We start from the raw sequence: 288,358 nt of genomic DNA, 5'->3' as shown, positions 1-288,358 counted from the left end.
CTGAACTGCTGCTACCGTTGAAGCCTTTCCAAGTGCACCCCCATTACCACAATTAATTGATTTCCTTTCTATATTTTTATAATATTTTGAGTATAATTCCTAATAGCAATTTTTGCTTTATATTGGGAGTCAACAAGCTTTTAGGAAAGAGCCAGAGAGTAAATATTTTAGGCTTTTCTGGCCATGTAGTCTCTGTTGAAACTGCTGAACTCTTCCATTCCACTTCAGCATGAAAGTATCTATATATAATATATAAATCAATGGGCATGACTGTATTCCAATAGAACTTCACTTGTAAAAATAGGTGGCAGGCTGGATTTGGTTAATGTGTCAGAGTTTGCCAACCTCTGTTTTATATAATGGCATTTTATTTTTGTGTTATCTTCCACCAAGCATGTGAGTTCTTCACCAGCATATCACAGTCACATTTGAATCCTCTGCAACTGACAGCTAGTAAGGGACTGATAAGTGTTTGTAAAATATATAACTTAACAGCAGCTATCAAAAGGGACATTGTTCCATGACTTGCTGAAATCCAGGTTGGCTATGACTACCATACTTTCCTCACCTATAGTCTAGGATCCTATCAGAAAGAAAACAAGATTCACTTGACATGAGCTCCTGTTAGATTCTTGTGATACCTGCCTCAACTCCTGTACTAACTCCATAATCCTATTGTACTTGAAATCAACATCAAGATCACCATCACGTATTTTGTGGGCTCTATCTTCTGCTCCCCAATTTGAATATTGGAAAATGTGTACATTTTCCCACCTCTAGTCTTCTGGGACTTCTTCATTTTTCATAATTCGTCATCAATTATGAGCATCAGTTCAGGGAACTCATGGGGAAGTTCTATTGACCCGAGTATAACATGGCCACTTAAAAAAGCTGGAGTCCTCTTGTGATACCACTTCCCACCTCCAGGCCTCAATCCCCTTTGCCACTGTCTGTTCCACCTTTTGACATTCAAAGAATATTCTTCATGACACACACATACACACACACAAATGTGAATTGAGAAGATCAGATTTTTTTTTTTGCTAAATAGTCAACATTATGCTTCTATTTGCTCTAAACATGATTTTTTAAAAAAATCTATTGTTATTATTTTTCCAAGATTCAGCTCTTGGGATTTTAGCTTTTATGATACCACTCTTACAGATATACAGTGCCTTCTTATTATTACCCTTGCATATACTTTTCTGTCCTTTTTATTATCAAAATTTGTTTTTAAGAATCTGAACTTCTTGTTTCTTTGTCTCTTCATTTGCTCACTCAGATGATTAGCAATTGAACAGCTGCAGTGTTGGCTCCAGAATTACAGGAGGAGCTCAGGTATGGTGGCAATCTGATTGAAACATGGGCTAGGACTTGCCGTGAGATGGCCATAATATTAAGCAAATATCTTTTGCCTATATTGTACATATGTTACAGACCAATTAAAATAGATTAATAAGTATGCTTTTACACATTAAATGAGATTAATAATATACCTACTATCCATATCAATAAATAATATATTATCATTACTATCCCTATCTTAGGGCTTGGCAGGGGGCTAATGGGGATTAGTGAGGGGAGAAAGCTAAAGCCTTCCAAGCCACCATGTGGCACCACCTTCTTAGAGTAAGAATTGCATTTCTGTGAGCTTTCCCTACCACCTGGGCGTCTTCCTCCCTGGGTATCATGTCATTGAAAGCACCATGTCTTTCATTTATCTGAACTTTTTGACGTCTTTGGCACAGTCTGATTGTGCTTGATCTCCCTGGCAATCATGAACTCTTTCCAAACAGAAGCCTGTTCCTCCGTAATGGCCAGAATTAGAACCAGCATGATATTTTCCTTTGACTTCCTCTCCTCTTCAGTAGAGAAAAAACATCAGGTTAAAAATATTGGGGATACTCCACTTTTGGCCAAAAGTAATCATAGAAGATGTCCAGAGAGTCCAAGGTCCCCTTACTACCATGTCTTAGACTATGACAATGCCAAGTTTTCATAAGCTTAAAGGAATACCAGCCTGGCTTTCCTGATTCAATCAAATCACCATTCTTCTACCTACCTAAGCCTAGGCAGGGCCCCAAAGAGAGGAATCTCTGCCCCTCCAAGAGCCCTTCTCAACTCTTGCCACTTCCATGCCTAATCAAAGTCCCCCATTCTCCTGGTCTCTGCTTTCAGCACACACACATCCTCACTCAGCTGGATGATCTTTCTGCCTCGGCTGAGACCCCAATGGAAAGTCCTCTGAGAGATATGCAGACAGAGCAAGGTACAAGAGAGTGACAGAGCCTCAGTCTCAGCCATTCCATCTCATCACCCACCCCCAAATAGGCTTATCTGATCCATGGAATATTAAAAGGAAAAACCAATAAGGGAAATATTCTACATATATATGTATTGCACTTATTACTACCTAACACATGTCATATATTTATATTTATATATAATAAACATATATATTTAGTTTATCTTGCTTATCATCTATCTCCCTTTACTGGAATGCAAATTTCATGAAAACCCGATTTCTGTTTGTTTATTCACTTCTGTATCCCAGGAGTTGAGGAGAGTGCCTAATACCTAGTAGGTGCTCAGTAAGCACGTTGTGAATGAATGAATCAATGAATATTCACAGTATAATCAGAAAGCCTCTGCTTCTTGTGGGTTCACAAATGCCCAATTTATACATTAAGGTCTTTTGTTTCAAGCAAGAGGAACCACTTTTGGCTTAGTTAGTGAAGGAGGACTTACAGGGATGGTATCACGGGACTTTCAGAATTGACAAATATAGGAGAAACAGACTTGGAAAACAACTGTCACTCCGATGGTGAGAAAATGGGAGTGATAGAAACAGTCTGATCAGATTGGAAATGAGGGACTCCAAACTTTTCCAGTGTTTGTCCTACTCAAGAATCAAATTGCAGAGAGGAACATACATGTGGCTGTGTTGGACCGGGGACTAGTACCTTAGCCAGGGAAGGATGGCACCAGATTACAGGCAATGGAGAAGCGGTCACTCCCCACAAGTAATTTTTTAGGAAGGAGAAATGAATTCTGAGCACCCAAATACAAAAACTCTCCAATCAAAAGTTCAGGCAATTAACTTGGGTTTCACAACTCCTACGCCCTCACTAGCTCTTAAACTGCTTTTCCTCTAAGAAGAAAATTTTCATTCATTTTCTTCTACTGCATGATTAGATAAGCAAAAACAAATTGTATTAGAAACGTATTTAAAACACTGTAGAATGATGTTTTAAATACAGTTTTAATAAACTTTAGGAGTCGATACTATAAAGATTTGAAATATGTTGACTCAAGAAAACACTCACGCTTTGAATCTTCTCTAGTGGCCAATCACAACTTTGGGTTGCTCTGATTTATGACATTAGCCACTGTGGCCCAGCCATTTAATCTTATAATCAACATCAATCACCAATTTTTATTACAACATTTGCAGGCTGAGCAAAAAATATTTCTCTTGAGGACAAATTAGGAACCCCAAAGTGACTCTTGCAAATAAATACTGTTGGCTATAACTTGCTATGCTACAGTCTACTCATAGCAATTCATTTTCTAAGTGCCACAGAGGCTAAAAGCAATTGTGTAATTTAAAAAAATAAAAGAAATATCCAAAGAGATTCATATAACATAATGGCTATCTGGTGACTGAGTAAAGATTTTTAGTGGTTCAATGACAACATGTACTTTCATTTATGCCTCCAATGGTTGTCATCCAAAAGATATTAAGTGTGTCCAAATATCCTTCAAGACAGATCATAACTCACCATTAAGATGATGCAAGGCCCTATTAGGTTGACAGGCGACTTCCCCATTGGTTCAAGGTGTTCGTCCCTGAGCCTGCACTCAATAGTGAAAAAATAATGGCCAAACAGAATACACTATGCAGAATGGCTAATTGCCAGATATACCACCAATAAATCAGCTAGATCCATTAATATATAATGGAGCTCAATTTACTGTTAATTCAGATACTCCAGGCAAACCCAGGGAGCTCTTTAAAAGTAACTGCAGTAATAATTTCCCTTTATGTAAGTCAAATAAAATTAGCATTTAATCCTGGAGTTGTATCTTGTAGAAATAATCATTATGATAAATTATTTAAATATTTCTCAGCACAGATTCCAGATTCTGGAGTCCTGGGTTCACTAACACAGGTTGGCTATCAACATGCTATACAGCTTGTCTCTGGTTTCCATGTTGCTGTTGATAAAAAGAAAAACCTAAAATATTCCATATATAATACATAAGTCCAGATTTAATCACTACTAGCTGTAACAGCAAAATATTCTGCTTCCTCTGACAATCTTTACATGCTCATTTGATTCTCCAGATTTTACCATGAATGGTATATTTTTAAACAAGAGAGATATAGAAAAATGTTCAATAAAGAATCAAGAGTTCACTATTATTTGTTGTAAAGTAGGAGATAGTTTTTACCCTTAATCTCATAGTTTTTCCTCTGAGAAAGTACTCTATCTACCAGGTGGAAGAAATGAAATATGGTTTCTCCCTGGGGACTGACATGTCTAAACCCAATCTGAACGCCTGGAATGACATTGGTCAAAACTACAGTAAAAAGAATGCTTGTGTTTCTATAGCATCTTTTCCTTCCCACACATTACTGGGACTTTATCTCAAGCTAAGGACTTTAGTGTCAGCTGATATTCCAACTTCCTGCCCAGGGTTGTTGTGAGGAACAAATGAGAAGATGCACACAACAGCACTCTGCAGAACAGTAAAATGTTGTACACGTGTTGGAAATGTGTAGGATATTAGTATAAATACAATTTAAGAATAATAATATGTACTTACACTCTCCATAAAAACAGCCCTCTGTGGTCTATTAATCCAAGTTCTGTCTGTAGCCTGGTATTTGTATGTGCAGCATATTCTCTGAGAGATATTCTGGACCAAATGCATACATTTAAAAAATATAATCACTTCCAAATTATAAATTATTTTTCAGAAGACCATTTGGGCTATAGAATGGTAATGGCCAAATAGAACATACATAAATAACAATATAAGCTTTTTTAAAAAATGTACTAATAAATATTATATGGTGATTGTTTTGTTGGTCTTCAAAAGGGCAAGCTGATATGTACAACAGGTTGAGCTACTAGATTTTTTTTCTCTCCAACTAGTCCAATGGGTATCTCCCAAGCTCTTACTTGCCCAGACCTGAATCTTAGAAGATGGTTCCACTTTCCCCTACCATTATGAACCACATGGTGGTTCATGGAGGTTCAATATGAACCTCAATTAATAAACTAATGCCTGGATAGAAACTGGGATCCAGGCAACATGAATTTCTAGCACATAAAACACAAGAATTCCTGCTAGTTTTAGTGTTGCTTTTAGTGTACCAGTTTTAAAAAATAAATACATAAGAATTTTCTCACTTTATCTTCAGTACTAGAAATTCATTTTTTTTAAAAAAAAGGGATCAGGACCTTTTGTTCAAATTAATTACTAGCTTATGATATGCATAAATTTACTTAATTCAGTTCAAAAGGTTCAAAATCTAAGTATATAAAATGAAATAAACGAATTAGTGCTACAACTCTAAAGTGCATTTAAACTCAATATCCAAGACATGAAGAATATATTCCTGCTATTTCTGAAACCAATCCAGTTAACATCCCAGATTAGAGAAAATACATATTCATATAATAGTTCCTACTGTGAGCTCTTGAAAATGGAGGTTTTCAACCAGGGATAAATTTTGATTCTCCACAAAGCCTGGTGAAGAGTGAAACTCCCAGCCTTGGGGAAGGGCCACCATAAGGGACTGGCCCCCGAAGGACATGGTCATCAGGTGTGCTCAGCACACCCTGTATCTGCCAAAGCACCAGCTCTGCCCATCGCCACACAGAACCTGGGAAGGCCTGACAGACTGTGACAACCACACAGATGTTGCCAAGTCCCCTGATGATTTTGTTCCATGCCTGTTGTATTATACATCATACATTTACAACACTGAGCCAAGGAGCTCACCAGTGCCACAAAAATGAAAAGCTGCAATTTGCATGATTTTTCCATCAGAAGCAGGGTTTCCCAAAGGGTGGCAAATGTGCCATAATTTTAAATAATACACGGACAAACTTAAAAACAAAATTGGTAGTTATATATTTATTTTCATGGACATTTTAAAAATATAACTACCATATTAAACCCATATGCTTATTATTATTTAAAATGTGACTAAGTTTAATGTGTCAATTTAAATTTGAGTTTTAAAAAATCAAGAATAGTAGATAGAAATCATAAAAAAAAGGTAATGGTTTACAAATTTCTGAATATTTAGAAATGGCAAAGCCCTTTTTGTTACTAAAAATGTATTTATTTTTAAAATTTACAGTTCAGGAGGCAGAAAATTTAAATTGAGAAATTTACTAGCATAAGTAGTACTGGGGATTTTTCCTCTCTCAGTTCTGTTAATGCCCTATTCAGTGATAAGATGAATGGAACTAGTAATCCCAATGCTCCTATGTGTTAAGCTACTTCTATAGGCATTGCAGACATAGAGAAACATTCAAGCTTAAAATTGTGGCCATGCAGTGTGATGATTTTAACAAAATTTAAAAAAGTAAAACCACTGGTTCCTGAGGCCCTGATGGGCTAAGTGATCATGAGATCTTGGGCAGGTTCCCTTTGTCCTTCTATGGCTCATCTGCAAAACAGGGGCCAAAAGAACACCCATTCCAGCAGGTCATGGTGAGGTGTAAAGGAGCAATTTATAAGAAGGTGCTTTTTAAAAATATAAAGCAACTGTATTATTATTACAGCTTTTATTGTGGGGAAGGCCAACAGTCCTCCAAGAGGATAAAAACAACCCCCATACTGCTCTGCCCCTAATTTTTAGGATACAATCAATCTCACCTGCAGACAGTTCAGGAGGAGAATAAAAGATTGGAAGGTCAGACCCATGTGCCCGGGGCATCTAGAACCAGCATGTCCAGCCAACAGGCTGTGATCTGCCAACAGATCTCCAGTACTTACCTGGGGTCAGCACTCGGCTTCCAACTTCATCTGTGACTAAGTCTGCAGAGAAATAAACCATTGAGCTCTTCCCCAAGAATTGAGCAGAGGATCTGTTGTAGCTGGGACTGGTGAGGAGATGACCCACACAAGGAAGTTCCTGAGACAGCAGGGGTAGCAAAGGGGACACTGAAAAATGTGGGAGCTAGAGAAGGGGGCTGTGTCCAGGGTCTCAAACTCAGATGCCTTCTGGAGCTAAGAAAATAATGAATAAAACTGGACAAATGTGGGCTGGCCCTGGTGAACTGATGAACAAATGCCTTCACTAAGAGAGGCAGCCATTGCCCAGTACTAGCTGGCTGTCATAAAGTGCAAATTGGCTTTTTAGGAGAACTTGGGAATCTGCCTTTTTATGTGAAATCTCCCACTTATTAACTAGGAACCAATCCCCCCGCAAAGGGGTGAGTTCTCTGCAAGCCAAACAAAACAAGTTTAGGGGCCACATGACATTTTATGGCTTCCATTTTGCAAGCTCTGTTGTACCTACCCAAAACGTGGGTGGAGAAAAAGCAAATCACAGTGAGAAGGCAATAACAAGTTTTTAACCATTTTCTAATGTAATTTTTTAAAAAAATATTATAGCCAATATTCAGCTGGGGAACTTTACTCTTTGGGAATCTAAGCCTATGGGTGCATAGGCTTAGATGAGGGGCCATATTGCAGTCAACTTATTATCAGGAGAAGGCTTGTGAACAAGGAAGCAAGAATTTGCTTTACTGGATAAAGTAGGTATGATTAAAATGGTCTCAATAAAATAGGCAATTATAATGAAATATGGTCTCTGTGCATGCTAGCCTGAGACCTAAGACACGCCACTGTAAGAATGTGGTACAAAAGTCCAGCCAGCGTTAGCACCAATGGGAGAAACCTAGATGGACATCTTCACTCAGCTCTCCCAACAGAGACAAGGCCAAGAAATGGGGCGGGGATTATGGAAATGATGATCAAAATCAGTCCTTCTTTCTCAATCAGACAGTACTGGTTTCTTTTTCCCAAAGACACCTTCTGGAGACTGCAGTCAAATCTGCCTCATCCCTCAGTGTCAAGGCCCTTATTATTCTTGTCAGGGGACTTTTTTAGCCTGTCTGAACTCCCAAAGACCAAGCAGAAGTCTCTGTGCAAGCCTAACTGAGACACCAGAATAATGCCTGCTTGTCCTGCCCACAGCCAGCTGCCTGGACACCTACATGACAGTGCCGCCAGCCCAGGGGACAGCCACAGGCAGGAGGGAGGAGAGTGTACTGAGGACACCTGAGTGGAGGCGAGAGTGGGAATGTCTGAGACGCAGCCCCACACACCGGTTGTGTTGGCATAGCAATCCCATCTAGCAGAGACATGGGGAAACAAAAGAGCAGCACAATACTGTCCTAAGAGTTGGCCTTAAAATGTTAGTCCTGCAGCTCTCAAAAGAGTAGGTGGGGCAACCTTGCAAACACAGCTTTGACTGCCCCCAGCCCCACACTGATCTGTTTGTTTGCCTCTACTCCTCTGACCCCCAAAAAGCAGAGGCTAGAATTCAGGTTGGCAAGCTGAGGATTCAAAAGACAAGCTAAAGCAAGGCTGAAGCTGTGTTGCTATGCCCTTCCTTCTCAGAAGTGGCCATAAAAATAGAAGCCTGAAGATACAGAGGTGGCATGATGGCAAAGAAGCAGGCAGAAGGCAAAGAGGAAGGATGCTGGAGTGCCACACCGCTCTTGTCCCCACTCCTCTGGAGCAGTAGCCACGCAAGTAACTAGCAAGAGGCACTTCCCCCAAACGGAGTCTACAGTTTGGTTTAATATAATTGGTTAATTATATTAACCATATATAATGTATTAAACCCTGGTTTAATACAATTCAGTTCTGCAAGTGTTTGCTGAGCACTGTTAAGTGCCACATATTTGGGTGCTGATGTGAGTGAGATATATTTAAAGTGTCAGGTGCTGGGACACTGAGCGCAGTAGTACTGCAGTACTGCAGGGAAAGAGTGTCCAAAAGAGATTTCAGAAAAGAGGCAACGTTTGAGCTGGCTGGTAATCATGGTGAGGAGGATAGCAGCTAAATGTACTTGGTGTTGACACGGTTTAATTAACTGTGTTAAGCACTTATAGGGATTATATAAGTTAATATAATTATAAAATTAACTAGACAGGCAGGAAGATAACTAGCATTGCAGAAGGAACAGCATGAGCAAAGGTAAGGAAGAGAGATGCAGGCCCCAGCTCCTCTCCATTCCTGATTGAGGCTCTCATCGGCACAGTCCAGCATGGTCCCAGGAGCTTCAGCAGTTATATCCACATCCAGTGAGAGAGAAGATGATATGAAAAGGGAGGGCCAAAGGAGGTGCAGCTGACATTTAGGGGAGGTGCTCAGAAGCTACCAGAGAACACTTCCTCTTCCACAGCACCATCCAGGCTTGGGCACTGGCTGCACCTAGCTGCAAGAGATGCTGAGGAGTGCTGCCTATATCCTGGGCAGCCGTGTGCCCCGCTAAAAACTGGGAATTCTGTTACTGAGGAAGAAGGGGAGAACAGATATTGCAGAACAACTACCAGCCTCCGTCCATAACAATTTAATTAATCTTTTCTTTCTAAAACATTTGCTTTGACTCAACTACGTTACAACTTCCTTAAGAGTATGAGCTATCTTCTGCTCTTTAATGTATGCCACCGCATCTATACATCAAGCATCCAATAAGTGATAAAGAAAAAGAATTAATGAATAACAAATGAAAGAAGCAAATTCTTAAAACCCTGGTAATGTATATGTGGACGATTTTCACAGCTGAGCTACACAAAAATAGTGTGACTATGAGGTAATAAAACTGATTTCTTTTTCCAATATGTATCATGGGAAAATAAGAACTTTTTAAAAGCCATCATCATAATACTACCAGAAACAAGTTTGGGGTTTTTTTGTTGTTTGTTTATTTTAACAAACTAGACCTTTATATACTCAAGAGAGATTCTTCACCTTCAATTCAATAGCCCACTGCACATCCATTTTTACAATAACCGATGATGTTGAATCTTCTATTTCTGGAGGGTGTGTTTAGAATTGAGAAACACGAATATTGCTAGCATGTGAGCACCTTAGTGTTGATCAGTTAGTGCCAATTTGACAAGTACATGTGGTGCTTATTTTTCCATTCTTGTGATACCTCACTTCAGAGGATGGGCTCAAGCTATATCAAGGATAATATAAGAGGTGCCAAATCACCATTGTTTTTTGTAATTGAGTAGTATTCCATTGTTGGGCGTTGGGGGTGGCAAATTCGCAACTAATGGATGCAGTGAGCACTGTATGGGGGAAGGGCACGCCTCTAATCCTGACTTGGGTGAGGCAAAGTCATAACCTGTAACTGTTTGTACCCCCATAATATCCTGAAATAAAAAGGAAAAAAATTGGGGAAAATATTTAATATATGTAGCCAGCAATCGGATTCTAAATATTGGTACAGAAAAAAATAGCAAAAGCAACTAATAAATAATTGACCAAGAAAAAAAAAGAATTGAGAAACATGAAAAAGTGACCCAGAACCAAGTCTGATGAAAAATAGATGATCAAGCTGTATTATGACGATTCAGGTTTTGAAAAAATAACAATGATAAAGCAACTAGCTAGATTCCTTATATGCTTATGAAATTCCTGATGAAAGCAATTTCAAGAATGCAATTCCTAAAATCTTTTGAAAAATGGTAAATTAGCTTAATGTCATAATTAGTAGTTACTTATCATGTTATTTCAGAAGAACAACAATACATACATAGGTAAGCATACTAACATGATATATATGTTTTTATGTGTGCATATATACATATATATCCTATTATTTAATGAACATGATTATACATTATGGATAATGCACATTAATATTATATATACACATATACCATATACATATACTATATACACACATATGTGTGCATGCATGTGTATGTTCCCCTATTATTTAGTGGACAGGGTTACCCAAATTGGATAAGCAAAACTTTTATCAATCCAGGCCTTCTTTGACATAATTTATTGGGCTCAACATTATTTCAGATATTATAGTTATTGATAAATCAAAACAAACAAATAAAAATAGTTTAATAAGCAAATAAAAATACAATAACAATATAATCAGTTTAAATCATGTAATAATGTTTTTTCAGAGAAACTGAAGGCATTTTACAGACATCAATTTTCCTAGGGAAAAACACAGGCCACATCTCTCCTGCCAGCAATTCTTGGCTATTTATGCAATGGTGAGCCATTATCTGATATGTGGAGAATTTTATATTAACCACAAAGAAAAAATGAACCAATAATGTTGCTTAGAATGGACACAGCACTTCTCATCTTCCTAGCACTTTACCAACATTGATGAATTAAGCCTCCCATGGCTCCAGTGAGACAGAGTCATACTCCTTGACCCAGGGAAGGAGACAGAGATTGGGAGGTCAACTCAACTGCCCTCAGCTCAGTGGGGAGTTAAGGTCAGGGGCGGTACTGAGGTGGGGACGTTTGGAGTCATAAGCACCAGCCCGGAACACTGAAGCCTCCCACCCACAGCCCCTCACCCTGTCTTGGGAGAGCAGTGGTCGTGAAGCTCGGGCGCCCTATTGTCTGAGGCAGTACAGAGAATGTATTTCAAGTCAAATATCTATCAATCAACACACATTGATTTTCTTTAATTATCTCCACAAAGCAGACTTGATTCTGAAGAGCTCATGTGATTTGAAAAATGTATCACCTATTTGCAAGCCATGTATAATTTATGAAGGCCCTTTCGTTCAAGGTCTGTAGTCCAAAGCCGGCAATCCATGAGTTATTAACATGTTATTAGATGTACCCTATTAAGATGTGCAGACTTCCAGCCTCTTACACAAAAGCAAGAGAGACACTATGTAAATTTTCACTTGTGCTATTAAGCTCAGAGGATTCTGATTCTAACACCATCCCATGAATCTATTCCAATGAACTGCCTGATACAATGTAACTATCAAAAATTATTCTTAATTTTAAACTCCTTGGTTTAAATAAGCCTGCTTTAGATGGGCTTTTTTGGAATGTGTTTCAGTGATTTGTTTCCCATGCATAGTACTTGGCAATATTCATATTAAACTCAGTGCAAATTCTAGGGAAGTTTTATTACAAACATACATTCCTGAATTGGAGGCCAAATAATCTTACAGGTAACTTACTAAAAAATAACTATTAGTACTTAATTAATGAGAATATGCCCTTTACATTAGGTGTTTTTTACTAATACGAAGTAATGTTAACTTTAGATATGTCCAAAGACATATGGTAGGAATTTCTATGAATTTGGTAAGATATTTAACTCTATACCTATCATTGCCTTATGTATAGCAAAAAAGGAGCAAGAACAAATAGACATATCACCATTGGTAAAGAGGGATAGTGTGAGCTGGTTCCATTTAATCTCTACAATTCTGATTTCAGGTTAGTGAGAGTTAATAAATATGCATCGATCATATGTCCTAGCTATCATGCTTGACACTGGGGATCCAGCAGAGAATGAGGCCAACACAGACACTAGCAAGGGGGTCAAGGAAAATGGCCTTGAAAAATCACCTAGAGCTTGGAGCTGACGAGGAACGAGGGTGACAGAAAGGCAGGCAGAAGCCACCCACCTGTGAGGACATCCCCTGCCCCCAGAGAAAAGGGACTGAGGTTGGAAATGGGAGAAGTCCAGCAGGCAAAGAAGGAGCCTGGGGCTGGATGGTACAGGGCTGCAGGCCACAGCGGGGCCAGGGCTTTTATTCTGAGGACATAGGAGGGTTTTAGGAATGGGAGTGGCTGGAGCCAGGCAGGGTCCTCAGGAATCCTTGAAATAAGTCATCATAAATGAAAGGCCCTGAGAGTCCAGCTTTTTTTTGAAAACTATTTCAAAACTGAGCTTGAGGTGATGTTTTTAAATTTAAAAAAAAAAGAAAGAAGATGTGCTCACTTCAGCACATATACTTTAAAAAAAAAAAAAAAGTCACCTTCTCAAAATAACATGAAGTAAACCCAGACTTCCATACGTTGTCTACTGTATCTCTCTGAGGTTATGAGAAAAAGTGGGATAATGGGAAGAGAAATGGACTGCTTTATTATTAAATATTTCCCACCAGCCAAAAAGTATGAAGAAACAATAACAAATGCCCTCATGCTTACCACAAATATTTTACAATATTTCTCTTTTCTTTTTCTTTTTCTTTCTTTCTTTTGAAAAATAAAATATTACAGACATAAACCAATCTCCCTCCTTCCCTAGAGGTAACCATTATTCCAAAATTCTTGTTATCCTTCTAGCATATTTTATTTGTACTTTTATTATAAATGTGTGTATATGTATAGTACATAGTCTTGTATTGTGTGGTTTTATACTTTAACTAAATGGTTTCATATTGTATATATAATTCTACAATTTGCTTTTTTCACCCAGTATGTTTTTGAAATATATTTATATTGCTACATGTAGTTCTAGTTCATTCATTTTAACCACTGCATGGATATTGTATGATTATAGCACAACATATTTATCAGCTCTCCCATTGGTGAATATTAAGGCATCCTGATTTCAAACGATACGGCATCAAATATCCTCCCGTTTACCTATCTCCTGATGAATACATGTGAGAGCTTCCCTGAGGAATAATATTTAAGTAAGATGTTTTAACACATTGGTGGAAAGTAGTCTATTAAGTTGAATTAATATTCTAGTTGCTATTGGTTGGTAACAATGACAATGATATGTTCAGATCACAGAGGATACTTAAAAACCACCATTTTCAGGACACATATTTGAGAACGCACATGGGTCACTTAATGATCGGGATACGTTCTGAGAAATGCATTGTTAGGTGATTTTATCATTATGCAAACATCATAGAGTGTACTTACACGAACTTAGATGGTACAGCCTACTGCACACCTAGGCTATATGGTGTAGCCTATTGCTCTTAGGCTACAAATTTGTGCAGCATGTTACGTACTGCATACTATAGGCAACTGTAACACAATGGCAAGTATTTATGTATCTAGACATATCTAAACATAGAAAAGGCACAGTAAAAATATCGTATAAAAGATAAAAAATGGTACACCTGTATAGCGTACTTACCATGAATGGAGCTTGCAGGACTGGAAGTTGCTCTGGGTGAGTCGGTGAGTGAGTGGTGAGTGGATGTGAAGGCCTAGCCCATTACTGTGCACTGCTGTAGCCTTTATAAACACTGCACACTTAGGCTACACTAGATTTATAAAGAAATATTTTTCTTTCTTCAATAATAAATTAAACTTAGCTTTACTATCAATTTTTTACTTTATAAACTTAATTTTTAACTTTTTGACTTTTTTATGATAATATAGCTTAAAACACAAACACATTGTACAGCTATACAAAAATATTTTCCTTATATTTATTCTATAAGCTTTTTTCTATTTAAATTGTTTTGTTTTGTTTTGTTTACTTTTTTGTTAAAAATTAAGACACAAGCATACATGCTGGCCTAGGCCTAACAGGACCATCAAGATGTCACTAGGAATTTTTCACCTTCATTTTAATCTTATGGGACCACTGTTGCATACGCAGTCTATAGTTGACCAAAATGTCATCATGTAGCACGTGGCTGTACAAGAAATCATTTAAACTGAGATGAAGAATGGACATGTAGAAGTCTGCCAGAACCTGGGCAAGTTTTTGATTCAGTGGCGGAAGCTCTGTAGGGTCTGATCTAAGCTGAAAAACCTGACTGAAAGAGCTGAGTGTTTCTAATTTAAGAGATATGCCAAGTAGACCTAAATAGCAAGGGAAAATGAGAATAAATGTACTGAGAAAAAAAAACTCTTGACAGGTTCAGGTTAGCGTCTCACTGAACAAGTTTCCCAAACCCCCTGAGGCTCATCCAACAGCAACAATTATACAGAATTAGCTGCAGATGGATGAGATTTTCAAAGTCTCATTTTTAAAAAATTTTTTCTTTCCCAAAACTAACAATTTAGGGCCAGGCTGGAGTCAGTGTTTTCATTCACATCTTACTGCTGTTTTTTTAAATCATCACTCATTGACAACACTCAAACAGCCACCTTGTCAGAAATTGCCCTTTGGCTAAGTGAACTGAGAATGAAAAATCCTTCTAAACTGAACAGTAGTCCCATGCGAGAAAGTGGCAACACTTTGGTGGGAAGAAATTAAGTACAGGATCCATCCTATCCAATCTCGACTAAGGGTAAAGGTCTCAGATCTCACCACCTGCCTACAAAGTGCAGCGCAAAACTTTCTAACAGCCCTAAGAAGCCCTGCAAATCAGGCCCTCAATACTGTCACTTCTGTCACTCAGACACACCAGCCAGCATATACTTGGAATCTGAGGAACACAGACGCCTTTGATTTATGAGGAACTAAACCTTATGAGGTTTAAGATCATCTAACTTAAACCACGTATTTTGCAGAAATGGGGCTCCAGTGATAAAAATGTCTTATCCAAGTTCACACAGTAAACTACTGGCATACAAAGACGCCAAATTTTCCATTTCATGCTCCTTGTCCTGCATTATATGGCTTACACATAATGCCAATACATCATGACAATTAAAAATATTCATTCTTTTTTCTTTAATTTCTATGCATTAGAAGTTGTCAGAACTTTTCAGCAGCAGTACTTTAAGTTGTCATAGAAAGTTCCTGTGGAAGATTACATTAACATTCTCAATCATGTGCTCTGCCTTCCTGTGAGAGGATTACGCTGCCCCATTGATGTCAGGCTTGACCATGTGACTTGCTTTGGCCAATGGCATGAGTGGAAGTAAAGCATGTCACTTCTAAGCAAAGCTTTAAAAGTAATTGCATCTTTCCTCTCTCTTTTCTCCCTCGGCCATAAGATAAGCATGTCTCAGATAAGGACTGTTCCTTTAGCCTGGATCCCAGGTTAGAGAATAAACATGGCAAAGAGCTGAAACTGACTCACAATTGACACATTGTTAATGATAAATACATCTTTGCTGCTGCGAGCCATTAAGATTTTAGGGTTCTTTGTTATTGCAGCATAATCTAGCAGAAGGTGACAGATACAGTTCCCAAAAAACTGCAATAACAACGAAAATGCTTGGTCAGTCATCAGAAAACAACTTATACAAATTATGAGTAAAGAGACCAACCTAACACATTATTTTTGAAGATGGGGACAAGCCACAATTGACTCATTTTTTTCCTTTGAGGTATTCACGTCCACAATGCCCAGAACTTTCTTTCCAAGAGCAATGCCAGAAATTTGCTAATAGGTGCTTTTCATTTATCTTCCTGAAGAACACAAATCTCATTTCAAAGGAATTAAGACCTGTGAGCATGAAATTGAGATGCTGTATCTCAGCACATATATCTGGCTTCTGGAAAGGAGGCTACAGAGTAGGAGCAATAGAGAAGCCCAACACAGCAAAAGCCAAGACCTTGGGGCTAAAGGCTCAAGCAACTTTCTTTATGCCCATCAACAGTGGTAGTTACAAACAACCACTGCCTCTGCAGCCAGCCAGTCACTATCAGTATGATTCCAGTAACAAAGGCTGCCCTGCTGGGATGGGAGAGACAGTAGAACCCTCACCAGAGCAAGCCACTTGCCTCCTTCCTTTCCTAAATGGTAAACAAGTCAATCCCTCACTCAGCGGTGTGTCTACATGTGCAAGGTGCCATTCGGCCCAACGACATAAAGAAGAACAAGGCAGACAACATCCCTAACCTCAATTAATTTATATTTTAGTGGGGAAGACAGACAAAAATCAAGAAAAATAATAAACAAACACAGACCTTGTGAAAAATAGGGAAAGTAAGTAAGGTGCTATAGTAAGAAATTACAGCACAAATTGTTTTTCAGATAGTAAAAAATCCTCTCAGAATGTGACATTTTAGCTAAGATCTGAAGGATAAGAAGAATTCAGCCATACAGAGAAAGAGCTGGGGAAAGTGTGTTCCAAGCAGTGGGGACAGGAATTGCAAAGACTCTGGGAGTGAAAGAATTAACGTAAGTCTTGATGTGAGTCCTATGTATAAAAGATTTGTGATACAGTAAAAATCTGGCTGCTTTCTCAGAACCAGCAAGACCCTGTCCTACTCTGTGTGGACATCCAATGGGGAACTAGCAATAAGGAAAAAGCCCTATTAAAATACACCACATCTTCCTGTCACCTGCAGCCACCCTTTTCCTCGAAAGTTTCTGGGTCTTGACTATACCAATCTGTGTGTGTGTGTGTGTGTGTTCTCCTTTTTCCAACTAACCCACCTGACAAACTCCAAGCAGCCAGCATGAGTGTTGTCCCACAACTGAGGAGTGGATAAGATGAGGTTGGAGTGTGAGGCAAGAACAAGACCACACACGACCCTGCAGTCCATGGGAAGACACTGGATTTTATTCTGAAGAACAATAGGAAAGCAGTAGAAACTATTTAGAAGAGCACATGGTCTGATTTGTGCTTCATTCTGATCAGCTTTGCTGCTCTGCATGGAGTGGGTAGAAAAAGGCGTGGAGACCAGTGAGGGCACTGCTGAAGTGGGCCAGGCAAGAGATCACGGTGGCAAAGATCACAGTGGTGCCGTGAGCAAGCAGAGGTAGATGATTTGACAGATATCTGAAAGGACTTGGTATAAACTGATGTGGGAGAAGGGAAAAGAGAAGAATGGAGAATGAATTCTAGGATTTTTGCTTAACAACTGGATATGTAAGAGTGCCATTTATTGAAATGATAACAAATGTTGAGTAGAGTGGAAATTTTGGTAGGAGAAAAAGGAGGAAATTAGGAGTTCGCTTTTGGCCATGTTAGGTTGGTGAAATCTATAAAGTATCCAGGTGGTGCCAAGCAGATAGTTTGATATAGTCTGGAACTCAGAGGACAGAACAGAGCTGTGGATATGAATTCAGGCATTGTCAAGATATAAATGATGTGAACAAAAGAAGCTTCATACACTGTTTAGAAATTATTCTTCTACAATCACAATTAATTTTTCTCAAATAAGCCTATAACAAGAAAGCCAAGATAAAGGGTCTCAATAGTCTCTGACTAGAAATTGGGTTTATGAATTTATGTAGAAAAGGAGTTATGGAATAAAGTTAGTGAGGTCATTAACAGTGCTGATGGGTGCATGACAGTTTAAGTACATAAATCCAATCTCCTACCCCAGAAATATTCCAATATGTATAATTTCTTATAACACATATACAGTGAACAAATGCAATTCCTCACAAAAAAGTATGTAAAATAACCTCCGGGGCTTCTGTGTCACTTTTCCTGCCATCGTCGTTCTCACCATTCACCAAAGGTACAGGCGATGGGCGCCACAGTATCTGTCCAGGAGAGTTTCACAGGCCTTTTGATCCTCTCCAAGGCAAAGGGTTTTGCTGACCAGCTGTCATTCTTGGCGCAGTCTTTTCTAAAGAGCGTTGAATATGCACTGCTCTTTACTTCACACCCTGGGCCAGTCCTATTGCAAACTCAACGCTGGCCAGAGAGCAAAACATGCACAAAAGGTCAGTGGCCATCAAAATGCATTTCTCTTATTTAGCTCAATCTAACGCAGGACAAAGGTTAATTTTTCAACAGGATACCATACCGTATATATCAGCACTAACAATGAGGTTTTATTTCCCTGAGTCAGCTTTAAAAATAATGTTGACTTTTATGGTCGATACATTATAGATCACCATATTTATGTCAGAACATATTGGCAGGAAAATAAATCAATGAAAATATTAATACACGAGCCTTGTGTTTAAATGAAACCCTTGCAACTCCACACCTTCCCCTCATGTTTCACTGTAGGGCTTTCAGAGGCCTCCTCTCTGACATGTTTTACTGAACATGAAATCAAGACCTATTTTCATTCTCTACAACTACTGTTTTTAATCTGTCTTATATATGATCAGGTTCAAAATATATACTTTGTTCTTTTATCATAAACATACATAAATGTATTCCATCATTCATAGTACTGTCAATTCAAATTTATGGTTTATGTGTGAACAAAATCTCTCAGAGCCAATGCCCTGATGATATGCTACTATTAAGTGAAACTCTCTGTGCTGGAGACCAGCTTCAACTATTGTATTCGCTATCCACATTTGTTTTAGAGTCATGACAAATTTCTATTATAAGTATGTGTTTTAGACAGCAAGTTAATAATTTAGACATTTTTTTAAATGGGGTGAAAAAAATCATTAAGTGTGTCTTGTCTTTCTGATGCTCTTCTGTATTCATGGGACACATAATGTGCCAGCTATTCACAGCCACCTGCTGAGGGACACTGTTTCTAAAAGATCCTGCAGATAGAGCAACCCTAAATGTCCATTCATCAAGTGTGGACCTACTCGTAAGTCCATGAGCCCGTCACACCTGCCCTGGCCATAGTGAAGGGGCCAGCCAGCCCCTGGCTGGGTGTGCTCGCCCACGGCGTGTGAGAGGCCTGGCTGTGCCGTCCCACACAAACAGGAATAATGGTGACTACCTGGGCCAATCTGTGTCTGGGGAAAATTTATTTGGCTCTGTGTGGAGTTAGCAATCTGCAACAGGAGCAGAATCCAAAGGATGCCCAGAGGAAAGAAAGAGTCAGGAGAGGCAAGGAGGAAGCAGAAACTAAATAGACAGAAGCAATGAAGCAGAAACATAATAGACAGAAGAAGGGTAAAGGCATCAGTTAGTAGCAGCAGAAAGAAGAGTATCTGGGGGTGACCCTTAAACCCTCCCTTATCCCCATATATAATTCATCACTAAGTTATGTTCACTACCTCCTATATATCGACCCACTTCTCATCTCTCTCCTGGAGTGATAGCCTTCTAATTCGTCTCCTAGTGCTCCCTGCTCTCCAAATAGCAGAGTGATGTTTTTTTCAAAATGCAAATCTGATCATGTTTCTCTGTTATTTCTTACACACACGGGGCGGGGGTGGGGGGGGTAGGGAGAACTAGTGAGACACACACATAAGCATTAAATCCTTTAGTGGGACAAAACCAATTAGCTCTAAAGAGGAAAGGCTTTCCTATGCTAATATAGAAGAATATCTTTATGACCTTAAGATAGAGAAAGGTTCTTAAACCAGATGTAAAAAGCAGGAACCCATAAAAGAAAAACTGATAATTTGGACTTTATTAAAATTAAGAATTTCTATTCCTCAAAAAATTATATATAGATATATACCATTAAGCCAGTGAAAAGGTAAGGCACAGAGTAAGAAAAAATGTTTGTAATGTACGTAACTTAAAAGACTTTTACCCAAAATATGTAAAGGACTGCTAGAAATCAATAATCAAAAGACAGACAACTCAATAGAAAAAAATCAGTAAAAAGAAATGGAAGAATCACTTCATACGAAAGGACCCAGGCCAGATACAGCAGGAACCCTCCACCTCTCGTGCAGAAGCAACCCAGGAGTACATGGGGAGGGAGGGGATGACACCTCAAAGGGCAAAAGTAAAATGTGGTTTGGTGAAAAAGAAAATTCCTTCTGCTAAGTGTGTCTTCTCTTTCTGATGTTCTCTGTGCTCACAGGACATGCCATGCACCGGCTGTTTGTTACAGCCCGCTTCTGAGGAAACTTTCTCAAAGCCCCTGCAGGAAGAACAACCCTAAACACCCATCCAGGGGCTGTGGGTCGGCCAGTGGGAGATACGGGCTGCTGGACAAATGCCTCCCTCTTCTTGTGCCAGAGAGCTTTCCTGAGATACAGTCAGTTCGGAGTTCAGATTCTCAGAAGATAGTCTCTTGGGATTGAGCACTCAGTTGCCTTGTGTGGGGGCCAACTCAATAACACATCTTCAAATCCTCATATTGGTTCTCCCTTGTTGGACAGGTCGCTCTCCTTGTCCCTCACTCCTGTTCCCCAGAATTGCACTCTGAATAAAATGATAGCACAGTTAGCCTTGGCTCTGCTTTCTCAGTGGCTCAGGCTAAAACACCACCATTCTCCCTCCTCCCCAATGCACAGAGTGTCCAGAGCCACTGCGGATTCTTCCCATCACCCTACCCTAGTAACCCCATAGCAACAGGAAAGCTCTGACGGTGAACAGCAAGCCGGGGTATTACTACTGTAAGCAGCATTTTCCGGGCAGGGTGCAAGGGGAACTTGCTGCCTGAGGGTAAGATTGGATCGGAGGAAGGGTCCTGGGATGCAGCCCCCTGCTCTGCAGATGCCTTGGGCAACTTTGCCACTATTCCTGGAGCCCCAGGCACTGTGACTGATCTCTTCTTTTGCCCCAAACTAAATCAGCTTTCTACATTTCTTCATACACAGCACACACAGAAAGACTCAGTTGTGACGCATTTAAAGATCTTCAATGCTAAATGAAAGGAAAAGGAAAAAAGTTTTTTCAAGATTCCCTTTTAGGATCCTGAGCCCAGAGGCAGTGAGTGATAGGCTTCCACAACCACAGGACAGCAGAGCTACTGTTATTTTTACCACATCATTAATTGAAGTTAAAAATTCTGATTTCAGAGTCAGTTTGGGGGTATCACACACTTGTAAAGATAGATTAGAAAGAGAACGTTAGCAATTATTTTCCCAGAGTAACATCGGTTTCAGAGCAGCTACCTTCTCTGTTGTGCAATACAGTGTTTCCCAATCACTCCCATTTACATAAAGTTGAAGCTGCCAATTATGCCAGATCCTTGTCAACAGAAAACAAAAATGTGCATGCTGCTATATGAATTAATTATTGAAATTAAGTACTCACTGTTTCTTCACAGTCTTCTAAATTATTTAAAGCACCTGATTTGCATTCATTGTGAAACAATAAAAGCCCTTGGATTCCCATCCTTCAGGACAATTCAAACATGGGAGAGGGGTCCAGGTACAAAGAGGTGTGAGCCTACACTGTAAAAATGTAATACAAAATCATTAAAAAGCTACCATCAGTGCCTTTTATCTTAAGAATCTAGGTATACTTTAAAATGGGGTAGAGGGTTGCTATGTCTGTCTCACTCCTGACAGTTTTTTTTTTTTTAATTTTACATATCCTGTTACCTCTCTTTTTACCATTATCTGCAGGTCGTGCTTTTTAAGCTAGGGTTCCGTCATCTCTAAAAAAAGGCACTACATCTAGTGACTTGAGGGATGACTTGCTGTTTTAGTTCCACGTTTTTATTTCCTGGGCACATGGTGACGGGGGAGAGGGGTGATGGGTAACACATTCCCTGGAAATTTGGAAATCTGTTGAGTCTCTGCTTTATAAAAGAAGTCCAGGCTTTTCCCCAAATCATCGCAGACATAATTTCTGCCTAAACTCTCTGAACCTCAGTTTCCTCAGCTGTAAAATGGGGAGAATAATGCCTGCCATGCTTATCCCACAGGGTTTATTGCAGAATCATCACAATTAACAGGCAGCTTTCGGCTAATTCTGTCTCTGTGTGAACCTAACACAGTACCTGTAGATGACACACCGATACATGGTTTGTTTGGTGGAATTTTATGTATGTCTTCAATGAATTATATCTCATGCACATATAATAATATAATAGAAATTATATCTATGCCTGGACAGGAGCCCAACGCTAGTTCAGGCTTCCATTTGTGGTGGGGGCATTGAGGGGATTGGAACCTGTCTGTTGGTCTTCGTCGCCACCCAGTGGTAAATTGGCCAAATAACATAAAATTATCTAGTGGATTCGAAACACCTAAGAAAATTTAAATTCAAAATAAACCACCTGCTACTTTAATCCACCACCTAATTAAATGTACCTCGGGTCCTCCATTTAAAAAAACTCATTAAAAATCAAATACTTATGATGTGAATAAGTCTCTAGTTCATCTTTGTGAATTAAGAAATGTATATGAATCATTTTTATCGTAATAAAACAAAAACTTGTAAAAACAAACTTTTATTGTCTGAAGGCACTTATGAGATCCCATTAAATGGCTTCCTTTGTTCAAGAAGTTATCCAGATACAGGTAAAATATTAAAATCAATTCATAGGTTTAAATTCATGTCCTCACATAGAAGAGAGAGTAAGCTTTCTGGTGTCCCTAATTTTAATAAGGAGACTAATCTCATCAAGTTAGGGCCCCGCCCTTATAACCTCATTTAACCTTAATTACTTTCTTACTCCAAATAGAGCCACACTGGAGTTAGGGTTTCAACATACGAATTGGTGGCAGACAAAATTCAGTCCACAGACAGAAAAAAAGTGACCCTGTCCAGTTTAGGGGATAGCAAAGCCACACCTGCCCTCCCATCCAACCACAGATACCAAAGAGCTCAGTTTCCAGGGCCCCATAGTCTCTAGAAGAGGGTGAAGGAAGGAGTGGGAAGAGAACTAAACTGTGCTGGGTCTCTCCCTTGTGTCGGGCCTGTGGGGCAGTTATCTTTATTCTAGCTGATTCTCACAGCAACCTAACCAGAGAGGGATTGTACCATTTCACAGCTGAGGAAATTGTGCCTCAGAGAGATAAGGTCACGGCCTCAGCTGGTGTACTGGTCCCTGGCAGAGGCAGGATTTGAGCACTTTCCTCTACACCAAAGCAGTCCCACGGGGGGCAGAAGCCCGTGGTCCAGATCAGTACTGCCTGTCAGACTATGAGGGTCCTAATGAGCCCCAGAGGGTTCTCTTCTCCAACTCTCAATTTCTTCATCAGTAAAACAGAGGTAATAATGCTTCCTTCATTCACAAGGTTATTCTGAAGATTAAATAAGATCACTTACTCATGTGAACTGCCGGACTCACACCAGTGCTAAATCAAGGCTGGTTTCCCTCCCCGGCTTCCCTCCAAGGGCTCACACTGAGCTGGGAAGGCAGCTCTACTGGAAATGGCTAAGTATTTGCCAGCCCCCCAGCATGAAAAATTACATGGAACAAAATGATTGAAAATCACCCAGCCAAAGAAGCTTTGCTGTCCCACTTTTAAAGCCAGTTACCAAGGTGGTGAGCAGGTGGAGGCACAGACAGCCTCGGTCCCCCACAACTTCAGAGGGCCAGTTCAGCTCCCAACACTGAAGACCTCAAGGACACACTCGATTCCTCTGGCTCAAGCCCCATGTCCAATCAGGACAGTCACTCCTGCCTCAGCAGTGTCTCTGGCGTCTGGTCCCTGCTCTGCATCCACCCTGCAGGGCCTTGCTTGGGATACTGGCCGTATGTCACCTGCACGCACTGCAACAGCCCCCTTACTGGTCTGGCTGGTCTCTCCCTACTCCACGTGCAGGGTCATGTTGCTACCTCATGGCCCTCATGGAATCTTCCTCAAACACTGCTGTATTAGTCACGGTTCTTCAGCGAGAACCAACCAAATAGCTATAGATGTAGATGTGGAATAGGTACAGAAGAGGGGATTTATTTTGGGGGTTGGCTTTAAGCAATTATGCAGGCTGAGAAGTCCAACGATATAGTATGTGCCGGCTGGAGAATCAGGGATGCTGATGGCATGGCTCAGTCTGACTCCAAAGGCTGGACAACCTGGAGTTCTGATGTCTAAGGGCAGGAAAAGAAAGGGTTTGCTTCAGGAGAGAAAGCCAATCCACCTTTCCTCTGCCTTTTTGCTTTGCTCAGGCCCTCAGCCTGATGGGATGGTGCCCACCCACCTTGGGTGAAGGTAGATCTTCCTTACTCAGTCCACCGATTCAGATGCCAGTCTCTTCTGGAAACACCCTCATAGTTATACTCGAAAATAGTGCTCTACGAGCTATCTGGGTATGTCTTAACCCAGTCAAATAGACACCTAAAATGAACCATCACAGCAGCCTCATCACCGTCCTGCTGAAGAACCTCCTCCTACGGTAGCTGATCCTCCCACCACCCCCAGTTCACACTGTGCCCTTTCTGCTTCCATCCCCTTGGAAGTGCCATTCCCCCACCCAATGCCCCTCACCCTTCTCTGCCTGGTGCCTAGCAAGCTCATGGTTGCTCTTCTCCCAAGCACCTCAACTGTCACCTATTCTAGAAGGCTGCACTCAATTCCCTCAGAGAATGGGCTGTATCCTGCAGATTTTCACAGCATTTTGTTGACCATTTTCCACATGATGTTACAATTATCTGTATCCATTTCTGTTTTCCCCACCAGACTGAGAAGACTGTGGAATCCTGGAGAGCAAGGACTGTGCCTTATTCATCTTTGTAGCCCCAGTGCCAGGCTCAGTAAATGCTCAATAAATGTTTATTGGTTGGCAGAGTGAATGAAGTCCCTGTTAACTTTTCTTGTGAGTAAAACTCTATAAATTAATATCATAGTTTACAGTCAACAGTCAATTTACTCCCGAATTACCTTACGCTTTTCCCTCTTCCCTCATTTTAAACCTGTCTTTCTAAATGTTAAGTCTCCAACGTTAAGCCCTAGAATTAAACTTTTCAGTTCCTGAGAGCTCCATGCTGATTGGCTAACCAACACACTGACCCCTAACGTGACAGAAACCTTCAGGCTTCACCCACAGCTTCCTTAGCTACATGGGCCCACTATTGGATCTGCTCCGTCAGCAGGGACGGGAATAAGGAAGAAGCTGCACCTGGTTTCATGGTTCAGATTTGTTTTCTTAGATGCTTGGGATGCTGAGATGGTTAATAAGCAAATCAGCCTCAGTATTCAAATACACAGGTAATAAATCCTGAAAGAGATACAAATCAAAATCCTCCAGCAGAGCCTGTAGTTAAAACCTGTGCTTTCCCCAATCCTCTCTAACCCAGAAGGATCACTTTCTATTCCACAATGGTCTGTGTGGTTAGGACCAGATTGTGGGCAGTATTGCCCCCTGGGAATACTCCAGCTTCTCCAACTGGAGTATTTCCCCTTGGAGATTTCCTGACTCTATGCAAAGGATTCTATCAAGAGGAGCCACACGTCTGGAAGCTTTGTGTACTCTATTTAAATGACAGTGCCATTCCCCACCATTCCTATCACCACACAGCCTAGAACAGAGAATACAAGTCAGTGTAAGCCAGCCCTTGGGACCTGGTAAGTCTAGAATCCTTGCTTTTTTTTTTTCTTTTTTTTTTTTTTTGAGACAAGAGTCTCACTCTGTTGCCCGGGCTAGAGCGCCGTGGCGTCAGCCTAGCTCACAGCAACCTCAAACTCCTGGGCTCAAGCAATCTTCCTGCCTTAGCCTCCTGAGTAGTTGGGACTACAAGCATGTGCCACCATGCCCGGCTAATTTTTTCTATAAGTATTTTTAGTTGGCCAGATCATTTCTTTCTATTTTTAGTAGAGACACGGTCTTGCTCTTGCTCAGGCTGGTAGAAGCCTTGCTTTTGAAGATTCTTTTGCCCTTGGGTTTAACTCTTTTTTTCTTCTTCTTCTTCTTGGGCTGGTCTTTCTCAAACAAGGACTCTGACTAGACTTTGGGAGCACAGAGTTGAATCCCAGGTCAAGGCAGAGACTGACATGGCTGAGGTCATGATGCTATGCTGTCCATTTTGTTTTCTCCCAGGGAACCAGAAGCCAGAGCCGTGACAGAGCTCTGCACCTAGGAAGCGGTGCAGATGGAGAAGCTGGACACAATGGAGGAGATGGGGAAGCTGGACACAAACACTTCAAACGAGCAAGGTCCCTGCCAGTTCTCAGAGAAGTACAAGCAAACCTACCTCTCCCTGACCTACGGTATCATCTTCGTCCTAGGGCTGCCCCTGAATGGCACCGTCTTGTGGATCTCCTGGCGCCAAACCAAGCCCTGGAGCTGTGCCACCATCTATCTGGTAAACCTGATGGTGGCCGACCTGCTTTACCTGCTGACGCTGCCCTTCCTCATCATCACCTACTCCCTGGATGACACGTGGCCCTTCGGGGGGCTGCTCTGCAGGCTGGTGCGCTTCCTGTTCTACACCAACCTCTACTGCAGCATCCTGCTGCTGACCTGCATCTCTGTGCACCGCTTCCTAGGCGTGTGCCACCCACTGCGCTCGCTGCCCTACCGGACCCGCAGGCACGCCCGCCTGGGCACCACCGCCACCTGGGCTCTGGTGGTCCTGCAGCTGCTGCCCACACTGGCCTTCTCCCACACGGACAGCATCGACGGCCAGATGGTCTGCTACGACATGAGCAGCCCGGAGAATTTCGGTCAGTTTTTTGTCTATGGCATGGTCCTGACGCTGTCTGGCTTTGTTGTTCCCTCTGTGGTCATTCTGGTGTGCTACGCGCTGATGGTCAGGAGCCTGAACAAGCCAGAGGAGACCCTCACGAGGGCAGGCAGTGCGGCCCGAGCCAAGTCCATCCGTACCATCCTGCTGGTGTGTGGCCTCTTCACCCTCTGTTTTGTGCCCTTCCACATCGCCCGCTCCTTCTACCTCACCATCCGCTTCCTGCCTCCTCAGGACTGCCAGCTCTTGATGACAGCAGGTGTGGCCTATAAGACATGGAGACCTCTAGCCAGCATGAGCAGCTGCCTCAACCCCGTCCTGTACTTTCTGTCAGGGGGCAAGAACAGAGTCAGGCTCTTCCAGAAATGGAGGCAGAACAAGGTGGGTGAGCACCCAGCTGGAGCTAAGGGGGAGACACCCAGGGGTGGGCAGATTTGGATACTGCCAAGGTGAACTTGGGGAAAATGAGTTCCAGTGACATTGACAATGACTTGTTTGAACACATATGAGTGCTAGTGGGAGGGGAGCCCAAGACCTCCTAAAAGCATTCTGCTGAAAAGGATTCTATATTGATATTAATAGAGTTTAAAATAAGAATATGGAGAAAGCCACCAACACAAAGGAAAACTTTCTTATTTTCATGAGAGCTAACACTGATCTCTTGTCATCCAGTTCTCAGCGCAAATGTCACCTGCTCAGAAGCCTCTCCTGCCACCCTAGCTAATGCTGACCTCTCTGTATAACCCAATCACTCTCTTACTTCCCTATCTATTGTCTTTGTAACATTTATTACTATCTGGACTTGTTAATTCGTTTACTTATTTATGATCTGTCTCTTCCCACGGGAATACAGGCTCTAACACAACAGGGACCTTGTCTAACTGCTGAACCCCAAATACCAGCCTCTGCAGCAGGGCGCAGCACATAGTACGTGCACAATAGGTAGGTGCTGAGTGAGTGAATACATAAATGAGTAAATGAAGCCCTTACCATGTAAGAGCACTTACATGGAGCAAGTCATTTAATCCTCTCAATAGCACTTGGAGGTGGGGGCTATTGTTACCCCCATTTACAGAGAAGGAAACTGACACACAGAGCTTTAAGTAACTTGTCCAAGCTCACCTAGCATGAGAATGCCCAGATCATAATGTTGAGAAGAGGCTTTGAACTCAGGCAGTGGCCTCTGACATGCGTGCTCTAAGCTTGAAGGCACGGCCCTATCCAGACGCCAGTCAAGAGCCAGCTGAGTTCCCGTGACAGTGCCAGCTTGCCATTTCGGGCCAGTTTGCTTATTTACATAGTTGCTGTTATCTGCAGCCTGCTGGGTACACCTCATGTGTTCTTTTACTACATTTCTTAACCAGTGTTTTTGTTAGGAAAATCTCTACAGGATAAAGTGAGAGATACAGAGGAAAGTGGCTGCATGAAAAATGATTCACTTTATTTTTATTTAAACATGATGTCTCAGTTTATGACCAAAATAACCTTTACCACTGACTTAAGTCATAATGATGCTCTTTCCCTAAAAGAGAATTCTAAAAAATTAAAGATCCAAGGTAATCCAAAAAGATACCCTTTAAAAAAAAAACCTCTAAATATTTAAACAGTAAGATTGCCAAGGATTTCTCAAATCTAAATGTACATTACCTAATAATTCATTATAATCTCCCTATGAAGAGAAGGTACATCCTTTTTATAAGAACCAGGTGTAACCCTTCAGTACTATCCCACTGTAATTAAGGGAAGTGTCTGAGTAACCACATCTATGTCTAAATTATAAAATTTTATTCTAAAAGTACAGTTTATTGCTTTTGAGGCCACATAGTAATTAGAACTAGACTAAGTGTTGCTTAGCAGAATCCTCAGGATAAGTGGTTTAATGAATAGGCAAGGATGTTTCTAATTAACAGGTCAGTTGTTTTCACATAAATATTTCTACAGGAGCTGAGAGAGCTTAAATTTGTTTGCTCTTTTGAATATTCAGTTCTCTTGCTTATATAATTAGTTTCTGTCCCTTTCTTTGCATAACATATAGGTAAGGTTCAGCTAACTTACAACCCCTATTATCACCCTAACAAATGGATCGGTTTCACATTACTGGAGAACTGGTGGGCCAGGCTCTCCCAGTAAAAGCTTGGAGCCATTCCACATCGCACTAAGCCATGACCTCTAATATCCACAGCCTGTCAACCTTGGAGGTGGGAAGAAAACCAATCTAGAATCCTCAGGATGAATCACTTTTATCTAAGAGGCAAGTACATTATACTCCTGGCCAAAGGTTTCCCACCTTTAAGTCTTGGTTAACCTATGTGCTTGCAATTATTTCTCTGATCCATATAAGTCTAACTTTGCTTCTGCAGTTTTTTAACCTACTTAATAGCAAAATATAAACATCCATTTTTAACTTATTTCTGGAAAGTTGGGGTCAAAAATGCTTAGCTTAGTTGACATCATATCCTGGGTTTTCAGGGACAGTTATCTCAAGATACTAGGATCAAACTAAACTATTCCCTTTGGGGAAAGGGCCTCATTGCAAGTGAAGCTGGAAGTCCACTGTTCAACCTAAGTCAAGAGGATTTTCCTCACTTCCCTTGTGATTAGCGAAAACCCACTGATAGAAGGGGATATGAAAACCAGGGGAAGAAAACAGAAAGTTCTTTCTGAATCTACTCATTCAATGCCTACCACACTGGGAAAGCTGGGTTCCTCAAATTTGTTATCCCCCTGGGTCCTGAGAATATTACCGTAATCTTCCTGGCTGTTTGGACAGGTCAAAAAAAAACTAAAGGTCAGCAAACATCATGTTCAAAACACCATGATTAGTGCTGTACTGGCTGAAAATATGATGATTATAGCCACTCACAAAAGAGTCAAAAACAGTCCCAGCCTTTATGGAGATTATAGACTGTTGGAGAAACAAAATATAAAAACATACAAACAACAACATGAGGGCTAACTAACATTTTAAGCAGCTCCAGAAGAAACGATGTCAGTTGTTGCTTATCAAAATGAACAATAAATACAGTCAGTAAGCGTTAGAGAGGTTTCAAAGCGGGGTGAGAACACGCAGGCTGGGAGGGCCACGAAGGGCCTTATGAGTTTGCTGCTGGCTGGGTAAAATTTCAACCAGAAGAATTTCCAAAACAGTAGAGAAAATGGAAAGAAGGATCATTGTGAGTAAATTTAATTTGTGTGAGAGTCATTGGTGGGTTCCTGATTGGAGGAGTTGGGGACAATGCTGAAAGGGCAGGCAGAACTGTCATTACAAAGTCCTCCCCTAAAGGCAGCAAAAGAACCACTTTTCAGGGCAGGGGAACCACCAACAGCATTTGAGCAGAAGTGCAGTGTTATCATAGTTGAGATTTAGAAACTTAATCCAGCAGTCCCCATGTTTTGAGTGAATTAGAGAAAAGAAATAAAATATCACAGCTAGACTCCTGCAAGGTGTCCTAATTGGCCCTCCTTCCCTTCAACAGCACCTCCAGATTTTCTTTAAAACAGTGTTTTCCATACATCACACCTTCCCCAACTGTCTGCTTCTTCCCTATATCCTCACTTCTACAGGATAAAGCCCAGATCTGTCATGCTGTGACCCTAGCCCCATCACAGTCTAGTCCCTGCTGAACTTTTCAACTCACAGCTCTCCTACCACCCCACTTGGAGCCCCACCCTTCATCACACGTCTGCCATGGCCCACCAGCTACCACTCTACAGCCCCCAACAAACCTTCTCCAACTGCCTGTGCACTCATCTGCCACGGGCCTTGGGGTCTGCCTCCTCCAGCTGCCTCTAATCTTGCTCTGCACTGACTCACCCTGGGCCTATCCCCTTGGAGTTGATGTGGGCTTCTTTATCATTTCAGGTCTGTTTTACTTCCCTCATGACTCCATTTTTCAGCCCATAGAATATGGCATCCTACTGACATTCTGAATATGGTAGGCAGTAAGCAATGGCGATGTTAATCACAAAGAGGAAGATGACTGATATTCAGACCACTGCAGGGATCCAAGCACACAGGTAATGGTCAGAAGTAAGGTGGCATGAGGAGAACTGAAATTTTAAAACATATTGGAAAGAATGAACAGAAATAAAATTACTATTTAGACTTGACTGATAGGGAGACATAATAAAAGAGGTAGTCTTTTTTGTTATGAAATGAAACAAAGACTGAGGAATCAGAAGAATGATAAACTAGCACCTAGCACAAAGTAGACTGTCAGAGGGTGTGGAAGGGAGAAAGGGAGCAAGAGAAGGAGGGAGGGAGGGAGAGAACTGTGCACAAGTTACACGTGAGCCACCAGTGAGACCTCAGTTTGGAAATGCAGGATGGAGACTCAGAGACAGCTTAGGCTGAAACTCTGCATTTGGAATTACCTGAGTGGGCAAATACTGAATGCTGTATCAGTGAATGAGATCTCTGAGGGAGAAGTGAAGAACAGAAGATACACAGAAATCATAGGAAGTTCTGATAGAGAGTAGAGGGATAGGAGTTGCTCTTGGATGACAGATCATAGGAAAAACAAATGAGTGAACAGTTCCAAGAAAAATAGTCAAGGGTATCATATGAAATAGCCTAGTCAAAGAGAACACAGTTGTTTCTCAGTAAAAACCTCAAATGCCACCTCTTCCAAGAAGCCTCCCCTGATCGCCCATCAGAAGGCCCTCTTCCTGCTCTGAACCATCATCCACACCTCTCTTAAGGCACATCCCCCACTACCAAGTATGAGGGGCATTATTTAAGTCCTCTAATCTCCCTGACCCCACCAGGATCTAGCAGAGGCTTTGAGCATACGGGTGCTCACTAAATCTTTGTGGAATAAATGAATATACAGCAAACGCTTCTCCTGTGTATGCTTTTCTGGAATTACTGCCAAACCCAATTTATGAATGTGTGCCTATAAAACTAAATCACAAGCTGTTTGGGATTTATTTGTTCTAACATCCACCAACTCCAATTCAAAGCAATTCCAGGACACACACAACCTGAAAGCATTCTCACTTTTTCTTTTTAGCCCATATTTCAAAGGCAATAAAAGGGGAAAGTTTTCACCAAACTGCTTGCAATTAAACATTACCTGAGCTTATAAAGTTACGTGTTCTCATTATCTTTTATTTTCTTATAAATAAGTTAAACCTCTTTAGTATTTCTATTTCAAAACTTTTTGGTTTTCTGAGGTTTTTTTTTTTTTTTAATGTACCAAACAACTTCAAAGGTAATGGCTTCAAGAAGAATTCCATAATAAGAAGCAGAAGTTATGTTCTTGCAGAAAGCTGTAGCTGGGCATTTTTAGGGTGGTTAAATCATGAACAAAAAGCAAAAAGTGCCACTTCAAGAAAATTAAAGAATCGCAGAGTCGGAGAATGTTCCACTCTGCAAGTAGAAAAACACATTAACAAAGAGACTTTTATAAAGCATTAACCCGACAATCAAGAAGCAGCCACTGAAGACTCCTTATGCTCTCTCTTCTTTTATAGCCTAGTTTCCTGCAAGGGTAGGCTACACTTTTTATTGCAATTTCTACCTTGAATTCATACTCCAAATCATTGCGCCCTGGCTGCTGACTAGCCCACCATCCCATCCCACTGAAATTGCTCTCAGCAACACACCAATGATGTGCCAGTTACAAGCTGAAGGGACACGGTCTGCCCCTATCCACTCGACCTTTCATGGCATCTGTCACCCTCGTCTACTTCCTTCTTAAACTTCCCTTTGCATCCATCAATTGCACCTCTCCCTGCATCCAGTCTGCAGGTGAGAGTGGACATGTTCCAGGACTCTGTCCTTGTCCCTCTTCTCATCCCACACTCTTACTGGATGATTTCACCAACACCCTGATGGCTCCATTGATGGCTCCCAGACCTCCCTCCAGAGCAATCGTCTCTTATTTTGAACCCAGTTCCCTATCCATGCAAATCTCTTGGGCTCCGCAAACTCCACAATGCTGAAACTGAACTCATTTTCCTCCCAAACCTGCACCTCCTCATCTGTGGTCTTGATGGTCAAATGGCACCACTGTTCACCCAAGCCAGGAATCTGGGAGTTGTCCTCAATTCTGTGCCCCACTCACATCCAGTAAATGACCACCACTGTAAGCCATCTGTCCTTCCTTTCCATCTTCATGGCCACTGCCTTAGCTCAAGTCCCATCATCTTGCTCCAGCTTCACTACTGCAACCTATCAACCATTCTCCTGCCTCCAGATTTGTTGCCCTCAACCCCCAATTCATTCCCTTCCTACTGTATCAAGGGTCAATTTTCTAAAATGCAAATCCTATCTTGACAACTCCAGCATAAAAATCTTCCAAAAGCTCAAAAGATTAAAATCATCCTGAACATGGAAGAAAACACCTTCCGTGATTTGCCTTGTACAAAAGCTTCCAACCTAAACCACCCAAGTGCCACGTTCACTCCATTTCCATCAACCAGGCCCTCTGAGGATTAGCTCTGGGACCTCTTCTCCTCCTTCTCACCCTGCTCCTTGGTTGCTTAAGTGAACCATCCTACTCACCTTTCATGATGCAGATCAAAGACCTCCCCTCTGGGAATCTTGGAAACATCCTAGATTCTCTGACCCTCATGAAGTCCCCAGTCATTGCTCTGACAGCCCTCATCACACTGTATCACAGTCACCAAATCACTGATCCTGCACCCATTCCCCCACTCATCAATGTAACCCTTGAGCAAGGTGCTCGTTTCCCACATCTCTGAATCATCAGCTCCAGTAAAGAGCTCCAGTGAAGATGCCAGAAATGCATTATGACACAGAAGCCCATGCATATCTTACAACAGCAAGCAACACTGCATCGTTACAAGCATCATGCTTGGTTTTCTGCTACTAAGTTTCTTTGAATCATAAGATGCTTATCAAAGATAAGACACATCCCAATTTCAGAGATGTTAAAAGGTGGCAAATTAGAGTCCATAAAATATGACATATTAAGTAGTATGATCATGTACTTAGCCATTAGGCTACAAAAGCATTTTTAAAAATCTAAGTGCTAGAATACAAATGAAAACTTTCTAAGATAACTCAAATATTTCCACATGAAGGGAACACATATGTTATCTTAAAAAGATATAGTCAGACTCCTCTACAAAAAACAAACAATTGCCATGGGCAATGACTCTAAAGTCCGGAGAGTACCTGTTTCCAGGCCCACTTTCGCACTACCTCCACGTCCCTGGCCAGGCTTCTTGCTGCTAACTTGAGGCCCTGTTCTCCCTCCCGCGGATTTTCTCACCCCAGCTCTTGAGCCCTGTTACCGCCAGCTCACGCCCAGCCTCCCTCTCATCCTCCTCCCACCTCACTCCACCCACTGTCCATCTCTTATCCACTTTACCCTGTGAAATCTGGGCTCTACTTGGCTAAGGAATGAGGGATTTCCCTTTTGTCCTGAATCTTTTTTTAACCTCTTCCCCAGGGCAGATAGGGTCCACTTTGAAAGGTTAAAGACTACCTGAACATAATCACAGATTTTCCTTGAAAACTGTACAAGCCTCAATATGGGGGGGGGGGGGAGGTGGGGGACAAGCCTTGCAAGAAGCTTGAAAGCGTCATTAGCCCACACCTTCAGTTGTTTAGGAACAACCCATTGTATCCTAGAAATTCCAGAGTACATCCTGTTGCCTCTCTGGGGTCCTTCATTTATTTGCCAGAGTGCCCAAAGGAATGTGAATGAAATCTTAGAGGGCCCAGATTGCCCAATTCATCAACTAAACACAAGGTATGGAAAGACATGTTTGCAGACAACGTTTTAGGTCATCCATCAATGAATACATGTCTAACATATGGTAATTAACCGTATCCTTATGTTTCATAAATTAAGAATGAGAGTGCTAGAAAGAACTCTACTGATGCTCTATTTTGCTAATAAGGAAGCAGAAGCACAGGAAGCTGCTACATACTTAATAACACTTGGGAAACATGCACCAAAGGTGATCCTCTTCAAAAAGAGAGAATGACAAACTTCCACAAGTACATGGTAATCCCAAATGAAATGCCCTGTAGGTACACTGATTTTCATTACACAACTGATTTGTGGTCACATCTGTGGGGTGAACAACCATTTCAGGAATAAAGTAGATTAGGTAGGGCAGCTGCCAAGACGTGCAACTGATAAAGACCCACCAAAGAGAAGACATGTGCAAAGGAGTATATGACCATGCACACAAATACACCCAAGAGAAATAAATGCTAGTAAGTTTATAGTAAGTTTGGCTATCTGGCCTGCATGATGACAAGTTTTCAGTTTTTCCTACAAAACCTCGAACTTTCTCCATCAACCTCTCAGCAGCAAATCACTGCTCAAAGCCTACACCCCCAACCCCCATGGGGGTAATTCAAGATACTCAAATGGAAGAAGCCAAGGGGTATGAGGCTGAGGTTGAGGCATTCCAGAAGTCGTAAACAGCTTACAGAACAGGTTGGAGCTGGTTTTAGCTACCACTTAACACTAGGACCAAAAAATAAATGCATTAATTCATTTATCCTTTTAACACAGTGGTCCCCAACCTTTTTGGCACCAGGGGCCGTTTTCATGGAAGACAATTTTTCCACAGATGGTTTTGGGATGATTCAAGTGCATTACATTTATGGTGCAGTCAAACCTCTCTGCTAATGATAATCTGTATTTGCAGCCACTCCCCAGTGCTAGCATCACTGCCTCAGCTCCACCTCAGATCCTTAGACATTAGATTTTCATAAGGAGCACACAACTCAGATCCCTCACATTCGCAGCTTACAGTAGGGTTGGTGCTCCTATGAGACTCTAATGCTGCTGCTGATCTGACAGGAAGAGGAGCTTATGCAGTGATGCAAGCAACGGGGAGCAGCTATAAATACAGATGAAGCTTCACTTGCTTGCCCACTGCTCACCTCCTGCTGTGCAGCCCAGTTGCTAACAGACCACAGACTGGTACCAGTCCACAGCCTGTGGGGTTGGGGACCACACCTTTAACCCATCCTCCCTTCTGTTTTGTCTCCAACAATTCTCTTTATGTGCAATTTTCTTTCTGTCAATGCAAATTCAATTTCTAACTCATGGCCCTGTTTAACTCCCACCTATATCCTCAAAGTTCTTTGGAAAATACTACCTGTTAGTTTCCTCCCTTAACACTACCCTTTTTCAAACAGTAGCACTCAAACTTGCATTGCTTTTTGTGAATTTTTAAAAATTTGATTACACAATATTCATTTTGGAAAAATTTAAAAATATAAATAAGTCAAAAGAAAGTCATTACTCAGAGACACATATATATCATTCATACGTGTTTGTGTTTGCTTTTACAAAAAACGGCAGCAGTATGAATCTTCCAAATAAAAATGCTATCAATATCAATATTATTCCATGTCAATATGTTCTCTAACAAAACCATTTAATGACTACTTAATATTTCACCTTAAACATGTGATATGATGTACTTAACAAATCTCCTAGTCTTATAAATTTGAATAGTTTCCTATTTTAGGCTATTATAAAAACTGGCAAACACATATGCCTTAAAACATATTTATGTGTATTCCATCTGATTGTTTCCTCAGTACAAATTATTAAAAATGGAATGGCTAAGCCAAAAGGCACGCAGCCCACCACCATTCCTCTTTTAGGTCTTTTTATTCATACTGACAATTTACCCTCCAAAAAGGTTTTTCCAAGTTACTCTTTTTATTTATGTACAGTTCAAAAAATATTTATTTTGTGCCTACTTTTTGCTAGGCACTATGTATACAATCATCATTAACAAAACAGACATAGTCCCTGCCCTCACAGAGCTCACAATCTAAGAAAGAGACAGACACCCACACCCACACCATCACGAAATCTTCATTACAAGTTGAGGTAAACCGAGAAGAAAAAGTACAAGCTCAAGGGAATGTTAGAAGAACCTGATATAGTCTGAAGGATGTGGAAGAGTTTCCATGAGGAATAATGGTTCTGGGATAGACACTAAGGTTTTCTGTTGTATTTAATAAATCAGGTGAAACCTGGTTGAAGAGAGCCCTGGAGAAAACATTCTAGGCAAAGGGAACAGGACAAAGCTCCCGAGAAGGGCCACAGTGCAGACTTTCTGCACTCGCCCCCACTGGCCAGATCAATATTCAATAGCCACGTGCTAGAACAGTCACCTGGCAGTCAAAGCCTGAAGAACTAACAACTGAATAATGACACAATAAACTGTAAATCACAAAAATGGATGTAAATGAAGTTACCCTGCATATGGAATGCATTTTCAACCTGTTCCAGAATTTTTAAGCATACAATGTTATGCCATATACTTTAAACAATACAATTGGTTAAATTCATTGGTTTAATATTTGCTGCCCAAAATATCTGCATGCCCATAGAAAGCAAAACACATAAAAAATTCCTTGACTTTAATAAATAATATGCTAAGGCTGAGTCCACTGAAAAGTGTTTAAGGTTTGTCAGAGAAGTTTCATATTCATACTTTATTTAATTCAAAAAACACAAATGTTACTTAAGTGCCTACTCTGGAGAAAAATCTATTCCCATAATCTTTCAATGACTGTAATTAGGCAAGTTTTCCTTATTCCAACTTGGGTTTTCTTCTAGATAATCTTCCACATGAATTAAATTTAAAATCAGTGTTTTAATATTTTTTTAAAAATCCAAAATTGTTTTTTTGTTGTTTTGTTTTGTTATTGAGGCAGAGGTCTTGCTTGCTCTGTTGCCTGGGCTGGAGTGCAGTGGTGCAATAATAGCTCACTGCAACCTCAAATTCCTAAGCTCAAGCAATCTTCCTGCCCCAGCCTCCCATAAAGCTGGGACTATAGGTGTAAGCCACTACACCCGGCCCCGTGATTTTATTTATCCATGTAAATAGGAAATTATCATAATTTGAAGGGTACTTTTTTAAAGTTATTACTTAGACCATAAAAAACTGTGCAGAAAGTTTGTACTACAAAATTATGTCCCTACGTGATTAGGATCCTCAGTAGCATAGAGGTAAGAAACTCAAAAGGGTCACTGTTTCAGCAACTCTCATAACTACAGAGAAAGAAGCACAATCTGCTAGTCATGAATGTGAACAGACTTCATACAAATATCATTCGTGTATTCTCTATCACCACTCCCTATCACAACAGGGTATGCCTATTACAATGCCATTGTTTAATCTGTGTAAAACAGCCCTTCTATTCCCCTAGTTTTTTCTTCTGCTATAAGATAAAGAAAAGGCCATATCCCTAAGGTATACTTTGTGAAAATTATCTCAACAGAAGATACAATGTTTTCCATGTTATACTGTCCCTCGTCAGTTCACTTGGATGTTCCAGAGCAATTTTCTTAACCTTTCATTGTTGACTGGCCTATTCTAAAGTAGAATTCTTCAGCAACACACAAAAGACATAGGCTAAAATAGGCCTCACAAATACACTTTGGAATAGGTATATCTCAAATACAACTTTCCAGTCCATTACTTTTCCTAATGACTAAACTCTAAATAAAAAAAAAAAATGGAGGTTGTCAAACCAGTGATGTGTGCAGCCCATTCTTATGACACAGTCATTTAAACGTCTCATCTGCAAAACATAATGCAATATATTATCAAAAAGAGGAAGAAAAAAACATAAAGCTCCATCTGGCTTATAAAATGAAAACCATAAGCATTATATGACATGTAGTATCAAATATTAAAATTTTCCTGGATAATTTTTTCACTCTTGTTGATTGTAAGAGTAACAGATCAATGTAGAAAATTTGAAAAATATGGAATAACAAAAAACATCCTCATAACCCTGCCATTCAGATGGAACTGTTAATATTCTGGTATTATTTCTTTCAGTATTTTTTTCTATAATACACAAGTAATTGGGTTTAAGACATGCACACACCAGCACAATTTTTCTTGAATAAAATTAGGATATTTACATTTTTATCTTTTATTTATTTAACATATGGCATGCTATAAGTATCTGTGACATTAAAAATCCCTCTAAAACACACTTTTAACAGCATATCATACAGGTGTGTCAAAATATATTTAACCACTTTCCCTAAAACACACTTTTAACAGCGTATCATACAGGTGTGTCAAAATATATTTAACCACTTTCCCTACTTTGGAACATTTATGTTGTTTCTAATTTTTTAACATAATAAACAAGACTGTCATAAAGATAGTTAAAACTCATAAAACTTCCAATTATTTTCTTACGATATATTTCTAGAAGTGGAATTACTACGTTGAAGTGAAATTGATATGATCAAAATCACCCCTACCCCCAAAAACACAGCCTATTCTACCACACTTTAACTTAGTCAAAAGTCACGAAACCTAATCACATGGTATATATATTTACAAATAAATTTTTTAAAAAATAAAAAATTCAAAGTAATTAGAAATAACAGGAAATAGAATCACCATTATGTTTTAGCATATAGTTACAGAAAAAATTAATTTAACTTTAACCCCATACTATATACTTTAATCTGTTCTAAGTGAGTCAAAGAACACAGAATAGTATGCTGGTACCAGGAGATGAGAAATTCTCACAAGTACTTAAGAAAAGGAAAATATCTGAGAGAATGAAAGGATAAGTCCATCCCAGAAACTTAGGACAAAGGCCTTTCCTCCAATAAATTGCAAGTACTACAGATATTTCTCTCTCTCTCTCAGAAGGCAATTTAAGCCCAACTATTATTTTTTACATAATTTTAGGCCCTGATATTCATTTTTTAAGTTTTCTAAAACAAACAAGAATTTTGTTATAATAGTTCCAGACATAATCGTTAGCTCTCAAAACTCAAGAAAAAGACCAACCTCTTAAAAGTTCAAAACCAAAACCCTTAAAATAAAATAATAATATTTAAGATTTTCAAAATTTGGCAACTTTTCTCCCTTAAATACTTACTCAGTATGGGAAAGTTTTATTTCTTCTCTTTGTCTTGCAGAATAATTTAGGTTCCCACCTAAAACACAAATAAACATAGAATCTTTCAATAGAAATATTAAAGTAAGTAAAATTCAACCATACACACACATGCAAGCAGTTGCATAAATACACTTTAAGTAATAGAAAGAGCTACAGAAGATGAGGGAAAAAAGCTTATTCACTGGAACCTTCCCAAGAGGAAAAAACAGAATCCTTATATGATACAAATAATTACCCCTTAATTTTAGCTTTCTTTTTTTAAGTCTGGACTTAGTATTACTTCAGATTTTGTTAATTAGGACATTGTATTAATATTCAATAATAGTGAAAATTAAGAGAAATTAAAGTAAATGACCTGAAGTTATTTGAATAACATGTATATTACATTTTGCCAAGTATATAACACCCTTTAGGAGCAAGCAGTTAGAAAAGTTAATAAGGGCAACATAAAAATCTTATAAAGAATGACAAACAAAGCACTAATGCATATAGTACAACTTAGCAAAAAAAATTTTGTAATTTCTAATTCTAAACCAAATACTTTTAATCTTAAAATGCAAATTACAGCTATAAATTTGCTTCTTATTTTTTAAAAATACAAGACAATAACACAGGAGGGGCTTTGGGGTTATTTTTAAAATATCATATTTCTTTCTGCCAATATATAATAAAAATGCTAAAATTTTATACTATAAAATTTAAACTGCTCTAGCTAGCAGATAAAAAAACATGACAGCAATTTTAATAAATGAGAAGGTTCAGAATATATAATTATATATTGCATAATTAAATGTTTCTACCACTATGAACAGAAAGTCATTATTACATGAACTAATGCATTGGCCCCCAAAGAGGCAGACATTCCAGGGACTCCACAAAATGGTCCAGGGGTGTCTGAGAAGAAAATATCAGAACCTGTACTTACCTCGGGCACGATTCACCAAATAGAGTAAGACCACAGATAGAAGTGACACTAGGAGTGAAAAAACATAGGGCCCTTAAAAAGTATATATTTCTTCTCAATGATTCCTTTGTAATCATAATTACAAAGTAAAGCTTAGACACGTTCAGACCTTTATTAACTGGTATTTAAAAATAAAATTATTCTTCACATTATTTTATTTTCCAAAAGCCTTAAATATAAGTTACATACCATTTTGTCCAGGGATCAGGGATGGCAGGGCCAGGGAGAAGCCGAGACCCCTAGAGGACAGGGAGCTGACCCACCCGCAGGCCATCCCTACCCCTCTTTCCTCTCCCTTGTCAGTGCTGGTCCTTCCTGGCACTTCCCCAAAACTCCCAGCCACAGACTGTTTATCATTTTAGAGAGAGCCAAACAGAAGGAGTCCTTTGGGGGTTTTAAGTCTGAAAGCATCATGTCCATTTTATAAATTATATGACCAAACATTAAAACATGGTCACTAGACTCCCAGAAACCCACACCCAGTAAAGACCTCAAAAGTCAGGTGCTTGGCTTTCTCCCTTAACAAGTGAGGCCCACTATTTAATTTACTTTAAAATAATATGGCAACAAAAACATTTTTTTTTTTTTTTGAGACAGAGTCTCCCTTTGTTGCCCAGGCTAGAGTGCCGTGGCATCAGCCCAGCTCACAGCAACCTCAAACTCCTGGGCTCAAGCAATCCTACTGCCTCAGCCTCCCGAGTAGCTGGGACTACAGGCATGTGCCACCATGCCTGGCTAATTTTTTCTATATATATTTTTAGTTGGCCAGATCATTTCTTACTATTTTTAGTAGAGACGGGGTCTCGCTCTGACTCAGGCTGTACAAAAACATTTTTAAATGGCACAGTATCTAGCTTGAGACCCAAATACATGCTGAACTGTGGACTGAAGTTTAACCACATGTTGCAGCATCAAAATAGACCAGAAAACACTTCACAACCTAATGTTTTAAATTCTTACATGACACATTTTTTAAAAACAAATGATTTATTGGCTATATTGTTAACATTTGATGTGCTTGTTTCTAAAATTATGAGATAATAAAATGCACTCAAGGCTATTTATAAGCAATTATCTGCAAATACTACACTTCAAATATAGTCTTTATTCCCTGTAAATAAAAACAAAGTTTCATAAAACCATCACCGTGGTTTGCCGTTCTTAAGCACATGTTACTGAAGTATAAAAGACATCTTGATGTGCTATAGGAGAAGTTTTTTAGATAAATACAATTTATGTGTATGGTAAAGATTATTATGAAAAAATGCTGACATAGCTTTTCAAGTTTCCTAATGCCTCTTATTTTTAACCAATGAACTGTTATAGGTAAAAATTAAATAACAAACTAAAAATAAAAGCTATCTAAAACTGCCTAATAAATAAACCCTGAGTACTCACACCCAAATCACACCAATGTCCACCCATTGGCACCAGGGACATACTCAGGACTCTTTCAAAGTGTTCCACTATAAAGGGGAAAAATGCTTTCTAAAAACCATAAACATTTAAAACAGAATATGAAGCAGATTCCACTATTGGCTTTAAGGATAGGAATCTCCTGAAAAATGCCTGTGACTCTTCAAAGAACTAGAAAGTCACCAGCTGTGAAACTCTGATACACAGGCCAAGAATCAGGAATCTGAGAGACATGCCTTTAGGGATTTGGTTTCACAGAGGTGAAAAAAGAGAACAATAACAAAAACCTACAAGTAAAAATGAGAATAGAATATTGTGCTATATATTAAAAGAAACTAAATGTTGCCACATGGCATACTCACAAGAAACACAGGCAATGAAGAAAACTTCTAAAAACAAATATCCCCGAGTATCCAATATCACGCCAGCAATGATGGAAATGATGGCCAACCCAAGATTCTGAATGGACTGCATGCTACAATTTAAGAAATATAAAAACACATTTCATTTTCAAAAGTCTTCACACACAGACTAACACTTCCCCATAAATATTAGTATCTGTACACCACATACTATTAGTGTCAAGAGATGTTTTCAACCAGGGATGACATGATTAGATTTTGTTTTTTATCCCATGACTATTTCCACTACTGGAGTGTCTGCCCAAAGGTAGGGATTTTGCCTCATTAAGTGTAGTATGTACTTAACACCTTCCTGCTGAATGAAGGAAAGGGCTATGGGAACATCAACTCTGGGTGCGATTTCTCCCTTTTGCCTTTTTGGGCCAGAGAAGACACTCAACTTCTCACCAAGAAGCCCTCACATAAAAGAGCAGGTGGATGTAATGTCAGCAGGTACCTATTATGGGTTAGCCTATCCCAGCTCTGTTGTTGGAGGCTTGGAGTTTTTCTGTTGCTACAACAGTATTTTAAATAGATTTAACAACTTTTCCAGTTATCTCCAGGTTTAGAGCTCTCCCAGAAGCCAGATGATGACTAGATTCAGGAGATCTGAAGTTTTATATGATAATTAAATTGACACAGTAGAGAGTGACAAATATGACACGTAGCATAAATACTTACAAGCCATATGCAGTTCCCAACTGATGTTCAGGAACTACAAATGCCACCATTGGCCACAATGCACAGGCAAGCAATGAATAGGAGAGTCCCAGGAGACACTACAGAAATCAATATGGTAAGGTATAAAAGTCTTATATTAACTGAAAGGTGGTTTTCCTTTGATTAGCAAAAGTGACACACTAGCTATTAATAATATATGAATAGTCAAGCAAATTTTATTATGATTAGGCTAAAACTCATATTCAAATAATATAAAAATGTCTTAGACCTCTTTAATAGTGTACTTCTAGTGACAAGATACATACTCTTCTTAATCATTTTCGTTTGTCATATTATATGCACATATAACTAGCTGAAGCCTAGGATGTAGTCAAGGACCAAGCATGAAAAAAAAACTAATTTGGAAAAAGTTCTTCCCAATATTTCAGGCAAGCTAGTTTTCTAATATTTACTAGGAATGACAAATTAGGTCATCAAGGCAACATCATGCCAATAATCCATCATTACGCCTCTGGGTCAACACCCAATTGGAGAGCACAGCAGAGAACCAAACCACCACTGGTTGTAAAATATGTCCTAATGCTGACTTTTATTCCATTAAAAAAGAAACCTTAAGATTTAAATTTAAATAAGTATCACTTATACCTACCAGTTTGGCAAAGATTAAACTAATGCCAATACCCAATAATGGAAAGGATACTAAAACACAGACACCTTTGTATGTTATTGGTGAAGTTATAATGGGTAGAAAATTACTGAAGAAGTTTCACAGTATCTTCCAGGATGCTAAATTTACAAAGCCTCTGCTATCGCATTTCTACTTCTAGTAATCTGTGCTGTATCTATAGAAATATTTCTACAGAAATTCTCAACAAGTACACAAACAATCATGTTCAAGATATTTCTTTATTAACAGGTAAAAAATGCAGCACTTCAGTCTATGGTCTTAAAAATGACATTCTGAAGAATAACAACAAAAACTTGATAAATTCATTATCACTTTTTAAAAACCTACTAGGACAGTCAAAGACAAAACAATGGATACTGGGCCAACAGATTTTCTTGCCACCTATGATGGAATTACTTCTTTTAAGTCATTTATTTCAGAAAAACAAATAGAACTATAAGAACTCTGGCTTTTTTTTTTTTTTACTTTTTATACTTTTGATAAATCTTGCCCCAGTTGTCTAGTCATTGATTTCTTTTTTGTTTTTCTTTCTTTTTTTTTATTATTTCAGCATATTATGAGGGTACATAAGTTTAGGTTACGTATATTGCCCTTCTTCCCCGCCCCCAAGTCAGAGCTTCAAGTGTGTCCATCCCCCAGACAGTGCGTATCGCACTTATTACGTATGTATACACCCATCCCCTCCCCGCCCCATCTGCCCAACACTGGATTAATAAAATGTGGTATATGTATACCATGGAGTATTACTCAGCCATAAGAAATAATGACGATATAGAATCTCTCTCTTATGTTCTCCTGGATAGAGTTGGAACCCATTCTACTAAGTGAAGTATCCCAAGAATGGAAAAATAAGCTCCACATGTACTCACCATCAAATTGGTTTCACTGATCACCACCTAACAGCACATTTAGGAATAACACTCTGGCTTTTATAAGGCTATTTTATTTCAAATTCTATTTCAGCATTGAAGTTACCATGTTATTAATAAATATGCCCAATGAAATTAAAAGATACCTTACACATTAATAATTCACAATTATCCTTGAAATAATAACTTTTGCAGAAATTGAAATCAAATCGTTTCTCCCCTGCCACAGGCACTGCCATCTGAGTTTGCTGAGCGTGCCTCCCGACATGGGCTTGACAGAGTCATTGTTGAGACCCTGACCCCCGACATGTTAACACAGACATTACCATAGCAATCCAAGGGTTCCACATCGTAAAGGCCAGCATCATGTGGGACACAAGAGTGGTCACTACTGCACACAGAACCCAGATGATGTTCTTCCCTGTTTTATCCACCAGGAACCCAAATATTGGGGACATGGGAGCTGATATGACATATACAACACTGCCCAGAGAACAAATAAGGTATTTAATGAAATGCAACAGTAGCCAAAAATTAATTCAAGAAAATCTCTAAAAATATTAGGCAAAGCAAATCCTAACTCATTTAACATTATTCTAAAATGGTCATCAGAAAATAGAAATATAAAAAGCAATCCAAGACTTCTTTGGTTTTCTATTAATGCAAAGATGGACATTCGGGATTCAAGTCCCAGTATAATCTGGGTTTCACACTGTAGATGTTAGGTCACATACATACCACATACATCTCTTTTTGCCTCTTATAACATGTGGTTATAATTAAAGACCCACAGTTTGCATGCAATAGCACTTACAGAATTCATGAAATACCTGTTAATAGCACTTGCTGCCTGGGAAGAAAATCCAAATTTCTCTGTAAAGAAAACTCTAAAATTAAAAAGATACAGAAATGAGTACATTAGAGAGAACTACCCAGTTTTCAAAAAATAAAGGCAAAAAAAGATGAATAAAAACTCTAAGGTTTAATAAACTTTTCTTTCTTGAAACTTCCCACCTTTTTTAATATTTACCTTCAAGCAATTTGCTAAAGCTTAAAGTACTTATATAGAGTATATAAATACTTCACTGACTAAATAAAATATGATACCTATTTTGTCCTTTTTACATATACAGCAAGCATTACAAACAAATTTTCAAAAACCAAATATATTACTACAGGGAATTAAAGCTGCTTCTTTTTCTTAAAAAGCAGTAATGGACAGGTTCTTTGCTAAATATTTTAATAACAAATAGAGTTCTTATGTCAAATTATTTAAAATGATAGCTTGAACTTAAAGTTTATAAAGATATAAAGACACACTCACACAAACCCATTCACACATTGCTCCATTTAAGCAGCTGCCAATGGAAAAGGAAAGAGAAAAAGAAGATAAAGCAAAGAATTTGGTTTGATCCTGAATTTAAGTCCGGCAGAATTACAGTCCTAACAAATAGAGATATGCCCAGTCATGGTGCACCAATACCCAGTCCCATTCTCAGTAAGAGGCTTCCTAATCAAGGAATAAAGAGGAAATAAAAAAGGATTCTAGTCCAAAATTGACTATTAAAACAAATCAATATTATGAATCTAAACTGCTATTAGGTATTTCTTCAAAAGAATAAAAGAATAAAACCAATACCAAACCTTAAGCTAAGAAAATCATTTGTATCTCGAGATATAAAGCAATTTCTGTGAAAATATAAGCTACAATCAGAGAAGCAAGAGTGTTAAAAAAAAACATTTATGTGATTGAACTTTCATTATAATTCAGTCAAGAAAAATGGTATGCTAGAGAATACTCACTTCCCGAGTCCAATAAAAGGAAACACGGCAACATAATAGCAGACACAGATGATAAATATGAGCCACAGGGGTAAGGAGAAGTCCTTTACATCAGTTAATTTAATAACTTCCCCTTAAAGAAAAGGAAGATGCTATCAGCATAATTTTGCATACCTAAGCAGATTTCATCTGTGGTCAAATTTTTTTTAATCATGTGATTAACCTTTGCAATTCACTTTAAAAAATACATCTCTAGTAAATTATGCAAACATCATTTCTGGGATAACTTACAAAGACATAAGAAAAAGCCAAACCAAGATTGGTACCTACCATCCTACACCCTTCTAGGAACAATAATCATTTTTCAAACATACAAAGTACAACTGAGAATGTAAATTCTGCCAAAACATTTGACAGGAAAAAAAAAAAACATATCCAAAATTTAGAAAAGTAAAAATAGATTTGGAAATAAAAAATAAAAAACATGTCTTAAGCCCCACTGGGTTTATAACATTGCATTAGGAAGTTACCTCATTATAAATTATCTCACAAAGGCTATTAATTCCCTAAAGTCCCACTCTTCTTTCATTTAGACTTACCTGTTTTTCCTTGTTCTTTATGAAGGATTCTCTCTGCTCTCTGATCCAAGTAAGCAAGAGCCAAAGCACAGATTAGTGAAAGAATACACGTTATACCCCCTAAATTAAAAAAAAACAGATTTTAAAAAGAGAACCAGACTGAAGTTCCTAAAAAGCAGTACATTATATAAACGGCAGAAAACTCAGCAACTGAAAGGGATGGCATCTAAAGACATAAGAAAAGCCCATCATTACTAAACCAAGACAGAAGAAGAGAAAGTGCACATGGTAAATATCCAACAAACAGTAGTCACCTTTACTATATTATTGCTCAGTAGAAGGATGGAGATTAGAAAAACACTAGAACAAACTAGACTAATCCTGTAACGGAGAATACAGACTGAGGAAAGCTGATAACCAGCCAGCAAATTAGTTCTAATTTCTTAATTCAATCTAAGCACCACCGTCGATGGATGCCAAGGGAAAAAATTACCAAAGCCAAGTCTGATTCTGTGACCACCTCTCTTCCTTCTGATGCCTTCCCAAAGTCTGCAACCTCTGCTCCTTCCCTCTGGCAGCCCACCCTCCCAAAACACAGCTCTCTGAGGCTCTCTTCCCTGTGAGTGCGGCATTTCTCCCTAACGCTGAACTCATATCATTACATTAATAGTAAATTAGGATAAAGAGTGAATAAAGTTTACACTCAAGAAGAATTTTCAAAAGAAGCTTAGTAAAATAAACAAATAAAGACTGACATAACATGGTCTGGCTGAAAAATCGCTGAAATAAGAGTCAGCAGATTCGAGTTCTGTTGCTGGCACTAGCAAGCTGAGTGATCTTGGACACAGAACTGAACGTCTCTGGGATGCAATTTCCCCATCTGTAAAATAAGACACTGACTTGACGATGGCAGAGGTCTTTTCTGGCTCTAAAATTCTTTAAAATTCTAAAGATATCCATTGTGGAGGGAACTTGATGGAATACTTAGGAGCATTTGAGAATGAAAGAGCTTTTAAGTAAGGAAAGGAATTTAAGAGGGAAGGTTTAGAAGAAAGGAATCTTTAGATACTCTTGCCTATTTGGGATTCCCTCTCCACTCTCCTTTTTGCCAGGCTGTATGTACTGAGGAATTATAAGGAATACAAAAAATGTGCAAATCTTAGGCATAGAGCTTTTACCTCACCATGCCACAGTTCTCTCTAGAGCCCTGCAAACAGTCATATACACACCGTGGGGCTCAGTTAGACAAATTCACTGTTCAGAAAAAAACAAAAGTGATGAATCCACAGGGCCTTATACACTTCTCAGTGACCTGCCCAGTAACTAGCACAATGGAGCCTTTAGCTAAGAGAACTTAGGAACAGGAGGGACCTATACAGCTTTGATCAAACACCTGCAATTTGACAGAAAAGAAAACTGAGACATAAAAGGATTAACTTTCTTGTCCAAGATGACAGAACTAGTTAGAGTCAGCATTAAAACCTAGGCTCCTGACTCCCAACTTAGTAGATTTTCAACCATATCATATCACATCTGACTTGTATAAAATCTAAGCTCTCTAGGCATACTGACTGACTTGATCAAAAGGAAACAATTCTCCCTTCTGTTACAGACTATTAACACCTTACATGAATAAATTCCCTGATTTGTCTCCCTCAAAGAGTTTTCACATACACTATCTCTTTGTATTATGAGATACAAATGACAACACTGAAATAGATGACAAGGAACAAGATCCTCCATTTTGAGAAAATGGAAATTAACATACAATCAGGGTAAATGATAGGCTATTTCTAGTTAGGTCAGAGAACGAATAAACCATGGGGGCAAAACTATAACCAAAGTGGTCTGACACCAATTCCTATGTTCTTTCCTCTTTTGACAAGCTTTCAAAAGAGACAAGATGTGGGACATTAGGATTCACTCACCGATCATAAGTGTGACCCCAAGGGTTGTGGGACCAGCAGAACCCAACGAAGCTTCAATTTTAGAATATAGCCATCCCATGAGGTTCATGTTTACTGTACTCCCCTAAATGAGAAAGAAAAACAATTAATAGAACTTTCAATTATTTATACATACGATTTGTTCCCAAAAAAAAAAAAAAAAGGATTTGAGGCAGCTTAGAGAAATAGGTATAATAGGATTCAGATTAAATAGGAGGTAATTTTTTTAAAACACCATAAGGAAAAAACTGACAAAGATAAAGCCACAAATAAAGTTACTGTGTTTTTCTAATGCCAATTTATTACAAAAGGCTGATATCCAAAAGAACATAGGACATTTAGAACTTCCTAGCAGCCAAAGCAAAAATGAAGAAGTTATAAAATTCACAGAGTACCGAAGACAAAAATACACCAGTAGCTGAAGCAGAGCTTTTCCTGGTACTGAGAAAAAAAAAAATCTTCCTCCAAATGTCCATTAAAAAAAATAGTAAAAGTTACAGTAAATAATGTCCTCATTTATTCATTCACTCAGCAATTACTGAGCCTCTCTTACCTGCCAGTCACTGTTTCGGGTGTTGGAAATATAATAAAGAGCAAAACAGAAAAATATCCAACTTTCATAAAACTTACATTTTAGTGGAGTTAAAAAAAATAAAATATGTAGTATATTAAGAAGTGCCAAGGGCTTTAAAAAACAAGGAAAATATAAAGCAATGAAGAATATAAAATTAGGAGTGGATGCCTCACTGAGAAAGTTTCTTGGGAGTAAAACTCAAAGGAAGCAAACCGTAGGCATACCTGGGAGAAGAGCACTCCAGGCAGAAGGAACAGCCAGCGCACAGGCTCCGAGAGGGAGCCTGCCTGGCGTGTTCAAGGAATGGCAAGGAGGGCAGAGGCCAAAACAGCAGAAATGAAGAGGGGAGAGGATGACATGAGGTCCCTAGAGAGGAAATAGTGGGGAGGGAAGCTATAAGCAATAAGAAGGACTTTCAGTTTTTATTGTGTATGAGATGGGAAGCCATTGGGGTTTTGAGCGGAGAAGTGGCATGATCCACTCACGCATTGACAGACTCACTCTGGCTGCTACATTCAAAACAAATGACAAGTGGGGGCAAAGGCAGGGGCAAGGGCAGCAGTTAGGGAGCTACAGCAATAATCCAGAACAGAGCTGACGGGGCTTAGCTCAGGAGGGTTAGCAGTGGCTATGGTGAGAAGTGGTCAGAATATGGATATAATGACACATAAATTGCCCTAAGTTTCTAGAAGGGAATCTCAAGGCTTCTAAGAGGTAGGGTAGGGGTTATAGGAGTGGTGGGGGGGGACCTGAGGAGGTGGAGGGAGCCAGTTCTCAGGCAGCCACCTAAGCTTCAGCCAGAGCTGCTCGATTTTTATCTGATTTCTGTATTTAGGGTTCATGTAAGACATCATTAGATAAAAGTATTTTAAGATCAAAATGTTCAAGACGCATTCCATTACAGAGTTGCTAGGGATCTGACAGATTCAGTCTTTTTGTGCTTCTCTTGCTCTGGTGCATCTTACAGAATGATCACAGAGCTTTACCACTCTATTCTCTGTTTTCTGAGCGGTGACTTTGAGTTTAGACACTTGAACCTCTTCAAGCAATGGACTTCTCATTTTCCTTATTATTCATGTCTTAGCTAAGAGTTGGAGGTCCAGCACCCTTTTGATTTTTCTTTGCAATTTGTTACTTTTAAACATTATTTCAACAAATATTTCTTAAGTACTTGCTAAGCCAGGTCATGTTAGATATTTCAGAATTAAACATTATTAAGTCAACATCCTAGTATTTGAGGAGCTTATATTTTTGGTGACATTGGAGAAAGTTTCCAATAGGTCTCCATTTACCTTCCTGTTCATTTGAGTAATGCCATTGGCTGGCATTTTGTAAGAAACAGACATGTGAAATTTGCTACTATATTTGCTGTGAGAATACTGCTGAGGACACATTCATTTCTCAGTCTTCAGTAGCATATGACTTATCAATAGCCTTTAATACAGTCGACATTCTCTCCTCCTTGATTTCTTTCCAGGGCACTACAGTCTTACAGTTTTCCTCTTGCCTTTTTCTGTATTATACTCTCTGCCCTGGAAGCTCTTTCATTGGTTCCATCTCAATCTTCTTAACCTGTAAATGTGGAAGTTCCCCATGGTTTGGTCATTGGACATCTTCTCTTTCCTTCAACATTCACAGCCCTGGTGATCTTATCGAGTTTTGCAATATTAAGCAGCATTTTCCTTGCTCCTTAATTTATATCACTTGTCCAGGCCTTTCCTCTGAATTCCATAGCCATACATGCAACTGCCTACTCAACATTTCTACCCGGATGTCTGGAAGGCAAGTCAAACCTAATGTGCCCAAAACCCAGCTCTTAATATTCTGCCCACCATCCATCCCCCAAACCAGCTCTTGCTGCCGTAGTTTTCTCATCCTCACTCAGTGCAACTCTTTTCTTCCAATTGCTCAGGCAAAAACTTTGGTATCATCCTGAGCTCCTCCTTCCCTCACCTCCCTAATCCACACATTTTCCATTAGCAAATCTTGTTAGCTCTATCATCAAAAGAATGTATATATAAACAAATAAACTTAGGGCTCCTCAGAATGCAGTTTAGTAGATTATAACTAAGTCATAATGACACAGAGAAGAACCTAATGATCACTAGCAACCAGAATAGAATCACTGAGAATGAGTCTTGCTTAACTGATCTTACTTCCCTCTTTGAGAAGTTATTATACAACTACATCCTCAAACTGCCACAGACATCTTGACTTGCACAGGACACATAATGAAGCCTGTTGAAATATCCCTGTAGATAAAATTTAGAAAACATGGGAAACCATATTATTTATCAAAGAATTATAAATTAAAATAATATTTAGGTGTTCCCTACCAAAGTGATAAAATGACTTTTTTAAAAGTAATTAACAGCCTATACCATCCAAGCTACAATACAAGGGATACTCTCATACCCTATAGATGGCGATGTACACATCTGTGGAAGGATAATCTATAAATATGTCTCAACAGTTCTCAGAAACCCTAACAAACCCTCTGACTCAATAATTCCATTCCTAGCCACCTAGCCTAAGGAAATCATCAAAGATGCAGGCAAGTTTTATAGTGAGAGTTTTGGGCTACAAGACTATTTATAATAGTGAAAAAATCAGAAAGAACCTACATGTACAAAAATATATAAATACTCATATGATGAAATATTATATTAAAAGCTTTTTACACTGGATTTCTTCTTTCCTAAGAACATGTTGGCATTTCCATGCCATTTATTAGTCTTTGAAAGCTTGGTTCTTAATGGTAAAGAATTTTTAAAATCTTTCATAGGACTTTATAAGGAAAAAATGTGGTTTGGGACTGCCAAAATACCTTACAGGATGCATTAATAAAAACATCATGTTGTTCCTCTGGGTAGCCTCTATCAGACCAAACCTGACACATCATGATCATTTCTAGGTTCCAATTACCAGGAAGAGTACTGGCTAACTAAGATAAGTCCAGAGAGGTGTGAATACCACGGTGAGGGAGCTGGGACCCACGTCACATGGCCTAAACAATCACAGGAAATGAGCACATATGAACAAGAACTTAAGAGCTGTCTTCTAATAAGCAAACCACTGTCACACAGCAGAGAAGGTAAACTTTAACTACAGAGAGCAAAAGTCAGAACAATCAGTAAAAGATACTTGTGAAAGTAAGTTTCATCTCTATAAGAAGGTGAGCTCCAAAAAGTGAAGTAGACAGGCTGTTTCATCACAGAGTGAGCTTCTGATCACTAGAGATGTGCAACCAGAAACTGGATGGCCATATGTAGAGAGTTTCATAGCATAAATACCAAAAATTGGTAAGAAATCAGCTAACAAAACTTGTAAGATCCCTCTCTATAATAAGATTCTTTGAATTAATGAAGTTCACGTAGCCATTTTAGACTGTTTACTAACTGAAATAAGGTCAGAGATGCCTTACTTAAACTAAACTAAATATCATACTATGTTCTAGAGAAACATATAAAAATCAATAGCTAATTTACCATACACAAACATATTTCACCCTGTGATTTTTAAGAGATAACTACAAGATTGAATTTTTTGCTTCCTATTTGGTTTCACTTGGTTTGTCATCATACTTACAATTCTAGCCATGCTAAGTTGTAGTCCAAACACCAGGTTTAATTCTTTGCCTTTAAACCAACTCACAGCATATGTATTCTGAGCAACTGCTAAGGACTCCCCACCAATCCTAAAAATAGGAAACGGAAGAAAAGTCAGAGCTTTTAAAGTAATACCATTGTTAGCAATGCAGGTTTAATATTTTGACACTTTCCTATCAAGAGGTGGGGTCTCTGTCCCCTCCCGTTGAATCTAGGTGGGCCTGTAACTGCTTCAACCAATAAAATATGGTGGAAGTGACACTGTGTAACTCCAAGGCTGGGTCGTAAAAGGTGACATCCGCCTTTTCACTTCAACACTCACACTTGGATCCCTGAGCCACCTTGTATTAATAAGGCCAACTACCCTCATGCTCTGAGAAAGCAAGCCACAAAGAAAAGCTCCATGTAAGTGCTCCGGTCAACAGTCCTAGTCTTCCAGGCATCCCAGCCCAGACATGTGAGTCAGTGAGCTTTCGGATGATTCCAGCCCCCAGCCTCCCATGAATCTTTCTTGCTAAGGCTCCAGACATCAGGAACAGACAAGTCATCCATGCTATACTCAGTCCAAATTCCCGACCCACAAAGTCCACAAGCATAATGAAATGGTTGTTTTATATTGCTAAGCACTGGAGTCATTTCATATGCCACAATAACCATCCCAGGCAGTAAAAGGAGTCTGGGTTATGACATCACCATCTAAACTACACAAAGTGCTGATATGGGCAAAGTGGTCCGTACTTTGTGAAAACGTAAAAATGTACACTTCAGTCCAATATGCCAAGCTCTCCATCAATCCTCCCAGCTCACCTTCCATAGTCAACATTCTCCTACCTCCTGGGTTTTAGTTTTCCTTCAGTAAGTTCCATATATTTACCATCCCCCCTGAAGGCCTTCAGTTAGGAGCTTCCTCTCCTCCACATCCTAGCCCTGAGCCCTCTGTCCCAGTCTAAAAATACTTTCCCTCTCTTCTACTAATCCAAATCCTACACTTCTGTCAAAGTCCACGTCATCCAAGAGGCCATTTCTGACCATATTTCTGTCTCTAAATCCTTTCATATTTTCACATTCTGTTTCCCTCTCTCAGAGCACTTTTTGGGGTAGGCACCATATGTCTGTCTACATGTCCCTGGTACCTGTGAAAAGCCTGAATGACATATACTTTTAAGACTGAATAAGTTCTGTCATCTGGCTCCTTCAGGGAAGGAAGACCAAGGCTGAACTCAGAATAGGCTTACTGAACAGACACTGAAATTCAGGTAGAACAATCGGCCTATAGGTATGGTGCTCACTTAAGACTCCTGAACAGGGTTCAAAAGGGTCTGTACATTACGCACTAAGAAAGACTGAAATGTCCATGAATGACCAACCTAGGTATCAACTGTCTACGGTTTTCAAAATGAAGCTTGAGCCATATCTTCAATATAACAAAATAGGCAAAACGCTTAGGAAAAATATCATTTCTGAAGAACTATTTAATATTCAAACCCCACACAGAGTTAACTATGACCACTCAAAATTTTTGTTTATTTTTTTTAATTGAGAAAAGACAACTAAAAAGCAGTCTTATGTATATGTGGCTAGATTTCAAGGATTTGAAGTACTTCCCCAAAATACACAAAAATATTTTTTTAAATCCTCAATAAATGAATACTAAAACAATAAGTTAGGATAAATTAAATTATGCATAACTTACCCAAACACAAACCTTCCAAATTCCATCAGCCAAAAAGCATTAAATATTCCACCCAGAGCAAAAATAACCTATAATGTAGAATATAATGCTTAATCAATGAAAAAGTAAATTCAGGGTATTAAAGAGAAACACTAAGTACCTTATAAAAGAAATCACAGCTTCTACAATGGTTTTAATATTTCTCCTTAGTAAATGTGTGAAATTAAAATATTACTGTTCATTTATTTCAAGGCTTAAAACAGACTATGTATTATACCATGTGGGCATTTATCTTTGCCAGCAGAATTAGACAAGAACTCAAAAGTCACTGTCAATCAATGAATATTTCAGCCTTCCTTACCTGTCCAATGCAAACAAAACAGCTAAAAATAATTGTGCCCCATCTGTTTGAGAGAGAGAAAAATTTCTTAATTTCTTCTTACATTACAATAAGTAATTACAAAGTCCTTTAGTAATAATTTGCTTTGGTTTTCTTTGCCCCCTCTGTATTCCCTCCAAGGAAAGAAAAATAAAGTGCTCATTTGCCTCTGAAGTCAACAACTTTCCTAGGCTGAATACTAATCTATAGAAGTCTAGATTTCTGAGGAGATTACAGAGGCTTTAGTAATGGTATATATTAGTTTAAGCCATTGTTATCTCTTAAATAAAACTTATTAAATAATCTTCAAGAAGTTCCCAGGGTCAAAACTATTTAAAAATGGAAATTCTTTATAAAATTTCTTTTAAGAGTTTAGGATTGATTCCAAGGAATTCTACACTAAGTAATTTTAAGATACTATGATTCTTGATAACTAAAAACTACTTTTAAAAGGACAAATATCAAACATGTTAATACAAGTCTAACATTCTACAGTCTGAACATCTGATTGATTTTCTCCCGGAATAATAAAATGCCAGTGTCAGAAGAGTCCTTAAAGGTCAGCAAAGGAAACCATACTTCCTAAATCTCTCTCAAGATCCTTGTGAAATGGTCACGCATGTTCTAACTGTTCTCTAGCACTGGAAAACCCACTATGGTCCCAAGACAAGTTACATCACTTCCTGTCAAACTGACCAAGCAAACTCTTCATCGTACTAAGTAGAATCTGTTCCCCTGAAGTTTCAAGCTAAGTCTAACGCTTGAGACCAAACAAAATAAATTTAATTCTTTCTTCATACTGTAACTCTTCAAAGTTTTAAAAAGTTAGTGCCTAAGTCCAAACACTTAAAATTTCTTCAACTCTTTTCTACCAGACATGGTTTGAAGACTCCTCATCATTTTGGTCTCTGCTTTCTGAAAATATTCCCAGTCTATTCCCTCTTTAGTTTCCACTAACAACATACACACGATAATAAGAATGAGAAGTGACAAAGCTTACAGTGTTATTCCTTCCTTAGCATCTAATAGAAGTGGTCACAAAAAGTTCAATGCCCAAAGAAAGGCAGAAATAGAAAATCTCCCTGGGGCTGGGAGAAGCACATACTTTCAACATGCCAAATACTGTACATCCATCTCTCATTTAATCCTCATAGTCACCTTGCAAAGTAGGAATTATTATCCATATTTTACCAACGAGGGAATTGAAGCTCAGAACATCTAGAAGCTGAGCAAGTGGTAGCAATGGGATTCAGACTCTGGTTTGTCTGATCTCAAGTGTGACCAGAATTTACCTCTAGATAACTGAGTTATTTCATTCCATCAGTAGCATTTACTAGTCTCTATCTTAACTGAAATACCAATCAAGTTTCAAAAACTAATTCCAGAGAGAAAAATCATTTTTAAAAATTCATGCAGATTATCACAGTCAATACAGAAGTTTATTCAGTTGTTTCTAAAAATATTTTAATCTAGCTCTGTATTTTCCTAATAATTAGGTGAGATTTACCCATAGGTGAGACTTTTCTTTCAAGCTTACCGTATTCCAAATACTCGGTCTATTAAAAAGCCACCAAAGAAACATAAAACTACATTGGGCCAAGAATACCAGGCATACAGCAGCATGAATTTCGTGGTATTCACCTGCATATCCTATATGGAAAGAAAATAAAACTATTTTTTTCCAAACAGTTAAGTTTAGCAACTAACAAATCAAATTATGACAATCTAATAGAAAATAATGGTTATATTATTCCTTCCGTGTAAGGCAAGTTTCTTTCCCATTTGTAGTAAGTCATTAACTTCCTTGAGAATCTCATGAAAGCTATGGCTCCTGCCCCAGAAAAATGGTCACACCTGGGAACTTCTTGCATACACATGCCATTTCAGGGGCTTCATGGATTCTAGGATCGAAAACCCTACTACAGGGACCACCTCACTCTGTCTCTACCTTGTATATTCTTATTCCCTCAATACTACCTGCAATGGGGACTCTTCCCACATAGAAAAGAATAATCTTAGCCTACTGCTACCCACCCTAGCCTCTCCATACCTCACCCTTGCCAACTCCTACCTCCTTTCCTCTTTAATTCTAGAATGCAAAGGGCTGATCTATGTATTTTTTTCCTGTCCAAAGGTAAAAAACTTATGATGAAAAAAGACTATCTAAAAACCCAAGAAATTATAAATACCAAATATATAATACAAAACCAAACTAAAAATATTGACATAGACAATCCAATGCAGTCAGTTTCCACATTTAAAAAACAAAATAACAACAAAAACATATTTAAGAAGGCAAAAAGCTAACCTACCAAATCATTTGTCGTTCAGATGATTAAGCACTGGAAGAGTGAAATGCAAACAAAAATCCACTAATATTTTTGGCAATACTATGGAAATACCACATAATTATTTATGTAAGGTCTGAAACAATTTCAAGTCACATATGGCAACTCATCTTTGTGGCAACTCATTTCAACTCAAGAATACTCCTTACAGCTTGTGGATTTGGTGACTACAAATATTAAGATGGATTCAGTGGCCATTTCAGCCTAGACAACGCAAGAGTTGATAATGCCTGAGCAGCTACACCTGCTCCAAAGCAAACAAAAAGAACAAAGGTAAAAAATCAACTTACCCGTTTAACCTGAGTCTGAAGGGCAGCAGGATTATCATAGCAAAAATAGCTGCCTAGAAAAAGGAAGAGCAAGTATTTTGTAAGTAATAATAGTATCCATATAAAAATTTAAAGTTGCAAATACTACTCAAAAGGTGATTTTAAGCGCTTATACTATGGGCTTGAGGACTGACACAATGGAAACTTTTGTGGACCACTTCCTCATCCACCAGTACCTTCTAAGTTGTAGCAAAGTAACTTTCACAAATGAGTAGCATGCACACACAGCAAATACTGGGAATCTGAATTAAAAGAAGTCAACAATCAACTGTTTTTCCATTTATTTTCATCATGGTTCACATGTCTATTATTTTATTAACATCTTCATGAAGCAGCTATATTTTCCTTATTTAAAGCTACCAAAACACACAGAGAACTTTACAAACATCCTGAACAGTTTTCTAACAATGTTGGCTGTGGGTGGTCCCCGCTCATCTTGAGAGCAAAGGAATGGAGTTTAGCTATTCTGACTAACCCAATACCTGAAACGAGTTCTAATGCTAAATAGAGTACCCAAGATCAAATAATGTAGTAAACGCAATCTTAGGAATGAAGAAAATGCAACTGAGAGTTCTAAAGAACTAAATTAAAACATAACGTTTGCTGTAGTATTAGAGACAAATGAGGAGACATTTGATATTCACACACTCAGATGTAAAGGTAAAATAACAGATTCTTTGGTAGGATATAAGGTAATATTGCTTCCATTTCTCTGCTCTCTCCATAAGTACACAAAGCAACTGGTTCAAAGGAATGAAAACTGTCATTAGAAAGGTATGAATCTGGCTTCTGAAACTAAGGCAGATAACCAGAATCTACCAAAAATAATCCGTCTACTTGAGTAGGAACAACTTTCTATTAAAGTGTTTTATTGTTGTTTTTTTTGTTTTTTGTTTCTAAACCCAGAAACGTCTGGTCCCTGCTTTTATTGCTTGTAAGGGATTCAATGTCATGCCTTAAGGTTAACGTACAGGCATCATCTTTCAAAAAAAAAAAAACAAAAAAAGAGGAGAGAGGGCAAAAAAAAGAGGAGAGAGGGCAAAAAAAGTTGCAAAGAAACCAAACCCCAAAGCATTCTTCATGCCTACTAAAACAGTTTAGCAGTAGCATAAGATTATGCATCATAATGTTCCTAAACCTGATGATAACACAGGTTCCAGCTAGCCTCCTGAAAAACACATTCTTTCATACCGAACTAATATTAACCTTAGAATAGCTGCAGAATAAATTAAAAGCTGTAACATACGAAGGAAAGATGTTTTTAAAATTATCCTGAGAAACTGCTTTTGGAGTCATGAGATTTCATAAGTAAAACCAACCATCGCCAAGCCTACAAGTCCAGTCCAGTATGACTGCTTAACAGTCGCAGAGCGGAAGACTGAAAAAACACATCCACTCGCTGAGACTATCAGCAAGATACATTCATACGTTTTTCCAAAGAGGGTGAGAAACATAAAAAAGACTGCCAACGAAATTATTTCAAAAAAAAAAAAAAAAGAAGGTAGTTTTGGGGTTAGGGCAGGGGATAGGCGTAGTGAAGTCTTCCTGAATTTCTTCTGAACACACTGTGACTAGAGAGGACCCCTGAAGATCTAGAGCTGCCCCCTATCTGTGGCCCCAGGGGCGAGCTGCTGGCCTCTGAGGCTTCTTGGCGAGCAAAGGAGCGGGACAAAACCCGCCCAGCTCAGTTCCCCGACACCCACGTTCGGGATGCTGAATAACTAGCAACATCCACCGACCGTGTTGGGGCTGCAAAGGGAAAAGAGGCCCCGGAGCGGAAGCCAGAAGCCGCGCCGAGGCGCCCACCTGGCTCCGAGGGACAGTCGGGAATGCTCGGCCGCCAGCCCTCCCCCCCGCCCCCCCCGGCCGGCTCACCGAAGCCGAGGAAACACATCAGCAGCAGCACCAAAAGCCGGTGCGCCAGGCGACTGGGGTCGCAGAGAGCCGGCAGCGCCCGGGGGGCCGCGGGGGCATCTCCGCCGGCCGCGTCAGGGCCGCCTTCCAGCAGCGGTCGCGCTTCCTCCTCCTCCTCCTCCATCGCGCCCACGGGAGACCGAGCCGTGGAAACGCTGGCAACTCCGGGACGGGCAGGAAGCACCGCGGCCAGAGCCCGGCCCAGACCGCGATCACGTGACGGCGGGCGCTCACGTGACACCGGCGGGTCGCGCAGGGCCGGCCTCACGTGGGCGGCGCTCACGCGCGCAGGGTAGGGCTGACGGGGAGCGGGTCTGCTGTGCTGTGCTTTCCCTAGGCGACTGTCTGGCGACTGTCTTCTCGGGAAAAAGAGCCTAAGGCGCCCGCTCCCAGCCTGCCACGGCTTCCCGCGCTGTCCTTCCGTCTCCCGCCCTGCTGACGCTCGCACTCACTCCGGACTCAGCGCACTCCCTCCGGGACAAAGTGCCGGCCTCCCTCTGGCCTCGACGCCAGACTCCTGAGGATCCGGCCTGCGTAGGCTGTGACACACCACAACACTTGCCGCCTTTCTCCTGGCAGCACTGCTCTCAACAGCTTCTGTGACGGCTCCTTACACAGACCAACTTAATCGAGCACTTTCTGATGTGCCAGGTACTGGGAATACAAACTGGAATAAGGCAACCTCTCCGACCGCAGAGATTTCGGAGTTTAGTTGGAGAGATCGACAGAAACTGGTACTTTAAAATGCAGTATGATAAATGAATGAATGTGGTGAGAACAGTGGCAGAAATCGGCACTGAATTCCTTGGAAATGTCTGCAAAGGGCATTTTTAGAAAGAGAGAACAGGTGCACAGTGTAACCAGCTTTGGAGGCAAGGGAGGGAGGGGGCAACGGGGGTGGGCGCTTAAGCGCCTTGAAGTTGATACCCAGGCTGGAATTAGTACGAATGAGCCAGTCATGGTGCCTGTTTGAGGGGGTTGGTGGGAGGGCGGACGGTTAGGAGGGGTAATAAAGACATATCATGAACCAGTACTGGATGTGTATGTGTTTGTATTGATCCCAGAATAAGAGAGAAAGAACTCAGGAGTGGAAACACTAAACCTGTTCCATGAAGAGCCAGGCAAGGGTTCCAAACAGAGTAGCAAGACTACAAGATTTTGTTTTTAAAAATTCAGTGTGTCAACACAGCATCACCCCCATACTCTGGAATTTTGAGGGCAGCAAAGCTAGAGGCCGAATAACTGTGAGGCTTATTAGGAAGATGCTGCAGTAGTAAAGACTAGAGATGGCAAGGGGGCAAGGGTCTATCACCAGTTTAAAAAAAAATAGGGATGGCACAAAGGAGACAGAATCACGAATTATTTACAAGATAAAATAGAAATTACTTTCTTATAATAGCATATGAGGTCTGAAAGATAGGAAGGACTTCAGAGTGTCTTCCAGATTTCTAGCTTGGGCCCCCAATAGAGATCAAAATATAGGAAGAGAAAAAGGAGGGGAGAGAGAGGAGATAGATCAGTTACAGAATGTGTTGCCTTTGAGAAGTCTCCACTTTCCACCTCCCATTCTCTCTTCAGCTACAATGGAGGAGCCCCCAATCTGGTAAGACTGTCTTGCCAAGATGACTAACAACTCCATCTTTCCAAATGCAATGATGATCATTTTTCTGTCCTCATCTTACTAGACTTAGTGTCTGTTGATGCAGTTAACAGCCCCTCCCTTCTAGCTTCCTTGACACTAGCCTTGTTTTCCTCCCAGTGGACTAGGCTGTCTCATTTGCTATCTCACTGTTAGCTCCTCCTCTTCTACTCCAACTCTACATGTTCAAGTGCTGCAAGGCCCAATCCTATGCCTCTTCCACTCATCCAGTCCCATAGCTTTAAATAACCTTACGGTGCTGTCCGATAGGTAGCCACTCACCAAATGTAGCTATTGAACACTTGAAAAGTTACTAGTCAAAATCGAGTATAAGTAAATGTAAAATACACACCAATTTTGAATACAACTATGAGAAAAAAAATGTATCTTGTTAATTTTAATACTGATTACATGTTGAAATTATGTTTTGCACATATTGTATTAAATAAAATATATTAAAATTAATTTCACCTGTTTTCTTATGTGACTGCTAGAAAATTTAAAATTACGTATGTGGCTCGCATTGTATTTCTATTTATTATGATTTATATGCTTATGTCTCTAAAATACTTCCATCCAGACTCCTTTCCTGAGCGACTCCTTAAGTCTTGATGACTCCTTTTCCAACTGCAATTTGACATCTTCACGAGGATGACTAATAGGCATCTCAAATTTAACATATCCAAAACAGAATCTTTGAATTCTCTTACCCATGCTATACCTGTTCCTCCCTAAGTGCTCCCCAGATAAGTAAATGGCACATGTCTCCACTGGCTGCTAGCCACAAGTCTAGCTATCATCCTTGATGGCTTACTTACCTCATCTGCCACATCTACTCCATCAACACATCTTGTCAACTCTCCTCCAAAACATATCCTGAATCGTGCATGCTGTCCATCACTACTCCTCTTAGAAGAATGATATCACCTGGACAACTGCAACAGACTTTTACAATTTTTTATTTTGCTTATTTTTGATGAGAAATACATATACCTCATATGACATTTAAATAGCACCAAAGAGAATTAAGTACAAAATGAGTCTTTTCTGCCTCCCTATCCCCAGTATTCTTGGGAAGTAATCACCAGTACCAGATTTTCTCATATTCTCCTGGGGTTACTGCACACAGTTGGGTTTTTTTTTTTTTTCTTTCAACCCAACAATATAGCCTAGAGATTGTCGTCACTCTTTTTTTTCCACAGATGTAAAATATTCTGTTGTGTGGATGCATTATACTTTATTTATCAAGTCCCTATTGATGGACACTTAAGTTGTTTCTCATATTTTACAACACTACATAGGACTGCGGTGAATCACTTGGACAATAGTCACTTCACATACATTAAATTTACGTATAAGATAAATTCCTAAAAGTAGAACTGCTAGGTCAAATAATAAGTGTATTTTAAAAATTTTGTTAGTGCCAAACTGTTCTCATTAAAAGTAGTACCTGCAAGAAAGAGCTTGTTTGCCACACCATCCATAATCACGCTTGTTATCAGCTTTTTGGTCTTTGCAAATCTAATCAGTGAAAAATGGCTATCATTGTATAGTTTCAATTTATAATTCTATCATATGAAAGGAAGTTGACCTCTTTTTATATGATTAATAAATATAGTTTCTTTTCTAGGAATTCTGTTCATATCCTTTGCTCATTTTTTTCAGATAAGTTATTGGGTTTTTTCTTATTGATGAAATTGGCTCTTTGTTGCTGATATGAGTTGTAAATATTTCTTTTGACTATGTTTATGGCATTTTTCTATATAGTTGTTAATGCCAAATTTATCTTTTTTTTAATGCACCCATACAAAATTTTTAATGGCCACAATTGGTCTCTACTTCTACTGTTGCTTTTCTGTGATATGTTGCCCACACAGCAAACAAAATGATTTTTTTAGTTAGTTTTGGGGTTTGGTTTGTCAAAAGATGGTGAGACAACCATTCCATGTCTGAACTAAAGAGACAAAACTGGATATATTGGCAAGTTAACCCTTGAACAACTTGAGGGTTAGGGGCAATGGCCTCCTGTGCAGTTGAAACTCTGCCTGTAACTTTTGACTCTCCCCAAATTTACTAAAAGTGTACTGTTGACTGGAAGCCTTACCACTAACATCAACAGCCAATTAACACATATTTTGTATATTATATTATTATATACTGCATTCTCACAGTAAAGTAAGCTGGAGAAAATGTTATTAAGAAAATCAAAAGAAAAAAATATATTTACCATTAATTAATTGGGAATGGATTATCATAAAGGTCTTCATTCTCATCTTCACACTGCCGGTGAGCCGGCAATTCAACTTTGTCTTATAATATCATGACTTTGTTTCTTGGGAACACTTCAGCATCACTAGTGACACTTCATGGGGGTCCTATGTTGTTATATAAGATTTATGGTATTGCACCAAACATGATGAAAACTATTTGAGAACCTTAAAAGATCATTTTTTACTATGATATTCCATTTACTAGAGGGACAAACTGCTCACGCCGAGGTGATTAGTATCATATGGTGTTTTAAACAGGTACTCGCAACACTCTAGCTCACTGCAACAGCAAGAGGAGGCTTATTACAGTACAGTATTACTACAGTTAATTTTATTCAATTATAATTTAATCCTGCATCTTTACATTTGTTTATATTTCTCTCAACTTTGAATGCCACCATATATGGTATATGTTTGTGTAAGTTTTGATAAATTTTAACTTTTTATAACAGAATTGTGTATATTTTATGGTAGCAAATGATAAAATACACTAGTATCAACATATATTTAATGTATTCATGACATATTTAGCTTTTTCTTAACTTTTTCAATATTTCTAGACTACACTGTTCCTGTGTGAGTTTTTTCAAAGTATTGCAAATCTCAAAAAAAATGAATACATTTATTGAAAAAAAATCTGCATATAAGTGGACCCATGCAATTCCAAGCCGTGTTGCTCAGGGTCAACTGTATAGTCTAGAAAGGAAGAGCTATGCTGGGTAGGCACAGTCTCCCCAGGCAGAAATTCTCAGATTTAAAAAATATATCTTATAAAAATGTAAAACCTACAGAAAAATCAGAAAATATGACCAAAACAGTCATGTATTCACAAATGTGAGCACCCAGAGGAGGACACAGGAAAGAGCTTTCAAGTGCAAACTCCTCTTGTGTCACGGGTGAGAAGTTTCTCCTTGGAGGAGCTTGCCCTCCTCGGGAATTCAGGTTGCTTGGCTCACTTGCAAACCCAGCTGCATCTGATGGTTTCAGTTAAAGTTGTGACTTCGTAGTTTAGCTGACATTTTCTCATTGTTAAGGAAGGAATGTGTGTTCATTGCAGATTTCTACATCCTAAGCACGAGAGAAGTCTTTCCTGCAATTTTAACACTGTATTAATGGGATATTGTCCTTTTTCTCCCTGTTTTTCAGTTGTCTTTTGTCTTTATTTATGATGTTTTGAGCTTGTTTTTCTGTGAAAATTTTCTTTTTTAATATAGTCAAATATTTTGTTTTATTAAATCTAAGTTGTTTTTTTTTACATGGTTAGAAATCCTTTCCCTGCACACAGGTTAAAGGGGAATTAACCTGTTTTTTTTTCTAGTACTTATATAGAAACTTAGGGAAATGACATTTTTAGTATTAAGTCATTGTATCCAAGAAAAAAGAATATTATTCCACTTATTCAAATCTACTTTTGGGTCTTTCAAGAGTATTTTAAAGTTTTCTTCATATACATTTTACATATTTCTTGTTAAATTTATTCTTCATTGTTGCTTTCGTAAATGTGGTTTTCTCTACCTTTATTTCATGTAATTGATTACATGTATGAAGGCTATTTATTTTTGTGTTAATTTTATATCCTGCCACCTTACTAAATTGTTCTATTGTTTGATTTAGTTTTATTGTTAATTCTCTAGAATTTTTCAGGTGTAAGAAAGATAGTTCATATGCCACTAATTGAAATCAATTTCTCTGGTCTAATTTCACTAGCAAATACCTCCAACTTAATGTTAAATATCACTTTCTTATCTTGGACCTGGGATAAATACTAAACAAACAAACAGAAGAAAGGAATGCTCTTCCTTGCAGTAGAAAGCCAACTAATAAATGTAGAAGGAATAATGAAAACAGAAAATCACTATTCACCAATCATGATAATAATTGATTCAGGCAAGAATCATAAAGGTTGCTAAAATCAGTGGATGAAAGCTTGAAGACTAATAGAATATATGCATAGTCTCAAAGTATGTCCTCACCAGAGACTTATTAATTATAAAGGGGAAAAGTGCAGAAACCTGGCTCACACACTTTTACGAAGTGATCAAAGTTAACATTACCAGTATTGAGACAAGTAACATCCTGCCTCCTGGTGTGCCCTGAAATTGAAAAGAACAGAACACTTTGGTATACCTAACAAAAGCTCACACCTAAATCTGGTCCTGAGGAAACATTAGACAAACCTAAATTGAAGGACAGTCTACAAAATAGCTGGCCTGTACTCCTCAAAAAACTCAATATCATAAAAGACTATGGAGCTGTTCCTGAGTAAAGGGAGGCTGAGGAGACATGACAGTTGAATGCAATACATGATCCAGGATTTCTTTGGCCACATGAACATTATTGGAACAGTTGACAAAATCTGAATAAAATCTGTGAGTAGATCATTTGTAGTCTATCAGCATAAATTTCCTGATTTTGAATATTGGACGTGGTTATAAAAGAAAGTACTCAGTTTTAGAAAACACACCCTGAGATATTTAGAAGTCAAAGGAAATACACATGTAGTACATATGTATGTACACAAAGAGAGAGAAAAGATACAACAAAAGTGGTAAAAATTTAACATTTAGGGAATCTGGGTACAGGCTACATGGGAAGTCTTTGCACTAGCCTTACAACTTCTATGTAAATCTAAAATTATATCCACCACACTGACTTCCTAAGAGCCTTGTGCATCTTTGTATCTCAAACACCTAGTATGGGACCCAGACTGAAAAATGCTTAAATGAATGAATTGAATCCCTTAAATCAGGAGAGTTACACCAGTGAGTGGCATAACAAGGAAATTTTACTGCCATGGAAAAACCCATTCCTGCCCACATAATATTAATAACATTCTAAATGCATTGACCTATATTAGCCAAGAAAATTGCACTTATTTTGTAATTACAGAGTGATGTAAAAATGAGAACAATTTGGGCTATAGGTGTAGACTTTATCATCTGGGACACAAAGTCACCGGATTGACCAGACTGGTTTCACAGGTGTGGGGTGGCTGCAGCCTCTGGAGCACAGTTAGCCACACAGACAGAATAGAGTTACTCTCAAAAACCCAAGCTCTGGATTCAGTCTTCTGAATTCAGTCCTCTTTGCTGATGATATGATCTTATACCTAGAAAGCCCCAAAGATCCCATCAAGACAGTCTTGGAATTGATAAATTCAGCAAAGTGTCAGGCTACAAAATCAACGTGCACAAATCAGTAACATTCCTATACACCAACAACAGTCAAGCTGAGAATCAAATCAAAGGTTCAATACCTTTCACAGTAGCTACAAAGAAAATAAAATACCTAGGAATATGTTTAACCAAGGAGGTGAAAGATCTCTATAAAGAGAACTACGTACGAATCACTGAGGAAGGAAATTGCAGAGGATGTAAACAAATGGAAAAACATATCATGCTCATGGATCATCAGAATCAATATTGTTAAAATCTACATACTATCCAAAGTGATTCACAGATTCAATGCAATTCCCATTAAAATACCAGCATCATTTTTCACAGATTTAGAAAAAAATCATTCTACACTTCGTTTAGAATCAGAAAAGAGCCTGAATAGCCAAAGTAACTTAAGCCAAAGGAACAAATCTGGAGGCATCACTTCACCAGGCTTTAAGTGATACTACAAAGCTATAGTAACCAAAATAACATGGTAATGGCACAAAAACAGGGACATAGACCAATGGAACAGAAAAGAGAACCCCAACATAAAACGATCCACATATTGCCATCTGATCTTTGATAAAGTAGACAGCAATATACACTGGGGGAAAGAATCCCTATTCAATAAATGGTGCTGGGATAATTGGATAGCCACATGTAGAAGACTGAAACAGGACCCATATCTCTCACCACTCACAAAAATTAATCCAAGATAGAGAACAGACTTAAATCTAAGACATGAAACCATAAGAATTCTAAAAGAAAATGTTGAAAAAAACCCTTCTAGATATAAGCCTAGGCAAAGAATTTATGAAGATGACTCCACAGGCAATTACAGCAACCACAAAAATAAACGAATGGGACTTGGCTAAATTAAAAAGCTTCTGCACAGACAAGGAAACAATCAACAAAGAAAACAGACAACCTACAGAATGGGAGAAAATAATTTCCTGTGATAAAGGGCTAATAGATAGAATCTACAAAGAATTCAAGCAAAGCAGCAAGAAAAAAATCAAACAACCCCATTAAAAAGTGGGCAAAAGACATGAACAGAAGATTTTCAAAAGAAGATAGACTAATGGCCAATAAACATGAAAAAATGTTCAGCATCACTAATCATCAGAGAAATGCAAATCAAAATCACAATAAGATATCACCTAATCCCAATGAGAATGGCTTTTATCAAAAAGTCCCCAAACAGTAAATGCTGGCATGAATGCAGAGAGAAAGGGACACTTATACACTGTTGGTGGGACTGCAAACTAGTGTAACCTTTATGGAAAATAGTATGGAGATTCCTCAAAGAAATAAAAGTAGACCTACCATTTGATCCAGCAATCCCACTATTGGGTATTTACCCAAAGGAAAAAAAAGTCATTTTATGAAAAATACACTTGCACTTGAATGTTGATTGCAGCAAAATTCACAATCACAAAGATGTGGAATCAACCCAAGTGCCCATCAATTCATGAATGGATTGATAAAATATGATATATGTACACCATGGAGTACTACTCAGCCATAAAAAATGAAGTTATACATTTTGCAACAATCTGGATGGAACTGGAGACCGTCCTTCTAAGTGAAGCATCACAAGAATGGAAAAACAGACACCACATGTACTCACTATTATATTGGAACTAACTGATCAGCACTCATGTGCACAGTAAGACTCAACAGAAATCATGCAGGTGGGAGGGTGGAGGAGGGGATGGGTGGAATCATACCTAATGGGTACAATGTACACTATCTGAGTGATGGGCCCACTTATAACTTTAACTCAAGCAGTACAAAAGCAATCCATGTAACCAAAACATTTGTTCCCCCATAATGTTCTGGGGGAAAGAATAAAAACTAAGTTTGACATCAATATGGTGACCTCCCGGGAACAGGGGACTACCAGGTTGCCTAAGGAGAGGTGAACCAGCCCAGGTTGGAAAAGGAGCAGGTCAAAAGTCTACTGATCAGTAGTGGGGTTGTGCCTGTGAATGGTTACTGCACTCCAGCCTGGGCAACATAGCAAGACCTCATCTCTATTTTTTTTAAAAAGTAGAAAAGAGATTGCAAAAGATATTGCATTGTTAATATAGGTGACTGTGTATTTCACTGAATAAAAAAAGAATTAAAATGCGTAAACCTATAGAAATATTGGGAATATATGAGGCAATATGACAAAACAAAAATATAGAAGTACACAATACAGAATTACAAAATGAGAGAGAAAAGATAAGAAAAAAAATTAACAATACCAAAAGCAGCCTCTTGGAAGAACAGCATTAGAAAATAAACATTAGCATGGCTCCACAGAAGCACATGAGATTTCCCACTGGGAAGAGTCAAAAATGGGAAGGGCGGAGGTCAGAGCCAGCCAACAACCCTCAGATCCAGTGTGACTGTTAGAGCTGTACGTGCATGAGTGTGACATCTCAGAGGAAACGTGTGTTTCCTTTCATACACAGACCTCCACACTGGCACATTCCTACTGTTTGAAAACTAGTTAAAGAAAGAGAAGTGATCTACACCCAAAGATACCAAATTGGTGAATATGTCAGAATGAAGTGGAGAAAGACTGGCATGTTGGGAACAAATATAGGTGCCATGCCTTGGGTGAAATGCCATCCCAAATTTCTAATACCAATTTTAATAAAGGTATATCTCTCTGTTATTATGAATGTCTTTCATCTGGGTATGCATTCTTCTTTCAGTCTATTTCTATCTATTTTCTTTCTCTTTTTGTATATATCCAATTATGTACTCATCTGTATGTCCACCTATCTATACATTTACCTATTTGTCTACCATGGTATATGGAAGTCTGTTTTACAGGTCAATTGCAAAAATAAACCTCATCATAATTTTCCTCCCTCACAAGAGATGAAAGGAGTCACGAAAAAACAGGTAATGTTACATTTTTCTAATTGGAAAAATTTTAAAGGACCCCTCCAACTTCGTACAAGAAGAAAAGTGTGTGTGTGTGTATACATGTGTGTGTATGTGTGTGTGTATATATATATATATAATTATTTTAAAAAATACTTGTGAATTACATTTTGAGGAATAGAAAGATGCAGTAAGTTTCCAATATTTTGTGATTACAAATCATGTTGCAATAAATAATTTGTGTGTCTACATATATATATATATTTTTTTTTTTTTTTTTTGAGACAGAGTCTCGCTCTGTTGCCCTGGCTAGAGTGAGTGCCGTGGCGTCAGCCTAGCTCACAGCAACCTCAAACTCCTGGGCTTCAGCAATCCTACTGCCTCAGCCTCCCGAGTAGCTGGGACTACAGGCATGCGCCACCATGTCCGGCTAATTTTTTCTATATATGTTTTTAGTTGTCCAGATAATTTCTTTCTATTTTTTAGTAGAGACGGGGTCTCACTCTTGCTCAGGCTGGTCTCGAACTCCTGACCTCGAGCGATCCACCCGCCTCGGCCTCCCAGAGTGCTAGGATTACAGGCGTGAGCCCCCGCGCCCGGCCTATATTTTTATATTGTTGGAAGTGTGTCTTCAGGCTTAAGTGGGATAGCTGAGTCAAAGGATAAATGCATACATGGTTTTGTTAAGTACTGGGAAATTTATCTTTAGAGGAATTTTAGCATTTTGCATTATGAAAACACTGATTCTCCCACAGCCTCACCTACATCTTGTATCATCAAGCTTTTGAATTTTTGCCAATCTGAACTGGCGTACGTGGTATAGATTTCCAGAAATAACATGGAGAAATTTCTACAATAAATTTTGAAAGGTAGAAATCATTTTCTTTTTGGACAGATATGTTTAGTGATTCAGAGCATCTGTCTCCTAATGTTCTCATGTGCGGCACCCATCAGAGACAACCTCTCTCATACAGCCACTAAAGCTGTTTTGCCAGTAGATGGCACTCTAGTGCAACTTTAAGAGAGAAATTCTAGTACATCCGTCTCTGTGCATATATAGGATAATGACTCTAAATATCTATTCTATGTGTTCATTAGGTAAACGAGGCAGAAATTTCCAAGGGTCAAATCTTTGTTTAAAAGCCCAAGACTAATGTTCTTTAATAGGAGGGAGCTTTTTGAAGAACTAAAGGAAACCAATTCAGCATGTTCTGATTTAAACAAAGTGTGCGGTAGGTTTTGATCTGATAACCAAAATTATCTAAATTAAGAACAAAATTCATGGCAGTGAGAACTAAACCATAATCATCTGGCTTTTTGATGTATGTAAATATTGACATATTGGCATCTTTAATGGACATATGTTCTACACAGGTTCAGAGACTTAGAGAGAGGCTTTACTTACACTTCAGCAGACCTCTCTTGAGCTGGGGACAATGGCTTTTTCACATAGAACAGTCTCCAATCATGAAATGCAAATATTTTAGTTAAGCTCTTACATCCCTCTACTAATACTACCTTCAAAAAATTGATCTTTAAATGAATTTCTAAAGCATTGATGCATTAGAAAAAAGTGAAGATGACCTTTAGGACCAAAGAATCCTTTAATTAATTATTTTGTGCATTAAAAGGAAAGAGAAATCTTAGCAAACCTAGGGTATTAAATTGTACATTTAATTTTATTATTGTTTATTTCTGAGACAGTCTTCCCTAAGTCAAGGTCACAAAAATGTTCTCTTGTGCTTTATAAGTTTTACCATTTTAGCTTCTATATTTGTTACATGATCTATTTCTAGTTAACTTCTGTATATGATGTGAGTCAAGGTCCTTTTTTTTCTTTTTAGACATCTAATTGTTCTATTACCATTTATTAGAGATACGATCTTTTTACCTTTGAATTACCTTAGTACATATACAAAAAATTAATTGAACATCTATGTATGAGTCTACTTCTGGACTCTGTTGTTTTCCATTGATCTCTGTGTCTATCCTTATGCCAATACCACATTGTCTCTATTAATGTAGCTTTGTTGTACATCTTAAAATTAGTAATATAATACTTTATCCTTTAACATTTCATATAATTTTTTAGAATCAGCTCTTTAAATTCTACAGAGGAGGCTTATAATATACAAATACCATTAAATTTCAACTAAAATTACAGATGAGCTGATTTTAAAATCATTAACTTGGAATCTATCCTCCATCCTTTTTGGAAGTTTCAGTATATGGCCTGGATAACAGTGCAGAATCACAGTGTTGTGGTATGGTGGCGGTGGGAGGGGCATTCTGAACCTGCTTGGGACTTGACTCTGATATATTATCATTTAACATCCCTGAGTCTTGATTTCAGCTATAATTTTATCCATTGTTTTCTCATTAAAAATGATCCCAAAAATTCAGTGGTTTTAAACAATAATCAATTGAGATTATGTAGAGAAAAATACTTTACAATTGAACTGGGGAAGCCTTGTAAAAACATGAGGGATTATTACCATATAGGTGCTTCAGATTAATTAAAGTCTCTCCAATTTCAGCCTGCTCACTCAGAAAGGAGTAAAATGTATAACAATGCACTAATGGCACAGTTCTGAGCAATAGTATTCCCAGCCAATGCTTAACCAGCAATGTCTCATGTACACTCCAAGGTAAAATTCCCACCAGAGAAAGAATGAGGCATAAATCTCCCTTGTCCTTCTCCAGGTGAGGCAAGCTGTGACAGCCTGTTCTCCTAAAAATTAAGAGGAAGAGAAGGAAGATTCAGGGACAAGATGACACAGGAAGAACAGAGGCAAGGAGAAAGATAGCTAATTTATTTATTTCCCCAAAAGAACTATCGTTCTCAAGCCTCCCAGATCGTTTTGAATGCTTCTGACTGGCTCAAGGATGAGCCAGGTTCTAGCCAGGTCCTACCACTGCTACGTCACCTTAGACAAATCAACTTCACCTCCTTGAGCTTCAGTTTCCTTATTTATAAATCAAAAGAGTTTAACTTGGTCTCTAGAGTCCTTCCAGTTTTTAAATTTTATGCACCAAAGACAGTGGTTTCTAAATCTCTATTAGTAAATAGTTGTGCGCACACAGCCATAAAACGAGTATATTTAGTTTCAAAATAAATACAAGTACTTCAGGACCAGTGTCTTGTAGTAATGATCACACACACACACACACACACACACACACACATACACACAGAGAGATATAAATTCTAAAGGATGAGATTCTTAAATGAAATAAATAATATTTTAAATATCTTATTAATTGGGGTGTTCCATAGATCATCAGTATCTCAAGCTGCAATATAGACTTTGTCAATAAGGACAGTAAATGCAAAACCATTTTTCATATAGTATTCTTAATAATAAGGTTTTTATTCATTGGTGTTTCTTGTTTGGTTTGTTGTTATTGTTGTGTTTTGTTTTTTTTTTTCTCATGCTAGGAGAAAGAGAATACTTACCTAGACACTTTCTTGTTCATTTGTCCTTGCCATATTATATAGCTGAGAGTCAATAGATAATATTGCTCTCTTATCCAACTGAGGTCAAAGACACAGGAGGCAGAGAGAGGAAGATCCAACTGATAAACTAAAGCATCACATTAAATGGGCTCATGTGCAGAAAGGACTTACACAGCAGGCCTGTGCTGCTGTCCTTGAAAAGGCCTGTTTGCAAGGTGGGCACTTTGCTGGCAACTGGGAACTTAGATTTCAGGATGGTTCCCACTATTAACTGATAGAGTGGCTTACTCTGCCTGAATTGTTTGTACAAAGAGTATGGTTCATGAGGAACACCTATTTTGTAGCTGGGAGCCTGGAATTTGGGTATGTGCTACACAAAGAGTGTTATGTCATTAACCCCAGTGAAAACTCTCGGTACCAGTCTCTAATGAGCTTCGCTGGTTGGCAACATTTCACACGTGTTGCCACAACTAGTTGCTGAGAGAGTTAAGGGTGTCCTGTGTGATTCCACTGGGAGGGACTCTTAGAAGGTTGTGCCTGATCGCTTCCAGACTTCAGCCACGTGCCTTTTCCCTTTGCTGATTTTGCTGTAATCTTTTCTTTGTAATAAATCATAATCATGAGTATGATTTATGCTGAGTCCTGTGAGTCCTCCTAAAGAATTGTTGACCCTGGGGGTGGCCTTGAGGACCTTGTGACACAGGCTGCTAACACAGCCCCTGAAGTAAACTGACCCCCAACTGCACACCTCCCTCTGTTGAGGCATTTGAAATGAAACTGCCTTTGTCAAGCTTTCAATTTATTTAATTGAAAATAAACCCATATACAATATCTTAAGAACAATAGCCAGAAACACATTAGCTAGTCAAAGAAAGGCAATACAAATGTGTACTTTCGTCCCACGTAGATTTTGTTTTTCCATGAATTCTGGACTTACCATGTACACATAAGAATAATAATAAGTGCTTATACACTAAAAAATATACATTTGGCATATGTAAAATAAATACAAAATATTTTCCCAAATATTTTCATTATTTCCCCCAAATGTTTAACTAAAACGTCTCTGAAACTAGCATTAGGGAAATCAAGTAGGTTTTCAATTATGCTGCCAACTACCTCATAGATGAGCTAGATGCATTTTTGTCCAAACTTGTCTAACACAATCTAAAAATAAACATTCCTCCCTTATTAACATGGACTTTAATTATAAATAATGAAATTACTTAGTATTTAGACTCCTTTATTTTGGTTTGTATTGCAGTAGTTTTTAAATTAGTCAAATTATGCCACCTTAGTTGTAAGTACCCTGGTGAAATAAGAATGAGACAATCCACATAAAACTAAATAGAACTTAAGGGAATTATGCTGAGTGAGAAAAAATCCAATCTCAAAAGGTTGTAGACTATGTGATTCTATTTATATAGCACTCTTGATATAACAAAATTATAGAGATGGAAAACATATTAGTGGTTGCTGGAGTTGGGTATGGAGGAGAAGGTGGGTGTAAAAAATAAACAGAATATGACTATTAATTGGTAATATACAAAGATGAAAGCCTATATATCATTTATTTTTTAAATATTTATCACTATACATTTGATCTTTTTTTCATTTTCAACCACATATAGTTTTCACCTTGGTGGTGACCTTGCTGAGTGGGAAACATTATATCTTTAATACATGAGTTAAATCTAAGATGATGTTCAAATGGACTGCAGGTAACTGTTTATGTCAATAATAAATACAGTAGATTACTTTTAAAACCCATACTTTGGACTTTTTATTACAGATGCAGTTGCTGACTTACCATAAATCAATGTGCTTAAAGTGCCATATGATGTCAAATGTTTAGCTTAACAGCATAAAATTGAAGAGAAACTGTAAAACATGTTTTATAGTTGCTATAAAACTCTGGGGCTGGAGGTCCTGCTTTTTGCATTGCTCTGATCCATCAAGTTCCCTGGAAATTCTAGATAGCCACTACACTTGGGAGTCAAAAATTGGCTCTCAGAATTTTACTCGCTTTGGTTATTATGACCTCTAGGAATAGAATCCTCTGTTTCCTAATATGAGGTGAGCACAAAGAGAGAAGCACAAGCTAGTGTAGGACCGACAAGAGTTTAAACACTCTATGTCCTTTATAATTTTCTTCTGTTAATAACCCATCCTGCTGCATCTGGCCTTCTCCCCACCCAACTTCAGGTGGGTCCCATCAGCATCTGAAAAGAGGTTAACTGATATGATAAGAGGGCAGTCACCATTTATCTTAAAATGTTTGTTTTCCATGAGTAGCGGCCATTTATTCATTCAGCAGATTGAGTTACTGCTCTGAGTTAAGCACTGTTCTGTGGTCCAGCAATGGACAAGACTGTAGAGGCAGTGGGGATGCAGGGATGGAGAGATGTAAATGGATGTGAGAGGCCTTCAGGAGACAGAGGCAGTCAGATGTGGTATGAGCGAGGGTGAGAAAAGGGGAGGAGTCAAAGATGACACCCAGGTTCTTGGCTTGACAGCTGGGTAGATGGTGCTGCCGCCTGGGATGGAATACAGGTGAGATCCAGGGGTGGTGAGGAAGGGCAGATACGTTACATTTAAGATACCTGTGGGCAATCCAAGTGGAAATTTCCAGTAGCAATCCAATTGGTTACGTGGATCTGGAGCTGAAGGTTAGAAGGTAAATTAAAAGACCGTTCCTACCATGAACCATAACATTCCAAAATGCTTGTGGAACCATCTCTAATTATAGAGGATTAAAATATCACATACTTATTTCTCCAGCCTCCCTTGCAGCCAGGACATGTGACCCGATTCTGAGTGATGGCCCCCATAGAAGTCTGATAGGAGCTTTTTGGAACGTTTCCTTTGTGATTAAAAGAACTATCTGAGAAGAAACTACCCTTTTATCCATCTTTGAACATAGTTGTTTGAAGTGTGATGCCTGGAGTTATGGAAGCCATCTTACAACCATAAGGAGACAAGGTTGTGGATGTAAAACAATGTATCAAGAATGGTAGAGCTGAAAGATAAAAAGATATTAGGTTTCGAATATTACCACTGAACATTTCACCAGTCCTCAAATGGTTCTGTCTCTGGGCTCTTGTAATGTGAGATTACTAATCATCATTATTTAAGCTATATTTAGTTGGATTTCCTGTTACTTGTAGCTGAAAATATTCTAGCTAAACAACTCAACAAAGAAATGAGTAAATAATAAAGTAATTTTTTAAAGTAAAAATAAAAAATTAAGCTCTATACACAGTGTATGCATGTATCAAAATCTCACAGGTTCCCCAGGCGTGGTGGCTCGCTCCTGTAATCCTAGCATTCTGGGAGGCCGAGGTGGGAGGATCGCTTGAGCTCAGGAATTCGAGACCAGCCTGAGCAAAAGTGAGACCCCGTCTCCACTAAAAATAGAAAAAATTAGCTGGGCGTGGTGGTGCACACCTGTAATCCCAGCTACTCGGGAGGCTGAGGCAGTAGGATTGCTTGAGCCCAGGAGTTTGAGGTTGCTGTGAGCAAGGCTGATGCCACGGCACTCTAGCCCAGGCAACAGAGTGAGACTCTGTCTCAAAAAAAAATCTCATATATACCACATAAATATGTACAACTATTATGTATCAATTTTTAAAAAAGAAAGGATTGAACTCTTTTGTGTTTATATGCATCAATTTTTTAAATAACATGATGAAATTAAGCTTTTTGAAGAAAATTTCAAAAACAAAAGAAAAAAATGAGTGAATAGTGAATAGAAAATGGAAGTAGCAGATGAAAACCTCTTAGAAAAAGGATCCAAGAGATTTAATGGAACTGGAAAGGATATCAAGGACAAAATATCCTACGAGGGATAGAAAGAGTGATAGCAAAGATGCCAAAACCTGTGAAGGGGATATTCCAGAGGAGGTGGGCAGGGATGGGGTGGGTGGGAGTCTTAGCTTTAGAGACATACAGATGGAAACTTCTCTTTAAAATCAAAGGAAAAGCCAGGAAGAGGGAAAGTGATAGAATAGGTCTGCTGTTAATACCAATCTCTTTTACTGAAGTCATCCGAGGGGTTACAGAAAAGCAACTAAATAATGAGTGCTTAATTTTGCTTAATAATAATGATGATGCTTAATTTTGACTTCAGAATGTCAACAGAATAATTTATTCTCAAAGGATGGAAATATATTTTAAAATGGGTACATGCAGATACGTCTGAAGCCAAGGAACTTTTGCTATACGGTATTTGGAATAACCGACATTATTTCTTTTTTGTTGTTGCAAATGCAGTCCCTTCCATTATAAAATCATGTATCTCATGGTTCCCTTCAAAGAATTACGTGATTCAGCTCTCCATCTCTATCCATCCAGGCCATTCATTACTAAGCATAAGCCATCAATTGCTCACCCTAAGCACTCAAAGTCTGTGTCTTTTCCTCTTCAATCTACGGAACCCAGAACTGAAGGTAATGCCTTAGTCTGTATGCAGCCAGAGCTTAGCACTGAAGAAATGGAAACAGACACTAACGAAGTCTATGGAAAGTTAGTGAAGGAGTAAAATAGAATAATAAAAAATATTTTATTAATCCCAAAGAAGGTAAGAATAAAAAGAGAACATAAACAGGTGGTTTGTATCTACTATATAGTAGATAGTACAAACCCAACTATATCAGTAATTAGTATAAATTGATTAAATTAGTATAAATTGATTAAATACCCCCCAAAAAAGCAAAGACTGTAATACTAGATGAAAATATATTACTTATAAGGACACATTTTAAATATAAAAGCACAGCGAAAGATTGAAAGTGAGAGGGTGAAAAAAGTCACCATGCAAATATTCTCCACAAGAGAGCTGGTGTAGCTACCCTAATGTCACAGCAGATTGTAAGGTAAGACATTCCTAACCACATCACTTTCTAATGATCAAGAAGTCAATCTGACAGAAAGAAATCACAATCCTAAATCCTAATACACTCAATAAGGTAGCTTCAAAATACAAAAAGTAAAACACTGGCAGATCTAAAGTCCCCTGAAGCATGTCACTGATAGAGCTCAAGACTAGTCTGAAGGGTGAAGTCCTACTCATTCTGAACTCAGCACAAAGCACCTCACTTGCTGAGTCCAGCTTGCGTGAAGTTGTCTTAGGGATTCAGACAGGGGCAGCAGCTTGATGGTGAACTTCAACTCCCGCTGGATCTCTTGCTCAGTGAGGCCTCTAGAAAACATCTCCCACACTCATTTAAACCATTATGTGTATGCTATATCCTTAAGTAAGACTGGTGCATTCCATTTGCATTTTTCTAACTGAATTTTGACCGGTGTCAGCAGGAAATCCAGGGCCTTGGGATCCTCCAGCTTTTGACCCTGTCAAAGAGTAAACATAATCTGGCAGCTGCATCTTGGAACCTGGCCGCTCAAGAGTCCTCATTGGACACCTAGAACAGCAAAGTGCTCCAGGATTATGGTCCAAAGTGTCATAAATATGTAGAAAATTTTAAAATGCTGGTTTCCTTCCCAGCAAGGAGAACACCACTCAGTGCCACTGTGTCCCCAGTAATGTCTGCCCCAGGAGCTACTGTCTCAGGAGGACCATTGAGCTCTCTCTCTTCTGTCTGCACAGTAGGCCCACGACTCCCCCCACTCCCACCCCCGGTACCCACTGCCCACTCTCGGAAAAATCTCAGGTCATTAGAATCTCTGCATTAGAATTACTTCTCTAGAAACAGAAGATCACTCTGCTACATTTGCCCAGCTTTAACCTTCAATTTCAAGTTTGCTTCAGAACCTACAACCCAGCAATATGCTATGGTTGACTTTTTTTCTTGTTTTGCAAACTTTGTAGCCTAATTTTTACCAGAGGAAGAAAATATACAGGGCAAGTTTGGTTAGTCTGAAATTTCCTAATTATGGCTAAGAGTCCTATGGGCAGTTGAGGGACTCAAACATGTTATGGGACTTTAGCTTTCTGTAATTCACCAGTTGTACATATCTATTTCTTTTTCTTTTCTTAAAACTTCCTTTTATTAAAAAGAAAAAAAAAGAAGTCAACCATGTAGCACTTGATGGGTGTGTATTTCCTCATAAATGTAAATAGCTATGTACCTTCAGATGCAAGTCTAAAAGTAAAATGAAACTAATCAAATAGACAGTGGTTTATCTAATGGTGTCGGCCAAATTGGGAGGGACAGAGACCTAAAAATTTTGTATCCTTCAATTCTTGAATATTAGAAATTAAAGAAATGTAGCTATCATTTAATCTGGCTTCTTTCACAAAATGGATTGAGTGATTTGTGCAAACCAAATGTCCTAGACCTCAGAAGCTCTTAATCCCAAAATTGGGCCCCACTCCCTGTCTGTGAAACAGCCTCGGCCTGTAATGCCTCAACCTGATTGGCCAAAAGGACTTAGTGTTTTTCAGCTACCATCTCCAGATACCTCAGGGAACCTGAGCTGTTCCATGATCTACACTTGCTCCTGAGGGCCACGCTGCCCCTGTGGCCCAGGCCTGCCCTGCCGCTCTCTCATCTCCCAAACCCCGTCTGCGCAGGCTCATCTGGTCTCCTTCCCTTTACTGGATTCCGCCTGGGCAGCTCCTCTTAGACCCGGACACAAGCCCCACTGAGTTATGCGGGAAGATCCCAAGGCCTTTCCCAGCCCCATCCTGGGGCAGGTGGGGGCAGTGGCTGTGTATTAAGGCCCAAGTCACACCCCTGCCTCTTGTCATCGCACTACTTCTCCCCAAGTTGAACATAGTCCCTTTTCCTTTAGTCCCCAAATCTACCCCTACAAATTTGCCAGATATGGTAGACCCTCCATGGTTTGATCGTAACACAGAGGGAGCAGAGCCAAATCCTCAAACAGGGAACAACCAGAAACTGAAAACTAGTCATCATGGTTCTTTTTTTTTTTTTTTTTTTGAGACAGAGTCTCACTTTCTTGCCCGGGCTAGAGTGAGTCCCGTGGCATCAGTCTAGCTCACAGCAACCTCAGACTCCTGGGCTTAAGCGATCCTACTGCCTCAGCCTCTCGAGTAGCTGGGACTACAGGCATGAGCCACCATGCCCGGCTAATTTTTTTTTTTTTTGTATATATTTTTAGTTGGCCAGATAATTTCTTCCTATTTTTAGTAGAGACGGGGTCTCACTCTTGCTCAGGCTGGTCTCAAGCTCCTGACCTCGAGCGATCCACCCGCCTCGGCCTCCCAGAGCTAGGATTACAGGCGTGAGCCACCGCGCCCGGCCCATCATGGTTCTTAAAAGATCCTTGGCCACCCTTGCACTGGGGGTTTCCTGGCGGCCATCCTGACCTCAGGCCCATCCTCCCACCATTCACAGGTCCTCCCCAACTGCTGCTCCCATCCCCACCGTGCCTCCTTCTCCAGGCTCTTCACACCTCTCGGAGCTACCATGAATTCCAGATTCATCTTCCTTTATCGTAATTCAGCAATCTGGGTGTTACTGTCTCCCACTCATCCTTACCTTTCTCCAAAAAGAACAACAACAAAAAAAAGACAATTTAGGCCCCTCAAGATACTCCCAAAACTTAATAAAAAAAATTTTTTTAACTATTCATATATTATATGCCCCCAACAAATGATGTTCTTCTCCTAGAAGACACAGCAGTAATTTTGATTTTAAATAGCATTTTCTCTTCCAGTAAATGCATCAGAAAGAATAAAGACTTCCTCCCAGAAAAGTGTGCCGTCTGGTTCTTGTCACCCTGTTGTGTTCCTTAGCTTGCTTCATGCAAAACCACAAGTTCCTTGTTGGACGGACCCTGATCACTCCTCGTCCATACAGTCCCAGAGCCACGTGAGATTTGCACTTGGGTGGGCAGAACTGGAAGTTGCTTATGAGCACGGAGTATTTCTGAGAAATGAACACACTAATCTTGGGATGTGCAATCTGATTTATGTCTTTGATGATTACAAGAGGAAGTTTGTTACAAACAAGAATATTCCGTGGAATACGCATGAATGTCTTTACCCAGATAATAAAAAAACCAAAGGATTTTGAGCATTTTGGGAAAAAAAACAATCTGTACAATTAATTTAAAGATTTTATATATGACCTAGAAAATGAAAAAGGGAAGCAAATACACCAGAAAAAGAGAAGTGGGGGAGAGTCACACTATTGTTTCCCAGTTAATTAAGAGAACTTTCAACCAAAATACATAACTAGGTAACAAACACCATGTAATTTTCTTTGGCTGATTTTTTTTTTACTTCATTTTCTGTGAAGTTAAAAAAAAAGTAATTTTTAAGTACAGGAAATAACATTTTATGAATGAGTGGTCTCTTCAAAGTGTCTGGGTCAGCAGCTTATTTCAAATTTTCAGTGCCTAGAGGATAATAACACTCAGTACTGTTTGCTTGTGATTTACAACCCTCTCGTGGTTTAAGAGCAAGAATATGTGTGTTAAAAATCATGCTCTGCCTGAATCCAACAAGCAGATGCCACACCTTCTTTTATGGAAGAATATAGTAATAACCAATGGATAGTAGACAGTACAAACAGGATAAAGATGCTCAAATAGCATTTCCCAATGCTTGCAAATATTAAGGAACAAGGCATCGTTTCTATTAAAGCTGGCTTTCAGCCACTCCCTCATGAGGTGGAAAGAAACTCTCCCATAATTCTATTGTTTACGGGAAAGTAAATGGACTTCACCCAGCATTGATGTGAAGAGCGCGATGCAGTGTTCAGGCCTGCGTATCACTGCTCAGGAAAGTGGGAAAGAGAACAGGTATTGGCAAAGTAGCAGCCAAGTGTTCATTCCACATCATCTGTTCTCAGGTTTCCAGGCAACTCAGTCTTAGGTTCTCACCTTGTATGGGTCATCTTCATTTAGGTAGTATATGAGTGTGTGAGTATATAGTATGAGGCCAAAACCCTGCATCTATGTAAACAAAATTATCTCCCCCACCTCCACTGCCCATCCGTAAAAATAACACCTGTCAAGTTGGAACAGAATGCTACAAAATCACCTTGAAAAGATCAATGGTTCTCAAGGCAAGAAAACTTGAATGCATTAAACTCCCTAGAGAGAACATGTCACCCAGGGGTGTGATTGGCCAGTCACAGAAATAGCAGGAAGAGGAGAAGAAGGACAACAGGGCACAGTGTGCCTGAGAAAGAGACTTAGGATGCTTTTTAAGAAACTTGGGTGTGAAAGGAAAACAGGCAATGTTTAGAAACGAACTTTTGATCAATGGATGGAAGTGGGTTAAAATAGGAGCTGTCTGCACTCAGTTATATTCCAAGGCAAAGGAACCAATAGACAGAGCAGGTGAAAACGTCAGGAAGAGATGGAAGAATGGGTGTGGGTGTGGGTGCATATCTGGAGCACAGGCTGGGAGGAGTCTGCTGCCGGGGTTGCATGCTAATAAATAAGCAGGACTAGGGCTTCTGGACCTGGATGCAAACCTTGGTCTTGCCACTTTCAAGATGAGGGACCTTGTCACGCTGATGGTAAAGAACAAGCTCATAATGGAAGAAAGGGAAGATGAGAACTGGGAGGCTGTGATGGGAGAGCTACATATATCAGCAGTGGAGCAATTCCAGGTGTTAACATGGTTCATGGTGAGGCCAAGAGAGCAGGTGCTGGAAGAGAGTAGAGGACAATGTCCTCGGTCTCAGAAACATCAACGGTTTCTTCCCTGGGAAACTGGTCAGTGAGGGGCCAGCGTGGCCACAGTCAGTCTCTGGTGGGAGAGACTGTTGTATGTGGCCCCAGGGCCTAATGAGCACTGGACAATTCATTCATCATTCATTCAACAAAGATTATTGAGGCCCCTAACTTTGTTAGACACTTTGGGACACAGAGATCTAAATTACAGGTCCTACTCTCAAGGAGCTCACAGCTGTGTACCACAGATGGGACAAGGAAATAGAATATTACAGTACAGAAGAATAAACCAAATGAGAGAGGTGCATATGGGACACTGGGGGACCTCCAAAGAGGGTACATTGTGCAGAAGGTAAAAGAGTGGAATGAATGAGGGGTGAGATGACATAAGGGAACACACACAGAGAGAAACAGAGTCTCAGAAGAGAGCTTTTACAAGGGGGTGCGAGACTCACTGTCCAGAAACGAACAGCACCAGGTGAGAATCACTGACCGTGATGGGTGAGTATTCTCACCTCAGGGCACTGCAACCACGGTCCTCTTCAATTCTTCCTGCACCCCAGGCCCCAAGACTTAAACTGGAGTATCTCCACCCTGGCCTGCCCTGTCCCCCAATTACTCCTAAACCAGCATCTTCTAACCCTGGTCAAAAGTCACCCCTTCCCTTCAGCTAGCCATTAGAATTGAAACTAATCCACACCACTGTGTGAAAGCCTGATTGTCCTACTGTTCCCAAGGCACCAGACTTTTAAAGGAGGTTGCTTGCTATGATAGATTGTATTTTCCAAAAACGGCCACAAAATATTCCTGATTCCACATGCTCATACAGAAACTTAGTGCTCCCTCATTAAGAGGTGGAGTCTATTTCCCTTTCCTTTGAAATTGGGCTGCCTTTGTGACTTCTTCAATAAAAAGAGCTGCTCAGAACACCCCCCCACCTCCCTTACCTGCCCCCATTCCATGCGCACCATCCTCTCGGGCTGTGCTCGCTCCCACTGCTTCCCTGACATGGGGCTTTGGCACTGGAGTCCATTCCCTCCCCCAAGAAAAAGAAATTCCCATCCACACTCTTCTGTAGCTCTCGGGAAGCTCCCTTCAGCTCCGGCCACTGCCCTCTCCCCAGAACTCCCTGTGTTCCGCCCTCTCTGTGGGATCTGCATACTCTGCCTCCAGGGGTTTCAGGCAGTAAACCCAGAGACCTTGCTGAGGGGAGGGCTAGGGGGTGGACGTAACAACGGGCAGATTGTTGTTAATATGTGTGGCGAGATATTATCTTAAGATATTAATCTGTGGGTTTTCCTTTGCCCACTTCCTTGTACAGTGGCCAAGTGGCCTCACAGAGAGTACAATTGACAGAGAGGGATTCAAAAGAGCCAGAAATCATCAATGTTGAGCTTTGTGACTCCAAAACAGCTTTTGAGAATCAAAAAGTGAGGCTTGGGGCACAAAGCACACAGGGAAACATGGACTGGGGGTGAAGACTGGGGGAACTGCCAGACAGCTCCACTGCAGTACCTCCAGGGGGACCACAGTGAGGTCTGCTGGGCCCGGGGAGGGGAGGAGCACACGGTGAGGAGCATGTCCACGCTGGAAGTCTGGGGGGCACCGGAGCACTCCCCATCGCCACCCCCAGGAGGCCCTCGGCTGGTTGCATGTTCCCAGAGGTGTTGGCTGAGCCCACCCACACTCCCATGATGGACACCTTCCCCGCGTCAATGTCTAAGGACTCTCACAAGCCCCATGGACTAGAATGTTAGGAATGCTTTCAGCTGCCAGCAACAAAACATATGATCACGAGTGCCTTAAACACTACAGTTTTATTTTTCTCACATAACAAGAAGGCCAGAGGTGGCAGTTGCTTGGTAAAAATGCAGTTTCCCCAGGACACAGGTTCTGAGATTAGGATTCAGACTCCCAGGATCTGAATGATCCCCAGGAATCTGTAATTCTGGGAGCTTCCTAAGTGATCCTAATTTGCAACCAGATGTAGGAGACATTGCTCCCAAGTTTTCTGAGGCTGCTGTGCTCTCCCCTCTTCTAAAGAATTTTCAGAGTCCCTTATCTTTCAGAAGAGTCAACAGCACTGCCGGTGGACACCTGACTTACCTATTCACTCAAACGGCCAATAGGCAGTAACTGCTCACCTTTTACACATCAGACACTGGCTCAGTAAGGGTTATGGACTGAGACAAGGATTCGGCAACATTCTCAAACTGGGTGAAAATTCCACAGAATCTATTTCAAGTACTTTTTTTTCCATGAGGTAACCACCCAGGTAAACATGGTTGTCTTAGTCTGTTTTGTGTTTCTATACCAGAATACCTGAGAATGGATAACTAAAAAAAAAAAAAAAAAAATAGCAATTTATTTGACTCATGGTTCTAGAGGCCAGGAATTCCAAGAGCATGGCACCAGCATCTGGTGGGGGCCTTCTGGCTGTGTCATCCCATGGTGGAAGGCTGAAGGGCAAGAGAGCATGTGCAAGAGCAAGAAAAGCGGGCTGAACTCACCCTTTCATCAGGAACCACTGCTGTGATAGCTAACCCACTCCCAAGATAATGACATTAAGACATTCATGAGGTCAGAGCCTTCATGACCTCATCACCTTCTAAATGTCCCACCTCTCAACACAGTTACATTGGGGATTAAGTTTCCAATACATGAACTTTGGGGGACACATTCAAACCATAGCAGTAGTGGATTGAACACCCTCTTTTGCCTTCATTCTCACCCCCAGAACTCACTATAGTATGGAGATTTTGTTAAAGGCAAAAAAAAAAAAAAAAAACCACATCAAGGGCAAAGCTAAAAGAAAAAGCAACAAGAGTGGATAGAGAGACATGAACAAAATGTTAGAAACTGAAAAGCAAGTTCTAAGTGTTCAGTGACTTAGAGACCAGGCATGGGTTGCAGAGAGGCGGCAGGAAGCTGACAGATTGGCCCCACAGAGCCCCTGAAAGGCACTGAATTGAGGGCACCAGGAACCTCTCAGGAGGTGGGGTGCTAGTTAAAAGGCTGTACTAAATGCAGGTTGACCCCTTGATTGGTTCTCCACCCCAGCAGCCAGGCACGTCCCTCATCCAACAGAAGACATACCAGAGAAGGGGATGACGGGAAAGGCAGCATGCTTAGTGGTGACAGCCACCAGCAATCTTTCCCCACTGCGTCTGAGGATCTGGGTGCCACAGCGTAGACATCTGCGGCAGCAGGCTGGAGGTTTCCTCTCTAGGGAAACTGAGCTCCTCAAAGAAAAGACTTACAGACAATGATTCCTGGGGATTGTAATCAAACATGGAAATGCAGAAGAAACTTAGAACAAAGTGTAGAATAAATTTCCAGAAAAACCATAAATAATATCTTTAGAGAGAGAATATAACTGAATCTAAAAAGAATAGACTATTTATAGAACAAAAATGGGCTGTCAGTTTTAAAAAAATACATAAAAACAGAGAAAAAATCCAAGAGAATCCAAGCATGCTTTTATTGGGAAGATACTGGAGGATATAAAATAAATGAGCAAACTAGAAAAAAGGAAGACAGAGCATTCAAGAAACAGGATCAAACTAAGGAGAGCTGGATGATACATCAGAGCAGGAGGCTAGTGGACTCCAGAGGGGATGTGTTAAAAATAAAAAATCAATAGATTATCTGAGGTGTTTGAACTATTAAGAGGAGATTAACAGTTTGGGCAAAGAGTTGGAGGAGAATTAGGGATACGTAAATGTCAAAACATAAGATAATTTTGACTTATGAGAAAAAAAGTTATATAACAAAGGAAATATTATCAGTGTGCACTGTATGCCTTAACTGGGAAGAACATTTACAATAATCACAGTGTTAACCTTTAATATTGACTTAACAAAAATTATGATATAATTACATTGTAAGAATGGAGGGAAAAAAAGTGCTAAATCCTCATCTTTCATAGGAGGAAGTCAAGAGTTTTATATCTAAATCTGAAAAATCAATACAGAGCATATTATTTAGACACATGGAGGAAACATGCACAAGAGGCAGCTGAGCCCGTTGAAAGCAAGACTTTTGTTTTCTCTGATGAGAACGGCCGGGTGGGAAATGGTAATCTGTCAGACCACAGGGAATTTTTCTGGTCAGTAGACTCCAGACTTCTGTGATTCTTTCTCCACTAGTTTACTGGGTTCAGCCAAAGTCCTCCCTTGAGGATTGCCAAGTGTAAGCTCTAAGGAAACACACAAACACACACAATGAACTTCATCTCAACTTTCTTTCATTCTTTCTTTTTCTAAGCCAAGACACCATAACAAACGGAAAGGAGACAGAGCAGAGCCCGACATATGAGGTATTGGTGCCGAGGGTCAGCTCCCTGAGACTTTTCTTACCAGCACAAAGAACTGTGAGTGGCTTCTCTATTGACCCAATGTACTAGGCACCCCCTACATGTTTGAATGAATAACAGAGTGAATGAACCAATAATCAATTAACCCAGTATTCTTTATACATCATGAATGCTTAACACTTACTGGGAACCACACTGGCACCAGCACTTCCTTCTGATTCACTCAAAGATTTAATGACCTGTTGTGTACCTTGTTATATAGGAAGTGGGCATCTCTAATGTGCAAGGGACACTCCCTACCTTCAAAGATACTACAGTCTGTTTGGGGAGGCAAAATGTGAATAAAGGAAAATTTAAACTCATGGCTACTGACAGTCTAGCTGTGGGTGCACAGGGAGGAGATATTGTGGGCCTGGAGCCACCCCTAGAATGTGGGATGGGGTGGAGGGGGAGGCTTTCCCAACACTGGCTGCAAGTCCCTGGAGTCTTTCCCATGTGTTGTGTTTACACTGGTGGTGGGAAGATGGGAAGAGCACATCACATCAAGTGACACTTTTTGACAAAAATCAACAGAGCCCAAATTTCGTTGGCTTCCCACAAGCATTCTCATGTTTCCCTTGATGCTTTAACTCCAAGGCAGAGAAATGGCCCTTCTCTTTCCTTCCCTGCCAGGAGGGCAGTGGGAGGGGTGCTGCCAACTGCCTGTCCTGCTCACTCACGCGGTGATTGCAGATGTTGATTAATTCCTCCCGTTTGGGTATTTCTTCCCACTGGGACAATGATTGAACTAAGAAATCCTTCACTCATCTAGACCCCTTCCTTTGGTGTTTTCTAGTTATGGAATTCTGTGTCTCTACTCCTATATCTTCAGGAATTCACCAAGTCCAAAGCCCTACCAGTTATATCAAAGCAGACCCTTCCTTGTTCTAGGAGGAAGATCCTAACGGAGGAGAATTCTTGGTCTCACTCTGCACTTGCTCAGACTTCCAAGTGTAGAGTCACCACCAAATGCATTTCTTTAGCTCTGTTGCTTTGCTTTTATTTACTCTTATTATTATTATTCTTACTAAAAATATCAGGAGGTGTAATACTCTCAATTTTGTAAATATCCCTCTTTAGCAAAATTCATGCCCTTGGCATTTAAACCTCCCTGACTTTGGGAAATAAGATAACTACAAGAGGAGCACAGTTTTTAAAAGGCTCTTGCACTCTATGGGATGGTTACTTCTGGAGACTTGGTTGCTTGTATGCGCATTGGAGTGCTTGGCTCTAATCACATGCATTCAGAACAGAAAGCCTGGCACACAGGAGATCCTCAATAAATATATGTATTCTTTGAGACAGTCTTGCTCCGTTGCCCCAGCTATAGTGCAGTGGCATCATGATAGCCCGCTGCAACCTCAGACCCCTGGGCTCAAGCGATCCTCCTGCCTCAGCCTCCTGAGTAGCTGGGACTACAGGTGCACACCACCATGGCTGGCTAATTTTTTTCTATTTTTAGTAGAGACAGAGTCTCACTCTTGCTCACGCTGGCTCAATAAATATTTTTAAAAGAATAAAATATAAAAACCTTGCATCTGTTGGCTGTAAGCTTATCCTACTGCAACATGAGAGAGTGTTGAAGAGTTCTATTTTGTATTCTCTTCAAATTCACTTGTCTATCCTGTGAACTTACATAGACTCCACCTACTTTGTTTGAGGCTGCCCTGGGAACTTATGGTGATTAACCTAGTGGCTCTATGTCTCAGGTGGGGGGAAAGGCCTCTCTGCTTTTTCCAAACAGTCTCTTTCATGAGATCAGCACTAGGAGGACAGGGCTCCAGCTGCCATTTTCTATGAACCACATCAGCTCTCTAGCATGGTTTAGTGTGTAGGAAAATCTTGATATGGGCAGAAAACAGCTCAAGAAGTCACGGGAAGATGGTCCCCATAAGCTCTGCCCCAGACATGCTCCACTTAAGGACTCTGTTGTCAGGGCTGAGCACCTACTATGTGTTAGCGATAAATAAGACAGTAAGTTCTGCTTTCAAGGGACTTATAGTCTAGTGGAGGAGCTGGAAGTTGCAGGGTCCTATGGGGGCACACAGAGGAGCATGTGGCCCAGACAGCCGCAGGGAAAGTAGCCTCTAAGAGCTGCCACCTGGGAGATGAGTAAGAATCATTAGGACAAAGCAGGTGGGCAAGGAGAGGGTTCCCAGCAGGGGAGCAGCCAGTGTCAAGGCCCACAGGTAAGAGATGCTGTGACGTACTTGGGGCAAACCTGGAACAGAGAAGGCAAGAGGAGGAAGCAGCTGCAGATAAGAGAGAGTGAGGGAAGCAGGGGACAGACCACAGAGGGCTCCTGTTCGGGGGCTTGGACTTTATCTGTAGAGAGATGGGGAGTCACCGAAGTATTTTAAGCAAAGGAGGATCATTCAGGGGACAATACAACCTGGGTCTCCTCAATAATATAGCACATTCTCAGCTTCTTTTCTAAATTAATCTTTAAACCTTTACTGAGGATGTTATATTAATGACATAAAAAGTTAGACTCCCAGGACATTAGAAGTCACCTGGTTCAGTGAACTTTTTAAATTGGGATTCTCTTGACACAGCTGGGAGAAATGATGCCCCCTCTGTTGATGATCCTCCATCCACCTCCCTGGTGGTGGTATATAACTTAGATAGATAGAGATATAGATAATCTCCTATTGGTCATGTTTCTCTGAAGAACACTGACTAACACACACAGATAATATCCAACTCAACCACATTCTATTTAACAGCCACATGGCAATCCAACCCCATACTGATGGGTCTTTTCCAGTCTTTGTGCTGTTTGTTACAATGCTGGTGAGCATTCTTCACCACTCTGTGTGTGCAAATGCACCTCTAGGATGCATTTGTAGAAGTGGAATTGCTGGGTCAAAGGGCATGGACATTTAAATTTTGTTAGGTGTTGATAAATTGCTTTTCAAAAGGTTGCACCAATTCACACCCCACTAGCAGGGAATGAGAATACATGTTTCCCCACATAAGAGGTGACTGGCTGGTTTATTGGTTGGTTGAAGATAGGCAACATTTAAGTGTGCTTAAAATGATGAAACCAAAATAAAAGGACAGAAGAAAGAGATAATGGAAAGGGAGAAGACTAGGAAAGCCAGAGGGGAGCAGATCCAGAGTGCAGGTGCAGAGATTCACCTGGAAACGAGCAGGGACACTCCTTCCATCACAATGAGAGAGGAGAAAGGAGTGGGACTAGAGAGTTTGTAAGTTTGGTGGCCAGAAGAGGTTTTCATTTTTCTGAAATGTGGAAGGAAAGAGTGGTTGCTCAAAGTGAAGGTGGAGGAGTTAGGTTGGAAGGTTGATGAAGAGTGAATATTAAGTATTCCTCTTAAGGAACAGGAGGCAAAGTTGACTAGGGAAACAAAGAAGGATTTCCAAGCAGCATTTAAGTCCAATAATTTATTTTTAGCCCAATGCACAAGTTTTCAACAACATTTCTACTCAATCTTGATCAACACATCCCTTCCTCCTAACAGGGCACAATGGAGGAGCCACTTATAAGCAGGCCGCCATCTGAGAATTCCCCAACATTGAGTATGCAGGTGGGGACCTTCCCAAGGATGGGAGTTAAGCCCCCACCCCAGGGTTCCTCATGTACCAGAGTCGTCCAGAGTTCCCAAACTCCACCATTCTCCACTTGATTACAGAGGTACCTATGGTGTGGTTTCAGGATGTCCTCAAAACACCTCCCCATCACTCCTGAAAATCTGCCTCCAAGAGCTGAGAATTGGTCCTTGGTTCTTGTTGAGATGCACAACAGATGTTACTGGAGACTATATTCCTGCTGAGGACACTGAGATCCCTTAGTCCAATCCTACTGCCCAGCCCTCTCCCCTACAACTCATCCCATCCTAATCCTTCCTAGTCCTAGAACAGATCAAGCCTACCTTTAGCCTTCTTTGCCATGGATTAAATAATCACAATTCTTCCAATGATTCTTCATAAAATTCAAGACCTATTCTCACGGTCCTTACTTCAAGATGCTCAACTTTTTGATCTGATTAGTTTTCTTCCCAAGATGGCTCTTACCTGTGCCAGGAACATCACCTTAGAAAGGGCACCCTTGAGCCCCCATGAAAGATCCCTTGGGGAGGACAGAGCAGCCCATCACTGACGCTCTGGGGAAGTGGAGCAGGCAGCAAGTGGAAGAACCTTCCAGATAGGCTGCCTGTGCTGCCCAGGGCAGGTCAGAAGGAAGGACCCTAAGGTGCTGCCCTTACTTCAAAGCTCCATGTTCCACTATTTGACTCTTCCAACACATAGAAATTTGATTTTTTTTTTCAAATGAACAAACCTACAACTTTGTTTATTTACTTTTCAGTGAATTTAAATCCTTCAGGGGTATGGCATCACATGGATTCTGTGCCCAATGGCCTTATCAGGAAGCCTGCTTTGGAATTTGGCATGAACCACACTACTCTTTTCATGGGCACAGGTTACCTCTCTGTGGATTACTCTGGTTTTGTTTGCTTTGCTGCCAGAAGTCACTACATTGTTCTTTGCATACACAAATACATCTCTTGACCAAATAGAATTCAGTTTCATCTTGGGCATAAACACCTTCAATTTCAAGAAGAGCTGCATGCTCCCTCTAGTTCCAGAGATTCCACTTACAGCCAGCAAAAATGGCCTTGGACCATAGCCTTCCAGACACATTTGCTGTTTTAGAAGTCCTATCCTTGCAGGCCTCCACAGGTCCCAAGATGGCAGAGAGAGAGAATTTGGTATCATTTGATAGGATAAGAATCTCTCTCTAATTAGAGAAGAACAAAGTACTTTTTATATAGTTCACCCCAAAATAAACTGTTTTGATTGCTGAATCTAAGATGTAGTGATACATGTAGTCCTAAATCTTACTCAGATCCCTTAAAACTAGTTTTACTTTCCAGAATGTTGGTGCCATATTATTTGTGCTGAAAAATTAACACTACAAAAAAAAAATAGCTCCACTAATAATCCCACCAGAGAAAAATAACTTCATTTCTTGCTATTAATGTTTGAAAGACAGCATATCAGTTTACCTGGACATCTCCCCAAAATTCATAATTAATCCCCAAATGATGTAAGTAGAAGTTCTGCAGGTCAGTAAGAGGAAAATGCAAGTGAATTTCATAAAGTATTAAGTATCAAGATTGCTCAAGATATGGCTCAAAGCCATAGTCCCTCAGGCTCTGTAGGATCGTGTTCTCAGGAAAGGGGAGTTCACGTTGGAGAGAACTCAAGAAGAGACTGCCAAAAAGCATGCGGAGTGTAGCAGGATATGGTAGTTGTGATTTAGGAGGCCTCATCCCCCTTGAGTCAGTAATAATAATAACAATATTTAACACTCCTGGGGTGCTTTTGAAACCTTAGAAGCCCCTCAAAGCCCTACCATGGGTCCAGTGCACAGAATTTCTGGGAAAGGTCATTTTTACAAATACTGTGTAACCTGATGTCCTCCACACTGGTGGACAGCATGGGAGAGGGAGAGGCCCATGCTGACTGAGTGCCCAGTGTTGTGATAAGACCCTCCTTACTGAGCTTCCAGCATTCACTCCGCCCATTCCCATATGGACAGCAGGACAGCCAGAGTGAGCCCTTCAGGATAGTCTGATCACATCATGCCTCTACTGAAACATTTGAGTGACCTCACATCACTCTTAGAACAAAGGCCAAATCCTAATAAGGTCTTTGGGACTTCACATCTGTCTTAGTCCATTCAGGTGGCTATAATCAAATACCTTAGACTGGGTAACTACAACAGAAATGTATTGCTCATAGCTCTGGAGGCTGGGAAGTCCAAAATCAAGGCACTGGCAGATCTGGTGTCTCATGAGGGCCCGAGGGCCTGCTTCCTCATCCACGGAAATCTTTTCACTAACCTCACTTGGCAGTAGGGGCAAGCAAGTTCCTTTGGGGGCTCTTCTATGAGGGCACTAATTCCATTCATGAGAGCTCCTCTTAACACTATTGTATTGGGGATTAGGTTTCAACATATGAATTCGAATGGGTTGTTGGGTGAGGGGGAGGTGGATATGTAAACATTCCAGTCATAGCAGTATCCAATTCCTTCTCACTTGCCCACTTCATCTTCCCCTTCCTGCTCTTTCCACGCTGGCCCTCTATGAGCTCCTCAAGCATTCCAGACAGGCACTTTCCCACCTCAGGGCTCTGTGCAGGCTGTTCCCCCCACCTGGAACACTCCCCCCTCCCCACACCCTTGCTTTGTCTCTCACTCCTGCTTCAGATCTCAGCTTAAAAGTCTGTTCCTCAATAAGCTTCCCACCCCAGACTAGTTTATGTCTCCCAGAACCTTTTCCTCAAGGATTTATTACAGTGTGCCATTAGGCAGTTCTGTGTGTGATTATTTGATTAAGGTCTCCCTCTCCCACTAAGGTGTGATCTCTATAAGGGCAAGCCCCTCATCTGTTTTGCCAACCACATTATTTCCTAATGCCTGGAACAGGTACATCGCAGGCTCTCAATAAATGTTTGACACATGAATAGATGGTATAGTGCTGTATCATCCTTTATAATAGTAATATTTGGGTTCACTCCCCACCACTCCAGCATGGGGTATAATTATTAGTAGCATACACATTTCTATCCTTAATACAGCAGAAGTTTACTCTTGCATTTTATTCTCTAGAATTTAACAGTATTTTAATTACTTTAATTCATGCATCTCTGTTCTCCAGCAAGAAAGAAAGTAATCACAGACTCATAGCACTAAAAAGGACTCAGTTATCTCAACTGGACAGCTTAAATATTAGACTAATGTTAAGCAATCCAGTCATGATGACTGAGCTTCCTACAGTTTTCAGCTATTAGAGATCCTCTCCCTGCCCCAAACATTTAGTCAAATTCCACTTAAATCTTTATTTATCCTAATAGACAATGAAAATTCTCCCTCCTCGCTTTTTGTGTATCATCCTTCTGACTGACTGGGAAAGGAAGGCTATCCAGCTACATTGTACATTGTTCCTCATTCTTCACCAAGCTGTCTAGGTGATGCTTACTATGCTCGCTTTTCTCTGAAATAAACCACCCCCATTTCTGTTTTACTTGCTTTATTTAAAGTGTTTTTTCTTCTCAGCTTCTGTGGAGTTGTCATGGAGAAGACAAAGTTTTGTTTGAAAATAACAGTAAGGATGAACTTGCCACGTAGTCAATATGTCATCAGGCACTAGTAACTGATGCAGCCAGCACCAGGACTTCTCTGTCAGCAGCCATGGTCCTCTGGGCTCCCGAGTAACTAGCAGAAGAATGTGAAAGCCCCACAATGTACATCTGGGACCGTGCCCAGCCAGGGCCACAATCATCACGGCTCTGGGAAAGCAGTTCCCCTCTCCACCAGCTTGGTGCTGCCTCCATGCCAAGGCCCCCATTTGAGGGTCACCCTCCCAGTGCAAGGATGCCTGCCTTCTGCGGGCTTTCCTGGCCTCTCTTGGCTTCTTCCAGCAGCCCTATAATTGGCCTGCCCAAAGCCTTAGTGTCTTCTCTTCCCCCACGGTACCTGTTGGGAAGACTCTCAGCGCCCTTCACATGAGCCCCAACTGTCAGCAACTGGCACCAATGTGACCGTCCTCAAGGGCAAGTGATGCTTATTCTTCATCAGACCCAAAAGTCTAGGCTTCGCTCCATGGAGAGGAGAGGGACGATGCTCTTCCGTCCTGGAGCAGGTGGCCCTCACATCCAGGACTGGCCAAACAGCTCTGATCCATCCAGAAAGAACAAGACAACAGAAGTTGAGTGTTTATTTAAAGAGAAAGTTTATGTCCTGCTTTTCAGACCATAATTTATTTAATACTCACAAATATCTCCAATACATACATACACACAAAGGTGATTACAGTCTTTACATTTAAGAGGCTCGCCATGGAAAAGAACACACATTACTATTTGTATTTTATTTAATGTTCAATTTATTAAATCTTTTAGAAAATATAATTTTTAATAGAAATATAAAATAAATATTAAAATTTATGTATATAATGTAATATAAACAATTATACAAGTTTAACTTTTAAAACTTTGAAAATCAAATATTCTTATACATTCAAGCAAAGATCATAAACTGAAATTACTATAATGATTTAAGTTACAATTAAAAGTTTAGTTTTACCAAATTTTGAACACTTCAAAACGCACACAATGATTTCAAAACCATTAAAACTATAGTATCAACCCAATTATTTCCTAATTTCCTAATTATTTCTTTACTTGCCATGCCTTCCTGAGGTTACATTAAATATAGTACAGTACTACTTATTTCAAATACCTTCCCAGGATTATATGATATAGGCCAAAAGAAGAGGCACGCTGTGTCACTCATGTCCAGTCAGGAAAACCAAACCCAGCTGGCGTGTTTCAGACATAAGAAATTTAACACAGAGACTTGGTTACAAAAATGCTGGAGGAACAAGAAGGGAGAGACAAGTTTAGCCCGAGATTAACAGCAGCAGGAAGCGGCCACCACCCTGTGGCCTGAAGAGCAAAAGGGAAGGGGTGTTACCAGAGTGCACAACCACCATGGCATGCCCAAGCCTCCAGGGCACCAGCCGGTGCCCCCACTGCCTTTCAGGAAGCCACAAACCCACCCCCCACCGACACTCAGAGCCCACACCTGGCAGTGCCAGAGCCACACCCCGCCATGTTCCTGTCCTTCTCTCCTCACAGGATGAGTGCATTCGTCCCCGATGTTTGTAAGTCGACAAAACCCAAAAGAAGAAATAAAAAGCCCGCAGGTATATTGTTCTCCTATGTACTATAGTCAACGCAAAATTAAACACTCAGCAGTGCATTCACTCTTCTGCTTTTCCTTTTACTTTAACCTCCCTCTTTTAAATATCATTATAAACTTTTAACAAATTCAACTATTTTAATGAACTATAATTATCATTTTCTGGGTAATGTTCATACTGCCAAAGGCAGGCGGGAACCTCTCTCAGTCAACTCCTCTGTCCTTTCGGCGCAGTTCCTGCAGTCCTTGAAATCATTCTTCTTTAGCTCCAGATCAGTCCTGTGGGTTTCTCTGCCCAAGGCAGGGAATCAACTACCCTCCGAAGGGTCCTTGTTCCTTACAGAGGCCAAATTCCGGGAGAAGGGGGTGCACAAGGGGTGCACAAGGGAGTGAGCAATGGCCAAATTGCCCCCACTACACCCCTCCATCGTCAGCAGTGCTAGAGTGAAGGGTCCTGTCTTCAATGACCCGAATTCTCAACAATGCCATGATTTAACACATCATGTTGTTGTAACCTCCTTTTCTTATAGGATGAGATTTCACTGGCAACCAAATTTTTTCTTTTCTGCTCCTTCTTTCCTCAGGGAAATGGAGGCTGAGAGAACTTAAGTAACGTGTCCAGGATGACATCCTCAACAAGCAGCAGGACACTACCGCGAACCTGTTCTAATCCCAAAGCTCATATTCTCTCCATTACACAGCACTATGTGAACCAAAAGCTACAGTTCTGGTCATTTGTTCATTTATTCCATGACCAGTCTCCCTTGATAGCATAGGACTGGCCTACCTTCCTTCTCCTTCCTCTGTCGCATGTGTTAGGTTTGCTCCAGGTGGGAACCCGAAAAGTTTGTACAGGACATACTACTTAGACAGTGATCATAAAGCCTGTGAAACAAAAGCTGCAGGAGTCTGGAGAGTTTAATGTTATAAATCCAACTTCAACCACAAACAGCTGCAGGACCATAGGCAGCTGCAGCCACACTGTCATTCCTATGCCCCCCACATAAGGACGAAGCTACCCCTCTCCCCTATCTCTGCAGGTGTTACTCCCCCAGGAAAAACCCTCTATAAACCCAAGGCTTTCCTCTCCCTTGGGGTGGACACTTTTTCACCTCCACCCATCTGAACCCAGATGCTCAAAAATACACAGCCTTTTGCTACACATGAGGCTTCGTGTGTCTGTCTCTCGGCTCAGGACCTAGCAGCACGGTTACAAGGTGATCTAAGTATGTCCTGTCCTTTCTGGATGTGCTTCCAATGATAAGAAAAAACATTCCTGTAATGGCATCCAAATGAGAAAGAGTGCTTTTAAAAATTATTTTTATACCTTCGAGAACTATTCTTTCAAGGCAATGACATTGGCTTCCATTTCAAGCTTAAGACTGAGTTAGAAGTAGAGTGTAAGTGAACAACAAAAGAAATCATCTGGACTGTGTAAGCCAACAGAGTAACAGTAAATGAGGATCCAAACCTTGCCAAGCTCCAAATTTCAGAATAGATGACCTGCTCCTCCCTCACAGAATTGGCCTGAGGATCAAATAAGAGCCCACTTGTAGCCCTCAGTCCAGCACCTGGCACTGATCAAATGCTCAAAAATGTCAGCCATCCTCGGTGCCTTACTTCTTTCTGAACCAGCCAGCTTCTTGAGCACCTATTATGTGCACAGATTAGACTTGGTGCACAACGAATCTGCCATAGTCAAAACTTATCTCAGTTTCTGTAGACAGTGGCACAAATTGACAATAAACAATTTCCTTTCAGTCCTAATTTCTGAAGTACAGCCTAACTTAGCTAAGACAGCTCTGAGTGACCTAATGAGTGACTATAATCAATTGGACAGAATATTGAAAATATAATTTTAAAATATTATATACAGTTAATGTCTTTCTATCAAGTTCAAAAGCAGTGTTGGACACATGCTAGGTTATACACTACGTGAAAATCTAAGCTTATACTGTTGCATATATATCTACATGTACATATATATAAGAAATATATACATTTCTTATAATTGGCACATCTCTATCATCCAACCAAATGTTCATGGAGAGATTAGCTTCTCAAATTTCTAATAAATGCAGCACAAGTCTTGGAACTCCCCACGAAACTCCTCCATGAAAAGGACGCTAGAGAAACTATACACATAAATATATGCTTCCCCCAAACACTGCAGGTGTCAGAGTTTGTCATCTGCTTGCTGCTGTGGATAAAAAAGAATAAGTTTTTCACATGAAATCAAACTCCTAAGCCTATTCTACTTATGAGAGTGGGGTTCACATTTACATCATCCCCTGAGCACAGGAATCCTGATCTGAAAAATTAAACTGGGAGACAGTCTGGGACCCAGAAAGCTCTGTGACCTAATAAAAGACAAATTACCCTGTAAAGACTTCATAAAGAAGTTAAGACCTCAAAAATCTGAGATAATTGAATCGTGCATCCAACATTAGAGAACATACTTTTTTCTCTCACTTTTTTTTTTTTTTTTTTTTTTGAAACAGAGTCTTGCTGTGTTGCCCGGGCTAGAGTGAGTGCCGTGGCGTCAGCCTAGCTCACAGCAACCTCAAACTCCTGGGCTTAAGCAATCCTACTGCCTCAGCCTCCCCAGTAGCTGGGACTACAAGCATGCGCCACCATGCCCGGCTAATTTTTTTCTATATATATATTTTAGTTGACCAGATAATTTCTTTCTTTTTAGTAGAGACGGGGTCTCGCTCTTGCTGAGGCTGGTCTTGAACTCCTGACCTCGAGCAATCCACCCGCCTCGGCCTCCCAGAGTGCTAGGATTACAGGCGTGAGCCACCGCGCCCGGCCTCACTCTTGAAACATTTATAAAAGTTGAACATTTATAAAAATTGAACACTGACTAAGCAACAACAGAAATCTCAGTAAATGCCAAAAGCTCAGTATCATCCAGATCAAGTTCTCTAACCACAACAACAAAAAAAAAACAATGAAAAAGCAAAAACAAATAAATAATGAACCAATGTATTTGGAAAATAAAAACACTTTTTCATGAGTTAAAGAATAAATCATTTTAAAAAATTATAAAATACCATATTTAGAAATGGATACCAAAGAAAATTCTATATATTATATGAAATGCAGGTAACATAGAACTTAGAGGAAAAAATTAGGTCCATTAGAAAAGAAGAAAAATTTAAAAACTAATAATCTGAACAGTTCAAGAAGTTATATAACTAACAAACACAATAAAGTAGAAGGAATTAATAAATGTGAGAACAGAAACAAATGAAATAAAAAAAAGCAAAGATAACCAAATGGATTTAATAAAACCAAAAGCTAATTCTTTACAGACTTGTAAAATAGATAAGGCTCTCATAAAACTAGCCAATGAAGATAAGGCACATATCAACAATACTAAACATGAAAATGAAATATAAATACTGGCATAGGAAATTTTAGAATTTTATGAAAGAATACTATGAACAGCAATATTACAATAAATAATTAGATGATGTAGATATTTTCTTGAAAAAGAGTAGAAGAGTAGAAAATCTGAAAAGATCTGTAAGCACTTAAAAATAATCAGTAATAAAAAATTGAATCAGTAATTTTTAAAAAATGTCAATGACTAACAAAAATAATCTTTCAAAATGGTATAGCCAAGAGTGAGACCCCGTTTCTACTAAAAAAAATAGAAATAAATGATCTGGATGGCTAAAAATATATATAGAAAAAAAAATTAGCCAGGTATGGTGGCTCATGCCTGTAGTCCCAGCTACTCAGGAGGCTGAGGCAGAAGGATCGCTTGAGCCCAGGAGTTTGAGGTTGCTGTGAGCTAGGCTGACGCCACGGCACTCTAGCCTGGGCAACAGAGTGAGACTTTGTCTCAAAAAAAAAAAAAGATGCTATAGCCACTTTGGAAGACAGTTTGGCAGTTTCTTACAAAACTAAATATATTCTTACCATATGATTCAGCATTTGTGCTTCTTGGTATTTTCTCAAATGAGTTAAAAATTTATGGCCACATAAAAACCTGCACATGTTTATAGCAGCTTTATTCATCATAATTGCCAAAACATGGGAGCAACCAAGATGACCTTCAGTAGGTAAATGGATAAATAAATTGTGGTACCTCCAGACAATGGAATGCTGTTTGCTCAGTGCTAAAAAAGAAGTGAGCTACCAAACCGTGAAAAGACATAGAGAAAACTTAAATGTCTATTACTCACTGAAAGAAGCCAAGGCTGAAAAGGCTACACACTATGTGATTCCAACTATATGACATTCTGGAAAAAGCACAACTCTGGAGACAGTAAAAGAATCAGTGGTTGCCAGGGATTGAGGGAAGAGAGGAATGAACAGGCAAAGCACAGAGGATTTTTTAGGGCAGGGAAACTATGTGTATGATACTACAGTGGAGAATACCTGTTATTACACATTTGTTCAAATCCATATAATGCACCACACCAAGAGTGAACTCTAATGTAAACTATACATTTTAGTTGATAATGTGCCAATGAGGTTCATCAATTGTGGTAAGTGTGCCACTCTGTGTGGGGTGTTGATGGTAGCAGAGGCTGAGGGTATACGGGGAATCTCTATGCCTTCGCTCAGGTTTGCTGTGAACTTAAAGCTGCTCTAAAAAATAAGGTCTATTTAAAAATGAATAAAAGTAATAATCCTTGATGGTTTCACAGTCGTTTTATCAAACCTTTGAAGAAAGATAATGAAAATCTTAAATAAAATATTAGCAAACTAAATCTGGCAAAGTATTGAATTATTTTTAAATGTAAAGTTTATTCTCAGAATGACATGATGGTTTAACTTCAGAAAATCTATTGATGCAGGAACCAGCTTAACATGTTAAAAAAGAAAAATGTATATAATTATTTCAATAGATATAGAAAATGCATTTAACAACTTTAAAACCCATTCATAATTAGAAAATAAACTCTTAGCAAAGCAGGAAGAGAAGGTAAAGCTCATGACTTCATAAAAGATGTCCTAAAAGATTACAAAAACATTAGATTTAATGATGAAGTACATTAGAAGTTTTGCCTCACAATCAAGAAAAATTTAAGCATTTTCAATATCATCTCTTCTATGTAACCCAAGGGTTTAGCCAGCATAATAAAGCCAGAATAAACATAAAATATATAAGGGTTGAAAAGGAAAAAAAAAATCTTGCTATTAATTGCAAACAATATGATTGTTTACATATGCATTTGCTTTCTGTTGCTGGGTAACACATTACCACAAATTTAGCAGCTTAAGACAACCCACATCTATTATCTCACAAATGTGTAGGTCAGAAGTCTGCTTTCTACTCAGGGTCTCAGGAGGCCAAATCAAGGTGGTGCCGGGCTTCTTTTCTCAGCTGGAGCTCAGGGTCTTCTCCTAAACTCTCATGGTTGTCAACACAATTCAGTTCCTTGGGGTTGTAGGACTGAGGTTTCCATTTTCTTGATGGTTGTTGCCTGGGTGCTGCATGCGGCCCACTCTGTGACAGCTTACTTGTTCAAAGCCACCAGGAGAATCTCGTCCTTCAACCATCTAGCCCTGAGTCTTATGTGATATAACATAATAATGGGAGTGACTACCCCATCATATTCACAGGTCCTGTCCACATTCAAGGGAAGGGGATTATACAGGGAGTGTATCTTTGAGGCCAAAGATTTTTGCCTACTTGAACATAGAAAATCCAGGAGAATTTTAAAAACTATTATAAATACAATGATAGTTTAACCAGGTTGCCAAATACAAGATCAACAGTCAAAAAGCAAAAGTATTTAGACTAGAATCAACTAATAAAAAATGTAATGGAAAAGGTGATTCCAATCTTAATACAAAATAAAACAAAACCATCTGCTACCTAACTAGGAAAGACTCTCACAAAAGTAGTACAAAATCCAAAGGAAATTATAAAGCTGATGAAGAACATGAAAGAAAATCTAGACAAGTGGAGCTATTTAACACAATCATGAATGCTAAAATTTAACACCTTAAATATGTCAATTCTCTACAAATTAATCAATAAATGCAATGCAATTCCAACCAAAATCCCAACAGATTTTATTTTATACAACTTGTCAAATCCACTCTCAAATTAATAGTGAGGAACAAAAGGAAAAGAACTAACAAAAAAATAGAAGACAAATTGAAGAAATAAGACGAGGAGGAGGAGGAGGGGGAGGAGCAGAGAGAGGTGGAGACTTAACCTTTCAGATAACATGACTTATGATGAAGGCTAGGGATATTAGCAGGACATACTACCATAAATGGCCCAGACAGACAGATCAAGGGACATGTCTAGATGCAGTTCCTCATACATGTGACAACTCCATTGTTTATTTATTACACTCACCTCCAATTGCCCAATTTAACTTTGCCATGTACCTGTACATGGCAGGTACATCTCGTACAAATTCTGCTTTTAGAATGGTTTACCTCTTTAGGCCAGTTATTTAATCTGTCTTACTTCAATTACTTCAACTATAAATAGTACCTGCTGTGGGAATTAATTGTGATGATCTATACAAGCTCCTCAGCACAGCAGCCAGCATGCGAGCAATAGTCAATGGCTGCTATTATTATCACGGTGGTTGGTATTACTATTGTTACTAATATTTCTTCACAGCTACATTGTGATCTGAGTAGAACCTAACCACAGTTGAGCAACACACTGTCTTAGTCAGGGTACTCCAAAAAAACAGAACCAATAGGATATATACAGATATACAGAAAGAGATTTATTATGAGAGCTTGGTTCATGGATTACACAAGCTGAGAAGTCCCAAGATCTGCCATCTTCAAGCTGGAGACCCAGGAAAGCCAGTGGTGGAGTTTCAGTCCACGTGGAAAGGCCTGGGAACCAGGGGAGCTGATGGCTTAAGTCTCAGTCTCAGTCTGAAGGCCCAAGAATCAGGAGAGCTGGTGTTTGAGGGCAGGAGACGATGGATGTTCTAACTCAAGCAGAGAGCAAATTCACTCTTCCTCTGTCTTGTTCTATCTGGGCTCTGAATAGACTGACAGGCTGAGGCACATCCACATTGTCGAGGATGGATCTTCCTTTCTTGTTCCACCAATGTGAAATGCTAATCCCTTTCAGAAACACCCCACAGACACACCCAGAAGTAATGTTTACCAGTGATCAGGGAATCCCTCAGCCCAATCAAGTTGACACATAAAATTAACCATCACAAACACCAAAACACTTAGGGTAGCTAAAACATAATTTGCTATCAGACCTGAATAAAGAACTTCCCTGCATTTTCTTAAGTTCATCATCATATTAATAAGTGTTGAATAGTCTTTACAAAGTGAAATTATATAGAGTTGTCTTCTGTCCCCCTATGACGAGTGGGCTAGTCCGGTCCATCTCCTGCAACAAGAGAAGCCTTTAGTACTTGCAAGGCCAGGCTGCAGCAATTACTCACATGCCACAGACACCTGCAGGTGTGTCAGCCACAGGAGTCAGGGATGTCCTTACAAATGCAGGTCTCCATAAACAGTAGCCAACACAAACCACGAGGTGGAAGCCAGCCGGTTCTCTCTCCCACGCCTGTGTGCTCCTCTGCTGGCTACAGGCCTCATGGGTTGGTTCTGCCAGCCAGGGACCATGACACTTGTCCTTACACACCTAATGACACTCATGTCCTGGCATATTGTCCCCTTTAAGTTCAATTTTACACACATAGTTTTAAAATACTCACCATTAAATTGGCACTAATTGATCAACACTTATGTGCACATATGGAAGTCACATTCATTGGGTCGTCATCGGGCAGGTGGGAGTGGGGAGGAGGGGATGGGTAAATTCACACCTAATGGGGGCGCTGTGCACTGTCTGGGGGATGGGCACACTTGAAGCTCTGACTCGCAGTGCAAAGGCAATGTATGTAACCAAAATGTTTGTACCCCTGCAATATTCTGAAATAAAAATAAATAAATAAAATAAAATACTACATGTACAAGTTGCAACAAGGAATAAATGGTTTAATGGTATGGGACTGAAATATTCAGAGAAAATTATGCAATGGTAAATGTGAGAAAACAATGTAGTAAACACTTGGTAACCTGTGCCGTGAAAGGAGTTTAGAAAGTTTAAACTGTACCTATTTTTAAATTATATGTATCAGTCTTATTTTATTTTTATAGGGTATTTCCTCCCTCGATGATATTTGCGTGGTGTCTAAGACCCGTTAGTGTGTTAGAGGCTTAAACCATATGAGGGGGAGGGCACTGACTGGAAGGAGGCACTGGAACTTTCTAGAGTGATGAACAGGATCGTATCTTGACTGGTGATAGATACACGGATTATACATTTGTTAAAACTCGTGGAACTGCACACTTAAGATTGGGCATTTCTCTGCAGGCATTAACTTGATTTTTTTAAAAAGATCATAGGCACAGAGACAAAAAAGTTAAAACATAAGTTCTAAGAGTGTACATGAAGGTGCTAATTTCTCTGTACTAATTTCTTTATGTGATAGAACAAAATCTTGAAATATTAAGCTAGTTGATCCCAACTCTCCAGGAGTTTACTAAAAGTTGCTGGTGAGGGGAAGTGACTCAGGGACCTGTGAGTAGCAAAAAGGAGCCAACTGAGGACTAGGCCTTTGCTGGGACTAAACCACCCACATAGTTACAGGGTCCATGTCTCAGCTGTCTGTGCCCATTCAGAGTGGCTGACCTGATGACATCCTAGCCCTTCTGGAATATACTTCAGCTCCTGAGAGACCTCAATTTTCATCAGCATGTGCCCAAAGCCTCTGGGGTTACACCCAAGGCTCCAAACCCAATTAGATCTATCCCCGGGTGGCTGAACAAGCACATTATAGATGATTGACTGACAGCTTGATGTTAATCGACATGGATGTCTCAGGTGGTGTGCCCCAGGGCTCTGCGTCAAACGTTTTAATCTCTCCCGCATACCTGGGAGAGACCACCAATGAGATGGGCCACAGGCCCACAATTCGCATCACCTGATCGGAGACGATGACTAGGCCCAAGCCAATAAAGTTAAACTAGAATCAATTAAAAAATAAACTGCCATTAGGTCAAATAGGCCAATTGCCAAATACAGGATGGAGACGGGGAAACCTGAATTGACAGAGTTTATGAGAAAAGTCCTGTGGTTTTATTGGTCACACATGCAATTATGAGCCAATGGTGTGGTACAACTGGTTAAAACTGAATGCATTGACGGGTCCACTGAAGTCAGCACTGAGTGTCCCCCAGTCCCAGATGCAGCCTGTGAAGGTGACACTGACAATCTGGAACATAAGCTGGAGAGGGGTATCAGCATGGTGGGATGCAGACACCTCGTCCTAGACCAACCATCCTGGTTTGCCCAGGGCTGAGAAGGTTTCCAGATCCAGAACTTTCATTTTTAAAACTGAAAGTTTAAAAACTGAAATAGGATAGTCTCTGGCAAACCAGGATAAGCTGAGTGGAGGTGAGAATGGGGTAAGAGGTGCCAGGACACAGACTGATTTCCAAAGTTGAAGGGGCTCTGCAGTCACACTACAGAGGACCAGGGCAACTGCACAAGTTACCCAGAGGCAGAGCTGGGTCTGAGGATGAGCAGCACATGGCAGGTCTGCGTGAAGCAGCACTCACGGTTCCCTGGGTATGAAGACCCCCTCATCCACACCCACAGCTGCATACACACACACACACACCAAAAAAATGCATCATGGTCAAAACCTCTAAGTTCAGTAATGCTTTTAAAGGGATCCATATTACATTAATCACAACAGTGGTACATTTTGAAAATGGTTGAACATGTATAGAAGACATAGGATCTATTCTTTCTGCAGAGCAGCCGTCTCCAATCTTTTTGGCACCAAGACCATTTTCATGGAGGACAATTTTTCCATGGACCTGGTTTTGGGATGATTCAAGCGCATTACAATTATTGTGCACTTTATTTCTATTATTACATTGTAATATATGATGAAATAATTATACAACTCACCACAGATTGGGGACCCCTGCTGTAGAGAAAGCTCAGCACCCAGTTCTCCTGCAAGCTCTCTGATCCCCACCCATTCGGCCCACCCCTTGAGTTTGCAGTCCTTAGGGGAAAGGGTGAGGCCAGACGATGCCCAAGAGTCTTGTCAACTCCAAGGTTCTGTAATTTATAATTGTACATGTTTTTCCATGTAATGTATATTGCTTCCCTCTGGTACTTACATTTACATAAGAAGAGTATCTTTGGTGTCCTCGAAACTGACATCATGCCAGCATGGTGACGCACCCGTGTAATCCCAGTACTTTGGGAAGCTGAGGCAGGAGGATGGCTTGAGGCCAGGAGTTCAAGACCAGTCTGGGCAATGTAGTGAGACCCCACCTCTGCAAAAAAGAAAAAAAAAAAAAAAACTTAGCCGAGCGTGGTGATGTGCGCCTGTAGTCCTAACTATTCAGGGGGCTGAAGGGGAAGATCACTTGAGCCCAGGATTTAGAGGCTGCAGTGAGCTATGATTGTGCCACTGCACTCCAGCCTGGGTGACAGAGTGACATCTTGCACTCCAGCCTGGGTGACACAGTGAGACCTTGCCTGAAAAAAAAAAAAAAAAAAAAGAAAGAAAGAAAAGAAAAGGAAAAAAAAAAAGACACTGACATCAAACAAAATTAAGAAGATACAATGTGCAGAAGAGCAGATGTGTTGGCAACTCTGAAAAGCAGAGGCACCAGGCCTGCTCTCATTCTGACAAGGAAGGCAAGGAGGAGAAGGCAGCGCAGCCTGTGTGCAGAAGCACCGTCCCGCAGGGTGGCCAGACAGGAGAGGGCTCCCACCCCAGCCTGGCTCTGGAGGAGCAGCTGTGTCCACCAGGGAAGGGGTGAGGAGGTTGCTGGGGAGAGGACCCTGCCTTAGGATGGGGGTAGAAGCCATGGGAGCCAGGACCCCAAACGGACAGGAGCCTTGAGCCCAGCTCCAGACACCAAAGAGCAGAGGCCTAGGGCCAGACCTGGAGGGGCCAAGAGTCCCCATGAGGGTTGGGGAGGTCGGACAGACCTGGTGGGCCCAGCTCTACCCTTCCTGGCTGTGTGACTCAGGCATGGTGCCAAAACCCTCTGAACCTCAGACTCCGCACTTGCAGAATGACCCGGGATCCGTGCTCAGGAAATAAATGGTGGTTAATGTGGCTGATGCTGTGCTCATCCCTCTCACGGTCATCAGTGGCTCAACGCTCACATGTCACTTCTCTTCTTCCTCAGACTCCATGCTGAGCCCACGCAAGTAACGGGAAATCTGACAGAGGCCTGAGTCTAGCAGGGGCTTGTTTTTCTCACACAAGAGGGAGTGTGGAGCTCGGCAGCTGCTGGAGATGTCATTAAGGAGGCTCCAGCTCTCCCCCCGCTCCAGCCTCCTCACGTGTGGCTTTCGTGGTGGCACAGTGGCCGCTGCACCTCCAAGCCTACCACCTGCATCCCAGCATGGAAGAAAGGGGAGGAGGAGGGAGGAGAGCACTAACACACCCTGCTGAGCCAGACCTTTTGGAAAGCTTTTCCCAGAAGCCCCTGGCATAAGTCTTGTGTGTCACTGGCCAGTATCGGGTTGCACAGCAGCCCCTGGCTGCCATAGCACGAGTGCAGTATCTAGCCGGGCACACCACCACCTTGAACAACGCCAGGGTCTGCTCATTAAGTGTCTCTGTCCATTCCAGCTGCTATAACAAAACACCATAGACCGGGTGGTTTATAAACAACAGGCATGTGCTGCTCGGAGCTCTGGAGGATGGGAGTCCAAGGTCAAGGCACCAGCAGGCACAGGGTCTGACAAGGACCTACTTACTGGTTCACAGACGGTGCCTTCTCACTGTGTCCTCACATGGTGGGAGGGATGAGGGGTCACTCTCAGGCCTCTTCTTTCAGGGCACTAATACCACTCGTGAGGCTCTGCCCTCGGGACCTAATCACCTCCCAAAGGCCACACCCCCCAATACCATCATCTTTGGGGTTAGGATTTCAACAGATGAATTTGGGGGCATATAAACATTCAGACTGTCTCAGTAAGCAAGAACAGAAGCATGGATACTGGATAACACAGAGCAGTGTCTGCCTCAGCCACCTTCTCTGGACATACCCGCTGTGGCTTCCACAGCTCTCACTGTTCCTTGGGGGAGTAGAGACCCTCCAGTCCTAACGGCATGGCCTGAGTTGTACGTCCCAAATAGGAGGCCGGGGACGTCAAGAAGAGAGGTTAGCGCAGGCCACTGTGCTGTGCCTTGGCAAGGAGCTCTGCGAGTCCCAAAGCAGAAGTGCTCACAGTTAGCACTCGGCCCAGGAAATTTTTGTTTATGAAAAACAACACAGTTGGAAACAGAAAAAAGACTGGGTAAGTTTTCTTTTCTCTCAAGACTTGGGTGGAATTGGCATAACTGGTAGAAAGAATGTTCTACCAGGACCCTCTGTTCTAAAAACAAAAACAAAATGACTGAAGAACGGGCCAAGAGGAAGCAGCCCTTGCACAGAGCGGGTACTATTACACGGCTTGTGTAGGGTGAAGAGACACAAATGAGCTAGTCCTGGTTAGACAACGCCTCGTTCACAATTCTGACTCCCTTGCTCACTGTCTCCCTGGGACTGGAAGGTGCCAAAATTGTAGACATTAACCTCGCTGCCTCCTGGCACCTCCCACATGGGCCCCCAAAGACAAGGAAACATAGGAAGCTGGTTCCCCCACTGAACCATTTGCAACTTCCTGTACCATTGGTTCCTGAAGTCTGGTCCCTGGACCAGGACTGGCAGTGGCAGCAGCACTGGGGGACGTGTCAGAAATGCGGAACTTGGGCCCATCCCAGACCTACTGAACCAGAGTCTCTGGAGAGGGGCCCTCCAGGGACTCTGATGCAAGCTCAAAGCCTAGATCAATGTGTAATAGCAGGGAAACATCAATAAAATAACAAGTCTAAGGTTTTCTAACACATATCACAGGAAAAATATTAAAACCAGTAAAAAGGTAAATCAGTCTTCTGGATTCTGGAGAAGCTAATGTGTTTAAAGAGAGTTAAGGTAATGAGATCAATTAGGAAAATCCTCTACAAGTCTGCAATTAAATTTTTAATTTTTTAGTCTAATCATAGAATCTCTTTAGATCTGTCCTAAATGTTATAGCAAACAATTATGTATCTGCAAAAGTAAATCTTGTTAGAGTTTTGGCACCAGTACAGGGATAAAACGTATCAAAAAGTTTTGCTCATTGCCACCATTGTTGTAGCTCCAATTAATGAGACAAGGCCCTAATTTTAACATATCTGTTATGGGCTAAATTGTATCCCCACAAAATTCATATGTTGAAGTCCTAACGCTCAGTACCTCAGAATGTGACAATATGTGGAAAGAGGGCTTCAAAAGAGGAAATTAAGTTAAAATAAAGTGACTAGGGCAGGCCCTAATCCGATATGATTTGTCTCCTTATAAGAAGAGATTAGGACACAGACATGCAAGGAGGGAAGACTGCATGAAGACACAGGGAGAACATGGCCATCTGCAAGCCAAGGAGAGAGGCCTCAGAAGAAATCAACCCTGCAGCAGACTTCTAGCCTCCAGAATTGTGAGAAAATAAATTGCTTCTGTTTGATCCACTCAAACCATGGTATTTCGTTATGGCAGCCCAGCAAACTAATACTATAGACTCTGCTCATGCCTAGGTTAGGTTGGCAGTCACTGCTGTGGTAAGCATTTTTGCTGTTCCAAATGATTCCAGCTCTCTGCCTCCTGGATAACATGGCAATGCTGTCCCTTCCCACCTCCTGAAGAAGTTAGGCGTGGCCATATGACGTGCTTTGGCCAATAAACAGTAGGCAGAAGTAACAGGAACTCTAAGAGCCTAAGCATGGTTTACCCAGTTCCCTTTTTCTCTCCACGACAGCAATGAGAAATGCTCCAGAAGAGACTGCTTCATCGGCCTGTCCCGTGGGAGCGCCAGCCAGCCCACAATGGACTCGTAGTGAGAACAACAAATAAACTTTTGCTACTGTAAGTCCTGAGATGTAGGCACTGTTTGTTATTGCAGCAGATCCTAGGCTAGGCTAGGCTGCCTATGCTGATTGCCGCATCAGCTTACTCACAATTTAAAGGATGAGACATTTCATTAATTAAATTTTTCAAACATCCGATTGTTTCATTTAGTTCAGACAATATGCATATCAATTAAACCAGTGATCTTTTTGGAGTTTAGATTTCGGAAAGCCTAAAATATCTGGCAATAAGGCCTTGTAGGATTCCTGCATGCTGGTAAAAGGGCACAAGTCTTCTTGCAGAAGGTGGGAAGATGTTACTGAGATTAGTCCAAAGGAAGGACAACTTAGCAAGGCTCTCTGCACAGCTAAAAAAGAATAAAATCACAGTGTTTCAAACTGGCAGTCCCCTCTGATTACAGTGTAATTCATCCCACCCCCAGCATTGGGCACAGAAGAGACTGAGCCAGTTTGGGTGGCTGAGCTGGGACTAGACCTCATTCCTCTGGCTCTCAGACCAGAGCTCTTTGCACTGTGACATCCCTATTAGTCCTTTAAGCATCCAAAGATAGAAGTTCATTGTAGCCAACAATAGTACCTCCTTATTCTAAAGCCTGATGATAATTCTGTTATTTGCCAGTGAAGAGAAAACCATTTGTGCACGCACATGTTTCAAAAAAAAATAATGCTCACACAATCCAACTGACCCTGTGCACGGTAAGCTCTTTTCAGCCTAGGTGTACGGGAACTTCTGAGAAGCCTCTAAGAACAAATGCCCATTGCTGGGCTTTGAAGTCTTCCACCTTTTTCCTTTGCCTCAGGCAGCCACTGGCACCGCTCCAGCCAGCCTCACGGCTGTTCTGCTTGATCTTCCCTGTACTTCATTCACTCAGGCTACCCTGTCCGCCCAGAACAGTCTGTCCTTTGCTGTTATCACAACTCGCTGACTCTCCTGAACCCACACAAATCCAGCTTTTCTTGAATAGCTTCCTAACTTGAAGGTCCACCCACTGCATCATTACAATCCAAAGAACTCAACCAACCTGGTCTGGATATATTTATGTATTCTAAGTTGTCTATTTGTTAGTCAGGTGATTTACTTAACAGTGCTTCTATTTGCTCTCACTATCGTATGTGTGCCTTGCTGTACATGCTGTGGAAAGAATGGCGAGGAGGGGAAACAACAGAATGTCCTGTTATCTAGGCTGCCTTTTGTGGGCAGAAACCTTCCTCTGTGGTATGAGGAACTGGTTTTGGTTTATCCTGATAACACGCTCTCCGCAAGTTTGATTGATGAACACTAGTGTCATAAATAGTTTCATAAATCAATCACTCCAGGAAGTTCATGGCTTACAAATATTAACAACTTTTAAGGATTTTTCTTTGAAGAACATAAGATTCTAAGTATTATCGACAGAAAAAAAAACCCTTTAAAATTCTTTATTTCACTCTGTAATGAATACAGCATCCCCTCAAAGAGGAAAGAATAAAGTTTATGATTTCAAGCTTTATTTAAATACTCTTCACTTGAAAAATTAAAATAGTTCCAATTTGTAGTTTATTTTGCATCTCAGTTTATAGATCACCAAGGAGAGTGTTAATTCATTCTTGGAATAGCAAATGTCCTGTCTTACGTGACTGATGGAAAAACAAAATGCCATACTGAATTCACCGGAAAATGTGTAATTGAGCTATAAAAACATTGTGTTCTTAACTAGCATGACATGCCAAAAATGAGTGCTTACTTTGGAAAACTGCAAAATCTAACACATGGGGTACTGACCATTTTCATTTCATTACATTTGAAAAACCATCTGTTGGCAATTATGTGTCAACATGGTTTGTCAAATCTTAGCAAGAGAAGAAATTTTTCTCAAATCTATAGAATGCAAATTACTTTTAGTGTTAAATGTGAACACATGGTGGGTTTTAAAGGAATTGTTTCATTCCCACAGGTAAGTGGAGCAGAAAATTGCATAACAGTTCTATCAGTCTGCTCAAGTTTAGCGATAGCTCTACCTCAAAAGTAGTCAAGCAAACAGACTGTCTCCACTGTGTATTTTTGCTAACAAGCAATATTGAGATCACCAAATAATTTGAAGATAGGAATCCTGATGGATTAGCCCAAATGCTACACACAGTGTCCTAAGGCCCCAGCTGCCCAGTTTCCCCAGGACCACAGAGTCAGCCTCACAGGGACCTGCAATCCAACCAAGATCACTGGGATCTGAAGAGAAATGTCCCCAGAGTCAGAACCAAGCCTTTGTCACATTATTCCATGTCCACTTGTTAACCAGAATAAAATGAAGCTCCCATTAATGGTGACAGGGACATTCAGCCATTCTTCTCTTAAAAAAAAAAAAAGATCTTTTAATTTAGTACTAAAGATTGAATAGCTCTTTCAGTATTCTTTTGAAATAAAATAATCCCACTTCCCTAGCCACAAAGCCATATTTCCTGGCCTGCAATTCATTTTGCTGCTGTAATCTAAACCCTCCAAGTCCATCTTGAGCCTCCTCAACAGTGGAATGTGTAGACCGTACTTGAGTGGGCCAGAGCTGAGCCCAAATCCCTTCCCTCGTTAGTGATGCAACCTCCGGCAAGTTACTTAACCTCTCTCTGGCCCCCAGATCACTCCTCAGAATTGTGGAGATTAAACAAGATCATTCTGCAAGAGAAAGCATCTAGCATCACGTCTGCAACAGCTCCCCAAAATATTACTTTCCCTTTCTTTGCCCAAATGAAATGCTGCAGGGGAAAGTCTGTAACTGTGCTGTCTAATACAGTAATCACCAGCCACAAGTGGCTATGTACATTTAAATTAATTCAAATTAAATTAAATGTAAAGCTCAGTTCTTCAGCTGCACTGGCCGTATTTCAAGCACTTAGTAGCCACATGTAGCCAATGAAGATATAGAACATTTTCACCAGAAGGTTCTGTAGGACATTGTTGGTTATACCTCATCCACTTGGGTTTTGAGGGTTCCAAACATACCCATGTCAGTCTCTACCTAAACTATGTCATGTGAAATCTTTCCTTTGTGGCAGCATTAAATGAGACCACCCTGTTTCCTGTGGCATCTCCTTTAGGAAGAACCCCGTCTCCAGTTCCGCATCCCGAAAGAATTCAGGCTCACTGGATGCAAGCTGGAAAGGCTCCCTCCTTAACCTCACAGATTCAGAATAGTCTAACTAGCTGCTCTATGGCAGCCCAGGTCTCCCAGATTCTAGGGTCCAGTCCTTGCACTGCAGCCATTGCCTTCCTGTTAAGAGTCTGGTGGGTGTGGACAAGATGCTGAAAGCTCCAAGCCCTAGGTCTTGCTCCCAGTGCAAACTACCAACTCTGGGGACTCACTGCAGCCAGTGTAAACCTCAGGAAGATTATGGGCACAGCATTGAGGACACTGTGAGTTCCCCCATGAGCCCAAAGCACCTTCATGGGAGAGACCAGGAAGCCAATCGCTCTGGCAAAGCAGCTTGCTCCATGGAGTAGGGCCTCTGCTCTTTGGCTCTGTGGATGGCTAAGTGCCCTCCTACAGGGGTTTCAGGACAGACGTTACAGGCTCAGGAACACAGCATGGAAAATGTGTAGGTTTACAGGGCTTAGCCCAAATAAAAGCTGAGGTCTCCTTAGAGCATGGAAGGTGCAGGCCTAAGGAACCAGAAGAGCTGCATTTTCTCCACCAGCATTCTTGGTTCCAAGGCTCTGAGATAAAGATCATTTCAGTAACACCCCACCTTTGGTTAATCAACTTTCACAATCAAGGCTGAATTACCCATATTCTTCTGCCAACCCCACCTACCTTCACCTCTGCCAAGGAGAAGAATCCAAAAATGAATATAGACTCACATTTTCTTAATTGCTAATAGCTCTAACAAAAGATTAGGTTTAGGGAGCTAAAAGTAACAGCTAAGATTTTAGTTAATGGCCCAGCTGGTTTTACTCCCTGCCAGCTCTGCTTACCATTTGTGAAGAGAAACCTACAGCTAATTACATTTTTTCAAGATTATATCTAATTTAACAGCAATAACGATAATAATCATAATAGCAACAATCACATATACAGCCGTTGCTTTGTGCCAGGCACTGTCCCAAGTGTTTTACACATACACAGACATTAGCACACTTGAGCCTCACAAGCAACTCTGTGAGGTAGGAGGCAGCACAAAAGCATGGAGAGGTGAGAGAGCACAGCTCAGCTCACGCAGGTGGAGCTGGCCTCAAACCAGGCCGCTGGCTCCAAGCCCACGCCCTGAGCCACTGTGCTACCTGCAAATGGTAACAGAAACGAACCAAAAGGCTTAGAGGGAGTTAGAGGGAGCTGTTCTGACCCCCGAGCTCCCTCTCCACGCCGCTCTCCAGAGGCAGCCATTGCTAGGCACTTCCAATCTGTCTTCGCAGAGACATTCTGTGCATCCATCAGTATCCAGGAAGGAGTGTGTACTATTACACTGGGCAATCTCTCTCATGTACAGATAGGAGATGTTTTCATCTTTTCTAACAACTGTTACCAACTTTACTTTCCAAGCCCCCATGTGGGTGCTTACACTGGTGAGCCAAGACAAGGAGAGAGGAGAGAACTTAAAGGTCTCAGCTGAGGGTCCTTAGGGCTCTGCAAAATATTCCATCCACCCCAGTGGTTTTGCTGTCTGCTCTGCATGTGACCCTCAGCCATGGCCTAGGTCTTTATCCTGGGGATTCCTTCTCCTTCCCCAGGGTCTTTTCCCTTCTCCCCTCTACCTTGCTCTTCTTTGCAGCCTTAGAGAGGGGTACAGAGTCTGTGGAGCTGAGAGACTGGGCTCAAGGGGGAACAGACAGTTGTCCAGCCTGGGAGTGGTCACCTGTCTCCTGGGGTCTGGCTGGTCTGGCCCTGCAGCTGGAGAGTCTCCACAGCCACGGCCAGGAGTTGTTGGAGAAGGATGTCGCTTCTCCGGCTGGGTCAGCCCGAAGTTGGTGGAATCTGAGGTACGGGGTCCCAAGGCAGGAGGCAGCTGTGGTGCTCTCAGACTGCGTCTGGCTTCCCCCAGCCCCCAGCACAGGCCCCCCGCCCTGCCCAGGCAGCCATATATCTCTGTAGTTCCTGCCAGTAATAACCGCCTCAGCAATCCACAGGGAATTTTCAACCCATGTTGCAAAATCACACTCAAAGTGGCTTAAACAGTAAAATCTACTTATTCTCATAACTCTAAAGTCTAGAGACAGGGCAGGCTTCAGATGCGTCATGATGCGACGGGTTGGTCATGTCCCCAAGGACCTGGTTTCTTTCCCTGCCTCATCTCCAGCTTCCACTGAGTGGACTCATCCTGAGGCCCGCCTTCCTGGGGCAGGCGACGTGGCACCCACAGCTTCAGGCACAGGCTCTTCTCACAAGGACAGCAGAAGAGGGGAGAGCCCACACTCGCAGAAGAGCAAGAAAGCTTCTCCCCAAGACCTCACCAACCGCTCCTCGTGTCCTAGTCTCCCCCACAGGGTCCTGAGCCTATTCCCGAACCCACCACAATGGCCCGGGACAGTTAGGTGAGGGGTGGGGTGACAGCGCAGTTGGCCCCCTGGACCGAGGTGTGCTCAGCAGCGTTGGAGAGGGGCGGGCAAAGTGCAAATCAGAGAAGCATCACGAGGAGGAAGAATGGACAGCTGCTGGGAGGCCCCAAACAACGTCTGTGTCCGCACGACCTCACCTGTTCTCCGCTATTGTCAGGGCCTGGCTAAGGGAACATGGGGCCTGAGACCATGGGAGCCAGCTCCAGGGCCCTCTTACACCCTCCACAAGCCAGGACGGCAGTGTCACCACTCCCTTCTTTTTCTGCATGCCACCACCGGGTCTCCTCATGCCCAGTCCTCTCATCTGTGGGGAAGACACAGCCCAGCCCCTCTGGGAGGGGTTTGCTGTAGACTGAGTTGTGTCCCCCACCCAAATTCATGCATTGAAACCCTAAGCCACAATGTGTTGGCATTTGGACATGGGGGCCTTTGGGAGGTCATTAGGGTTAGATGAGGTCGTGGGGATGGGCTTGCTTCCTCTCGCTCTGCTGTGTGAGCGCGTAGCTCCAAGGCAAGCCAAGAAGAGGGGCCTCACCAGGAACCAAATCAGTCGGCACCTTGATCTTGGACTTCCCAGCCTCCAGTCTGAAGAAAATATATTCCTGTTGTTTAAGCCACCAGTCTGTGGGATTTTGTTATGGCAACTTAAGCTGATTAAGACAAGGGAAATAAACAGCTAAGCCTCTCAAAGCCCACCCGCCCTGCTCTCTGGCCTCTTTGTGTACTCAAGGGGGCAAGAAGGAGCAGACACAGATGTTCAGGGGCTGCTGGATGCCTCCACCTAGCACATTGCACAGGTGCCTACACCTGGCATCTGTTCAGTTAGAACCAGGTCTCTCAAGAGCTTGTCTGTATTTAAAAGACAATGCTTCTAGGAGGAGCAATGCAGTGAGCCCTGGCAGTCATTTACACCACAGTATGAATTAGCTCATCAACCCCTTTCCTAGAAGTGTTAATGTGGGCAAACCCAAGTAGGCCTGAAGCAAAAGAAGAGTGTAAAAAGGCAAGGTTTAGAGGGAGGAAGACTGAACTGTAAGACAAATAGGCTAAGGCAGGCTTGCTCTGGCTATGCCGAATGGTAAAATTGTAAAGCCCCTATGGTGGTCCTTCCCACCACAGGAGAAACTGATTGAAGCACACTCAGAACAGTTCTTCATTTATTTACTTATTTAGAATAGGTAACACACATTGCAAAAAAAAAAAATCAACCACCACAAAAGGCTACATGGTGAAAACTTCTCTCCTATCCTATAGTTGCCAATTTCTTGTGAAATTTTTCAGAGTCAGTTTTTGCATATTTCCACGTTTATGTATGTATGCATGTAAGTATGTTATTTGTTTCTTTTAAAACAAACAGTGGCATACTACTCACCCTATTTTACACTTTGCTTTCTGTTAACATTATACCTTAGAGAGGGTTCAGTATCAACATACCTAGATCTACCTCCTTCTTAACGACTGCATAATATTTCATCGTATGGAAGTACCATAATTATTCAACCATGGAACTTAGATTTTTATAGCCCTTTATTCTTCATTCTTTCATAAAATCTGTAAGGGTGACTATTGTGGGCCAGGCGCTGTTCTTGGAAATGAAGATCAAAGAATGAGAACATTTGGCATCTCTGCCCTCAAGGAGTTTCCAAACCACGTGCGGAGATAAACATCCTGTACATACTTCTTTGTGTACGTGTGTGAATCTACTGTTACTACAAACTCTAAAGGTGGGATTCTGGGTCAAAGGGTGTGTGTATTTCTAATTTTCATAGATATTTCAAATAGCCCACCAAACAGGTCGTATCAATTTACTCCCCACCCTCTGTACTCTCTTTTCATGTGATTAATAGTCATTATAGCTCTGTATACCATTATGTTTCTTAAACACAAACCAAATCCTCTAGATAAAAATCCTCATGATAACCTGAGCAATGACTGAGGAACTAGGAACTATGACCGATGAGGGCACCCTTGTGGGGAATACCACTGCTTCTGCACAGACGCTGAGAATTTCCTCCTCTTCCGTGTGGCACAGGCTTCCAACAACCCCATGGAGGAGAGACCTGGGTGGTGGGAGGTGGCATGTGACCCAAGACGATAGGCCCTTTGGAGAACGTGGTGTGCAGTTAGCAGTATCATCCCCACACACGGTATCTGGCAAAGAAGAACAATCTAGGTACACACAAAAGCTGTATATGAATAGAGAAAAAGATATTAGTGATACAACTGGAAGGTCAAGGCCTGACTTCTCTAGTATGGAAAGAGCTTCTACAAATCAACCAGAAATCCAACAACCCCACAGATAAATGGACAAAGAACATGGACAGTTCTCAGCGCAAGAAATAGTCTGTGTTCCAGAACATCTCTGTTTATAAAATAAATGCTATGTGTTCCTGATCAGCATCCATTTGCTCTTATTGTAATTATTATTGCTATTAAAAATAACTACCCTTGGAAGAGTTCCCTGAGCACTTTTCTGCATGTCTATCTTTCCTCTTTTGTGTCATTTTTCATGGTCTCACCATCTCGTAAGCAGTCGCTGAACACAGACCACTTCTTGGCCACCATCAGCCCTTCCCACCCTCCTCTGCCTTGCCTCAGTGACAGAGATTGCTGCTGGCTACCACTCTCCATTATCCCTGCAGGGACCCCACTGGGACCGGCTGAGATCCCCAGGTCCCTTTGCTTGAGTCTGCCCCTACCACTTGGCATGCTATTGCTTCCAACCTGGGGTTCCTGGAGCTGTTCTTGGGAAAGGAGGGAGGTGTTCTCATGCTAATGCCTCTTTGTATCCACCTGTAGAAAGCCTGAGGTACCTGGGTTATATCATCCAGGGTGGCCCTTAGCCAATAACTGACAGGCATAGAGGTGTGGAAGCCCAGATCCCCTCAGGACATCTCTGCAGCATAATTTACAGTCCAGAGCTCCCCTGTGGATCAGGCTGAACCACCCATCGCACAACTCTGAGATCCTGGCATAGCTACCCTCCTTCTGAGTCCTTACTGGTTCTCCTGGGAGCAATTCCTATATAAATCACTTGCACACAATCCTTGTCTAATGGCCTTCTTTTGAATACCCCACAGTAAGACACAATCTTCTTCCTTAGTAACAAAATCCTGATTTTTACTCTGGCATATGGCCACCCTGAAAAAAGACTACGTTCCCCAGCCTCCTTTGCTACTAAGAATAACACTAAGTTCTTGCCAATAAGGTATAAGCAGAAGTGCCCTGTGGGACTTCTAGGAAGTTTACAAAAAGGAGCTCCTGCTCATGGCTAGTGCTCACCTTGGACTCTGAGGGCAAGGAGTGTAACCTCGGATGTGGGAGCTGACATCTGGAAATGGCCTGGACCCCTAACAAATTCATGGACCTGCCAATACCACCAAAGATGGCCTACCACCCTACCCACCCCCCCAATTTCTTTTATGTGAGAATTAAGGTTCTCTCCTGTTTAAGCCAATGTCATTTGGGTTTTTGTTCCATGCAGTTAAACTTAATCCTGATTTACAGGCCAGACCACCACAATAGAGGCTGAAAAATGACAGATATTTTTCCAGCCTGCCTGGCAGCTAGGGTTTGCCATTGTGACCCAGTTCTGGCCCATGAGATGTAAAGGAAGATCTGGTGGGGAGAAAGGAATGGGGAGGAGGTTCTAGAAAACCTACTTCTTCCTGAAGAAAAACAAAAACAAACAAAAAAATAAGTTCACAATGTAGAGTTCTGTTGCAACCCTTACAATCTACTCCCTGCTCTTTGCCTTTGGCTGTAGCATGTGAAAATGTGATATTTGGAGCTATTCCATAGCCATGAAGCTACAAGTCCATGGACAAAAAGCCAACCAGCAGAGGATATCTGTGCAGAAGGATGGAGAGAGCCTGAATCTTTCAAAAAAATCACTGAGTCACCAAACCATGCCTCCCACTCCAGACCACTGAATAGTCCATGTTCAGTTAAGGAGGTTTTCTGTTACTTGCAGCTGAAAACAGTCTAACACACTGACAGAGGACAAAACACTGAAGTAAAATAAGGAAACTTTAATCTTTATAAAACCTGAAGGTGCTAAATTCTCAAGAAGCCTACTACTATAACACTTGGAGGTACTATGGCTTGAATGCTTTTGTTCCCTCCAAAACTCACGTTGAAACTTAATCCCCAGTGCAATAGTTGGGACGTGAGGCCTAATGGAGGTGTTTGGGTCATGAAAGCTCTGCCCTCATGAATGCATTAATGCTGCTGTAAAGTCGACCTTTGGGAGTGGGCTCATTCTCTTCCACTCTTCCAGACTATGAGGACACAGCGTTCCTCTCCAGAGCATGCACCATTCAAGGTGCCATCTTGGGAGTAGAGACTGAGCCCTTGACAGACACCAAACCTGCTGGTGCCTTGACCTTGGACTTCCAACCTCCAGAACTGCAAGAAATAAATATCTGTTCTTTATATATTACCCACTCTCAGGAATTTTGATACAGCAGCACAAAACAGACTGAGGCAAGGGAGAGATGACTGGGTTCTGGAAGATGATTATGTGTGTCGGAGCTGCCTCTGAAAGCAAGAAACAGAAACTCCAGCTTCAATGAAGTTAAACAATAAGAAATAAGCTTTAGGATCAGTTGATCCAGGTGGTCAACAATGGCACCAGGAACCCAGGGTCCTACCCTCTCTCTGCCCCACCATTCTTGAAATGGGCTTCATCTCAGGCTGCCAGCAAGACGGGGGGCACTTACAGGTGGCACATCCAGACATGCCCATGGCCTATCAAGGGACTCCAGTCTCCCGTTTGTCTTCTCCCTCCAGATGCATTTTTTGCTCTTCTTGAAAATATGCCAGGTGGACTCCTGCTCCGGTCTCTGCACTTGCTGTTCCCTCTGCCTACAGTGCTCTTCCGTACCTGTCCACCTGGCTCCCTCACCTCCTTCAGGTCCTCACTCACATGTCACCTGACTGTACCATTCAAGATTACAACCACCTCCCAACTCTCCATGTCCTTCCTGGCTTAATTTTTCTCCACAGCATGTAATTGCATCCAACCCAGGGCACATTCCCTTGGCCTCATTGATTGTCTAGGCCCCACCTCCTGGAAGGTGCTCCGCAGCAGGGCAGAGATGCTTATCTCATTGTTCACCCTCATTCCCCAAAGCCTGGCAGAGTAGGTGTTCCATGAGTATCTGCAGAAGACAGGAGAGACAAGACAAGGCATCGACAACATCCAAAGTGGTGTGGGGAGGGAGGATGTTTCCAGGGAGGGCGCCCCATCCATCAGCCCCTGGGCTCTGCTCATACCTCCTCCACAGTCAGCGCATGACTGGCCTCAACCCGCCACCCACAAGAAGGGAGTTCCTGTAGCCCCATATGGGGCTGGGGTCCACGGGTGCAGGGCAGGGGTGCACCCCTGGACAAAGCCAAGGTGGAGAAATGGGTGCTGGGAGCGCCTAGCACTCTCCTTTCTGACCCCTGGTTCTCCTGGGCTTTCTCTAATGCCTGTGGCTTAAAAACAATGGCTATGTCCGCCCTTCCCTAAGGCCCATCCACAGCTCACCCTGCTGGAATCTGACTTCCATCCCCCCACTGCTGCCCTTAACTCTGCCTCGAACCAGGGTTATCAATGACCTGCTTGGTCCAAGTCCAATGGGCCTCTTGGGCCTTATCTCGCCCCGCCCTCCTGGCCACTCGTCCCCCTTGACGTCCTGGCTGCCCGGCCTCAGCCCCGCGGTCCGCACCCCGGCTCCTCGCCGGCACCAGCCCTCGGGCGACCTCCCCACTTCCACGGGCTTTGTGCCACAGTGACCGCCATCAACGCCCCCTGCGGCTCGCCCCCTTCTCCACCTGTCCCCTCTTTCAACTGCTGGGAAATCATAGCCCTAATTCTTGGAGAATCCAAGTGGTTTTTCTCTAAAACCCCAGGGTTGCGAAATCGTAGCAATCGCAGGGGAGAAGCCAAGGCCCGGAGCAGGGCTGGGGTCGCTGCGCGGGTGGCGGCCGTCGGGCCGCGCTCGCTGGGGTGGACGCCCGCGCCGCCCTGCCCCTCCGCACACGCGCGCCCCTCGCCCCGCGCCCCGGGACAGCGGGGAGGCGTGGAGGGGGCCCAAGGGCTGCGGGGAGCGCGGAGAGGGCGCGGCCGAGCCGGGACACCGGCTCCCTCCGGCCGGCCGTCCCGGGGGCGGAGGGGAGGGGCCCACCACGGCCTTATTTCCGCGAGCTCCGGCGCCGCCCGCTCCGAGCCCGGGCCGGTCGAGAGCCACGCAGCCCGCCCGCGTCCATGCAGCCCCGCCGGCAACCGCCGCCCGCGCCCCGGCCCCGGGGCAATTGCCCCGGCGCCCCGCTGCTCGCGCTGCTGCTGTTGCTCGCCCTCCGGGGGGCGGCGGCGGCGCCCGCGGGGCCCGAGGACCCCAGGCGGCCGCAGGACGCGGGGCTGTCGCGCGGGCTCCTGCAGCAAGCGGCGCGCGCGGCGCTGCACTTCCTCAACTTCCGCGCCGGCTCGCCCAGCGCCCTGCGAGCGCTGGCCGCCGTGCAGGAGGGCCGCGCGTCGGTGAGTGCGGGGGCCGCGCCGGTGAGTGAGTGCGGGGGCCGCGCCGGTGAGTGAGTGCGGGGGCCGCCGGACGGTGACTCCCGGTGCGCCCGCCTGCCCGCCCCTGGCGGGTCCACCGGGGAGACCGAGCGCACCACTCAGGGAAGACCCCGGCTGGTGCCTCAGCGTCCCCCAGGTGTCCAGGGCGTGGGAGGGACCCATCGGTGCGCAGAATCTACGGAAAGTTGGCTCGTTCCTTCCGGCAGTTACGAAGCTGTAGATTTTCCACAGGGCAGCGCTCTTGACAGCTCCCATACCTGAGAGAGAGAGAGATGGGGAAATTGAGGAACAGGCCCAAAGAGCAACACTTAATCTTGTGTGAGAGCACACAGAGTTTGCTGCTATGGGGTTGCTTACTGTGGGAGCGACCCACCAGGGGCTTCAGCCGCAGTCTTGGGCAGGGTTTCCAAAATCTAAACAAGTTCCCACACCGTACCGCAGACGAGTGTCTCTTGTTAATTGCTGGCCACCACCTGGCTTCAGGATAAGATGGTTGGAATTTACGCGTAGGCCTGGGTAGGAAGCCTCTGATGCTGGCATCTGCTTTAATCTAGTGGGAGTGAGTGAACCTGGGGCTCAGTTTTACTTGTGAACTGAGTGGATGAGAAATTTACAACCTGTTATTTGGTTGCTGATTTCAAGGCACTGGCTGTAGGTATCCTCTTGTGCGTGTCACTACATTTCTTTCATCAAATAGATTACAAACATTGCAGAACTACGTTGTCTGTCCCCAAAGTTGCTCCTCCTGGCAACCACCAAATACTCTACAAAGCCTGCAGACATATAGCTTCAAAGAATCTAGAATTAAGTATAGCATGTAATTAGATGGAGTTTTAAAGTGTGGCAGTAGGATTTTCATTTGAGTGTGCTAGGCCTGGTATCAGACATGGCAGGAAAGGCCTTTTGGAAGCTCAGCCTTGGTTCTTGAAAGATTTATTCCTGCAGCCAGCATGGCTAAATTTATTTAATGATTGAATCAGATTGTTCCTAGAGAAAATGGACCTATTCTTGTCACCTTTTTACCAATGCTTGCTGTGTTCAGGGACAAAAAAGTTCAGTTTTACTAGTCCAACAGAGAAGTGAGGTAACAGAGCTTGAGAACTTTCTATCAAGGTCAGAGAGTAGCCACCTCCCAGTGTCCAGAGAAGGCATCCCTGAAGGTTTGCTCCCTGTTATGGAGAGGAATCCCTACAGAAAACCAAGCTCAGATTCCTAAAGTACACCAGTTTTCAATTCCAGGGATTTTTTTTCCTTCCTTCCCAGACTTTAAAAATAAAAAAGTAGTAATCAAATGCTTTGAATTTTCATACATTTAGTCACCTGCTTGGAAAAAAAATAAAATACTTGGCATCTTTCACAAAATGATCAAGCTAGCTCTCAAAACCTGAGTAAGTAAAAATTCTCCTACTCTTCTGCTACTGTTTTTTATCTACAATAGTATAATGTCCCTGAATTTTAAAGAGATCCTCCCTTACCATTATAACATCTGAGGGGCAGTCTTGAGCACTTACTGTATACCAGGCACTGGGCTAGATTTTCTGGCCTTAATTCATATTTGGAGTAGAGTCATTAGGGAAGGCCTCTTTGATATTCATTCAGTTTTGAAGCACTCAGCTACCTGAATGAGGAGCACAGATGCAGCCTGCATGGAGCTTTCAGTGTGGTGACAAGGAATTTCTGCTTCAATTACGAGAGCAGTCATAGCATTGGCAAGAAGTAAAAAATGGTAGATCCCCAAAACTCAAGTTTGACTGTTAATGCAATCTGTTCATTGTCAGGCTGAGTGCTCAGTTGCTGCACAGTGTCTGTCATTCATCTAGGTAAGAGAAGTATAGCTCCTGGGGATCCCTCCCCATGCTAGGGGTCAGGGTACATGCCTTTATAAAATGAGAGGCTGGGGCTAAGTCAGGGTTTTTCAAACTAAGGGCCCACTGGTGGTTATGAGATCAATTTAGTAGGGTCCAATTGTTTTATTTTTTATGTGAAGTAGTTTAGAATATAAACTATTACAGTGCGTTGCAAAAGCAAAGGTAAGTGGTGTCTAAAAATGTTTCAAATATATATGCATGAACTAAGTCATAATTAGGAAATCAATTCTTACTATGAGTTGCAACTTAAAAAGTTTTGAAAGCCAGTGGACCAAATGATGCTTAAAACCTCGTCCAGCTCTGACATTCCTTGGTTTCCTTGATTCTGTGATTTCTTGCGTCTGCAAGAACTCCTCATTTTAGAAACACTATTGCCCTCTGGTGGTAGAAGGTAGCAATAGCTGTGGTGGTAAATACAGTGAAGAATTAAGAAAGTGGAGTGGAGTGGAGGGAGGGTTCTGTTTTGTTTTGTTCCTAATTGTAGGGAGAGATCACAGACCACGGCTTGTGTTCCCTCGCTGCCCCCGCCTGATGCCGTCTCTTTCCTGGCCTTTCATTACCCTTCCACAAGCAATGAGGCTTTTACTTTTCCGCTATGCGTGGCTCAGTTGCAGTGATGGGAGATTCTGGATGGTGTTGAGGGGTCTTATGCTACCCAGGGTATCCTGACTCAGTCTTGCAATGTTTCCCTAGTCCCCACTATTCTAGGCTGCCCCTTATGCTGAGACAAGTCTCCTCTTGCCACTCAGCAAGTTCTGGGGACCACTGGCCCCTACCTGGAGCTGTCAGCGAGGCGCCAGCCCTTTACTAATATTTAGAGAGACTGGCTGAAGTCTTCACATGCACTTACTTCCTGGGAATGTCAACTTATTTGGGAATCAGCTGTTGTTTGAGGATTGGTCACTTAAGGTGAATGCCCTCTGACCAGGCCAGGACCAGCGGTTAGAAACATACTTGAAACAGCTGACCAAAGTGCAGGGTGGGGGGTGGGGGGAGGAGTTATGCCCTTACCTTAATTGCTTCAACTTAAATAAAAATGCATAAGTATAAATTTAGGGCCAAGGCTGTTTAATTGGAGCTTCTTACAGTCTTTCTAGCAAAAAAACAACATGCCCATAGGGGATCATTTTTGATTTCCATTTTGGTTTCCTTACAGTGGAGTGAACACTTGCAAAGAATACAGTGCACAATCGTCTGCTTTTATTTATTTTTTTCTTTTTCTTGCCCAATCTTAACTCATCCACACCCAATTCAGCAGCAAAAGTTTTAGAGACTTGACTTCATCAATTCTTATAATGCTTTATAAATGCTTTATAAAGCATTTAACTTGGATCTTGTGGACATGACCTCTTCATTTGTACCCACTCTTTGCCAGTTTACGTAACATTTTTTCATGTAATTAGGTACTAAGTACACCCAGAGTAAGCAAGTCTGGGAGCAAATCAGCTGACTTCGGGTAAGTACCAGGCCAGCCCCAGGGCAGGCCACCAGGCAGGAGCCTGTGCACCTCCAGGGTCAGGCCACTGCGAGGCTGATAGCACAAACAGAGCCTCCACTGGGCCACAGAGCGGTCAGGAGAGCACTTACTCTACTAAGAAAAGCTCTGTTCCTTTATCACTCTTCAATCTATAAAGCTCTTCAATACAATATAATCCATCTAATTACTGCTCTTCTTGAAGTCTTCTCTCCATTAATATCAATAATTCAGAGGTGATCATTCAGGAGAATAGGAAAGCAAAGCATTAAGTAGGTCATAGAAACAAAATCTGGAGAATTAAAAAGGCCGCAATGAGTATGGAGGGAGAAGATAAGGAATAAAATACTAAAGTGCAATAATTTTAATTTTCGTGTAAGAAAAGCTCCTAAGTGCTTTTATGGCCATCATGAAAGAACGGCAGGGAAGGGGATATTTGCAAGAACCAGGCCTTCCTTCGCACCCTCACACTGCCCTGAGGAGGAAACGTAACTCCTGAAAGCAAAGAACAGAAAGGCACAAACCCTCCTTCCCAGGCACTGCTCATGCTGGAATAGCACAGTGTACCACGGTCTCTGCCTCGTCACCCACCACAGCACCCCTGGGGCTGCAGGCTCTGATTGCGTAGTCTGGGTCTAGCATGGGGCAGGAAAGGCCACCAGGCCTTGAGGGTAAAACTTTGACTTTGGCCTCCTTGGAACTTTATCCTAGTCACCCAAGCTTACTGCACCCAGAAGAGCTGGCAAGTTGGAATGTATTTTACCATCTTGTAATAAATAGTTTTTAAACCACAAACTTTTTTTTTTACCAGCCCACAACATTTTCCACTTGGTTTTCCCCATGTAAAGTCATAGGCAAGGATGGATGTAATCACAGAGCATTAGTAATGCCCCAAATCAAGACCACTGGTGCTGTGTCGCAGACTCTTCCTTTAAGGACCTGGGTTGTTCTGCTGGAGATTGAATATAAATAATCAACCCTAAAATGAATGTATTATGAGGCATGGAATGTTAAATACTCTCTCTGTCTCCGCTGCCCATATGCAATCTGACCCTTGATCTCACTTTCTGTTAAGCAATGAGTCACCACAGGATGTATCAATACTTTACAGCCTTGGCATTTATTTGCCTTTGTGAAGGTGCGTTGATTGAAGTGTTTTACAGAGACAGTCCCCCAATGGCTAGGGATAGCAGCCATAACAAGTCTCTGGGCTGCTTGTTAGGGTTGTTCAGCGTGTCTCTAGCCAGTAAAGTCGAATTCTGAAAGGGAGTCTTGTACCTTAGCTGTGCACAAGGGGTATGTGAATCGTGATCATCCCCAGGGCACATGCCTACACAGAACATGACATTAAGGGTCACAAGTAATTCTGTATCTGCATTGCATCCTATCACTGCTGTAACAAATCACCACAAACTTAGTGGGTTAAAATAACACACATTTATTCACTTCCAGTTCTGGAGGTCAGAAGCCCAAAATGGGTCTCACTGGGCTAAAATCAAGGTGTCAGCAGGCAGGGCATTGTTCCTTCTGGAGGCTCCAGGGTGTCTTTTCCAGCCTCTAGAGGCTGCCTGTGCTCCCTGCTCATGGCTCCATCCTCCATCTCCAAAGGCAGCAGTGTATACCTTCTGGCTGTGACACTACTGTCCCCTTCTTATAAGGACCCTGTGATGACATTGGGCTCACCGGGATAACCTGGGATAATCTCCCCATCTCAGGACCTTTAACTTAATCACATTGGCACAATCCCTTTTGCCATGTAAAATAATATTCATAAGTCCCAGAGGATTAAGCAGTGGACGTCTTTATGGGTGGGTGTCTTATTCAGCACGCCACCCCAGCTCCCAGGGCAGCTGTGAGCTCCTGCAAGTACGTACTGCACTGCCCGACACGTAACAACACCCAGGAAACATCGGCTCCTGCTCCCACCTCTTGCCTCGCTGATGCCCACAGCCTTGGTGAGCTCACATGTAAACCCGCCTGCCCTCCATGCCCCATCTTGGTACTTGACTGTAGGCTGCTTCATCCTGGTTCTTTTTTTTTTCTTTTTTTTTTTTGAGACAGAGTCTCGCTCTGTTGCCTGGGCTAGAGTGAGTGCCGTGGCGTCAGCCTAGCTCACAGCAACCTCAAACTCCTGGGCTTAAGCGATCCTACTGCCTCAGCCTCCCGAGTAGCTGGGACTACAGGCCTGCGCCACCATGCCCGGCTAATTTTTTCTATATATATTTTTAGTTGGCCAGATAATCTCCCTCTATTTTTAGTAGAGACAGGGTCTCGCTCTTGCTCAGGCTGGTCTTGAACTCCTGACCTGGAGCAATCCACCCGCCTCGGCCTCCCAGAGGGCTAGGATTATAGGCGTGAGCCACCGCGACCGGCCTCGTCCTGGTTCTTGAACAACCAACTTTATTTCCACTCTGCACATGTGTCTGCTTCTCCCAAGTTAGAAGGAAGCTTCTGCAGGGTGCCGGGTGTCACTTCTCTGTCTCCTCCATTGCACTAGCATAGGGCCTGCTAGGGACAAATTTTAAATATTTGTTGAATGAAATGGAGGTGGCCAGAAGGGTGCTGGTACCACTGGGGCATCTGCAACAGGAGGCCAGGCCAGGCCCCACCCATTCCCACGTCTTTCTCACAATCAGCTTTTCCTAATGACCCCGCCTGAGCCCAGAGGCGAACCGGAGAGGGCGCCTGCCTCTGGCCGTTTCCGCTCTGACTCCCTCCTCCAGGTCAGGAACTCGGTTCCCAGAGTCAGCTGAGCAGGAGTTACGCAGTTTTCCATCTCTTTCTCTCCACTGCTCCTTAGCCTGAGGAAGCAAGTAGCTTCGTCAGCTGGAGCCTGATCCGAAGGTAACTGACTTTCATTCCATAAACTGTATTCACTCTGTCGGGCCTTGCCTGGGAGAAGGAAAATGCAATAAGATGATTCCAGGGTATAATGTAATATACTGATGCTATCTCTGTCTAGAACATGAGAACAACACAGCAATTTTTATTCACAAATGAGTTGTTTATTTGTCTCCCACTAAGCCTGACTCATAAAAGTGACCTTATAAAATGAAGTGCACTTTTACTGGAATAGCATGACAGTTATGTTTTCTTAGCAAATGTGAAGGCTGGAGGGGACATTTAGAAACCGAGTCCACCAGACCGGAGAGTCGCAGGGTGAGTGGGAGGGGAGATTAGAATCACCTGTAAGCTCTGGACAAAGTCGACTTGCCCTCGCCCACCCCCCCCTCAGGCTGACACATGAAGTTAAATCTGTCACAACTTGATCTGAGGCAATAGGAAGGGACCCAGCACTTAGCAACCAGCAACAGTGGCAGAGAAGGGGAAAACAGAGAGTCCAGTGTTCCCTTTCTATAGATTAGCTTCCACCAGGATCATGTCTTTGGAGACTCGTCCTTGTGGCAGCCACAGTAAGGTTTCTCAAGGACACTCACCTGCTCTTTTATTTGCTCCAAATTTTTGTTGTGTTTTGCATGAGTTTAAAGGGGGTGTTAGGGTTTTTAAATGTGCTCTTAGAATAGATAAATACCTATTCTCTATCCCTCATCAAGTTCCTCAGGTTTATTTCTAGTGCACTCAATATTTCAATGACTTTACTCCATCTTTGAAATAGTGGAAAATATTCAAATATTTCAATATTTCAAATTGACTTCACCCAATATTTAAAAAAAAATAAAAATTGAATAGTACCTAATACAAAGATAGTACAGGTATGTAGTAGAGGAAACATCTTTGATCCACTAACATGAAAACAAAGCTTTGTGTTTTATGGCAAACTGCTTTTACTGACTTTGTAGAGTTGTTATTAGAATGTGCAGCTCTAAGGTTGGGTGCGGTGGCTCACGCCTGTAATCCTAGCCCTCTGGGAGGCCGAGGGCGGGTGGATGGTTTGAGTTCAGGATTTCGAGACCAGCCTGAGAAAGAGTGAGACTCCTGTCTCTACTAAAAATAGAAAGAAATTAGCTGAACAACTAAAATATATACAAAAATTAGCCAGGCATGGTGGCGCATGCCTGTAGTCCCAGCTACTCGGGAGGCTGAGGCAGGAGGATCACTTGAGCCCAGGAGTTTGAGGTTGCTGTGAGCTAGGCTGACACCACAGCACTCTAGCTCGGACAACAGAGTGAGGCTGTGTCTCAAAAAAAAAAAAATAGAATGTGCAACTTTAACTTCTTTTTTTATTTTATTTTTTTATCAGAGGCCACACTGGGAACAGTTTTAACTTCTTGATGCATGTATGAACATTATAAAGCAAAGTAGCTATCGATGTGACAGGAAGCAAGCAGCGAATTTTCTTTAAAAATTATTTTAGTCCAGACCGCTTTGTCCAAATGCTTCTTCTTGGAAAATGGGACATACTATGGCACATACTATGTGGCCATGGAGTGTGTGTCAACTGCACCCACTGAGGCGGAGGGTAGACCAGCCACCTTGACTTTCTCAGGCTTCATAACCTGGTTTGCCAAAGACTCCAGGTTCCTGAGTCGGCCACACTTTGGGATAACACTCCTATATTTCATTTGGTCCTGATGACACCCTCAAGACTTTGGAGAGATCCAGGTGCTGTGGCTCACGCCTGTAATCCTAAGCAATTTGGGAGGCTTGAGGCAGGAGGATCACTTGAGGTCAGGAATTCAAGACCAGCCTGAGCAAGAGTGAGACCCCCGTCTCTACCAAAAATAGGAAAAAAAATGTTAGTCGGGCATGGTGGTGCACGTCTGTAGTCCCAGCTCCTCAGGAGGCTGAGGCAGGAGGATCACTTGAGCCCAGGAGCTTGAGGTTGCAGTGAGCTATGATGACGCCACTGCACTCTAGCTGGGGTGACAGAAGGAGACTGTTTCAAAACAAAACAAAAAATACTTTGGAGGAATTGTGGTCTTGTCATCAATGTCCTATTTAGTAGTTCTGCTGTATTCCAGTGACTGTCACCTGAGCCTTTTGTCACCTTCTACCCCTTCCTCAGAACATCACTGGTTCCACTCAGCAGCTCAAGAGACGTTCTCAAAGTGTGGTCCCTGGACCGGCAGGATCAGCATCACCTGGAACTTGTTAAAATGCAAGTTCTCAAGCCTCAGCCCCGACCTCCTGAATAAAAACTCCGGTGTGGCCCAGCACCCTGTGTCTTAGCGAGCCCTAGAGGGGATTCTGCGGCACCTTCAAGTATGGGACTCACTGCTCTAGAATAAAGGTCCATATAAGAGATCTTCTCTAATCTGGCCCCCGTCCACCACTGTAACCTCAACTCCAGTGTACCTCAGTATAAATTTGCCAACCTCCCCAAGCTGGGATGCTCACGTCCATGCCCTGGCCCACAACCTGCCTTTTCCTGAGCCCCTGTCCCTTTTCCTCAGGGTGTCGCAGTCCTGGCCCCCCCTGGAGAGTTCCCCACCCACACTGGGTCATGCTTCCATTGAAGCCTTGCCTGAAAGGGTCGGCATCCAGGGCACCTTCTAAAGACTCAGATCATCTTTACTTCCCTGCTGTTAGGGGTGGAGTTGTGTTCTCCACAAAGATGTTGAAGTCCTAACCCTCAGTGCCTGTGAATGTGACCTTATTTGAGTTTTTGCAGATGTAATCAAGTCAAGATGAGGTCATACTGGATGAGCATGGGCCTGAAGTCCAATGACCGCTGTGCTTATAAGAAGGCCGTGTGAAGATACAGACAGACGTGGAGGGAAGAACACCATTTAAAGACAGAGGCAGAGATGGACGGGGGGGGGGGGGGGGCAGTTGCAAGCCAGGGAATGCCAAGGATTGACAGCTGCCACCTGAAACTAGGAAGAGGCAAGGAAGGACTCTACCCAGAGTCTCAGAGGAAGCAGGGCCCTGCTGACTCTTTCATATTGGACTTCTAGGCTCCAGAACTATGAAAGAATAAATATCTGTTGTTTTAAACCACAGACATTTTAAGCACAGTCTGTGGTGCTTTGTTTAGCAGCCCTAGCAAACTAACACACATGCTCTTCCTGGCGCCTGGCAGTTTCCCTTCCAAAAGAAGGTTTGGGGTGGTTCTTGTCTGCCAGGACCTTGGTTATGAGCACAGTACAAGAACATCCTGGCTAACAATTCTTTCTCTCTGTCTCTCTCTCTCTCTGTCTCTGTCTCTCAAGCACACACACACACCCCAGTAGCCAATTTTCTTCTTGCCTTTGTTTAGAGAGGTTGCTGGGCTCTGTTTCTGCATCCCCTGCGGTATTAGGGAAGACCAGTGGTTCTAGAGCCCAGCTTCACTGCTTACTAGCTCTGTGACTTTAGCCAGTTCCTTAACTTGGGGCAAGTGCCTCAGTTTCTTCATTCTTAAAATGGGGATAAGTAATACCTACCTCAAAGGGCTTTTGTGATATAATAAGTTAATACATGGGCACTGTGTCGAGTCCAGTGAGGCACATAGAGTACTGTGTGTGTGTGTGTGTGTGTGTGTGTGTGTGTGATAGCTTTTATCATGATTCCCTCCCAATGGTAGCAGGATGCGTTATATGTAAGCACTGAATAAATGCTTGATATTGACTTTATAAGGATTTGGTAAGAGCATTTCTCTTATCAAAAAATTAAAAATCTAGTGTGATGAGTTCCGGGCACCCATTTTTCCATTAGGCACTTTCTCAAACAGGACTTTGAAAATGGCCTGTTTCCCTCCCAGCTGATTGCAAGTCAAGCCAAGAGTCAAAGTGCTGATCAGTCCCCTAAAGAGCCCGTGATGGGACGGGGTAAGAGGCGGGGATGTGGAGGGAATGCAGGGACGAGGGACAGCGCTGCGTCTTCTAACTAACCAGTGGGGCCAAAAATCAAAAAACATAAAATAACACACACAAAAAAACAAGATAACAACATGAACCATATCATTAGTGGTCTATAATTATAAAGCATTTAGTTCTAGGCCGTAGGTTCCATAAAATTCTCTTTTATACATAATTAGAAAGAAATCTGCACCAAAGAGGTACTCATTCATTCCTTCAGGTTATACAGTCACACGGTCATTTGCTTTGTTTGCTGACTTTTTCATTGCAGGCTTTTTCTGAAAAATATTAGAACAATGTGGTTTGCCTCTGGCTGTGTGTTAAGAAAGAGACATAAAGTTTTCTGATCTGTCTGGAAGATGGACAGTTTTGGCAGTGTGGGGTTGAAAGGAATTAAAGCTCTGAGATCCACCTTACAGGGATACTCCCTAGCTCAGGAGAGCAAGAACTGTTGGTCACCCTTGCCTAGTGTCAGATTTGGCTCTTTCAAAAATGTCTACTTAGGCACACCTGAGATCCCAGCACTTTGGGAGGCCAAGGTGGGAGGATTGCTTGAGGCCAGGAATTCAAGACCAGACTGGGCAACATAGTGAGACCTCGTCTCTACCAAAAATAAATAAATAAATAAGAAAAATTAGCCAGCTGTGGTGGCACGCCCCTGTAGTCCTGGCTACTCAGGAGGCTGAGGCAGGAGGATCGCTTGAGCCCAGGAGTTCAAGGTTACAATGAGCTATGATTGTGCCACTGCACTCCAGTCTGCGTGACGGAGTGAGACCCTATATCTCAAAAAAAAATTTTTTTTAATTTTAATGGCTTTGAATTTAATGGATTATCTTTGCACCACGTGGGTGTAGCAGCCTATTGTGCATGTCACAGAGGGAGGACAAGTTGACCTTGAGAGGTTGGCTCTGGGGTCTGCAGGACGAGCTTCTAGATTCAAAGCCATATAGAGTGAGCAGTTTTCCACACTTTTCAAAACCAATCATGCCAACAATATGAAAAACAAAGGAAAACACATGTTTAAGATATGGGGTGGGGGCCTCCACACCGATTTACTGTGGGCTGAATTAACATTTTAAAATGACTTTATCTCTGTTTAAAAGCCTGTCTGTGTTCTTGTTGGCCTCCACTGCCAAGGGCTGAGGGGTAGCCCTGCTCAGTTCGGGGGCCCATCCCTGCCTTTGGTCCACGCGAGTCTCCTCTCTTGGGTGTGTCTGTTTATTCCCTTTCAGGCTCGGTCCCTCCCCGCTTCAACACCTGTAAAATGCAAGATGAGTATTCTCCCATTTGTCAGTTGTTCTTATAAAGGATTGTTGGTTTGTGTGCAAATTGTTATTTAAAAATTTTTTGTAAATGGTTTGTCCATAAATTTTGTTGTTTCTATTTTCATTCACAGCATTTTTACAATCTATCCATGTTGCTGTATGTTGGGCTAGTTTGGAACCTCTAACTGCTGTATAGTACTCATTTAACAGCCACCCACCAGGGATGGGCATCAGACTGCTTCCCAGAGCCCCACCACTACACACGGTGCCTCGGTGAACGTCCCCATTCATATGAGTCGGTCCCCTCATAGACCTGCGTCACAATTCCGTGGGGATGTGTACGTAGAGTGGGATTTCTCGATCATAGGGCATACATACACAAGCTAGATTTGACCACATGTGCCAGATCGCCTCCAGCCGCGCCGCACCAGGCCACCCTCCCACCAGCCGTGGGAGGATAACCGGAGAACTGATCTAGTCTAGGCAGCGGGGAAGTGACATTTGAGCTGAACTCTGAAGATGAAGAAGGAGTACCCCAAACCCCAACCAACAATGGGCCGTATCCACTTTCCAATTGATTGCCAGTCTACTAGTAGTTGTACTATGATAGCTCATTGCTCTTTTAATTGGCGTTTCTCTAATTACTAATGAGTTTGAGCAGGACTTCAGAGCTTTGCTAGCATACATAATACAGGCAAAGTGCTTAGAACTGTACTAGGCATTGGCCAATTGGATGTCTGTTGTTATTCTGTACATACAAGCATCTTTTCAATGATACTTGAGGTTTAAAATGTTGTCTTAATATAAAATGTGCATTCCTATGATGATTTCTGCTCCTGAATTGTTAATACATAACTGTTCATTTTCTACCTTGTAGGTGGACTTACTCCGTCCACCATTCACTTTTCTGCATTTCCACTGTGCCTAGCCGGCTCAGGCCCTGCTCCCTCAGCCAGACTCCTACCCTCTCTGTGTTCCCTCCTGACACCCCCCATTCCAGCCTCAGCTCTCCACACTGGAGCTGGACTGGACTGAGCGGTTCACAGTCCCTCTTTCCAGTCCATGGCTTTCCATTCCTCTCAGGATCAAACGCTCACGAGAGCCTGCAGGGGTGGCCCTTCCACAGGGTGGGCCTCTTCCTGCATCCTGGCTCCAGCCTTTCTGCCCTGCGCCCCCTGCCTGCTTCTCAGGGCCTCAGGCCAGTTGCTCTGTGTGGGGTGATCTGCCAGCTCCCTTCCCCAGCCCCAAAGTAAATTCCTTCTTCATCTTCAGAGTTCAGCTCAAATGTCACTTCCCTGCTGCCTAGACTAGATCAGCTCTCCAGTTATCCTCTCACTGCTTTTAAGTCAGCCATAGTCAAGTAATCAGCTCTACAATGCCGGACTTAAAGTCCTCTCCCTCGCTAGACCGCCCTGAGGGCAGATGCTACTGTTGTTTTGATCATATTTCCTGCACCTAGCACAGTGCTTGGAATATGGTAGATGCTCAGTAAATCCTGGAGTGGATGTTGTTGACAACAAAGACCTCTTTAGCACAGAATATTTTATCAAGGACAGCCAAAGTGCAACACCATCCTAAAACCTCAGAGCGCAAGACACCTCATCAAGAGGAAGGTGGCACTTCTCCACCTCGTGCTCACTCGCCTGCAGGCCCCCTGTGGCTGTCGCCGCTTATCTCACCAGAACCAGCAAAGCAGCACTGGAGGAACTTGTGACTCACAGGAAGGGCAAAGGGCGAGGCCTTTATGGGAGATAAAAGGACTGTGTCCTGATGCGTGATACGGTACAACCAACAATATAAAAATCTTATTTTGGATGGAATGTAGACACTTTAAAAAGTGACTAGTTGAAACAAAATAAGGAAATCAAACCAGCAAAGAAAATAACTCTTCAAAAGGATGGGCTCCATACTGACTCAGTTCATAGTCTTTGTTAACCGAGTTCTGTTTCTCTTCCTGCCAAGAGTAGTTACTGCTGCCTCACTTTGCCTCCATGTGTTTCAAAAAAATTTTGGAGTCAAATAACATCTTAAGTCCTCTTTTTATTTCAAGACTAAGGAAGACTTTTATGAATCCATTTGCATAGCATATAAGCATGCCCCAATTTAATACTGATGTAAACATTGATGTTCCTCAGGATTTTTCTCATTCTACGTGTCTTCCCTGGGGGCTCGCATCAAATCGCATGGCTTCAACCATTACCTCTGCTGAACCTCACTATTTAACACTCAGCATCCTCCAGCACATCTCCAATGTCCACCCCCCCCCCAGTCTAACTCATCTAACTCGGCTTCCTCCTTTGTTCTCACGAATGGCCTCCCCTCGCCACCTCCCAGCCAGAAAGCTGAGGGCGTGGCTGACTCCTGGGTAGGAGGCTGCACTCAGGAAGCTCTAAGGGACGTGCAGGGCAGACTCCCCAGTCCCGAAGGGCACATGCAGGTGGGGGCGGGCCCCAGGGCTGCCGCAGGAAGCCCTTGAAGGCTTCAAACCTGCTGGCAAGCAGAGGTGTCGCCTTCTGTGAGCATTAGCTGTTTGTGGGTGTGGCTAGGGGTGTCAAAGGCGCAGTTCTGTGTTCCCCCAACATGGGCAGGTGGTGAAGACCTCAGGGGTCTTTGAGACAGCAGCCGTGGGAGCCCAGTCCAGCCACTGTCGAGCAGGTCTCAGTGTTTCAGGAGCAACCTTCATGGGAGTCCATGTCATCTTCTTCCCTATCCTTGAACTCGGGCCAGACTCTAGTTTCTGACACAGTTCTTCCTATCCCTTATATGTATAGATTTTAATAATAATAAAAATAGTGAACATTTTACTTTTACCCTGACCCAGGCACTGTGCTAAGCCCTTTTTTTTTTTTTATGCCTTATCCTACTTCCCTTCACAACACCTACGTTCTGTGGTGTTTAATGTGGCTCCCACAGACTTTGGGATCAAGTTCCAAGTCCTCTTCACAGAAAAAATGAGGCTTTCCATGCTTTTGCACCAGCCTCCCCAGCACACCTTTGCTCCAGCCTCACTGTCCCCCTGGAACCAGCCTTATGCCCCATTCCCACGCTTTGCCTGGCTAGCCCCGCTCCTCAATAAGCAAGTTCATGGCTTCCCCGCTCTAGAAAGCCTCCCTAAACTCAGCACCCTGCACGCAGCAGCCCTCAGCCATGCTGACCAGCTGCACTACAAGCCTCTCTCCACACTACAGCAGGTTTCTGGAAAGGCTGGAATGGATGCTATATTTCTTTGTATCTCCCCAGTGCCTGGCATAGTGGCCGATGAACAGTGAACGAGTGAACAGACATCCTTGTGTGTGTGCATTTTGTAAAGTGGAATCGGAACTTGACTGAGGGTTGAAGATGAGCCCTGAGCAAACTGCTCTGCACACAGTGCTCCTGGGTGCCCCCTCTGCCCTCCCCAGCAACATCTGTACATTTACATGTTAAACACTGTCTGCATAAATAACTGCAAGGAGTCCTATTGCTCTCCCTTCTCCAATTTCCCAGCAATTTTGAAGAATCTATAATAGGAATTGATGATGTCAGGTCTATTTAAAATAAAATAACCCTGTTATTTTAACCAAGTTATTATATTCCTGAACTACGATTCTAAGGAAAATGATGTTTTCAGAGTCTAATTTAATTGAGACTATCTGAAATAACTCCAACTCCATCCAACAGAAAGTTCCTTTTCTTCTCCAGAAAATATTTCTTTTACTGAATAATCCTTTTGCTGTCTTAAAAAAAATGATGGCAAATAATATGAAGTTCTTCTAAACAGTTTATTTCAACGATGTGGATATGTATATTCTAAAAATATGCCTTGGAATCCATTCAACAGTTTAAAAAGGCTAAACATGCATTTCAAAGGTTTAGAAGTATGCCTGCCTGTGAAAACCGCAAAGGAAAGAAACATACCATCTGAGGACTTCTTCAGTGCTGATTATTCCTCCTGTCACAGACGGAAGTTCCCTTCATGTCTGCACTTGTGGGTCCCCTCAGCCTGTAGGGTATGTCCCTGGCCGGGTCTGGGCCTGGCTGCTTCCTCCCTGTCCTTTAGATCTCAGCTTAGAGAGCGCCTTGTCCCAGGTGCCTCCCTTGGCTACTGCTCTACCTCTTTACTCGTCACCCCTCCGTGCCCCCCACCCCCAGCCCCAGAAAGCACAGTATTTGCTTGTTAGGCATTTGCTGCCCGCATCCCCCTTTCGGCCATGGGACGGCACCATGGTGAGCCCACACCTACCTGTCTTGCTCGCTGATGTAGCTGAGCACCCGGGACAGGGTGTGGGGAAGGCGCTGAAGAGCTGGGGGTGAAGGAACTCACACCAGTGCCCTGCACGTGCCTGTCCATTTCTCCTTGAGGGTTTTTACAAAGTGGCTTCCAGCCGGAATGCAACCGGTTCCCTTTCCCAGCCTCTTTCTCTGTGAGTAGGTGTCAAACTATCAAGCAGAATGGCATGATCAGACCAAAATTTGTGATCTCTTCTCCTTATAAAAAAATCACCAGTTCTATTCAGGTATAAATGCAACAGCTACCATTTTCATGCCATGTTACCCAAAAGGGCGATTCTTGGATTAGAAGATGTTAATGGAGCGTCCACTGTGCTAAAATTTGGTTTCTATATTTCAGGTTAATCCAAAAGAGGGATGCAAAGTTGACCTGGTGTTTAGCACAGAGCGCTACAATTCAGAGGTAAGCTGCCACAATTAGCGAAGTATCCTATTAGCAATTCCTATGTTTTTAAAATATGTTTTTAAAAACAAAGGGAGAATCTTAATATATAGTGACCTGGAGGTTTTGCTTTGTTTTTTTCTTGCTTTGTTTTCTATTTGTTCTCAAGAATTGAAGATCAGAACTAGGCAGGAGCTCAAGATTTAACTACTTCAACTTCCTGGTCTTTTGCAGGGTTGCATTTGAAACAATCCACGTAGGCATCATCTGCCCCTTCCACAGGCCCTTGAGAGAGAATTTCACAGCTCCCTCTAGTATCCCTCCTAGCACCTCAGAGTCCTGAGGATGACTCACTTTCAAATGCCGACCTATCCCTTTTCCTGTCAGCTGGTGACATTTCTGGTTGGCAGGCCAGCATAGCAGGAGACCAGCTCTGTGAGTTTACGGACATAAAGGCATTCTGTAAGACACAGAGCACTACCAATATGTGCCACAGGCGTTATTAGCCTCGTCACAGTCCTGACCAAGCAGACCATGTCTTGCCAACTTTCCTTTTCCCTTTTTTCAAGAAGAGAGTAAAAAGAAAACTTATATAGAAATTAGAGCCGGATGAACTTCCATGTGCTGGGCCAGCAACCAGAGCATGGGGCAGAGAGGAGACCAACCTAAGTCCTCTTTGTGTTGTGCTGAGAAGCAGCCTGAGATGGGCAGACAGCGTCCAGGATTAAAGTGTTTCAGGGTGGCAGAGCTGTGGAGGTGCAGACATGACTCCCCTAATCCCAGGCTTCCAGAAGAATACTTACCGGTATTCAGAAACAAGTTCTAAAGTGACAACAATATACTCTTTGTTTAAGAATTAAATTTTTCTTAAAGCATAAGGAAGATGCCTTTGATTTCTAGTGTTGCAAACAAAGTGTTAGATTAGAGCTAAAGAGAAAACAATTACTAGATTATTTTGACCAACAATATGCTTCTCTGGATTTGATCTGTAGGTACATTAAGAACCCAGCTAGCTAACTGAAATTTTCATTTCAGAGGGTGGAGGAGAGTTCTTTTATTATATCTTCAGGCAACTGCTTTGATTCCATGGAGCTGTTTGGGGGAAAAAAGAAAAGAAAACAAATGAGGGAAAAACTGGTTCTTTTTCTCTTCCCTGGAAATGGCTTCAACATCAAAGGAGACTGTACAAGCCACCTTCTGCCTTTTGATATGCCTCTTCCTGGTGCTACCTTCACTTTTTTCTTTATTTATTTTAATTAATTAATTTTTTGAGACAGTGTCTTGCTCTGTCTCCTGGGCTAGAGTGCAGTGGCATCATCATAGCTCACTACAGCCTCAAACTCTTGGGCTCAAGTGATCTTCACACCTCAGCCTCCCAAGTAGCTGGGACTACAGGAACATACCACCAACCTGGCTAATTTTTTTTTTATTATTTTGTAGAGATGCGGACTCACTTTGTTGGCCTCAAACCCCTGGCCTGAAGTGATCTTCCTGCCTCAGCCTCCCAAAGTGCTGGGATTACAGGCATGAGCCACCACCTCCAGCCCCTTTACCTTTTTTCTATGTTGCATCAAAAATTAGCATCTCTAATAAATTTGCCACTGAAATTACCTCTCACTCAAAGCTAGCACTTACAGATGGAAAAGTTGCCCGTGGGAAATCACTGTTCAGGTTTTTTTTTAGTTCTAGAAATAGGCTTAGATGCCTCAACTGCTCAACCGACCACAGTGCAATAAGAGTTCTTGACTTGGGCCCATGGATGGATTTGGGTGGGGCCATGACTCACTAGTCATGGGCCCAGAATGGGCCATGAACTTCCTCAAATTCTAGGCCCAGTGTTGAAGGTATGAGTATATGTGCATTTTTCTGGGCATAGGTTCCCTGGCTTTTATTGTCACATTAAGGAATCTGTGACACAAAAGGTCATGGGCATCCTAGGAACGAGTCATACAGCTAATGTCTATTTGAAGCTCCAGATGTCTCTGGATTGGAAAATAAGTGAGGGTGAACTCAGAACACCCAGTATATCTACATTTAAATATGAATGCAAATAAACATAGGTAGTTGAACTAGTCCCATCTGGGGTGCCTTCCACTTCTGGATCAGATCTCGGAGTACAGAGATGGAGTTAGTACAGAGAGGCTGGGCTTTGGTGTCAGATGTGAGCTCAAGTCCTGGCTTACCACTTACTAGCTGTGAGATATGGAGTAGGTTCCTCTTTAAATTTCAGTATCTTAATCTTTAATAAGATCTAATTCACAAGGCAGCATGAAGACACTGTTATTTTTATTACTAGGAGCTAGTTTCATTTTTTGGTTCAAGTTAGTAACCTGGAGGTCCAACTAAGCATTATGTGGGTCCACATTAGAGACTGAAGTATCCACTATCCTAGAGGTTTGAGGCAAGAAGTACTCAAAGGATGTCAATGATATTTCTTTGGAATAGGCCCAGCCTCATTTTATTATATAAGGGTATGGTCAGAAGGCAAGAGTTTAAAATGATAGCAAAAAGTGAAGGATTGTTTTATTCATCTGTGAGCACAAAAATCACTTTCTATAAAGCAAAAACCACTACCTCTGTTGATACCAGAGCATATGAACAAGGAATGCTTCTCAATCTTGTCTGTGATTGTATACATTGGGGTGGGTAAGGGGTGATAAGAAACCATCCTGTTTAATTCCAAAATCTTTACTTTAGGAAGGTGAGGAACATTTTGGGAACTGTTCTGCTCGAGTGTTTTTCAAGAATCAGAAACCCAGACGAGCCATTAATGTAACTTGTACACAGCTCCTTGAGAAACGGAAACGACAACAAGAGGATTACCTGCTTTACAAGCAAATGAAGCAACTTAAACCCCCCTTGGATGTAGTCAGCATACCTGGTATGAATCAGTATCTGGAATTTCTACCTTTAGGAATGTATGTAATTACTAAATCTGAAAAAGAACCATCATTTATCCCTAGAGTGGCACTTTAATTCAACTACAGGTTGTGGTATGCAAACAAAATTCAGAGGGATCATTTTCTTGTTCTTCATTTCTAGTACAATATAGTAATGCACGCCACCAAAAGCTATCTGTGTCCCTTTAATCTCTCGGTTTCCCATCCCAGAATGAGGAGCACAACAAGAACTGAACCTCCAAATAAGAAGTAAAGAAGTCTTTGCAATGGGACACGCTTCACAAGGGTGCAGTTTTCAGGGTTGAGTGCAGAGCTTGAGACAACATTTCTATTTTTGGTGGTGGCTTTGGAAACTTTAGACAATAAGACACCCTCCACTCTGCCCATCACAGCCTTATACACCGGGGCTGGGGGAGCCGACCACCTTGGGCCCGTCTGAGTTGCAGTGGAGCCATGTTGATCTCATTTCAGGTCAACGGCTAATGGGCAGTGGTGGCATCTCTAAGAACTGAGTCCTGCCCTCTGAAGTGACTCAGCTGAAGTGAAGCAGAGCTCATTTTTTTCTGGCACTGATCAGTGTGTGTGGGCAGCCGTTGAGACTCAGCACACTTACTGGAAAATCCAATTTTCAAAACCACAAAAGTCATCTCTGGACTTGCACTTGGATATTAGGCTTGACATCTGACCACCATGGCACTGCTCACCCCACACTCTCACAGTTCACTCACTTGCCCACGCACACAGCAATGCCCCACCGGAGGACCTGTGCTCGCCAGTCCTGAGTGTCTCTGTCCTCTGCCCATTTGAGACCAAGTGTTCTTAAAAACCTGGAAGTGGAGTAAAGCTCCTTGCCTTTCTAAACTTCCAAGCCTTGGATGATTCTCATGTAATAGTTCTCTGACAACTGGAATCGAATCCTCTGCCCAAGAATTATGAGGAACAATTGAAATCTCATGTTGTAGAATTTGTTTATACTTAGTACTACTTGAAATAAATGAGCTAATGACTAATCCTTAGAAATCTATAGAATTTTTTTCTTGTTATTTGACTTATCTATTCTCCTTAAAACACAAATTTTAGAAATTGTACAGGACCTTTTCTTTGAATATTTGCCACAGGATCACTAGATTTTGGACACTTTTTAATGGTGCAGGTTAACAGGATCATGTTCAGTTAATAAGTTCTGTATACCCATAAGGGTCATTCTGTATCAGTCTAACTTAATGCAGCTACTACTAAGTTTAAAAAAAAAAATCTTTTTTAATAGAAGAAAGCTTTTCATCGGAAAAAAAAAAACAACTCACAAGTTTTGCTGTCACAGTAAATTCAGCAGAGACATTTAATGGTGCTTATTGCCTGTCTGTGTATGTAAAATTATCTACTTAAAACTGAAAAGATTTGGTTTTAAATAAAGTGAATTTTAGCCACTTGAAATCTCAGCAGATTCTATTCAGTACTTCATCAATCCACAGTATTGGACTACTGTAGTATAACTGATAAGTGAAAAGATCAAATCCATTTCAAAACATCCTTGCTCCATATTGTTTTTCCTCTAAAAAAGCTGTCTGGTTTTCATTATGAATAAAAATTTCACTTCTTCTAATGAATTCATAAACTTCCTATGGAGGAACTCAAGCATACTACATACAGAGGAAAAGACTGAGGACCTGTGAATAACAGCTAACATCCTGTCTGCCCAAGGAATGCTACAGGAGTGCTGCTAGCACTTCTTTGGAATGTCCTCACTATTCACAGTGTTTAGCATAACTCATTTATCTTCTAGGTAATGGGTTCTGATCTCACAAATCTAAACTCATAGCAGCACTGTAAGATGAAACACACGACAATGAGTTCGAGGAAGGAAGTTTTCAGTCAATGAAGGTAGGAATGATGGGAAACCTCTCAACAGTATAACAAGAAAAGAATTTATATCAAGATGTTGAATTCAGAGTCCTGCATTACATAATGTTTTGAAATCCTTATGCTTCAGCTGCTCATACCAGGGAGGAACAACAAATTCATCCATAAAATGCTGATATTCTTGTCAGAAAGTAGACGTCTGAAGCATGCTTTCTACGGTAACATCTATAGAAACAGTCACAGTTCCCTGTTGATTATTTAATGTATCCTGGCAGAAAAATGACATTACCAGGTTGAAGAAATGACATAGACAAGACAATGAAGAGTACTAAAATTGCTGAATTCTACATTTGAAAGCACTTGGATATTAATTAACAGAAAAGCATTATGGAACCAAAAAAAACTTGATGAACCACGTAACAGTGAATGATGACAGTACAGGAAAACAAATACTTTTTTGCTTTATTCTCAACAGGTTTTTTCTTCTAAAAACATTCCCCAAGTGCTGGGCCCTCAGTGCTGCTCATTATTCTTTCCTCACTATCTTACTGTACTCTACATGATGTCAGTGTTAAAGCTATTCCACTTCTTCAAGGCCCAGATCACACCCTAGCATCATGCACTTTCAGGGATAGTCTTGCTTCCCGCTTTCCTGAGATCCAGACATTTGATTCTGCAATTTCTTTCCTCCTCAAGAAGTCTCTGTATCTTCCCCAACTCTCTCCTTTATTCTAAACTCATTTTTATTTATACTCTTGATTCTAGTTTCTCTGACTTCTTCCATAATTTTGCCTTGTCAGTATCCTTCCCATCTTTGAAAGCTTCTGTCAACCAGTTCCTTCTCTTTGGCCTATAAAGATAGTCAAGATCAGAGTTCTGTTGACCAATCCACAGAACCATCATCTCGTTTTCTTCGTTACTCTGTCTACTTTTCAAAAGCAGATTCTAAACACACTGCCTCATCCTCAACCTCTTCCTATTTGGCTTCTACTCTATGTACGTAAGTAAAACTGCTATATCTCGAGTCACCAGGGACCACCCAGATCACCCAACCTGATGGTCTTTCTTGCTCCTCATCCTTCCTGATCTGTAGCACTTTACATCATCTGCCCCTGTGGCTTTCTTGACACTGCATTTAATACATTTTATACCAAACTCAACATGTTTTCACCCAAAAGTTTTCCACATTCAGGACTTCATTTATTTAATAGTATCACTATTCTCCTAAAGCAGGTTAGAAACTTTGGTCATTGTCAACTCATCTCCTAATATTTAATAACTTGCCATTTCCTATCAAGCCTATGTCCATGAAGTATCTTGGGTGGACCCATCTCATCTTCTCTGAACCCACTGCCACCACCCTTCATGCCTGTGCTACTTCTCCCTCCCTGCGACCGCTGCAATAGCCTGCCATCCAGTCTTTCAGATCTCAGTCTCCTTCCATCTGTCCAGCACCAGCAGCTACAGTCATCTTCCCACACTTAATACTGAATCAAAGTCCATACGCACCCTGGCACTGCATACAAGGCCATGCAGTCTGGTGCCAACATATTTTATAGCCTATCAAGACCAGTCACCAAGCCTGAACCTACCCAGTGCCTTCCTATCTTTGTGTGCTCAACCTCTCACTCATGCCCCCACTCCCACCCCCACAGACATGAGAGGAATTCACGGCCCAGCAAAAATATCTCTGTGAAGCTTTCCCAAACCCCTCCATCCCAAAGAAACCTCTCCCTCCCCTGTTCTCCCCCAGCTCCCTGATCCCCCCCTCTTAAGCAACGTATCAGCTGTGTCTCTACACTGTTGAACATGTGGGGGGGTGGGGGGCCATCTTTGTATCCTCCACAGCACAAGGCAATTAATTAATGCTCTTTGAATTGCCTACTAGTATAAACCAGTCAAGTTCTACCAATACAGAATAGAATTTATGCTAAACATTTTCCCAAGAAGCGTGTTAGTATTCCTCATGTGTTGTGCTATTATTGGGCCTTAATACAGACTATCCATGTAAAATCGCATAAAATGATGGTCCATGTATAATAATCTCATAAATTAATGATTCAGTAAAATTTGAGTTCCTAAAATCATAAAAGATAATTTATTAATCATTGTATCCCTATCTCTAGTAGTGTCTGATATTAAGTAGATTTTTAAAAAAATGTTTGCTGAATTAAAAAGATATTAGATCCAAAAACAAGGCCACAAGAAAAATCCACCTGATCTCTTCACATGTTCAAAGAAAGTAACAGAGATGCTGCCAACACACTGACTAGCTTTAAAACCAATGATCAGAGAAGGGCAGTGATATGTTGGCAGATTAGGGAGCAAAGACCATCACATTGACACCCAAACCAAAAGGTAATGTAGAGATCACGGACAGATTTTTCAACCTAATTAAAAATACTTCTCAACTGATAAGACTTTAGATTAACTTTAAATATCATTATAACTCTTACTTTGCATGTATATAGTACAACAAATACTCATTAAATTGCTTTATAATAGATTTACTCAGAGCGGCAAGTTGAATGGAACATATAAATCTCTGCATTAACATAGAAATAGATACAAACGAATCACATGTCTGGTTCAAGGTCTTGCTGTGACAGAGATGACTGATATGACCAGGTTTAAATCCTATTTCATTACTGAAACTTCTGAAATTTTGTCTTGAAAAATGCCTATTATTTGTATTAACAAATGTGCCTTTTTTTTCCCCTCCCTTTCAGATAGTCATGGACATATTGATCCCTCTTTGAAACCCATTTGGGATTTGGCTTTTCTTGGCAGCTCTTACGTAATGTGGGAAAAGACAACCCAGTTTTTACACTACTATTTGGCGCAGCTCACTAGTGTGAAGCAGTGGGTAAGAAAAACTGAAAATTAACTTGTGCCACAAGAGATACAACCAGGGCAGTGTTCTTTGACTGAATTAATCTGTATTTCTAATTTCATGGCAAGAGTCTTACTCACATTTCATTCATTCAACAAATACTTAAGTGCCTGCAATGGGCCAAGTATGATTTTTAGGGACTGGGGACATAGCAGTGAACAAAAAGCACAATGTTGCTGCCCTCATTGAGATTAATTCTAGTGAGAGAAGATTAAGAAAGAGTGAATTAATAAACAGGTATTATCAAATGATGGTAAGTGCTACGAAAAAAATAATGTATAGAAAAGAATGCAGGGTACTGGTAGAATTACTACTTACATAGTCTGAAGTACGGCTAATTTGAACAGAGGTGACATTGGGGCAGAGGCCAAAGGCAAGTGAGAGTGAGCCCTACTCCCCTAAGGGAGGAGAATATCAGGCAGAGGGAACTGAAGCAGCAATGTGGCTGACGGCTGGGAGAAATAGCAGTGAGGCCAGTGCGGCTGGAACAGAGTGAGCAAGGGGAGTGTGCCAGGAGACGAGAGGAAGTGGGGAGGATCAGTTCACCAAAGGCCTGTGAGGCCACGAGAAGGGCCTTATCTTTCTCTGTCAGAGGAGCGACACAGTCTGACTTACAATACGATCATTCTTGTGGCTATGCTGAGAACAGACCATAGAGAGATAAGGGAGGAAGCAGGAAGATCAGTAAAATATTGCTATAATCTAGGCAAGGCCTGGTGGTGGCTTGGACCAGGGTGGTAGCAATGGAGGTGGTGAGAATTGCCTGGATTCTGATAGACTGACAGTGTTTGCTCATGGGTTGGATATGGATATCAGAGAATAAGACATAAGGATAATTCTCAGGATTTTGGCCTGAGTAACTGGAAGGATAGAGTTTTCACTTATTGATTGAAGAAGACTACAGGAGGAACATATTTGAGGGAAAATTATCTGGATTTGGGGCATGATAGTCAGCTGGACATGAGAGTCTGAAGTTTAGTGGAAAAGTCCAGGCTACAGTTATCACCATATAGCTGGTATTTAAAGCCACAAGACTGGATGAGATCACAGGTAATGAGCATAGACAAAGAAAATAAGTTATGTAAGGACTGAATCCTGGAACACTTCTAACTTTAGAGGATGGAGATATAGGAAAATAAAGTGTTTCAAGGATGAGGATTGGCTGACAGTATCAAATGCTGCTGGAAATTCAAGTAAGATGAGGACTGAGAATTGACCATTCAATTTAGCAGTTGGCAGTCAATGGAGAGAGCTTATTAAGAGCTATCTCACTGGCACAGTGAGGGCAAAAGCCTTAAGGAGAAGATGGGAGGAGAGGAAGTGGACATTGCATCTCTTTCAAGAAACTTAGCTATAAAGAGGAATAAAAGAAAAGAAGGGGACTGTAGCTGGAGGATGGGTAAGTGTAGGGTTCAAAGAGGGTTTTTTCCTGTTGTACTTTTAAGTTGGAAGCATATTTATATGTTAATGAGAATCTAGCAGAGAGAACCAAAATGGGAATTGCAAGGAAGAGAGGAAAAGTTGTTGGAGTTAGTATCTTTTAGTAGGCAAAAGAGGATGTGATCAATGCAGATGATTTTAGGAACATGGAGAATTCACCTGGAGGGAAAGCAGAGAACAGTGGCCCACGTGCAGGTAGGAGAGTAGATATCAGGGTGGGAGATCCATTCTAACTGCTTCTGTCTTCTCAGTGAAAAAGGCAAAGCCATCAGCTGAGAGGGAGGATGAGAGAAGAGGTGCTGGGATATAGGTGGGGGTAGGGGGCACCATGGGGCACTGCAGGCCTCTTGAAGGTTTGTGGGCGTGAAATCAGAGCAGTCATTGTCAACGAGGTGGGCATGAAGTAGACACAGAGTTGGATTTAGCCAGGGTGGGAGTTTCTGTCAGGCAAGTATGATGTGAGGAGAGAGGGGCGTTCTCAGAGTAAACAAAATCAACTTCTCTGAGAGGCAAGCTGAACTAATCAAACTACCAATTTTAAAAAATCATTTTCTTCATGGATTCACCCACGGATGGATATCAGTGAATATCTTCTGAGTATGGGATTTACCCAGCATGAAGTCAGCATTTTTAATGCCAATAATAAAGTTTGGTGTGCCTTCCAAAGGCCACTTGTAAAACAGACTTCAACTAGAAACCTTTCTTTCTTTACTTATAAAAATGAACATATTTCTTTCCCCTTATAGAATGCTTTTTAATAGAAATTATCATCTAATTGATTGTTGCTATATAACAAGTCAGGATATGGCAGAGTTCCTTTGCTAGATAAAAGTTTCTCTCTTTTTCTGACTGTCCCTCTTATCTACCAAGATGACCATATCCTCAACAAGAGGCTTTTACCTTACTTGAGAAGTTTTCTTAAAGTCTTTACCCTAACTAGAGGTCTCTGTCAGCCAAAGGTACAATCCATTATAGAAACCATCTCATCTACCCTATTATGCTATGAAATCTGCTTCGGATAGCTTGTATTAGTAACGTAAGCCTACTTACTCTACTAAAACTGTAACAGTTCTGCTAGGGATCATTCTCTCTTTTTTGGGCAGTGTGAGGTAAGGTGGGTCATGAACATGTTTAAGGGAACAAACAAAACACTTCCAGACCAGGCACAGTGGCTCATGCCTGTAGTGCCAGCACCCTGGGAGGCCGAGGGGAGAGGATCACTTGGGGTCAGGAGTTTGAGACCAGCCTGAGCAAGAGCGAGACCCTGTCTCTACTAAAAATAGGAAAAAATTAGCCAGGCATGGTTGTATGTGCCTCTGGTCCCAGCTACCCAGGAGGCTGAGGCAGGAGGATCGCTTGAGCCCAGGAGTTTGAGGCTGCTATGAGTTAGGCTGATGCCACGGCACTCTAGTCCAGATGACTCTATCTCAAAAAAAAACCACTTCCAGTCTGTCTCCAGGAAGATTAAAATACTGAGTTACCAGAAAATATAATACTATATCATCAACTATTTAGACTACAAGGATTTGACATTCATGATGATTTGAACAGAGGCCAAAAAGATTATTTCTGAATATTAAAAATAATGACTTCTTGGTAGAGCTTGACTTGGTTGGGGACAGTCTAATCCTGGAATATTTTGCCAGGCTGGGATGTGCAATGCCCTCTTCTGCAGTTCTTTAATAAGTTGTGCTTTTTGGTTTGGTTTAAGGGTGCTTCCTCCTGGAGGAGAAAGAATCTATAAAAACAGAAATGTAATGGTGTGTTTCAGTAACTTTAATGAGGAAGTTCTTAATCAAATGATAGAGTTTTCAAGTGTTAATCATGATTCAAATTTTTGTATTAAAAAATGAGTAACACTGTATTTTTAGCAAAAATAGTTTGTCAAATGGAGTTGGAGTCATCTCATCATTTGTTTTACGTTCTGCCTCTTTTTTTGACTCAAATCTGGAGACTGCCATGATTTCCTTAGAAATGCTGTCTTCAAAAGCAGAGTCAGAAGGCACTGTTCTAAAAAAAAAAAAAAAAACAAAAAAAAACTTTAAGTTTAAAAGTAAAACCAAGTTTTAAATTATAAAAATACACGGTAAACAATCAGGCTCTGAGAAATAGTGCAGACTGGGTGTGGTGGCTCACTCCTATAATCCTAGCACTTTGGGAGGCCAAAGCAGGAGGATTCCTTGAGATCAGGAGTTTGAGAAATAGTGCAGATAGCACAAAAGTCTGAGATAATAGTCACAGGACTAAGCAGCCAGCTGGTGTGGAACATCTTGGGATAGATTACCATTTCCTTCCAAGATCAAGATAGTCACCAAATGTGGGTCAAACAAAGCTAAATACACTCCTAAAACTAACAATGCCAGACTGATCATTGGAACCTTCAGTAACTAGTCTCTTAAGAGACAATGAATTTTCTCTCAAGAATTCTCTGACTTTGCAGCTTATACCTCCGACATTTGCTTTGAGCATTCATGGGTATACTGTGAGGCAGGAGGGAAACCTACCCAATAATGCAAAACAGACATAATAGAAAAAACAGTGAATTCCTGACTTATCTAGGCCCTTTCTTGTATGTTCTCCCTTCAGGACCCTCCTCACCTAATGGAAATTTCATGGCTTGTAAAAATCTCCATAGATATCAAGTACTTTTTTTTTTTTTTTTGCCTTTTCATATTCCTTAGTAGTCTTTATAAAAACCTGATAGGAGAAAACTAAAATTATAATCCAAATTGAGGGTTTCTTTTTTAAATTTCCCCTCTTCCATTTTTACTAATTAAGAGCTACATACTTGCAAGAAAAAAAAAAAAGGAAATGTCAAAAAGAAAATAGGAAATTGGTTTAGTCACTAGTAAAATTTATAGAAATCAAATGAATAAAAGAGGTGAAGATGACTGCCTACCAAAATATATACAATGCACTGGTTTTAGCAAAAGTCTAGCATAGCTTCATATAGTATATATGAAGAATGTGGGTGGAGTCAGAAGATCTGGGTTTGAATTCCCATTTGTTACAAGCTGTAACCTCAAGTTACCTCTACTGTAAAACCAGGATCATACTACATACTATTCTAAGATAGTCAGAATCACATGAGAACATGTATAAAGTGCCTAACAGAACCTGGCCCGTGGCAGGTACTGTAGAAATACTGGTTGCCCTTCCCCTTTTCTTATTGCCTGGTATTAATATATAAGGACTAACATACCAGTTTAAGGTACATGTATAGTATCTAGATCCCTCAGGCTGTTAAAATATTCTACCTATCACCATAGACCTCGGCCTCCATCAAAAACCATAAATATTAAAGAGAAAAAGTGATAGAAACACATTCAACCAGACTTTCATACAACTCAGTGATAAGACAAAAATAAGGATCTTACTTCTGTACCTCGATGCAGAATACTACCAAAGAAAGTGAGGCTGAAATCTAAAAGGCAGCAAGAGTCAAAGTACCCATCTGAAACAAGAATGTATATGACATAAGCCTTCCAATATAATAAGCTAATATAAACTCACTGTCTATATTATACTTTTTTCTTCCTCCAGAAAACTGATGATGATGAAATTGATTTTGATTATACTGTTCTACTTCATGAATTCTCAACACAGGTAAAATACAATTAATTGTATGTAGAATTTTTTTTACCATAAGTTTTTACAGATTATAGTATTTTATAACTCTTATTTCCTAGGAAATAATTCCTTGTCGTATTCACTTGGTCTGGTACCCTGGCAAACCACTTAAAGTGAAGTACCACTGTCAAGAGCTACAGACACCAGAAGAAGCCTCTGGGACTGAAGAAGGATAGGCTGTGGCACCTACAGAGCTTAATCATTTCTAAAAAGAAAAAGTGATCTGCTTATACTAAATTCTAAACAAAATCACTGTACTAGACTAAGTCATTATATTAGTAAAACAGCTAAGGTATAAGCATTCTAATAACTTGGGGAAAGCCTATGATGACAAGTAAATACTACAAAATTAAAACATGTTGGGTTTGTTTGTTTTTCAATTAGTCTTCTTTAGTTTTTAACCCTGGGAGCACATACATACCAAACTCTACTCAGTGCTAAACAGTCACCGGCAGTTTCCCCAGGGTTTCACCCCTAAAATGTAAAATCCAGTCAATTAGCAATGCTGCCACCGGATCAGTAAGTATTTAAAAAAACAAAGCAAAAAATGATGGTCTCATCTCTGAATCTACATTTCTCATATTTTGAACATATTGTGGTTATTTTATGTTGCTAAATTGCTTCTACTGAGTATGTAAACAAAGATAATATATTTTCAATGAAAGTAAACTGTAGGAAAAATATTAACTATTTAAAAGGAATTTTGCTGTATTTTATGATTTCAAGCAAGTATTCCTTTTTAAGTTGCTATCTTTTAAATAAATACTTACATTTCTAAATAATGTGTTAAATGTGTTTGTAGAGATTTGTATACATAGGAAAAATTTGGGGTGCTAAACTGGAATTAAATGAAATTTTAATATTGCTTCATTCAAATTTTACAAGTAATAGAGTATATCTTACCAGATAAAGCTGTCCACAAGCACGCGTTAAAAGGAACACTGATGTAACTGAAAGTGTATTAAATATTTACAATTTTCATTTATAAGGACAACTTGGACCCAGTGTTGGCCTAAGTAATTTATAAAAGCAAACACAATATGTACCATAATCAAATTCAGTGGAGTACCTCCTCAAGGCAGGAAGAATTGATCCAGGAAATGTGGCCATCATCTGCCTCTCAAAATTAATATCATTTAATGGAACACTCATATCAGTGTCTAAAAACCTTTAGCCAGGTTTCATGTCCAGTAATTGATTAGGAAGCATCAGCCCTAAAATATATAAAAATATTACTTTCAAGTCTGTACTGTTAGATAATTGGAAAAGTTTATACTAAAGAGAAAAATTTTAAAGGCATGGACTCATACAAAATAAAAATAAGCAGCTCTAGTTATATATTTTTCTATTTAAAACCCTACCCTTTGCATTTATCTTCCCAACATCCACTTGATTTAAAGAGTTGTCTGTATTCTGAAGTAATGCAAATAATCATTTAAAGGAAACAACCTACAATGATTAAATCATGCCAGAATCGAGCAGTGGACTCCCTAAGTGATCTTCCAAAAAAGGGCCCAAGAGCATTATAATAGCATATTCAATGTCTTGTGATCTTTAATCAATCTTTTCATATCACATTAAGGACTAAAAAAGAGCCTTTACTTGGTGTTTCAGCTTTCTAGAGTCTTAGCTTTGAGTCTTCATCTTCATAAAGGCATTTTTCATTAGTGAGATTAGGCTCACAAATGTGACCTTAATTAAACCAGGTAAGGATTCTAAAGTAATCCTTTAACAGATCTATTTCAGTGTAATAGATTATGAAAGGGAATTCTATAAATACAAAAGATTGTATACAAACACAATTACCTAGTTTATAAATTTATAAAACCCATAAAAGTTACAGCAAATAAAAATTTCTCAATATCACAAGAACATCCTTTCTAGCACGAACTCTAAAATTGCTGACTTGGATTTAGTAACATTGATTTCACTAGCTAACAACAGAAAAATTACTTCATGTGCCTTAGCATAAAATAAAAAATTCTAAATTCCCTAAGCCTTCTTTTTATTAAGAGTCTAAGTTCTTCTGAATCACTCTGAGGCAATGACAATTACATTCATCATAATCATTTTCATAACCTCTTTAAAACTTTCAGAATTTTAAGACATACAAAATAATACCAGGGATTTTGTCTGTATTCTGTTTTATTCTACTCAGTTTCATTTTTTCCTACCTAAATTATGAATGGTTAGAAGTTAAACAAGGTCTTTTGAAACTCAGTTGGAATTGTCTATATTTGCACTTGAATTTTAGTCCTTCATGACATCTTAGTTTTTACATCAATCTCTCTTAGCTTAGAAAATTCTAACCACTCTGTGACTTTTCCTAACTTTCTAAATACTACAATCACCTAACATGCTGCCTGGCATTACCTGAATGGATAAATAAGTTACAATTAACTTATTTCAATGATGCATTAACTTGATATTTATTTGAAAGCAGCAACTAGAGCTCCAATTCAACAATTTATAGTTGAATATATAGTTGCAATTAGTAATGCAAATAGCTATCTTCTACAAAGGGATACATTCCAACATGTTACAATTTTCATCTACCAGGTGGCTGCCAATTTTAAGACTCACATAGAACATGAAAAATGCTAAACTTCAGACTTGATTAAATTTTAGTGATTTTTATAAACCACACAATCTAAGAGTGAGCAGAGAGGAAAAGAATAACAGAAAACAGAAAAATTGACTATATATTTTTTAAGATAGTTACCAAGGCAGGCATGGTAGTTGCATGCACCTGTAGTCCCAGCTATTCCAGAGGCTGAGGCCGAAGGATTGCTTCAGCCTAGGAGCTCGAGACCAGCCAGAGCCACATAACAAGACTCCATCTCTTAAAAAAAAAAGGTAAAGTCATCAGATGAAGAACCAATAGCCCAAACTCTAATATCACACAAAAGAATATTAATAATATGACACATCTGAATTTCACAAATCTTTCATTTCATGTTTTGGGCCTAAGTATAGGCAATACTTCAGCAGTCTTTAACTTTGACTGCGTATCAGAATCACCTGAAAAACTTACCTTAGTCCATCCAAAGAATCTAAATATCTGAGGGTGGGCCTAGGTATTTCTTTCTAAAGCTCCCCAAGTGATTTTTAAAGTGCAGCAATGGTTGAACATCAGTGCAATACTACCTAGTGCTGCTAGTATTCTCTAACACAAATACGTAATACTGTCTTTCTGTAAATCAGTCAACAATTATCCTTCACAATAACATTAAAAAATCCTCACTTATAAATATTCTCATTAATTTTTTCCATGCTACAGACTTTAGTTGGTGTGTGGTCTCTACCAATTGTAACTACACTAATGAGTTAGCAAGAGATGTGGGTTCTGGTCCTGGATTTGTCCATATGTGATCCTATTCTTGTTAGTCCCACCAGCTGGGCCACATCATTGCCTATGAAATGCTGGTGTTTGATTAGATATCTAGGACCTTTTCTGATACTATAACTTTATAACCAGAATGTTTAACAGATTACAAACAAGTCCAAATTTATCCATCTTAGTTCCAGTATTTCTGATCATTCTTAATAGCCAGAGGAATGATGATAAATTTAATGAAGGTACATAAATGTATTTCCTCTTTAGGAACAATATTCAAAGTTATTGTGAATGGCACAAGATGCTGATGAAATATCACAACCACCACAGTTTTTCAGGCTTGATGCTATTGTAGCAATAGACATTCATAGGGGAAATGCACTTGGTGAATAATTATAACTGAAAGTATCAATTTGAAACTTAAGCTGTGTGGTCTTAGAAAAGATGTCACAGCTTAAGTTTAATTTATCTTCTCTGTGCCTTTGCTTCCTCTATTACAAAATGGGCATAATTATAGTATTTATTCTCACAGGGTTGTGAGAAATAATATACATTTAAAGGATTTGGCAAATGTCTTGAAAACATGTTCTTAATACTTTTAAAAAATCTTTTTCCCCCCAGAAACTTTAAGTTATAAAGCCAAATCTATAAATTAAGAAAGCCAAAAAAATTTTATAGCAATTATTTTATTTCTATTCAGTAACGGGAAGGACTAGGATACATCTATGGCATAAAATGATTTTTGGATAAAGCAATTCTGATAGAACTGTCAGGGAAAGCCCAAATCACTCTGGAAATAAAAGCTTAACCTTTGTTCTTTCACAATCTCAATGAGTACAATATACGATAAATTCTAATAGACTAAAATTCGACCAGCATTTACTAGGTGACTGAAACTAACTGGGCCACAACTCTATAAATTGTATTTTATTATTTAGGGCTGCAGAAACATCAAGATGAACACAAACAAGAATAGCATATGCAAGTGTCCATTTTTTACTTCATAAAGGACTGCAAGAAAGTGACATTTATACTCCTAAAACAGAAGCAGTTACAAATTTGCAAAAGCCACAAATTGAAGCAATCAGCCATATAAAAAAGATGGAAATTTAGCTAATATTTTAATATCCTAATAAAGAATCTGAAAATTGCTCTCTATTAAGATCATATGAAATCCACTCTTAAACAGCAAAGCCTGCCCATTAATCACACTCCAAGAAGTGTCATGATGTACACAATTCATTTTCAAGTCTTCAAACTAATAATTTGAAAATTTTTTTAAATACAGAGGTATGAGACATAGACAATAGGCAAACAGGTAAAGTAAATATGACAAAACAAATTATATGATAAATGATTAACAAAGTTGTTTGTTGTTGAATCTAGATGGAAGGCATATGGCTATTTTTGTACTGTTTTTTCAGCTTCTCTGTATGTTGAAAACTCTCATAATAAAAAATTTGAAAAGGAAGTTTATATACATTAGAAGTATAAATGAAATTAGTGTCTTCCCCCCTTAAATAAATATTAACTATATTTCAGTAATAATCGTAGTTTATTTGAGGTTCTTTAAAACCAATCAATAGAGCTGAGCTATATATATAGAATTATCCTCGAATATAATAGAAGCTCCTGAATGTGAACAGGGAGGGCAGGCTGAATTTATTGTACTGGAATCCATCAAAGTATCTAAACCTTGCAGATTCAGTTAAAGTCAACTCAAAGTGAGGAAAGTTAGTTCTTGGCTTTTCCTTTTTTCACAGGAAGTTGACCCGTAGCTTCCAAATACTTATTAATGAGATCCTCTTGTGTGGATGGTAAACATGGCTGATATCTGCAATACTCCATTGTGTATTCTCCCTTTCCCTAGGAGTTAAAACAAAAAAAAAATTTTTTTTTGTAACTATCAAGTCACGCAAAGTCAGCATTTCAGAAATTTGATCGTTTTGTAAGTGGTCTTTTGAAGTGCACTGTAGTAATATTTAAACACTGGCTTACCTCTGTGCATGACCTAAGTTCAGTAGAATAACCAAACATATCATTTAGAGGGACCTGAAAACAAACACAGTAGATATTTCAGAATTGCTTATTGAAAAAATTTGAGAAAAATACATAGACATCTTAGCCATTTAATTCCTCTAGATTTAGGTTTCTACTCAATATTCTTGGTTTAAAAGGATTAAAAGCCAAAGAGAAACGTTTTTGTTTTATTCCAAGTGAAAAACCCTATTTGAAAATTATTTGACAGTTGCAACTAGAAACAAAATCTTTAATTTTACAGATGGCCTTCCCTCCTCATCTCCACTCTGCTCTCTGGCCCCAGCTCAAGCATTCAAAAATGTTTCTTCTGTGAAAATGTTAATACAACTTTCCTTTGGACACATTACTGATGTGCTTTGGTAGTATCTTCCAGGAGGCCTCATATAATGATAAACACCTTCTCCCCTGAGATTTAAGTCAAGAAAAGTACAGGCAAAGAAATTAAATATTACCCCAATAAAGTAGAGATCACATAATAAAAAGCAGCTATGCGAATAAAGCTAAAATGAGAAAGAAATATAACTATACATCTAAGAAAATGACATTCACAAAAGGCCAAGATAAAATGAATCTCATTTTTAGCTTTCACACTTGCATTACTCTAACAGCAAATTACAGAAATTGCCACACATATACAAGCCACAAATTCAACAGGGAAATGTGTCAATCTGCTCTACAATCTGCAAAAACAAAAGCTAATTCTGATTTCCTTCTGTGGTTAATAAAAGCAAGATTGTCAATGACCAATAGTACTTACATCTGCATACAATGTAAAATAGTCTTCAGCTCCATCTTGCCCCGTGATTACCCCATGGCGCCGGTTAATTCCTGCAATTACTGGTCCCTGAAATTCATTTGGGGCTATAACTTCCACAGACATAATAGGTTCAAGAATACATAATGTTGCATTTGCCAAGGCTAGGTTAAAAAAAAAAAAGTTTATTAGTCTTTAAACAAACTGACAAACTGGAACTCTTTTCTATCCAGATATATGAAAGGAAAACATATGGTACTCTTCCAAAAGTACACACACAAATGATAAGGTTCAAATAATTTATCTTGAGTTATTTTCTAGTAGCAGTAACAGTCACTCTTCTAAATGGAAATTCCAGTAAGACATTTAATTATAGTATTAGTACTTCCATTACCATATTTTTATCCTTAGAACTCATTAAACTGCAGAAAATAATATTAAAAAGGGTCTTAAAACAACATTTGATCAAGTCCTTTACCATCTAAATTATCCAGTTTAGTTACTTATTCTCTCTGAAAATCTTCAGGAGCCATAACACTGATTGTTAAGTCTTTGACCAAGGTTAACCTATTCTTTCTGGTTGGTCCCTGGCAGATAGTTATTTTTAACTATTAATGTAAGAAAATAACTTTTATCACAGGAAAGAGATGGGGGGGCACCCTTCATATACTCAGAGACAAGTCATGCGTGAGATCTGTCTGGCCGTTCCTAGGCTGAATAATTTCAGATGTGACTGCGAATTAGAAGACCAAGTTTCTAGTTTCTGCTCTGCCTCTAAGAAGTTATATGCCTTTTGGAAAAGCAGAGTTTGTCTAGGTCTCAAGTTTCTTCACATGCAAAATAAAGATATTGGACTTGATTTGGGCATTTAAGTACTAAAACTCAATGTATATGTCTGTATTTATTTTTTATCCCACTTAATACATAACCAGATACTTCTTACTATTACACATGCTGAGTAATATTTAAATGTACAATATGGAGAGAATATAATAAAGCTTCAAACATTCATATTTAATTTGGAAGTTGTGATAGTGCAGAATACTACTTCAGCCTCAGATTGGCTAATTTTATTTTGCTTTAAGCAAAACACAGAAAAGATGACAAAGATAATATTTTGTTTTTAAATAGTCATAATTTTCCCAGAAGCATCAATATGTTTATAACTAATTAACAATCATTCTTGTATTCACTAAAGCACTTCTAAAGACACTATCAGCTTCAGTGTAATAATGAAAACAGCAATTTAATATACTTGCATTTCTTAGAAATATTTTTTAATCAAACTAATATCCTAGCTCACACCAACCCTTGACTCATTAGTCCTAATTTTGTTCTGAAAGAGAAATAACTGAACTTAAGATTCATTGGCTAAGCCCTGTAGAATCCTACATGGACATCTAAATCAGACTAACAATTCTAAACTGTAGAAACAGCTCTATTTCTTGGGTTACCACAACAGCAGAGCTTCCTTGGCTCTGAAGAAATGTAATTAATGTGAAAAAAGGCACCCTGAAGGAGAGATGCGAGCAGACATATCCAGATTTAGTTACACATTATCTAGCATTCTCAACAGATGAGTAATGTAAAACAGCTAGATTGGGGTCCTATTTTATATACGGAAGGAAAAAGCCAAGTACGCAGGGCCCATCATTCAGTTGTAGAAGATAGCCTGTCTAGTTCTCATTTCATATTCCCTCACCCTGCTCCCTTCCTTTTAACTCCCTTTCTTCTTAAATCCACCTCCTGACTCACTTACAAATGAACCTTACCCTTACACACGCCTTCCTCTAACCCTATCGCAAGTGGCAAGACTCCAGAGCTAACTCACTGTCATCTTTCAGCAGCCACATAGCAGCCAAGTCCTAAAAGCAATTTTTCCTCAAGCAGATCAATGTGGTCTGTAGCTCCTCAAGGCAAGAAATGAAAATACTTATATTGGCATAAGACCTTTTAAGCCAAGGCAGTGGGTAGAGATGGTAATGTTTATATTTCAGCCCACTAGGAATAACATAGATATCACCAGGCCAGATGCTAAAGAAGCTGTGTGAGCTATCACTCTGGTCTGCCTTTAACTTTCAGCTGGACCACTAGCCAGCAAGTAACCCTGGGTCATTCAATTAATTGCTGTGAGCCTCAACTTTCTCAGCTATAAGGTCACTGTGAAAATATGGTAATTCATGTACTCAGCATAATACATAAGCAATCAATAAATGTTATTATTAAATATAACCATTATGAGACAAAATAGCTCAGGAATGGGTGGCATGGCACAGTGCCAGGTCAAAATTAATATACCAAGAAAAGGGATTAGCATTCACTATGTCCAAATATATATATGTGCAGGTGTTTTCAAGCACATTCTCATTTAGTATTTGTAGAATTATTATCACCAAACAGCCTGGGGAAAGTTCAGATGACCTGCATGTTTCCATAAAGTAAGAAAAGAGGAGAGCCATGATTCAAACTCAAAAACCCAGCACATTATGGGACAGATCATCAAAAAAAGGGCACTGTTGAGTTAAATGAGTTTAAAACGTAACTCTAGCTAGGCTCTTATTTCTCTTGCAGGGTAACTATACATTCAATGTTTCTGGGGAGACCAAGCATGGTGCCCCCAGAATAACTGGCCACAGAAAAGGACAGCAATGGTCACAGTCATAGGGTGAAACATGCCCAAAAACAGAACATTCAGTTTCACATTTCAGTTTTACATTATATCACTGATTAATCTTATGGACAAAGTTTAAAATTTGACTCAAATTAGTTCCAGTTTTCATTTTCTTAAATGAAGAATACATGAGATTTTAACTATGTTTCTTTTGATTCTGGTAATATGTAACATATATCTATATAACATACTATAATATTATAATAATTATATCTTATAAATATAAGCTATCTTTATTATGCTAAGCTCATTTGCCAACATTTTGGCCATGAAACTCTCATACGACATTCAGTGGAGGTATATATATAATAGGTTGATTTTCTTACTGAGTTTGGCAAGAACTTCCTTTCATGTGACTTTTACATTTTTGTCTGTTTTTCCCCCTTAGGATTGGAAAAGCTAATTTTTGTTTTTACTCCAAATCTAATTTTTTAAAGTTTTATTTTATTTTTAATTGACAAATTATAATTGTATATGTTTATGGGGTACAATGTGATGTTTCAAAGATTTTTGTCTTTCAATCATGGAGAAATAAGAATCAGAAGAAACAGCAAACAGAAGAATTTATTTTTCATACTAGCACCCTGCAGACTAGCACCCTTGTCTGCACATGTATATTTTGCCAAAATAAAACTTCTCAATTCAATTATAACCTAGTGCTTTTCCTTTGCACGTCTACCAGGCAATTAAGCATACTTAATATTTACACTATGCCTAAATAATAAAAAACTAAATGGTACATATTTAACTGTTTAGTTTTTATAGATATGGACATTTTTCACAGATATGTATGTGTATTATGGGCATACACATCTATATTTACTTACATTTAAATATAGGAGCAGTTAAAAAGAATGAGGATCTTTGTCAATTGATAACCATATCAATTACCTGGCTTTATATAACCTCTATCTCCAGGAAACCTACCAATTTCCAGTCAAGAACCAGCACAGAACAATTGGTACTTTCTAATTTGTTTTAATTATACTTCTAAAAAGTGTATCAAGTGATTATAACTAACTTGTCAGCATAAAATTGAAGTGGTAAACACTTTTTTTCTTTCTGTCTTTCAATGCTCAGCTGCAAAACGTGGCAAACACTTAAGTCTTTTACTGAGTCATGCCTAATAAAGTCTCATTTTTTCATTTTACTTTCTTATTTCCTATTAACACAATCTTCAGATTGTGAAAAGATTTCTACATCATAAATTTCAACTGCATTTTTAATGGAAAACTGACATAAAGGAAATGGAGGAGTCTCTTTCCCTCGCACAGCTGAGAAACTAAAACATAAATTACTAAAGGCTCCCATTAGTTTAAGTAAAATAAGCAATCAGCAACCTGGTTAAGGAAACAGCAACCTTATTGAACCACTGCCCCACAACTAATCGCAGATGCAAACTGCAACCAAAGGCAATACAAAGTTCAAAATAGAGAATCAATAAGACCCTGATTCACAGAATGCTCAGGAAATATTATGATTAATTTAATTTTCTATTGTCCATTTTAACCTTCTTCGATGACAGTATTTCTGAAATGTTTTGTGAATCATAACTTGTGTAAACATACTTACGGACATTACTAATGAATCTCCACATAAAGGATATGGAAGAGATGACAAGGAGAATGAATTTTCTGATTTCAGGTCACAGCTTTGAAGATCCTTTGTTGAATAACCCTGATATCAAACTGCTACATTGTGATTGGCTTTTTTTCTCTTAAAAGCAAAGAATCAGATATTTTTGCAATTGCTGAGGGTTCTAGTTCATTGAGTTTAAATACACATATTCTATGTGGAAAAGGTTGACAATTTTAGCAGTTTAGCAAGAACTCTGCATTGTGAATGAGGTTTACTGAATTCTTTCAAAATACTTTGCTACTCTCAAAATGCCTAAAAACTTACAATGCCATATACATGAAAAAATTACTTACAAATTTATGGATGTCTTGACATTTGAAAAAGTCACTAAAAATAGCATGACTGCAGTTAACATATCTTTAAAATATTTCTTAGATTTCTGAACATTCTATCCTCTCTATTAAAAATAGAACTTATGGATTATCTATGAATTTAAACATATGAAAAAAAAACAAATTAGGAGTATAGAGTAGGCTTTTAACTTTTCAAGAAAGAGAACACGGTAATCTACCCTCACTTCAATTCTATTAATATTTGTTCACTACCTACCATGTTGTGTGGTGTGAGGTCTAGTGCTCTGGGTGAAGACTAAAAATAGTACTGCCTTCTGAGGCTGTCATGGTCTATCACAGAAAACAGACACACCAAAACGATGGGTAATAGTGTTGGCATAGGTAGGAAAGTAAGACACGAGCAGAGGAAGTGCTGAACAGGCAGTGTGAAAAAAACGGGATGCTGAGTAAGAGAACATACTGTAACAATAACAAGATAAAGGTAACCACAAGTGTCACCAAAAAACAACAAAAACAACACTGGGTACATTATATGACATTGCATATTGTCCTCCCCACCCCTCAATGGGCTTTGAGCCCCATGACACATCCGGGCCTAGCCATTATAAGGTGAAAAACTCCACAGCCACCAGACTGCTGGTCAAGAAAAAAGGGGTAAGAGACAACTTCACAAAGGAGGAGAGAGCAGATGGGAGAAGAAAGGATGACACAGAAACCCTGAAGCCACAATCTGCTGGGACTTGTGTCCGCTCTTAACCCTCCAGTGCACTTTCGGTCCAATGAACTCCCTCTCTCTGCTTGCAAGGCATTCTTTGTCACTCGCTTTCATTCTTCGATAGTGAGAAGAAGTGAGGGATTCGGGATGCAGCGGTAACACTAGGACACAGCATACCTTGTTTAAGAGCACCTTCTCCTGCTCGGATGAAAGAGATTTCATTGGAATCAACCATGTGGTGCGCCCCATCCTGCAGGACAAACCGGAGCCCAGAGAGCTTGTGACCAGAGAGAGGGCCCTTCTCACAGGCATCTAAAAACCCCTGTTAATGAATAAACACAACTTATGGAGTGGATTTTATTTACAGATGCATTATCAAGAACCCTCAAACATTTTTCTGTTCACTAGTGTAACGTTTTTATGTATGCTATATTTCACCCCTCAAAAAAGAGTTTTTTAAAAAAAATTTAACATCTTTATTATTTAAGTTTCATTATTGTAGCATCTAGACGAGCAACCTCTTAGAAAAGCATATTATTAATACTTAAAGGTGTGAGCTAGTTTGAAAGCAATGCTAAGAGTGCTAACAACATTTTCTCATAACCTCATCTTCAGGAATTACTTAACTCTCATAACCCAGTAAAGACACAGGATGATCTTAATTTTACAATGAGGAGACATAGAAAAAGCAAAACTAATGAACTCCCTAAAAGAAAACACCCATCAAAACTGGTGTTCATCATAGCTGTCTCTTGGGCTCCTACTATGAACATACAACTGCTTTGCCTCATTGGCAGATCACTACATTAAAGCTCTGGTGTTATGCACTGTCAGTAAGAACTAAAATTAAAAAGTAATTTTCATTTTTCTAAATGCAATTTAAAAAAAAACAGCTTCCTTGAGGTATAACTGATATACAATCAACTACACATATTTACAGTCAATAAGTTTACAATTCTTTTTAATTCAGTCACTTAAAAATATTTTTTTTCTTTTCTTATCATTACTCACAACTGTGCCAGATTAACAAATATTTCATAGATCTCCTACAATTCAAGTTAGTGTTTCCTGGCAACATAATAACATGGCTGCATAGACAGTATAATATATTTCTTGGCATTTCAAAACTGTAAATTATGTATGCTGAAAAATATCTAAACTCTCCTTGACCTACATTAATGTTGTAGGATGTAAGGTATTTAAAAGTGTGTAAATGACAAAATTATTGTCTTAAAATAAGAGTATAATGAATGGAATACATTAATAACAAAAAATGCTATTATCACTGAAACCAAAATTATAACCTGTCAATAGGGATTTCTAAGTTAAAAGGTTAAAAAAAAAAAAAAACCAAAACAATAATCTATAAGAATAAACTAAAGGTTTACAACACCATAGAGCAAGTGACCTGGAAAGCAAACAAAACACTAACCCCTTATATGTGCAAAGCATTCAAATTCCTCAGGAAATGTCACGTAAGCCTTATTTGATCGTCAACTCTGTGAGACATACAGGTTTAAGTATTTTACTCTCAGTTTACAAATAAAGAAACTGGTTTTGAACACTGATTTACCAAAGAGCACATTAATCAGCAGCAGAGATGAGAGGAACACCCAGGTGTTGGGAATCTTAATGATCATTCTACTACAATAATACACATAAAACTTTCATAAATCCTTAAGGACTATTAAAATTTTAATTGCTCATCACAATTAATGCAATAGTTTCAATTTATCAAGAGAAATATGGTAACCATGATTAAGAAATAGAATGATCGAACTGGGCACAAAGGAAACCTCAGGCTCTAAGGAAAAAAAAAAAAGAAATAGAATGATTTCCCATCATTGTCATAGCATGTATTTATAGCTCTTGTGCTTAACTAACTGGAGATTCTAAATCAGATGGAAAGCTTAACAGTCAGATCTAGAAGCAGGACTGTAACTAAAATGAACCATGACAGACAATGTGATGGAAGATAAAGATATGATTTGATACCTAATAAACTGTTTTTAATAAATAAAAAATACAAAAAAAAGCTTTTTTAAAATTTACCTTTTCTACAGCAGGCACAAACTGCTTTGGAACATTTGATCCGAACGTTTCATCTGAAAACTCCAACTTAGTGTAGTTCTCTGGGTCCAGAGGCTCCAGTACACCTATTACTTTTCCAAACTGGCCTGCACCGCCTGATTGTTTTTTATGTGTAAACTCAAACCTAAAAGTGATTTAGGAGGGAAAAAACCAACAAAGCATCATGTAATTAGCAAAATTAAATAACTCTGATTAATTTAAAAGAAAAAAAACCACATTTAATCATTTTTATTTTTTCCTTTGAATATGATGGTCTTGCTATAAAATTTTACTGCAAAATTTATTTTAAAGAGTCCTCTCTGTTCTTATTTGGGACTAGGGCTAGGGTACACTACCAAAGTAATCCATGTTTTTTAATTATGCCAATTCTGAATTTCACACAAAAGTGAAAATCAAGTAATTAAAATAAAAAGATCAGTCTAAGGTTCTTATTCTAATAATCTACATTCCAAAGAGTTTACCCATTTCCCTGAATACAGTGTTCTCTTCTTAAATCTCTGTAATTAAGGACACTTACTTGAAAATAGGAGTTTTGATGGCTACAGTTAATTTATTCAGACAGTTCCTACTTGATTTTACTACTTGGACATTATATTTCTTATTTATTTATTTTTGAGACAGGGTCTCGCTCTGATGCCTGGGCTAGAGTGCAGTGGCATCATCACAGCTCACAGCAACCTCAAACTCCTGGGCTCAAGCAATTCTCCTGCCTATATCTCCCAAGCAGCTGGGACTACAGGCATGTGCCACCATGCCCTGCTAATTGTTCTATTTTTTGCAGACATGGGGTCTCTTGTTCAGGCTGGTCTCAAACTCCTGGCCTCAAGTGATCCTCCTACCTTGGCCTCCCAGACTGCTAGGATTACAAGCATGAGCCACCTGCCCAGCCCACTTGGGCATTATAGACTCAGGCAATACAAGAAAAGGGAGTTGTAGGTGTAACAATTAATACCTGAAAATAATTAATGGCAAAATGTTAGGGACTAAGACTAATTTAAGTAAGCCATTCAAAAACACATACAGACACAGGCCAGTGTTTACTTGAAACCACTAATGGCAACATAAATAGGATTGAATAATATTTACATAAATATTAAACATATGTAAATGCAGGCTACTGTTTCATTGGAAATAATGTTTCATGACTATCTACTATTTCCTTTAAACTGAAATCATTCTCAAGACCACAACTTAGAAGAGACCTGCTGTTTTCAAAATTACTTGCAGATAACTATAGGGAAACAGACATTAATGATTGCATGTTCCTGCAGACAGATCTGTGAGTGGTTTGGAAGAAGTAAATAGTAAATATCAATATTGGTAGGAGATGCTAGCTTAGAATAGGCAGATGTTCTAAAGAGCCTAAGTATGAATGTGCCTGATTAACTGCTTTTAAATAATCTTCCAGTGGTCAAGAACTTCAGGATGGGCAGGGAAAAACATAATGGTGAAAGGTTAATTTTCCTGCAAGGGAAAAAAAGCAGTTATCAGAACCAAGAGAAAGAAAGAAGAGGGGAAATACCTGCCAAATCACCAGAATTACTAAAGGGGTTTCCAAAACTGTAGTGCACTGACATATTCTCAGGTATACACAAAGTTGTCTAGGAGACATTTTAAATTTTATTTTCAACTTGACAATAATATAATATCTACACAAACATACCCTAGATCTGTGCCATCCATACAGTAATCACTAACCATGGCTATATAAATTAATTAAAATTAAAATTTCTGTTCCTCAGTTGTCCTAGGCACATTCCAAGCACTCAAGTGCCACATGTAGAGAGTGGTTACTATACCACACAGCACAGATATAGAACATTTCCCTCACTGCACAAAGTTCTATTGACAGCATTGCTCTGGAAGACCACCTCACAAACATGTAATTCCATACAGTTTCAGGGACCATGTCTGAATTTATAATGGAGAAGCTGCCAAATAATAGAACACTTACGTGCCAGGCTTGTGCTAAGCACTTTATATAGATTGTTTGTACTTGTTTTTTTACTACAAATCCACAAAGTAGGTGCTATTTTATCACCAATTAAAAATTTTAATTAAAAAAATAATTTAATCCACAAATGACACATTCACTTCAAAAGCTGTTAGAAGGCACTGCAACAAGACAGATTTTGCAGTAGTTTAGATGAAGAGGTGGAAGAACTAAGACACCTTAGCAGGCAGCTAAATAGGCTGAAGGTAAAAGAACCCCTGTGGTCAGACCACTGCCATGTTGTGAAAGGCAATTTTGTTTTGGCTAAACATCATCTATCACATTAAAATTAATGTTAATTAGAATTGTGTTGGTATTGCTGTTTATCTCTTTTTTTTTTTTTTTTGAGACAGAGTCTTGCTGTGTTGCCCAGGCTAGAGTGAGTGCCGTGGCGTCAGCCTGGCTCACAACAACCTCAAACTCCTGGGCTTAAGCGATCCTACTGCCTCAGCCTCCCGAGTAGCTGGGACTACAGGCCAGCGCCACCATGCCCGGCTAATTTTTTCCTTATATGTATTTTTAGTTGGCCAGATAATTTCTTTCTATTTTTAGTAGAGACGGGGTCTCGCTCTTGCTCAGGCTGGTCTGGAACTCCTGACCTCGAGCGATCCACCCGCCTTGGCCTCCCAGAGTGCTAGGATTACAGGCGTGAGCCACCGCACCCGGCCCTATCTCTTAATTTGTAGATTTGCTTTGGCTTTATAGTATACCAAAGTTGAAAGCCGTATTTTTACTTTATTTTATGTCACATAGTTACATAAACTTATAATATAATTTACCTAATCCCAGAGACCCATAATAATTTGTCATCCAGGCTTTGTTGTTCCATTTACAAAGCATAGGCAGAGTAGATTTAGCATAATTCTTAAGGGCCCTAGGATTTTCAGAATGGTAAATGCACACTGGCTTCAACTTAAAGCCACCAGCTGCATTAGCACCTAACAGGAGAGGCAGCTTGTTCTTTGAAGCTCTTAAGCCAGGCATTGAGTTCTCCTCTCTAGCTATTAAAGTCCTAAATGGAATCTTCTTCTAATGTAAGGCTGTTTTATCCACATTGAAAATCTGTTGTTTAGCATCGCCACCTTCATCAATTATCTTAGCTAGATCTTCTCGATAACTTGCTACAGCTTCTACATCAGTACTTGCTGCCTCACCTTGCACTTTTGCATTATGAAGATGACTTCTTAAATCTCATGAACCCACCTCTGCTAGCTTCAATCTTTTCTTCTGCAGCTTTCTCAGCCTTAATAGAAGTGAAGAGAGTGAGTGCACTGGATCAGGCTTTGGTTTCAGGGCGAGTTTGATTTTCTATCCAGACCCCTCAAACTTTTTCCATAACCGCAATGAGGCTGTTTTGCTCTCTTATCATTTGTATATTCATTGTAGCATTTTTAATTTCCTTCAAAAACTTTCCCTTTGCATTCACAACTTGGCTACCTGTTTGGTTTAAGAGGCCTAACTTTCAGCTTCTCTCAGCTTTTGGCATGCCTTCTTCATTAAGGTTAACTAATTTCCAAGTTTTGACTTAAAGTGAGAGACATATGAATCTTCCTTTACCTTGAACACTTAGAGGCCATTGTAGGGTTATTAATTAGCCTAATTTCAATATTGTGTCTCAGAGAATAAGCATGCCCAACCAGAAGAAAAGAGACTGGGCACAGCCAGTAGGTGGAGCAGTCAGAACAATATTTATAAATGAAGTTCATTATCTTATACAGCTGCAGTCCCCAACCCTTGGCCACCTAACACCAACACCCGGTCCACGGCTGCCAGCAACCAGGCCGCACAGGAAGAAGACAGCGATAAACTAGTGAAGCCCCACCTCAGCCACTCCCCATCACTGGCATCACCCCCACCCCTCCCCTGTCAGATCAGTGGAAGCATCAGACCCTCATAAGAGTGCGACCCCCACTGCAAACTGCACATGCAAGGGATCCAGCTTGTGAGATCCCCATGAGAGAGTCCAATGTCTTATGATCTAAGGTGGAGCCAGGCAGCAAGGACCACCCTTACCCCACTCCATGGAAAAACTGTCTTCCATGAAACCTGTCGCTGGTGTCAGAAAGGTTGGGGACCGCTGTACAGGGTTCGTGGCAAAACAACTACAGTAGTAACATCAAAGATCATTAATTGGCCTGGTGTGGTGGTCATCCCTGTAACCCAAGGACTTTGGAAGGCTGAGGCAGGAGGGAGGATCGCTTGAGGTCAGGAGTTTGCAACCAGCCTGGGCAACAAGAGCAAGATCCCATCTCTACAAAAAGTAAAAAAAAAAATTAGCTGTGCATGGTGGCATGCACCTGTAGGTAGTTCCAGCTACTGGGGAGACTGAGGCAGGAGGATCACTTGAGCCCAGAAATTTGAGGTTACAGTGAGCTATGATAATGCCACTGCACTTGAGCCTGAGCAACAGAGCAAGACCCTGTCTCCAAAACAATCACAGATCACCATAACAGATAATAAAGTTTTGAAATACTGTGTTTTGAGAATTGCCAAAATGTGACAGACACTGAGCACATGCTGCTGGAAAAATGGAGCAGACAGACTTGCTCTACAAAGGGTTGCCACAAACCCTTTATAAAAACGCACTATCTGCACAGTGCAATGAAGTAAAGCAGTAGAAAATGAGGCATGCTGTATTTGTTTAAAAATACATAATTAAATATGTAATTACATAAAGTTTTTAATTTTAAATTTTATATTTAACATATTGATAACTTCAGTATATTAAATAAAACAGTATTTAATATAGTATATCTACTATATTGAAATTACCATTTTAACAAAGTTTCCTTAACTAAAAATTAATATTCATTATTCTGTATGTATATATTCATGTTTTTCTGTAGTTATTACAAGTATATTCTTAATTCTTATTATTAATCATCACTTTTAACAAAAGCAATCAACTTTTGCTTTCTCCAAAGAGAAAACTAGAAGACAGAAAACTAATAAATGTCTAGCTAAAGTTTTATGAGTACAAATTTTAGATTACCACTATTTTAGGGTGAAAAAATAACACATATATAATATCAACACAGTATTTACACATTGTTAGTTCATAGTCATTTTATAATATATAACAATAATGGTAAATTAAAACTACCTTTAGGAACCAAAGCTCTGTATCATTTATTACTTAGAAATTGCCAAGTAACCAAGGATTAATTTAACATTATGTAAGATCTTGAAAAGTTAACTTAGGATGTGAAAAATTACAATTTTAGTTGACATTTTTGGTCCTTATAATTAGTAGTAGCATAATTTTATAAGATCCAAACTCCTTTAAAAGACATCTGTATTATAATTTTTTTTTTTTAGTTAAACACCATTTTATATTTGGTAATCTCACACAACTGGTGGAGTCAATGATAACTTATTTAACCCATACAGTAAATATAGGAAATTTAGAAAGTTTAAGTCATAAAAAATTCAACCTCAGTTTTATGTGAATGAGAATATTTTTATCAGCATTAATTTTATATAATAAAACCTGTAAGACATATAATTGACTTTAAATAAATACTCATTACACCTTGCCTAAATTCATCTATATATCAGAAATATTTTATAAACCTTTTTATGAAATACAATTTATAAACCTTATATTGATAATCATTAAATCATATACAAAAGCTCCTCTTTTATCTTGAAAACTTACTTCCAATAACCATAATAACAAAGGCTACTATTTAAATTCGTTTGCCTACATTGTTTAAAGCTAAAGAAGCACAAATGGTTAATGACTTCTTTCTCTCAGACATTTTTGCCTGTTTATTTGCACTAAGTATTCTTGGATTGCACATATAATGATAGAATAACTTTTTCTGATGAATTCATCTTTAGAATGTTTCAAGTGGAAGAAAAAGATAGGGAGAGAAACAGGATAAAAGACGAGCTAGAAACAAGCTTTAGACAAATATGAAATTATCACTGTGAAAGGCTAGTTTATAATAATTCTTCAAGGAGAGAGGAAAAAATTTAAACATAAGCCATGCAGTTAAAAAGCCCTGACTTATGGGAATAAAAGATGGGCAGTCTTCTACATTGAACAAAGTGATCTCTGTTAGACAAATAAGACAAACATTCTCCTCCTGAAGTTTTGATTGTGTTTTGATTTTTGGTGTTGTTCTTCTAAAGTGCCTCTCAGATGAACTGTCTTCCTCATATCAGAGTTCCCCAAAGTTCACCCATTCCTTGGTAAAGTTATGCCAGGAGATAGTACAAGTTTATTATCTGACAAACCCAGGAAAACCTGGCTGACATTCTGTCAAATATAAGAACATTGTTATGAGTGTGACAAGGTTTAACCCTAAGGCTAAATCACCTGAATGCCGACCTAAGGAATGTGGAGAGGCCACAGAATGCATGAGAGAGAAGGTATCTCCCAAAGCAAACTTGTCATACACAGACAAGACTGACCAAAGTTTTCACTGACAAACAATATAAGATGATGGGCAAGCAGACAGAAGACAGGAGACGGTGTTTAACGACAAAGTTGCCAGAGAACACCAAAGTCTGATCAGAACCCCCAAACCCCAGGAGATGATAATAAGCAGAATACTGAAGCCAAAGTCCAGAATCCAGATTTACTGCAAAATCCACGTAACTGGGAACAAAGGGGCCTCAAGAGGTCTCAGGTATGTACATTATTACCAAATTGAATGTCCCAATCCAGGTAGCAAAGGTCTTGGCCAAACCTTGGTAGAATCTCCAAGTTATCCTAGCCCAAACAACCTAAGACCACCAAGAAGGCCCACAGTAAATAAAGAGACCACACAGCAGAAGTAGTGCTTTGCATAAGTTCAGTTTTTAAGTATTAACCCTTAAAGATTCAAAGTGATTCAAGTTGGAAGCATGGTGTTATATCAAAATCTCATCCTTCTAAGATCAGGAAAAGGAGGAAAGGGGTGCAGGTTCATTTTTTATTTCTTCTGATCCAAATTACATAATCCCCCAATTTAATACTATAGTTTTCAGTCTCTCATGCTCTGATTTGAGCAGAACTGATCCAAATCCCACAGAAATCTGGGGATAAGCAATCCTGTTCCTGTACTCTCCAGTGGGAAACGGACAGAAGGAATGGAATCCCTACCAGGAGCACCTTCTGCATCTTGCCCTGTCAGGGACAGTGTGTGTGGTGTACTAGGAAGTTGTGCTCCAGTCTGCAAGCGAAACAACCAGACTGTATTTCCATGGACAGGAAACTGGAAGCCTCAGAAAAGTCCTATAAAGGTAATGGCCAGAAAACTGCACTACTGGTAAAGGTTAACGAAAGGAAAGATGAAGTCCCAGCCAGCAGAGCCCTCCCACACTTCCACCCTCTGGCACCGACTGGAGGCCGGCCTCTCTACCAGTAGGAACTCGCCTGGTAAGGCAGCAAGTAGCAGGGCGGGGCCACAGGAGCAGCAGGCCCTGGGCGCCCGGAGGCAGAGATCCGAGCGGGAAGGAAGAGAGCCAGAGCTTCCGGAGTGGGAAGGAAGCCCGGGAGGGAAGGAGCTCGGATTCCGCCCACGCCCAGCACCGGCTAGGCGTGCAGACTTTTCCACCGCGGCGAGCCGCAGCAAGCAGGCCGGGCAGCGCTCTGGTACCGGTCTGTTAAGCCTGAGCAATCCGGCGGTCACTGCTCACCAAGAATGGAAATCCCGCCAACCCACTACCCAGCCTCCAGGGCGGCCGCGGTGGCGGCAAACTGCATCAACTACCAGCAAGGGACGCCCCACAAGGTGTTTCTGGTGCAGACGGTCAAACAGGCTAGCATGGAGGTGAGTCCGGCAGCGGGGCTCCGGGATGTGCTCCCTCCACTGGCCCACGCCTCTCTTGGCGTGTTGCCGCTATGCGCTCCCTCCCCACCCCGTTTCGGGACAGCTACCGGTATGTGGTCTAGGTAAGTTAACATTTCTGGGGGGAGAGTCTCCACTCATATCTGTGGAGACAGCCTGGGACTGCTGTTTTCATCTTAAGGCAGAGAAAACGACAGTTTTACGCACACAGTTACAAGGAAATGGGAAAATACTCTAAGGATAAAGGGCGGCACTTTCTCTTTCCTCAAGTGAAACCTGTAGGAACCATTCGAAACAATTTGCTATTCCAGTCTGGACCAACAAAAGCTCTGTCTTCCAAACAACTCTCTAAATTTTAAGACCAATCCTTATTAGAACCTTTGACCAAAAAGAAGAGGGCAACAAACAGCAAGAGAAACTGACAAGGTCACAGAATAAAGGCATTGTGGGCTGATGCTGGGCTTTAACCACCCAAACACCACTGCTACATGACTGCTTTAAATGATGTGCTCCTTAGGCTAAAGGCTTGAATTTAATGTTTAAGGCCTCAGCAATCACCGACTAGATTCGTTTCCATTTTAGTAAGGTCTACTGTATTTCAGATTGTCCCATATTTATCTGACATAATTTTAACTGCTAACAGTCTTTAAGAGCTGACAGATCTTATTTTAAAACTGCACCAGATAACAGATTAATAATTAGACATAAATTTTCAATCTATATCTTGATTTAAAAGTGAAAATAAATGTTTGTCTCTTATAAAATTTGTTAAAGTATCATTTTGTAGGTCCACTAATATACAAATAAAAACAGTACTTAAATACATTAAGTCTAACTGCTTTGCAGTAATCTGCCTCAAAATGGCATCCACATTCATTAAACACTATCTGGAGGGTACACTGGACTATGAAAAATCTTTTCAGAGGGGTAGCGTATTTGTCATCTTTAGAATTAAAAGCTGTTTCAAAATTTCTTAGGTAGAGAATTTAGGATCACTGATTCAGAAGTTGAAATCTTTTGATGATTCAAAGTAAGTTATGCCCATTTTATTGGTATTCTTTTATCCCATCCTTTTGTTCTCATCCAAAATAAATTTGATTGCCGAGCGGCATTGGTGGTATAGTGGTCAGCGTAGCTGCCTTCCAAAATAAACTTGATAGAGGACTTGCTAAATTATTAAATAGATGTTACATACGTGGTGACATGCCTTTTTCCAGATCTAAGGCTTTCATCATTTGCCCCCACCAGCCAACCCTCCCAACCAACAATGGATTCTTCTAACAATGCAAATATATGAATTATTATATTTACTAATCTCTGCTGTATTTTCTTAATTTCAGGATATTCCAGGAAGAGGGCATAAGTATCACCTTAAATTTTCTGTGGAAGAAATTATCCACAAAGTAAGTGAAATGTCCTTTATTATTAAATGCAACTTGATTCTAAATATTCCAGATCATCTTTGCTGATTAAATCCATAGGATTAGTTTCACTTTTTTTTTTTTTTTGAGTTGTTGTGAAATCCCTGCCTCTAAAAAATACTGAACATGTAGACAAAGCTTACAGGGGTCAGTTTTTACTATCTTTATGTATTCCAAAATACACGAATTATTTCTATTGAACTATATAGTCAAACTACATACTTCAGTTCAAATAATAAATTCCCTTAAAAAGTTACATACTCAGAAGGCACTCTGAACTTATGCCTAATATAAACAAGTGAAGTAATTTACTCTCCTGTCATGATCACTTTCTTATGCCTGCCTTTCTCATTCTGTTTTTGATTGGGTATTTAAAAAAAGAAAGTGCTTTTAGATATTTATGAGTAATAGAATGGCCAGCTGATACCAAACTTTCAGATAAGGATCTTTCAGTAATGAGGCAGAGAAGTTTTAAACAATTATACACCTTTCAAATTATTAATGAGACAAACCTAAAAGGAGGGAACTATAACCATCTTGCATTTTAAAAAGCTTGCTCTTTTTGTTTTGAGCATAATTCAGAAGAGATACAGGTTAACATAAGGAGATTCATTAAAAGGCATATGAAATGCTAGACAGTCACCGTTACAAAGCATACCCTAATGCCAGAATCTTCTAATTGCTGTATATGTTAGAAAAAAATGTCTGTTATTTCAGGGGCAGGGAGTAAGAGTGATGGAAAAACTTCAAAGTAATTAGAGTCTTGAGTTGGTATATAAAGTCAGACTAAAATCTGGCCTTGTAAATGGACACCCCATTAATAATGAAATATATTCAAAGTTAAAGATCAGAATTTACAGGATTTTGAGACTTTATATGGTATGTTATCTATTTTAGGGTACTCATATTGTTACCTATAGAAAATTAATAGGCTGGGCCCAATTAGATACCTCTGAAATAGGTGCTCTAATGTCAAATCTAAAACAATACCATTAGGGACCAATGCTTTAAATCATATCTCAAAGAATAATAATTAATAATGGATGACCTTCTATAAGTAAGGATCTTTTGCAAAATGTTTCCAATAGCAAGTTACAGTGAACTGCACTGCTGAAGTACTTTACCCTCCGATGGGACAAGAAACTGCACCAGAAGTCAACTTCACATTTGAAGGAGATATTGGAAAGAACCCAGATGAAGAAGATAACATATTTTATCAAAGACTCAAGTCCATGAAGGAACCACTAGATGCACAAAATATTCCAGGTATATAAATATGGCATGGAAAAAAATGGTTTTTTTCCAACTTTAAAATCAATCCCAATTATCTATGGTCAAAACTGTTAGATGCTAACTATTAATATGGTGTAAATATACTGGCTTTTGTAAAAATAGTCATTTCCAATCTAATCCAACAAAAAAAGAGGCTTTAGAACTTGATAGATCCATAGCTTAATTATTGTCTGCACACATCTGAAGGAAACTAAGACATGACTTGGAATTTAGATTTTTTTTAAAAAGGCTAATACTGTATATATATAAAATAATTTATCATATAAATGTTTCCTCCACCAGACAGTTTTGGAAATGTACCCCCAGAAATGAAGCCAGTTCGACATTTAGCCTGGGTTGCCTGTGGTTATATAATATGGCAGAACTCTACCGAAAACACATGGTATAACATGGTAAAAATTCAAACTGTCAAGCAAGTGGTAAGTAATTTCTGTAAAACACACTTTATTAATGGGGCTAATATTTATTGAAAGTGTTGTAATTCATAATTTTTAATAGTGCCCCTACAGTCATTTTGTATTTAAAATAGCAAACCTGGTATTTCAAAGGAGGGGCCAGTTAAAATCAGGATGAGTGAAGGTGGAGAGTTGTAGGAAGAGTCAAAATAACAGCAACTGGTCCAAAAAGTTGCTTGGTTTGGCTAAGAGATACAAACCACGGGCCTCCTTTGCCTCAAACTTGCCTTTCTAATAACTATGCTGGCTTAAGTTTGCATTCCCTGGGCACATACTGACAAGAAAATATGACAACAGCAAGACAAAGCCAAGGATTTCAACTTTCTATTAATAACTAGTATGTAGGTTGCACTTTCAAAAAGCACCATGGTTGTTAGCTGAGTGAGATTTAACTATGATGCTTTACTCAACCCATCTTCTAGAGCAAAAAGGTTTGGAAGAGTTTTATTAGTTGAGGCAAGACAGAATCCCAGGTATACTATATATAGTCTGCCCTCCGTGTCCCATCCACATCTATGGATTCAACCAAACTTGGACTGAAAATTTTGGGGTTAAAAAAAAATGGATGGTTGCATTTGTACTGAACACATGTACAGACTTTTTCTTCTTGTCATTATTCCCTAAACGATAAAGCATAATAACTATTTTCAACGCATTTACATTGTGTTAGGTATTATAAGTAATCTAGAGATGATTTAAGGTATATGAGAGGATGTGAGTGGGTTATATGCAAATACTACACCATTTCATGTAAGGGACTTGAGCATCCGTGGATTTGTTATCCAAGGAGGGTCCTGGAACCAACCCCCCATGGATGCCAAGGGACAACTATACTTGTAATGACTTTCCTCATCTTTAATCTGCTATATGAAAGTCATCGGGGCCACTTTTTATGGCAGTCACAAGCAAAGCTACACTTTGAAGAGAGTAAAGTCTTGAGATATAATTTCGCATTCAGTTTTTGTGCACAGTTTAATACAGATTATTTCCTTTAGTATCCTAACTTTTGTGTTGAAATTACTATAGACATGCCATACTGAAACTCTCTCTGCTTCTTTCCTCTACTGAAGTGATGGTGTCACAGCTACTTAAGAGGCATGGCTTGCATTTTTTCCCCAGGTATCAGCCTGAAGAAAAATAGTAGCATCTCCATCTTTGTGAAGCTTGCTGTATTGTCTCTAAAATAGTCTTACTACTCATTCCTTAGCTTACTGTATATAATTTTCTCTTATAACCCATTTAATCATAATTTACAACCTCATATCTTACTTGTTGCCAGCTTTGCTTTCTTAAATCTGATGTGATGACTATTTAAAGTGCATTTTGCTAGACCTTAAAGAGATAAGGGCCGGGCGCGGTGGCTCACGCCTGTAATCCTAGCCCTCTGGGAGGCCGAGGTGGGTGGATTGCTCGAGGTCAGGAGTTCGAGACCAGCCTGAGTGAGACCCCGTCTCTACTAAAAATAGAGGGAGATTATCTGGCCAACTAAAAATATATATAGAAAAAAATTAGCTGGGCATGGTGGCGCATGCCTGTAGTCCCAGCTACTCGGGAGGCTGAGGCAGTAGGATCGCTTAAGCCCAGGAGTTTGAGGTTGCTGTGAGCCAGGCTGATGCCACGGCACTCACTCTAGCCCGGGCAACAAAGTGAGACTCTGTCTCAAAAAAAAAAAAGAGATAAGAATACTTTATTTTAGCTTTATTAAAAGGTTAAAAAGAAGAAAAAATTACCCTAGTATCTAATGGAAATCAAGAAAAATAGAGTGCAAAGAAACCACAACAGTTTTAGTTAGCTCCAGGAGGAAAAAGCATTTTCTAGTTGACTTGTTTCAGCTTGCAAGTAACAAAATGCAAGGCAACTGAAGCACCTTTTCTCCACAGGCTTTTATCACCACTTATTAGATACCTATGGGCACCAGAGGGCAGGATACTCAATGACAGTACCCAAGAGGGTGATGCCAAAAACCTTACATAAATGTAACAACATTTTAATAAACAGAGCAAGCCTTTTTTCTAATGCATTTTCATAGACATCAACCTTGGTTACAACATCCCTTTAAGGGTATAAAGGTCTCGAACAATTGATCCAGGTACAGAGGTCATAAAAATCATAATTACGATTTTTCAAGTCATGTTTTTAGCAAAATATGTATAAGACAGTGCTAGAAGTTTTATGAAAAGAAACTCCTGTAATTCTTCACCAAATTACGATTTTAAAGCATTCATGAAAATCTCAACAGAAGGATATAAATACTACTTCAGGCAACATATGTTATGCATCTTTACCTATTAAGATACAACGTGTAAGCACCCTTACTGATTTTTATGTTATCTTTTAAGGACATTCTTTGTTGATATATTCAAAGAAAATATTTTTTCAAGGTACTATAAAGAGAGAATAGTATGCTTTTATTTGACCCTGGGGCCAATAATCACTGTTAACCAAAGGAACCATAGGAGATTGTGCTGTCCCTTGGCATGCAGGGCACATCTCAGTACACTGATTATAAGCCTTAACACAAGCCTTGTGTAAGCACAGCACAGCTCTAACGATGATCGTTTTAAACTGTGCAGGTGCAGTATTTCTGTGTAGCTGATGGTATAAACACTTTTTATTCCCAAAGCAATAAACAGTACAGATCAAAACTTTAATTACAAAATCAGATAACTATATTCATTATACTTTACTATTTTCAGTTTTCTAAAAGAGAATTTCGATCAAAAAATTGGTTTTATAATATACATTGCTATGGTTTATCCCTTAAATCTGCAGTCCCCAACCCCCAGACTGTGGAGCTCTGCCACCACCACCCCCCGCTCCCCTGTATGTGGAAAAATTGTCTTCCATGAAACTTAGGAAGAAGTGAGAGAGCAGAGCTTCATCTGTTTTTACAGCTGGTCCCCATCGCAGGCATCACTGCCTAAGCTCCCCCTACCCTGTCTGTGGAAAAATTGTCTTTCATGAAAGTGGTCCCTGGTACCAAAAAGGTTGGGGACCGCTGCCTTAAATGATGCTTTTCTGAACAATGGAAACATTAAGGATTCTTAAATAACAAGCTACACACTGTAATGTTCATAAGTAGCTATCACAACTTGGAAACTAAAAACGGGTGAACAAGTTTTAGAGTAACAAATATAAAATCATATCTCAATCATTTCAGTACAACCTTCATTAAACTACCATATAGTATTTATACTCAACATTTAATATTTTTAAATCATCTCTGTTTTACTTAAATAAATTTACCTTTGTTCTAACCAATAATTCCTGTGAAATCAGAAGTTTTATATAAATAAAATGAAAAATAAAAATTTTAAAACACCAAAAAATATATATAAATAACATCATGATTTTTAAAATGTAACTTGAAAGAACACTTACTTTATAAGAGAACAGTTTTTCTGTCAGGTTAAATTGAAATAAATTATGATATTCAATTTTTATTTTTACCTAAATGGAAGTATTAATATAATCATCTACTAATCTAAGCTGATTTTTAAAACTAAAATGTCATTTTTGCCAACGACATTATATTTTAAACATCAGGTTTTTATTTTTTTTTCACAGCAAAGAAATGATGACTTTATTGAATTAGACTACACCATTTTACTTCATGACATAGCATCTCAGGTAAAGTATCATTTACCTTTACTTGATGCCACTTTGTAAACTGAGACTCCTTTTATAGCCACAGTATGCTTTATTAATTTTGACTCTAAATCAGAATTCATGTAAATTCAGATAGGTACCAGGTTGATGTATATTATACGTACAGTAATTTAACTTGTTTTATGCCATTCTTTATGAAGACTGTTTTTTCTCTAACAAAATATAAACCCAACTATGTTTTCTTAAATGATTTCTGAATATTATCATGGCATTAATTTTCTTTATTTGCAGGAGATTATTCCCTGGCAAATGCAAGTTCTCTGGCATCCACAATATGGTACCAAAGTAAAACATAATAGCCGTCTGCCAAAGGAAGTACAACTGGAATAAACAAAACCCTAAAAGTGGGATGAAGTGTAAACATGCCTATTAATGATGTGTATGCCAGTCTTCATTGGTATCTAGCTTAAGGAGCTAAACAAATCCTAAAGTGTCACTTTGTGTAAATGTCTTGATTACAGTATAGAACTATACAGATTCCATAATACACTGTCACTACATAAAAACATCTTTATAATAGTAGCAATAATGCTATGTATATCCCATAATAAAAAGCTTCAATTTCAGCTCATAACGTTTAATTATGTTGCATACTTACGGAACAGGGGCAGTAATGGTCTCTCGAAACGCAACTTTTGGCTTTCCTGTGATACAAGGACAGCCATATTCTTTTTCCATCCTCTAAAAAGAGTAAAGGAGATAATTTTTTCATATATTTAAATTAAAAAAAAATAAACTGAAAGAAAAAAATCTTAAGCATCTTACACACCTTAGTAGCATTCATTTAAATATAATAGATAATAAATTTTAAATCATTTTAGTATCTTAAAAGGATTTATGATACTTAAATACAAACTTCTTTTACAGATTTTATATAAATGAATTCTAATTTACACTGATTAATTTACACTTAACTTCAATTAATCTATCCACTAAAACTTCAACATTGTTCCTTATTATTACATATTCACTAGAATAAAATATAAATCTATTGGTAGGATTTTCTATCTCAATTTCAAAGATATGATCACACCAAAATTTCTAATCATGTATCTTTTGTTTTCATTCATATACATATACAAGACCTTTCCTGGGAAAGTACAGGCCCCACCTATCTTTTCTTTTATCTGTTTTACAATGATCTTCAAGTACTGACTTGAGAAGAAATAGCCTGAAGAGTGGGTACAATTGCAGGTTGTCTCCCTAAGGCTGGAACCAGGATTTACTTGACCCAATTAACCATGACCTGGAGATGGATGGATGGACCGTCTTGCGGCAAATCCCCTAAGCCTTGAGTCTAGGAATCCACAACATTTTACAAATAAAAAGATTCAGAGACCAAAAATAATTACTTCGTAACACATAGTATAGGGAACAGTAGACTATTATCTGGAGACAAATCAGAGTGAAGCCTGAAGAACCACTGTTAGTTTACAGCCATTAGATTGAAAATTATTAACTTTTACTCTTAACAAAATGCAGACAGTCATAAATTGAATTCAGTGTAACTTCTTTATTATTCATTACCTGAGCATAGATTTCCAGGTGTAATTCTCCCATTCCAGACACAATTGTCTCTTTGCTTTCAGTGTCAAAGTGTACTTTGAATGTGGGATCTTCTCTTGTAAACCTGCCAATACCTTTTGAAAATTTTTCCAGATCATTCTTTAAAAGAAGAAGAAAGTCATTATGTTCTACTAAGCATGATAAGCAATGGGATTTTTGAAAGAACTTTACTGAATGAAATCAAATACATCAGCAGTTAAGAAATAAAAATAATCCACATGTAGTTCTACTCCATACCTTTTTTAAAAAAATGTGAGCTTAGGTACCACACACAGCCAAGAATCAGGGAATAGCTAACCAAATAGAATTTTTTTTCCACACCAAGATAGAAAACAAGAGTCCAAGACCTTAAGCCATCTACCATGCTTCAAGAAAATAAATAATAATAATTAAAAAAAAAAAAAAGTCCAAGACTGAACTCTATTCTCTTTCTCATCACATTGACAAACTGTCCTTTTGTGGAAAACTGCCCAAAAGTAGAACGTGGAATCTTACATTTTAAAAATCCTATACATATACATAATCAAAGGAATCAGCAATGTTTACCAAGACTCTATTGTAGATTCAAGAAGGATCATTAAGACCAACAGTAAGGCAAACAACATATTAGACTTCCTTTCAAAACAATCTGCCTGAATATGGTATGATATAGCTTTATTCTCCTTAAATGTAATTCCACATGGTAAGCAGAGTAATGACCCTCCAAAGATGCCCTAATCCCCTCAAACCTTTGAATATGTTACCTTCGATAGTAAAGGGGACTTTGAAAATGTAATTAAGGTTACAGACCTTGAGATGGGGAGATTGTCATGAATTATTTGGGTGGGTCCAATGTAATCACATGGGCCTTTAAAAATGGAAGAGGAAGGCAGAAGGTTGGGTCTGAGAGATTCGATGATGAAAGAGGCAGGAGGTATCTGAAGCATGAGAGGAACTCAACTAGCTGTTGTTGGCATGGAAGATGGAAGGAAGCGGGCCACAAGCCAAGAAAGGTGGGCAGCCTCTAGAAACTAGGAATAGCTCTCAGGTGACAGTCAGCAAGGAAATGAGGACCTCAGTACAACCACCAGGAACTGAATTCTGCCAACAACTTGAGTCTGAAAAATCTCAAGGTTCCTCAGAATACATGTAGTAGCAGCTGTTAATGATGTATCCCCAGATGACAATATTTGTCAGAATATGTTCTATAAATGATAGTTCCCAGATGATAAGAGATCATAAAATGTTCACTCAATGTATGAGTAAGTGAATTTCAACATTCCATATTAACATGATTGTTATGAATCCCAAGGCAACTTAGGAACAGTTATGGTTTAAGATCAGACTAATTCCAGTGGCAATGCAAATGCAAAACGTATTCAGGCAATTTGGGCTTTGTAAGAAGCTAAATGAGATCAAACCCAATTACAAAACTATAAAAATATAAAATTATTTTTAAAAACCAAATTATATTTGAAAGTAAGAAAAAGTCTTGTTTAAGGGCTTTCTATGTTTTATACTCAGACATTTACTTCATAACTACCACATAATCTAGAGCTATATTATAATCCATGAGGCAATTAATCTATCCCTATTATTAATTAATCTACACATCCTAAAGTACTTTCCAGTAGGGTTTTCCTATAACTTAGGGCAAATGCCCTTGTTTCCTCTTTTCTAATAATTTATGATCTGAATCCAGGAAGTTACACTTACCACTCTGAAGCCAATGATATATATTAATAGTAGAGTTATAAAGTACAGTCTGATGAATATTTTGATACCTTTAATTACTTCAAATATACTGAGGAGTTGTTATTATTAGGAACAGATTGGTAAATTTTAAAAGGTGCCCTCAATACCAAAAGAGGAAATAGAAACCATAAGACTGCTGGTTGTCACAAGATACCACATGCTTTGTGGAGACAGATGAAAAAAAGCTCAAATCTTTATTGTGGTACACCGAGGTTTAAATCAAACTCCTACCTTATTCGAAGGCTTCATTGCTATTGAAATGACAGGATCAGGAACATGAATTGACTCCTAAAATATTTTTTAAAAGAACAGAGAATTCAAAAACAGTACTGTATGGGTCAGGGATGGGTTAATTTTAATGTGCTACTTTACAACAAAACAAAAGACAAACACTAGCCAATGTCTTTAGGCTTGACAATCTATACCTTGGCCTGTTTCGCATTAAATATGTATATTAATATAATATATTAATAAATAAAGCTTTACACTTACATGATCTCCTCCCCAAAATAAATTAATTTTTATATTTATTTACCTACTGTTTAACATAATTATAATGAATTCAAATGCTGAGATGTGGATTTCTTTCTTACTGCCTAATGGCTACATTTGCTGTTGCAATCTTCTGATAAGTTACTTTTTTAAATCAAAATATACCACAATCACTGATAAGGGAAACAGAGAAAAGGCACCAAATTCTTTATACCCATGATACCTCACTTAATTAATCACAACTCTGACATGCAGGTATTATTATCCCTATTTTACAAATAAAGTCACTAAAGGCTTCGAAGGAAGATAAAATAACTTGGCTGAGGGCCAGTAGGTAGTACAGGGCAAAGGTGAGAACCTAACCAAGGCCTGTTTGCTTCAAAGCCTCAGTGAACACTTCCTACAACCACCAATCACTTCATATTGCTAATGACAAGTATTTAGAGAAGGCATTATTAATAATATGTAGAGAACATTCCTCTTATTTAGGTCCCAAACAAAAATTGTATATATTTCTTTATGATTTTTTGTAGTGCCTTAAATCAACATGTAAAACCACAGACATTAGAGAATATTTTATACAAAAAAACTAAATTGTAAAATTATGAATTCATCACTTGATACAGGGAACCATTACAGTGCTCACCTGTTAGAGTTGGGACAGTACTTATGAAAATGAACCACTGGGCCGGGCGCAGTGGCTCACGCCTGTAATCCTAGCCCTCTGGGAGGCCGAGGCGGGTGGATCGCTCGAGGTTAGGAGTTTGAGACCAGCCTGAGCGAGACCCTGTCTCTACTAAAAATAGAAAGAAATTATCTGGCCAACTAAAAATATATATAGAAAAAAAAAATTAGCTGGGCATGGTGGCACATGCCTGTAGTCCCAGCTACTCGGGAGGCTGAGGCAGGAGGATCGCTTACGCCCAGGAGTTTGAGGTTGCTGTGAGCTAGGCTGACGCCACGGCACTCACTCTAGCCCGGGCAACAAAGTGAGACTCTGTCTCAAAAAAAAAAAAAGAAAAAGAAAATGAACCACTGGAAATTACCTATCCCCCATGTACTCATCCTCTTTTTTACTGAATTCAGGAGACAGACTACCTACCCTCATGAACAAATGGTCATAATATAGGAGAGCGGACACAAAAGCGGGGTAAGTGAAGGGAATTCACAGGCAGGAACTATCTGAGCACACTCTTCCCTCAGGATCCCTCAATGATGAAAAAGGACCTCTGAGTTTGAAAGGGCAGACTGAATGCAGTAAGTCAGATAGTCTAGTTGCATCTTGGCTTCTGAGAATGGTTATGTTCTGTCATCGCCAAGTCTAGCATAAATATTACAGCCTGTTTTAGTTCTCTAGGGGATCGAGGGAATGGTTCACTCTCTGGCTACTGAGTTAATAAGAAAGTAGCATTCTGATGGAACTAGCTTGATGGTAGTGGCAACAATTATTAACAGAAAGGCACCCACAGTGGGGAAGCAGATCTCAGGTGGAGGAGTCAGAGCTACACAGTTCAGGTATTATCTGCTGGAGATTTTCCTCCACTCTAAACTTGGAGGATCATGGAATGATTTCACTAAGAAAAACCAGATTAAGTTAGCTTACATAGAGCACTTGTCTATTTGATAGTCAGAAAGTTACAACCAACATTCAAAGAGCCACAACCAACTTGATGCCTGTGGTAATCAATGAAAACTCCTGTGGTCATTTTTCTAAAGTATTAAATGTACTACATGAAAACATAGACTTTTGAAATTCAAGTGATAAATAGCTTTAAAATTAAATGGCTTACCATAGAAAGGGCACTATTATCTTTGTTTGTGAATGTATCTCCACTAGCACAGTCAATGCCAAACAATGCACAGATGTCTCCAGCATATACTTCCTCAACATCCTAAATAAATAATACCAAAGGATATTGGCAAGTAATACAAATAAAGGCATGGTAACTAAAAAGTCATTGCACAATAATTACATTGTACATAAACAAACATGGCAGAATCTCTCACCATGAATTCTGCAGAGAATGAATTAGCCAGAACTAATGCAACACCAATAATCAACTAGGCCAAGACATATCTCACTCAGAGTCTTTATTTAAACCAAATCTCAATAGATAAGATTTTACTTTAAATAAAAAGCTCAGAGCTATGGCATTATTACTTGAAGGATCTACAGTACTCACAAAACACGGTACTTCACAGTTCTGAAATTATTTCTATGGAATTAAAAAGCATGTACCATATATGCTGCCACAGTTAGACAATGAGATTATGTATGACAAAACTATACCAGGAAAAACTGCAAAGTTAGTTCTAAAAACAAAGGCAGAAGAATGGAGTCCACTATACTAAAAATAATTTTAATTTCTCACAGATGCAAGCAGTCAAGAAAACACAGGAAATCCAAGAACAAAGCATTAGTGCCTCCAAGCTTCCTAGTTTTTGTCCTTTTATATTGACAGTTCATTTATAACAGCTGTGGCTTTGAGTGAGCTCTTTCTTTAATGGTTACACAGCTGTTCATACCTCCTACCTGCTGGTCCATGAAACAGCTGTGAAAATCACTAAGCCTTCTAGCCTGCCCCCTGTTGCCTATCTCAGAAAACAGCAATGCTGTCCAATTTTGAGACTGTCAATTCACCTTCTAGGACAGATAAAAGTTAAGGCTACCAAAACATTCATAAGATTTTGCTTAGAATGATAAATTTCTCCAGGAATATAGAGCTGGACTGAGAAAGGCTAGGAGTAGGAGAGAACCTCATGTACGTGGTATTCCTGCCAAAGCCTAATCCTAAGGACTACAGAAGAGTATGGCAGATACAGAGCCAATTCAAGAATTCAAGCCATAAGTCAAAGTTTATCCCCCAGACTAGACCTTGAGAAGTTTTAAATCTTCAGGTGGATTCTGGTGTCAGTGTGCCCCTTCAGTGGATTCTACAATAGGAATAAAAGCTCTAGGGTTAAACAGGGCTTTCATGCCTGCCATATTTCATAAAGTAAATCCATTCAACAAATGTGGGAAATTATGTGTGAATTTATTACTCTCTTACCCTTAAGAACCATAGTTACACTGTATTAAATGCCTCTTACAGTCTTTGTAATGATAGCTCTTGAGGAAAGTGCTGAATCTTGTGTTCTGAGTCTCAAGGGACTAATATTCTCTTTCCTTAACCTTGGCCATTGAGGAAATACAGCCGACGCTCAACCAGTGGTATAAAATGAGTTCCTAATATTTGTTAATTTAGCCTATAGCAAAGTGCTAGATCAGAGCTGTAACAAACCTAAGTAAAAAGGAAGAAGCTCCGAAAACACGTATGTTCAACCAGAAATGATTTTTGAGTAGGGCTCAGGGTATCTGGAAGGTAGATCTACTTCACTCACATTTAGAGGACTTTCTGATCTCACAATGACTCTGTACTTGCCTCCATCATGTCGGCATGCATGCGAACCAGCCGTTGTAGCCGCACTTTCTTTCTTGACCTCGTGTTATAGATGGTGTCACCCTTTTTCAGCTGTCCCTGATAACTGCGGACATAAGTTAACTGACCAAATCGACCTGCCTAGAAGTCAAGATTGGGTAAGGGCAGAAACATAAATTAAAAGGAAAACTTCACAACTACCTCCAAATATTCCCTCCCAGTTTTAGCAGTCCATCTTATATACATGTTTCAGTTTGTTGTCATAAACTAATATTAACACTAGCTTTGAACATAGGTAAGATAAATTAAATGGTGGTTGTTCATCAATTCCTTTTCTATCACAATCCAAGATACTTCTGCTTTCTCTGAAATAAAAGTTATTAGAAAAAATTTTTAAACTATTTACATAATAAGGAAGTATCTTTTTGCCTTCTCATATTATTTCATAAGTTCAGTTTAATACAATAAGATATGAAACAAAAGTAAAGTATAATTATTGAAAAGACAATAAAAATACCATTAGATACTATACAAATAAGAGTTTTGTGAAGTAACTGAACATACTAAACACTGACCAATTAATATATTAATATATTTAAAATTATCAATTCTTACCATGTTAACTTATAGGTTTAATACAACAGCAATCAAAATCCCAACAGAAAATTGTAAACATTTGATGAGCACTTTTAAAATTCATTCAGAGGAATAAATGGGTTAAATAGAAATTTTTCAAAAACTATAGTAATGAGAAGAAACTAACCCTAACTTATATAGAAACGTATAAAATGCTTGAAACTTAAAAAGTACAGAACCAGCACAAATTAGACTGAATAGCTCATATAGTATAAATATCTAAAGTGTAAAATATACTTGTCAATAGATAAAGGAGACATGGCAAATCAATGGAAAAATAAGAATAGGATTGTTCATAAACTATTAATAGTAACTGGACAATTGGTTTTCTACGTGGAGGCAGAAGAGATACATTTAGACCATACCTTACAGCACACACCAAAACAAATTCCAGTTAAATTAATGATAAGGAAAAAAACGATAAAAAAGTAGAAGAAACAAAAGTATTGGCAAAATATATACAATGAAGAAGGCTTCTAAGGTTAAAAATTAAAGAATGACTAAATAAAAACACTGATATATTTAACTATATAAATTTTAAAGTGCTGATTATTTTAAAAATTCAACTTTATTAGAGAAAAGCTGGTACAAACAAGTAAAACACTTTGACCTTATTATAAAAAAAGACAAAAAAAATTAAAAGTACAATTACAAAACAGGAAATACAACTGCATAATAAATATATGGAAAATGTTCTGTCATTAGGAATTAAGGATGATGAAATATTACAATATGATTTTTCATTTATTAAATTAGTAATGATTTTTAAATAATACTCAATTCTGATATTCAATATCTAATCTAATACATTAATTTTAAGAATATGAAAGCAATCTGGCAATATACGCTATCATAAATACTAAAACATTTTGTGCCTTTAACTTAATCATCTCTATTCTGGGAATCCTAAGAAAATATTCTTAAATACATATTTTTAAAAGCTTTATGCATAAAGATTTTTACTACAATCTTATTTCTATTTTTTAATTTAAAATTAGTTTTTTTCATTTTAGATGTTATAAGTGTATTGTACAATTTTTCTTTGAGTAGGAAAAAGCCCTCAAAATATAATCCTACCCCCCAAATAACCACTCTTAATTCTTCCAATTTATCCACCATTTTTCCCATTTAAAATGTTATGACAGAAGCAACAACACCCGAACAAAAAGCATATGTAATGCCCAAATCTTGGTTTCTAATACCATCTTCCATAAAAAGAAACCAAGACTACTTAAAGAAATGGTTGATTCTAGGGCTGGTGCACGGAATATAGAAGATAAGCCTGCAGCATCTAATAGTGCCAGAAAGTAAGGAATTATTCAAAAAAGCAAAACATTACAAAATGTCAAAAAGACATAGAAGCCAACTGAAAGAGCTCCCAATGGCCAAACCTGGCCAATCTGAAAAACCAAATAAATAATATGCTACTGGATTATAACTCAAAGTACAAAATAAATATACATGAGTCCATAATGATATAAATAAATGCTTGACTGAATAAATAGAGGAGAAAAGACAAACTTCTCATACAGAAGAATTCCAAATAATTTATGTAGATTATGTGGAACACAATTCTCCACTCCTTAAGTGTGGGCTGAGCACAGTGACTTTCTTCTGAAAGGTACAGTATGAAAGGGGGGGAAGTGTACAGAAACTTTACATCAGAGAAATCTGAAAAATACTACCTCAGCCAGGTGATCAAAGTTAACATTAACAGTGATAAGACATGTTGACAGTCTGTACCCTTGATACGATGTGATAAGCATGATGCTTTCCCTCTGCAGTCATCCTAAAAATACATGACCCCAATATAATCTTGAGAAAAACATCAGATAAACCCAAATTGAGGGACAATCTACAAAACACTTGACAAATACTTCTCAAAAATGTCAAGATCATGAGAAACAAGGAAAAGTCTGAGAAACTGTTAAAAGTCTAGAGGAGCCCAAGGAGACACGATGACTAAATATAATGTGACACTAAGACAGAAGGAGGACATATGCAAAAACTAAGGAAATTCAAATAAAGTATGAATTTTAGTTCGTAATAACATAACAGGATTGGTCCACTAGTTGTGACAATGGATAGTAACAAGAGAGGAAACTGCAGGATATACAGGACTTCTCTGTACTATCTTCATAAATTTTCTGTAAACCATTCTAAAATAATGTTTAGTTTTTAAAAATCACATATTTCCATGTCAAAAAATAGGCATGTCAACATAATTTTTAAAGTCTGAATGATGTTCCACTGTAAGAATGTACCTCATTGTATTTAATCAAACTGTAATTCCTAGGCATTTCCAATCGTTTGTAAGATTTCAATTTTATAAGCAAAAGTAAGAACTGAAGCTAACATTAATTCAATACCCTTAATTAATTCCTTAGGACAAATTTCTATACGTGCACCCAATGTTATTTATAACAGTGAAAATCTGGAAACAACATAGATGTCTAACAATTAGAAAATCTTAAACAAATTTTGGTATATCTACTTGGTGGAATATTATGCTATTATTTACAATGTTTAAACTATTTATAGAAACATGGACCATATCTACTATAAAGTTAAACAAAAAGAACACAAGTAGTATGATTTATATAAAAATTTACTTTAAAACTGCAAAGAAACTTTGTACTTTAAAACTAGAAAGAAATGCACTTAATAACAAAGAACTATCATCTGAGTGTCAGGGCTTTGGAAATTCTTTATCAGTTCTTTCTACTTTTCCTATTTTCCAAGTCTTTCATAAGGGTCACAGAGTCATTTTATAATAGGAATAAAAGCCTAAAAGAAAATTTTCTACAGATAGCAGTTAAATATATTAGAAAGAACTTACCTCCAGTTTAAAAGCCAGGCCTACAAATGGGTGGGAATTATCTCTTTTGGAGTTCATTAAGATTTTGGTTTTCTCTTTTGAGTCACTTAAAAATAAAAGAAATATAAATCTATAAGACATAATATTTGATATTTCTTTTATGTCAATTTGTTTCATCAAAGAGTATTATCTGAGAAAAAGAACACATGGATTAAATATTTCTGGCCTTACACATAAGTAAAATCTCACTGAAAGAGATCAATAAGTAAGTTGTTAGGGCTTAGTTACTGCCTAGTGACACGACCAGAGTAGACTAAAAAAATGTAGCAATGGTCTGACAGGGAAAGAAAAGAAAAATAATCAGGGACAGCTTTTAAAAAAGTTTGTTTCTTAAAGCTTTTTTTAAATAGTATGACTGAAAACAGCTGGTCCCAAACGAGAAAATTTTCTAATGACATGAACGTTGAGAGATGGTAAAACAAATCATACTTCTAACTCACAAACAGAATATGATATGGGAACTGGTAATAATAAATATTTTTTGTATGTCAACATTATTACAAATATAAAAATGGTGATTAACTTGTATAAATTACGAAAAGATCACAAACATAACTAGAACTATCCTTAAATTCCTTCATAGTGCGTAAGTGTTAAAGTATTTCTGCATAACTAAGATTCAATTTCCAAGACTTACTCCTCCTGATTGAGAATAGCATAATTCTGGACTTCAGATGGATTTGGGAGATACTCTAAAACAGCATCTAAGAGAGGCTGAACTCCTTTGTTCTTCAAGGCACTTCCCAAAAAAACAGGAGTGAATGATCTATTTAGAGTAGCTCTTCGGATTGCAAGCTACAAAAGAAAAAAATTTAATGACAGTTAAAATTACATTTTGTGCTTCAGGACAACTGCAAATCAACAAATGAATAAAATGAACTGATACCCTTTGGAGTGCTGGCTGTAGTAAAGACTAAAATCAAGTCCCCAATAAGTTAAGGTCAAAATACAAGGAAAAAAAGAAAAAAAAAAATCACTTTCCTTCTCAGGGATAGGAAGTGATTTACTGTACAACTACTTTCAACACTCTTGGAATCAGTGAATTCTAATTTTCAATTTGGCAAAAAAAAAAAATGCACATAGAGGGCAGAAAAAGGATAGGAGGATTTTTACTGCACACCATTGTATGCCTTTTAAATGTTTAAGCCATATGAATGTATCCTCTATTTAAAAACATTCACTTTTTTCTTTCTTTTTTGTTTAAAGAACATACACAATAGGAATCCAAACTGTACATATCAATCATAAATTAAGGGTCATGATAGTAACAGGTTCTAAAGTAACAATCTCTAGGTTCTGCCCCAACCCTTAGTGCAAGCTCCATCAATGTGTCATGCTGGCTGAGCAGGCCTCAGAGAACGCATAGTGGAGCTTTAGCTCTAGCAGCTGGAAGAGACCAACAATGGTGCTGCGGGCCACAACCTGTCACTGCAGATATATGAAAAGAAAGCATACAATTATTTCTCAGTCCTCATGAAAAAACAGGAAACTAGTTACCTAAAAAGCTTAAAGCAAAACATTTATAGTTGCAACTTCTAAACATCACCACAATGAAAAGCAGGATAACAGTTGAACATGAAAAAGGGGGTGTACAAAAAGGGAAAAATATGCATGGAAAGTAAGCAATTACTGTTTAAAACTACCCTAAAAACTTGCTTTTTGCTGTTGCTAGGAACCAGAAATGGCTAGGTCACTAACCACTTAGGCTACCATAAGCCACTTGGTCACATATTTGACCTTCCACTTCTCCCTAATATGCAAGTAAAGACATAGTGATCTTACCACACTTACTTTACATCCATAGAACAGAGAAACACATGAGGGTGGCAGATAAATACAAAAAAATGAGAAATTAAAACTACACCATCCTAACAAAAACATTAGTTCTCTGAAATTTCCCTGGTTTTCGTAAGAATCACTTTCATACTTGAAAGTTATTGCCTTTCCATGGCCCCTAATAATACATCCAACCATAATATAGAAACTAAAGTATACCCATGTATCCTGTGCAGAAAAAAGTAAGTACAGCAGGACTGAAACTTTCCTTAGAAAGGTTTGCTTGCAAGGTTGGCCCTTAGCTGATGTCTAGGAACTTGGACTTCAGAAGGATCCCCATCATTCCCAGAACTGATAAAAACAGTCTGCTGTGCCTCTGCTGTTTGTACAAACAATGCAGTGTATGCCAAACACTTGCTTTCCTCTGGGAGTCTGGAATTTGGGTACATGCTAGGCAGAGGGTGTCTATGTGACCAGACCCCAGTAAAAACCTTGGGCACTGAATATCTAATGAGCTTCCCTGGTACATGATATTTCACAGGTGCTGTCACAACTCCTTGCTGTAGGAATTAAGCAGTCCTGCATGACTCCACTGGGAGAGGATTCTGGGAAGCTTACACATGGTTTCTTCTAGACTTCACCTCAAATACCTTTTCCCTTTGCTGATTTTGCTGTACACCCTGTCACCGTACAAAATCATAGCCATAAGTATGACTATGTGCTGAGTTCTGGGAGTTCTCCTAGTGAATTTCACTGAACCTGGGAGTGTTCTTGGACAGCCCTGACACACTACCTTTAGTAGATTAAAAACCTATCTAATGTGCTTCCCAGGATACATAAATGCTTGACTTTAGGGCCAGACCTATATAACTCTTCCTACATGATGTTCCCTACTCATTAGGGAGCTGAGGTGCTAAGGCCTTTGTGAATGCTAATAGACTCAAGTTACAAGATATGGTCCCAGTTTACTATATGTACATGGGGTCTTCAAAAAGTACTATGAAAAAATCTATGTATGGATCTCAAAATTTATTGCACCAAAATAAACTCATATTAACTTGTTATAACATGGCTGAATAGGATCTAGTCTGAGGCACTAAGATCCCCTATCAGAGCAATATGAATTCTGCTAAAATTGAAAAATGAACATCAAGTTTATGGTGAAGCCTGGGTAGAACAGTGAAATCAAACAAAATGTTTTTGGGGACAATGCCCCAAAGAAATCAGCAGTTTACAAATGGATAATTTATTTTAAGAAGATGAGACGATGTTGAAGATGAAGCTCACAGCAATGGACTATTTGTATCAATATTTTGAGGAAAAAACTCATTTTGTTCATGCCCTAACTGAAGAAGCATGATTAACAGCACAAACAGTAGCCAACACCATAGATATTTCAATGGGTTCGGCTTACACAATTGTGACTGAAAAATTAAAGTCAGGCAAACTTTCCACTCAATGGGTGCCAAAACCACTGCATCCAGCTCAGCTGCAGACAAGAGCGGAACTTATAATGGAAATTTTAAACAAGTGGGATCATGATCCTGAAGCATTTCTTTGAAAATGTGAGATGAAACATGGCTTTACCAGTATGATCCTGAAGACAAAGCACAACCAAAGCAATGTCTACCAAGACGTGGAAGTAGTAGAGCTAAAGGAAAAGAAAGCAGACCTGTCAAGTGGAAAGGTAATGGCAACAGTTTTTTGAGATGCACAGGGCATTTTGCTTGTTGACTTTCTGGAAGGCCAAAGAACAATAACATCTGCTTATCATGAAAGTGTTTTGAGTAAGTTAGGTAAAGTCTTAACAGAAAAACTCCTAGGAAAGCTTCACCAGAGAGTCACCCTTCACTATGACAATGCTCCTGCTCATTCCTCTCAACAAACAAGGGCAATTTTGTGAGAGTTTTAATGGGAAATCATTAGGCATCCACCTTAGTCCTGATTTGCCTACTGCTGACTTCTTTTTGTTTCCTAATCTTAAAAAAATCTTTAAAGGGTACTCATTTTCCTTTAGTTAATAACATAAAAAAGACTGCACTGACATGGTTATTTCCCCAGGACCTTCAGTTCTTTAGGGATGAACTAAATGGCTGGTATCATTGATCACAAAAGTGTCTTAAACTTGACAGAGCTTATGTTGAGCATTAAAGTTTACATTTTTTATTTTTATCTTAATTCCATTTTTCCACGAAATTTCCAAAGTCCTCTCATATACACATTTTATTTATCTATTCATCCACTGAAGGACCTTTGGGTGTGTCTACTTTTTGGCCAGTGTGAATAGTGCTACTATGAACATTGGTGTAAAACTACTTGAGATCCTTCTTTCTTTTGGATATATCCCCAGATAATTGCTGAATCATATAATTATGCTATTTAACTTTTTGAGGAACCGTAACACATTATTCCACAGTGGCTGAGCTATTTTACATTCCCACCAGCAGTGCATGAGGGTTCTAATTTCTCTACATCCTCACCAACATTTATTATTTTCTAGGGTTTTTTTCTTTTGGTTTTGGGGGCTTTCTTTTAAATAACAGCCATCCTAATGAGTGTGAAGTGGTACCTCACTGTGGTTTTGGTTTGCTTTCCCTAATAATTAACAATGCTGAGCATCTTTTCATGTGCTTATCGGCCACCTTTATATCTTCTTTGAGAAATTTCTATTAAAAAAATGATTATCAGCCTTGGGCAAGGATCTTCCCTTTATTTTTAAATAGTTGAAGGATCAAGCGATGGACTCTATAAGGCTTTATGTAATGTTTCCAAACATTATAACAGCGTAAGAACTAACATTTAGTCTGCAAACATTCTCATAACCTACCTTATTATTGTTTTCTATATTTATTTTTTTACTTTCTAATAAGGATATACCCGAGAGGTTGACTGTTTAAGTATCTTTTTTCTAGGAAAAAAAACTACGAGTGCTCTCATTTTAAGATATTACAAACAACTCTTTTTTCTTGTTAATATAAGACTTATTTCGGGAGCACTTACCTTTAAATCAGAAATTGAGGGGATTTTTTCTTCTAAGAACATCTCACCAAGCTGCTCATCTGAATTGGCAACACATTCAATTAGTTCCTGCCGATGGTCAGCTGCCACTGCCCTCAATTCAGCTGGAATTTCACCATATCGAACAATCTGACTAAGAAAAGAAATATATTGGTACTATAAAGATATTCAATTAGACATAAAAAGCACCAATGAAAAAGATATGACTAATGGCTGAATTTTTTTTTTCTTTCAGGTAAGAAAGAGCTCTGATATATTTGCATTCAAATGGCAAGTAACTAATTATCTCTTTAAAACGCAGGCCAGGCTCCATAGCTCACGCCTGTAATCTCAGCACTTTGGGAAGCTGAGGTGAGAGTAGAGCTTGAGGCCAGGAGTTTGAGATCAGCCTGGCCAACATAGCAAGACCTTGTCTCTACAAAAATAAAAAAATTTTTTTTAAAGATTATTAATAGCCAGGCTTGGTGGTGCATGCCTGTAATCCCAGCTACATGGGAGGCAGGCATGGGAGGATCACTGGAGCCCAGGAGCTCAAAGTTCAGTGAGCTGTGATCATGCCATTGCACTCCAGCCTAGGTAACAGAGCGAGACCCCATCTCTTAAAAAAAAAATAAAAATAAAAATGAAATAAAATAAGGACAGAATAGTGGGCAAAAATACTTAAACAGGTAAAGTAGCTTACTCAAGGTTATATTACTAGTAAATGGAAGAGTCAAGATTCAAAACAGTCCACTAAAATTAGAAAAAAATTCCTCAGTTTTTTAAGACATTACATTATATTTTTCTGCATATCAAAGTTTACAAAAGACAACAGTAAATCTAATATAAAATTCTTCCCCATTTAATATAAACTGGTTTATCCTTATTCTGTATACACTGAAATATATTTATAAGTTCAAACAATAATGTGACACAGTGTCAACTAAATCAAGGTTTAAAATTCTTTCCAGTGTAGTTATAGGATGATCCTTACTATATTCTAATTATTTGAAAATTGGCAGGCATACAAAGTAATAAGAGCACCCATTTATTGAATACTTATAATGCAGCAAGCACTAAATATTTGACAAGTTATTTATTTAATCTTGATATCACATGAAATAGCTTCTATTATAATACCTACATTTTCAGATCAGGAAACTAACTTAAACAGGCAAAGTAACCTGCCCAAGGTTGTACTACTAATAAACACAACAGCTAAGATTCAAAGCCAACCTGTCTGAGCTCTTGAAAATTCTATTAGCTATAATCTTATTAATCAGAACATCATAATCTCTAATAAGGATGATTAGACACCTTACTCTATTCCCTTCCATTAATAACAAACCCAATCCTACAATTTTTAACACAAAATATATTAATTTGTAATTTTTAAAAAAAGGTAACTAAATATGACAGACTCTTCAATGCTGACACCAGTTTTCCACCCCTCTAGGGACTAAACAGGTAAGAGTCACAAATAAAATATATACAATAGAGAAATGGAGATACATGGTATCTTAAGAAATCAGTCTAAAAGGAAATTCATGTCAAAAAATAATAAGCTTTTCAGAAAACATACCCCTAAATTAAAAAAACGCAAAAGAAGCCAATTCCAAAGAGTCAAAAAAAAAAAAACTCTTAATATCCTAAAGAATGCTCTTCACGGCCTTCAGATTTCATCCTTCCTGGCAAGGTCCCTGGTTCTTAGCCTTTGTTTCAGAATCATCTGTGGCGTCCTTTCCAAATATACATGCCCAGTGGTCTAGAGCTGGGGAAGGAGGTATGCACATTAAACTCCATTCATGGTTCTGCAAAGTTTAAGACCCTCTAATTTAAACAACAGAAATATATGCTCCAGTAATTCTAGGAAAGTGAATTTAGTCACTAATACAAATATTTTTTGAGTCCCTATTACATACCAGGCAGTTCTAGGGGCTGGGACATAGCAATGAATAAAGCAAAAAAAAACCCCTGCCCTCCTGGGCCTTACATTCTAAGGAGTGGTAGATAAGCTTTGCTGTCATTACTTGGTTGTCACACAAAAAATGAGAGAAACACCTTATCCACTGGACAGCCTCCATCCTTTTCCTGCCTACAAGACAGATGATGAGGACCAGTTCTACAGTTCACTGATCACAGTGCCATTCACCCACCAGCCAGACCTGCAATCCCAATCCCCTGAGGAAGGAAACTCTTCAGAAAGTGCCTTTGGAGAAATTACCAGGTTACAGGGCTTACTCCTGACAACAAAGAGTCATCTGTGACTCCCTACATTGTCTAGATCAGTGTCACTCAAAGTGTGGTCTGCAGACTTTGCAAAATCAGCACCACCTGGGAACTTATCAGAAATGAAAACTACAGGCCCTGCCCCAGATCAACTGAATCAGAATCTCTGGAGGTAGGCCCAGAAATATGTGTTTTAACAAGCTTTCCAGGTGATTTTTATGAAATCTAAGGTTTAATAACCACTGGGCAATTACAGTACTTTGTATGCAAAGGTCACGCAAAAGTTGACTGACCATATACCATGTCAAAAAGTTACCAATTTGCTTCTTGCATTTCCCAAATCACATTTGTACAATTTTAACTGCTTTCACATATTAATCTTTTTATCTATGTAATACTGTGAAATAAGTTGAGCAAATATTTATGATCCCTATTTTCTTCCCAATTTTTATCACAATACCCAGGACCTGGCAGCTGCTCTACAAAAGTCTGCAGAATGAATGAAATAAATAAATGAACAAGTGGAAAAAGAGACACCACATTAACAGCTCAAACTGAAGGCCTCCTGCTACCACACAGTACATGCCATAATGTGATTTATTACCCAAAGAGTAACATATTCTCTCTTAGAATGAATACTAAGCAAAATAAGGAACAACTAGGATTAAAGGCATTAAAACAAAATCATCTTAGAAAATACTATTCCAGACACACTTCAAAAAGATACTCAATGTCTAATGAACCTATCCTTTCCTTCTCTTTGATGCTTTTTAAAATATAAAATTTGAATAGCATATATTTAACACTTACCCAAAGTCTCCATCAAAATAGATGGCTCGTTCCTCAATGAGATCTACAACACCTTTAAAATTACCCTCCAACCCAATGGGTATCTGTGCAAATGCTGCATTATGATTTAGCTTAGACCTGAAAAATAAAAATACACTTGTTTATCTCTTTTTGTCTCCCCAACTCCTTTGAAATGACAAAATAAACATAAAAATAAATCAGTAGCAGCTGTTGTAGAACTGAGAAGGGTGTTATCAGTGGGTCAGACCAGAAGATGTAAAGCAGTTGAGAATATACAACCAAACTCAAGGAGCTCAGGAAGCCACAACCCCATTTAGGCAACAAAAAGAACTCCCATCAGATCTCTAGAATACACTGGATCAAAAAAAGAAAGGGGAAGAACAGGTAATGGGTGCCTGGCCAGGATATTAAAAAATAGTGGGCTGGCCAAGCCACCTCTCATTCTTAGATCAACTGACTATAGCAAAGCTGAGTATAGTTTTCTGAAGAGGGAGTTCTTATGGCAAAACTCTTATAGTGGGTGTTAACATCAGACATTCACCATTAGCCTGCCTCCCTAGCCAGGGTCAAACACTGAACAGAAACTGCACTCACTGGCAAGAATTCCCACTGGAGAAGAAATATGTTCTAGCTACCATTGTTTATTCTAAACTCTAGACCCCTATCTGTAACCATGTATAGTGATCTACAAATCACCAAATATTTGAAGAAAAACAATAGCTTGAAAGAGAAGTGTGAACACAAGAAATAATACTAACCTTTAAGAAGAGATTTACTAGAGGAAAGAAAATAAAATGTAAAGATTTGAAAAGTAATTCTTCTATTAGTAGAGATATTGCAATAAAAGAGAAAGTTTATGAAAATTAACTACATAATTGCTAACAAATTTCTTTATATAAAAGACAGACTAAATAACAGAAGGGACACAAATGAATATCAAATTAGTGAGCTGGAAGCTTAACCTTAAGAATTCTCACCTAACCCAGTGCAAAATGAGGAGACATAAAGTATGAAAACTATGATAGGAAAGTTGAGGTATGAAGGCCAGATCCAGAAGTCCAAAACCTATTTAATGGGAGTTACAAAATGAGAAAACAAATAAATGGGAGTGGAGAAAAGAAAGAACCAAAGTAACCAAATAAATGCTAAAAGCGGCCAGGTGCAGTGGCTCACTTCTATAATACCAGAACTTTGGGAGGCCAAGGCAGGAGGATCACTTGACCCCAGGAGTTCGAGACCAGCCTGAGCAACAAAGCGAGACCCTGTCTCTACAATAAAAAAAAAAAAAAATTAAAATTAAAATTTTTTAAATAAATAAGTAAATAAATAGAATTGTTAAAAGAAAATTTTCTTGGAATTCAGAAAAAGACTTGGTGAAATGAGTCCATCTATTGCCAACCGTGAGTAATAAGGACAAAAAGTGAAAAGTTTTACCAAGAAAATATTAAATGTTCAAAAATGAAAAATTTCACTTCCATATCCTCAAATACATCACTTCTATCACATTTTGTCATGAGACACATCACTCTTAGCTTATTCACTACCACAAACTTTGCCACCTATATTCGTCAGCTCTGTCATGTGAAACTTGAGTATGAACTCTACAGCTACATTTGCATATCTACAAAAGGTACAATGTGAAATGCTGACTCTTTTTAAAGGCTATGAGAAATATATAGTATTGTGTAAAATGTAAAATATTGTAAGTATCACTGGATTCTATCTGGTACAGAAAGGAAGTGTTACTTTTGTCCTAGTAAGTATACTACCATGTGAAAGCAAGAGAACTTCATTTCTATGGTACACCACCTAAAGACATTAATTAAAATCCCTCAAATAAAAGTTAAAACCTAAGAGGATCCTTTAGGTTTATCTAAATAAAATGCAAAGTATTTTTAGAATCTACTCTAGATTATAACTTTTCTAATTATATCAAAACACTATAAATTCTGAATTCATCTTCAACCTCACTAGAATTTAAGCCGTATGTCCCCATTTTACAGAGAAGGTAGTTGATGAGATCATACCACAAACCAAACCACTGAACTCAGTGTTCCATTTATTTCATTCACATAAAGAAATTTTAAAAAAGAAAAAATGTAAGGGTAAAGTTTAATGACACTGAATTATCGCCCTTCTGGACATAAGGTTTGCTGTCCAGATCACACCTTCTCTGTTCTTTCTAAAGCTCTGTACCTCATTTGCTGCAGGGCTCTAGCAGGGTTGGAGCCCATTCGGTCCAATTTGTTAATGAAAGTTAGAAATGGAACATTGTAGCGCTTCATCTGACGATTAACAGTCATGGTCTGGCACTGCACCCCTCCAACAGCACAGAGAACAAGGACTGCGCCATCCAACACTCTCAGGGCCCTTTCAACTTCTATTGTGAAGTCCACATGCCCTAAATGAGACAAAGAAGCATGGGAGGGTCTTAAAGAGCAGTCTGAATTTTTAATATATGCACTATTAAAAGTTTTTGTGTCTCTGCTGATTACATAAGTCTTCTAATGAAAATGCAGATTCCTGAGCTCACCAATACCATTCACCTACCATAAGGTCCAGGGCCCAACAAGATCACTTCAAGAAGATGCTAGGGCACAGGCACCTCTGGAATCATCTGGAATATGTAAAAGACAAGAACCTTTCTACTCACAACTTATTTGCACTATTTCTAAAGGAAACCATGTAAGAATAAAGTGCATGGAGTCCCAAGTCAGTCTTCTCTGATAGGAATTCAGTGTTACACTTTTAAGTATTTATTTGATACTCAAAAATTAATTGGGTCATATAGTAAAAGAAAGAACCAAAGGTGTTTTTGCCAAAAGAAGGTGTAATAAAATCAAGAACCCAACTCACCAGGAGTATCTATAATGTTGATATTGACATCTCTCCACATGGTGTAAGTGGCTGCTGACTGAATAGTGATTCCTCTTTGTCTTTCTAGTTCCATGGAATCCATAACAGCACCAACTCCATCTTTACCTTTCACCTAAACACAAGCATAGCAATTCAGATATCTGTCCCTGATTCCAAAAAGTATTTACTGAAATGGAGCCAGAACACAACTAGTTAACTTATGCAATTTTCACATAAGCCTAATTGTTAAGCCATATTACCTCATAAAGTAGACAACTGATAACAGATGGTCCCCTGACTTAGTGGTTCATTCAACTCAATGATTTTTCAACTTTACCATGGTACAAAAGCAATACGCAGTGAGAAATCATACTTCAAGTATCCATCAATCATTCTGTTTTTCACTTTCAGTACAGTATTCAATACATTACATGAGATATTCAACACTTCATTATAAAATAGGCATTTTGTTAGATGATTTTGCCCAACTGTAGGCTAATGTAAATGTTCTGAGCACATTCAAGTTAGGGCAGGCTAAGCTGATATTTGGTAGGTTAGGTATATTAAATAGATTTTGAACTTACTGGTTTTTTTTTGTTTTTTGGAAGTTTTTTGAGACAAAGTCTTGCTGTGTTGCCCTAGCTGGAGTGCATCATGATAGCCCACTGCAACCACAAACTCCTGGGCTCAAGCAATCCTCCTGCCTCACCTTCCTGAGGAGCTGGGGCTACAGGCCCGTCCCACTGCACCCAGCTAATTTTTCTATTTTTAGTAGAGACAAGATTTTGCTCTTACTCAGGCTGATCTTGAACTTCTGAGCTCAAGTTATACTCCTGACTAGGCCTCCCAGAGTGCTAGTATTACAGGCGTGAACCACCACGCCTAGCTTATTTTTGATTTACAATAAGTTTATTGTATATAAGTATATATACATCAGAAATTGTACATAAGTATATTGTATATTTATTGTACATAACCCCATCATAAATCAGAAGCATCTGTAGAGGTTTTGCCCTATAATAAATGTCAAACCCTTTTTATACCACTGTCCTCAGCAAATGGTAGAACAATCACTCTGGTCTTAAAACCACCGTCGCACCCTCTATATTATTCCTGCCCAGCAGTCTTGCATTAGTCCATGAACAGACATTCAGAGCACAGATCTTTCCCAGCTCTGATGCATGTGGATTTGATGCCTAGGTAAAAAGGATTCAGCTTTTAAAGTACACAATTTAACAAGATAACCTTTTCTGAAGAAATACTATAAATTGGAGAGTTAAGTTAGTCAATGATATGGTAATGTCTTCAGGAGTTTCAAGCCTTTTTTAAACACTTTTTTTTCTGATATATTTTTTAAATCATGATGCTCATACTATATATCATTTTAAACCCATTTTTCCACTTCACATTATTAACATTTCTGCATATCATTAAAAATTATGTAAAAACCATTTTAATGGCTGCTTAAGGGTACATTATTTTGATTTAATTCTTAAAAGACATTCTGCTCAGGACAGTCACAGTGATGGTCTCTAGATATATTACTCAGAACACTTCAAGCCAACTTGAGCTATCCGCTTTGTGCATGTGACTTTGGTTAAAGATCCATTGTTACCATTGTTCTAACCTTTCGAGTTTTGTAAAGTTTATTAAATCCTAACTACAAAACAATTAAAATCAAGCTCTATTTAATCTACAATCAAGCATGAACCATATACCTCATGCATCTTTGCAATTCTGCCAGTGTAGTAAAGGACTCGTTCTGTTAATGTAGTTTTCCCAGAATCAATGTGAGCTGAGATTCCAATATTTCGTATTTTTTCACTAGGAATTACCCCTGATGAACACCATCGGCAGAACTTCCAATTAACCTGAAAAAATAAGAGAGCTCAATTCAATGCACTTTTTATAATCGATAACAACAGAAAAAAATGGGTATGATGGACATCTTTCCTTCAAAGAATTTCAGTGGACATAAAGATAGCCTGGAAAGGCAGAAGGGAAAAATGTTTAAACCTTCAACTCCTGTAACCAAAGGAGGGACTACAAAAGAAGACACAAAGAGTATGTTCTTTAAAATTAGTCAATTAAATGTAATTAAAATCAAATGACACAGACCCTTTTGCCAAATATTAAAGGTTTGAAAATACACACTGGGGTTGATAAAATCAGAAAGCTAGCTCCCAAAACTACTGTAATAGAAAATACATGTTTTAGCTTAAATTTTACTTTCTTTCCCTTCTCCTTTATTGTATGTAGTTCACAGCTCACAAAGATGTTTGAGAACTTATATGCAGTGATGCCAAAAGCTCCATGACAGCCCCAAAAGATTTCCAATTCCTTCTAAACAAAAACAATTCATCAAGTGTCTTTTTTTTAAAGATTTTACTCTGGGGGCTGGGGGGTTGAATCCGTATTTTATGGAGCTAAACTACATTATAAACCCCGGCCTTCAGGACTGCACGTCCAAAAACAAACAAGATGTGCATGACAGAAAAGGCTTAACATCTACCTAACCCTACCTCACTCAGAGCACCACCACCACCCTGCCCGAAAAGCATTTTCAAACTTTCATTTTTTATACCCCCCAAAGAGAAACAAGACCCATGAAAAGTACTGGGGAGAGGAGCGCCACATCAGGTAACCCAGGGCCGTCTGAGAAAGGGGCCAGTCGGTCCAAGGACATGCTGTAGTGAAAAGAGCACTGGATAATGAGTCAGGGGGTTGGGGTTTGAGTCCCGGCCACACTAATTTTTCGGCTGTCTGACATTCACTCAAGTCGTATCTCCTCTTTAAGGTACCCATCAATAAGAGGCTTAACTCGGGGGCTCGTCCAACTTCCTAGGTCACCGAGACGATGCTCAAGAATTATGTGTAGGTGCCGCTGGGCTTTTCAGCACTGAGGCACGACCGCTCGAACTCGGAGCTGTCAGTCAGGAGGTCTCAGGGAAGGACGGAAAGTCACTGCCTTCACGGCCCTAAAGGGACTGCAAGGTCCCGGGAACAGTCCCTGATTCGGCCTCGCCGGCACCAGTACCTGCTTCCCGTGCCAGCCTACGGCTGCAGGGACCTGAGGGAGCGGCCTGCGCCCCAGAGCCGCGGCGGCAGCGGCTCCCAGCAGCCTCATGGCAAGCGCAGAACAGGCGTGAAACTCCCGCACCTCCGGGTCTTCTCGGCCGCCGGCGCCGCAGCCAGGAGCGTTTCAGGTCACGCTGCAGCCAGTGCCGGAGGAGCACTTCCGGGGCAAAGGACACACGGGAGACGTGCGGAAGGAAAAAGAGAGGAACTTCTGGCCCAAAGCGCGGAGCACTGCCTCCGCTGCCTGTGCGCCATCTGCCGGCGTGGAAGAGAAGGTGCAATCGCCTTGCGGAGCTAATTAGGTGTCTGCTCCCAGTAAGTTGGCAATGCTGTATGGGCTGGGAAGGGGGTTTTTTGGTCTTTGTCTTTTTTTTTTCTTTTTTTTAAACATTATCGCTATATAAAGATGCATGGTTGTTAACATGGTTGTTTGAGCTATATAGCAATGTGGAGAAATGTTTACGACAGAATTTAAGTGAAAAAAATGCCAAATTATTGTCTATGTTAATATTACAATATGAAAAAAAAATTATCTTTAGAACATTGCCTGAAAGAGAACATGGAAAAATAATAGTGAATGGACTATCGCAGGGACAGGTGTTAGCCAAAATTTTATCTCTGTGAGAACAGAGTTAAATTTTATGAAGAGAATCAGAGATGTGAATTATTGAAAGAAGATTTCTATAGGAATGCAGCATTTCTGTGTGATATATCAAATCAAAATGACTTGAATATTTCTTTGCAAGGTAAAACTAAGTTTATGTATGATATGTGGCAAAAAATCCAAGCATTTCAAAAAAAGCTGTCTTTTTTCAAAACACTTCTTTTTCAAAAGGAAATTTTGGATGAACATTTTCCCCAGTTAGCAAAGGTCATCGATGAGCAGGATGATATATGCGAATCATTGGAAGAATATGCAGCTATTATAGGCCGATTAATTGGAGAATACAATGACATTACACTCAAAGTAGCATTTCAGCCTCACCTAGTTGATATCACCAAGGCACCTAAAGAGCTAGAGATGGAATTGATTGAGCTCTCTAGTAGATGACATTTTAAAGTCATTGTTTGATGCTAAGAAAGATCCAATTGAAATATGGAAAAATGCAGTAGAATACCCATGCCTTCAGCAACATGCCCCCAAAAATGCTTTTTTGCTTTTCAACCACTTATTGCTGCAAATCTACATTCTCCTACCTAACCCAAATCAAGACACCTCTAAGGTTACAAATGACTGATACCCATCTAGAGGATCAACTGAAACTGTGGACCTCCATGCTGCAATCAAATATTCAAATGCTTTCCAACAAAAAGCAGGAACAATAAAGTCATTAAAGGGTCAGTTAACTTTAAAACAAATAGTTTTCATTTTTTGAAATTAAGTACATAGCAGTTAGATTTTTACAAAGTAATGTACATTTTTAAGTATATCTAATTGAAATTTCTTGAATGCAGCCTTATTTGATTACAGCTAAATTAATGCGGCCTTCCAACATGAAGAGGTTCCCCACCCCTGGACTAGAGCCTTTGCTCTTCCCCAGATATCAGCATGGCTCTTTCCCTCACTTTCTTCTGTTCAGCCCTTCTAAAACAGCAAGGCCCTTCCTCCCTTTCTTCTCACCTGCTTAATTTTACTTCAGAGCACTTCTTAGATATATCCAGACATTTTAAATATGTATCTGTTTATCATTTAACTCTCAATGAAAACATAAGTTTCACAAAGACAGTGATTTTGTTTGTTTATTCCATATGATTAAATGTACTAGGTGTTCAATAAATATTTATTAAATGAATGAATGAATGAGATCAAATAAATAGAAATCACTGTAAATTACAAGGGACAAGAAAAAAATCAGAAGCTCAAGGATGAATTTCAAATTTACTTATTGTATATCATCCATGTAGTAATTTGTGATAAAGGATTTGTAAACTGCTTTGATGAAGAAATTCACTAACATTAAATATACTTTCTTAAATAGCTTTTTTGGTAGAGATGGGGTCTTGCTATGTTGCGCTGGCTGATCTGAAACTCCTGATCTCAAGGGAGCCTCCCATCTCAGCCTCCCAAATTGCTGGGATTACAAGCATGAGCCATGGCACATGGCCTAGAGACTTTAAAAAAATTAATTATTATATGTCTTTATATGTATTTGTTTAAAAATACATAATTGAATACATAATTATGTAAATGGATAATAAAATTAAGATTTTTACTTTAATTTTTAATTTTATATTTAATATACTCATAATCTTGTCACTATATTAAATAAAAATGTATAGCTACTATATTGAAATCACCATTTTAATAAACTAATAGTTTCCTCTTGTGTATGTATTTGTTTTTCTATAATTATTATACCAAGCATATCCTTAATTATTTTTATTAATCACTTTTAACCAAAGTAATGAACTTTTGTTTTTGCCAAACAGAAAACTGTAAGACCAAAAACCAAGAAATATCTAGCTAAATTTTTATGAGTACACGTTTTAGATTACTTTTATAAGTTTTTTAATTTTTTAATTGACATATAATACTGGTACATATTTATGGGGTACAGTGTATATTTTGATATATATACACAATGGGTAATGATCAAATCAGGGTAATTGATACATCCATCACCTCAACCATTTATTGTTTCTTTGTGTTAGGAACATTCAAAATCTTCTCTTCTAACTACAATCATGCATTGCTTAACAAGGGGGATATGTTCTGAGAAATGTGTCATTAGGTAATTTTGTAATGCAAACAATCATAGAATGTACTTACACAAATCTAGGTGGTATAGCCTACTACACACATAGGGTGTATGATATAGCCTGTTGTTCCTAGGTTCCAAACCTGAATAGCATGTTACTATGCTGAATAGCGTAGGCAACTGTAACACGATAGTAAATATTTGTGTATCTAAGCATATCTAAACATAGAAAACATACAGTAAAAATACAGTACTATAATCTTATGGGACCACTACTGCCTGTCACTGACCAAAACATTGTTATAAGCCTTCGTGACAGTGTTTGAAAATATACAATTAAAATATAGAATGCTTCATGATTTGTATATCATCTTTGCACAAAGACCAGGCTAATAATCTCTGTATCTTTCCAATTTTAGTATATGTGCTACCAATGCAAGCACATCTGTAAGTTTCAAGGTGGCAGAATAACACATATATAATATTAATATCCTCCAAAGCATTTGCACATTCTATTAATTCATAGTCATTTTGTAATGTATGAGAATTAAAGTAAACTGAAATTATCTTTAGTAACTAAGACTTTGTATCATTTATTACTGAGAAATTGTCAAGTAAGCAAGAACTAATTTAATATCATCTAAGGTCTTGAAATGTTAACTAAGGATCTGAAAAATTACAATTTTAGTTAACACATTTGGTCCCTATAATTAGTAGTAGCATAATGATTTTATAAGATCCAAACCCCTTTAGAAGACATCCATATTACAATTTTTTAAATTAGACACCATTTTACATTTTGTAATCTTACACAATTGGTGGAGTAAATGATAACTTATTTGACCTATAAGATGAACATAGGAAATTTAGAAAGTTTAAATCATGAAAAGTTCAACCTTAGTTATATATAAACTAGGATATTTTATTAACCTTAGTTTTATATAATAAAACCTGGAAGAAGACATATACTGACTTTAAATAAATATTAATTCATTACAATTTGCCCAAATTCATTTATTTATCAGATATATTTCATAAATCTTTTTATAAAATATAATTTATAAACCTTATATTCATAATCATTAAATTATATTTAAAAGCTCCTCTTTTATCTTGAAAACTTGCTTCCAATAACCATAATAACAAAGGCTATTATTTAAATTAATTTGCCTACATTGTTTAAAGTTAATGAAAGAATCAAGTAGTTAATGACTTTTTTCTCTTGGACATTTTTCACTGTTTATGTGGACTAGATATTCTTGGATTACAAATATGGCAGAATAATTTTTTCTTATGAATTCATCTTTAGAATGTTTCAAGTGGAAGAAAAGATAGGGAGACAAACAGGGTAAAAGATGAGCTAGAGTCAGCTTTAGACAAATATGAAATTATCACTGCAAAAGGCTAATTACAATTCTTCTTCAAGGAGAGAAGAAAAAAGTTTAAACATAAGCCATAAGCCATGCAGTTAAAAAGCCCTGAATTATGGGAATAAAAGATGGGCAGTCTTCTACATTGAACAAAGTGATCTCTGTTAGACAAATAAGACAAACATTCTCCTCCTGAAGTTTTGATTGTGTTTTGATTTTTGGTGTTGTTCTTCTAAAGTGTCTCTCAGATGAACTGTCTTCCTCATATCAGAGTTCCCCAAAGTTCACCCATTCCTTGGTAAAGTTATGCCAGGAGATAGTACAAGTTTATTATCTAACAAACCCAGGAAAACCTGGCTGACATTCTGTCAAATATAAGAACATTGTTATGAGTGTGACAAGGTTTAACCCTAAGGCTAAATCACCTGAATGCCGACCTAAGGAATGTGGAGAGGCCACAGAATGCATGAGAGAGAAGGTATCTCCCGAAGCAAACTTGTCATACACAGACAAGACTGAGGAAAGTTTTCACTGACAAATAATATAAGATGATGGGCAAGCAGACAGAAGACAGGAGACGGTGTTTAACGACAAAGTTGCCAGAGAACACCAAAGTCTGATCAGAACCCCCAAACCCCAGCAGATGATAATAAGCAGAACACTGGGGCCAAAGTCCAGAATCCAAATTTGCTGCAAAATCCACATAACTGGGAACAAAGGGGCCTCAAGAGGTCTCAGATATGTGCATTATTACCAAATTGAAGTTCTCAGTCCAGGCAGTGAAGATCTTGGCCAAACCTTGGTAGAATCTCCAAATTATCCTAGCCCAAACAACCTAAGACCACCAAGGATAAACCTGTACTTCTACAAAGTCAGGTGTGTAGGCCCAGTGCAATGAGGGAGACCATACACCAGAGGAACTGTGGGAGTTTAAATGAAGGAAAAGTTTACATTATTCTAGGATTTGGGGCAAGAGTGGAGTTTAGGTGACATTTAAATGGGGTTTTTGATTCAAAGCATAGCAGAACTCCCACTTGAGTTGTATATCAAGCCTGCTTCTCTATGTCAAAGTGACAGATTCTCCAGGCAAAAGTGGGATGTTCCAGTTTTACTAAGGTGATTTCAAAAAAACAAATTTATGATAGTTTATGATTTCCCAGAACGAAGTTTCTCAGTGATTAAGAAAGTAGTAGTCGCTCAAAAAAGGGGAATTATTATGACACATCTGCAGTGTGTATTAGGAGAAATATAGCTTCCTGATACTTTGCACCTGGCTTTGTCAATGCTTGTTATTCCAGCCTGATGAATGTCAGGGCAGTTTTCAAGTCTGAGAAATTTTAAATTTCTCACTTAATTTGCTAGAGAAGTTTTTTGGTTTCTAGTCCCAGCTCTTCTGCTTAAAATCCTCCTACAGCCTCATGTGACTTGTAGAATGAGATTCCAACTCCTTACCATGAGTTACCTGTCTCTACATGAACTCTCTGGCTTCACCTTATCTTGCTCTTTCCCTTACAAGCCATGGCCTCCTTCCTGTTCCTCGGACTCATCAAGCCCCTGTCTACCTGGTATTTGCAGCTGCTGTGTGCAAAGCCCTTTATTTGGCTGGTTCTTATTTAGGTCCCACTAAATGACCATCTCCCCATAAAGGCCTTTCCTGACCATCCACCCTAATGTCACCGCTCCTCTCCCACATAAACACATACCATTTTATTTTCACAATAGAAATTTTTCCTATATACAATATTGTTTGCTTGACTTGTTATTGCCACTTTTCCTGCTATTAATATGAGCTATAAAATCAAGGGCCAGCGTCTTTGTCCATTTTACTTGCCATGATATTCCCAGCATCTAGAACAGTGCCTATTACATGGCGTACTCAATAAGCAGTTATTTAATGCATGAATGAATACTGCTAAGTATCCACATGAATTGAGAGCATTCTTCATCTCTCTGGGCCTCAAAACCAACAGACCTGGGCAAAGCAAGCGCAAATGCCATGCGCACCCACCACCTGTGATATCCACAGGGGAATGGGGAGACACAGAATAGCAACAGTGTTAAAGGCTCACAGTGCATCCACCTGTCTCTTACATGGCCAATCTTCCAGAGTAAGATTCAAGTATGCCCATCCAGGGTCCTCTCTCTCTTTACTGAGCAAGGAGGCAAGGGCATTATCTTTAAAGCAAACTTCTACCTCAGTTACTTTCAGCAATTTAAGCTGGCATTCAATGCATATAATTTAAGTAAATTCTAAACAAAAGTTAACTCAAATAAAATTTTACTGAAGTAATTTTTATGTTTTTTTGAAACATTTTACATTTAGCATATGATTTACACTAAACAAAAATGAGTGAATGTTAAAAAGGGAATGAGTTAGAGAGGAAGATCAGTTTATATTAGTTTCAAATGTCAAAGGTTAAAAATGATTTCTGTAAAAAACAAGATAATTATGATCCTATAGCATAATAATAAATCTTATTATTAGCAAGCCTTAAGTCTCTTATTTGAAAACTTGTGTGAATGTGTTCGACTACCTGATTTTGTTGTCTTTATCTCTATGAGCAACTTCCCATAGGAGTATCTTTTTTGGGCCCAAGCAGGGCCATGAAAATATCATATATAGCTGAGACCACATGCAGGTTTACCATTTGACGCTTAGTCTCTATATGTCACATTCATTATAAGAATTCCATAAGGAAGCATTGTGGCATAAGGAGAAATACATTTCAATTTTTATTTGATTTCCCTGGTAAACAAATTCTGAAGAAAAAAGTGTGAATTCTCTAACTGCTATACAATGTATAGTAGTTATACCGTTAAGCACAATAATTTATTAAAGTGTATTTTCAGATTTAAATATAATGATTCAAGTTATCAGTGTAATGATTTAGGCAAAAGTAGAATAATTATAAAGTCTCCAAGTTAATTTATGCAAAAATATTATTCAAAATTATGACTTATGACAATTTCCCAATGTTATGTTATGTTAGTAGTATACTGAAGTATGTGTAAAAGAAAAATTGATACATCCTCAACTAACTTCAGTGATAAAAATGAATTAACACATTTGCATCTTATTTTAGTGACTAATTAAAGTCAAAATGCAAAAATAGTAAAATTAACAGGAATATAATGTAGAAAATTAGAGAAGGATGAGCATAGTCATATAATTTTACTTCTAAACTTAAAAAAGAAAATACTTAAGATTGTAGAGTGATAATAGATTTTCTGGTTCTTTTCCTTGATAGAAATAGTGTCTTAAACAACAGATATAAGAGTTAAGATTGTATATTCTTATATACTTCAAACCTAACTTTTATAAAAACAGATTAATGCTTGAATTCTAGAATAAAAAAGGTAAAGCTGAATTTTCTAATGGTATAATTAAAATGGGAACAAGTGAATTATTAAGTACCTTGTTCAAAAACACACATCAGCTGTCTAATAAATTTTGAAACAATCAATCTTTTTGGTTTGCAGAATACCAAATGTATTTTTTCTAAATGTCACAAAAAGGCTGAGCAGAGTTTCTCCAAGGACTCTCCAACTTTAGAATGTTAACTTAAACTTGAAGATAGATTAAGCTGTTTGTGGAAAAGGAGAGTGGAAATATACTACCTCAAGAAGTTAAATAGAAAGGTCAATATAAAGTCCAATGAATGTTAAGAATGTAATATAGAACAAAAAAAGAATACACTATATAAAGAAATCATATCAGGAAAACTTATGTATTATACATTAGCAGGTTAAAATATTTTTCTTTGAAAATGAACTATTTGATTATTCTTGCCTTTTATCAAAATAATAACTAATTTCTCATAAAACAGTACCAATATAGTTTTCTTTATTATTTTTAAAGCTTTAAGCTAGCTGGCTATATAACACATTATAAAATTTGAGATAAATTATTTAAACCTTTATAATTAATAACATTACTCCATGTTAGTGAAAATTGAGACTTTTTTAACATTTCAGTTTCTTATAACTAATTATAAATAATAGAACTAGCTCTACAATCAATCTTGATTAAGTATAAAAGAATACACAGCCAATACAAAATTAATTGGGAAAACAAAATCAGCATATCAGCTTTAAAAATTAGTATGCTTTAAAGTGAAGACTTTTATAGAATATTTAATGATTTACTCACATTGTTGAAAATCAAAGTTTTATTACTAAAGTAGGGATAATATAAAGTTAGCACACTTCCATGAACTTTCAAATATCAGAAGAAAGTTACAAAGTATAGTATTGATTTAACAACAAGAGATTGGTCTTATGTGTAGTACCCAGCACCATTACTTTCTCTGTTGAAATAACCAAAACTAAACAAATCAAATGCATGGTTATTTATTTTTTGTTGATTTTCATAGGTGAGCCTTTGATGTTGAGTTTGTCCACAAAAACTTTCGATCTTCTTCCATTGTCAATGGCTGGACTTTGGTGAAGTTTCTCCCTGAGAAATATACATATGAACATTAATACCATTTTTAAATGGTCAACAGATTCTAAATCAATATAAACATGTTAATGACCACTATAATATAAAAAGAATTTTATCCTAAAAGTTCCTTAACAGCTTTGAAAAACAAGGCAGATTACTTCACTGAATGTGTAAGAGAGCAACAGCTTTTTATCTGAGATAGATTTAACTATTTAGTTTAAACCATGCTGTCTAATATGGTAGCCACTAGCCACATTTATATTTAAATTAATTAAAACAAAATAATTCAGTCCTCAGTTGTACCAGCCACATATCAAGTGTGAATCAATAGTCACATGTGACTAGTGATTACCATATTGGACAGCACAGATACATAACATTTTCATCACTGTATAAAATTGTTTCATAAAATGCTCTTGGACAGTGGCTAGTTAAGAGAAAATGCCACCATTAGGGCCATAGATTTATAGGCCATCCATAGAGAACATGTACTTTCTCTAACTTGGACCTGGATTCATATTCAAACTTAGAACTGTTAGGCTTTTTATCAATACATTTCCCAAAGTGAGACAAATATCTAAAATTAACATGAGAGCAAGTTTCCAAGCCATTCAATAGAAAATATTAGGGCTCTAAATTCCTAAACAAGTATTTTAAAGAAGAAGATGCTAGCATATGAAATTCTGCAAAAGGCTTCTGATTTACTTGATACCCACTTGTCCACCACTGGTTCTGTGAAGCCTTCCACCGTCTGCAGCAATCCTCCACTCTTTTACAGCCTAAAACAGATTTCTGTTTTAAGGCCTCGTGAGGCCTCTCTCTTGATGTAATTTCAATAGGAATTAGGTATTGTTTTCAATTTTTTCCCCAGAGAACCAAATTAAATTGTAACTCAAGAATATGTACTAAATGTATAAAATCTCTATAATTTTTAATATGTGGTTTTAGCACATTTATATTTCACAGCTATTCCATAAAGGAATTCCAGGGGAAGCTGAAGTTTTTGCATAATTTTTTAAAAATATCCAATATACATGAAATATGGTATTTCACATACTGTTACATATTATACAAATGTCTAAATTTTCATTCACTATTAAATGATGAATTTTGACTTGTTAAGAAAGTTTTTAAGCCTTTTAAATGTAGTTCATCTCCCCTTACCGTATCTCTAGCCACAACTGTCTTTACCTGGTGTGAAATATAGAAGCTGTATCTATATCCAAATTAGAATCTGTTTTATAAGAATAACTACATTATAGTGTATCACTTTTCCTTAAGAGGATTTTGGCCTCTACCTTCTGAAGCATAGTTTACTAGTGAATTACTAACCATACAATCCTAAAATATTATTGGTTTTAGATACAAATTTAAATGTGTGGAATGCTCAGATTTAATATAAAATTATTACATCTTTCACAAAAGATACTGTGGATACAATGTGGATGTTCATCAAAACTTCCTGATAACGAAAGTAAAATTACATAAATTTTCTTCTAAGTTTTCTTAAAAAAAACATACATAATTTTAGAAATAAATTTTACCTTCTTTTAAGTTCTCGGGATCCTGAATTCTCATGACCAACACTCCGCATTCTCGGGTTTTCTAGATTGTGCCATCGTCCTCCTGGTTTGTACTTCAAAACCTCATTTTGCCACTCATCATCAAAAGCATGAGCATCACCTACATTACACAGTGAAATAATGGGAATAAGCATCAATGGTTAGTAACTGCCTCGCTCCCCACACACTTCATTCAAGCCTGGTGTTTTCATCAGTCCAACCTCAAGATAGAGGCAGGAAGTCGCTTCAATTATAAAAGTCTTTGAATAAGGTAATATTTCCTTTCCTGTTTATTCTTCTCCTATTTCTATTGATGATCTGAATATTGATGGTCTGGTTTTTTACCTGCCTGGATATCATGTTATTCTATCTAATGGACCAATTGACCCAATGACTTACAGTCTTTCTTCTTGGGTCATCTCACAGTGAACATGCTGTTCCTATATACTTGGGCACTTCTGTGGCTACCACTTCTATTCATCTCACCATATTCCTATCTAACTTGACCTCACTAGCTTCTCTTGTCAATTTCTTAAGACAGTTTACTCAGCTAGACTGTCAGTTCATGTTGTTAGGAAGCAAGCACTCTAACTTCCATAATAACAACAAATAGATGATAGTACTTGTTGTTTCAGATTGCTTTTATAATAATGTGTTCCTTCACTACATTTTTCTTCAACATGTGAATTATTGTGAAGTACTCAGTATATGTTTAAATATGATAAAATTATAAAGGTTACAATTAAAGTTCAAGATATCATGGCTTCCATCTCATTGCATATAAATAATTTTATCAAACTCCAATCTTAATAGGATTTCTTTTTCTAAAATGCTACAATAATTTAAACCCTTTACTATGACAAAACATTATTCAAAATCCTTTCTGAAAATAGGAGATGAATATAATTAAGTTCTAATATAATTTTCATTATTAAATTAATAAATAAAATATAAAAGCTTAATTATCAATATTGATTAAAATAAAATTAGTGAACTAATCTAAGTTTATTGATTAAATTTGTTAATATATTTTAGTTTGATTAAAAACTATAATGAGAAGAGTTGGCCAGGCATGGTGGCTCACACCTTAAACCTAGCACTTTGGGAGGCAGAGGTGGGAAGATTGCTTGAGACCAGGAGTTCGAAGAGAGTTATGACACTAGAAGGGCTTAAATGCATTGAAGAATCAATATAAAATCTAGAAAATGGAAACAATTACTTGATATGATATATTATCTAACATATACTAGAAATTAAAATCTTACATATATAAAATCCAAGTATCCAACAATACAGAAGGTTTAAATAAATTATGACCTATTTACAATAAAAATTTTAGGTAACAGCTTAGAATGTTTTTGAAAAAACACATATTAGGTGACTGTTTACAATTACAATGGTGAATTAAAATAAGCACAATATAAACTACATAGATAGTAAAATACTAATTTTAAAGAAGTATGTATGTTATTAATAATATATACATAAAACTATCAGGAAGAAATACACTAAAACACTAATAGTAGTTATTTTGGGTTGGATTATAGATGATTTTTATTTTTGTCTTCATACTTTTCAAATATACTGCCTTCATAATCTGAAAAAATATTTTAAAACTCATTTTGCCTATTGATAGCATTACTAAATAACAATTCAAAAGATTCCATTTTCCAAGTATCAAACAATAAAAATAAATGATATTGCACAATGCCAAAAATCACTACAAAAACAAATCTACTATGAAATGATGAAAGCACAATTTTATTATTTTGACAAGGTATTCCCTAAACATATTATTCAGAAACTACATCTTATGACATGTTTCTACAAAAAATAGTCATCAAGTTCTATAAGTCTAGCTTTATTTTAACTTTACAAGAAAGAACACTATTTCTTTTGATAACTTACTTTCATTCATATTGATGAACTCTTGATTGACCTCTTCATCTCCAGTCTTGTTGTTCTTTGACTTTTTAATGACATGAGCTCGGTCATGGATATGATGACCAACAGCCATTTTTTCTAGTCCACTGTCAGAATCTCTCATTGCTTTCCTGGTTTCCTTTACCTATAAAAATATTTTAAATAAACATAGAATGGATATAATTCTAAATTCCTCAGGGCCTATTTACCTATTGAGGTAAAGTCTTACATCAACTGCGCTAAAAATAATGTGTACTCAATTCTACTATTAACTTGCAGTAAAATTATGGTAGTAAGTCTTTGATATTTCCTGAGCTATCTAAAATGAAAATGTCTAGGACAAATAGAACCAATACAATCTAAACTTTTTCCAAATTGTAATCAAATATTAAAACAAAGAATAAAAATTATATAAAATGGCCTGCCTACAAATAAGGGCAATTAATTATTCATCAGTTATGCTGATGGGCTAGAATCTCATGGTTCCCACCTATCAACTCTATGGAAGTATCATTAGGATTTATGATAACCAAAGACTAGAAAAAAGATTTGCTGTGGGAAATCTACATTTATATTCTGTTTACACGTAAGACTTTGTCACTTTTAGCAAGTTAAAATGTCCAAGATGACATTAACAGAATTGTGGTAAAAGCATCATTAAAAAGTGTGTCTTTATACGTGAGAACTAAAGAATGAACTACTTCACACTCATTAGACTGGTAAACCAAAAATTTTGCTAACAAGGAATAGAGAAATGGAAACTCTCATACCACAGTTTGTGGAAGCCAACGGTTTCACTCACTGTGGTTTAGTAACTTGCTAATTTCTAGGTAAAAATGAATGCACACGTATCCTTCAACCCAGCAATACCATCCTAGATCCTTTGCACAAGAAGACACATATGAGGATGACTTTAGTGAGAAAATTAGACACACCTACATATCAATAGAAAATGAATAAAAAATCATGGGATATACGTATTTTGGATACTATACACAAGTTAAATAAACTAGGGCCACACATATCAACTTGAATAAATCTCAGAAGCATATTACTGAGTAAAGGCAAATTGCAAAGGACACATGTGATATGATACCATTTGCATAAGGTTTAGAAACCTTCAAAATAATCCATTATATTTTTATGATGCATATTATTAATAGTAATAAAATTATAAAAACATGCATAAAAGTGATAAACTCTAGATATAGGAAAACGGTTATCTCTAGGGAGAAAATAAAAGAGGGACTTCAGAGGAGTGCACTGGAAGCTTCAACTGCATCCATAGCATTTTTGCTTAAAAAGAAAACAAAAAAAAAGAGACAACCTGAAGCCTACAGAGAAAAATGTTATGATATCACTAAATTGGGTGGCAGGAATATGGGTATTCCTTATATTATTCTATATATCCTTTCTGTACATTTGAAACATTCATGAATTAAAAAACTAATTTACTTCAAACTTAAAATAGACAAAGGCTTCTTTTAGTGTTTATTTACCTTGCCAACATGTAAAGGTAATAAAAATCAATAGATATTTACATGAAAAAAGGCATCCTCATGGGAGGGCAAAAAATTGCCATAAACTAAATAAATAGAGTTGAGCTTTAATGGTTTTCACAATGAGCACTGCCTTATCTGCCCCAAACCCATGCCTCCCTCCCCTGCCTCCTACTGCCCTGTACCAGATAAAATTTTAATAATTAAAATTTTATAAATACAGTCTGTCTTCCCACCACTTTATAAAGCTCTAAGAATGCTTAGAAAATACTGACTCCTCCTGGAGCTCTACGGGTTTGAGTTGAGGCCTGGAAAACCTTTGGTGGTTCATCTCCCACTTTGGAATAAGTCATAACTGAGGAAGAACAAAATGAATGTCCATTTGGATCCACTGAAAGGTGACCCTAGAGATAAACAGAAATTGTAAATTCAGAGTCTAGTCATATACAAAGAAATAATGCTAAAGAGTTTAAGTAAGTAACAACACTAGCTGTAAGTTCTACTAAGGATACCAGACTACCAATATGGTGTATCCAAATGGCACCTCCAGCAAGGTCCTAACTTCATCCTTTTGAGATCATTCTATTCTAGGTACTAATTCCCACTATCATTGTAAAGACTAATAAGTGATTCAGTCAGAGATCCTTAAGTCTTTGGATCCTTGTAGCTTAGATTTCGATAAAGGTGCTGTACCATGAAACCTGTGATACTTCTATAGTTAGTGGTTGACTCTTGTGTGCAATATTGCCAATGTAGAGCCAATTAAACATACATAAAGAAGTTTCATACCTCCTGTACCAGACTGCTACATTACTAAAATCAGTAATGCCCCAGATAGATTTGGGCATTCTGAAATGATCATGGAATCCAAATTGGTTGATAAGAATGATATAGGTCATCCTCAGAATCAAGTGATTCATTTTTGATGTTAATATTATGAGTAGAAAAGTAAGAATGTTACTTTAGTACTAGTTTGTATTTGGACTGTATGGATCTAATTCACTAAACATCATTTCTGAAATTTGTTTTTCAGAGTTTTTTTAAACACTAAAAACTTAATTCCTTAGATACTACAAATCCTTTTAAGCAGACAGGTTACAAATAATAAAAATATTCAAATCCATATAAAATGCTCATTTATAATAGTGACTTTCAGTAGAATAAATGTTTTTAAGTTGAATTTTTTGTAATTTTGAAAGTTAACTAATATTATTTTTTCAAACTTACAGGTTATAAAATCAATTTAGTGTGTTGTAACCAGGATTTTTAAAATATGAAATAAAATAAAAAATATCAGCATATGCTGTAAATAGTATGATCATTTTTTTAAACAAAACTTTTGTTTCAGGTATATTTAAGAAGTAGACAAGTATTGCTTATTGGGTTAATCATGTAAGATATATTTTATAACCACTGTGAACTGTGTTTTAAAGAATGTTTGATTTATATGCAAACATTCTTTAAAACACAGTCCTACCATTCAATCCAGCAATCCCATTATTGGGCATCTACCCAGAAGAACAAAAGTCATTCTATAAAAAAGACACCTGCACCCGAATGTTTATAGCAGCACAATTCACAATTGAAAAGATGTGGAAACAACCCAAGTGCCCATCAATTCACGAATGGATTAGTAAATTGTAGTATATGTATACCATGGAGTATTACTCAGCTATAAGAAATAGAGGTGATACGACATCTCTTTGGTTCTCCTGGAGAGAGTTGGAACCCATTATATTAAGTGAAGTATCCCAAGAATGGAAAAACAAGCATCACATGTACTCACCAGAAAATTGGTTTCCCTGATCATCACCTAAATGCACATCGGGGAATGATACCAACTGGATATCAGACTGAGGCGGGGGGTGGGGGGAGGGGATGGGTGTATGCCTACATGATGAGTGCATTGCGCACCATCTGGGGAATGGCCATGTTTGAAGGTGCTGACTCGGGGAGGCAGGGGGTGGGGGGAGGGGATGGAGGTATGACTACATGGTGAGTGCCAGGCGCACTATCTGGAGAATGGACACGCTTGAGGCTCTGACTCAGGGGGATGGACGGGACATGGGCAATATATATAACCTGAGTTTTTGTACCCCCATAATAAGCTGAAATTAAAAAAAAACAAAAGAATGTTTGAAAGCCACTATAAGATAGAGCATACCAATAACTGAAAACAATGTTCTCAACACTTTATTTTTAGTACTTACAAAGTTTCTTTGTAATTCCTGCATACTGTTTCTCATATTTAACATCATTCGGTCCATTGCCTGAAAAGGGTTGACATCTGTACGCTACAGGATATTAGGAAGTATGTTATTAACTACAAGTACAACACAAAAGAAGCAAATAAATCTTCCCAAAACAGCTGAAAAAATTTTTTTAATTCATTTAATAAGATCTCATGTAGTAATCAACCAGGCAGATAATTTAAGGACCATACAACGAAAGTGATTTGTTAAAGAGAAAATTGAAGCATATGCAAAATCCCAAACAGCCAACATATAAATGATTATGGAATTTTAACACTATACATACATATATATACAGGTGTATATATACACATATACATGCAGCTACATGTAATTACACATATATCATTCATCAGCTTTTTCAAAACATAATTTGGTTAATATTAAATACTGAGTGATGTATTCTAGACTGGAATAGCTCTAGCATAGGATAGTCTTCAAATTTTTCCTTCTTGCATCTCAATACCCTGTTGAGCCTAAGAAATATTGATTTATGGAAATGCTCCCATATTTTTAGAGACAGAAATGATTTCAGGAGTTTTGCAAGGCTTTGCCCTGAAAGAAAATGTGAACATGTTAGTTCGCATATCAAAAGCTGCCTTGCCTCAGGAGGGCATCTCAATGGTCAGTAGCAGCTGCATTCCAAGGTGACACTGCAGTTTCAAGCCTGTGGTTCTCACCTGCTTTGAATGACAAAGCAGGTTTTGCATGGAGCCATGGGATGGGACATGGAGCCATGGGATGGGAGCTGATCAATAAAGACATGCCGCCCTAGACGGACCCATGTGGTTAAAGTAATTAGCATAAGGGACAGCTCTTGCTTGACTTCTGAAAATTCTGTCCTAATACACAATAACCAGAGCCACGATGTCTCTGTTTTTGCTAAAGTGATAGCTTTATCTCAAAACTTAGAAGTTTGTCCTAAAAAGATTTTGTAACCATTTGTTCACACAGATAGAGTTAATTAAGGGATCTGTAGAAGCCTTTTGGGAGACTTTGGACCTAAACCAAACTACCTGTTATTATGTAAATCTGTTACCCCTGGCAACCGATCACTGTACCTGTACCTATAAATACTGATGTAAAACTTCAATCTAGGCTTCACGATTGACAGGAAAATTGTGTAGCTCTCCAAGTACCCTCCTTTACCTATTTTCATAAATCAATTCTTTATAAACTATATTTTTGCCTCTGCGTATTATTTTTATTTCTATTTCCTACTATTTTTTCACCCTGTGTGATGACCCCTGCCTGAGGGACCTGATTTTTTGCTGGGAGCCTAGCTAACTCCCCGTAGTACCCCACCCATGCAAATAAATAAAACTTGGGAAAAAGATGCCAGTGTCACCTCCACGAATACCACATGGCTGATAGAAGTTACCCCTCAGATAGCCAGCCCTCCTCTCGTCAGTAGGGTCCAGGTGATAGACACTAATCCACTTTACAAATAGGCCTTCAATTTGCTGCCTACTGAAGGATCAGTAGGCCGTACCCTTAAACATGAGGCATGCCTCTTCAGAAGAACAGTTAAGAATTCCTCTAGAACAATGATTTCTCAACCAAGATTGTTTCTGATCCTCAGGGGACATTTGGCAAAAATGGCATTTTGGGTTGTTACAAATGAAGAGGGTGTATGACTAACATGTAGTGGGTGGAGGCCAGAGATACTACTAAGCATCCTACAATGCATAGGACAGCCCCCCAAAACAAAGAATTATCCTGCCCAGAATGTTAGTAGTGCTGAGGTTGAGAAACCTTGGTCTAGAAAAATCTGCTATGGATTTTAGGTTTTATCACTGGAACACTCACCAGAAAATAATAGTAAAGCACATATTCTAGTGTGGCACCTAATGAGTTGCCTACTATTATAAAACAAAGGGAGTTGCTTAATTCAAGAAACTCCTCTCCTCAGAATTGGAGTTCTGAATCCCAAGGCACTGTGGTTCAATGCTGGTATTTTGGTCCTCCTGGAGATTGCTCTGCCATGTGCCAAGCTGGGTCTAAATAAGGAATTATCAAAGGCTTGCTTGTGTCTTTGCCTTCTAGTAGGTTTTTACTGATAGTAATAATGGGAAATAGATGGGAAAGGAAAACTAAATTCCTCTTTAGAATCTGTACTTACTATTGTAGGGAACAGCAAAGGCACATTTAGGACATACCAGTATATCTTTGGGTACAAAAAGGACTGAAGTAGCATTAACTTGCATTTAAGAGATTCAAAGACAATTCAGAAAATATGAATATTTTGTTTCAACACTAGGCTGAGAATCAGGGCCTATAGCAAACATAATTCATGAGAGATGGAAAGGTTAGCCCAAAGAAGGAGGAAAGGAGAGGGAGGAAAAGATAAGACATTTGGGTATATTCTGCTCTTTTCTCAATTCACTGTCAAATTAACCATCAGAAGATATATCTGTACTTGCTCTGGGGTGGCCCAACACTCTGAAGTAAGAAAAAGCAGGGGAACAAATTGGAGTTGAGACACTCCATTAGGCCTCTAAGGACTTCAGGAATTTTGTACACATGCTCCTCTCTCTGCCTTCAATGTTTCTTCCTGACTTTTAGCATAGTTAGTTCCTTCTCATCATTCAGGTATCACCTCCTGAAAAAAGCTGTTGCTGGTCATCTGTGTAATCCCTGCCTCCCACCTGCCTCTATATCATTACCCTGTTTCAACTTCTTCAGAGTACTATGATATGTGAAATTATTTTGTTGTTTATTGTCTGTTTCCTACTTTATAAAAATAATCTCTGTGGGAACAGAGCTATCTTCTCTGTCTTATTTACTACTATATACTCAAATCTTAGAAAATAATTCCTGGCACCTAAGAGTGCTTTATCTGCTGAATGAATGAACAAATTATCTCTAGCTCAGCTCAAATCCATATATACAAACTGTTTACAAGACAAATCTACCTGTACAACTCAGACGTCTCAAATGCAAAACACTCAAAATGATAGTTTTGACAACTCCTACTCTTGGATCTGTGATGACTCAATGCCTTAGCTCAGTGGCATTTCCATCTACCTAATTCCTCATACCATAAAAATGGGTGGAATACTTGCCTTCTCCCTCTCTACTGTTCCTTCAACCACAGCAATCACCGAGTTCAATCCACTCATCTCTTTAACTCTTTCTCAAATGAAATAATTTCTTTATTACCACAGCCATTATCAAGTAGAGGCCATCATTAATACTATGCTCAGAATGCTTCAACAGCCTCCTGGCCTCCCTGCCTCCATGGTGGTCCCTTCTAATCTTTTTCTCCCCTGCAGGCAATAATGATCTTTTAAAAATGAGAATCTGACTCATTACCACTGTGATGAAAGTCCATCAACTGCTTCCCCTGCTCTTACTAAGGCCTAAAAGTCTCTGGTTGCCACCTTATCCTCATCTATATCTACTGTTCAACTCATACTCTAAACATCCTAAACATCTTTTAGCTCCCTAGATGCCAGGTCGTTGCACATGCTGTTTTCTCTGTGCTGAATACTCTTCCTTTCTTCTCCTGATTTTTCTGGCTAACTCCTACTAATCCTTAAGGTTCATGAAGTCTTCTCTGATTCACCCCTGCCCCATGCTACCTCAAAAGGTCTGGATTAAGTGCTTTTTTCTATCTTTGCTCCCACAGCATGCAGAACTTCCTGATCATTTTACCAACAACTCTGTGTTATAATTGCTTTTTTTCTTTTTTTGGTCATTTGTCCCAGTAAAAACTCTGGTCAGTAGGGATAAATATTATACCTGTAAGACAAACTTCAGGGCAACGAATGGTTCAAATGTAGCAAAAAAGAATTTAAAAAAAATCTTTTCATGAGAATGTAAATATAAATGTTCCACATTCATGCTATTCTCTGCTACTTCTCAGAATGCTTTTGGTGTGTTAGAAACTAGCATCATGGACACAGTACCAAAGCGCAAAGAAATGGGGATGGGAGAAATGCTGGTTGCAGAGTAGAGATTCAAATGTATGAGCAAGGAAAAGCAGCATGGACAAATTGTCAACAAAGAGAAAGCAACCAAGCTGAGCTTTCCCAAATATTGTGCTTATCTACCTATAGTTTTGTACTGTTTTACCTTTAAGAAAGTCATCATAAGAATGTGGAAGTCTCCAGCTTTCAAACACAACTATGATGACCCCTTTTGTAAATCAAGAAAATATTCATCTATTAAAATCTACTTTTTATTTTTCAAGAATGATTTTATATATGTTGACATGACTTACTTTAGAAAACACATGCTAAAACATTCTGAGATAAACTTAACACATAAAACAGAGGTTTTCAGTACAAATACTAAAAAGCCATTATGAAAGTTAGTGAGACTGCTGGAGTTAATGAAAAATAAATATTTGTTAGAAAATATTGCAAAAATTGTTTGTATCTCATGATACGAACCATACCACCAAAACTGCCAAAAGGTACAAGAGAACACCTCGTTGCCTAGAAAAATAATATACAATTGATTTTAATATTTATTATATACTAATCCCTGAAAAAGAAAGAAATGCATTGCATAACCACATAGCTGAGAGCTAAAAAATTACAAAACCTTTTAATCAAAAAGAATTCAACATATATATTTTAAGTTATATGATTATTATTCATTGTAGAGCCTGATAGGAGCCTGGCAGCAAGTAGGGAGGCCATGTATCACTTAAAAATATGACTACTCTAGTATTTATTAAAGGCAGTAGAAAGAAAAAAATATTTGCTATGGAGTAAGATAAACATTTCTCAAAAGAAATGCAAATCCATGCCAAAATTAATTAAAAAATAAGTTACAATGATTAAGTCATCTTTCCTTTGCTCAACTATTCCTTTTTTTTTTTTTTTAATTTTTTTTAGAGACAAGGTGTTACTCTTTTGCCCAGGCTGGAGTGCAGTGGTGCAATGACAGCTCACTAACTACAGGCTTGAACGCCGGGGCTCAAGCGATTTTCTTGTCTCAGTCTCCTGAGTAGCTTGGACTACAGGAGCATGCCACCATGCCCAGTTAATTTTTTCATTTTTTGTAGAGACAGGATTTCACTATGTTGCTGAGGGTGGTCCCAAACTCCTGGGCACAGGTGATCCTTCTGTCTTGGCTTCCCAAAGTGCTGGAATTATAAGTGTGAGCCACTGAGCCTGATCAATTCAATATTTTTTAAAGAACAGTTAATTTTGCCTGTTACTAATTAAAAATAAGAATTTTATGTACATTAATAAAATTCCAAAAGATCAAGAGAGATATTGAGAAAAAAATTTAATACCTCCTAAGGACCAGTTTATGGAATAAGAAATTAATGTAGACTTTAGAAATGATCACATAGATTTAAAAATATTTAGCATCTTTGATAGGCAAAACAATGTTAAGTATAATAGATGAAATAATCAAAATTAATAGTTCACAAATTATATTCTTCAACAGATACAGATGAAGAAAAACAAAGTTTTAGGTATATACAAACTAAAAACTTTCACTACTTGGAAGTTTTAAATGTTGAAGATAAATTTTGAATTTCTGAGTAAAAGGTATAAAGTTTTACCATTCAGTGATAAAGTTTTATCATAATAGATGATAATATACTATACACAATATACATAATATAATAATTTATCAGTATAAAATTCAGTGATAGATTATTTCCTCCCTGTGTAAGTTATGTTGAAAAATAGAGAAAACTGTGCCTCTATTAAATTTTATAATAAATGATATCAGATGATATATACTTATAATGTATACCTAGTGGTCTCCAAAGTGTTTTAGATGCACCAATAGAATTTCTATTTCTATTTCTTTTTACTTAAAGAAAGAACAGATTTTAGATTGACTCTGGCACCATCACTCAGTCTAAATGTCATAAGCTTGAGTTAAAAGGTACCTAGTTAAATAAATTTATAGACTAAATAATCTAGTTTTAAACAAAACTAATCCTTACAAAATGAACAACTAGCTTCTATTAAAAATATCCATATAAAGAAATCATGGATTAAAAATGCTAATAATATACACACAAGGAAATGGCACAGCTGATGTTTCTATTTCTACTATGAGTCTTTGTTTTCCCTTATAATATGGCTGATAAAGATGATAACTATCCAGAAATTGACCAAAAATAAAAAATTACCAAGGTATCTATATGAAATATGAATTTTCATCTACTATGCTTAAAAGCCTAAGCATAGCTCACTACTTAATCAAAACACTCATTTTAAAACATTACTTTGTAAAAATAAAGTTTTATATGAATTTTTATTAAAAGTTCAGGTAAACTCAGAGTTATCATGCTCAAAAGCCTATTACCTTCTTGATTCTGCTCTTTTCAAACTTATTAGCGGCAAGCAGTCTTTTCCATTTTCTGCAATCAATTTCTAATTTCTGTTCCCACATTCACTTCTTGTTATAAAACACTGACTGTTAGAAAAGTCAGTGGGAAAAGCTGGGATACAGGTTTTTGTTGTTGTTGCTTTTTTTAAAATTTAATTTATTTTTGCTATTATATAAGTCCTTCATATTTAGAAACAAACTTGTCAAATATACCACACCCTAGGGAAAAGGAGAGCCTTATCTCCACAGTATGAATTACAAATATACAGGTAAAAAAATGAGTTTTGGCTAAAAGGCTGAATGTTCCTTTGAAAACCCAGTGTAAAAGGATGAAATTCCTGTATTTAAAAAATTACCACTGCCCTTCAACTGCCCTAGAACAATGCTCAGCGCTCTTGGTTAGCAAAAGATTTTCATAGTTTGAATAAGAAAAAGAATATATTGATGTTAGCTTTCTAAGATAATTGATACAATGTAGTAAAGAAAAATGTATACCACTTGATTTTAGATGCAAGAGGCAAGCAAATATTACCAAGCAACAGTACCATTTAAAAAGCCATGAGACTTATGTTTTATGAAATGTGTTGGTCTAAATTATCATTTATTTTTTTTTTTACCATTTACTTTTAATAGGTAGATGAATACTGCAGTTTTTCTTGGAAAAAATGTTTAAAGAGAGATTACAAAATGAGAAATAAGATGATAGTTTCCCACATAGATGATTTGCACTCTTTACTTACCATTGTTTAAGAAAAAGCTAATTGATTTGGAATTTATTTGAATGTCTATCATCGTGCTGTCCATTAAAGTAGTCACTAGCCACATGTGGCATTTAAAATTGAATTTAAAATAATTAAAATTGAATAAAATTTAAAATTTAGTTTTAGTAGCAATAGGCACCTTTCAAGGTGCACATTCAGAACATTTCCACTTTCTAGAAAGTTTTATTGGATGCTAGCCTATAGACTTTAGACTATGCTAATAAATGATTAATAATCATAGACAAAAGCTAATTTCTGCCACTATAAATTAGACAAGCACTATCGTCTAAATACAAGGGTCCATCCCCACACATTCATATGTTGAAGCCTAATCCCAAATATAATATAAACAGTAACATAACAAAATGTAATATAAACAGTCCCCAACTTTTTTTTGATTTTATGATAGTATGAAAGTGATACACATTCAATAGAAAACACACGTTGAGTACTCATACAACCATTTTGTTTTTCACTTTCAGTACAGTATTCAATAAATTACATGAGATATTCATCACTTTATTATAAAATAGGATTTGTGTTAGATGATTTTGCCCAACTATAGGCTAATGTATGTGTTCTGAGCATGTTTAAGATAGGGTAGACTAAGCTATGATGTTTGGTAGGTTAGGTGTATTAAATGCATTTTTGAGGGAAGATATTTTTAACTTATGATGGATTTATCGAGATGTAACCCCCTCATAAGTTCAGGAGTATCTGTAGTATTAATAGGTGGGGCCTTTAGGAGATGATTAGGTCATGAGGGTTCAGCCCTCTTGCATGAGATTAGTGGTTTATAAATAAAGTCTGAGGGAGCTTATTTGCCCCTTTCATCATGTAAGGATACTCTCTATGAAGCAGAAAGCAAAACCTCACCAGACAGTGAATCTGCCAGCACATTAATCTTAGACTTCCTAGCCTCTAGAACTGTGATAAATAAATTTCTGTTGTTTATAGGCTACCCAGTCCAAGGTATTTTGTTATAGCAGCCTGACTATCACAAAAAGGTTGCAATTTATTTTAGTTTTTCATTCAAATGTTGGTCTTGGCTTTCCTTTATATTTGGAATTGTTTTCCTACTGGGCTTTTCTTATTTAATAATCACATTTATGCAACCATATTCCTTGAGCTATAAATTTTCTTCTTTTCCCCCAACACTTATTTTAAAGGCACTTTGGCAAGACAAATATAATATGAAGCATGCTAAAGTGCAAACAGTTGTAAATTATGAATCTTACAAACTACAGTTTCATAGAAATTTACCTTTTTAGTTATATATCTCCTATTCCTGCTCTTGTCAAACATTCAGTGTTTTAAATGTGTTTTAAATACAAGAAACATTTATTTCTGCTTCCAATGGATGACCAGCAGAGTTATAGCTGATGTGTATAGACATCTTCAATAAGAAATTTTCAGCTGAATTATAAACAGGTCTCCTTTCTATGCTTACAAGAAACGGAATAAAATTGTCACTTCTTGCTTCTTCCATAAAAACTATGAATAGACCATTTACACACATAAATACAAAGAGCTATATGTAGCTCTACTGCATATAGTAGGGCTTTCCTTGCTATAGTTACAGCAAATATACAAAATATTTTAATGCTTACATAAAAGATATAATTTCAGAATATCACAAGTTATTTTTTTTTGCCCTCTTTGACATTTTTCCTCTGATATTAATTTTAAACTTTTATGGAAACTGATAAGTACTAAAAGTATATATAATGATACCACTATTCACTAATTAAAAGAAAAATAGTTGGGATGTCAATATGCTGCTTGGGAATAATATGTATGAAAAAGAATGTGAAGATTACTTTTACTTTAAATGGAAAGGTAATTTTATTCATCAAACTTCTTAGGACTATCTGAAATATTTTGCTCTATTTAAGCTTACTCAAACAGAAAATATAAAAATTTTTTCTGGAAGATTCTGGAAGTTCGTCAATTGACCAATTCAATGTTTACTGAGTTCCAAATATCTATGTTTCAGTTGCAGATTCACCTTTATAGAAACCCCTGAAGATCTGTTATCTTAGAATTGCCATTCCTGAGGCCGAAAAAGCAACAGAAATAAATAAAAGAGGCAAAAAAGAAAATGGTTAAGATACACAAATATTCTGGGTTTTTTTAAGTTGAGTATGTTTCAGTTGTAACCTCCCAGCTTTGCTCTCAGACAAGACTTATGTAAATAGACTGCAGTTGTGCAAGGCTTTTGAGATACAATTAAAGGTTAACCTAAGCTTTGAAGATCCAAGGAAACCATGCAAAAGATTAGTGTTTCCTGGTCCAATAAATATAATTCATTAAACTGTAGCTTCTGATATTATTTTAAAGTATTAAAAAAAGTGTATGGGACAGGACGGTTATTTCCTTGCCTAACCTAATTAAGACAAGGAAGAAGTTATAAGGTGATACACACACACACACACACACACACACATACACACACACACACATATATGAAAAATAATGCTTTAAGTTTGGCTTATAATATGGTTCTGAATGTTTTGGTAGCATACAGTGGAATTCTATACGGCTAACAATTCATTGTTCAAGGATTCAGCTTTCCAATAGGTCCCTCCTTTTATATAACAGTTATATCTATAATACAAGTATAGTGATATTCTATCATCATAAATATATACTTCTATAAAAATTTTCTTCAAATTCCTACAGGACCTTCTCACTAATTGTCTTTTTAAAAATGAACTTACAGTCAAGGAATCTTCGTCATCATTATGTCTCGTATGATTATGAACTCTCCCTCTACCATCAGAGATACTGAGCAAGTCTCTTCCAAAAGGTTCAGAAAAATTTCTCATCATCTGTTGTATACTTTCTCGGTGTGCAAGAAAAGAATCACTGTTGAAAATACATAAAAATACATGTAAGATTAAGTGTTGGACTTTAAATAATAAGTAGGCAGCTAAATACTACAAAGAATGATTTGGGGTTAATATGCTTGTTAAGAGACTAAAGAAGAGTTTCAGAGAAGACAATTATCTCATAAGACCCATTATCAGATGGTCCCCAATTTATGATGGATCAACTTAAGATTTTTCTGCTCTATGATAGTATGAAAGCAATATGCATTCAGTAGAAACTGTACTTTGAATACTCATACAAACCATTCTGCTTTTCACTTTCAGCACAGTATTCAATAAATTCCATGAGATATTCAATACTTTATTATAAAATAGGCTATGTGTTACATGATTTTTCCCAACTGTAGGCACATTTAAGACAGGCTAGGGTAAGCTATGTTGTTCAGCAGGTTAGGTGTATTAAATGCATTTTGATGTACGGTATTTTCAATTTAAAATGGGTTTATTGGGACGTAACCTCATCTTAAGTCAACAAGTCTGTTTATAAATACAATTTATGAAAACCTGTTCTTTTATTTGCTATCCACTATAATTCACTTACATTTAATAATAAACATACACCTTTATTTACTCCATACTGTACAGCAATGGTAAACACAAGGTAACATGTCTTAGGTACCTTAAGCTAAGGGAAATGGCAAAGAAAGGAACCTGAAAAATATTGCGACAAATAGAGACCGCTTTGAGCAGTCAACAATATAAATTCTAGAGAGGACTAATTAATAAAGAATGCTGGCTTGTTTTTTTTTAAAACTCTTATTTATGAAATATAAGCATTGAGAATTATAGGGACATTACAAACACAGTAAAGATATAACATTTTTTTAATAAACCAAGACAAAGCTACAGATAACTTCTATGAGGCTAACTTTGGTTTCCAAGATCTCTAAATACTAGAATCAGCACACAACAAAAATATCTGCTAAATCTTAAAGCAGTGTTTCTCAAATGTTTTTGAGATTACCAACTAACCAGTGAGCTGGTTAGCAATGCAGATTCTTGTTTAATGCCTCCCCCAGTCCTCCAATCTAATTTACTTACTATAGATAGCCATGATAGTTCCGGATTGACCATATTTAGTCAAAAGGGGGAGTGTTACACTAATTCTAGGAAAACACTGCCCTTTTCCAAGAAATAATATGAATATTCCTCCCCTTGTTCAGCCTATAGTTAAGCCAGTGCTTAAATAGTGAAACTAAAGGGACCATGGACGCTGTTCTCCTCCAAAGAGAGAACTAGCCTCTACTCTGTCTATGGAGTATATTTTCTATACTTCCTAAATAAAACTCATTTTCACTTTACACTGTTGTCTCACTCCTGAATTCTTTCTTGCCTGAAGCCAAGGACCCCAGTTGGACTTCAAGTGATTCCCAGAGTTGGGACTTACTTTCCTGTGGCACTTAGGTCAGTCACTCTTCCCCCTTTCTAATCTAATTCCAATCCTCTGATGTCATCAAGAGGAAGCTCAAAAATTCTGTCTTCTTCCAGTAATCCCAGGCAGAAAGAGATTTTCCTTTGAATTTCATAGTACTAGCATACATAAACCTATTCCAAAAGAGCTCAGATTTATTCATATATTACCTTGGAAGTTAAAACACAAAGTGAATTGCTTCATGTTCCATTGCTTTAAGATTAGCAAACTACTAAACTGGATTTGTGCTTGTGTGTGTAGAGAGGTGTTTTAATTCAGTTTTATTTAGGTATGATTTATGTACAGTGCAATTTACCCATTTTAATTATATAGTATAGATGAATTTTGAAAAATATAGTCATAACCACCACTACAATTAAGATGTAGAACATCTCCATCATTCCAAAAAGTTACCTCTTCCCCTTTGCAGATAATTACCTTCTCCTAACCCTAGTTACCGCTAAAAGGCTTTTCGTCACTACAGTTTTGCCTCTTCCAGAATTTCATATAACGGAATCATATAATATATTGTCTTTTTGTCTAACTTCTTTCACTTAGCATAATGCTTCTGTGATCCATCCATGTTGTCCCATGTATCGGTTCATTTTGTTTTATTGCTAAGTCCATTGTATGTATATGATTATATCACAATATAATCACAAAACTCTAGTTTTTGGCTATTAAGAATAAAGCTGCTATGAATATTCATGTACAACAGTCTTTGTGTATACATAGTTTTATTTCTCTTGAGTAAACACCTAAGAATTGGACTGCTGGGTTGTATGGTAAGAGTGTATTAACTTTATAAAAACTGAACTTAGAGTTCCAGTTGTACTCTATTCTTGCTGAATGTGAAATAGTCTTCTTAATTTTAGCCATTTGAGTAGTGGTGTAATAATACCTCACTGTGATTTTCTTTTGTATTATTTGGCATTCATATATCTTCTTTGATAAAGTGTCTATTCAAATATTTTTCCCATTTAAAAAATCAAGTTGTCTCTTGTTATTGAGTTGTTAGAGTTCTTTAACTATTCTGGACACAAGTCTTTTATCAGATGTATGTCTTGTACTTTTTTCCCAGTCTTAAACTTGCTTTTTCATTTTCTTAATATCAATCAATTGATTCAGCCACACAGCCATGAACCTTTGTTAGGTTTTCAGTTTTTATCACATTTTGCCAATGTGATTAAGTTAAGTTAAGGATCTTGATGTGGGAAAGATTATCCTGGGTTATCCCACAGAGCTGAGTGTAATAATGTGGGTCCTTCTAAGAAGACAGTAGTGTCATAATCAGAAGATGCAATGCTGCTGGCCTTGAAAATCGAGGAAGAGGCCAAAAGCCAAGGAACACAAGCAGTCTCTAGAAGCTAGAAAAAACAAGGAAACATTCTCTTCTACAATCTCCAGAAGGAATGAAGCCCTGTCAACACCTTATTTTAGCTCAGGGAGACCCATTTTGGACTTCTGAACACCACTGTAATATAATAAATTTGTGATGTTTTAAGTCACTAAATTTGTGGTAATTTGTTACCAACAATAGGAAAATAATATAAGTTTTATAATCTTAATTTTAAAACATACAAGTCTCACTTCTGTTAAACTATACATTCTTCTATACCAGAAACTTAATCTTTTTTGATTTTTTTTGAGACAGAGTCTCACTTTGTTGCCTGGGCTAGAGTGCCATGGCATCTGCCTAGCTCACAGCAACCTCAAACTCCTGGGCTCAAGCAATCCTACTGCCACAGCCTCCCGAGTAGCTGGGACTACAGGCATGCACCACCATGCCCAGCTAATTTTTTCCATATATATTTTTAGTTGTCCAGATAATTTATTTCTATTTTTTTTTTTAATAGAGATGGGGTCTCGCTCTTGCTCAGGCTAGTCTCGAACTCCTGAGCTCAAACGATCCGCCCTCCTTGGCCTCCCAGAGTGCTAGGATTACAGGCATGAGCCACCACGCTGAGCCACCGCACCCAGCCCAGAAATTTAATTTTTATTCACTCATATTAACAACCTCTGTGCTTGACAAGTACACCTTATAAATGTTTACTGAATTGGAAACATACTATATATCAGATGATTTCCCCACCATTTCTTGGGAAAACTGATAACTATTCTAAATTAAAGGCTCTACTCACCTTGGTGTTTGCTACATAGAGAAGCATCTCCATTGCAATCAATGCCTGAAGTTCTGAACTTATTCCTTAGTGAATTCTGATTTAGGGGGTGAGGGAACTTATATTTAAACTACAGTTGGTTTTCTCTGACTCAAGTATTTTAATACATGGGACATATATCTCCTGATCCACAGTTCTATGGGCTTCTTGTACCTTTGTTTCAGCTGCTCTAGATAAAGACTGCCTGTATGCTTGAGAACCTCCACCCTCAACTGAGGTTTATTCATGTTATAGAAACTTATAAGTCAGGTAATCCCAAACACAGTCTCCATATTTTGTAAACATCTATAGAACTTTTTCTTATGATGCAGAACTAGACCTACAAAATACTTATTTTTGTAGATTTATGTTCATTTTCCTCTATCTTTAGATGAAACTAACAAAATTGATGACTTAGGATGAGGACAATTTTAAATGTGTTACATTGGGGATGTAACATGTATTAGTTATCTATTGTTGCTGCAACAGCTTAAAACAACAAACATTTATTATGTCACAATTTCTGTTGATTCAGAATCAGGAGTAGTTTAGCTGAGTAGTTCTGACTCAGAGCCTCTTGGTAGGCTACAATAAAGTTGTCAGTTAAGGCTACGGTCATCTCAAGTCTTGTCTGAAGGAGAATCCACTTCCCAAGTTTATTCACATGGCCTTTGGCTGGTCTCAAAAAATCTGCTTCTAGCCTCACTCATGTGGACTTCTCCACAGGGTTGCCTCACATCATGGTAGCTGCTTCCCCCAGAGTGAGCCATCATGCATGACAGAACACCAAAGACAGAAGCCAAGGTCTTTCTAAAATATAATTTCTACCCAAAGGAAAAGAAATCATTATATCAAAGAGATACCTGCACTCATATATTTATTGCAGCACTATTCACAATAGCAAAGAAATGGAATTGACCTAAGTGTCCATCTATGGATGACTGGATAAAGAAAATATTTTTGTGTGTGTGTATACATGTATATAAAAATATATATACATATACTATGTATACACAAACACCCCCCCATGGAATACTACTCAGCCATAAAAAAGAATGACATCGTGTATTTTGCAGCAAAAAGGATGGAATTAGAGGCCATTATCTTTAAGTGACATAACTCAGAAACAGAAAGTCAAATACCTTATGTTCTCTCCTGTTAAGTGGGAACTAAATAATGTGTACTCATGGATATAAGAAAGTGGAATAGAAATTGAAGACTCAGAAGAGTAGAAGAGTGGGAGGGGGGTGAAGGATGACAAATTACTTAATGAGTACAATGTACACTATTTAGGTGATGGCTACCTAAAAGCTCAGACTTCACCACTATGCAATACATTCATTTAACAAAACTGCGCGTGTACCCCTAAAATCTATAAAAATTAAAAACAAAATTTAAAAGGTATAATTTTAGAAGTGAAATCCTACCACTTCTCTTGCATTTGGTATTTATTAGAAACACATTAGTACATCCTGTCCATGTTCAGGGGAAGAGATAATGTAAGGATATCAATATCAGGGAGTACTTCTCATTGGAGGCCACCCTAGTAGCTGTCTACAACACATACAAATTAGTAAATTCATTAGCTTACCAGAGACCATATATAATCAAGTTTATAACATTCCTAACTAAAATTAAGTTTAATAATATCAGAACATTTTGCAGCATGCCACAAATAAATATCAGATATTAGGTGATACAAAACAAAAATGGAAGGCTTTTAACTTTTAGATAGGAAATTCAGAAGGTACATTAGAATAATCAACACAATTTACTCTTTTTCTACTTTGTGGAGAAATAAGTGAATGAGCTACAAGAAGTAAAGGACACATATACATGACTTTATTTGAAAAGTTTTAAGTGCTAAAGGAAAGAAGATAATAGCTTGAAGAATATCGGGAAAGAGTTTTGAGGAAAAGGGAGAGAAATTGTATTAGAAGACTTTTTTGCTAGATTAAAACAAATAGTTTTAGTTGGCATAGATTTCATAAATTCTGCTTATTTAATTTTTAACTTTGTAATCTTTTAGTAGTCTCAGGACCTTGTAAGTCCCCTTGAATTATAACAAGAAATAATATTAGTAGTTACAAATCAGGCCCATTAGTACAGAGAGAATGCTGCCATTGAGGTGGATACTTCATTAGGAGCTGATGCTTTCAGGATCTCTTTTTGGCTTGTCATAATTCAAGCTTATGTTCTTTATTATTCTCTTAATCATCATTCATAGACATATCATTCAGTATGCTAGTGCCAGGTTAATAATTACAAACTGTATTTTACAGCATTTCAATCTTCTGGGACTACTTTATGCAGACTCGGAAAGAACAGCTGGATGGTTTTTCTCAAAATTGCTTTAAATAATGTTATTTTTTATGCACATACTTTTGGTAGACAGAATAATGGTGCCCCTGAAGACCTCCACATCCTAATCGCCAGAACCTGTGAATATGTTATGTTACATGGCAAGGGGGAATGAAGGTTACAAATGAAATTAAGGTTGTTATTCAGCTATCCTTAAAATAAGGAGATCAGCCTGGATTTTGCAGGATGACTCAATTTAATCCAAGAACCATTCAATCTGGAAGAAGGATGTAAGAGTCAGAAAGAGGTGAAGATGCCTTTTTCTTTCCCTTCACCTGTGCATTAAAACTGCAAGGATTCCACTGACCTTCCAACTATTGAAACCCAAAGGTCATTTCTCTTCCTCCTTAAATTTCAGCAGCATGAAACATCTTTAACGTTGAAAGCAATGCACTGTTATGAACTTGATTAATAAACTTCTCCTGAATTCTTATTTGATAGTTCCTTTTCCTTCATACCCTTTACAGAGCTTTTTGGTATCACAGATATGTTGCTGGTGTCTCAAAAAGTTAATACTCTCAGCCTTGGGGTGCCACTCAGCCTTGGAGTGGCACTTGGGGATGTCAAAGATCCTGGAGCTGGTTAACTCCAGCTCCATCAGTCTCTCTGTCTTGTATGTCAGGGTTCATGTGCAAATTATCTTCTAAATGTGAATGACATTAAACATTGAAAAGCACTGTCCCCCAGACATGCTTTCTCCAGGCTTTATCCTTTTTCCAGTATTCTTTTCCCTGTCCTCCAAGGACTATTTAACTTGAAAATGCTCAAAAATCACCAGAGGCACTTACTAAAATGACAGATTCTTGAGACATACACCCAGAATTTTGACTGAGTATATTTGGAGCATGGCCCCAGTAATCTGTATTCTAGCAAGCACTTCAGGTAATTCTGATGCAGATATTCCAAGGGCCTAAAATGAATAAATACTAATCTACTTAACCATTTAGCAGGGCTCCCTTGTTCAATTTCCACTTATTTTGATGCAAACAGTCTCAATTATTTAAGAAATATTCAGTCAATACCTACATAAAAGGCATAGTGCCAAGCAGTGGGGACAGAGCCCCAACTTTTGGAGGTCTAAAGCCAATTTTCAACTTCCTATTGGCCAGGAAGTTGGCATACTTTCTAAAGTACTGGGAGTATAAATTATAAATAATGATAAAGCTAAAATCAAATAATTTGTCTATTTATACTTTAATAACTCTTTAAACCTCATTATTTCCAACACTGTCTTTTTCCTTAGCCTGCTTTTCCTCTTTATGTCTCTATTTCTATGAAAGACATAGTAATCATTCTGCGAGTTATTCAAGTTCAAAACTTCAGGTATAGTTGGGTTTTTATCTGTCCCATGCTAGCTCCAAGGGAGGGAAAGGGTGAACAATTATTCTATTGAAAGAACAGGGCAGACAGTGCTCTAGTTCAATCTCTCACTATCAAGAAAAGTTGAGGTTGCTTTGGCTCTTACATCTTATTGTTTCCTTCCAGGATTCTAACATTTAGTAATTTGAGCACAGTAAACTCTTGAGTATCTTATGCTTAAATTTCTGTATTTCACGCTCAAACTCAAATGGCTTACCTGGGCATATAAATCTACATTATTTACCCTCAGTATTTTGAGGATATTGCTCCACCACCTTCCTGCATCTAGCGTTTCTGAAGAGAGTTCTGATGACAATTTGGTTCTCATTCTTTCTAAGAAATCTAAACTCGTTGGAAGCTTTATCATTCTTTTCTTTATATATTTTTAATGTACTAAAATTATATTATCATGGGTCTAAGTGTAGATTTTAAAAATTGTCCTTTTTAATCTGGGTTCCAAGGATTTCAGCCTTTCATTAGTTCTAGAAATTGTTCTTTGGATATTTCCTATTACCTTATTTCTATCTATTCCTTCCTTGTCAAACTTTTCTTTTATTTCAGCATATTACAAAGGTACAAATGTGTAGGTTACATATATTGCCTTTGTCCCATCCAAGTCAGAGCTTCAAGCATGTCCATCCCCTAGACGGTGCACACTGCACCCATTAGATGTGAACATACCCATCCCCCCCCACCTCCCCAACACCTGATGAATGTTACTACTATATGTGCACTTAAGTGTTGATCAGTTAAAACCAATTTGATGGTGAGTGCATGTGGTGCTTGTTTTTCCATTCTTGTGATACTTCACTTAGCAGAATGGGCTCCAGCTCTATCCAGGATAATACAAGAGGTGCTATATCACCATTGTTTTTTGTGGCTGAATAGAACTCCATGGTATACACATACCACATTTTATTGATCCACTCATGGATTGATGGGCACTTGGGTTGTTTCCACATCTTTGCAATTGTGAATTGTGCTGCTATAAAGATTCTAGTGCAGATGTCTTTTTTATAGAATGTCTTTTATTCTTTTGGGTAGATGCCCAGTAATGGGATTGCTGGATCAAATGGTAGTTCTACTTGTATCTCTTTCAGGTGTCTCCATATTGCTTTCCACAGAGGTTGTATTAGTTTGCAGTCCCACCAGCAGTGTATGAGTGTTCCTATCTCTCCACATCCACACCAACATTTATTGTTTCCAGACTTTTTAATAAAGGCCGTTCTCACTGGGGATAAGTGATATCTCATTTTGGTTTTGATTTGCATTTCACTGATGATTAGAGATGTTGAGCATTTTTTCATATATTTGTTAGCCATTAGTCTATCTTATTTTGAAAAGTTTCTTTCCATGTCCTTTGTCCACTTTTTTATAGGGTTATTTGATTTTTTATTCCTGATTTTCCTGAGTTCTATATAGATTCTAGTTATCAGCCCTTTATGGGATGTGTAACATGAGAATATTTTCTCCCATTCTGTAGGTTGTCTGTTTGCTCTTATGATAGTTTCCTTGGCTGTGCAGAAGCTTTTTAATTTGATCAGGTCCCATTCATTTATTTTTGTTGTTGCAGTGATTGCCTTTGAGGTCTTCTTCATAAATTCTTTGCCTAAGCCAATGTCTATAAGAGTTTTTCCAACATTTTCTTCTAGAATTCTTATAGTTTCACACTGTAGGTTTCAGTTTGTTATCCACTGAGTTGATTTTTGTGAGAGGTGAAAGGTGCAGATCCTGTTTCAGTCTTCTACATGTGGCTATCCAGTTTTCCCAGCACCATTTATTAAATAAGGTTTCTTTTTCCCAGTGTATGTTTCTGTCTGCTTTGTCAAAGATCAGATGACTATATGAAGATGGTTTTATATCTGCGTTCTCAGATCTGTTCCATTGGTCTATTTCTCTGTTCTTGTGTCAGTACCACCATGCTGTTTTAGTTACTATAGCCTTGTAGTATAGCTTGAAATCTGGTAAATCAATGCCTCCCAATTTGTTAATTTTGCTTAAGATTGCTTTTGCTCTACAGGGTCTTCTCTGGTTCCATACGAAGCATAGAATTATTTTTTTCTGTATCTGTGAAAAATGATGTTGTTATTTTAATAAAAGTTGCATTGAATCTATAGATCACTTTGGGTAGTAGAGACATTTTAACAATGTTGATTCTGCAACCCATGAGCATGGTATCGTTTTCCACCTGTTTACATCCTCTGCTATTGCTTTTCTCAGTGTTTCATAGTTCTCTCTGTAGAGGTCTTTTACCTCCTTAGTTAAATGTATTCCTGGGTATTTTACTTGCTTTGTTGCTATCGTGAAGGGAATTGAGTCTTTGATTTAGTTCTCAGTTTGACTGTTGTTGGCGTATAGGAATGCTACTGATTTTGTACATTGATTTTGTCACCTGAGATTTTGCTGAATTTGTTTATCAATTCCAGTAGTCTCATGGCAGAATCTTTGGGGTTTTCTAGATATAAGATCATATTGTCAACAAAGAGTGATAGCTTGACCTCTTTTTTTCCCCATTTGGATGCCACTGATTTCCTTTTCTTGTCTGATTGCTCTGTCTAGGACTGCCAGCACTATGTTGCATAGAAGCGGAGATAAAGGGCAACCTTGTCTGGTTCCAGTACTAAGTGGGAATACTTTCAATTTTTGTCATTCAGTATGATCCTCACTGTGGGTTTGTCATATATGGCTTGTATCATTTTTATGTAAGTACCATCTATGCCTATCTTCTTAAGCATTCTTATCATAAAACGGTGTTGAATTTTGTCAAATGCTTCCTCTGCATGTATTGAGAGGATCATATGGTCTTTATGTTTGCTTCTATTTATGTGGTGAATTATACTTATAGATTTGTATATGTTGAACCATCTCTACATCTCTGGGATGAAGCTCACTTGGTCATGATGGATTATTTTTTTTTATAAGCACCTGAATTCATTTTGCTAGGATTTTGTTGAGAATTTTTGCATCTATATTCATTAGGGATATTGTTCTGTACTTTTCTATTTTTGTTGCGTCCTTTCCTGGTTTTGGTATCAGGGTGATGTTGGCTTCATAAAATGTGTTGGGGAGGATTCCATCCTTCTCAATGTTGTGGAATAATTTCTGCAGGATAGGCACCAGTTCTTGTTTGTATTTCTGGTAAAATTCAGGTGTGAAACCATCTCATCTGGGGCTTTTCTTTTTAGGAAAGTTTTTTATTGCTGTTTCAATTTCGGTACTTGATATTGGTCTGTTTAGGAATTCTATTTCTTCTTGATTGAGCCTAGGGAGGCTGTGTGTTTCTAAGAATTTGTCAATTTCCTCCATATTTTTCAGTTTATGTGCATATAGGTTTTTAAAGTGTTCATAGATGATATTTTGTATTTCCGTGGCATCAGTTGTAATATCTCCTTTTTCATTCCTGATGGAGCTTATTAGAGTTCTTTCTTTTCTGCTTGTTGTTAATCTAGCCTGAGGCATGTCAATTTTATTTTTTCAAAGAACAAACTTTTTATTTTATTAATCTTCTACATAGTTTTTCTCTATTATCAATTTTATTTATCTCTACTCTGATCTTTGTTATTTCTTTTCTTCTGCTGGGCTTGGGGTCAGTTTGCTCATCCTTTTCCAGTTCTTTGAGATAGTACATTAGATTGTTTATTTGTGATTTCTTGGATGTAGACATGTATGGATACAAATATTCCTCTCAGGACTGCTTTAGCTGCGTCCCACAGATTTTGAAAACTTGTGTCTCCTTTGTCATTTAGTTCAAAGAATCTTTTGATTTCCATCTTGATTTCCTCCTTAATGGAATAATCATTCAGCAGAAGGTTATTTAGTTTCCATGACTTTGTGTAGAGATGAGAGTTTTTATGAGTTGATTTCTAATTTTATTCCACTGTGGCCTGAGAAAATGCATAATATAATTTCTATTTTTTTTTAATTTTTTGAGAAATGCTCTGTGGCCTAGGATATGGTCAATCTTAGAGAATGTTCCATGACCTGATAAGAAAAACGTATATTCAGTGGTTTTTGGGTAGAATGTTCTGTAAATGTCAGTCAGGCCCATTGGTTCTAGGGTTCTGTTTAAGTCCATTGCTTCATTGTTTATTTTCTGTTTAGAGGATCTGTCCTGTTCTAGCAGTGGGGTGTTGAAGTCTACGGCTATTATGGTGTTGCTGTTTATCATTTTGTTTAGATCAAGTAGGATATGCTTTATGAATCTGGGTGCACCTGAGTTAGGTGCATAAATATTTAGAAGTGTTATGTCTTCTTGTTGAATTGTACCCTTCATATTATGCAGTGACCCTCTTTGTCTTTCATAGCTTTTGTTGATTTGAAGACTAATTTATCTGAAATCAGAACCACCATGCCAGTTTTCTTTTGACTTCCATTTGCTTTAAATATTGTTTTCCATCCCTTCACCTTGAGTCTGAATGCATCCTTGTGGGTTAGATGTGTTTCCTGAAGACAGCAGATACTTGGCTTCTGTATATTTATCCATTCGGCCAGTCTATGTCTCTTTAGTGGGCATTTCAAGCCATTCACATTTATTGAGAGAATTGATAAGTGAAGCAAATTTCTGTTCATCCTGTTGAATTGAACTTTGTTGCTTTGTTTTCTCTATTGAGCCATTGTGGTATCTGGCCTTTGACCTTTAGCTTTTGGATGATTTTACATTCGTGAGTGTTTATTGTGCTGATCCATGTGTAACACTGTTTTGAGTACTTCCTGGAGGGCAGGTCTTGTCTTGATGAACGCCCTCAGTCTTTGTTTGTCTGAGAAGGTCTTTATTTCTCCTTTGTATACAAAACTTAGTTTTGCAGGGTGTAAGATTCCAGGCTGGGCATTTTCTGTTTGAGAAGAGTGAGAATGCAGCCCCAGTCTCTTCTTGCTTGTAAGGTCTCAGTTGAGAAGTCTGCTATTATTCTGATGGGTTTTCCTTTGTAGGTTACCTGCTTCTTTTGCCTTACAGCTGTAGGAGGGCCTCTTCGGTGACTATTTTGGTCAGTCTGACGACTGTGTGTCATGGTGTCTTCCTGTTTGCAATGACTCTCCCAGGAGTCCTTTGAGCTTCTTATACCTAGATATCTTGATTTTCAGCAAGGCCTGGGAAATTTTCCTCTATTATATCCTCAAATAGTTTATCCAACCCTTGTGTATTTTCTTCCTCACCCTCAGGGATGCCTATGATTCTCATGTTATGCCTCTTCACATAATCCCACATTTCTTGTAGGCTTTGCTCTTTTCTCTTATTTCTCTGCTCTATCTCTGTGACTTACTTATTTAATTGAAAAGTGTTATCTTCAAGCCCTGACATTCTTTCTTCTGTTTGATCTACCCTGTTCTTGAGGCTTTCCAGTATGTTTTGTAATTCCTTGAATAAATTCTTCATTTCCAGAAATTCAGTTTGATTTTTATTTAATAGTTCAATTTCTTTAGTGAACTTTTCTTTGAGTCCTGGAATTTTTTGTGTGTGGTTTCTTTGTCTTTGTTATTCATTTTCTCTTGCATATTATTGAGTTTTTTTTACAATCCATGTTGGAAATTCTGTCATTAGTGTTCTGAATTTGGTTGATGTCCATTGCTAGAGAACTGGTGCTCCCCTTTGGGGGTGTGCCTTCAATTTGATTCTTCATACTTTCAGAGTTCTTTCGCTGATTCCTTCCCATCTGGATTGGCTGCTGCTTCTTACCTTTAGATTTTCATTCAAATAATGACACACCCCATTTAGTCTCTGAGCCAGTAGGTGAGCTTTGACCACACCCTGTATGATGAGTCAGGAGATACACTTAAAGAGTGTGCAGAATGACCTCCCTGTCAGTAGGTGGCGCTTTCTGAGAGGAGCAGGCTGCAGTGTTGCTTTTGGGTCCTGTAACTAGTTCTTGTTCCTCTGGAGAGGCACTCTAGTGCCTCAGGTAGTGGGTGGGGCCCTGGGAACTTCCAGGTGTGTCTTTATTCTCCACCTCAATGGGGGAAAGTGGGGAAGTGAGTCTGGGTGGAGCTGGGTGGGGTGAGCCTGCCCTCAAGCATCACAAATGCTATTAGCAGGGGTCAAAGGTCTGTTCTTTGCTTCTGGGCAAAGCTGTCAGGGAGGTGCTGAAATGGCCCCACTTAGCTGAAAAGTCTGCATGTGGGGGTGGGGCTGAGACCTGCAGTCTGAAGCAGGCCTCACTCTTTTCCACCCTTCTCTATTCCAGAGTTTCTCCCGGGCCTCTGCCAGCAGGCAGGACCTCAAGCCAGTGGATCTCTCCTGTCTGTGATGGGGGCCGGGAGGTTCCCTGCTCAGGGTCCCAGCCTGAGCTGGTTGTACGGCCTTCCCGTGGGAGTAGGAGGGGGAGTAGGAGGAGAGTTGCCCTTCAAGCATGCTGATTTGCCACACATATCTCAGTAGGCTCGTTGAAAAATATCCTTTCTGTGCCCTGGGGCAATGCAATGGAGACCTGGGGAGACCTGGGTGTATGGAATCTGGTCAGCAGGCCTGTCCCCTGGGGCCCAGAGATCAATCCTTGAACCTGCCAGGGAGAAGAGTGCTGGTCTCAAGTCACCCATGGGTTACCCAAGCTGGATCAACGTGTCTCCACCTTAGGATTTGCCCTGCTCTCCTAAAGTCACCAAGGAAGCAGCACTTGGGAGGACTGCCGGGTAGGGAGCTCACAGTCTGAGTTAACCCTCAGTCCGCTGAGGGCCCCAAAAGGAAAGGTCCCGTTCCCTTCAGATACCTCCGGGTGGTGGCTAAATTGCCTCTCTCGGTGGCCGCAGGTAGGGAAGGGGAAGGGGAGAATGAAGCAATATGGTGCCTGCCAATCGGCTGAGGTCTGCGGGCTGGAGGGTGCCCCGAGGCAGCTGGAATCCTGATGCCCTGTCTGCAAGAGCCTCATCACTCACTGCTGGCAGCCATCTCTGGGCTGGTATTGGCAGGTCTCTCCAACCACTCAGGAGCCCACCAGCAGTCCGAGATGTAACGGAGGGGAACTTGAACTGCTCCACCTACCCTAGTCGCTGGTCTTCAAGCCTTTCGGGGGCCTTTCTCCTTCCAGTTCATCTTCCTGTGGAGTCTCTGCAACTTCTTCCCGTGGGGTCTCCTGTAGTTTCAGGCACCCTTCCTTCCAACCCTCATTCAATCTATGTTTGTCTGCCTGTTTATTTTTTTTCACTTTCTTCTAAAATCTCTTTCTTGCAGAGATACTCTGGCTGACAGTTTTCATCATCCACCATCTTGGAACTTCCAAAAGCAAATCCCCATTTTTGTCTTATTAATAGGAGTGAGGGGCATAGAGAATTTAACAGAGTACTGTTTCTAGATTTTCTACCTGTTAAACATTTGAGAATCACTATTCTAGCAGAATTATTAATATAGGCAACTAGCACTATATGGTAATTTACAAATTAAATGGATTGATAGCACACACTCAGCAGCTCATGTTTAGTACATAAGAGGGCAGAAAGGGAGTTGTTTTATGCTTTCCCAAATCAAGATCTGAAGACTAAAAGCTACTTTAAAATTAAGGAATCAATATTTGATGTACGTATCTTCCCACTTTTTATTTGAGGAAAAAGAATTTCAAGTAGTTTTAAGACTCATAAATGAGTTGTCTAAGTAACAATTTCTTTCTAATTCTCATCTCAAAAACTATATTATTCTGGAGTATTGTTATATCTTTGTAGTATTTATGAAATATTTCATAATAAAAATAAATAGAACTGCATGGGGTTAAAAGATTTCATGCCATTTGATGTTTTAAAATGGGTGTTTCAAAAGCGATCCTTTTGCTTAGAGCTCCATATCATTGTACATTTAGAGCTTAGAGCATAGTTACAAGTGTGGAAATTAAAATGTTTGTTCTTATTAACATACAGTTACCAACAAAACCAGTCAACTTTTCCTTAAGACATGTGGATGAGATTTGACTGCAATGAAGAAAATACTTCAGGGAATACTAGATTTTGTTCTGTGAATATATGAGTGTTAAACTGCTATTACTTTCCTACAGAAACAAAATTTAGTGGGATTTATATTTCTCATTGCATTATAATCAGGTTAAAAATTAATCAACTAAATGTGGGACATTTAAAATGTTGCCCAGGATTTTCTTCAGTTAAGAAGAGGTAGGTTATCCATATGTACAGCAAATACTAAAAAACAACTTTTTATTTTTTGAGTGATATGAACAAAAGACTACCTTTTGGAAAAAGCATTAAGACAAAAGTGAACCTATATTTTAGCATTTGCACCTGTCTGAACCATTCAGTAAGAAATATGGCTGGACCTTCTAGTGAGTTTAATTCATGTCTACCCAGAACAGCAGCTGCTTAGAGATAAGACTTTAAGATTTCTCTTGTTTAATTTGAATTCACTCTTATCAAAGCCCTCAAAAAACCTGTGTGGTAACCAAGAGTTGTTTCAATACTTTTAAAATGAATATAAGCTATGGTTTGTTTTCTCAAATGAAAACTTAACAGTTTTTATATTTTTTAAGCTTTCATATTGTTCTCTTTTGAAAATAAATGTTTCATTCTTCTAGGAAAACAAACTTGAAGAATCACAGCTTTAAAAAGTTCATACCCTACAAACTAGCCATTTCATATACACAAAACAGTCGAAAGTAATAATCTGAAATGTGGTTAAAGATTTATGTGAAAAAATTTTTTGTACATCCACAGGATGCAATATTTCGTGGACTTTAAAGTCATGCTTTAAAAATAACTTAAAGACTAGGAAAATGCTCATGATATATTATGAGAAAAACACAGAATATTTAGGTATATTTTGAGGAAAAGCAATATTAAACCATAAAGTTTAGTCCCAATTTTGGAAAAAAAAATTCATATATGGATAACAGAAACAAAATACACCAGAATAATGGGTTGCATTATATCCTTTACGAAACTTTCTATAGTATTCAGATTTTCCAGGAGGATGCATTTTCATTTAAATCAGGAAAAATTTATTTATACTATTACAATGACAATACATCTTTCAGCACTGTTGACACAAAAAACCACCAAACTGAATGAAATATGGTTCCAAATGTACTTTCTCTATTCCACATTATTTACTTTCAGAGTATATCACAAGATAGGAAAAATAAATTGCTGCCCACTTTCCCCACAAAAGTGTTTATGTCTTAACTCTTAGACTGATTCTGGGTCTCTTGGGAATGATTTCAACACGAAAGGGTTTTTTTGTTTGTTTTTTGGTTTGTTTGTTTGTTTGTTTGGTTTGTTTTTCTAAAGGGCTGGTAATGTTTCCCTTCAGAATAAGTTCCTGGGTTTTTGTTTTGTTTTATTTGTTTTTGAGACAGGGTCTCACTCTGTCATCCAAGCCAGAGTGCAGTGACATCAAACTCCTGGGTTCAAATGATCTTCCTGCCTCAGCCTCTCGAGTAGCTGGGACTATAGGCATGTGCCACTATACTTGGCTAATTTTTCTATTTTTTTGTAGTGAGGGGGCCTCTGTCTTGCTCAGTGTGGTCTTGAATTCCTGGCCTCAAGCAATCCTCCTGCTTCGGCCTCCCAAAGTGCTAGGATTAGAGGCGTGAGCCAGCATGTCTGGCCAAGTTCCTATTTTTAAGTGTGTCTCTCTCTGTACTTATATACTTTGCCCAAGTTATAATTGTCTTTGGTCTGTATAAGACTTAGATTCCTTTTCCATTATACATAATAGCTGCAAAAACAGATTGTTACGGCTCTCTTGTTCATATGAAAATAGATCAGATGATCCAAGTTTTCATACTAGAAATAATGCATATAATATTAAAAAATGGATCTTAAGGGCAGGGGCCATGACTTCTACTAATTTAAAAGAGAGCCCACAGGGTTGGGCCTATAGTAGAAACTTAAGAAATATTTGAAAAATAGATTACATTTCCACAAGGCAATTCTATTTTTCCACTGTCTAGAAACATAATTTAAAATGTTGATGTGGCAGAAAACTTTGATATCAAGAGAGTTGTAGGAATGACTACAATTTATAGAATGGCAACCCCCTTGCCATTCTAGAAATACCTCCCTCCTTTTTCATGAGTATTTATTATATAATATTCATTGATAGGACTAGGCATTATTATGTGGGTAAATGCTACCAAATGGCATTCCTTGACCCAGCAATTATGCCATAGTCATGTCGTGCTCCTCAGTTCCTAATTCAATGGTTTTTACCTAATGAACCAAAGAATGTTTCAAATGAATAATGTACCTTAGAAATTCAGCTCAAGGCTTATAGTGCCTCATTCTATCAAATATAATGTTGAAATCTGCAAAATTCACTTATAAGAAATTTCTGTATTTAAATATTTCTGAGAACAATCACAGTAGGTGCTAAACATCAGTTGCTATTCAGGGCCCTAACATAAAACATAAAGTGGGACCTTGAAAATAGAGTGAGAGGTCCATGTGGCAGAATACTAATTAGAACCAAACTATGACATTTTGGTGAAGATTACCTCAGACTGCATGTCTGAAACAAATATGTAAGTAACCTTGAACACTGTTTACAAAAGCTTATATAATAAGGTGATTTTATTTTATTTCCTGCTATGAGAACGTTCTCAATCAAGAAAATAGTCAATGCATGTCTTGAACATGGAATACATTCACTTTCAACTCAGTCTGTGGATAGGTCAAAGAAGTATCCTTTAATAAATCCAACTACCTGGCCGGGCGCAGTGGCTCACGCCTGTAATCCTAGCACTCTGGGAGGCCAAGGCGGGTGGATCGCTCGAGGTCAGGAGTTCGAGACCAGCATGAGCAAGAGTGAGACCCCCGTCTCTACTAAAAATAGAAATAAATTATCTGGCCAACTAAAAATATATATACAAAAAATTAGCTGGACGTGGTGGCACATGTCTGTAGTCCCAGCTACTCGGGAGGCTGAGGCAGTAGGATCGCTTAAGCCCAGGAGTTTGAGGTTGCTGTGAGCTAGGCTGACGCCATGGCACTCACTCACTCAGAGTGAGACTCTGTCTCAAAAAAAAAAAAAAAAAAAAATCCAACTACCTCCAAAATACCAAGTAAACAAATATTTCTGACAATTTTTAAAAACAGAAATTATAAATATTTAAGTTTTAGCTCCTGCTGAGAGTAAAGAGATGGAAGAAGTAATAGCCTGTGAATGCATGCTGAGGTACTTTAACCAAAGACTGGTCATCAAACATATGATGCTTATATGAAGAGTAGGGTGGTTTAAAGAAAAGATAACAATAATTTATGATTAAAAATAAGGCTGATAGATTTGCCAGTCTGCTTCTGAGCCTTTAATCTCTAATAGCTGATAAGTGGTAACATATTTAATAGTTATTCTTTGGAGACTTGCCTGATCGGAAGTCTACATCTGTAGCTCAGAAGATTCAAAGTTCTTGTTTCTGTTCCAAATAGAAAATTCTCTATCATACTAAATATATATAAACTTTTATACTAAATAATCAATGTTCTTTAAGGTATAGGATAGATACCAAAACCATTTTAACATCAAATTGATCTTCCTGTCTGTACTTATCTACTTAACCGTGTATTAATACCTATTCTTAAGCAAATACAAATGTGAGGGAAAAGTAGTATTCTTGAGAGAAAACTACATGCCAGGAAGTTGTTTTTAAGCAAGTTACAAGTATTATTTAAGAAAGTGTATCAGAATATACCGTAAGGCAAATTTTCTCTGAAATAATTTCAGTGCTGAAACATGATAAGATACCAACATTAAAAAATGCCAAGTATGTAAATAAAACACCAAATTTTAAAATATCACTTTTAACATTTCCCTTTAATTTTATGATGAAAAATTTAAGATGCACTGTTCTAAGAAGGTAAATATTGAGATTGAATATACTTGAATTCAAAACTACAGATTTTAATTTTTTTTACTCAATCTTTTAAGTATTTAACAGTTTAACCACAGTATATTATCAGTCTCACACTATTTAGTAATTCTAATTTTATATCCAAGAAGTATATATATTTTTGTGTCCACTTCTGAATAATTAGTAAATCAGTAGAGTTTGCTTATATTGACTATCCTTGACTGTGAACTAATGGATTATTTTTAAAATGGTAATGTTCTAATTAGAAAATGCCAATGTCAGTAATGGCATTTGTTGAATGCAAATGATAATTATTTGCAGCAATCAAAAACACCAGATTGACAAGACAGAGAATAAAGGATACCAGATCATCATTAAACAATATTTGTTGACTACTTTCTATGCTAAAATAGCCCAATGATCAGACACAGTGTTAAGAACAGGGACAATATTTACATAAAAGATGGTGGGTATGAGCTATGTGTTCTATTTCCCTTCTGTGTTCCTAAGGTCAGTGGATGATTTAATAAGGAGTTTGTCACCTTTATGAATTCCTTATGATTGACTGAAGAAATGGATACCCACTTTGTTTGAAGATTGTGGTAAAAGCAGTGGGTCAAATAACAAATTACCTGAAATAAATATAAACTCACATTCTCTTTCTCCCTTACCCCCAAAAGTGTGTTTAAATATAATTGTCGAAAAATTATAAGCATGAATCAGATTATGAAGTTCACTGCAATCACTTTACCTTAAATTTTTATGATATGGCTGCCTGCATTTGAAGAAGGCTACAGATAGCGATGACTGAAAGACCGATTAACGTGTAACTGATGGTCCTTTCCATCCTGAGCACAGGGAAGAGTGTTCTTTGATGTATGCCTACTATTTGTGGTCTGTTACTATTTCTGACCCTGACTCTTGGGTTCATTGCCTTGCTCAGAAACAGTCACCCAAGAGTTTAAATTACACTTCTGCTAGACATTTTAAAGATGATACTAATTACACAGTCACGGTTTAATTAAGGCCATTGCTCCTTTTGGTATAATCAAGGATATAATACAACTCTAAAATTGTCTATCACAATCTTAATCATTCCCCATTGTACTGACATCACATTTACATAAGAACCACTTAAAACAGCTCAGCGAAATCTATGGATATATCTCTCAGAGGCTTTTAAAAGAGAAAATCATAATAATACAATATTTTAAACTTCTTAAAATGATATTGACAAGTTGAAAATGGCATAAGTTTTCCTGAGTCCATATACTCCTTAATTATAATGAATAACCTTTAGAAAAAAGTTAATCATTTTATTTTTTCTATATTAATCATTTCATTTTCTATCCAATTATCTTTTCAATTATTACTTTAATGTTATTTTGTTTTAAATTAGTACCGACACACTTAAGCCAATATACCATTTTTCTTTAAAAACATAAAAAAATCCATGAAGCAAACTGTGAACATTTTAAAACCTTTTTAAAAATGTCTCTATGTTGCACAGGGATCAAATGAACTAGACACCAAGTCAAAATTCTAACTGGCAAAACCCTTGGGCAAAAAAGTATCTTCCTGTCTTAGGGATCCAACTAGAGTATGTTATTATTTTTATATAATGGCCAAAGGAAGAATTAAAAAAAAAAAGCAAAACCAGAAAACTAGATTAGAGTGCAACTAATTTCTGAATGCCTTCTTCCTTGGGTATCACCTTATTTCACTGGGAACCTTTCACAGGGTAATGGCACTTGTTTGCCTGAGGTATTAAATGCACCCATATCTGCTTCACCGCCCTATTTCTACTTTTGACAGAAAGAGGAGTCCCTTCACAAACAAGGCCGGCTTTGTAACAAAGCCAGCAACGAAAACAGTGCACTTGGCAACTTCTAACCACTTTGAGGAGAGCGCGCAACTCTCCTTCTTTGTTATGCTCTCACAGGGCATGAAAAATGCTGTCTTAAAAATGTTTCCTTTTTCAAGGAATTGCCATCCTCTAATATATTCCCGCCCCAATTCAGAATTTAAACCGGTGTGGAAGGGTCCTCTGAGCACAGTTCTCCCTAGAACTTCCACTGAGGTGGCAGCGTCCTCACCTGCAAAGCCCTCGCAGCATGGGGCGTGGGGACCGTATTGGGGCCAAGTTGAGAGCAACCGGCACTCCCCGCGTGTGTCTGGGGGGGCCGCGCGGACCCCTTTCCACCTCACGCCCCCACATCGTCCTCAAATCCTGCCCTCTTTTCCCTCGCAAGCCCCCAAGTTCTTCTCTCCCGCAAGCCGGCCCCTGCAGTCACCCCGAATTCCCTCTCGCCCTCGACAAGTCGCTCCTTTCCCTTCCCATGGCCCCCCCCCCTTCAAGACTCCTGAGTCCCCGCGCGACCGCGGCCCCTGGCCCTCGACACTCACGAGAAGAAAGGATCATCCTCAAAGCTGCTGCCCAGCATCCTGAACATTGTGTTTCTGTCCTGGGCGGCGGCGGACGCGGACAGATTGGAAAACGATGTAACTCGCCGCGGCGGCCGCCCCAGCCTACCTCAGCCGCACTGGCGACGCCTCCTCGCGGCCGCGAAGGCGGTGCCCGCTGGGAAAGGCGGTGCGCGACGACGGGCTGCTTTCCCATTGGACACTGGTCCCGTGACGTCACCAAGACGAGGCGGAGAACAATAAGCCGCTGCCATGGCAACCGCGATCAACACGGTGGAGGCGAGAAGTTTGGCCGCCTGCCGGCCAGGCAACCTTTCACCAAGCCTGCTGAGGAACGGGATAGCTTCTTCTCTGGGCTGCAGGAACCAAAATATTAGACCACTCTCTTTGTGACCTTGGGCAAATCGCCCTCGGCACCGAACCTTTCAGGGAAAATGGAGATGGGTCAAGATTTGGACCAGATAACATACCAAGTCCCTTTCGTCGGTCACATTCTGTGATCCACAGGAATTAGTCCTGTATCCAAAACATTCTCTGGTAGTTGGTCAAAAGCTGTGAGCAAATAATGAGAAAAAATGTGCAAAAAGTTTTTCAGTACAGTTAGAAAATAGTATAGTCAGTTCTTGAAGGAATGGGATGAAGCCGATCAGATTCCAACAAATTTATTTACCTTTGTGAGTCTAAAACTCAAAGTAATGTTTCCCAAAGGGGGAAATGCTTAGGCCGTATGTAGACATGGCATTATAAAATAAATGAAAAAATCTTTCTTTTGGGTCCTCTTTCCATGTCTGTATTTCAAAGATCAAGTGTTACTTTGATGCTGATAAGTCTTTAACACCTCTCCAGCATTCCTTAACCTAACAGCAGGATTCAAGCAAAAGGCCTGCAGCAAGAAGCCATATCCGACTAAAATTCCATTACTATATATTTTTGTTATAAGGAAACTGGTTTTAAACTTGAAGCAGTGCTATACATTAATAGCTAGACTTTAAAAGTTTTAAGTGAAAAAGTGAGCTAACAAAGAAATAGTACAGGTGGGATTTGGATATGATGGGGCTGAGGGGAATATCATGACAGTGGTACTCAAATTACTGAATTTTGGAAAACACTATTGTGGCGCCTTCCAGTAACCTGGAGACAGGTGGAGAAGACAGAAGAGAGGAGATTAAAGAGTAAAAATTATGAGGGTGTAAGAAAAGAGAAAATGCATCTTGCATGTCCACAGTTAATTCAGTGGGTTCTCCAGCCTCTCTAGGGGGCTGTCTTGTGGAGATAGAGAGGCATCCATGGCTCATCAGGGCCCCCTGATATCAGGCCAGAGAGGTGGCACTCTGCCACCATGAAAAGCGTGCAGGGCCTGATTTGGAGGTAGCAGAAGTACTCAGGGGTTATTTTGGGAGCCAGAAATTTAATCCTTTGGACCTTTTACTCCCCACCTTTAGCCAAGTTCTCTGGCAGCTTCCTTTCCCTGAGACTGGTGGCATGAGGTAAGGCAGACTTCACAGCCCAAGATAAGATGGCACAACCTACCCAGGGAATAGGATATTTTCTTTTCCCCTGGCCTCAGAATGAAGCTCAGAAAGTATATACATATTAAGGAATTTCTAAATCAATTTCAAGGCAAACTAAATTGTTTTACAAGACCTGAAATTACTTTCTTTTTAAAATTGTATAAGCACAAGAAACCACACTTTAGAGACAAAGCAAAACAAAATAAAACTTAGCATGAAATGGAGTAAGTTATGTGATAAAAGGTAGTATTAAAATAGTTCTAGATTAAGGCCAAATAAAGAAACTTGTGAGAAATTTTTCTCTTGTTCCATGGGAATTTTTCTTAGTATCACATTGTTAAAACATGAAAGCTTTAGTCCAGGCACAGGTTAGTCAGGGAGTTACTTGAAGCTTCTGAAAGCAGTTTGGGCCTAATGTCAAATGGAAAATGCAAAAGAAAAAAAAAATGTTAGTGAAGAAAAGAGGAAAGTTGGAGCTGAAAAGACCTTGACATCAGTTTCAGAACTGTTGGATAAGAGGTGGGAAATGGAAGAAGGGGTGGATCAGGAGAGAATGAATACCCCAGCAAGGTGGCAATAAAGATACATAACAGAACTGAGGGGAGAGGGTCCTGGACTTAGCCATAAATATAATCATAATATAATAGCTAATATTTATTGGATGTGTGCTGGGCGCTGTTGTAGGCACTTCATGTATATTACCTCATTGCATCCGCACAACAGTTTCATGGAGTAGAGCAGGCTTTTACTCCCATGTATAGGTGATGCAACTGAGACACAGAGAGGCTAAGTAAATTACCAAGGTTCACACAGCTAGTAATTGAACCTGGCTGGGGTGCCTGGAGCTCTCCCCAGTGAGCACTGGTTGCATGGAATGTGGGTGATGGGTCACACTTAGAAGAGGGCAAAAATAGGTAATCATTTTTCAAAATCATGCTGACAAACTAAACGGATCCAAACTAAAAAGTATAAAATTCAGCGGAAATATAAATCAAGTCAATTCAATTTTACAAATATTTGTTGAGTGCCTATCCTGTGTTGGGCACTGATCTACATCCTTAGGCATCAGTGAACAAAACACACAAAAATCTCTGCCCTCCTGGAGTTTATGTTCTTGTAGGGGCAGACTGAAATATACAACATAGAAAATAGTATATTAAAAGATGATAAGTGTTAGGGAAACAAACTGATCATGGTTAGAAGTATGGAGGTGTGCAATTATAAATAGGAAGTTCCATTTCGGCATCACTGAGAAGGTGAATTTGAGCAAAGACTCATAGGAAGTAAGTGGGCATGTAATGGAAGAGCATTCCAGGCCAGCACAAAGGTCCTAAGGTAGTATGTGCCTGATGTGCATATGTGCAGTTCTATTTATATGCCTTGAAACTCACCTTCAGAGAGAGGAATGAGATGATCCAGGTAAGGTGAAAATTACCTATTAGGATAATAGTTTTCTTTAATACTTCCTATGTTTCAAGCATTGTACTAAGTGCATTATTTAACCCTTACAGCAACCATATATAATAAGATGTTTATTCCTGCATTACATATTAAAAGAACTGAGACTCAGAGAAATTTTATAATTGTCTACTCAATTCAAACCAGATTTGTCCTACTCCAAAGCCTATTTTCTCACCACCATCATACTTTGGCTCCCTATAAAAAAAGATTAAATGAACTACTTACTGAGCACATCTATGTGGTAGGCACTTTTACTATATAATCTCTAACCACACTATGGCTTAGGTTGCATTTGGAAGGATACTGAGCAAATCAAAGACATCCAGAGAAAAGCATGAAACCCAAGCCAACTCTGCAACTCTCTGAAAAACAACAAGACTCCAAAATGTAAATTAGTCCATTTCTCTTTTATCCATTAATTCATTAAATATTTACTAAGGACCAATTATATATAGGAACTATTCTAGGCATTAAGGATATAAAACTCCTTGGCCTCTACTCTTAAGTGTATAGCACAAGAAATTTTCACATATGTGTGAACCTATGTAAACACCACCCAGTTTATAAAGCCTTTCCAATACCCTAGAATATTCCCCTGTGCTTCTTCCCCATTAATATCCCTTGAGGATAACCAGTATTATAAGATTTGCTTCTTTCACGTAACATTATCTCTGCAGAATTCACCCATGTTGTTGCATGTGCCATAGTTTATTCTTTTTTGTTGCTGTGTAGTATTCTGGTGTAAGAATTTACCACAAGTAATTTATCCATCTACTGCCGATGGATTTTCGAATTTTTCTTTTTCTTTCTTTTTTTTTTTTTTTTGCTTTTAAAAATAAAGCTGCTGTGACCATGCTTGTTCATTTCTTGATTAGTTTTAAAAATTAACTTAACATTTTTGTGATACTTCACTTTGTAGAATGGACTCAGCTCTATATAGGATGATACAGGAGGTGCTATATCACCACTGTTTTTTTGTGGCTGAGTAGAACTCCATGGTATACATATACTATATTTTATTAATCCACTCATGTATTGATGGGCACTGGGAGCGGGAAGGAGAGGTTGGGTATATACACACCTAATGGGTGCGATATGCACCGTCTGGGGCATGGACACACTTGAAACTCTGACTCCGGCGGGGCAAAGGTAATGTATGTAACCTAAACATTTGTCCTCCCATAATATGCTGAAATAAAAAAAAAAAAAAATCAACTTAACATTCAGCTATTCTTGAATCTTTATCATTATTGAGATTCTGAAAAATTTTTCTGCAGACAATAATTTCATAAGGAAGATTTTTCTACTGGGTCAACACTTTGATATTTGCTACTGTCTTTTGTGTATAGAAGAAACACGTTGTTGCTTCTTTTAAAAATGAAAAATCTTAGAGTTATAGAGGCTAAAACAAGTTGAATAGTAGAAAGCATTCCTCAGGAAATACTGTTGAGGTCATCTGTTCTCAGGAATGGTTTAATGAGGCTGTCTAAAGTGTTATTTTTAGAGTTATTTTTAAAACCTTGATAAGATTTGGAGAGAGTTCAAGCTGTGGGTAAAGGCCCCACTGCCAAGGCAATCTAAGTTTGTCCAAGAAACAACGAAATTATTTTGGAAAATATTAACGACCTGGAAAGCCTTCATCCCTTTGTCATATGCTTAGATACCTTTACTATTTGAAATGGTTAAAATAATCTTAAAAGAATTGTTTTTATTTCCAGAAGCTGGAAAGGACACAATGGTCATTACAAGGCCAATGCAAATGTTAACACTATTTTGGGGATATATTTTGGGGTTACAAGATAAAAATGAGACGGAGAGTTAAGAATGAGCAGTTCCAAGCTGATTTCCTCCTAATTCATATTACTATCTCCATCAGACCTAGAAATCTCTTGGGACAGAGCCTCCAGCCAGGCTCATACTGCTGAATGGCACTGGCCTGTTGGGAGAAACGAAGCTGACTGAGGCCTGAGGTTGCTGGTGGGCAGGAGGATGCTGTGGTCTGCTATGTGTTCTTAACCATAAAAGCTAAACCTACTATGTAGTAGGCACATTGATTCACAGCAGTTCCACGACTATTTCACAGATGGGAACATAGGCTTTGGAGAGTTAAGCAATTTGCCTAAGTCCATATTGCTGGGAAGTGGCAGAGTTGGTATTGGAACCCTGGCTGTTTGGCTGTAGAATCTTGGCTCTAAATCAGTGCACTGGGTACCACCTCTGTTGGCCCCACTGCCTGACACAGAGGGGACTGGCTATCTCCTCTACTTCCAATTGAAGGTGGGGCTTTTCCTAGAGCTGGAGTCAAGAATGCAAGCACCAATGAGGACTAGGCAAATAAAAATGTGAAGGAAGTGGGCTAGGTAAGATAACAAGAATAAGAATTAATAATAATCAAAATAACAACAACTAGCATTTACTGAGTTAGTACTGTGTGCCATGCAATGCTCTAAGTGCTTTACAAATTTTAACTGCCTTAATCCCCCAAATAATCTAATGAGATAAACACTATGATTATGCCCATTTTACCCAAGAGGAAGCTAAAGTTCAGAGAAGAGGAACCATTTGTTCAAGGTCACACAGCCAGCCAGAGAAGCTCTGGCTACCATGCTGGGTAGCCTTGGGGACTTGGAGTGGTGGGCACAGTGGGTGCTGCAGGGGGCTTGACTCCAGCAAAAGGTGTGCTGCTGCTCAGCTCCAGATAGATGCCCACCCTGCAGAAATGCATGCCTACTGCTAACATGGAAATTTACATGAAATCTGCTAATTTTTCTAAGTTCACAATGAATTAAAAACAAAATACCTGAGCAGGCCAAACAAAACAAATCTCTGGGCTGAAACTGGCCCACAAACTGCAAGCCTATGATCTAGCTACTTAGAGTTTTCATTGCATGAAAGAGACACATAAGCCCAGTAACATCCATATATTATCTTCTGAATGTAACTTAAAACTATGTGATGGCAGGTCTCGTGTTGTGAGAGCTGAGAAGCGAAGCACCCTGACTCCTAGCAGGAGGCCTTTGTGAGTGGACACCACTTACTAACCACATCACTGAAGGTTCATCTTTTAAAAGTTCAGGGCCATGAGGCAGTAGTTTTATTTCTGCAGGGTATTTAGATTACACACTAATTTCTCATCTGGGCTGCAAAAGTTTAGCACACGTTTATCAAGTTCTGGGTATTATATTACCTTTTTAATTCTCTTCAGTCAGTCTTAAAGTAGATCAAAATCCTCTTGGCCTCTGCTCTAAAATGCTTGTCTTTCAATTTTTTATTTATTGAAGACAGTCCTCCCTGTATAGCTTTGGCAAAAATAGACTCTAATAATGCATGTAATAAAATATCAAAAGCCCCATGTATCTGTGTAAAAATAATCTGTTAAACTCAATGTGATTGGTTGCTTCTAAGACTTTTTTTTTCTCTTAATATTAGTCATTTGTTTACAGATTACTCGTTTTGTCACCAGCCAGCCAGGTGTTAAACAAAAAGCTTACTAGGCAACATTTTTAGGGAATTATTTCTCTTGCCTTATTTTTTCCCCTCCAAACTTTTATATTTGTACTGAATATGTACTCTAGGTTCTTAGGAAAAAGAATGTTTACATGTTTTTTAGTTTCTTGGGGCTGCGGTAAAAGAGTACCATAACCTGGTGACCTAAAACAACACAAATTTATTCTCTCACAGTTCTGAAGGTTGAAAATGTGCCGTCAAGCTATGCTTCCTCTGAAAAGTCTAGGGAAGAATCTTGCTCTGCCTCTTCCTAGCTTCTCATGGCTGTTGACAGTTTCCAGCGTTTCCTGATTTGCCCCTATATCACTCCAATCTCTGCCTCCATCATCACATGGCCTTCTCTCCCATGTATCCCTGAATCCAAATCTCCTTCTCCTTATACAGACACCAGTCACTGGATTTAGGACCCACTCTGACCCAGTATGACCTCATTTTAACTTGATCACATCTGCAAAGATACTATTTCCAAATAAGGTCACATTCAACAGTTTACAGGTGGACATGCATTTTGGGAGAGGGCACTATTTAACCCAGTGTGTATCTATTAGTAACTTATTCAAAAATAATCAGAATAGGCACAGAACAAAATTCTCAAGGTTAATCATTATATAAGACTTGAAATATGACCCAAAAATCAGCTGGAAAACTTGAAAGTGTATGATTTTACCAAACTTTACAGTATGCATTTTGAATATTAACCTTATTCCTTCTAACGTTTTACCTTTACTACTCTGGTTCTTTCTTTTTTTGCATATTCTCCATTGACTTGTTGAAATTTTTATTTTATCTGGTCACATTCTATTAATTTTGATAAAACACCTGATGCTTTTCTGGAACAAGGACTAGTAGGAATAAATAAATAAAACAGTAAAATAACCATTGTTAATTTGATGGTAATGTTGAGATATGGGCCTGCTTTTGAGAACAAATTCATTATGAGATGCTTGCTAACATGATAAAGTGCCAGTGTAGATCTCAGAGTGATGTCTCTAATTGCCCAGACCTTTTTACATTAGGTATCTGCATAAGTTATAACTCTTTTGTGAAGATAAAAAGGCTTCTGCAAGAAATTGCCCTAGCGCTATAAGGGCTGTCAGACTGGAGGGTATCTCAAATGAGATTAATGATTTCTGCCTTAATACAAGAAGATTTAGCATAACCAAGATTATGGATTCTACAGAAACCTGCCAGCACTCATTTATTTTGAATAAATATTATTTTTAATTAAAGTCCTAAGGTAGGTTATTTCTGAAATAATGAGATCTACAGTGATTTCCTTTGGGAATTAATTTTCTTTCTTAATTCTCTGCCATTTTCATGATCATGGTTCATTCAATCTTACTCATGGCAGTCAGCTTTGTAGGACATGCTGATTTCCAGCTAAAGGCACTAAATAACTCTCTATTTGCTTTTCATGGCACTTTCATTTTCTAATTATATTTATTATTAAACCCAAATACTCTTATAAATATGTCCGTCTATAGCATAAGGAAATCACTCATAAGAGAATAAAGTAAATTCACCTGAGAAGCAAAATGAGAGGGAACATAAGAAAATTATAGTATTGCTATTTTTCACTATTTTTTCTCAGTCCTGCTTCTTTGCTAGGCATTGTACTAAGTGTTTTATACACATCAGCTCTAATCCACACAGGAACTCTGCATGATAGAAGTTACTGCTCCTGTTTACTATGTCATGAAATGGAGGCTCAGGAGGTAACTTGCCAAAATTGATGGATTTTTGTTTTTGAGACAGTGTCTCGCTTTGTTGCCTGGGCTAGAGTGTAGTGGCATCATCAGAGCTCACTGCACCTCAAACTCCTGGGCTCAAGCGATTCTCTTGCCCCAGCCTCCCAAGCAGCTAAGACCACAGCCTTGCGCCAACAAACTCAGCTAATTTTTCTGTTTTTTTTGTAGAGGAGGGATCTCACTGTGTTGTTCAGGCTGATCTTGAACTTCTGGCCTCAAGTGATCCTCCCGCCTCAGCCTCCCGAAGTGCTAAGATTACAGATGTGAGCCACTGAACCCGGCTTCAAAATTATGGTTTAACTCTATAGTTCATGTTCACAGCACCATGCCATGGAGCTTCCCTACAAATGGTAGAAATTGCTCAGCTTTAAGCAGACCTTCAAATAAACATCAATATTTATCAGTATGTAGTTCAACCAGATTTTCAATGACTCAATAGAGTTGGTATTTTGCTTACTGTTGCTGTGTAGCAAACCACCCCAAAACTTTGGGGTATAAAAGAGCCATTTTATTATGCTCACAGATTCTGTGGGTAAGAAATCTAGACAGGGAAGTAAAGATGGTTTACCTCTATGGCTTCAGTTGGGAAGACTGTATGGCTAGAGGAGTCTTCACACACACGTCTGGTGGTTTATGCTGGTTGTTGGCTAGAAATTCAGCTGCAACTGTTAGCCGGAACTCCAACGTGGACTTTGCATAGTGCTTGGGTTTTCTCACAACGTGGTAGCCCCAGGGTAGCTGGTCATCTTACATAGCAGTTCAGGGATCCAGGAGTGAGTATCCCTAGAGAATTAGTCATAAGTCTTTTCCTGAACTAGCTTTGGAAGTTATGCTGTGATACTTCCAACACATTTTGTTAGTATGAGCAAGTCACTGAGATTGATCCAGATTCAAGTAAGGGGACATAGATCCCCACCTCTCAAAGGAAAAAGAATTTGCAGACATGTTTTAAAATCATCACAGAGGGTAACAAATACTCTACTTCATATCTTTACTTGTGGCTTAATGTTGGAGTTGGGATTCTCATCTATCTGCCTTTTTGGACCCACTTTCTGTCTACCTGCTTTCTGATGATCCATTTGGTTCCCAGAAATATAAGCAAGAGGATGCTCCAGGTAAATGTACAGCTGTTACTAACTGGGGTTTTTGCCCCTAATTTCTAGCTCATCTGCTAGTTTGATAAGTTGGCCAGGGAAGAGTAGAGCATCAGCTGACTGTTTTCAACCTTTTCTCCTAAGAACAGAGAGAGCCTGACTATGCCTCTCATTTCCCTTCACGGGTGGGGAACCTGCAGCTGGTGGCCACATGTGGCCTTCTGGATCCTTGAGTGTGGCCTTTTTACTGAATCCAAACTTCACAGAACAATCCCTTTTTTCAAATTTTACAGAACAAATCCTTTTAATAAAGGATCCCTTTAATAAAAAATGCCTTTAATAAAAGGATTTGCTCTGTGAAGCTTGGATTCTGTTGAGGGGCCACACTTGGGGATGTGGAGGGCCACATGTGACCTTGAGGCTGCAGGCTCCCCACTGGCTCTTCAGGACCAAGTGAAGGCTGAAAAAATTCAAATTTATTGCTTCATTTACATGACTTCATGCAACTGCTTAATTCAGTCCTTAGTAAATTAAAAATTTTGTTGACAGGAAGACCCTGATGGTGGAGACAGAAATCATAGATCAAAGATTGGCTGGTAAATGTAGAATTAGAATGGAATTAAGCATTTTCTGTGTGCTTAGAATATAAGATGTATGAAATGGTCTTTTTTTTTCTTTAAAGGAAGAAATGTTTAGCTGCATAAAGACATAGAAGCTACTCAAATTGGCAAGAAGGTGATCAGGCACCAGAGTTAAATTGATGATTTGGTGCCTCCTTTCCCCTGGACCCTCACCTCAAGAGATCATACCATTATGACATGAAGTCAAGCTGAAACATTCATGCCAGATCTCTCTAAAGGGGATACAGTTAGCTTCAGAGAACTACTCTTAACTGACCAGGCCTGGAATAGAGAGCTGAGGGGCAATGGTAATTAGGAATTCTCAGGTCTAAATGTCACTCACTCACTTCATGTTTGAAATGTTTGTACATAAAACTGTTGCTGTTACTGCTTAATATAACTTCATGAAAAGGGTGCTTGTTTAGTAGCCTTAGAACTGGGAAAGGGATTATGCCACCCAGTAGTATTCCATGAGTTAAAGGAATTTGAATGGGCAGATGTGCTATGTAGCTAGGTTCTTTTTCAGGATTTTACTACTTTTTTAAAGAAATATTTTCTTATGATTCATAATTATCAGGATATTTTTTGCTATGGATGAACTTATATACTACATTTCCAAATCTCTTATACAATAGTAGAGCAGTTAGTTGACTCTCTAGTCCATGAAGTGTACATTTACAAGTCTCCTTTAATTTTTAACTTCTGAATCTCCTTAAAAGGGAGGGAGTGCATCCTTCATGCTGGCTGGAATGTGGGCAGAATGGCTAGAGCTTCTGGAGCTATCTTGAACCACATGGTGAAAGCCACCTACCAAGAACTGTTTAACAAAAGCCTGGGTCCCTGACATATGGAGCCATGATATCTACCTTTAAATGTTTTTCACTTGAGGGAGAAATAAATGTTTTTCTTATTTAAGCCACCGTTTGTTGTTGCTGTTGTGTTATTGTTTATGAAACCAAAGCTAATCGATGTACTTAATTAATCCTAAATGATTCACTGCTCTTGAAGACAATTTAATCAGCTTCGGTCCCAGCAGGAGACAGATGAGACATTCAAAGTTAATGAAGTCATTATATACAAAGATGTGGGCAGGGTTAAGGGATCAATTAGGGAGTAGTAGCTACAGAAAACTGTTTCAGCCCCTAGGTCTGAAGAGACATGAGGCAGGCGGTGTTAATGTAAGTGAGATACAGTGGGAGCTGTATCCTCAAGGGGGGCTAGACTACAAGAATAGGCTTTGGAAAGCAGCCACACAAACATGCCCAGCAGGGGTACAGATACCCAGTTCTCTCTCCTCCTTCCCTTTGATTTCCTGTTACTGCCTCCTACCTGCTGAATGCAACCAGAAGCCAGAGGGCAAGGGAAACTGGGTAGGGCAGTGTGTAAGGGTCAGCCTCCTGGAACACTGCAGGGAAAAGAAGAGTGAAGAGTGATTCTGAAGGGAAGATGGAGAGTACTAGCATACATACAATTTATCCTAATTACAAAATGACTTTTTTGTTCTCAAATGATTTGCATGAAATCATCCAATTTGAAAGTTTATTCATTGTTACGGCCCAGCAATTCCGTATTTAGGAATCCAGGCAGCCATTAAAAAGAATGAGGAAGAACGTAACTTCAGACCAATAAAAGCAAGCCCGTGTGTAAATATCTTTACACAGCTATATTTATTTAGGCACAGTGCAGAGTTGGGAAGAATTGTTGGGAATGGCCACCTTGCCAGGAGAGGTGCAAGCAGCAGCAGGACAGGAGGAGCTGACTATCTCTACATTCCAGAGCTGGTTGTGTACGGATGACCTGCCTTTCCTTTTGTGTTTTTTAGTATTTTTCAACCAAAATCCGAATCACAAAAACGTGGAAGATATCACTTAAGAAAAAGCTTAATTCAGGATATAACTTTCATTTTATGTATCCTTTTATCAGGCTTTTTCCTCTATACAAGGCTAGCAAATGAGCAGATTTAATAAATTATATGTGGCCATTTGCTAGTTGGAATACTTAAGTTATATAATTTTTAGAAAAAATATATAAATGAATATTGAGAAAATTTTGAAGTACTTAGCAGAAAGATAATTAGTTTAGTAAAATGGTGGCCAATCATGTTTCATTTACAAATTCCATATTTAAACTGGAATCCAATACTTAAATCCCCATTGATGACATTTAAACTTTAGATTGCCGGCTTTTTTTTTTTTTAATCTCCCAACGTAAAAATATATTTCAAATTTATGCTGGCTTTGTTAGTAAACAGATATTGCTGCCTTAGATTGTGTAATTCCAAAATAGGTTTTTCAAAATATAAGAGAAAAACCATAATATTTTTATAACTCTTACTTTCAAAGATCTCCAAGGTCTGTATAAGTACCTTTCCAAGGGAGTTAGAAATTAATTGAACAATGTCTCCTGGAAATCATAATGCACAGTTATTACAGCAAGATAAAAATACTTAAAAATTAGAACTTCAAGTTAAAAATCCCAAATAGAAATTGAGCCTTTGGCATTTTCGAGGCTGTAGTGAACAATAACCTATTTACTAATCACTGTTGCTTTCTCTTATTGTTAATTATAAAGAAGGTACATTAAAATTCTCTGAGCACCTTTGCTGAAAATGAGTCACATGACCTGAATTCAAAACACAAGTATGGTTGCAAGAGAACAATTATTAAGGTGAAAATGAATTTCTCCGTGAAGGTTCAAGTGTTTTTGATGGAGCAGCTATTAAATAACAGAGGGCTTGGGGTGCTAACTTATGCTCTATGCTAGGTATATACAAAATATCTTTTACAAGACATTTAAAATATGAAGAAAAATATATTTATCAGAGATTATGATTTTCGATGACTTATTTTTACCTCACATAATTAGATTGCAGCTGATTCAAATACATAGCATTTTGAGGAAAACCATTTTTTCAAATTGCTAATAAACTAGTCATCATATTACTTATCTTCTCCACATTAATTACATTTACTATAGCAGAAAAAGGAAAGAGAAAAGGTACAATATGGCTAAATAAATGATCTAGTTGTAGAATTAGTTTTAAAAATTGACCTAATCTTTAATATGGTCATTCAATCCATTGTACTGGAAAACATTTCTTTCTCAATTGTTTTTCGATTCCATTTTAAGTTTATATTAATGACATAATTTTTATAGAACATGTATAGGCAATAGACTGCAGCCTTGGATTTTACCCAAGGTAAAAGGCATTTTAGCAGTTCATTTTTTAAAAGATTATAAAGGAAGCCTTACTATATTAAGTTTTTTATACTGTGAGATACAAGTCTTAGTAACATGTTACAAGATGCTAGGAAGAGAGGGTCAGTTCAGTTCATCACTCTTTGAGAACTGTAGCAGGATCATTTTGCCAGTCCTTCTCCAGACCTAAAAATAAAACGGTTACATTGTTGAGTTTAAAGTGTTGTCTTACCATATTGGTAGCTTTTATTTTTGAAAACTGACCTATAGCTTTGGAAGGAGAGCAATCATAGGAGCTAGTCAGTGGACCCTGAATGACCACATCTACATCGTTTGAAATAGTTATACAATGAAAAAATTAGACGAGAAAAAAATTCTGGGCAATGTAGCATTAACAAGATCCCTGCTCAAATTCTAGCCTCACTGTTGTTATCCCTAATGCAACAGAGAAGGCACCACACACTCTGTACTTTCCCAGACATCCAAAGGCCTCTGTCAGCTGAGACATTTGGGGATATAAATCAGATAAACCAAACTAATTTGGTTATAAAATTTATTTATTTTTCACTGGCTCCAAATAGCTTGAGCAATTTAAATAACAAGACTGCTAAATAGATTTCCCATTAGAGATGAGCAAATCAATTCTTCCTTCATTAAAAAATATTTATTGAGACCTTCTCTGTGTCAGGCAATGGGCCAGATTCTGGGGATACAATGATAGCAAAAATAACGTGGAAATATATTATGGCTTCATTTTTTTTGATTTAGAAAAAACTCCACCAAATAGAGCTGAATATATTAATCAATGTCCATCCCTATGATAAAAGGTTATGATGATTACAGAATTTACAAAGTGTTCTTTCTTACATTCATTTTTATTCTTGCTCTACTGTAAAGACTTAGATGTTTTCTTATCAAGAGGACTAACTTCTATTATGCTATAATGGAGTTCCAAACAGTAAGGCTTACAGGATGGCATAAAAGTCACCCCCATAATATGCTGAAATAAAAAATAAATAAATAAAAGTCATCCAAATCCAAGCATTGTAGCAGTGGAGTAATGGTCAAGAGCTGGTTTAAAATCTCTTGTAATATTCACATGGAATTTTGGGGAAGGGAAAGGAGGAAAGGAAAAATTAACATGGGTGCAAACATTCCAGATTAACTCATCCACAGGTTAGTGGCCAAAAATGTCCTGTCTTGTTTCATTTCTAGTTTTTGTTACTATTTTATTTGCTCACTTAAAGATTTTCACTTAATGGCCAAACCAAAGGAAAATTTGGGAAGGGACCTAACCACAGGCAAATGAATTGCATTTTTTAGCTCCAAAACAATGCTTCCTATAATAGTACATGGTAGAAAAACAGAGAGTATCAGGGAACACACAGTGGTGCACTTGGCTGTGCAAGCCCTTACTGGCAGATGTAGTTCCTTCTTAGAGGCATCGAAAGTCTCTTTTCAGCTATCACTGCAGAACCTCATGTCATCTTGGTTGACAAGTTGCACTAATGCAAAATTGTTAAAGCTTATGGCCAAATGAAGACTTGTCTTATTCAGGTGATTTTCCACCAAATGAAAAAAAAAAAATGGTCAGAGAGAGTCAGAGGATTACCAGGAACCTAAAACTTTGCCTGGATTTTTGATAAGATTGAGTGAGCAGGGTCACCTGGGTCCTTATGAGAGGGACTCTGTTCTTAGGTTGGAACTGTAGCAGTTGCCAGCCTTCTAGGGTGGCTATCAACACATGCAAGTGGGTGACTTTGAATTCCTGTGGCTTCAGTTGCCTTCTTCAAATCTTAGTTCAGTTGTGATTTCTTCCATGAAGTCTTCCTTAATTTTCTAACTCAGAGTAATTTCTGTAATCTTTGCAACCAAGTCCTCTCCTATGCCACTAAGTACTATATCTCCTACATCATTTACATGTCTGGGCTTCATAACTAAGCCTCTTGAAGGCAGAATCCCCATTAGATTCCCCCGTGGATTCCCCAGGTGTGCCCAGCATGAACTAGGTACTCAAAACAATGTTAATGAATAAATGGGTAAATCTGACTGTGCAGAAGACCCGAGACTCCCCAAGTTAGCAGATAGTAGGTCACTAACCACAGAGCAAGTAAGGTTTCTTACAGTGTTGGCAGATCAGGGAAGGCTGAGGACAAAGCTGGGATGGGGACTATTGACCTTGGCAGTTCAAGAACACACATAAGAAAAACACTGAAGTTGGAGTGTAGCTTTTCAAATCATTACTTATGCAACTATTGATTCCATATTTCATTAAGTTGTCTATTGTGTCAAAATGTTCCCTTGGCATAAACAGTATCCTTTTCTATGAAGGGCTTTCTTTTATGCCATTTTAATGAAAAATCAAAGCAAGCAGGTCTACTATTAGCATGCTCATTTCACATGTTGGGATGCTGAAGCAAAGTAGGTGAATACCTCAAAGTGTTCTGTCCTCGTGTCTTTAGGTATCTGCCTCCTCATAACTAGGGAGTGCCAGAAACAATAGTTTTATTTCATTTTCCCTGAGAATGCATTCAGTAGTCAGAAACGAAAACCCAACTTATTATTATTATTATTATTATTATTTTTTTTGAGACAGAGTCTCACTTTGTTGCCCGGGCTAGAGTGAGTGCTGTGGCGTCAGCCTAGCTCACAGCAACCTCAAACTCCTGGGCTTAAGCGATCCTATTGCCTCAGCCTCCCGAGTAGCTGGGACTACAGGCATGCGCCACCATGCCTGGCTAATTTTTTTTCTATATATATTTTTAGTTGTCCAGATAATTTTTATTTCTATTTTTAGTAGAGACGAGGTCTCGCTCAGGCTGGTCTCGAACTCCTGACCTCGAGCGATCCACCCGCCTCGGCCTCCCAGAGGGTTAGGATTACAGGCGTGAGCCACCGCGCCTGGCCCCCAACTTATATTATTAGTATCCATCATTTTGTAAGAAATCAATGTTTCAAAAAACATTTGAGGTCTCAGGTAAGTCCAAATTATTATCATTAATCAAGTGACATGAAAGGGATTGTTCTGTTTTATACGCTCATTATATTAGGATATTAAAGAAGGCCAGGATGCATCACCTAGCTTGAGTTTGGTAATATGTTTGATAGTGTTCTATGAAGTATTTCTCATTAAATTTGATTTGGCTTGTGTGGTAATATTGTGGTCTTTGATAGGAATGCAGGTAAACAAAGTTAACAATATATCAAAGTGAATCATGTTGAAAATCAGGAAGGAGGGAAGTAGTCATTGAGTTCCTGCAGGGATCATAGTTTAGTTCATTTAAAAAAACTTGATTTTCTATTCTCTATGAAAATTTTAGCTTTAAAATACAAATATATTGCAGTTCAAGCTTCTGTATTTGGGGTACTTGCAGCAGACAAATACTGGTTTTAAATATAATTAAAGTAGCCCATATTTTCACTTTCTCTCTCTCTCTCTCTCTCTCTCTCTCTCTCTCCCTCTCTCTCTCTCTCTCTCTCTCTTTCTTTCTTTCTTTTTTGAGACAGAGTCTCACTTTGTTGCCCAGGCTAGAGTGCCATGGTGTCAGCTTGGCTCACAGCAACCTCAAACTCCTGGGGTCAAGCTATCCTTCTGCCTCAGCCTCCCTAGTAGCCGGGACTACAGGCATGCACCACCATGCCCAGCTAATTTTTTCTACGTATTTTTAGTTGTCCAGCTAATTTCTTTGTATTTTTTTTTTTTTAGTACAGATGGGGACTCGCTCTTGCTCAGGCTGGTCTCAAACTCCTGAGCTCAAATGATCCTCCTGCCTTGGCCTCCCAGAGTGCTAGGATTACAGGCGTGAGCCACCGTGCCTGGCCTTCACTTTTTCATAGATAAGGAAGGTCAAGCATATTGAGAAAACTACCTAGCCCAGGTTCTCTGGAGAATCACGAGTGGCCCAAATGAAAATCCATATTCTTTTCCAGACTACTAAAATATACTTTCCAAGAGGTGACAGTACTTTTATAGTTTATAAGTTATACAAAGAATGAAATACAAAATATTTCAGAAACTATAATCCCTTTAAGTCACTAAAATTTGGTTTATCTGTATTAAAAACCACACAAACCTGAGTTAATACTGGGCACTTTTATTTATAGCTAACAAAAAAAGAACATCAGCATTTATTTGGAACAGGAAAACATGTATGTATAAAAACAAATATTTCATCATCAGTCTTTTTTCCAGACCATTTGCAATTTAGTGTAAGTTCTTTATATTTTTCATTTTCAACAGAGGTTAGAATTTTAGTTCTTGTAGAAATATAAAAAAGACAACATTAAAATGACCCATATGTTGCTAATCCTGTCTTGAGGACTTTTCATGCTTATCTTGTGTTCTGAGCTACAGTCTTCATAGAAACTATAATAAATTAGAGTGAGACTGGACAACAGAACAAAATAGCAAAGGGAAATATTCATGTCAGCTGTTAAAAACTAGTTTTATAAAGCAAGGCCTAAAAGTCCTTATCTCTAACATGTCTGGTATGGAATGCATAGTTGATTGTCATTTAGCTACTAGAGCAGGGGATTCTACAATGGTAGACAGCCCTATCAAAACAACAGTAGCGGGCTTTCTCCACAGGGAATAGTAGTTGGTTAAGTAAGACTCAAGTGGGGGCTCTTACCACTTTCCTCAGAAATGATTTCCCCATCATGGGTATTTGGCCAACTAGTTAGGTCGAGCATGAACATATGATTTCTACAAGAATGAGCTGGGATTTGCTAACATGTTTCAAAGGAGCAACCATCCCAGTGGAAGTCCATCTCAATTTATTTAAGTTTCAAGAAATTTTTTCAATAAGCATGTTATTCCTTTAAGTTTAACATGCACATTCTGCTTAGACTGTTTAGGGTGCTTTTCACTGTGCCTAAAAATTTGCAGTAAGGTAAAATAAAAGATTTAAAAATGATTTCATAGTACATAGAAGATGAAATCTCATATTTATAACATATAATTTGATCCTTATATATGCATGATTACTCAAAATTGTGTCTTTAAATGACAACATGACATTTTTTTAATTGCACTAAAAAACACTACTGTGTATCATTTATTTTAATATTGACTTTTTAATGATTAGCTTTATTAACTGCATAACATTTTCATGCATTCTTAAATTTTATACTAATTTTATTTACAATGTATGAGTTAGTTCAAATCAACAAATATTCAAGCCTATATGAGAGAAGCATGAAATGAGATTACCTTTTAATATAATCAACTAAATTCCTTTTATGAGTAAAAAGTTAATATTGGGGTTTAAAAACCTAAATTTCCAATGTTACTGTCAACTTAACCACATGTATATTTCTCAGGCTACAGGACTGCCCATTAGTCTTTCTTGTCGGAGCGCAATTAACCTCTTGAACCACTTTTCTTCAGCCTCAGCTTTCTCAACAAATAACTGAAATAAGAAGAGAAAAAGGAAAAATGTTACTGTCTGCTATTAACTTGGATCTGACCTAATATGATACAAATTACCTTTATAGAATGCATCTCTCAGTACAAGATTTGGATACGGTTTAACTTTTGACGTCTTCTTGATTAAAGACCTTCTATTTGGAATTAATAATGCTCAGAAAAGTCTTAGAGTAAAAGGGCTAACTAGCATCAGCACCATTGGTTAACAGTTTTTCACCTTGTATTCGTGTGAAGTTAATTTCCCACAACTTGTCTGAGACTGTGGAATTACACCATTTCACAGAAGACAGCAAAATATGATGTTAGTGACATGCTCACAGTCAATGAACAAACTAGAGCTAAGCCAGAATTCGAACTTTTAGTCCCAGATTTTTTAAAAAACTCTTCTCTTTGCCTATTTTTCTTAACCACAGAAAGAATACTTCTAGAAGTCAGGCAACATGAGTTGGACCATACTGGATTCAAATATATATAACAGGGCCAGCTGTCTATTTTTGGCAAGTAGGAACACAGGAAGCTGTTTCCTCCAATGATCTTCTTGGTGTCAGCACAAAAGGGCAAAAGTTTGAATTAATTTCAGTTAATTAGACTTCAACGGACATTCTTTTTTTTTTTTTTTGTCAGCATATGATGGAGGTACAAAAGTTTAGGTTACGTATATTGCCCTTGCTCCCCCCACCCCGCCCCCTGAGTCAGAGCTTCAAGAGTGTCCATCCCTAGACGGTGCGCATCGCACTCATTACGTATGTGCACACCCATCCCCTCCCCCCCCACATCTGCCCAACACCCGATTAATGTTATTCCTAAATGTGCTCTTAGGTGATGACAACAGACATTCTTAAGGCTTAAGGATCTTACATTTGGATGGGCCAGAGAATTGTCATCTTGGTACTTGATAGAAGTAGGGATGCTGCTAGCATCTATTTCTTTCTCAATACTGGGTGAATCAGCAACTGCTGTTGCTGGTCCTGAGGTTGAGGTTGCATGTTTCACTTCACTAGGTTCCACTGACTGAAAGACACAACACATATTAATTTTAACAAAATTAGAATTTTGATTTAATAATATTTCTGATTTTGAATAATAATTGTTCAGTTAGTTTCCTTTGAGATGACACCCATCTCAAAAAGAACCTTCAATACTGAATGAGAAACAATTATTTCTACAACAAACAAATACAAAAAGTTGGGGAAATGTTTATCATTTCTTATGATCAACACATTTTTCTTAAGAAATTGCTGCTTATGAGTCTATATTATTGAAATATATATATTTCATATACCAAAATTCTATTAATCAAAATAAGCTTGCAACAAATCTCTAGAATTTAGTTGGCCTCTTTAGGTATAAAAAGCAAATTCAAAGGTTACCTTATCTTTTTAAAAAAATAATGTCCTTATTGAGATAGAATTCACATACTATACAATTTACCCATTTAAAGTATATAATTCAATGGCTTTTAGCATATCCACAGAGTTCTGAAACTACTACCAAAACCAACTTTAGAACATTTTTACCATCCTTGCCAAAACTCCATACCCATTAGCAATCACTCCTATTTCTCCCAACCTTCCTAGGCAACCACCAATCTACTTTCTGTATGGATTTGCCTATTCTGGATATTTCCTACAAAAGGAATCGTACAATATGTGGTCTTTTATGACTGGTTCTTTTACTTAGCATAATGTTTTTAAGGGTCATCCGTGTTACAGTGTGCATCAGTATTTCATATTCTTTATTTCCAAATAATATTCAATTGTATGATATTTACCACATTTTATTTATCCATTCATCAGTTGATGGATTCAAAGGTTATCTTTTAAGGTTACTTAAAACATTTAAAAAATAAAAGTTTGAAAAAAGGTATGTCATATCTTTGGCAAAAAATAAAACTCTAGGATTTCTTATACCATCTTGCAAACTGAAGACACTCAATTTTCCCCACATTTACTGAGTATTCACCATGTGCCAGGGCACCGTACTAAGTGTTGGTGACCAAAGACTAATAAATCATTATTTCTGCCTTGAAGGCTCCTTAATCAGTAAAATTTACTTAGTGCTTACTCAGGTAAATTTCAATATTTTCTTCCCTGAGAAAGAAGGTTGCCAGGGAAGTGACTGATTAGCAGCAGGGTTGCAGGGATAATATAAAATGGATTAGATAAGAACCTGAAATTAAAAGGTAAAACAATAAAAAATAGATGAATGGGAGATGAATTCTACTATGTAGTCTTTTTGTACAGATATTTGTTCTATACCTATCGTTTTTCAATTTCCATTTTCTTTTGACTTATCTACTTCTGAATATCCACCTTGCTGAATGAAGCACAAAACAGATATCACTGGGAAAAATATCTAGGGAATAAGATATGTATGAATTGGTTAATTGTTTCTTAGATTAATTTGTTTTAGAATTGGAGGTCCACCTATATAACCAGTATTTATTGAGCATTACTACTTGCTAAGCACTGGGTACTCAGTAGCATGTGACATAAAGGAATGAATAAGGTGCTGATATACAGAATGATGGGGATCAGGGAGGGGACAAGATTAGGGAGGGGAAACATGTACTTTAGATTGGGTGACTAGGGACAGCATCTCTCAGGGGGTGAAATTTATGACCTGAAGAATGAGAAGGAGCTGGGCATGTGAAGAGGAAGAGGAAGAATGCTTCGGCCAGAGGAACCTTGAGTACAAAGATCCTAAGAGAGAAGAGCTTGGTGTGTTTGAAGATCAGAAACAAGGCCAGAGGAGCTGGTATACAGTGAGCAAAAGGGACAGCTGGACATTGCAGCCCAGAACTTGGGTCATTTCTTCCTTAACTGAGCCATACCACCACTCTGCTTGGGTATTACCTCCCAGCCCCATAGCCGGAAAGTGCTCCCAGGCAGAAAGCCAGGGTAATTTCGGAGCTCACTTTTTGTTTCCCTTCTCTCAAGAATCCTGCACTGCCTATTGTTCTATGCTTGAACACAATGCCTCACACATCTTGTCAAATTCTATAGTTGTTTACGGTGGGAAGGTAACCTTGGTACCAGTTATTGTGTGACAGTAGGTGGTGGAAATCTAATTAGTTCTTGAAAAAGATTTTTCTGGCTGCTGTGTGGGTCCTAGACCATAGAAATGCAAAATGAAAAACAGGAAGAACAATCAGTTGGCTACCACAATAGCTAGAGTGAGATGACAGATGAGGGTGGTGGCCGTGGAGAGTTGAGAAGAGACAAATTCCGAGCTATTTCAGAGGTGATGATGTGAAGATTCATTTTTTTTAAGGCATGTAAAATATTTTATTCAACTAAAAATACTCTAATTTTTATGCTAACAGAAGCTGGTCTGCATCCATAGGAGAGATTTATATTCTTGCGGACAAATGGGCCTTGAAGGCTAGATATCTGGGCAGTTGTCATTATGTGTTCAGGAATTCTTGCAAAGTAAGAGAAATCTATTCTACAAATTATTTTCAAGTGTGGAGATATTTATGAATACCAAATCTAACAATTAATGTTAATCGTAATGCTAATTTTTATAGACATTTAAAGACATTTACTAAATTCAATTTGGCAGCTTTCTTCTTATATTAACATTTTGAAGCCAACATTTTTTCCCTCAGGTCTCAAACATTTGTATGTCTCCCACACACTGGGCCTAGAAGGCTCACGGCCCTAAGTGATATTCTATTGACCCTTTATAAAACTGAAGACATTTAACAGTAAAGTCCAATATTCTGCATAGGGGAAAGTGGGAGGTATGCTAATCCAAGAGGGTGAGGACATGGATTTTTGGTAGTCTATATTGCCTTACAGAGACTGCATGAGCCATGTTATTTTGTGTATTGTAGCCATTCTGTGATAGGGCTTAGCAGGGGACTGGCTGTGCACGTTTAACTGCCTTGAAAAGATGCAGAGTGCTATTATTCTCGTTGCCAAAGATGTGGATCCCACTTCTTCAGATGGCACAGAAAACATTCCATTATATAAACCAAGTAATCTCATTCTGTTTTTAACTACATAGTATACTAATATTTTCCTTAAGAAGTACTTACACTCCTTTAATAAGGTGAAGCTCTCAGGTTAGGGTAAGCACGTGGAAACAATTATTTAATAATGGGTAATTTAAAAATTTGTGGAAAGAACCACTAATTGCTTCTTTATTTAAGTGAAGAAAACTATAAGAGATAAACAAAACCTCAACATGGCCACTATCAAACATCTGGCTTTGAGTAGCACTGCCACCTGGTGGTGAGGTTTGGAAAAATTATTAAATACTTTTTAAAATGCCCTTCCAAGTGTAAGAACAAAAGACCATGTTGCATAGAGTTATTTACTCTCCTTTTGAACATAAGTGGGTATGTGCCAGACATAATAATATTAAGGCTGAATAACTGACACTAAGCTTATTTTGTATAACAGTTTGAAAATAAGCTGTGTCTTAGTTTCTAAAGTTAATGATCTATCAGGGGCTATCAGATTCTCTATTCAGACAAGAGAAATATAATTTCAGAGAGTTAAACTAGCTAAGTCAATATGTGTTGCAGGAGATACAGTGCCTAGTATGTCATTGATAATAGCTACTTTTCTGGTAACAGCTCCCTAGCTTAATTAGTAGAATTAACACAGCTAAAGAAAGACTGTACCAACTGAAGGGGTGACTAGCATGAAAAGGTCTTTTTCAGAGATACGAACTTTATACCAAAGTATGAAGAACTGTTCAGGAGAAAATAATGTTGAAACTAGGGTCATGGGTAATTTATCCTTCAATCCTTGCTATGTATTAGGGATAATCCATCATATTTCTCCATGATCTGGATGAAATAGTCCTCAAGATAATTTACCTCCCTTTGCTAAGTAATCTCCTGATAAATAATTCAGCTTCTTGGGCATCCTGAATCCTTACCTTATATTGCAGACACAGACATTTTAGAATCTAGAAAGGGATATCACTTTCTAAAGTAATAAACTGTCCTTCTGTTTGATATTTCAGTAGAGTGTGAATTTATTCATTGTTAGTCCATCACTGCTCTTCTGATCATTTCAAAGTGTAGTGACTAATAAAAGTACAGTGTTAGAGGGCTAAGACTTTAGATTATTGTACATTTGCCAAGGTAAATGCCATCTCCTGAGGCTTTTTAGCAAATTCTCCTGCCGGCACCACTTCCTACCTTTCAACGCATTCTTTTTTGGAGGAGAGGCATTTAATTAAAAATAAGTTTAAAGAGAAATATCAATAATTAGTACCAAATGGGAAAAAGTTGTTTAAAAGAAAACCCAGTGTATTGACTATGGAGGAATAAGCATTTCCACAGAAAGAAAGTATTAGTTTATCATCAGAGAGTCCAATGAAAACTGAGAAGTCAGGGTGAATTTCAGAAAACAAATATTAGGAAAGTGAATTTTAAAATAAGTTACAGTAATTCTATTAGGATATATGAATGGCCTTACAATATGTAAGAGTAAGATATTAAATAAAATAGGCAATTGTATTTATAAATGTCCATTTCACAGCTTTACTTTTTTAGGCTTTGTGGTAGCAAACTATAAATCATCAAAAGAAATCAACAAAATGACAATGCAGGGACTGTGGATTATCCAAGGCATATCTAGTCCTGTGCCTGGCATGTAGCATAGGCTCAATACATTTTTCCTGAATGACTTATTTTTTAAAGTACATGGTAATTGAAAAGACTTTTATCTCACTAATAAGAAAAGAAGTGCTAATGGAAACAACAGGCCCATTTTCACCTATCAGGTCAGTAAACATGAAAAAGTCTGACAGGATTTGGTGTTAACTACAGAATGAGAGGCAGACATCTCCTTGCACTTTTAGGTGGAATTTGAATTGGTACAATGTTTTTGAAGAGTGACTTTGGGAACCTGTTAAAATAAACAATGTTAACATTTAACAAATAACTCCATCTTGAAAATTTTTTTTAAGAAGATAATAAACATGTATGTAATATCTCTGAACTTACAACTACTTAAATATCTAATATCAGTGGGAAAATAAATGAATTATGATACATTCAGCAGGCTACATCAGCAGGATATTATACAGCCATGAATACATTTACAGATGTACAGTATTTTAGAATAAGTGATAACTATAACCAAGTCTTTGTTATATGAACGTTATTAAAGAATATGTGTATTTTCTAGAATGCCTTTTCCTACCCAAGGGACATAATTCCTAAAAGTAGGCCAACTAATAAATGAAAGAATACATGAAATATTCAACAGAAATAAAATGTCAATCAAAGCTCCTTTTACTAGAGTTGAATAAGTGATAACCATCTGGGCGAAGAATGGAGATATTAGTTTTATCATTAAAGCTCTTTTCTAACTTTTCTCTAGCAAGTCACTTCAAAAAGCAGATGTATACAATTGACAAGAAAACTGTATATGTTCATGAAATGCATATTATTGTTAAAGAACCATCATGTTGACATCTTAATTTGTCTTCTTGGTGAATTCTAAAATAAAAATGACATCAGATACATTTTTACAGTATATTTTTTATATACAAGTTAAATTTGAGATAATTCTCACTGCTTAATTCTCTCTCTCTCAATAACATGTCTGACACTCTCTCTCTTTCATCTATCAGAAGCAGCACTTACATTTAAGTAAAATCCATTAATAAAGCAACTCTTCAGTTGGAACCAAAAGTTTATTCATAATTCCTGGATGAAAACTTACCTTTTTGACTTCTTTACTTGATCTGAATGACTGCTGGACAAAAGAATCACTTTCAATAGCTTCAATTTCTTTTACTCTTTTTACTTGTTCTACCAGGGTGGCTTGGTCTAAAAAAGAGGGTATAATGTCAGTGTTTTTGGTGTAGGCTTGTTAACAGCACTATACCTAAACAATGTTCTTTCTTTCTATGAAGAAATGTTACTATTATGATATTTAACTGGATGAAAAGACATTATAGATAAGCTATAACAAGAAACTTTTTCCCCTTGAGATCCATAAATACAACATTCCTACAAACTAAGACTCTTACCCCAAACCTAAACCATTGCTGAGAAGGCACTGCTATGATGATCCCAGCTAATCTGGTGGGAGGCCTCTTTTAAACTTTTATTTAACACTTTATTATGAAAATTCATATATTAATAAAAGGAGTAAGATCACAGTGAATCCTCCTGTACCCATCACTCAGCTTTTACAATCATTCAGTTTCTATTATTCTTATTATATTCAATCTATCTATCCCCACCTCAATTTTTTTGGGTGGACTTAGAGTATTTAAAAATAAATTCCTGGCTGGGTGCAGTGGCTCATGCCTGTAATCCCAACACTTTGAGCAGCTGTTGCATGAGGATTATTTGAAGCCAGGAGTTCAAGACCAGCCTGAGCAAGAGTGAGACATCATCTTTACAAAAAATAGAAAAATTAGCTGGGTGTGGGTGATGCATGCCTGTAGTTCCAGCTACTCGGAAGGCTGAGGCAGGAGGACTGCTTGAGCCCATGAGCTTTAGGTTGCAGGGAACTATGATGATGATAATGCCACTGCGCTCTAGCCTGTTTGACACAGTGAGACCCAGTCTCAAAAAAAAAAAAAAAAAAGTAAATCCCAGATCATACTATGTTACCCCTAAGTATTTATTTTAGTATGCATCTCTAAACAGATAACAATTAGAAAAAAACAACTTAACTACAATACCATTTTCACACCTAAAAATATTATTGATAACTCCTTTCATTCACATAGTCCATGTTTAATTTTCACTGATTGTTTAAAAAAAGTCTGTCTTCCTATAGTTGGTTTGTTTGAAAAAGGATCCAAACAAGGTCCACACATTGCTCGTGGTTGATAAGTATCTTAAGTCTCTTTCTTATCACTTACAATCCATCACTCTTCTCTTTCACTGCCATTTATTAATTAAGGATCTTGAATCATTTATCCTGTAAAAATTTCCACATTCTGGATCCAGCTGATTGTATCCACATGGTGTCATTTAACATGTTCCTGTATCGCCCATATTTTGTGTAAACCAGTAATTAGACCGACAGGCTTGATTATAGTTAGGTTCAATTTTTTTTGGTAAAGAACATGTCGTAGGTGGTTCTGTGCAATTCCTCTCACATCACATCGGGATGCACTTCTCCCGCTTTTATGATGTTAAGATTGCTAGGTGGGTCCACAGTGAGTTAGCCTGACCCCTTTACAAAGTTCTTCATCAATCTTTCATTCAATTAATTTATCAACATCGTTTGTTGCTTAGATCCTTTATACCATTAAAGGTTATAAAATGGTGATTTTCTAATTCTATAATTATTCCTGTATTTATTAGCTTCGATCCTGCTATAATGAAGAATGTTTCCTCATTGACTATTTGGTGACTGTGAAATGCAGCCTGTACAGGAAAGTTACAATAAATGTTTGATTCTTTCTCTTTATCAATTTTGGTTCAAAGGTGACCAAAGATGGCCATTATGAATTCATGAATATTTATATATTTAATGTACTTCAGTCCATGGTAGTAATTTTCCTATTTTGATGCTTAAATTGTTTCACCTTTGGGTAGTGGGAGTCTCTTCAAGTTGACTCCTGCATCCTTTTGACATGATCCCTAGTACTTAAGACATGATGAGATGTTCCAACATCATCTTATGCAGCTCCTGTCCCAGAACTGAAATTAGATATTTCTTCAAACAGCCCAGACTCCTTTTAGTGGGGCAATGATATTTACAGACAACAATCTGGGCACTAGTGGAATTCACTGTTCCTGGATTGTCATTGTTCCTGAAACTTTCCAGTATGTGGGATATTAAATATGTATTTTTAGAAACAAAAAAATTAATGAGTTCATGCTGATACTACCAACCAAATTAAAGATTGTAGGATTTTTAAAGTCTTTTATGTTTGCACATTGTTTCTTTCACTCTAAAAATCTTAGGACTTAATGATATGACCAAAAGTACTTATTTGGTTTTTCTAATGTGTGATTATGTATTAGTTTCAAAATAACAAGACAAATATTACTATTAATAACAAGGAGGCTTCCTTTCCTATCTTATGCCCCTAGTTCTCCCTCCAGTCCATAGGTAACCATTTTTATTAGGTTTGGGTTTATCCTTCCATTGTTTATTTCTGAAAATATAAGAGTGCATATTCTGTTCTTGCTTACACAAATTTAGCACACAACATATTCCTGTGTATAGTACCTTTTTTTTTTTACTTAATATGTCTTCACTATTACTCCATAGCAGCTTAGAGAGTTCCTCATTCTATTTTATAATTGCATCATACTCTATTTTGTAGCTTTATGGTAATTTTTTCCACTAATGCTCTATTAATGGTTAATTGAGTTATTTCTAGTTTTTTGCTTTAACAGTCCTTTAATAAACAGCTACAGGCACGTGTCATTTCATATTTTTGTATTATGTATTTTTGTATTTTAGCAGTTTCACATGCTAGCTAGGCAGAAAAAATTTAACATTATGGTTCACACCCTTGCTGTATAAATTCTTGCTCTAAGCTGATATGAATATACAGTTGAATTAGGAGCCATTTTATATTCAGCTACGGAACTTAAAAATTTGGAGACTTCATAGATAATAGCTGGATTTATTTTCTAAGAAACAACTATAAAAATGGTTTGACAACAAAGTGGAGTTATATGTATCAAAATAATTTTTATATCCCAGCAGCTCTAACCTGAAAACTTTAAATGTTTCTGTAGAGATAAATATAAAAAACATGAAGAGAAATTTGGTTTCATAAATTCAATAAAATTAGTATTGTCTGACAAAATCTTTGGCTCAACTTTTGGCTCATCACAATTTATAATTATATAGTCTTATGTGACCACCAGTTTATTTATAGGAAAGATTGCTCTTCCAAAGATGTTTGCCTGACAGCTGTAACCAGTCTTTTCTCATGTGAGAAATCATGCATGGAATGCTTGGAAGTAGCAGCCATCACAGCCAACACTCCCATTTTTGGAAGAATACATTTTCCTACATAAAAGCAGGCACTATCAGAGTGCCATGGAAGAGCAGATAGTTCCACATGCTTTAGAATAAAAGCTCCTCTGGATTTTAACATACTACTAATTGAACATGTGAAATGAAAGAAGATTCTTTGCACAGCTAATTTGTTAACACATCCCATACCAGTGGATAATTTTTAAATTAACTACATGTATAATAGTGTTAATAGAGCAGAGAAAAGTCACAATGGGTACCATTCCAGGTGATCCAACTTTAATGTAAATATGAAAACAACATTTATTTGTACAGGTCTTAATTAGTTTCAGTAGGATTATTTCCCAGCCAAAATACATTATTTATGACTTCAGGATGATGTCTCATATGTATCAATTGTTGGACTCTTTGGTTTTTTTTTCTCTAACATATTCTCTCATTTGGATTTGCAAAGCACATCATTAGTATTAAATGTCAGAGGTGAACTCACAAACAGTTACTTGATGTTTAAAGCTTGTATTTGTAGCTTTAAATTTGGAAATACAAACAGCTCCTAATACAAATAAAAGTATTACATAGAAGCCTGTTAAAGGACCAGTATACTTAACAAAATACCTTTGGAGAAATTATAAAAGAAAGAAGGAGAAAGACTGGAGAAAAACAGAACATTATCTTCAGAACTAACAAAGTGACAGGCATAGGAGAAAGCCAGTTTGCTTCACTTACAATAGGAAAATAAAGCGACACAGCTTTTATCTTTCAATGTGGGAACCATTTTATGGGTTGTGAGAGTGATATTTAAATTAAAATTTGAAAGATTCATAGGAGATTTACATTTTCAGCCTTATACTAGCTTGGCTCTATGCTGTCTGAAAAGAAACATAAAAACGTTTTAAATTACATCAGATTCAAAATTCTGATATCAGTGTTCACAAATGTATGTTTTGCATATAACCCTGTCATTTTAGGAAGCAGAATAAAATACATCAATAACATGTATCACATTGTTTTCAATTCAGTTTAAGTTACTCATGTCAACTTGTCATTTAAAAATCCTGTACCAATTTTAAGATTGGAAAAAATGTGACTTAAAACTAGTTGTTGTTTATATGCAGTGCCAAGAGGTAAAAATAAAGACAAATAATAAAGTTACTGAGAGAATCAAAATAATAGGATATTTTAAAACATTAACATGGTAAACATGAAAAAATCCATTAGCACTTGATGATTTTTTTAAATAAACACATTACTGGTAAATAAAATGACTTCCATATATTGTTAGTCAGATGTCAGTTGAAGGGATATATATTTCATAGTAAAATGAAAAATAATGGAACCAGAAAGCCAAGTCACTACATAGCACAAAAATCAATACTAACTCACTGTACGGAAAATCATTTTGTTCCTTTTGTGATGAAAAATTAAAATCAAATTTTTATTATTGTTGGTGTTATGTTATAAAATTTAGGCTCTCCTGCTACTTCAAGTTATATTATAACCAACATCACATATTATAACATTTACAGAGTTTTCTTTTAAAATATTATGAAATGGCATACAAATTTAAAATTAATAAAGATGACATGGTCCAATATAAACCTTTCATTTGAAAATATAATAAAAAAGCCCCAAAATTTGAAGTGATGGGCCTTGCTAAACAAAATAAAGGATAATTTTAGTCTATATTGCATTTATGTTTAATAGATTACAAACATAAATCAATCTTCTCTAATAGCAATGCTAGGCTGTGAACAGCAGATGGCACTATTGCCCAAGATGTGTTCACAGGATAACTGGCAACTTCAACTGATTGATTTTGAATATTAATGTTTTATGAATTTCTCCAAAGCTAAAATGCATTTTATGTTGCAAAGAATTTGGGTCAGTTGGCCCCAAAGTTACTAAGTTACTTATGTTGCTCTTCCAGGAAAAAAATTATAAACTAATTGTATTGTTACAAATACATGAATACAAAAAATTATCTTATTTTCATATTAAATTGACTCAAATTTTAATTAAGAATGGAAACATCCATGAAATTCCTTTTTATGGTGCAAGATAGATACTAAAACACCCAACCTTTGAAATGTAATGCTTTACAAGAATGAAAATAGCAAACAAAAAAGCAAACAAGCTTGTATGGTAAAGCTGGCTATTCAATAATATTTGTAAACAAACAAATCATCCTGTACTTGGGATTCTAAAGTTTTTCAGACAATTTCTCATGAAGACAAATTTTAACCACACGCAGTATTTTTTCGCTTTCAAAACAGTACATTTTAAATGTTTCTTTTAAAATGCATGCAAAGCATTCATAAGAAGAAATCCTTCCAAATTCAATGTTTTTAGGTTGTTCATAAGATCAAAATCCCTGGAAAAAATTTCCAGGACTGATATCCACAAATAATTTTTAAAATGAGAAAACTTCTTAAGTGGAATAGGGTTTGCCTATTTAGTCTTCTGGAAGCTCATGGCATAGTATCAAGCTATATATGTCAATGAGGCTCCTTAAAGTGTCTCTAATAACAACCCCCTTGGATGGGATCCAAGACAAACTCACCTTATATTAAACTGCTTACCATATCAGGAATAACTTTAATGTGACTGTACCAGTGAAGAATTTCCATTAAATATTTCCTTTAAATACTTCAATAAGTGCAAGTGAATTGGGCTAGGCTTTATTAAAAACAAAATCCACACGGACTGCCTCATTCAGCTCCTCTCACCTGGAATGCTCTCACCTTTTCTGAATCCTTCCTGTATGTAAGACCATGCCTAATGCCCACCTTTTGATGATGCCTTCCCTTGCCACCTGTGAGAAAAGGGCCTCTTCCATAATTCATTTGGCTCTTAGCATATGCTGCCTTGCACTGATTTTAATCTCTTCGTGAGTAAAAGCTTCATCTCCCCAGCTAGAGGGGACATACTTCTTTGTGTCACCTCCAGAACTTAGTAGAGTCTGCTCTATTATTTAGTAAGTAGTCAATGAACATTTGTTGAATAACTGAAAATCAAAGGGCATTAAAATAACCGTTAAAAAATAAAACTTCATGGGGGAAAATATCAAATTATAAGAAGTTTTTGTAACTTAAAAAATTAAAAGTCTTTAAGTGGTTAGTTTTAAGGGCTCTGGGTTCAGGCTATCTGGGTTAAACCCTGTCTCAGCTACCTATTAGCTGTGTGGCTTTGGACAAGTGGCTCAAGCTGTTTTGGCTTAAGTTTTCTCATCTGTGACATGGGGATAATAATATCCTAAACATCATAAGATGATTGGGAGACTACCACCCTCCTTTCTTTCTTCCCTTCCTCTCCTCCTCTTTTCAAATATTTGAGCACATTCAATGTACCAGCATTGTTCCATATTAGTGTGGAACAATGAATACGAAATGAGTAAGAGTTTCTTCCCTTATTAGGCTTGAGTTTTAATGGGGGAGATGAATAATAAAAAAGTAAATAAACTATAATATAAAAGAAAATAGACAAGGGTAAGGGGGTAGGAAGAAGGAAGGGGAACTATTTCAGAACGGGTAGCCAGGGAAGAATCCCCGACATGGTGATACTTCGACAAGAAAGATGTGAAGGAGCAAGCCATGACAATCTGGGAGATGACACCTGTGCTCAGCACAGGGCTAAGGAAGCTTTAAAAGCACTTAATAAATGAACTGTTACTAGGAACAGTTCAAAAGTGCTAATTTAATACTAGTACTAAAGACATGTAAGTTGGCTAAAAAGTTTGTATGTAAACCTCTACATTTCTGACAGTATGGTTCAAAGTTGGCAACATTTTGGAGTCCAGCCAGAGGTAGTAACTGGCTTTAGTGCATACACCTTGTGGTATACCTGTGGTGTGGCAGGACTGTGAAAATGACCAGAAGAGGGGACAGGGAATGGAAGCGGAGGAGGACAGGCCTGTGCGTATCTCTGAGAAGACACAAAGGCCCAGCTGAATGTTATCCCCAGGACACCAGAGCCCACTCGGCTCACTGAATGCTGTGGGCCGCGTGGGAAGCAGTATTTTGCTGACACATGGTTACCCTGGCTCCAGTGAGTAAAAAGATGGGAGGTTCTGTCACTTACTAACAAATGAATGTCTTAAAACATGAACTACCCAAAATGGTAGTTATGTGATAGAAACCATGTTTTAAAGCAGACGTGTTTTAGTCTAATGTCTGCATATCTGCAGAAATCTTTGTTTTGATAGTCAATATTTGTAATACCTTTCCAGTGGGGAAGGTCATAGAGGCTAACTTTTCATTTAAATTATTGTTTAAAAGGTCAGATGAGCTATTCTGGTAGCAGAAGTAGTAACAGCAGCAGCAACAGAAACTTAAATTTAAAGCACTGCCCTGAGTGCTTCACGTGGATTACCTCATTTAACTACTGTGAGAGATAATACTGTTATTTTCATTGTAAAGATGAAAAACTGAGGCTGATAAATAACCTGGCCAAGGTCACACGGCTAGATGGTGGTGGAGCTGGGATCCTGAATTGTGATCCATTGTATTTATTTATTTATTACGCAAATAAATTCTATACCCACTCCTGCCAAGCAACACATTTTTTCTCCCATCCCATCTATTTACTGAAATAATAAATGTTCTTGGTATTGTTCTGATTTTGCATTTTAATGTTTATTTATTCAGTAAAAGACAATTTGTAAAGGAGGTATCATTTATATTATCTTATTCCTCTGGTATTATCTTGAGCTAGATTACAGACATATTTTCAAAATCTTTCGTATTTGAAAATAGTTTTTAGAGAATTATATATATCACATTCCACAAACATTTATAAATGAATAAAAAAATAGTTTCTACAAAACCTAGCATTTTTCCCCTCAAGCCTGCTAACAATCTAAGTAGGAAATTGTCACTTTAGAGTTGTTTTTTATTTACTGTGCAGCAATTGTTACCAAAAACTAGAATGGTTTCTGTGAAAACCAACAACCACTATGTAGTCCAACAACACAGACTATTGCCTTATGCTTATTGCAAATGTAGTCAACATGGGTAGTTAAATCCACTTTAACGGAGTGGTAAGAAATAATAATTCCAGCAAAACTAAAGGTACTGGAAGTGTTCTTATTTTAACAGGGTAGAAAAAAAGACATATAATTTGAGGTATACCAGATTAATAGGTCAGAATGTAGACTCTGCAGTTGCCTTTTGCTGTCCATTTTAATTCTAGAATCCTTATTGACTCTAATTAAAATTCTGTAGATGGAAGAGTTGGATGTTTCTAAGGAACTCGCGGTGAATGCTGTCTGCCAGCCATCTCCAAACACCCCATAACCACACACAACTCGCCTGTCAGGAGAGCTAATGCAGACATCGCCGGGCACACCACATTTGTCACTGTGGCTAATATCAGAGATACGCAGCTCTTTTTTCTTAGCACACAAAAGCAAGATATGTAATTCAATGCTCAATTTACCCTTGTCTCGCAGGAGATTTTTCCCCGCTAATTGATAGAAATTAAGCCATTAATCAAGCCACTAGCCATCATTCAAACCAGAGAAGATGAATACAAACTTTCATCATAACCACCTTCCCCATTTTAGTGTTCATTAGCATTAATTTTTAATGCAATTATGCTATTCTTTTACGCTGAGCTCATAAATTACTGCTCTTTTGTTGCTGGCTGGCCTTGTAAAATCCAAACTAATGCTTTGTGCTCTGATCTTAAAGGCAATTACTAGCTTCTTCTATCTTTTATATCTTTGCATCCCCAATAACCTTTATATATAACGAACATCCATGACTGACTATGCCTGTTTTTTTAATGCCTCTATATAAATCTCAGTGAATATATAAATGTAGTCAAATGTATCTGTAATAAACATATATATACCACATACATTACAAAATATAGACATTAATATAAAAATAAGATCTACAAATTCATATTGAAGTTTAGGTTCAAATATAAAGATACTGTTGTGATTTCTCATAAAAAATATGTAATACATTATTAAAGTTATACTGCTTATAACAAATTAGAGAGAAAAATAGGAATATTAATAGGAGCTGAATATTATAAATATTTGCAAGAGTAGAACTATTAAAAATAGTATGAATAGTTTTGAAATTTCAAAATCCTTCAGTTTTTTACCTAGGATTATTGTCTCATGTTTAAATCTTTATTTAAAAAAAATTGTGTTGAAACTTGAGAATCAATGAGATGGAAATGAAGAGTATTGGAAGACAGAACCATTAATCCAAAAATGTGCTTATAAGTACATGTAATAACTCCAGAATTTTATATTTTAAAAAGTGGATGCATCAGTTTATTGCAGGATGATAGTAAAATGAAAAGACAGATTTTTCAGGAATAAATATTGAACCCAGAGTCAACATATCCACTTAGTTCTCTACTCCAGAGAAGGTAACAAGATGTACTCCCCTTATATTCCTCCAAAAGCACTGGCTATGCTCATTCCTAGGTGCAAAAGAGATAAAAACAAACCTTCAACTCTCTTCTTGTACCATCCTAGTAATGTCTTTGCCTTTGTTTGCAAGTTTTTATGTCTGGCCACCCACTAGCCAGAGAACGTGTGCATGTGTGGCATTAAGATTAATGAAATAAAACTTACTGGGAAAAAACTAGGAGTGCTCATGTTGATGCCAGCCCAGTCACCCTTGTGTTACACAGTTGTAGCCTCCCCTGCTACTACGGTACTGGGGTAAGAAGTGGAGAGTATATTCAGGAGTCTTCTGCCAAAAAACAAAGGTTCTGAACTATCAGCTTCTTAAGGTATAGAGAAGGTTGGCTGGACTTAATCTTATATTTCTTCTCATGGCTAGTTCTTTATTAGTTTTCATCTTTAATAGAAAGCCCTACATGGATTAGAAGCAGCGAGACTGAATTCTACAAGGACTTGATTCACTGAACCAGAGGACTTGTTATGCCAGGAAAAGCAGACAGCCTAGGCCCAAGTCTTATGTGATCTGTTCCTTTATGATGCCAGAAGCAAATAGATACCTAACATATTTGTATTTGAATATTAGCCCGTATAAAGTTATGAGTTCTGATACCTCTTCTTACAAGGATATTGTTTTTGGGCTCATAAGCTTAGAGAAAATGGTCTGTGGCCCCATGTGCCTTAATTTCTCTGAACATACTGACAAAAGTACTGGAGTTCAGAAATAGGAATTGAAATTAATTATTAAGAATTCAACATATACTTATGCCAGGTGCTAGGTAGGTGTTGGAGATTTCTGGCTGAAAGTAACACAGTTTTTGCCCTCTCACAGTCCATGGGCAAAATGGAACTAATCTTTATTTAGAACTTTTATTTGCAAATAGTTATGACTAGACTGTACAGCATATAGGTACAGGGATTTGTAGTGATTGCAAAGTGCCTTCACATCTTTCATTTGATCCTAAAAAGTTATTATTTTTGGTAATAAATAATACCCCCATTTTTAAGTTTAAGACATACCATAAGAGCCAGAGTTAGAACATGAAACCAAGTCTTTGTACTTCAAATTCTATATGCCTCCCATTGCATTAGGTGGCTCTTTAGGCTTTGCATCCCTGATCACCTTACATGATTAATAGTTATGATTGTATGTGCTTATTTTACATACTTAGCACTTTTATATACAATTTTGATTTTTTTAAACAGAGATGGGCTAGGGAGGATGGTAGCAGATGGGAGAAGATATTAATTTCTCTCTCCTAAAAGCAGCATATTTTGCTATACTATTAATGAGGGGCAGCATATAAAATCATAAAGTTTAAAGAAAGCACTAAATACTTAAAATTAGCTTTACTGAAGTATAATTTATCTATAATAACTGTACTCATTAAAGTCTATAATTTCGTAAGTTTTGACAAATGTTAAACCTGTGTGACCACCATAGCAATCAAGACATAGAACATTTCCATTGCCACGAAAAATTTTCTCATGCTTCTCTGCAGTCCCAGACAATCACAGATATGCTTTCTATCACTTTAGATTAGCCTGCATTTTCTAGAATTTCATATAAATGGTATATTCTTTCATATCTGATGTCTTTCACTCAGCACAATGTTTTTAAGATAAATTCATGTTGTTGGGTGCATCTGTAGTTTGTTCCTTTAATGCTGGTAGAATTCTATTATATTAATATCTGCAATTTTTTTAACCCATTCACCTGTTGATGGACATTTGGGTTGTTTCCAGTTTCGGCTTCTGAGAATAAGGTTGCTGTAACATTCATGTACAAGTCTTTGTCTGGACATATGTTTTCATTTCTCTTGGATAGTGAATATCACCCTAATATTGGAATGGCTGGGTTGTATGGTAGGTATATGTTTAATTTTATGAGAAACTGCCAAACTGTTTTCCAAAGTGGTTGTACCATTTTATATTCCCAACAGCAGTGTAATACCACTGGTTGTTCTGTCAACTTTACTAACATTTGTCATTATCAGACTTTAAATTGTAGCCATTCTCATGGGTGTATTGTAATATCCCATTGCTATTTTAATTTATACTTCCCTGATGACTAATGATATATTTTTCCATATAATTAGGCTATTCATTCTTTTCTGAGGTGTGTGTTTAAATCTTTTGTCCATTTTTTAATTGGTTGTTTGTCTTACTGTATTACAGGAGATTTTTATATATACTGAATATATATCCTTTGTTAATATGTATTACCAATATTTTCTCCCATTCTGTGACTTGCCTTTTCATTTCTTAATGGTGTCTTACAAAGAGCAAAACTTTTTAGTTTAAAAAGTTTGTGGGTTTTGTGTCATATCCAAGAAATTTTTGCCTAACTCAAGGCTGCAAAAATTTTCTCCTATATTTTCTTCTAGAGGTTTTAGCCTTTCTATTTAGGTTTATAAAATACATTTCAAGCTAATTCTTATGGGCTTAGAATGCTTCTGCTGTGCAACTCTGCTGACTCAAGCTAATTATGTGTGATGGGTCAATGTTTTCTTTTCCCCTCACATAAGGATATCCAGGTTTTCAGCACCATTTGTTGAGGAGACTTTCCTTTCCTGACTGAATTGCCTTGATAGTTTTCTTGAAAATTAATTGACCATATATGTGACGGTCAATTTCTGGTCTCTCTA

The 288,358-nt window shown here is 38.6% G+C and overlaps 6 protein-coding genes, 1 long non-coding RNA gene, 1 other non-coding gene and 2 pseudogenes across 13 annotated transcripts in view; 4 read left to right on the top strand and 6 right to left on the bottom strand.

Annotated features, from left to right (window-relative positions):
* Nucleotides 1-26,470: 26,470 nt before the first annotated feature.
* LOC123645813 lies at nucleotides 26,471-27,542 on the top strand (annotated as a pseudogene).
* A 10,641-nt stretch (nucleotides 27,543-38,183) lies between these two features.
* Nucleotides 38,184-60,329, bottom strand: MFSD1 (major facilitator superfamily domain containing 1). The gene is made up of 16 exons (XM_045539555.1): nucleotides 60,070-60,329; nucleotides 58,156-58,208; nucleotides 57,055-57,167; nucleotides 55,500-55,542; nucleotides 55,160-55,227; nucleotides 53,447-53,555; nucleotides 49,267-49,369; nucleotides 47,360-47,458; nucleotides 46,782-46,893; nucleotides 45,809-45,865; nucleotides 45,305-45,461; nucleotides 43,422-43,519; nucleotides 42,702-42,814; nucleotides 40,885-40,932; nucleotides 39,939-39,996; nucleotides 38,184-38,606 (listed from the first exon to the last, which is right to left on the bottom strand). The coding sequence occupies exons 1-16, from the start codon at nucleotides 60,230-60,232 to the stop codon at nucleotides 38,603-38,605; spliced, it is 1,398 nt and encodes a 465-aa protein (XP_045395511.1). The 5' UTR covers nucleotides 60,233-60,329; the 3' UTR covers nucleotides 38,184-38,602.
* Nucleotides 60,330-91,813: 31,484 nt separating this feature from the next.
* Nucleotides 91,814-93,416, bottom strand: LOC123645747 (annotated as a pseudogene).
* A 28,507-nt stretch (nucleotides 93,417-121,923) lies between these two features.
* RARRES1 (retinoic acid receptor responder 1) lies at nucleotides 121,924-151,348 on the top strand. Of its 3 annotated transcripts, none has more exons than XM_045539551.1 (6): nucleotides 121,924-122,208; nucleotides 138,204-138,266; nucleotides 140,943-141,126; nucleotides 145,735-145,871; nucleotides 150,882-150,944; nucleotides 151,028-151,348. In XM_045539551.1, exons 1-6 carry the CDS (start codon nucleotides 121,939-121,941, stop codon nucleotides 151,142-151,144), a joined length of 834 nt encoding a protein of 277 aa, XP_045395507.1. In that variant the 5' UTR covers nucleotides 121,924-121,938; the 3' UTR covers nucleotides 151,145-151,348. The 3 variants fall into 3 exon arrangements, with proteins under 3 accessions (XP_045395507.1, XP_045395506.1, XP_045395508.1); XM_045539550.1 differs by having other exon boundaries at nucleotides 121,924-122,229; XM_045539552.1 differs by lacking the exon at nucleotides 121,924-122,208 and adding an exon at nucleotides 137,416-137,583.
* LOC123630218 lies at nucleotides 128,264-130,706 on the top strand. The gene is made up of 2 exons (XR_006732618.1): nucleotides 128,264-128,433; nucleotides 130,556-130,706. It is a non-coding gene; the product is annotated as an uncharacterized LOC123630218 (long non-coding RNA).
* A 4,493-nt stretch (nucleotides 151,349-155,841) lies between the features above and the next one.
* Nucleotides 155,842-203,742, bottom strand: GFM1 (G elongation factor mitochondrial 1). The gene is made up of 18 exons (XM_045539548.1): nucleotides 203,549-203,742; nucleotides 202,230-202,382; nucleotides 200,512-200,644; nucleotides 199,852-200,056; nucleotides 197,656-197,772; nucleotides 194,620-194,770; nucleotides 190,481-190,638; nucleotides 189,805-189,889; nucleotides 186,333-186,470; nucleotides 184,701-184,802; nucleotides 182,650-182,706; nucleotides 180,646-180,783; nucleotides 179,717-179,799; nucleotides 164,469-164,631; nucleotides 162,594-162,738; nucleotides 157,103-157,263; nucleotides 156,304-156,357; nucleotides 155,842-156,171 (listed from the first exon to the last, which is right to left on the bottom strand). The coding sequence occupies exons 1-18, from the start codon at nucleotides 203,636-203,638 to the stop codon at nucleotides 156,040-156,042; spliced, it is 2,265 nt and encodes a 754-aa protein (XP_045395504.1). The 5' UTR covers nucleotides 203,639-203,742; the 3' UTR covers nucleotides 155,842-156,039.
* Nucleotides 171,891-179,686, top strand: LXN (latexin). The gene is made up of 6 exons (XM_045539549.1): nucleotides 171,891-172,262; nucleotides 173,621-173,683; nucleotides 174,790-174,967; nucleotides 175,277-175,413; nucleotides 179,017-179,079; nucleotides 179,350-179,686. Exons 1-6 carry the CDS (start codon nucleotides 172,134-172,136, stop codon nucleotides 179,446-179,448), a joined length of 669 nt encoding a protein of 222 aa, XP_045395505.1. The 5' UTR covers nucleotides 171,891-172,133; the 3' UTR covers nucleotides 179,449-179,686.
* Nucleotides 203,743-206,625: 2,883 nt separating the features above from the next.
* On the bottom strand, nucleotides 206,626-206,731 carry LOC123631195. The gene has a single exon (XR_006733061.1). It is a non-coding gene; the product is annotated as a U6 spliceosomal RNA (small nuclear RNA).
* A 5,078-nt stretch (nucleotides 206,732-211,809) lies between these two features.
* On the bottom strand, nucleotides 211,810-250,987 carry MLF1 (myeloid leukemia factor 1). Of its 4 annotated transcripts, XM_045539544.1 has the most exons (8): nucleotides 250,773-250,922; nucleotides 229,129-229,276; nucleotides 223,736-223,780; nucleotides 219,297-219,380; nucleotides 217,362-217,490; nucleotides 215,573-215,732; nucleotides 213,647-213,785; nucleotides 211,810-212,114 (listed from the first exon to the last, which is right to left on the bottom strand). In XM_045539544.1, the coding sequence occupies exons 1-8, from the start codon at nucleotides 250,817-250,819 to the stop codon at nucleotides 212,009-212,011; spliced, it is 858 nt and encodes a 285-aa protein (XP_045395500.1). In that variant the 5' UTR covers nucleotides 250,820-250,922; the 3' UTR covers nucleotides 211,810-212,008. The 4 variants fall into 4 exon arrangements, with proteins under 4 accessions (XP_045395500.1, XP_045395501.1, XP_045395502.1 ...); XM_045539545.1 differs by lacking the exon at nucleotides 223,736-223,780 and having other exon boundaries at nucleotides 250,773-250,987; XM_045539547.1 differs by lacking the exon at nucleotides 223,736-223,780 and having other exon boundaries at nucleotides 212,026-212,110; nucleotides 250,773-250,921.
* Nucleotides 250,988-268,003: 17,016 nt separating this feature from the next.
* Nucleotides 268,004-288,358, bottom strand: part of RSRC1 (arginine and serine rich coiled-coil 1) — a 399,121-nt gene continuing 378,766 nt past the window's right edge. The window contains exons 8-10 of the mRNA XM_045562125.1: nucleotides 276,050-276,156; nucleotides 270,216-270,368; nucleotides 268,004-269,340 (exon numbers count right to left, since the gene is read on the bottom strand). Of these exons, the coding sequence (XP_045418081.1) occupies nucleotides 269,248-269,340; nucleotides 270,216-270,368; nucleotides 276,050-276,156 (353 nt within the window). The 3' untranslated portion in view covers nucleotides 268,004-269,247. The remainder of the gene's footprint in view (nucleotides 269,341-270,215; nucleotides 270,369-276,049; nucleotides 276,157-288,358) is intronic.

This window comes from Lemur catta, chromosome 1 (genome assembly GCF_020740605.2).
Source record: "Lemur catta isolate mLemCat1 chromosome 1, mLemCat1.pri, whole genome shotgun sequence".
In the NCBI taxonomy this organism is placed as follows: Eukaryota; Metazoa; Chordata; class Mammalia; order Primates; family Lemuridae; genus Lemur; species Lemur catta.
This window is presented reverse-complemented; position numbering and strand designations above follow the sequence as displayed.

Excerpts from the sequence above, each read along its gene's own strand:
- MFSD1 (XM_045539555.1), bottom strand. The coding sequence starts at position 60,232 with ATGGAGGAGGAGGAGGAGGAAGCGCGACCGCTGCTGGAAGGCGGCCCT. Across the intron at positions 45,866-46,781 it reads CCTTTTATTGGACTCGGGAA|AGTTTTCTTTACAGAGAAAT; the intron begins GTGAGTATTCTC and ends TTTTAATTTTAG. Across the intron at positions 40,933-42,701 it reads CTTCATTGCCTGTGTTTCTT|TGTCACTTCTATCTGTGGTC; the intron begins GTGAGTATGCCA and ends TTTCACTCCTAG.
- RARRES1 (XM_045539550.1), top strand. The coding sequence starts at position 121,939 with ATGCAGCCCCGCCGGCAACCGCCGCCCGCGCCCCGGCCCCGGGGCAAT. Across the intron at positions 122,230-138,203 it reads TGAGTGCGGGGGCCGCGCCG|GTTAATCCAAAAGAGGGATG; the intron begins GTGAGTGAGTGC and ends TCTATATTTCAG. Across the intron at positions 150,945-151,027 it reads TTCATGAATTCTCAACACAG|GAAATAATTCCTTGTCGTAT; the intron begins GTAAAATACAAT and ends CTTATTTCCTAG.
- LXN (XM_045539549.1), top strand. The coding sequence starts at position 172,134 with ATGGAAATCCCGCCAACCCACTACCCAGCCTCCAGGGCGGCCGCGGTG. Across the intron at positions 175,414-179,016 it reads TTCAAACTGTCAAGCAAGTG|CAAAGAAATGATGACTTTAT; the intron begins GTAAGTAATTTC and ends TTTTTTTCACAG. Across the intron at positions 179,080-179,349 it reads TTCATGACATAGCATCTCAG|GAGATTATTCCCTGGCAAAT; the intron begins GTAAAGTATCAT and ends CTTTATTTGCAG.
- GFM1 (XM_045539548.1), bottom strand. The coding sequence starts at position 203,638 with ATGAGGCTGCTGGGAGCCGCTGCCGCCGCGGCTCTGGGGCGCAGGCCG. Across the intron at positions 202,383-203,548 it reads TAGGCTGGCACGGGAAGCAG|GTTAATTGGAAGTTCTGCCG; the intron begins GTACTGGTGCCG and ends TTATTTTTTCAG. Across the intron at positions 189,890-190,480 it reads GCTATTCTCAATCAGGAGGA|TGACTCAAAAGAGAAAACCA; the intron begins GTAAGTCTTGGA and ends TTTATTTTTAAG.
- MLF1 (XM_045539544.1), bottom strand. The coding sequence starts at position 250,819 with ATGTTCAGGATGCTGGGCAGCAGCTTTGAGGATGATCCTTTCTTCTC. Across the intron at positions 219,381-223,735 it reads TTGGCAGTTTTGGTGGTATG|CGTACAGATGTCAACCCTTT; the intron begins GTTCGTATCATG and ends AATATCCTGTAG. Across the intron at positions 217,491-219,296 it reads AGGAATTACAAAGAAACTTT|GGTCACCTTTCAGTGGATCC; the intron begins GTAAGTACTAAA and ends GTTTATCTCTAG.